The 249,652-nt window shown below is 31.5% G+C and overlaps 5 protein-coding genes and 1 pseudogene across 5 annotated transcripts; 1 reads left to right on the top strand and 5 right to left on the bottom strand.

Moving 5' to 3' along the window:
• Positions 1 to 48,954: 48,954 nt before the first annotated feature.
• Positions 48,955 to 68,149, bottom strand: LOC139523748 (bactericidal permeability-increasing protein-like). Its single transcript, XM_071318002.1, has 15 exons — positions 67,957 to 68,149; positions 67,301 to 67,400; positions 66,311 to 66,442; positions 62,328 to 62,401; positions 59,924 to 60,078; positions 59,052 to 59,115; positions 58,253 to 58,344; positions 57,406 to 57,582; positions 56,449 to 56,517; positions 55,699 to 55,863; positions 54,561 to 54,628; positions 54,189 to 54,231; positions 53,554 to 53,617; positions 52,035 to 52,111; positions 48,955 to 49,644 (listed from the first exon to the last, which is right to left on the bottom strand). The coding sequence occupies exons 1-15, from the start codon at positions 68,057 to 68,059 to the stop codon at positions 49,555 to 49,557; spliced, it is 1,473 nt and encodes a 490-aa protein (XP_071174103.1). The 5' UTR covers positions 68,060 to 68,149; the 3' UTR covers positions 48,955 to 49,554.
• A 5,957-nt stretch (positions 68,150 to 74,106) lies between these two features.
• Positions 74,107 to 138,810, top strand: LOC139523746 (leucine-rich repeat-containing protein 15-like). Its single transcript, XM_071318000.1, has 22 exons — positions 74,107 to 74,202; positions 85,183 to 85,365; positions 85,643 to 85,714; positions 86,545 to 86,616; positions 89,240 to 89,311; positions 96,116 to 96,187; positions 97,268 to 97,339; positions 99,569 to 99,640; positions 101,499 to 101,570; positions 102,020 to 102,091; positions 103,070 to 103,141; positions 103,893 to 103,964; positions 125,504 to 125,575; positions 126,303 to 126,374; positions 129,264 to 129,335; positions 130,431 to 130,502; positions 131,838 to 131,909; positions 133,692 to 133,763; positions 134,926 to 135,077; positions 137,821 to 137,922; positions 138,546 to 138,704; positions 138,758 to 138,810. Exons 1-21 carry the CDS (start codon positions 74,162 to 74,164, stop codon positions 138,689 to 138,691), a joined length of 1,776 nt encoding a protein of 591 aa, XP_071174101.1. The 5' UTR covers positions 74,107 to 74,161; the 3' UTR covers positions 138,692 to 138,704; positions 138,758 to 138,810.
• A 4,018-nt stretch (positions 138,811 to 142,828) lies between these two features.
• On the bottom strand, positions 142,829 to 154,796 carry LOC139523747 (bactericidal permeability-increasing protein-like). The gene is made up of 15 exons (XM_071318001.1): positions 154,586 to 154,796; positions 153,320 to 153,419; positions 152,622 to 152,753; positions 151,890 to 151,963; positions 150,561 to 150,715; positions 149,906 to 149,969; positions 149,444 to 149,535; positions 148,838 to 149,014; positions 148,132 to 148,200; positions 147,303 to 147,470; positions 146,402 to 146,469; positions 145,019 to 145,061; positions 144,633 to 144,696; positions 143,734 to 143,810; positions 142,829 to 143,228 (listed from the first exon to the last, which is right to left on the bottom strand). The coding sequence occupies exons 1-15, from the start codon at positions 154,686 to 154,688 to the stop codon at positions 143,130 to 143,132; spliced, it is 1,485 nt and encodes a 494-aa protein (XP_071174102.1). The 5' UTR covers positions 154,689 to 154,796; the 3' UTR covers positions 142,829 to 143,129.
• Positions 154,797 to 157,819: 3,023 nt separating this feature from the next.
• On the bottom strand, positions 157,820 to 180,818 carry LOC139523745 (bactericidal permeability-increasing protein-like). The gene is made up of 15 exons (XM_071317999.1): positions 180,461 to 180,818; positions 171,667 to 171,766; positions 170,079 to 170,210; positions 168,279 to 168,352; positions 167,646 to 167,800; positions 166,975 to 167,038; positions 166,014 to 166,105; positions 165,327 to 165,503; positions 164,276 to 164,344; positions 163,323 to 163,490; positions 162,600 to 162,667; positions 161,166 to 161,208; positions 159,706 to 159,769; positions 159,092 to 159,168; positions 157,820 to 158,119 (listed from the first exon to the last, which is right to left on the bottom strand). The coding sequence occupies exons 1-15, from the start codon at positions 180,564 to 180,566 to the stop codon at positions 158,006 to 158,008; spliced, it is 1,503 nt and encodes a 500-aa protein (XP_071174100.1). The 5' UTR covers positions 180,567 to 180,818; the 3' UTR covers positions 157,820 to 158,005.
• Positions 180,819 to 183,045: 2,227 nt separating this feature from the next.
• On the bottom strand, positions 183,046 to 198,702 carry LOC139523744 (bactericidal permeability-increasing protein-like). The gene is made up of 15 exons (XM_071317997.1): positions 198,416 to 198,702; positions 195,888 to 195,987; positions 194,846 to 194,965; positions 193,606 to 193,679; positions 193,087 to 193,241; positions 192,425 to 192,488; positions 191,041 to 191,132; positions 190,003 to 190,179; positions 189,170 to 189,238; positions 188,220 to 188,387; positions 187,579 to 187,646; positions 187,025 to 187,067; positions 186,609 to 186,672; positions 185,689 to 185,768; positions 183,046 to 183,253 (listed from the first exon to the last, which is right to left on the bottom strand). Exons 1-15 carry the CDS (start codon positions 198,516 to 198,518, stop codon positions 183,149 to 183,151), a joined length of 1,482 nt encoding a protein of 493 aa, XP_071174098.1. The 5' UTR covers positions 198,519 to 198,702; the 3' UTR covers positions 183,046 to 183,148.
• A 1,976-nt stretch (positions 198,703 to 200,678) lies between these two features.
• On the bottom strand, positions 200,679 to 214,936 carry LOC139523743 (selenoprotein N-like; annotated as a pseudogene).
• Between the last annotated feature and the right edge of the window lie 34,716 nt (positions 214,937 to 249,652).

Genomic DNA, 249,652 nt, shown 5'->3' with positions numbered 1-249,652 from the left:
AATTGGACTGGTAGTAACATATGGGTTATTCAAAGAAAACTGCATATGGATATTACCATTGGCCAATATACCTTTTTTATTCTCAATATTATTGTTTTATTTATTAATTTCTATTAGGAAAGCTATGTGCTTACTAATAGTCATATTTTTATCAGAGGTTCTTCATTAAATAAAAATATATCAGTTTAAACTTAAGACATAAATGAGAAATTATCCCCCCTTTTTTCTTGAAACTGGAAAAGGGCTTTTTTTTTGTATATACATGTACCATAATTCTGTGGTAAAACATAGATTAATAAGAGCAATTTATATATCCCTCAGCTAGATAACTTGCTATACTGGTTCACAATTGCATGTACAGTGAGATTTTAGAATTCTTATATGAGTATGTACCATTTGCCTTGATTGTAAAAGGCTACCATAAGAAAAACAAAAAAACTTGAAAAATCATAAGATTATTTTGACCAAGAGCTATTTTGTTCCATATACAAGTTATAAAATACTTGTTTTATTGATTTCAATCAGAAAAAATGCAAAAATAAGAACTTGGAGTCAAGTCTTAACTGCATGCATGCTGTATGACCATAAAAGGCTAACATACTTGAGTATGCCAATTTAAGAGCTTAAATTTCCCATAAGCAGGACGGTTGACCAAAAAAAGATGATTAAACATGATTACTAACATCAAATTGGACTTATTTTCATTGGAATAGGTACAACTTCTAAAAATTGGATTTCTGGTGATTCTCTGTAATAGGAAGTACACCACTAATTAATGGCTCCATTGCTTTCTATGTTAAATTCCTCAATTTCGAGTGGTCACAGCTCTTTTATCTTAAGTTCAAATCAAGTGACAATCATTGCATGTCAAAGCAACACCTTCTGGTGTCCTGTACTGAAAAAATCAACATACCTTACATTACATATAAGAAAGAACTGGTTCCCGGAACTTCGGATGTACCAAAACAGGTACTTCCGATCTGACAAAAAGGCAAAATGTACTCTTCTTTTTAAATTTCATGCCATTTTTTTATTATTCAAATTTATCAGTCAAAAATTGTTCTGCAATGATCACCAGTCATGCAGCTTTTATTTGATACCAAAATTAATAAAATATTCTAAATATATTGAAAGTTATGTCCATGCGTAGGAACTATTTTGTGTTAAATATGTACTACTTTCTGGTATGTGCTTTCTGGCCTGGCCTGAATTAGTGGTGTTACACCTATAACAGAACCAAACTTGCTATATTGACTTGAGCATTACTTTATTTCATTCTATGATCTATTTCAAGCAATAAAAAACATATAAAGCTTTAGTCCAAATACTATTTTATTAATTTTAAGCTCAAATTGGACTGGTAGTAACATATGGGTTATTCAAAGAAAACTGCATATGGATATTACCATTGGCCAATATACCTTTTTTATTCTCAATATTATTGTTTTATTTATTAATTTCTATTAGGAAAGCTATGTGCTTACTAATAGTCATATTTTTATCAGAGGTTCTTCATTAAATAAAAATATATCAGTTTAAACTTAAGACATAAATGAGAAATTATCCCCCCTTTTTTCTTGAAACTGGAAAAGGGCTTTTTTTTGTATATACATGTACCATAATTCTGTGGTAAAACATAGATTAATAAGAGCAATTTATATATCCCTCAGCTAGATAACTTGCTATACTGGTTCACAATTGCATGTACAGTGAGATTTTAGAATTCTTATATGAGTATGTACCATTTGCCTTGATTGTAAAAGGCTACCATAAGAAAAACAAAAAAACTTGAAAAATCATAAGATTATTTTGACCAAGAGCTATTTTGTTCCATATACAAGTTATAAAATACTTGTTTTATTGATTTCAATCAGAAAAAATGCAAAAATAAGAACTTGGAGTCAAGTCTTAACTGCATGCATGCTGTATGACCATAAAAGGCTAACATACTTGAGTATGCCAATTTAAGAGCTTAAATTTCCCATAAGCAGGACGGTTGACCAAAAAAAGATGATTAAACATGATTACTAACATCAAATTGGACTTATTTTCATTGGAATAGGTACAACTTCTAAAAATTGGATTTCTGGTGATTCTCTGTAATAGGAAGTACACCACTAATTAATGGCTCCATTGCTTTCTATGTTAAATTCCTCAATTTCGAGTGGTCACAGCTCTTTTATCTTAAGTTCAAATCAAGTGACAATCATTGCATGTCAAAGCAACACCTTCTGGTGTCCTGTACTGAAAAAATCAACATACCTTACATTACATATAAGAAAGAACTGGTTCCCGGAACTTCGGATGTACCAAAACAGGTACTTCCGATCTGACAAAAAGGCAAAATGTACTCTTCTTTTTAAATTTCATGCCATTTTTTTATTATTCAAATTTATCAGTCAAAAATTGTTCTGCAATGATCACCAGTCATGCAGCTTTTATTTGATACCAAAATTAATAAAATATTCTAAATATATTGAAAGTTATGTCCATGCGTAGGAACTATTTTGTGTTAAATATGTACTACTTTCTGGTATGTGCTTTCTGGCCTGGCCTGAATTAGTGGTGTTACACCTATAACAGAACCAAACTTGCTATATTGACTTGAGCATTACTTTATTTCATTCTATGATCTATTTCAAGCAATAAAAAACATATAAAGCTTTAGTCCAAATACTATTTTATTAATTTTAAGCTCAAATTGGACTGGTAGTAACATATGGGTTATTCAAAGAAAACTGCATATGGATATTACCATTGGCCAATATACCTTTTTTATTCTCAATATTATTGTTTTATTTATTAATTTCTATTAGGAAAGCTATGTGCTTACTAATAGTCATATTTTTATCAGAGGTTCTTCATTAAATAAAAATATATCAGTTTAAACTTAAGACATAAATGAGAAATTATCCCCCCTTTTTTCTTGAAACTGGAAAAGGGCTTTTTTTTTGTATATACATGTACCATAATTCTGTGGTAAAACATAGATTAATAAGAGCAATTTATATATCCCTCAGCTAGATAACTTGCTATACTGGTTCACAATTGCATGTACAGTGAGATTTTAGAATTCTTATATGAGTATGTACCATTTGCCTTGATTGTAAAAGGCTACCATAAGAAAAACAAAAAAACTTGAAAAATCATAAGATTATTTTGACCAAGAGCTATTTTGTTCCATATACAAGTTATAAAATACTTGTTTTATTGATTTCAATCAGAAAAAATGCAAAAATAAGAACTTGGAGTCAAGTCTTAACTGCATGCATGCTGTATGACCATAAAAGGCTAACATACTTGAGTATGCCAATTTAAGAGCTTAAATTTCCCATAAGCAGGACGGTTGACCAAAAAAAGATGATTAAACATGATTACTAACATCAAATTGGACTTATTTTCATTGGAATAGGTACAACTTCTAAAAATTGGATTTCTGGTGATTCTCTGTAATAGGAAGTACACCACTAATTAATGGCTCCATTGCTTTCTATGTTAAATTCCTCAATTTCGAGTGGTCACAGCTCTTTTATCTTAAGTTCAAATCAAGTGACAATCATTGCATGTCAAAGCAACACCTTCTGGTGTCCTGTACTGAAAAAATCAACATACCTTACATTACATATAAGAAAGAACTGGTTCCCGGAACTTCGGATGTACCAAAACAGGTACTTCCGATCTGACAAAAAGGCAAAATGTACTCTTCTTTTTAAATTTCATGCCATTTTTTTATTATTCAAATTTATCAGTCAAAAATTGTTCTGCAATGATCACCAGTCATGCAGCTTTTATTTGATACCAAAATTAATAAAATATTCTAAATATATTGAAAGTTATGTCCATGCGTAGGAACTATTTTGTGTTAAATATGTACTACTTTCTGGTATGTGCTTTCTGGCCTGGCCTGAATTTGTGGTGTTACACCTATAACAGAACCAAACTTGCTATATTGACTTGAGCATTACTTTATTTCATTCTATGATCTATTTCAAGCAATAAAAAACATATAAAGCTTTAGTCCAAATACTATTTTATTAATTTTAAGCTCAAATTGGACTGGTAGTAACATATGGGTTATTCAAAGAAAACTGCATATGGATATTACCATTGGCCAATATACCTTTTTTATTCTCAATATTATTGTTTTATTTATTAATTTCTATTAGGAAAGCTATGTGCTTACTAATAGTCATATTTTTATCAGAGGTTCTTCATTAAATAAAAATATATCAGTTTAAACTTAAGACATAAATGAGAAATTATCCCCCCTTTTTTCTTGAAACTGGAAAAGGGCTTTTTTTTTGTATATACATGTACCATAATTCTGTGGTAAAACATAGATTAATAAGAGCAATTTATATATCCCTCAGCTAGATAACTTGCTATACTGGTTCACAATTGCATGTACAGTGAGATTTTAGAATTCTTATATGAGTATGTACCATTTGCCTTGATTGTAAAAGGCTACCATAAGAAAAACAAAAAAACTTGAAAAATCATAAGATTATTTTGACCAAGAGCTATTTTGTTCCATATACAAGTTATAAAATACTTGTTTTATTGATTTCAATCAGAAAAAATGCAAAAATAAGAACTTGGAGTCAAGTCTTAACTGCATGCATGCTGTATGACCATAAAAGGCTAACATACTTGAGTATGCCAATTTAAGAGCTTAAATTTCCCATAAGCAGGACGGTTGACCAAAAAAAGATGATTAAACATGATTACTAACATCAAATTGGACTTATTTTCATTGGAATAGGTACAACTTCTAAAAATTGGATTTCTGGTGATTCTCTGTAATAGGAAGTACACCACTAATTAATGGCTCCATTGCTTTCTATGTTAAATTCCTCAATTTCGAGTGGTCACAGCTCTTTTATCTTAAGTTCAAATCAAGTGACAATCATTGCATGTCAAAGCAACACCTTCTGGTGTCCTGTACTGAAAAAATCAACATACCTTACATTACATATAAGAAAGAACTGGTTCCCGGAACTTCGGATGTACCAAAACAGGTACTTCCGATCTGACAAAAAGGCAAAATGTACTCTTCTTTTTAAATTTCATGCCATTTTTTTATTATTCAAATTTATCAGTCAAAAATTGTTCTGCAATGATCACCAGTCATGCAGCTTTTATTTGATACCAAAATTAATAAAATATTCTAAATATATTGAAAGTTATGTCCATGCGTAGGAACTATTTTGTGTTAAATATGTACTACTTTCTGGTATGTGCTTTCTGGCCTGGCCTGAATTAGTGGTGTTACACCTATAACAGAACCAAACTTGCTATATTGACTTGAGCATTACTTTATTTCATTCTATGATCTATTTCAAGCAATAAAAAACATATAAAGCTTTAGTCCAAATACTATTTTATTAATTTTAAGCTCAAATTGGACTGGTAGTAACATATGGGTTATTCAAAGAAAACTGCATATGGATATTACCATTGGCCAATATACCTTTTTTATTCTCAATATTATTGTTTTATTTATTAATTTCTATTAGGAAAGCTATGTGCTTACTAATAGTCATATTTTTATCAGAGGTTCTTCATTAAATAAAAATATATCAGTTTAAACTTAAGACATAAATGAGAAATTATCCCCCCTTTTTTCTTGAAACTGGAAAAGGGCTTTTTTTTGTATATACATGTACCATAATTCTGTGGTAAAACATAGATTAATAAGAGCAATTTATATATCCCTCAGCTAGATAACTTGCTATACTGGTTCACAATTGCATGTACAGTGAGATTTTAGAATTCTTATATGAGTATGTACCATTTGCCTTGATTGTAAAAGGCTACCATAAGAAAAACAAAAAAACTTGAAAAATCATAAGATTATTTTGACCAAGAGCTATTTTGTTCCATATACAAGTTATAAAATACTTGTTTTATTGATTTCAATCAGAAAAAATGCAAAAATAAGAACTTGGAGTCAAGTCTTAACTGCATGCATGCTGTATGACCATAAAAGGCTAACATACTTGAGTATGCCAATTTAAGAGCTTAAATTTCCCATAAGCAGGACGGTTGACCAAAAAAAGATGATTAAACATGATTACTAACATCAAATTGGACTTATTTTCATTGGAATAGGTACAACTTCTAAAAATTGGATTTCTGGTGATTCTCTGTAATAGGAAGTACACCACTAATTAATGGCTCCATTGCTTTCTATGTTAAATTCCTCAATTTCGAGTGGTCACAGCTCTTTTATCTTAAGTTCAAATCAAGTGACAATCATTGCATGTCAAAGCAACACCTTCTGGTGTCCTGTACTGAAAAAATCAACATACCTTACATTACATATAAGAAAGAACTGGTTCCCGGAACTTCGGATGTACCAAAACAGGTACTTCCGATCTGACAAAAAGGCAAAATGTACTCTTCTTTTTAAATTTCATGCCATTTTTTTATTATTCAAATTTATCAGTCAAAAATTGTTCTGCAATGATCACCAGTCATGCAGCTTTTATTTGATACCAAAATTAATAAAATATTCTAAATATATTGAAAGTTATGTCCATGCGTAGGAACTATTTTGTGTTAAATATGTACTACTTTCTGGTATGTGCTTTCTGGCCTGGCCTGAATTAGTGGTGTTACACCTATAACAGAACCAAACTTGCTATATTGACTTGAGCATTACTTTATTTCATTCTATGATCTATTTCAAGCAATAAAAAACATATAAAGCTTTAGTCCAAATACTATTTTATTAATTTTAAGCTCAAATTGGACTGGTAGTAACATATGGGTTATTCAAAGAAAACTGCATATGGATATTACCATTGGCCAATATACCTTTTTTATTCTCAATATTATTGTTTTATTTATTAATTTCTATTAGGAAAGCTATGTGCTTACTAATAGTCATATTTTTATCAGAGGTTCTTCATTAAATAAAAATATATCAGTTTAAACTTAAGACATAAATGAGAAATTATCCCCCCTTTTTTCTTGAAACTGGAAAAGGGCTTTTTTTTTGTATATACATGTACCATAATTCTGTGGTAAAACATAGATTAATAAGAGCAATTTATATATCCCTCAGCTAGATAACTTGCTATACTGGTTCACAATTGCATGTACAGTGAGATTTTAGAATTCTTATATGAGTATGTACCATTTGCCTTGATTGTAAAAGGCTACCATAAGAAAAACAAAAAAACTTGAAAAATCATAAGATTATTTTGACCAAGAGCTATTTTGTTCCATATACAAGTTATAAAATACTTGTTTTATTGATTTCAATCAGAAAAAATGCAAAAATAAGAACTTGGAGTCAAGTCTTAACTGCATGCATGCTGTATGACCATAAAAGGCTAACATACTTGAGTATGCCAATTTAAGAGCTTAAATTTCCCATAAGCAGGACGGTTGACCAAAAAAAGATGATTAAACATGATTACTAACATCAAATTGGACTTATTTTCATTGGAATAGGTACAACTTCTAAAAATTGGATTTCTGGTGATTCTCTGTAATAGGAAGTACACCACTAATTAATGGCTCCATTGCTTTCTATGTTAAATTCCTCAATTTCGAGTGGTCACAGCTCTTTTATCTTAAGTTCAAATCAAGTGACAATCATTGCATGTCAAAGCAACACCTTCTGGTGTCCTGTACTGAAAAAATCAACATACCTTACATTACATATAAGAAAGAACTGGTTCCCGGAACTTCGGATGTACCAAAACAGGTACTTCCGATCTGACAAAAAGGCAAAATGTACTCTTCTTTTTAAATTTCATGCCATTTTTTTATTATTCAAATTTATCAGTCAAAAATTGTTCTGCAATGATCACCAGTCATGCAGCTTTTATTTGATACCAAAATTAATAAAATATTCTAAATATATTGAAAGTTATGTCCATGCGTAGGAACTATTTTGTGTTAAATATGTACTACTTTCTGGTATGTGCTTTCTGGCCTGGCCTGAATTAGTGGTGTTACACCTATAACAGAACCAAACTTGCTATATTGACTTGAGCATTACTTTATTTCATTCTATGATCTATTTCAAGCAATAAAAAACATATAAAGCTTTAGTCCAAATACTATTTTATTAATTTTAAGCTCAAATTGGACTGGTAGTAACATATGGGTTATTCAAAGAAAACTGCATATGGATATTACCATTGGCCAATATACCTTTTTTATTCTCAATATTATTGTTTTATTTATTAATTTCTATTAGGAAAGCTATGTGCTTACTAATAGTCATATTTTTATCAGAGGTTCTTCATTAAATAAAAATATATCAGTTTAAACTTAAGACATAAATGAGAAATTATCCCCCCTTTTTTCTTGAAACTGGAAAAGGGCTTTTTTTTTGTATATACATGTACCATAATTCTGTGGTAAAACATAGATTAATAAGAGCAATTTATATATCCCTCAGCTCGATAACTTGCTATACTGGTTCACAATTGCATGTACAGTGAGATTTTAGAATTCTTATATGAGTATGTACCATTTGCCTTGATTGTAAAAGGCTACCATAAGAAAAACAAAAAAACTTGAAAAATCATAAGATTATTTTGACCAAGAGCTATTTTGTTCCATATACAAGTTATAAAATACTTGTTTTATTGATTTCAATCAGAAAAAATGCAAAAATAAGAACTTGGAGTCAAGTCTTAACTGCATGCATGCTGTATGACCATAAAAGGCTAACATACTTGAGTATGCCAATTTAAGAGCTTAAATTTCCCATAAGCAGGACGGTTGACCAAAAAAAGATGATTAAACATGATTACTAACATCAAATTGGACTTATTTTCATTGGAATAGGTACAACTTCTAAAAATTGGATTTCTGGTGATTCTCTGTAATAGGAAGTACACCACTAATTAATGGCTCCATTGCTTTCTATGTTAAATTCCTCAATTTCGAGTGGTCACAGCTCTTTTATCTTAAGTTCAAATCAAGTGACAATCATTGCATGTCAAAGCAACACCTTCTGGTGTCCTGTACTGAAAAAATCAACATACCTTACATTACATATAAGAAAGAACTGGTTCCCGGAACTTCGGATGTACCAAAACAGGTACTTCCGATCTGACAAAAAGGCAAAATGTACTCTTCTTTTTAAATTTCATGCCATTTTTTTATTATTCAAATTTATCAGTCAAAAATTGTTCTGCAATGATCACCAGTCATGCAGCTTTTATTTGATACCAAAATTAATAAAATATTCTAAATATATTGAAAGTTATGTCCATGCGTAGGAACTATTTTGTGTTAAATATGTACTACTTTCTGGTATGTGCTTTCTGGCCTGGCCTGAATTAGTGGTGTTACACCTATAACAGAACCAAACTTGCTATATTGACTTGAGCATTACTTTATTTCATTCTATGATCTATTTCAAGCAATAAAAAACATATAAAGCTTTAGTCCAAATACTATTTTATTAATTTTAAGCTCAAATTGGACTGGTAGTAACATATGGGTTATTCAAAGAAAACTGCATATGGATATTACCATTGGCCAATATACCTTTTTTATTCTCAATATTATTGTTTTATTTATTAATTTCTATTAGGAAAGCTATGTGCTTACTAATAGTCATATTTTTATCAGAGGTTCTTCATTAAATAAAAATATATCAGTTTAAACTTAAGACATAAATGAGAAATTATCCCCCCTTTTTTCTTGAAACTGGAAAAGGGCTTTTTTTTTGTATATACATGTACCATAATTCTGTGGTAAAACATAGATTAATAAGAGCAATTTATATATCCCTCAGCTAGATAACTTGCTATACTGGTTCACAATTGCATGTACAGTGAGATTTTAGAATTCTTATATGAGTATGTACCATTTGCCTTGATTGTAAAAGGCTACCATAAGAAAAACAAAAAAACTTGAAAAATCATAAGATTATTTTGACCAAGAGCTATTTTGTTCCATATACAAGTTATAAAATACTTGTTTTATTGATTTCAATCAGAAAAAATGCAAAAATAAGAACTTGGAGTCAAGTCTTAACTGCATGCATGCTGTATGACCATAAAAGGCTAACATACTTGAGTATGCCAATTTAAGAGCTTAAATTTCCCATAAGCAGGACGGTTGACCAAAAAAAGATGATTAAACATGATTACTAACATCAAATTGGACTTATTTTCATTGGAATAGGTACAACTTCTAAAAATTGGATTTCTGGTGATTCTCTGTAATAGGAAGTACACCACTAATTAATGGCTCCATTGCTTTCTATGTTAAATTCCTCAATTTCGAGTGGTCACAGCTCTTTTATCTTAAGTTCAAATCAAGTGACAATCATTGCATGTCAAAGCAACACCTTCTGGTGTCCTGTACTGAAAAAATCAACATACCTTACATTACATATAAGAAAGAACTGGTTCCCGGAACTTCGGATGTACCAAAACAGGTACTTCCGATCTGACAAAAAGGCAAAATGTACTCTTCTTTTTAAATTTCATGCCATTTTTTTATTATTCAAATTTATCAGTCAAAAATTGTTCTGCAATGATCACCAGTCATGCAGCTTTTATTTGATACCAAAATTAATAAAATATTCTAAATATATTGAAAGTTATGTCCATGCGTAGGAACTATTTTGTGTTAAATATGTACTACTTTCTGGTATGTGCTTTCTGGCCTGGCCTGAATTAGTGGTGTTACACCTATAACAGAACCAAACTTGCTATATTGACTTGAGCATTACTTTATTTCATTCTATGATCTATTTCAAGCAATAAAAAACATATAAAGCTTTAGTCCAAATACTATTTTATTAATTTTAAGCTCAAATTGGACTGGTAGTAACATATGGGTTATTCAAAGAAAACTGCATATGGATATTACCATTGGCCAATATACCTTTTTTATTCTCAATATTATTGTTTTATTTATTAATTTCTATTAGGAAAGCTATGTGCTTACTAATAGTCATATTTTTATCAGAGGTTCTTCATTAAATAAAAATATATCAGTTTAAACTTAAGACATAAATGAGAAATTATCCCCCCTTTTTTCTTGAAACTGGAAAAGGGCTTTTTTTTTGTATATACATGTACCATAATTCTGTGGTAAAACATAGATTAATAAGAGCAATTTATATATCCCTCAGCTAGATAACTTGCTATACTGGTTCACAATTGCATGTACAGTGAGATTTTAGAATTCTTATATGAGTATGTACCATTTGCCTTGATTGTAAAAGGCTACCATAAGAAAAACAAAAAAACTTGAAAAATCATAAGATTATTTTGACCAAGAGCTATTTTGTTCCATATACAAGTTATAAAATACTTGTTTTATTGATTTCAATCAGAAAAAATGCAAAAATAAGAACTTGGAGTCAAGTCTTAACTGCATGCATGCTGTATGACCATAAAAGGCTAACATACTTGAGTATGCCAATTTAAGAGCTTAAATTTCCCATAAGCAGGACGGTTGACCAAAAAAAGATGATTAAACATGATTACTAACATCAAATTGGACTTATTTTCATTGGAATAGGTACAACTTCTAAAAATTGGATTTCTGGTGATTCTCTGTAATAGGAAGTACACCACTAATTAATGGCTCCATTGCTTTCTATGTTAAATTCCTCAATTTCGAGTGGTCACAGCTCTTTTATCTTAAGTTCAAATCAAGTGACAATCATTGCATGTCAAAGCAACACCTTCTGGTGTCCTGTACTGAAAAAATCAACATACCTTACATTACATATAAGAAAGAACTGGTTCCCGGAACTTCGGATGTACCAAAACAGGTACTTCCGATCTGACAAAAAGGCAAAATGTACTCTTCTTTTTAAATTTCATGCCATTTTTTTATTATTCAAATTTATCAGTCAAAAATTGTTCTGCAATGATCACCAGTCATGCAGCTTTTATTTGATACCAAAATTAATAAAATATTCTAAATATATTGAAAGTTATGTCCATGCGTAGGAACTATTTTGTGTTAAATATGTACTACTTTCTGGTATGTGCTTTCTGGCCTGGCCTGAATTAGTGGTGTTACACCTATAACAGAACCAAACTTGCTATATTGACTTGAGCATTACTTTATTTCATTCTATGATCTATTTCAAGCAATAAAAAACATATAAAGCTTTAGTCCAAATACTATTTTATTAATTTTAAGCTCAAATTGGACTGGTAGTAACATATGGGTTATTCAAAGAAAACTGCATATGGATATTACCATTGGCCAATATACCTTTTTTATTCTCAATATTATTGTTTTATTTATTAATTTCTATTAGGAAAGCTATGTGCTTACTAATAGTCATATTTTTATCAGAGGTTCTTCATTAAATAAAAATATATCAGTTTAAACTTAAGACATAAATGAGAAATTATCCCCCCTTTTTTCTTGAAACTGGAAAAGGGCTTTTTTTTTGTATATACATGTACCATAATTCTGTGGTAAAACATAGATTAATAAGAGCAATTTATATATCCCTCAGCTAGATAACTTGCTATACTGGTTCACAATTGCATGTACAGTGAGATTTTAGAATTCTTATATGAGTATGTACCATTTGCCTTGATTGTAAAAGGCTACCATAAGAAAAACAAAAAAACTTGAAAAATCATAAGATTATTTTGACCAAGAGCTATTTTGTTCCATATACAAGTTATAAAATACTTGTTTTATTGATTTCAATCAGAAAAAATGCAAAAATAAGAACTTGGAGTCAAGTCTTAACTGCATGCATGCTGTATGACCATAAAAGGCTAACATACTTGAGTATGCCAATTTAAGAGCTTAAATTTCCCATAAGCAGGACGGTTGACCAAAAAAAGATGATTAAACATGATTACTAACATCAAATTGGACTTATTTTCATTGGAATAGGTACAACTTCTAAAAATTGGATTTCTGGTGATTCTCTGTAATAGGAAGTACACCACTAATTAATGGCTCCATTGCTTTCTATGTTAAATTCCTCAATTTCGAGTGGTCACAGCTCTTTTATCTTAAGTTCAAATCAAGTGACAATCATTGCATGTCAAAGCAACACCTTCTGGTGTCCTGTACTGAAAAAATCAACATACCTTACATTACATATAAGAAAGAACTGGTTCCCGGAACTTCGGATGTACCAAAACAGGTACTTCCGATCTGACAAAAAGGCAAAATGTACTCTTCTTTTTAAATTTCATGCCATTTTTTTATTATTCAAATTTATCAGTCAAAAATTGTTCTGCAATGATCACCAGTCATGCAGCTTTTATTTGATACCAAAATTAATAAAATATTCTAAATATATTGAAAGTTATGTCCATGCGTAGGAACTATTTTGTGTTAAATATGTACTACTTTCTGGTATGTGCTTTCTGGCCTGGCCTGAATTAGTGGTGTTACACCTATAACAGAACCAAACTTGCTATATTGACTTGAGCATTACTTTATTTCATTCTATGATCTATTTCAAGCAATAAAAAACATATAAAGCTTTAGTCCAAATACTATTTTATTAATTTTAAGCTCAAATTGGACTGGTAGTAACATATGGGTTATTCAAAGAAAACTGCATATGGATATTACCATTGGCCAATATACCTTTTTTATTCTCAATATTATTGTTTTATTTATTAATTTCTATTAGGAAAGCTATGTGCTTACTAATAGTCATATTTTTATCAGAGGTTCTTCATTAAATAAAAATATATCAGTTTAAACTTAAGACATAAATGAGAAATTATCCCCCCTTTTTTCTTGAAACTGGAAAAGGGCTTTTTTTTTGTATATACATGTACCATAATTCTGTGGTAAAACATAGATTAATAAGAGCAATTTATATATCCCTCAGCTAGATAACTTGCTATACTGGTTCACAATTGCATGTACAGTGAGATTTTAGAATTCTTATATGAGTATGTACCATTTGCCTTGATTGTAAAAGGCTACCATAAGAAAAACAAAAAAACTTGAAAAATCATAAGATTATTTTGACCAAGAGCTATTTTGTTCCATATACAAGTTATAAAATACTTGTTTTATTGATTTCAATCAGAAAAAATGCAAAAATAAGAACTTGGAGTCAAGTCTTAACTGCATGCATGCTGTATGACCATAAAAGGCTAACATACTTGAGTATGCCAATTTAAGAGCTTAAATTTCCCATAAGCAGGACGGTTGACCAAAAAAAGATGATTAAACATGATTACTAACATCAAATTGGACTTATTTTCATTGGAATAGGTACAACTTCTAAAAATTGGATTTCTGGTGATTCTCTGTAATAGGAAGTACACCACTAATTAATGGCTCCATTGCTTTCTATGTTAAATTCCTCAATTTCGAGTGGTCACAGCTCTTTTATCTTAAGTTCAAATCAAGTGACAATCATTGCATGTCAAAGCAACACCTTCTGGTGTCCTGTACTGAAAAAATCAACATACCTTACATTACATATAAGAAAGAACTGGTTCCCGGAACTTCGGATGTACCAAAACAGGTACTTCCGATCTGACAAAAAGGCAAAATGTACTCTTCTTTTTAAATTTCATGCCATTTTTTTATTATTCAAATTTATCAGTCAAAAATTGTTCTGCAATGATCACCAGTCATGCAGCTTTTATTTGATACCAAAATTAATAAAATATTCTAAATATATTGAAAGTTATGTCCATGCGTAGGAACTATTTTGTGTTAAATATGTACTACTTTCTGGTATGTGCTTTCTGGCCTGGCCTGAATTAGTGGTGTTACACCTATAACAGAACCAAACTTGCTATATTGACTTGAGCATTACTTTATTTCATTCTATGATCTATTTCAAGCAATAAAAAACATATAAAGCTTTAGTCCAAATACTATTTTATTAATTTTAAGCTCAAATTGGACTGGTAGTAACATATGGGTTATTCAAAGAAAACTGCATATGGATATTACCATTGGCCAATATACCTTTTTTATTCTCAATATTATTGTTTTATTTATTAATTTCTATTAGGAAAGCTATGTGCTTACTAATAGTCATATTTTTATCAGAGGTTCTTCATTAAATAAAAATATATCAGTTTAAACTTAAGACATAAATGAGAAATTATCCCCCCTTTTTTCTTGAAACTGGAAAAGGGCTTTTTTTTTGTATATACATGTACCATAATTCTGTGGTAAAACATAGATTAATAAGAGCAATTTATATATCCCTCAGCTAGATAACTTGCTATACTGGTTCACAATTGCATGTACAGTGAGATTTTAGAATTCTTATATGAGTATGTACCATTTGCCTTGATTGTAAAAGGCTACCATAAGAAAAACAAAAAAACTTGAAAAATCATAAGATTATTTTGACCAAGAGCTATTTTGTTCCATATACAAGTTATAAAATACTTGTTTTATTGATTTCAATCAGAAAAAATGCAAAAATAAGAACTTGGAGTCAAGTCTTAACTGCATGCATGCTGTATGACCATAAAAGGCTAACATACTTGAGTATGCCAATTTAAGAGCTTAAATTTCCCATAAGCAGGACGGTTGACCAAAAAAAGATGATTAAACATGATTACTAACATCAAATTGGACTTATTTTCATTGGAATAGGTACAACTTCTAAAAATTGGATTTCTGGTGATTCTCTGTAATAGGAAGTACACCACTAATTAATGGCTCCATTGCTTTCTATGTTAAATTCCTCAATTTCGAGTGGTCACAGCTCTTTTATCTTAAGTTCAAATCAAGTGACAATCATTGCATGTCAAAGCAACACCTTCTGGTGTCCTGTACTGAAAAAATCAACATACCTTACATTACATATAAGAAAGAACTGGTTCCCGGAACTTCGGATGTACCAAAACAGGTACTTCCGATCTGACAAAAAGGCAAAATGTACTCTTCTTTTTAAATTTCATGCCATTTTTTTATTATTCAAATTTATCAGTCAAAAATTGTTCTGCAATGATCACCAGTCATGCAGCTTTTATTTGATACCAAAATTAATAAAATATTCTAAATATATTGAAAGTTATGTCCATGCGTAGGAACTATTTTGTGTTAAATATGTACTACTTTCTGGTATGTGCTTTCTGGCCTGGCCTGAATTAGTGGTGTTACACCTATAACAGAACCAAACTTGCTATATTGACTTGAGCATTACTTTATTTCATTCTATGATCTATTTCAAGCAATAAAAAACATATAAAGCTTTAGTCCAAATACTATTTTATTAATTTTAAGCTCAAATTGGACTGGTAGTAACATATGGGTTATTCAAAGAAAACTGCATATGGATATTACCATTGGCCAATATACCTTTTTTATTCTCAATATTATTGTTTTATTTATTAATTTCTATTAGGAAAGCTATGTGCTTACTAATAGTCATATTTTTATCAGAGGTTCTTCATTAAATAAAAATATATCAGTTTAAACTTAAGACATAAATGAGAAATTATCCCCCCTTTTTTCTTGAAACTGGAAAAGGGCTTTTTTTTTGTATATACATGTACCATAATTCTGTGGTAAAACATAGATTAATAAGAGCAATTTATATATCCCTCAGCTAGATAACTTGCTATACTGGTTCACAATTGCATGTACAGTGAGATTTTAGAATTCTTATATGAGTATGTACCATTTGCCTTGATTGTAAAAGGCTACCATAAGAAAAACAAAAAAACTTGAAAAATCATAAGATTATTTTGACCAAGAGCTATTTTGTTCCATATACAAGTTATAAAATACTTGTTTTATTGATTTCAATCAGAAAAAATGCAAAAATAAGAACTTGGAGTCAAGTCTTAACTGCATGCATGCTGTATGACCATAAAAGGCTAACATACTTGAGTATGCCAATTTAAGAGCTTAAATTTCCCATAAGCAGGACGGTTGACCAAAAAAAGATGATTAAACATGATTACTAACATCAAATTGGACTTATTTTCATTGGAATAGGTACAACTTCTAAAAATTGGATTTCTGGTGATTCTCTGTAATAGGAAGTACACCACTAATTAATGGCTCCATTGCTTTCTATGTTAAATTCCTCAATTTCGAGTGGTCACAGCTCTTTTATCTTAAGTTCAAATCAAGTGACAATCATTGCATGTCAAAGCAACACCTTCTGGTGTCCTGTACTGAAAAAATCAACATACCTTACATTACATATAAGAAAGAACTGGTTCCCGGAACTTCGGATGTACCAAAACAGGTACTTCCGATCTGACAAAAAGGCAAAATGTACTCTTCTTTTTAAATTTCATGCCATTTTTTTATTATTCAAATTTATCAGTCAAAAATTGTTCTGCAATGATCACCAGTCATGCAGCTTTTATTTGATACCAAAATTAATAAAATATTCTAAATATATTGAAAGTTATGTCCATGCGTAGGAACTATTTTGTGTTAAATATGTACTACTTTCTGGTATGTGCTTTCTGGCCTGGCCTGAATTAGTGGTGTTACACCTATAACAGAACCAAACTTGCTATATTGACTTGAGCATTACTTTATTTCATTCTATGATCTATTTCAAGCAATAAAAAACATATAAAGCTTTAGTCCAAATACTATTTTATTAATTTTAAGCTCAAATTGGACTGGTAGTAACATATGGGTTATTCAAAGAAAACTGCATATGGATATTACCATTGGCCAATATACCTTTTTTATTCTCAATATTATTGTTTTATTTATTAATTTCTATTAGGAAAGCTATGTGCTTACTAATAGTCATATTTTTATCAGAGGTTCTTCATTAAATAAAAATATATCAGTTTAAACTTAAGACATAAATGAGAAATTATCCCCCCTTTTTTCTTGAAACTGGAAAAGGGCTTTTTTTTGTATATACATGTACCATAATTCTGTGGTAAAACATAGATTAATAAGAGCAATTTATATATCCCTCAGCTAGATAACTTGCTATACTGGTTCACAATTGCATGTACAGTGAGATTTTAGAATTCTTATATGAGTATGTACCATTTGCCTTGATTGTAAAAGGCTACCATAAGAAAAACAAAAAAACTTGAAAAATCATAAGATTATTTTGACCAAGAGCTATTTTGTTCCATATACAAGTTATAAAATACTTGTTTTATTGATTTCAATCAGAAAAAATGCAAAAATAAGAACTTGGAGTCAAGTCTTAACTGCATGCATGCTGTATGACCATAAAAGGCTAACATACTTGAGTATGCCAATTTAAGAGCTTAAATTTCCCATAAGCAGGACGGTTGACCAAAAAAAGATGATTAAACATGATTACTAACATCAAATTGGACTTATTTTCATTGGAATAGGTACAACTTCTAAAAATTGGATTTCTGGTGATTCTCTGTAATAGGAAGTACACCACTAATTAATGGCTCCATTGCTTTCTATGTTAAATTCCTCAATTTCGAGTGGTCACAGCTCTTTTATCTTAAGTTCAAATCAAGTGACAATCATTGCATGTCAAAGCAACACCTTCTGGTGTCCTGTACTGAAAAAATCAACATACCTTACATTACATATAAGAAAGAACTGGTTCCCGGAACTTCGGATGTACCAAAACAGGTACTTCCGATCTGACAAAAAGGCAAAATGTACTCTTCTTTTTAAATTTCATGCCATTTTTTTATTATTCAAATTTATCAGTCAAAAATTGTTCTGCAATGATCACCAGTCATGCAGCTTTTATTTGATACCAAAATTAATAAAATATTCTAAATATATTGAAAGTTATGTCCATGCGTAGGAACTATTTTGTGTTAAATATGTACTACTTTCTGGTATGTGCTTTCTGGCCTGGCCTGAATTAGTGGTGTTACACCTATAACAGAACCAAACTTGCTATATTGACTTGAGCATTACTTTATTTCATTCTATGATCTATTTCAAGCAATAAAAAACATATAAAGCTTTAGTCCAAATACTATTTTATTAATTTTAAGCTCAAATTGGACTGGTAGTAACATATGGGTTATTCAAAGAAAACTGCATATGGATATTACCATTGGCCAATATACCTTTTTTATTCTCAATATTATTGTTTTATTTATTAATTTCTATTAGGAAAGCTATGTGCTTACTAATAGTCATATTTTTATCAGAGGTTCTTCATTAAATAAAAATATATCAGTTTAAACTTAAGACATAAATGAGAAATTATCCCCCCTTTTTTCTTGAAACTGGAAAAGGGCTTTTTTTTTGTATATACATGTACCATAATTCTGTGGTAAAACATAGATTAATAAGAGCAATTTATATATCCCTCAGCTAGATAACTTGCTATACTGGTTCACAATTGCATGTACAGTGAGATTTTAGAATTCTTATATGAGTATGTACCATTTGCCTTGATTGTAAAAGGCTACCATAAGAAAAACAAAAAAACTTGAAAAATCATAAGATTATTTTGACCAAGAGCTATTTTGTTCCATATACAAGTTATAAAATACTTGTTTTATTGATTTCAATCAGAAAAAATGCAAAAATAAGAACTTGGAGTCAAGTCTTAACTGCATGCATGCTGTATGACCATAAAAGGCTAACATACTTGAGTATGCCAATTTAAGAGCTTAAATTTCCCATAAGCAGGACGGTTGACCAAAAAAAGATGATTAAACATGATTACTAACATCAAATTGGACTTATTTTCATTGGAATAGGTACAACTTCTAAAAATTGGATTTCTGGTGATTCTCTGTAATAGGAAGTACACCACTAATTAATGGCTCCATTGCTTTCTATGTTAAATTCCTCAATTTCGAGTGGTCACAGCTCTTTTATCTTAAGTTCAAATCAAGTGACAATCATTGCATGTCAAAGCAACACCTTCTGGTGTCCTGTACTGAAAAAATCAACATACCTTACATTACATATAAGAAAGAACTGGTTCCCGGAACTTCGGATGTACCAAAACAGGTACTTCCGATCTGACAAAAAGGCAAAATGTACTCTTCTTTTTAAATTTCATGCCATTTTTTTATTATTCAAATTTATCAGTCAAAAATTGTTCTGCAATGATCACCAGTCATGCAGCTTTTATTTGATACCAAAATTAATAAAATATTCTAAATATATTGAAAGTTATGTCCATGCGTAGGAACTATTTTGTGTTAAATATGTACTACTTTCTGGTATGTGCTTTCTGGCCTGGCCTGAATTAGTGGTGTTACACCTTAGACCATTATATTAATAACACACATGTGTATATATATTCAAGAATAAGATTTAGTTATTTGGGTTCTGTTTTAAATAATAGCATTATTTATTTTCTTATTCCAATCAAAAATTAAATTATTGTGATATATAATTGTATATTTTTTAAGCATTAATAATTTTAATACCTTTTACAACCATAGATTATAGTTTGGTTATATATGAGTTTATATTCAAAATTAAAGCATTATCATTTTCTTATTGCAATAAATAAAATTTATTTTAGTGATATTTAATTGTATTTTTTAGATTAAAACATTATTCATTTATTTTTTTAGCAAACAAACACTTACTAGGTATATATGTGCAAGCTAGTGTTGTAATTACATTAATTCCCCTTGACAATAGCTAGAAAATATTTTGTAACTTTAAGAAAGTATTTATGAAATTTACAAGAGAGAGTTAATAGAGTTATTTTTATATACATGTAGGATTTTATAAGAATAATTTATGTGTATTATTTAGAGTGATAATTAATTACTGTAAATTCAGAATATTCTGTACATTTAATCACTATTGTTGATCAATTGACAGAAATTGCTGTTCAATTATAACAATTTCAGGCCATGCTGCATATAAATAATCCTTTAAAAATTTCAAAGGTTAAAGTTATTATTTTTTATAACATTACTCTTTTGCATTATTCTAAGTAATAAAAACATTGCAAAAGTTTCAAAATTTACAGTATCCTTTACTGTATATTAAATTTGAAATTGTTTTTTTGTAGCAGTGTAAGCTTTAGTCTTCAGCAAAAAAAATAATGTTCTTTGGGCACAAAGGAATTTCATTGAATAAAATTGAGAATGGAAATGGGGAATGTGTCAAAGAGACAACAACCCGACCAAATAAAAAACAACAGCAGAGGGTCAACAACAGGTCTTCAATGTAGCGAGAAATTCCCGCACCCGGAGGCGTCCTTCAGCTGGCCCCTAAACAAATATATACTAGTCCAGTAATAATGAACGCCATACTAATTTCCAAATTGTACACAAGAAACTAAAATTAAAATAATACAAGACTAACAAAGGCCAGAGGCTCCTGACTTGGGACAGGCGCACAAATGCGGCGGGGTTAAACATGTTTGTGAGATCTCAACCCTCCCCCTTTACCTCTAACCAATGTAGAAAAGTAAACGCATAACAATACGAACTTGTTCCTAAACAAAAACACAAACTACAGGACTGAGGTATTATATTAGATTATCTCCCCTGGATTTTTGTTGTATTCATCTTTTTTTCTCTGTCTCAGTATTTAAAATTAGTTGATATTTGTTAAACTGTTCAATTTATCAATTAATTGTATATTGCATTTTTATTGTAACATTTTTGTAAATGTATAGGAAACTTGTCTGAAATTATTTTTTTTTAAAAGAAACTTAAAAAACATGTGCAGCAATGGAAATGTGGTAAAATATAATTGTGATATTTGTTAATTTTGATATGTATGAAAAAGATCAAATGAAAGATTTATATTTTTTTACTTTTATAATTATGTTTGTTAATTCTTAGGTTGAGATGTGATTAATTGTTATCTAACCTTAAAATTGCAAATAAAACATATAATAAAAAATCATTCAGTTCTTTTGCTTAAATGCTCATTTGATTTTCCCATGTGTTTAACAAATATATATATATATATAATAAAATACAGAATGGAAATGTGGAATATATTAAAGAGACAACAACCTGACCAAAGAGTAAACAGACAGCCGAAGGACACCATTGGGTTAAAACACAGCGAGAAAATCATGCATCATGAGGCAGATTTCAGCTGGCTACTAAACAAAAATGTGTACTAGTTTAGTGAAAATGGACTTCATACTAAACTCCTAAATTTATAAATGAACTAAATTTAAAAAAATCATAAAAGACTTATAAAGGCCAGAGGCTCCTGACTTAGAACAGCTGCAAAAATGTGACAGGGTTAAACATGTTAAGGGAGATATATATATATATATATATATATATATATATATATATCAAGGCCAAATGATGGCCCAAATCCAAAATATTAGGTGTGTAGAACAGTTTTCTGCTGCTATTTCTTTGACTTCACAGCTTAGTTTAGGGGCCTCCTTGGCTGAATGGTCTAATTTTGTTATCTTTAGTAACTGTATCACTTGCTTGTCAATACCAAGGCTATGAATGTGGAACCCCTGCAAGTGACAGGTGCAAAGGCGTCCATTTTTTTTCTTCACAGGCACGTCAGCTTTCTCCACCAACAAAAACTGACATCAATGATATAGTCATTAGAGCTGAAATTGGCATTAAGCACTAACAATCAATCAATCAGATTTATTGGATCCATTTGGCCATGCAATATAAATGGCATACACAGTGTTGTTCTTGATTGTGTCATTAATGAAAGTTCCATTCAAGTTACAATGACTACAGAACATGCATGTGCTTGTAACATGTTTAAAATATACATGTTTAATTACCTTTACATGGATAATATAATAATACAAAACAACTCTTTTCAATATGATAATATAATAATGATTTAAAGGAAGTATAGGGCATCTGCCTTTAATAACTTTCAAATAAAGAGAATAACTGGATAAATCAAAGAAGGTCTTAAAAAAATAGATACTAGTAATTGTCCGAACTGTTTAGAGTTGCCAATAATTGTTACATCCACTTAATTTTATTTTTGTTGGATAGTTAATGTAAGTTATGTTGTGATTTTTAAAAAATCAGCCACTGCCACAATGAAAGGATGCGGTCAACTCCCAATCCATTACTGGACTAACAATACTAATACATGTAAGAAAAATAGGATGACAAGAATCTGTAACAACATTTGATTGTACAACAACCACAAGCACCAGACTCCTAGGAAGAAAATATGCACTCAAACCAAGAAAGAGTCAAACATTATGAACAGTACCTTGCACCAAAATCTCCATGTTAAAAGATGGCCCAGAATTTGGGAAGCAGGGTCAATTTGTGCTCACTATTACAGAAAGCTAAGGCCAAGTTAATCTTAGCTGTGGGTTGAATAGTGCCAATATATTTTTTAAAGTTTTAATGTAGTTATATATACAACTACATATAGGGTTTAATATCTTATTACATGTTCATTAGTACGATAAGGCTTAGGTTAAAACAAGTATACAGATTTCCCAATCCTATACTTTTTTTAAAATCTTAACCATTTTTATTACAAATGTCACTTTGAAAACAAAGCAATAAGCTCAGAAAGAGCAGTTGTCTATTAAACAAATATACGGTGGTTTAAAAAAATGTTGGTTGACTTATGTCCAGTAGCAAGGTTGGTTTGAAGATGTTTCTTTATGTCCAGTGGCAAGTAGCTCATTGCATTTTTATGACGATCAATACTATCATTTTACAATGAAATGATATAAAAAAAAAAACTCGACTATGATTTAAAAGAATCGAAAGAATTCCGCAATACCCAGTGTCTCGCCTTCTTTTGCTATTAGTTTCACAGGTTCAACAACAATGGAACAATTAATAAAAGTATTCCTCTAGATACAATCTTTTGATTGTAAGAAGCTTCTGTCCTAATTTGGTAATAATCCAGGATGGTTTATGAAACTTAAAAACGTTTTAAAAACTTTTACTTGCAGACTGAATGTAATGTGTTAACTATACGAAAAACTAAGTCTATTTATAAGTAAAATATGGATAAACAGGATTTTTCTTTTATTTACTTATGGATACTATCTGTTTAAGCTTGTTCTGTCCCACAGGCACTTGTTTCTGTCAATGTGGGGTTTACTATCCACACCCGTACGAAAAATGTCTGTGTTCTGTCCAAGTTTAATTTGGTAGAAATCCAGGATATTGTAAAAAAAAGTCATTAAATTTTAAAAACTTTAACCACAGAGTGAATTTAATGATAACTGGCAGGAAAAAAGTTTTCTTCACGCATCGATGTCAATATAATGGAATTTGATGCGACTGTCATACAAGTGTGAGGTTTAGCTAGGTATAAAACCAGGTTTAATCCACACTATTTTACACAAGGACATGCCTGTACCATGTCAGCAATATGACAGTTGTTTTCCGTTCGTTTGATGTCTTTTATCTTTTGATTTTGCCGTTTTGATTAGTGACTGCCCGTTTTGAATTTTCCTCGGAGTTCAGTATATTTTTGTGATTTTAAGTAAAATACGGATAGACAGGATTTTTTTGTACAACATTTACTTGTGGGTACTATCTTATGATCTTAAAAAAGCTTCTGTCCAAGTTTGGTAAAAATCCATGGCAGTTTAATAAAGTTCTTAAAAGATTAAAAAAAACTTTAACCACACAGTGAATATTTGGTCTTTGAAGACGCCACTGACAACGACGTTATGTATAGGATCGCTATGTCTCGCATTTGCGACAAAAGTGGCTGACTCGACATAAAAAGGAAATGTTCAAAGACAACGATTGTCAAACATTATAATAATGACTTGCGAATACAGTACTTTATCTGCAATCTCATATGAAAACCAAGTTATGCTTTTTTTTGTAACCTTTATTAGAGGCCGGTTACAATGGGGGACTTTCGTTTCTGCATTCTTCAACTTTTCGTACCATTTGTCTCTATAGGATTTATACTTTTTGTCCATTATTCTCTATTCTTTATAGATTTGCGCATTATTATTATTCTCTATTCTTTATTTTCGGGTCCATTTTTCTCTCAGGGTTTATAGTTTGTGCCCTTCATTCTTTATTCTGTAAACAGTTAACTCCCACCCCCACACCCTTATTATATAAGCTGCCTTTATGCGTTTACCTCAGTTTTAGTTTGATACCCCGATTTTGTTTTTTGTCCATGGATTTATGAGTTTGAACAGCGGTACACTACTGTTGCCTTTATTTATGTATTACAATAGACATGATTGATTTATTTTGGGAGGTTATATAAAAAAAACACCTTTTAACCTATCAATATGCGTTCATTCTCAAAATGTCTTTAGATAATTAGTGTTGCTGTCTCAACTGACGTATACGTAATATATACTTTTATCAGAGACATATATATATATACACTACTATGCATGGATCTGCTTTTATTTCTAACGCTTACATCAGTAAAGAGAGTCCTTGCTTACATACATGCGCATATACATGTAAGTAGTTAAATAAATATGAATATTTGTTTTATTAGAACAAAATTAAACAATTAATCAAAAGTATACAAATTTAAACAATTAATCAAAAGTATACAAATTTAAACAATATATTAACAAGCCGGAGATAAATATCATTTAACCGGGAATGAGCTTAAAACTTGCAAGAAAATGGTACTTTGACGTCTTTTTCCATATGGGTCAATTTGCACTTTTAGCTTTATCTCCATGGTAACAGCAGCAATCTAAAAAATATTTCATTAGCTAGATATAGGAAGATGTGGTATGAGTGCCAATGTGACAACTCTCCATCCAAATAACAATTCATAAAAGTAAACCATCATAGGTCAATGTACGGCCTTCAACACGGAGCCTTGGCTCACACCGAACAACAAGCTATAAAGGCCCCAAAATTACTAGTGTAACACCATTCAAACGGGAAAACCAACGGTCTAGTCTATATAAAAAAACGAGAAACGAGAAACACATATAAATTACATAAACAATTAAACGACAACTACTGTACATCAGATTCCTGTGTGTGTGTTTGTTTCCTCCCTGTTTGTTGCCTCGCTTAGTATATAAAAAGTATTTATCAATGAAGAAATATAAAAATGAAGTTAAAATTTTACATAAAATTCAAATATGAGATTCGGAAACGACTTTGGAAAAACTTTTATCAAGTCGTCTACCGTAGTTTGCTACTTTTCATAACGTAACAGAAAACATTTAAGAAAGTAAAAGAGAAAGAAAAAGAGAGAACGAAGAAAGAGAAGAAAATGATAGTCTACTTGCTTTTGTAATAACTTCTATGAATTATAATAGATAAATAAGCTAAATTAAAAGTTAAAGTTTAATATTAACATGATTAATTTGCTTATGAATTATTTCTTGAGTAACATCAAAATAAATAAAAGATCCCCCTTTTACAGACAAAGAAGAAAAAAAAAGACAACATCAAATAACTTGTCTGTGTGTGCGAAATATATTCACAACAGATGTTGCATGCCTGTACACAGAACACGTGCATAATGGTTCAACTGAAGGTCAAAATACTTAACACGATATACCATTAACCAATCAAATCAAAAAGTTTTGGTTCTTGCGCGTGCCTTTATAGTTGACCGTACATTTGATTTTGTGGCAAAAGTTTTTATATATTTTGAAAATTGCAAACATTTGCCATTTATCATTTCCTCGACTCTGAGTTACACGACAAAGGTAAGAAACTCTTTATATATTTTGAAGATTTTGAAAACATTGCGCAAATAGTTTACTATTTCTTGTTTTGTGGATGACTATACTCATCATTAAACTAGCTAAAGTGTGAATAAATAAATGTCAAGCTGATCTGGATATGAATATATATCATGTGTATATGTGAAATAGTAATTTGGACGTCAATATTTTTGTGTCAAATTGTACTATCTTGTTAAGCTCATAATGTTTTTATGATTATGACCGATGTGTATTAGATTTCTTGATAAGATTCACAGAATGAATTCACGTGTAAAGGAATGAAATGGGGTCATGTGTGTTGTTTTAATTAGTTACCATGTAGTAGATTAAGAAATATGAGATCTGCAGACGATAATGCTAGAATCCAAACGGAAGCACATTTGAGAAATAAAATAAATTTTATTTTTTTGCATTTGTATATTTAAAGAAAGTTTTTAATGAAAACGTATATATTTGTAATTGGTTATATTCAAAAATCAATTTTTATATTAATTTTTATTAATCTTATTTATTATTTTCCCGGGTTTTAATCACGCGGGTTAAGTGAAATTTTAGAGATTTTTGGGACTTGCGGCATACGCACGCTGACTGTTCAGATATCAAGAGGTATATTTTGTCAGTAGGAAAGAGTCTCATGTAAAGGTCAGCTGATAATTTTATTATATGTTACGTAGTTACTTTATTGTATAGATGTTGTTTTATGTTATATTATTCTTGAAACTACCTTTTTTAGAATTGATATGTTTTTTATGAAATGCATAAGAATTGCTGAGTAGAAAAGCCTTGAAATTAAGTTTCATTATTTTCTAGAATTTGTTCGTATGTTTTGTAAATCTATTATTTATTTATTTTTATCTTTCCCGAATTTGTTAAATATTATCTTCGTACTTTTCGTAAGCAGAAAATTGAGTAGTTAGATTTGTTAATTAATTAACTCTTTAACTTGTAATCAATTTTATTGTCCATTTAAAATTTAACGGTAAAGATTATTTTCTTATCTTAATGTAAATTAAATAATGATCGGTGGTATTCCCTATTGTTAAATGATTATCTCAGGTCATTATTGTTTCTCACATACGTGTTGATAGTGATTAATGTAAACCGATTTTTCATGCGCTCAGCATGGGATATTGCTGAAACCTTCTCTTATCTTTGGTATGTTAGGAATGCAATACGTCACGATGGTAATGACGTGCAATAGATGCCGGCGCATCCTACTGATTGTAAACATCCGGTAAATTGTAAACAAACGCACGTGCATTTGTTGATAACAGTAGTTGTGAAAGTTTAAGTATTACAGTTGTATTGTATTTTAATTATAATTCTGTATATCTTTTGTAATCAGTTAGGTTTAGTTATTATATTAGTTGTTATTTGTTTAAACAGGTATAGAAAAATATTATTACGTATAAACAGAGGAAGTTCTCATTTTTGAACCTGAATTGTACCATACGCTGTCGGTATGTTTTTGGTTGAAATATATCTTATATGAATAATGATTTGTCTTTTCACTTTATTTCTTTAATGATATTATTTATTTAAAATAACTGAATGATGGATAATTATGTCATTTAAAATTAAAACAAACTCTTTGTTTCTTTTGTTTGTTTATATATTTTGTGTACTTCTATTATAGTAAAGTGATAGAATGCATTACACACTTTGTACTTTTAAATATTTTATTTCATAGTTTGTTACTTATTTAGTCTAATAAAATTGTAGTTAAAAATAATTCAAATTATTTTTTATGTTGACTAGGAAACATATTTACTGTTAATTAAATCGATGATAATTTCACGCTAATTGATAGTTGCTAAGAAGATGCATACGTTATGTTTATAATAATTGCTACATGTATTTTGATATTTTCATTTCATGTCAAATTATTTATGTATTCACTATTGTGTCTTTGTAGGACTTTACTTGTTATTACGATTAAAACCATGTCAACGTAAATAGTTTGTTTTTCTGCCATGAAAGATCTCACTTTCACATATATATTATTAAATAAAGGGTGACGAAAAACGGCAAATCTTTAAATCAAATCAGTGAAAAAAACACTTTAAAATAATAACATGAATAACACTTTAAGAAAACGCGTTTAACAGTTTGACATATATAGTTATCTGTTTGCAGTGTTCCCAGCAGTGTCTTAATGATTTAATCGTAAATCAGATAGAGATGCTCTCTTTGACTTTGTTTACCAAAGAATTCCAAATTTTTCTATACTTGATAATCAGCATAAACTTATTTATTTATTAAACTGTGAAGACAATCAGGTCCTTAATGCTGTTGGTAAATTTATTAAAGTGAATATGAGTTAGTAATTGTATTGTAACTGTATGTAAAAAAATGTTTGTATCTATGTATCTATGCAAATCAATATTCTTTTGCCTTATTCATGTATACTCTGTATGCCCCTTGTGGGCCCTTAATTGGAAATAAAATATGTTCTGTTCCGTATTCTTTTAAAATGGACCAAGTGAGCGTTTCTCATCATCTGGTGTCCGTTGTCCGTTAACTATTACAAAAATCTTTCCTCTGAAGCAACTGAAACCAAATTTATCTAACATTAGCCACAATCATCATTGGGGTATATTATAGTTTTAAAAAATTGTCAGACGACCTCTAAAATGGCCGGCAAGGCTAATAATAGAACATAAAGGGGGGAGGGTTTGGCTTATATCTCTGACACTGAAGCATTAAGAGTAACCTGAAATGGAGTTTTTATGTTCGACAGGTTTAGATCTATATATCCTGAAGTTTTCAGACGCCAAAAAAAAATTGTTAATTTTTGTAATCCTTTTATCATTTTCAAAATCTTCTTCTCAGAAACTACTGAGACGACCCTGGTCACAAGTATCATAAGGTATCTTGTTTAAAAATTGTGTCCGATAACCATGCCTGCCAACCAACATGGCCAACATGGCTAAAAATATAATAAAACGCAGTGTTTGCCTATATCTCTGAAGCTAAAGCAAAAGTATAATTTTGCATTATTTCATGCATCAGTTGTAATAAAAAATATCCGGTGAGCGACACCGGATCCTTGGAGCCTCATGATGATAGTTTATGTACACAACCAACAACACTTTCGTCCATGACCTATGATCAAACTCATAAAAGTCCTGTGAAATTCTCATTTTTATAGAAATGTGTGTTATCATTTATTTAGAATTGTGTTCTATAGCAAAAAGCATAATTATACATTATGTTTATCATTTTCCACATCTTTGAAAAATATTTTTGATTGGCACATTTTGTAAATATAACTGTCTTTAAATGATACACATAGTTTGATAATGGTGAATGATAACATTCTGATGCCAATACTGATAATGACTTTATTATTTGTTATTTTATTTAAATTCCAGATTGCACAAGTGGTAGCAATAATCAACCTCGAGAAAAAGCAACCGGATGTTTCTGGGAGATTTAGTTACGAGGTATATGTTATGAAAGGATTTAGGACACTTTTAGAAATAATTAGAAATTGAAATAAAATAGAGCTTATTAAAATAAAAATTATATATTTCTAATTTATTAAGTCAGTTAAAAGTAAAAGAGAATATAAATATCAAATAATTTATTGGCATAAGCAAATATAACAAGAAGAAAATACAAAGAAAAGAGTTCATCAGTCATAAGAGTAACATACATTATGTAAGATGCAAGATAAGCAAAAATAGTACAAGTCAAGAATCTTAATTAATAGGTTAGGTAGCACGTTTCAGAAGGTTGTTAGGTCGACGGACAGATGCGGAACGAATTGCTACTACGTCATAGGTTATAACCATATTCACAGAATTTGTAGATAAGTGCAGCATCATGAATATTCAGCAATACATTACGGCACACAAGAATGTTATTAATAACCAATCAAAAAGCTGGATAACGATGATGACATACTCAAAATAAAATTGAGAATTTAATAAAATCTTAAATTATCTTTTAATATAAGGATCAGAATTTGGAATTCAAACGAAATATTATTTTATTAAATTAAAGAAATAATAATCAAAATGCTTTTCAAAAATAAATAAGTGCATTTTGCATATTATGAAATAACAAGTATTTTTGGCACCAAATTACGTTATTTGCAGAAAGGCTCAGTTTTAAACGGGAGAAAAATGATGTCATGCAGGTATTCATCGGGACCTATAAAAGAAAAATATTTAGGTTCGCGCTAACGGTTCATTCATCCTATGCCAACATTTTGAAATTTAGGTATAAAATTGTGTGAAATTTTTTTGGCATAGGTTGAATAATTTGTTACAGATTTTAACGTGTTGTAAAAACATAAATTAATTAGGGGCTAATCAATTTACAACCAGTTTAAACGTAGCGTTAAGGTATACTCATAGTACTGGTGAAAATGTAGGTAATTGTGTGGGCTTTTTCTCGTTTTGCCTTAGCTGTCAAAATAATTATATAAAATTAATCCCAGTTTGCATTAGTACAAATTTTCAGGTACACAAGAATCAACTAAGGCGAAATGGGAGCTTATGTAAACAACGTAAAAATTTAATATAATGCGCCCACGTGACCAGGAGAAAATTACGTCTATTTAGACAGCAAAAACAGTGCTAATGAAATTGGAATAAAAATAATCCTGGGTCACTTTGGCGCACCCAGTTGCTTAAATTAGTGGTTTTGAAGTTCATCCAAATAAACTTCAAGTATCAGGGAATTTTTTAACGCAATAATAAGTTTTCGGGCCTTATCGTACCTTGTCCTTTCACTTATATGATTATCCCAAACGTCACACTATTATCAGATATGATGCTGCATCTGCACAATCAACAGGTGTTATTTTGTTTTCTTGAGTCACTGGGGCCAGTTTCACAAAACTATCTCAGTAAGACATGTCTTAGGATGGTTTTACGGCATATTTTAGTCCTTAGTGGATCTACAAAATGGTCCTAAATTTGACAATTTTTTAAAGTTGGTCACAAAGTAAGGACTACACGAGAGGTTTCTTATGATGTTCTTAGGATAGTCACACGTGTGTCTATATAAATTATACTCATTTTTATATTGATTTTGCAAACTACCTTATTATTATCCTATTATTCATTCGGATGATGGAGTTCCAAATTAGAGACACAAAATTTAACCATAAATTTCACAGCTCAATATAATGAATAAAAATAAACACGGAGGACTTTAATTTTAACTAAAACAAAGTCAATAAATTGAGCACTGCCCCACTGGAAAGTTGCTGCCTAATAAATGAACCAAAAAATCATTTTTTAGCTCACCTGGCCCGAAGGGCCAAGTGAGCTTTTCTCATCACTTGGCGTCCGGCGTCCGTCGTCGTCGTCCGTCGTCCGTCGTCGTCGTCCGTCGTCCGTCGTCGTCGTCCGTCGTCCGTCGTCGTCGTCCGTCGTCCGTCGTCGTCCGTCGTCCGTCGTCGTCCGTCGTCCGTCGTCGTCCGTCGTCCGTCGTCCGTCGTCGTTAACTTTTACAAAAATCTTCTCCTCTGAAACTACTGGGCCAAATCAAACCAAACTTGGCCACAATCATCATTGGGGTATCTAGTTTAAAAAATGTGTGGCGTGACCTGGTCAACCAACCAAGATGGCCGCCACCGCTAAAAATAGAACATAGGGGTAAAATGCAGTTTTTGGCTTATAACTCAAAAACCAAAGCATTTAGAGCAAATCTGACGAGATAAAAATGTTTATCAGGTCAAGATCTATCTGCCCTGAAATTTTCAGATGAATCGGTCAATCGGTTGTTGGGTTGCTGCCCCTGAATTGGTAATTTTGAGGAAATTTTGCTGTTTTTGGTTATTATCTTGAATATTATTATAGATAGAGATAAATTGTAAACAGCAATAATGTTCAGCAAAGTAAGATCTACAAATAAGTCAACATGATCAAAATGGTCAGTTGACCCGTTTAGGAGTTATTGCCCTTTATAGTCAATTTTTAACCATTTTTCGTAAATTAAAGTAATCCTTTACAAAAATCTTCTTCTCTGCAACTACTGGGCCAAATTAATCCAAACTTGGCCACAATCATCTTTGGGGTATCTAGTTTAAAAAATGTGTGGCGTGACCTGGTCAACCAACCAAGATGGCCGCCACCGCTAAAAATAGAACATAGGGGTAAAATGCAGTTTTTGGCTTATAACTCAAAAACCAAAGCATTTTGAGGAAATCTGACATGGGATAAAAATGTTTATCAGGTCAAGATCTATCTGCCCTGAAATTTTCAGATGAATCGGTCAATCGGTTGTTGGGTTGCTGCCCCTGAATTGGTAATTTTGAGGAAATTTTGCTGTTTTTGGTTATTATCTTGAATATTATTATAGATAGAGATAAATTGTAAACAGCAATAATGTTCAGCAAAGTAAGATCTACAAATAAGTCAACATGACCAAAATGGTCAGTTGACCCCTTTAGGAGTTATTGCCCTTTATAGTCAATCTTTAACCATTTTTCATAAATCTAAGTAATCTTTTACAAAATCTCCACTGAAACTACTAGGCACAATCATCTTTGGGGTATCTAGTTTGAAAAATGTGTCCGATGACCTGGCCATTCAACCAAGATGGCTGCCACGGCTAAAAATAGAACATAGGGGTAAAATGCAGTTTTTGGCTTATAACTATGAAACCAAAGCATCTAGAGCAAATCTGACAAGAAGTTAAATTGTTAATCAAGTCAATATCTATCTGCCCTGAATTTTTCAGATGAATTGGACATCTGGTTGTTGGGTTGCTGCCCTCCAATTGGTAATTTTTAAAGAAATTTTGCCGTTTTTGGTTATCTTGAATACTATTATAGATAGCGATAAACTGTAAAGAGCAATAATGTTCAGCAAAGTAAGATCTACAAATAAGTCAACATGACCTAAATGGTCAATTGACCCCTTAAGGAGTTATTGCCCTTTATAGTCAATTTTTAACAATTTTCATTAATTTGGTAAATTTATGTAAATTTTTACCAAATATAGTTCTCTGTTACTAATGGGCAAAGTTCATTATAGATATAATTGTAAGAAGCAAAATCGTTCAGTAAAGTAAGAACTTCAAACACATCACCATCACCAAAATACAATTTTGTCATGAATCCATTTGTGTCCTTTGTTTAATATGCACATAGACCAAGGTGAGCGACACAGGCTCTTTAGAGCCTCTAGTTTTAATATTTATTTTATATTTTATATTGAAAAAATTATTGATTAAAAACAAAAGTTTCTGTTGAAGTATGGTATATTTGTATATTTTGTTGCTTGTTAAAGTATACTTCATATTAAATACAACAAAATAATGAACAAAATTATCATAAAAATTTGCATAAGTGAAATAGCTTTTTATCTCTTTTTTCTCAAGTATTTTTATATTTAAGTGTTTAATTTTAGAAATTAAGTCAATTGTTTTTATAATCATTTTTTTTTCAACACAATTCTGCTAGTATCAAGGTTTCGAATTCTATTTTACAAATTTTGTCTTTTATAATTTTTTTAAATAATTCCATTTTCACTACAACACAATTTTGCAAAGACCTTATTTTTGTTTCCGAATTTTTAAAGAGTAATATTTTTAATGCTCAAATATACTGACTGTATATTACCTTTTATTAATTAAAAATTGTTATAACAACACCTATTGTATTTTGTTTGTAGGCATAGGTTGAATATATATTTATCAAATGTTGGCATACGGTTGAAGACACCGCGCTAACATCATTTTCCTCCCAGCAAAACTGAGTCCTCGTTGTTTATTCTTTTACAAAGGTAAGCTAGATTTATGTATTTGAAATTTAGGTATACGCATTTAAGATTAAAATGAAATAGGAAATAATATATAAGTAGTAATAAAAGAAAATATTTATTTATATAATTCAAGAAATATAATATATCAATTTGATTCTTTATTTAATTATTAAATAAATTAAATATTAACACTTTATTGTATTCGGATAAATCATTATAATAAATAATATCATGAGATTATTCACCCACAACAATAAATAGGATGATCATAAATAAGTTAAAAAGCAGATGTTTCATACGTACTGCATAAATGCATATAAATGGCATAGTTAATTGACATGGAATTCACGAGTTAATTGCAGCAATTTACGAAACAGGAATACTTGTAGTCAAGAGATCATGTTATTTGTTGTTATTGTGTATAATTAATGTATTGTAAATTATTTTGATCAAAAAGAAAGAAAAGAAAGAATAATTAAAAACATCATTTTCCTCCCAGCAAAACTGAGTTCTCGTTGTTTATTCTTTTACAAAGGTCGTTAGGCAGATTCCAACCTAGCACTACCGAGCTTTTCCCCAGAACAACAAAAGGCATGCTGCAGCAGTAGTGGTATTTGTCAATGACAGTCTGAGGGGTTATTTGGTCGAAGGGCATTACGTTCCTTCGTTTATTGGTATTGGTCTAATGGATAGGTCAGAGAGTCGTTGGGACGAGGGACACTAAGTTCCGTCACAACATATATCTTATTATGGTAATTGTTATAAAAGAAAAAAGAAATTATTGAAATTTATTTAATAAACCGGATTTTTTTTACATTTACATTCAAATGATCATAATGTATTTTAAAAGATAAATGAATACCAAATAATAAGTAAATTGACATTGATTAATTGTTATTCTGTGTTTTCATGAAATTTCAAACATATGTACAAAAAGATATAATAATGTAGAATTTGTATAACTTTTGTGTCTATTTATTTTTGTTTAATAGTGTTTGTTTTCTTTTCGAAATTGGACGAAAAACGGTCTTATTCAATTTACACGGATACAAAGAATTGCTATGTTTCCGTTTTTGAATTTGGACCGTTTTGAAGACATTACATGCACATACATGTACGTGCAATTCTTCACCTTAGAGACTGAAATACTGGTGACTGTTCTTCAAGTTTTCCTTGTTATAGCGGTGTGTTTTCCTCCCATAGGCTGCACATTAAATTATACTTTTGTTTTATAAATGACTACATACCTACGGCTGATGAGCTTAAATTATAGCTCCCTTTATAAAAACGGTGAAATGAAAACAACCTAATTTAAGAAGCTAAGGTTTATTTAAATGATGTTTCATATCTTGACTTTTTACATCTGGAAATGGAAAATGAGGATCGATTGAAAACAAAACTTTACGACAAGAAAAGATGATTTCAGCTTCACAATTGTGAATTTTCCGTTAATATGCAGCAACATTCCAGCATCGCCTGCATAAGGAGTTCATATCTCCCAGTCGATGCGACATTACAGTGCTTATATTTTCTATCAATATTTATTTTATAGAGTGTTGCTGCTCAAAATTAATTATTTTAAAGATTTTATACCAAAAGTCATCCCTTCATAAGTTTTACTAACGCCATTATGAGTTGGTTGACCGTTATTGAATAGCTGTTTTACGGATATTATTCAATAATCGTAACTGCAATCCCCGTCCCATTCACCAAGATGTTATCTACCTCATTATACTTATATCAAGGATATGTTTCAATTAGCGTAACTGCAATCCCCGTCCCTTTCACCAAGATGTGATCTACCTCATTATACTTATATCAAGGATATGTTTCAATTAGCGTAACTGCAATCCCCTTCCCATTCACCAAGATGTTATCTACCGCATTATACTTATATCAAGGATATGTTTCAATTAGCGTAACTGCAATCCCCTTCCCATTCACCAAGATGTTATCTACCTCATTATACTTATATCAAGGATATGTTTCAATTAGCGTAACTGCAATCCCCTTCCCTTTCACCAAGATGTTATCTACCGCATTATACTTATATCAAGGATATGTTTCAATTAGCGTAACTGCAATCCCCTTCCCTTTCACCAAGATGTTATCTACCTCATTATACTTATATCAAGGATATGTTTCAATTAGCGTAACTGCAATCCCCGTCCCATTCACCAAGATGTTATCTACCTCATTATACTTATATCAAGGATATGTTTCAATTAGCGTAACTGCAATCCCCTTCCCTTTCACCAAGATGTTATCTACCGCATTATACTTATATCAAGGATATGTTTCAATTAGCGTAACTGCAATCCCCTTCCCTTTCACCAAGATGTGATCTACCTCATTATACTTATATCAAGGATATGTTTCAATTAGCGTAACTGCAATCCCATTCCCATTCACCAAGATGTTATCTACCGCATTATACTTATATCAAGGATATGTTTCAATTAGCGTAACTGCAATTCCCTTCCCTTTCACCAAGATGTTATCTACCTCATTATACTTATATCAAGGATATGTTTCAATTAGCGTAACTGCAATCCCCTTCCCTTTCACCAAGATGTTATCTACCGCATTATACTTATATCAAGGATATGTTTCAATTAGCGTAACTGCAATCCCCTTCCCTTTCGCCAAGATGTTATCTACCGCATTATACTTATATCAAGGATATGTTTCAATTAGCGTAACTGCAATCCCCTTCCCTTTCACCAAGATGTTATCTACCGCATTATATTTATATCAAGGATATGTTTCAATTAGCGTAACTGCAATCCCCTTCCCATTCACCAAGATGTTATCTACCGCATTATACTTATATCAAGGATATGTTTCAATTAGCGTAACTGCAATCCCCGTCCCATTCACCAAGATGTTATCTACCGCATTATACTTATATCAAGGATATGTTTCAATTAGCGTAACTGCAATCCCCTTCCCTTTCACCAAGATGTTATCTACCGCATTATACTTATATCAAGGATATGTTGCAATTAGCGTAACTGCAATCCCCTTCCCTTTCACCAAGATGTTATCTACCGCATTATACTTATATCAAGGATATGTTTCAATTAGCGTAACTGCAATCCCCTTCCTTTTCACCAAAATGTTATCTACCGCATTATATTTATATCAAGGATATGTTTCAATTAGCGTAACTGCAATCCCCTTCCCATTCACCAAGATGTTATCTACCGCATTATACTTATATTAAGGATATGTTTCAATTAGCGTAACTGCAATCCCCTTCCCTTTCACCAAGATGTTATCTACCGCATTATACTTATATCAAGGATATGTTTCAATTAGCGTAACTGCAATCCCCTTCCTTTTCACCAAGATGTTATCTACCGCATTATACTTATATCAAGGATATGTTTCAATTAGCGTAACTGCAATCCCCGTCCCATTCACCAAGATGTTATCTACCTCATTATACTTATATCAAGGATATGTTTCAATTAGCGTAACTGCAATCCCCTTCCCTTTCACCAAGATGTTATCTACCGCATTATACTTATATCAAGGATATGTTTCAATTAGCGTAACTGCAATCCCCTTCCCTTTCACCAAGATGTTATCTACCGCATTATACTTATATCAAGGATATGTTTCAATTAGCGTAACTGCAATCCCCTTCCCTTTCACCAAGATGTTATCTACCGCATTATACTTATATCAAGGATATGTTTCAATTAGCGTAACTGCAATCCCCTTCCCTTTCACCAAGATGTTATCTACCGCATTATACTTATATCAAGGATATGTTTCAATTAGCGTAACTGCAATCCTCGTCCCATTCACCAAGATGTTATCTACCTCATTATACTTATATCAAGGATATGTTTCAATTAGCGTAACTGCAATCCCCGTCCCTTTCACCAAGATGTTATCTACCGCATTATACTTATATCAAGGATATGTTTCAATTAGCGTAACTGCAATCCCCTTCCCTTTCACCAAGATGTTATCTACCGCATTATACTTATATCAAGGATATGTTTCAATTAGCGTAACTGCAATCCCCGTCCCATTCACCAAGATGTGATCTACCTCATTATACTTATATCAAGGATATGTTTCAATTAGCGTAACTGCAATCCCCGTCCCTTTCACCAAGATGTTATCTACCGCATTATACTTATATCATGGATATGTTTCAATTAGCGTAACTGCAATCCCGTCCCTATCATCAGGATGATCTCGGGTGCTCCGGAAGAGTATACAGATCTACCGCATTATACTTATATTCATGGTAGTACTTACATGAGTCACACGATCTTCATACTCTTCCGGGGCACTTGAGATCATTCACAGTTTCATGTGTTGTTCGTGTAGCTGGTCTCAAGTTTCTATGTTGTGTTTTGTTTACTGTTTTTATTTTTTTTATCTATGGTGTTTTCAGTTTATTATAAGTTTGAATGTCCTTTTGGTGTCTTTCACCTCTCTTTCATAACTATTGAGATAGCTGGGTCATCATCAGTCTCTACAATGTAGGATTCCTACATATTAAGATACCAACTACATCATAGTTTTTGGAAAGATTAGAACTTGTTCTAAATCTTAACTTAGGCACTGGCCTCCCTTACAACACGACAGGTTAGCTACTGTTACTAAATGTATTCACACTGAAATATAGTTCCCTATGGTTCTCATTTATGTGCACAATATACAGACATAAACTGAAAAAAATGGGTATATTTTTTTAGCAGTTCATTTAAGAATAATTGTATGTCATTAATTAAGGTGTGTTGATGTGCAGGTTTTTTTACAACATTTTGATTAGGTAATTGGGTATTGATATCATACTAGTATGATTGACAACTGTCATTATCACCAAACACTCAGAGACAAGGTAGACCTTTAATTACAATACCCCACCTTCTAAATTGTCAATCAAATTGACCACATTACTTATCAACCTCAGTCTCACATAATTATACAGATCCTCCAATACACATCTGAATATACAAATATTTGACCTCATAATTGATTACACAAATGTGTATATTAGATGTTTGATATATATATAAGGATGATAGATTTATTTATTGCCTATTACTTTTGATCTACATTACATAAAGTGATTCTGTAAATGATGTCTGAAAGATGAATAATTAATGGATTAACAAAATCTTTAAAAAAAAAAATGAAATATGAATATAAATAAGAATATATAAAAGGTATTCAAGTAAGGCCTATAATGTACTTGATTAATTTACAATAATCTGACATCTGTAATTAATCAACAATTTAGATTAGTTTACTTATATTTTGTTTTATCAGGAATTGGCTTGAAACAGTTTTAAAATTTTAAAACTTTTAATTATAACAAACCATTGTTTATTAGTTTATTCCCTATCAATCATTGTGTCTATTTTCTTCTTATGGTATCCAGTTATCCATCAGATTTTTGATGATTACTAACTGCTGCGCATGCGTAGGATGATAATAAATAAATATTTACAAAATAAGAGTGCCAAAAAATAAACAAAAACTAACATGACACGTGGTGATTTGTATTTTTATTAGAAGTGAATATATATTTTTGCAATCAAGAAAGAATCCACATTTCAATAAAATAAGTTTTTCAATTTGTTTACGTTGAAAAAGTACATTTTCAATGCCTGTGTTGAAAAATACTTTAAAAATTGATCAAAAAGCACTCTACAACTTTTTATCTTCAAATGTCACATAACCTATGTTTCAGCTTACAAAATGCTCCAAACCAACATTTTTAGATTATTTTTGTTGACACTTTAAAGTTCTTAGCTGTTGGTCTAGATTTTATGTTTTCAAGGATAGTTGGTAACATTTACTAGAAGAATTTTTGATTTGCATTTTTTTGTTTTTTTGAAACATGTTCAGAACAGACAACAATATTTGGATAAGATATAAACTGCAGTTTAAATAAAATTTTGCGAATTAAGACTGGAGACCAATATTATTTAATTTGAGCTCATTTTATCCTCATACTGGAAAAACACTTTTCCTTCTAAAGACCTGCAATTTTCAGCAATAGTGCTTTATTAATGTTCTTTTTTTCTTCTCTTGAACTTATTCAAACTACTCTTCTAATCTTTCCATGAGTGATATCCATCACTTTGATTTATTCACAGAAACGAGATATAACGCGCCCCTTTTTCAATTTTGTTCTGTATTCAGCGACAACCCGGTGAAACATTCTACATTTTTACTATTTTTTTGTTACACAGTTTAAAGTGTCGTAAATGGATTAAACTCATGCCCTCTACTAGCTGCGGAACCGTAGCTCTTATGTCCGTAGCTAGCCCTCTACGACCCCAACTATATGCAAGCACCGATAAATACAGCTTTCTGACAATATCTAAATGTACATTTTCAGCATGCAGTTACATAACTTGAAAACCCGAACAGAGGAAGGGAGGAACAAGAAAAGGAATATAATACAAAGAAAAACATTTATCAAGATTCGCACAGTCATGTTGACAGTTAACGGAGTAAAAGGTACTACATATGTATAAATGTTAAAGTAAATTCTATCAAAACAACTAAAGTGCACCCTGTACATGACTACATGTGTAGTACAGCTTGTACAACTTTTCCTTGCTCCAAGATTTGTTCAACTCATTAAATTAGTCGATATTTTACATGTTCTAGAAAACACTACATTTAGTTACCAAGCCTAAAGAACATACATTTCAAGAGGTAAAATAGACGAAATATGTTTTTAAATCGAGGTAAAACTAAGAAGTAAAATTAACACAAAGGAGAAGTGTCATTGGATACATTTAACTTGTGTTTAATAAACTTTTTATTACTGAAATCCAGAAATTCTCACGTTTTCTTGATTTTTTTACTTTTTTGCCCAAAAATGGTGAAAAAATGCCAAAAGTGTTAGAAAATAACATTTTATGGCAAAGTTATGTTAGTTTCACCAGGAAATCCTTCACAGTACTAGTTTTGAGATTGGGCCAAAAATGGCCCTTAATGACCCTTCTCCTTTAGCTTGCTTTACCATATAAAAAAGAAGATGTGGTATGATTGCCAATGAGACAACTATCCACAAAAGACCAAAATGACACAGACATAAACAGCTATAGGTCATCATACGACCTTCAACAATTAGCAAAGCCCATACCGCATAGTCAGCTATAAAAGGCCCCGATAAGACAATGTTTACAATTTATTGAAGATGAGAAACTAGATTTCCCGGAATATGCCGATAGCTCACAACCATCTTGGATTCAGCAGGGATTTTAAAACATCACATCGTCATTATGAAATCATTACCCTTACAACTCATTTTTCTGCACATTTATACAATTGTGAAGAAATTCTACCAAGACAACTTGAAATGCTTTCAATTTACTATTAAAAATAAGTATACCAACCAGTTTCTTCAAGTTCAATCGTACATTCGAGTTTCACCATTGAGAGCTTACATACAACATCGCCTAATAAAGACACCTTTTTGCGCGTATGTCATAGTAGTACATCACAACATTAAATATCCGGTGGGCAAAAATGGGAAAAAAACCAAATAATCCTAAGCCTATCGCTGAAGGTTCAGGCTACAGAGAACGAAATAAAGTAAAAATGAAACCACCAAATTATTCAATTTACCCAAATACCTCTTAAATATTATAAAAAAATAAGGAATGCTACTGCCAGGACACTAGTCTCAATTTATTTTTCTCTTCACAATTTTTTTTTTGCTCTATTTTTTTAAAGATATACCAAAATTTTATGAAAATCATTTATTTTCAGAAATGAAGATCACATGTAAAGTCGACAATAGGACAGTGTGTGCAACGGCAGCTTGCACACAGATTTCTCCCACATTTCAAGGATTAATTCGTTTTAGGTGCACAAATTGTGATTTTATGAGTATTTATGAAATAATTGACGTAATAAAATTGGCTGCCTTTCTTAAAATAGATTCTTTTAATTTAATGTATATTTTTCAAAAATTTAAGATTGATTATGAAAAGGCTTTTTATTATATATGTTCAATTGTACAATTAAAATTAGGTGGATATTTAGACATAAGTAATTTTATTTTATACGATATAACTAATGCAAGAATGAGAGTGTTAAACTTTTGTTCTATGATTCTTAAATTATTTTTACAATTAGTAGGAAGTTTTCTACTTTATACACTTATAAATTTGATCACCGAACGAAAAAACTAATGTGTAGATGCATTGTATGCAAATAAAATTGAGAATGGAAATGGGGAATGTGTCAAAGAGACAACAACCCGACCAAATAAAAAACAACAGCAGAGGGTCACCAACAGGTCTTCAATGTAGCGAGAAATTCCCGCACCCGGAGGCGTCCCTCAGCTGGCCCCCAAACAAATATACACCAGTCCAGCGAAAATGAACGCCATACTAATTTCCAAATTGTACACAAGAAACTAAAATTAAAATAATACAAGACTAACAAAGGCCAGAGGCTCCTGACTTGGGACAGGCGCAAAAATGCGGCGGGGTTAAACATGTTTGTGAGATCTCAACCCTCCCCCTATACCTCTAACCAATGTAGTAAAGTAAACGCATAACAATACGCACATTAAAATTCAGTTCAAGAGAAATCCGAGTCTGATGTCAGAAGATGTAACCAAAGAAAATAAACAAAATGACAATAATACATAAATAACAACAGACTACTAGCAGTTAACTGACATGCCAGCTCCAGACTTCAATTAAACTGACTGAAAGATTATGATTTCATCATATGCACATCAGGCACAATCCTTCCCGTTAGGGGTTTAGTATCATACTATAGCCGGGTGAAATGTCGTTCCGGCTAAATGTGAATCATGAAGGAAGAATTCGCTCCTTAAACTTTTATTTCAGCAGTCCGGCAAGACCGAACAACAAACTCCAAACTAAATGTCATGTAACATACAAACAATATCAATATATATATAAGCACAAGCAATTAAAGGATTAAGAAGATTAACAGATGACAAATTAGAAATAACAATAGATTAAAAGAGTAATTAGTGTCCGACACGTATTTGTGAATTATAGTCTAAACTGTCACAGAGAATTAAATAATGAAATAAATAGAGTAAATGCATTTAAGACCTTTGTCCAAGATTATGACACATCATCCGTGTAAAACACTTATGCCTGAATTTACGACAAAGTCTAGAATAATAAAATCAATGCAAAACCTAAATATACATTAAAACAATTGAAATACTATTTATATAAAATGTTGTTTAAAAACTATTTTCATTGCACAGTTCCAAATTGTCCGGTCATATATTCCCGCGGTCCCTGAAGACACGACCCGGGTCTTAATATTATATTCATCTGAAATTGTTTCGAAAGTTTCTTCTGTGATTGTGACGTCCTCGGTATCGATAGTTTTGATTTGAAGGATTATCTTCTCTTGCATTTTTTCGAAAATTGTCCAGTTCATCTTCTAGTGTTGTGATTCGATTCCACATACGTTCTTTGTCGCGCTGTAATTGGTATTGCTGGTCGATTGCTTCACATCTTTGATCGTAAATCCGAAGATTAGCTTCTTTAAGATCAGTAATGCTTTCCCGTAATTTTTCCATTTCTGTTTTATCATCTGCACCTTGTTTTTGAAGTTTTTCTAGATTGCGAACGACACTGTCATGCTTTTGATTTATATCTTTAAACTTCTTCTCATGATGCACACTTTTGATTTTAAATCTTACTCTCTCTGAATTCACTCGGTCGTGCCTGAGTCTAACGTTATCTATAAATTCCCTATCATAATTTAAGTTTGGAAAGAAGTCCATCAGTTCTATTGTATTCAGTTCCGCACATGGAAACATTGACATTGCTTTCTGTTCTTTGAATTTCTTCATCCTTTCTGCGTCCCGACGTAACTTGGATTTAGATTTAACTTTTACAACTTTCACGTCCGGTTGTTTATGAAAGTTGCACATTCTGGCGTAATGTCCAAAACTTCTGCACTTATAGCAAAATGACGTTTTTGCTATACATTGTCTAAAATGAAATTTATTGTTTACAGTCTTTCCACAAAACTTACATAGGCAGTTGTCCATATGTTGAAAGTTTCTTGTCTGACAGGTAGTTCCATGATCAGGCATCTGGTATCTCCAGTCTCGGCCAAAATTTCTGTTTCTCTTCGTATCCATTTTTATGTTTGCTGGGGGTCAGCTTCACAGGTAGAACAAGGTATCCGAAAGATCCGTTGCCCGGGTCCTAACACCAGATATAGCCGGGTGAAATGGCGTTCCGGCTAAATGAGAATCAAGAAGGAAGATTTCGCTCCTTAAACTTTTATTTCAGCAGTCCGGCAAGACCGAACAACAAACTCCAAACTAAATGTCACGTAACATACAAACAATATCAATATATATAAGCACAAGCAATTAAAGGATTAAGAAGATTAACAGATGACAAATTAGAAATAACAATAGATTAAAAGAGTAATTAGTGTCCGACACGTATTTGTGAATTATAGTCTAAACTGTCACAGAGAATTAAATAATGAAATAAATAGAGTAAATGCATTTAAGACCTTTGTCCAAGATTATGACACATCATCCGTGTAAAACACTTATGCCTGAATTTACGACAAAGTCTAGAATAATAAAATCAATGCAAAACCTAAATATACATTAAAACAATTGAAATACTATTTATATAAAATGTTGTTTAAAAACTATTTTCATTGCACAGTTCCAAATTGTCCGGTCATAATACCATCATAACATATATGAGAAGAACATAACCTGTGTCATGCCAACAACTGTTTTTAGAATAAATGTGTTTAGTTCCGATGCAAAGACCTTATCAGTGACTCAATATTAACGCCAAAATATGCAATCTTTAATGACTTGACAACAGTATCGTAATTATATCCCTTCTTAATAAGTCTATTCAAAGGTTTTGTAAGTTTCTGAGGTGAATACTGACACCTTTGTGCTTTATAAAGAATATTACCATAAAAAATTGGATGTGAAATACCTGAACGTATTAGAAGTCTGCATGTTGAGCTATATTTACGAATGATGTCTTTATACCGATGATAAAATTTAGTAAATGTTTTGACTAGTTTGTGATATCGAAAACCCTGGTGTAATAATTTTTCAGTAATACATAAATTTCTCTCGTTAAAATCGAAAACATTGTTACATACACGAGCGAATCGTACAAGTTGAGATAAATAAACACCGTAAGATGGTGACAAGGGAACGTCACCATCTAAAAACGGATAATTAACGATAGGAAATGAAAAATCATCCCTTTTATCATAAATTTTAGTATTCAGCTTTCCATTAGTGATATAGATATCAAGATCGAGAAAAGGGCAGTGGTCATTGTTAGTATTAGCTTTGTTTAAAGTAAGTTCAACAGGATAAATTTCATTAATATACATACTGAAGTCGTCATTATTGAGAGCCAAAATATCATCCAAATATCTAAAAGTATTATTAAATTTGTTTATCAGATGTTGTTTCGATGGATCTTTGCTTATTTTTGTCATAAATTGTAACTCATAACAATACAAAAACAGGTCCGCAATAAGTGGTGCTCAGTAAGTCCCCATTGGAATTCCGATAATCTGACGATATACGGAATCTCCAAAGCGAACAAAAATGTTATCTAGTAAAAATTCAAGGGCATATATAGTATCAAAGCATGTCCAATTAACATAGTTTTTTTGTTAATTGCTACTAAAAAATGACCTAAAAGAGTTTGAACATATATATTCACATTCTGATTTTTTGAATGCCCATTTAATTAGGTGTGTCAAATGTCTTAGACAAGTCCTTTTAAATTATTTAAATCAAATATCAAATTAAATTCTTTAATAATTAAAATGTATATTCCTTTTATTTCTTTGTTTGAGGTGATGCGGTGTTCATCATTTCCACACAATAAATTAATAATGTATCATCTACTTTCAGAAATGGAAACAACTTGCTTATTTAAAAATTCACACGAAAAAGCAACACCATCACTCATTATGATAGCGCCGATTTTCCAATGACTATTGAAGTTTCGGGAAAACGAAATTGATTTATCTGAATTTTGTAAAAACAAATTTCATATCATGCTTTTATATATACCAATAAAAGATTCAGTTTAAATCAAACTAAAATACTTACCATAAAAGAGATCAATGATATCATTCATTACCTTCATTTTTAAATTTTGATGCAAAGATTTGATGTGGATAATATACACATTTCATATAAGTTATGAAAACACAAGTAATAATATAAATACTATTGAACAAAATTAATTTAAATCCAGAGGATACCCGGAACCAGCTGGGAATATAAAATATGAAATTATTTAAAGTGGAGTATTGAAGCATATTTTTTTTTATTTCAAGATTGTAAAATATTATTTTCAATGAACAAAAATGTATAGATATAATAGAGAGAGAGAGGGCTCGCGTGTTAGAGTACATTCAGAGACAGATCTCCAATAATTCGCAGGTGGACTTCAGTTCCACAGAAGAGGATCGGAACCGATTGATTGTTAAATTTATTATTATTGTGGATGCTTGCATATTTTGTGTAGTATATATGTATTTATGTTTCATTTAAGCATATTAAAGTATAAAATCATAACTACAAATTCTGACAAATAAGATAGCAAAAAAAAAAACCAAAGTATTCTTCAAAATTATTCAAAGTACAAAATTTAGAACGGAAACATAAAAAAGAAGATGTGGTATGATTGCCAATGAGACAACTATCCACAAAAGACCAAAATGACACAGACATTAACAACTATAGGTCACCGTACGGCCTTCAACAATGAGCAAAGCCCATACCGCATAGTCAGCTATAATAGGCCCCGATAAGACAATGTAAAACAATTCAAACGAGAAAACTAACGGCCTTATTTATGTTAAACAATGAACGAAAAACAAATATGAAAAAATATGGAAAGTCCATTATAAAATGGAAAAATCAAAGCTCAAACACATCGAACGATGTCATTGAAACTCATACCACATCTTCCTATTTTGTTATTAATCACTATCAAACAAACAAATATGTCTACAAAGAATAAAAATTTGCATATATACAAGAATCAAACAAATTAACAAAGCACAATATCACAACTGCAGGATGTACAAAATCCAAACCACGCCAAAAGGATTTTTACAATCAATACAGTTTTGGTATCTTTCGATGAACCTTTTGTATTTAGAAAAAAGGACGAAACGTGTTTCGCCTAACCCTGGTACTTACTGCTCAGACACTGATGACGTTTTATACAGTCCGAGTATCAACAGAAAGCTTTTGAATACCGAATGAGTTTTTAAAAGTATATCCAATATGCGGTTGACGTAGACATATTGATGTAAAGGTAGGGGAATTTTCATAAATTCAAAATTCAAAGATTCGGTTAATGAGATGACCGCTAATGTCAAGTTTGGGGTATACGTATAAAGATGAGGTGTAGGAAGCATGTCAATTGTTTCTATAATTTCTAGTTTTAAAGGATATATAAATGGAACCCAATCAAAACATTTCTATTGTTAATGGAAAAAGCATCATCAATATATCTGAATGTTAATAAAACCATTAATTCAAATTGTTCAGAAGCAATCAGGATTTGGATAGCTGTGTTGGAAAAGGCTGTCACAGGCGATCACTTATTTATTCAACTTGTTGTCATCATAAATCTTATCTCCCTGTGACATCATTTAATGTAACCTATAACAGTATTTGTTACTGGCAAGGATCATCACTACCGATGTCACTTGCTTAGCTTTTGAGTTGTTTCTCTGGTTTTGGTGGAATCGTTTTATTGCTGTGAAGTCTTTTATTGACTGCTGTTTGACTTTTTGTCGTGAATGCGTGCCTTTCTACTTTATAGAATAGGACATGACAGTGGTGACACGGACTCTATTGAAACACTAGTTCTCAAATGCTAAAACTTAAATTACATCTTCAAACATTTTACGGATTAGATTGTACGTTGGTTAACTATTATGGACTATATGTGTCATATATAACCACGGCGACGTGTTTCTATAGTCAAAATCACATCTGTTTTGACATCGACGACAAAAAGTAATTATCAACTTTAAATTGACCATGAATTCATCACGAGTGGAGTAAGTAAAGCATAATCTGCCTTCCTTTCGTGAGCATATGATATCACATAGCCTTTGTTGTTGTCCCTGCGGATAACATGGATAAGTCTTTATATCATGAACATGTAAGTAGTGTTTAGTGAACTTGTTGTTGTTTGTTGTTTGATATTGACACTGGTGTGTAAGTTTGTCTTTGACATCTGAATTTTCTATCTCTGCTTGGTATCTTCTGCTTGTCCGTTACAGAAAGTTGCAAACGAATATTTACATTTTCTTACCAAACATAACAAAGGTTGTTGTTATGATGCTTCTACCACTTTTCAATCCCAAATGAAATCAAAGGAGATGAAACCAAGAATGTTTTCCCAGTTCACTAATGCCCCACTCATAGAGAACATGTGTACTAAGTTTCAAGTTGATTGGACTTCATCTTCATCAAAAATTACCTTGACCAAAAACTTTAATCTGATGCGGTACTAACGGACGGACGGACGCACATGCCAAAACAAATAATACCCCTCTACTCTCGTATATCATAAAAATAACACGAGGTAAATTCAAAACAATTTTGAAGTCAAATTAGGACAAACTTATACCATGGAAGGCATGTGTAGTACATTTTGGATCATATATAAATTTTAAATTCAAATTCATTTCAAAATGTTAGAATTGGTCATTGTATCTTTATTTATAAGTGTGTCTTTTTCAAATATAAGTTTAGATATATATTGATCATAATTATGTATACAAATATTTGAAAATATTTTTTATTTGTAATTGAATATAAATAAATGAAGCTAATAAATGTACAAGATTAAAAAGCATGAAAAGAGCTGTATAAAAAAAAATAAAGTACGAGACATCTCTTCACTAGCATGACTAGAGACCAACATGAAGCATATGTAGACTATATGTCACTGACGATATTCAACAGAGAGCATAACTTTAAACTCATGAGTTGTAAAAGGCTAAAAAATAACAAATATTTCACAATTCAAACGAGAAAGTGACTTCTTGATTAATGTACAAAGCAATAAACGAAAATAAAATATGACATACAATAACAAACAAAACCAATTAAAATACATGCACCGTAAATGGGAGATGCACTTACATAATGTGTCGTGATTAAACACGACTGTTGGACAATACCTATTCCTATCTTGGGACAGTTGTGTTAGAGTACAGACAAATAAGTCCAGAAAGTACTATCAAACATCTTTACATGTTTTCTTTTTTCGCTTCTGATTCCTGAATACATTGTTTCGGTTAAATCTCTTCCTTTGGCAAAAATCTTAGGACAGTTGATTTTCCACTCCTAGGAATGTACTTCAGATTTGTCTCAATAAGGATTGCGTTCTGAAAATAAGAATTGTTTTGCACGTTATACAACTAATCTACATTTTAATCATAAACATATTTAGTTTTATATTCATATAATTCTTCAAATATCCAAATTAAGAAAAGTAACATAAACAATTTTACTGATTGTGTCCTACTTCCGTTTTCCGATTTCTAGCTATATATTAGTGCTTTCCAATTTAAAATCATTAACATATAATTACATTAGATGTATGTTTCATTATAATACTTTATTCTGATTGGCTAACTGCACAGCACGTGTTATTCCGTAAGCAATTGCATTGCTCAATAAAACTTTTCATTCATGATAACACGTGGTCCCACAATAAAGTGCACAGGTGAATTAAATAAAACAAAATAAAATAAAATTCGTGTTTTCATGATCATTGCTAAAAAAATGTAATTATAAGTATTGAATGCTTCTTTTTGTAACTTCATAGGGTTGTAAAAACATTGACCATGTGCACATTTGTTAGTATGAAGCGCTTCCGCTCTTCATACAAAATGTACTTCGGTAAACGCTTTTACACCCCAATGAAGTAACAACAAGAAGCATTCAATTCTTAAATAAAATGCGTGACTAGCCTTCGTTGAAGCAATGTAAAAAGTCACAAAAATACTGATCTCCGAGGAAATTTCAAAACGGAGTGTCCCTATTCAAATGTCAAAATCAAATGATAAAACACATGAAACGAACGAGAAACAACTGTCATATACCCGATTTGGTACAGACATTTTCAAATATAGAAAATGGTGGATTGAACCTAGTTTTATGGCGCTGAACCTGTCACTCGTATGACAATCGCATCAAAGTTCATATATTTACAACTGGACATCACTAGATAATAACAATAACGTGACATTCATTTTCTTTTGAATTTACGAAATAAAAGTAAATATTGGATATGTGGCAATGAAATATCAACATAACTAGGAAAGATTGAAATACAATTTAGATCCGGCATATAGTATTTATTGATAGACAGGTGTTTTAACAAAATAATTAGTAAAAAATAATAGTGAATAAAACAGAAACAAAGATCTGCCATCACAACCATAGTCTCCATAATAACAAAATACATTAAAAGAGCATTTACTGTCAAGTCCGTTCACCGGTTCGACCCAAGTCGTCCTATGTTTGATTAATGAATTGATAAAACGTTTTAATAAAAACCAACTAGAATAAACAATTCAAGACTTATGGAGTCAGACTTGATAATATGTATCTACATTCCGTTTGTATTTTCGTCTAGACTCAATCTAATCAATCAACAAAGTGTGATTTGTACTTATAATATTCTATAAACAGAGATATAGATAAAGATAGATAACGAACACGTGCGATTTGGTTTTTCTAGGTCTGTCTGTTTTCAAAACACAGATAACTCTGAACTCTAACATAAAGGTATAATAGGTTATTTGTGTCCTCCATAAATTTTGGAGACAACACCCATCATAAATTCCAGTAGAAAAATTGTGTACGCCGACCGCATTTCTTCAACAAAAGACTCATCGGCGACGCCGAAAAAAAACAAGTTTAAAGTACGAAGTTGAACATCATTGAAGATCAAAAAGTATAAAAGGTAAATTTTGATCATTTCGATTAATATAAATATGTGTTTTTATTTATTTTTGTTCATTCGAATACATGCATTGAAGACTTTTTTTTTTTGCTCTTTAATATTTTATATTAAAAGTTTATATTTGCATTCAGCTATCAAAATTACATACAGATAAGACCAATCGTTGTATCATCATTATCTGTTATGTTTAACAATATATGTAGTAGACGTATCAAGTTCTTTTCAAATCAGGAAACACACTTTTTTTTTTAGGTTTTAATGCATATGATTGAAACTAGCACCACATTGTGTCTATCGGATTTGAAATATTATAATTACAGCGTTCTTTTTTTTGAAAATGAATAATATTTCCCGTTAGAGTAATGCAGTGATGTGCACTAAGTTTATATCACATGGTTGTTTCATGAGAAAAAAAAACACGCACTAATTAAACTTCCTAATATACTTGACCTACGTCGCATGTCTAATGATCTGTTAATTGTATTTTATTATGATTCAACTGAGTTCGTTTAATTATGGACTTATTGTTAGGTAATGTCAAAAAATATTTCCGTATTGAGAGCATTTACATTATACTTTTCCATCGACATCTTTTTATCTTTAATAATTTTACAATATAACTTGTTTATGGAATGTAGGCGGTTTCACAATTTTTCTCCGCTTTCGACTTTTTCTCTCTCTCAAATAAATGAGTTTTCAATAAAATGGGTATGCAGTTTATCAAATCGATAACTTTATTTCAAATTTTACAAAGTTTAACTTCCTCAATTTAATATGTAAACGAAAAAATCCGATTAGTTTTACCTTCTTTAGTTTCAGTTCAGGTTGTACGAATTGAAAGTTGTCCATTATTGGTAGTGGAAATCCTCTTTTACATAGACCTAAAACAGACAAGTATATGAACGTGTGTTTATCAACACGATACATGTCTCGAGTGTAATAAGAACTGAGTATCATACATGTATCTATCCTTCTTTGGGTTGGTGTTTCTTAATCATTCGATGTGTGTGCAAAAGCGTGTCTTTTCTCTACTCCCTATTTTGATACGGTGTTGCTATTGTTTTGGACAAATGGATTTTGACCCCGATCCCCTCATCCCTTTTGCACATTTTTTAATTTTTTTTTATATTTTTTTGATCCTCTTCTAACAAAGATGACAACACTTTTGATATTATTTTAGGATTTTAAAATCATGAAGCTCTTAAACATTCATAGTGTGGCTCTCCAAATGTGAGGTTTCAAGCAGGTATGATGAAAGTTGTTCGTCAAACACATATATGTATGGTGATTATACTTATTTCACGTTTTACATAATAATTCATATAAAGATATGGTTGCGCTTGATCGTCTAAATATTCAACTTAACCGTAGTTACCACTTGTATCATTGCAGTCAAGTATGCCTAACTTTGTCAAAATGTGTGTATTCTATCAAACTAGATTAAAACCATCTTTTTCCTCGTCAGGAATATAACTTCTGTTCTATTTTCTCTATCTGTTGGTTAATAATGTTTGAGTTTGTAAGTTTTTATGCACTTTCTCAATTTAAAAAAAAAATAAACTAAATTAGTACTTTTTTCTGCCATTAGATGTTATCAGATATAAAATCTTCAACATATTAAAATGTATTCAAACACTGGTTTGCAACATTTTTTCTAAACGCATGACTACTATAATGTTCACTTCAATCAAAACGTATGATCGCCTAACACTTGTCATCAAGCATAGTTAATTTTTAGAAGAATGGTAAACACAGATAACTGTTCTGACTTGTATTAAGACGATAAATACATCTTTCTTATATTTTTAGTATAGTCGGAATTTCAGGGAATTTCAGTTGATATTTCATGTAATTGTAAATTCCTTTCAACTAACCTGTTATATGCTTTGACACATAACAAGCATTGCAACACCATACTAAAGACTGAAACCAATTTATAAAAATCTTTCATGTCATATTTTATATATGCTACCTTCAGGTATATTATCAATATATCATGTATATTGTAGGTCAAGAAACCTAACTTGTCATAACGACTGACCATGAATATCCGAGGTTTTCATCAATTTGCTTAGGTACTGTTATGATTTAAGATACACATTCTTATTTTAATTTCCTGCCTCTGGTTCTATTTTCAGGTAAGGTTGACATTGGATCAGTTTGGTTATTCTGTTATTACCTTTTGTTAATTATGGTTGCAGCGATCCAACTAAATACCTTAAACATTGAAGGGACTATTATATAAACAGACGTATCGTCTGCAACCGTTTATAAAATTAAAATTGAGACTGGAAATGTTAGAATTAAATATATGCACACTTACCAGATACCATTGGTGTTAAATATGGCGTCAGAATGTCATCTTCCAGAAACTTTAATGCCTTTTCCTGTTAAAAGATGATATGTTATGATATATCTATATCTATCGATATCAATGACATTTATGGGATGGAGTATGTTATCGAAATCAAACAAAAATTCAATATCAAACAAAAAACTTGATTAACGTGTGAATTTTTTTTCTTCACAGTGAAAGCCTCATTTTTGTAAAAGCCTCTCGAAATTTTGAGTCTTGATGATTTCCACATTGTACTTGTTTTGGCCTTTTCAATTTGTTTCTTTTGAGCGTCACCGATGAATCAGTTGAAGACAACATGCGCGTCTGGCGTCCAACATTTTTATCATGGTATTCATGATGAGTTTTTAAATTCTTAATTTTTCTTCTCTAATACACCAATAACTTCATCGAACATAATAAACATGATTAAACAAAGAGTGTATGTAAGATGAAAGGCAGGTAGAATCATAATTATCATGTTTTCTAATGAAAAATGTTCCTTTATTTCATAAATTGTTTTGAAAGTTTAATTGCTTCTAATTTAAATAATTTTAAAAACATATGTACATTCTGTTAATATATATACGTATGCGTGTGTAGTGTAAAATATCTGAACTTACATCAATCGCACCTACTACAGAGTCTGTGACGTTTATCTGAATTCTAAAAATAAATTAACATAATTTTATTTGGGTATTATTGTGTTTGAATCATCAAGAGCATAAATTATACTTGTGATGTTTGTTTGAATTTCAAATTTAATAATTTTGTTTGTGTTTTTTTTTTAAATCAAAGAACATATTTCTGATAATTTACTCTTGATGACAAGCGAATTTCTATGCTTCTGTTTGTCAAGTTAAAAGATGAAGATTCCAAAACACGAATTCTGGCTAAAGATCATGCTTTAAACGTGATATAAGTTAAGATATAAGCACTTTGAGAGTTAAAACTCTGAACAGAGAAATAAAAGATTCGTCATTTCATGTACTTACTCGCTCCTTGCTAATTGACCATAAAGAATCCCGTTATTTAGTCTTGGAATTACTTTTGATCCTCCAACCTATCGTAAATGTTTTTAAAAAAATTAGTAAAACAGTAATTATAAATTATAATAAAAAAACATGTTCAGGCACTAGAATTGTCTGGTTGCAATATATAATGTTTTCTTATTTGATGGGTATTTTAAAACAACACGCGTTTTAGTTGTATTTGACATGCACAAGTTAGTGCCTAGGTTGATAAATTCAGACTTTACTAAGAAGCGTAATTTATAAATAAATCAGTCAAAGTTAACCTAAGTTGGATTAAGTTATTCTTTTTACGTCCTTTTGATTATATACATGTGTCTTCTTGAGTATTATAGTAATGTTCTATTCTAAGCTATAATTTTTGTTGAATTCCTGATGAAGGCAAATCAGGAAAAACGTATCGACATATTCGGTTCATAAAGTGTTATTTATATCTAATGGTAGCATCCATGTCAATGTTTGTAGAAATGACAATACCTCGATTTGTCAAACGAGTAAAAAAAAAAGCCTGTTTCCAGCAGAGATAGATTTATAGAGAAATTGAAGAAAATTGGCCCCCTGCTTTGACAATGCTGCTGCAGTATAGTCCTGTATTAATTTTTTTCTTATGCATTTCATTTTCTTATATCAAAGTTAATAAGGGGTTTAGTAGTTGTGTGGTCTGGGGATGAATGACAATTTTTATGTGTGAGAAAGTGATGAAAAGTAGTGAAGGTCTTCACGAGAATAAAACTGGGTAAATGTTTAGATGCGGGAGAGTCGAGAATAGTTAACGAGAATGAGTGGATGTATCTTTATATAAATGTAAATTAATTCAAGTGTATATTTTTGAACCTGTTGATAATAAATTTGTATATATCTGAACACAGTCTTAAAAGCCAGTGCCTTAGAACAGCTCCCGCCTCCGTGACATTATGTAGAAAAGGGATTTTTTATCTTACTTCTATCTCAGTATATTAACCATAAAATTTCTTACACATTGTGAATTTTCAATGGTTTGAACAAATAAACACAGAATTATGAATACTTCCAGAGCTTTTTTGTATAAGTTTAAAAACTAACATAAAATGTTAAAAAACTAAATATTATATATAGTACTAACCGCTGAAACTCTAAACAGATAATGAAGACTGTTGTCCATTTCTCTGACATACACACTAATATTCCCTTCTGCTGTAACACTAACAATACTACCAATGTTAGTTATTGGTTGTTTGGTACTCTTTATATGCAGCTCTACTGAACAATTCGGGAAGGACTTCGAAATCTATGCAAAATATATGAAAACGTTTAGCTTTCTTTTTTTCAATAGGCATTGCAGAACTATGCAAGTTAAAAAGAATAATCATGATAAAAAAGAAAACATGTGATTATTTATTTCAATGCAAAATAAAGTATTTTTGCATCGTACATGCCAGTAGTTTTGTTAACATTTCACAATTCAAAATGTTGTATTTATGGATTTGCCAGTACTGCATCAACAGACAATTATGGCTATCATAAAATGCCAATGTATGTGATGATTTAAAAAAAAAATGTTCATGTTTTATAGATATAATGGTTTTCTATACTGATTTTAAATTAAAAGGCATTTATTTATTATTGTATTTGATAGATATAAAATGGCTGCAAGAGTCTGTTTTAGTTTAAGAATATTTCAATTGCCTTAGTGCGAAATCGAAGTGTACATGTATGTTGTCAAAACAGTTACACATTATACACGGTATTTGATGTTGGAAACAAGGGTTTATTTTATGCATGAAAATATGCTGCAACTTCGGTTTGTTTTAACTGTGGGTAATATATAAAAGTAAACAAGAATGAATAAATTGTTATTATGAAAATACTTTACCTGTGGAATTAGTTTTCCAATGCAATTATCTGAGCAGGTGGTGTTCAGCATACTCTTTCTATATCCAATCTTCAAATCAGTCAATGAAATTATTAGGTGTTATTGTTAAAATGCATTTTAATTAAAAATATAAATCACACAATTACTTACTAATATGTAGTATTTCTATTAGTAATCTATATATTTCTGAATCATACCTTCATCAATATGAAGTCAATTAAAAAGTTAACCTAAAAAAAAGTAACGAATCACAACATGAAGCACATGTCAAGTTTTGAGTTTGCATCGAGTAAAGAATATAATAAATGGGATATTTACGATGTACCTAATTTGTATTTCACTGGCACCAAATGATATATTGTTAACGTGATAATTCACAATGTTTTAATTCTCAGAAATCAGTGTAACTCTGACAGGACAAAATATTCTGACTCCGTGTCTTACATAGAAATGCAACCTTCCAAGCGGAGAAGGAGCTCATTTCAAAGTCTTTAACGACCTCCAACCCTCAAACTGATCATGTAACCATGATAGGCCATAAGGTCTGATTGTTTAACGCAAAGCGTAACGGGTGGGTATCTGCACGCATGGAAGAACGAGAAATAAATTTTTTATTTCACGATGAACAAACAATTAAAAATTTCTATCACGTTGTTCTTTTTACCGATTTCCTGAAACACGGTGCATAACGAACTTTTTTTCACGGCTGCACGGGAAATAAAAATGGAAAAACACGTTGCACGAAAATAACACTTTACCACCTTCTTCAACTAGTACGGGATCATTTGGAAAGCAACATTTGATAATATACCATAAAATAATTTGCCATAGAATAAAATATAATATAAGATCAATGTTCATGACTTTCGTAACAGTACTTAAAGCTCTCAAAGATATTTATAAGTCGTTAAAAAAAACAATTGGTATTGTATCATGCTTAATGATGAATACACTTACGTTTGTTGAGGTTATATTCATCCCAATCATGTTGTGTCTATACGCTTGGTAAAGCATAGTATTGAAAACATAATCAGATACTGCTACATAGGCCATTTTTGTAGTATAGTAATTGTATGGAAAAGAAGGCGCTGAATATGGTGCTTCAGATTGACTATTACGCCATAGTACCGATCCCTGTACAAAGAATATAAATTTAAAAGTTTATTTATTACAGTTGATACAAAATATTTATATAAAACCATGCATAACGTTATTCAAATGGGGTTGAAAGAATAGTGAATTTATCAAACCATTCTAAGTTTGTATACATATTATGCAAATTATGCTTCCAATTGTTGAAGAACATGTATCAACTATTCCATTTAAACAATACGTTCTACAAGCAATGTTCACCCAATGATTCCCCAAACAGTGCACATAGCAAATGCATGGCCAATGGCTGCTTTAGGAAACTAATACAATAAAAAAATATTTGGTGTAAATTGCATTATATAATGTCAGTTCTGACAAAGTTTAAAAAAAATCCCATAATATGTAAAGAGAAGTTGCCTAAACAAAACAGGAATCTTGTGATCATGCATATGTGAAAACCATATTCAATAGTTCCGCTAAGGTAATCTACTCCTGGGGTCAAGAAAATCCTTAGTTTTTCGAAAAATTCAAAGTTTTGTAAATAGTTATCAAAGGTACCAGGCTTATAATTTGATACGCCAGACGCGCGTTTCATTTACATAAGATATATTACGATAATATAATTCCAGTTCATATTAATCTATTTCAAACTAAAACATTGTTTAAAATGTTAATGTTATATATGGATGCATATCTAATCAAAACTGTATACCTTGAAGTATACTTCCAAATAGTTCGTTGATACACTTGGACTGGATATAAGCCTATAGTCAACAATCATCGAATTTCCTACTGGAATCTGAACTATATAATAAATCTAAAGATCACTTTTTTAAATGCATTGTAGTATAAAATTGGCATAATAAAACATAATAATTCAAGTGTCATATGTTTTGCCCTGAGTGTTTACCGGTGAAAAATAGACAAATTTCTCGAAAATATAAATAATTATTTCTACCAGGCAAAACTTGTCTCGTGATCACTGACCCGTGGCTTTGTATTTATCATTTGGCACCATGTCTTGGCCATATTCGTTAGGTATATAAAAAAAACCTATGGCTTACATTAGATAAAAACAGTGTGATACCGTTGTAGTTCAAATGTAGTCTTAATGTTTACTGCATAGGTTATTACTAAGTTGCATTTCTTTTTAATTTTATATTTATTTGATCATCAACCGGTTTAATTTCAGCAATACTGGTTAATATAATGATTAACAACGCCCATCTTGTGTACCAAATAATACGGCTGGAGATATCGTCTTTTTTCTAGTGGAAAAAATAGAAAAATAAAAATTTGATAAACGTCTGCTTTTGTGGGCTTAAAAAAGACTATCAAAACTACATAAAAAAAATTGTTACGATACATTCAATACAGTTCTCTATAATTCTATAAATATGTAGATTTATATACAATCAAATATGTTGTGAAATTTTGTTAATCGCAGTTACATATGCATGTTCTCCAGACGTTTCAGTTTTTTCCTTGAAAGTTAAAATCGAAAACAATACCTTTTACATTTGAAATAATGCTCTGTGCATTCTTCTCGACAAGAACTTTGAATATTCCACAGAACTACAAAGTAAACTAATCATTATAAGCTTTCTTTTACTGGAAGATGTATTTGTACATTCTGCATAGCGATGATGGATTATATTACAAAAAATGATTTTGTAAAGACCAATTGATAGTTTAAATTCTTTCAAAAATTGGAAGGACAACTTTACGAGCTGGTTGCCCGTTATGGAATTTCTTTTACAAAAATGAAGACAAATACGTTCCAATTGTCGGGACCACAATCACATCTTCTTTTCCACGAATATGATGTACTGAATTAGTTTTATCAGCGGGTTTGTACTTTTTTAAGAAACATGACGGGTGCCACATATGGAGAAGAATCTTCTTACCTATTTGGAACATCTACGATCCGGTTTTTAATTGGGTTTGTGTTGCTCAGTCTCTTTTTTTTTGTTATGTTCATAAGGTTTTGTTATCAGTTAGTTTTTTTTTGTTCTTTTGTTTTTGGCATGGTGTTTTCGATTTATTTTCGACTTGTTACTCTGAATATCCCTTTTGTATCTTTCGCTTCTCTTTGTCTACCAGTATTGTGCCATAAGAAAAGGAGTATATATATAGGTATTTTTAACTCAAAAGTAAGGGAAAATAGTATTTGTCTTTTCACAAAAGACAAAAAAGGCGTGTTATTCTGATTTCTTAAACTCAATGCTGTGAGAATTTGTATTTTAGTATAAAACAGACCAGACACATAATGTTTTCTATATCAACTTATTTATGCATATATTTAATACACTTAAGCAGCCATTTATAAAGACATGATTTAACAATACAATAACCCCATATAAATACTTCTTACATAGCTTACATTTTTCTGTATTTGAAGGTGAATAGCCTGAATTGCATTTTCTGCGAATAATTTGATTATCCAGTCTTTTCCACCATGGAATACATACTTTATTGGACCACTTGAAGGAAAACATTGAGAAGCTCTTACAGTTGGCTTTCCTTTACTGTCAGTCCCTTCAATATGTGTCAAATTAAACAAAGAAGAGTTAATTGATGAATAAGAAAAATAACTAGTACATCGTAATAAACAAAACCACTGCAAATAGGAAGGTGTAGAGATTACAATAACAATATTAAAGATTTTGCAGTTACATTAAACCCTTTGATCTGTCTATGTTTTACTCTAACATTCAACACGACTACGAAGTCACACTGAACAGAGTTTTCTTTCTAAAATCTAGTTGAAACTACGTTATAAATTTCATATTTTAGGCCATGAGATTCTCCCTATGTAGTGTAATACCATCCTGATTCCTGCAACTACACCGAAGACGATGTCATCAAAATGCTGAATTTTTTAATCGACAGCATATTTGTTGAATTTGGTGAACTGATATTTTAAGGACAGTCCGTATTCTACATTCTAATTTGTACTTATTGTGCGCCACTATTGGCCGACTTTTTGTACTCATTTGCAACAGAATTGAAACAAAACCTTTCGAAAAAAGAAGAAAAAGCAACTTGCCTAGTTTTAAAAATTCTTTTTCAGGTAAGTTAATTTTTGTGTCATTTGGTCTCTTGTGGAGATTTGCAATCATACCACATCTTCTTTTTTGTTTATATATATGATGTTCTATCACTCAATGACATCTAACATTTCCATGTGACATTAAGATTAATGATAATATTGAACGTATACGATATGTCAAAACAAAGTTAATCTTTTAGTAAATGTTGACACAGATGGACGACCTCAAAGTAAAACCTATGTAGCTATCGTCATAAAGATTCCAAATTTAAAAAGCGTAGATTTGGCTTACTAGGTTTATATATGTTTAGTTGAAAATTGTTTAAACGTTAACCAAGCGCGAATTAAATAGTGTTAGCTAGCCCCAGTTTGTGATTAATGTAAGATAACTCCAGTTAATTTCCCTTATATTATATTATAATCGGTAGATAATATAATTCGATTTTCATAAAATGTCCTTTTTTAAAAAATACAAATGTTTTATATAGGTTTCAATCATAATTCCTCACTAAAGCATTTGACATCAGTTTGAAGTTTCTGAAATAAGGTGGTGTTCATGATGTTCTATGTTATTTTTTTGTACTTATGCGTCTCTTGTCTGTGATTGTGTTGGGAAGGAAGCTTCACTAAAACTATGTTGTAATCATATACATCAAATCAAAACAATAAAAGTATTTACAAGTACCATGATCAATGCTGTTGAAGGTTACATGATTGGACAACAAATTAAAACAGTGTATTCTAAAACATGTGTCATTCGCCTAAATGATTTACCTCAAAAGAAAAGTAGTCAGATTACTATATATATCATGTTTTGTCATAAAACTACTTTAAAAGATAACAGTTCAGGATGGTTCTTAGGCATTCATGGGCAGATGATCTCTCTTTACTCTTACAAACTAAGTTACATAACGCGACAAGAGGACCATTTTAACATTTTTAACGACATTGGCTATCCATGAGGTTCTTGCACCGTCGGTCATGGCTTGTGTCTTTTCAACATGTTCAATCATTCAAATATTTTTATTTTTATCTGCTGGTAAAATAATTTGGTATGTAATAAAAAAAAATGACAGTCATTTACGTCAACGTAATAACACGGATTGGTTGCTTTTGATATTGTCTCGCTCTAAAAAGAAAAATAATGAAAATACCGAATTCTGATGAAAATTCAAAATGCGAAGTCCATAATCAAGTCAAACACATCACACGAATGGATAACAACTGTCATATTCCTGACTTGGTACATACATATTCTTATGTAACAAATGGTGGATTAAACTTGAGTTTACATCTAGCCAAACCTGTCAGTTGTATTACAGATTCAGTTGAACCTGCTCACATTGTACACATTACTTACAAGTATATCCAACATGTACATGCAAATGTGCTAGAGATATAATGGTACTCTTATCAATTTAGCCTATACAAATATATTTAAGCTTACAAAAATATACGTAGCTTTCAGTTCGCATACCGATTTTTTTTCTTCTTCAAAAACTCCGGTTAGTACCTTGGACGATTAACTTTAAAACGGATTAAATCTTATTTCTAGACATTTTGCATATTTTTGTTTTCATTAAGATTGGATGTATATAGATTTTGAAAAAGGTACATATTTCCTTTCTTCCCTTTTTAGGTTCTGTTATTGATATTTATGTCACTTATTTCAATTGGCTATATCTATGTCATATTCAAAACCAACACTTACATTTTGTAAATATAAATTCCATACCTAATTGTATTATAATTTTGAATGACATTGTTGAAAAATTCACCGTGAAGCTTCCTTTGTCTGAATACTTTTCGCTGAAACAAACATACATTTTTATTGATAATTATATATTTTTTTAAATGAAAACGGTTTATTTTTTTATATTTCCTTTGAGTTTTTATATCTTTTTTTTTTTACACACACACATACATATATTTATCCTACAATAGGGTATCCTATTATACAGAATACAGGCCTACAGGTTGCATTTCTGTAAATATTGACAATGCAATTTCCCATAGGAACTCCTTTTACAGCTAAAACTGTACCACTTTTACTATGAAGTTTTGAAAAAAATCTTATCCTAGAATTGAAAGTTCATATGCACCACAATTTTTTTCAAAGGTCAAAATATAGGGCTGTGCGGCATATTTTCAACGTTTATATGCATTGAACTTCTCAGAGTTTAAACTTACACTAATTTTTTTAACTACCCCTACCTCGAATGAAAGGTTACCACAGATTTCAATGTAAACAATATGCACGTGTTTATTTACTGGTAACATTCCCAAGTTCTGTCTCTGCGATATGGAACACAGAGAGCATAACTGGGAACCAGTATGTAAACAAAATGAATTTTCTATGAATATTCAATTACTCCCCAAAAGAGGCGTGTTTTGAGAAACAGCTGTATTTACAAAGTGCAACCTACAGATATTGTTATGCTGTGTCTGTTTACTTTGCAGATATCGCTTTAAAGCTCCGCCCGTTGCCGGACTACGTTTGTGTATTGCTGTTGATGAATGTTTAATGAACCTTCGTGACCTCAGGATGTGTATTGCAGTCGCATTCCAATGACATATTGTTTGACCTTATGTGAATTAAGGATTACCGTTATACGTTCTGTTTGTATTTAAACATTTCTTAAAAGCATTAACATTAAACAATTTTTTTATTATTACATTCAAACATGAACAATCATCGACTTAAAAACTTGAAATTGTATGTGTATCAAAATCAAACATGTTAAATTTAGCATGCATGTTATGTCAAGTTCAGTTAAACATTTTGAAGGGTAGGACAACTCGTACACTTCTGTTTCAAATTGGACAATGTTTTGTTATTTGTTTTTACTGTTGAAGTTAGTTGTTATGTTAAAATAGATCATTATTCACCTTGAGCGATGTATTATTGTTGACCATTCGAGATTCTTTTTTGCAAACCCGTCTGCAGCTGAATGTGTGATTTTAATATTACTACGCGTGTCTCAAGGGATTTGTAATGGAAAATAAATGCAAAAAACTTAAGTTTGGTGTCTTTCAAAGCACAAACAATATACAAAATCAATTGCAGGATACAGACATTAACTGTTTAGTGTCTTTATATATCAGCTGTATTTGTACTAGGCTCGAAACAGGAGTAATAGCTCGCTAAAGCTCGCATTACACCCGTAACTGATATTTAAAGACACTTAACATGCTAAATAAAGGTAACAGTAGTATATCGCTGTTCGAAATTCATAAATCAATTGAGAAAAAAAAAACAAATCCGGGTTACAAACTAAAACTGAGGGAAACGCATCAAATATGAGAAGAGAACTACAACACAACAGAATCACAACTTTAAAATGTAGCACACACAGAAACGAACTATACAATAACAATGTCAATTTTCCTGACTTGGTACAGGACATTTTAAGAAAAAAATGGTGGGTTGAATCTGGTTTTGTGGCATGCCAAACCCCTCGCTTTTATGGTAATGTTAAATATAACATTAAAATAACAACATTACATGCCAGGACTACAATACAAATAAATGGGAGAACATATAGGACAGATAAACACATGAATAATAGCTAACGGAAGGTACCAGATTTAAAACTTAATACGCCAGACGTGCGTTTCGTCCACAAAAGACTGACGATGAAAAAAGTTGGAACAAATACAAAGTTGAAGAGCACAGACGGCCAAAAGGCCCAAAACGTTGCGACCAATACGACTAGAATTTTCTGCCTAAGTTAAGAACATCCTATTTATTTAGAATAATTCATACTTTTGCAAACAGTAAATGTTATAAAATGACTATATAATAGATCTAGCTATGCATGATAAAACTGAAGTGGTGACTAACTACAGAATTAAAACGAATGCATTACATAAAACAACTTAAACTAAACATTTATTGTCTATATATATTGTCAACCCGATTCTATAACAGAACCTTCACGAATAACTGTAATATTTTTTTCTGTCTATGACGAAATAACATAAAAAAAATGTGGTGCAAACTGCATAACCCGTGTAGCTTGTTATTATAAAGTGTGCACCACATTTTTCATGTTTTATGTTGAATAGACAGAAAACATATGACAGTAATTACAAAATGTAGGTCTTTCCACTTTTCGTCATGCTTTTTTGTCCTTCAACATATCGAATGGATTTTTGGACAATGATGTTGTACAGTAATGGGGGTTTCAAAACTCACGCTGTGTGACCGAACACTTAATTGCAAAGGAGTTATCTTCCCACGTCCCCCTTTTCTTGTTATCGGTATATATCTTAAACCGTAAAAGATTTTAACTAACTGTTTTCACCAAAGTGTTCGTCTACTCTTAAGCAATGATTTTTTAAATTTTGACTGGAGTGGCTGGAAGACATCTTATGGGAGTTATTTCCCCTTGAAAATGCAAGATAGGCGATATGTTTGATCAATTCATGCGTTATAAGTCGTAGAGGTCTACAGTCTTTTGATATGAAGTCCTTGGTCATTTGAAGGAAATTGAAGTCAAGGTCAAAGGTCAAGGTCATGTTTTAAATTTTGAATTTTGCTTGTTATCGTTATTCAAAAGAAACTGGTATATGATGTGTTTGCGAAATAACGGTTTACAATCAGGTGCAACTGCAACCTATTTAAGTCGAAGAGTTTTGGTTAACCCTTATAGGAGCTTTCTCCCATTATGTCTTTGAATTCACTATTTCTCCACAACCATACAAGTGATTGACATGGGGTCTGTTGATTTGAAATCACTGACCAATAACCTCTTTCTGGTTCATTATTAAACAATTAAGTCTACTGCATAAACCTATTAATCTTATTTTTTTTCATATCAGTTTGATTTAACACATTACATCAACACGGAGTGACATTTTCTAACATCGTTTTTTATTATCGAGCTGGAAAGACTTCAATTGTTTTCTGAAGAATTGGTTTTTAATTTCTTATAGTTTTATTCTAAATTCCATTTTAAATCGGCGTAAATCATGAAAAAAGCGTTGATGACCTTACACTCACATGACAAAATTCTGTCTATGAGATGACAAACAAAACACAGTAAGCCAATCAGAAGACACGGTAAAATTAAATTATTCGTATATAACCATATTGAACATATCAAAATTTCTGGTTATACCTTTTTATAGACTTATATAGCTATATAATTATATACATTATGTACACAGCCATGTATCACCATCATTGATGGCGATCCGATGGATACATCTGTTGTAGGGTTGTCACTGACTCAGACGTACTTATGAATATAATTATATATATATATATACATAAACCTGGTCAATTGAATATCTAAGGAATGACTGTAATATTTTTTCTGTCTATGAAGAAATAACATAAAAAAAATTGGTGCACACTGAATAACGCGTGTAGTGGGTTATTTACAGTGTGCACCACATTTTTTATGTTCTTTCGAATAGACTGAAAAAATATTACAGTCATGTCTTATAATTTAATTCTAAATTCCATTTTAAACCGTAGAAAACAATGAAAAAACGTTGATGACGTCAAGGTCACATGACTAAATTATGTCTATGGGCTCATAACAAAATAACGTCAGCCAATCAGAAGACGCGTTACATCCAAAATTAAATTATCTATAAATAACGAAAGAAAATAAATTTTGCTTTATAACGTTTGCTTAAACAAAAGCAAATTGTTTGCTTTTTATTACCACTTCCTATAAAGGAAAACTGTGAAGAAGAAAATCTTACAAAAATCTGCTATATTTATATTGAAATAGCCCGTCAATATCCAAATTAATCCCCTCTGCAGTCCATCTGAGGCTATTTCCTGAATATCGTGAAATACTAGTTTTTCCAAGTTGAAACCTTCCTATTTTAATACTGAAAGAAATGAAATTTGAACGTATATTAGAAGTATTAAACTTAACAAGTATTAAGTGGACATATATGATATTTATGGGGTGCAAAACACTCATAACGAGGAATTTTTGAAAAGGCAAGTTTTTTGTTTGACTCCAAGAAGACAGTTGATACTTTTCAAGATTATAGTTGATAAATCCATGATTCAAGTTAAACAGTTCAAAATTAAACTTTGTGACACAGAACAGATTATGAGATAGAAAAAAATCTGTAAGTTTTTCAAGTGATATTTAATAATTTCTTTTATCACATATTTGTTATGAATTTCTGAGGTTTTGCATATGCAACAACCTCAAAATTGCTCGGGGCAAAACCGAGTATATTGATATTGTGCCCTCCAAATTACGTTAAGTCATTGCGTCCTTAATGACAATGGTGAACAATGACAGTGCACAATTCTCGCGTTGTTTATTGCCATATTCCTCGCGTTTGTGTATTGCCATATTCTAAAATAAGTGGAAATGTGACAATATCTTTCTATAGAGTAAATCATAAAAACTAAATTTAAAATGTGATAAAGATATACCTGCTTTGTTTGAACTTTTTTCCATCTTTCCTGCAAAACTTAAATATGTGATAAATAGATTATAACATGTCTTTTCTCCATATTGGCCCTGGTATCATCCCTCGACCCATAGCGACCCTCGACTAAAGCCTCGAGGTCGATATGGGAGTCTCAGGATAATACCAGGGCCAATATGGAAAAGGGAATGTTATAATCTATACTTACTATTCATTGCGGAGTTTTTCATAATTTATAATATGAGAGAAAACGACAGACTAAAAAGCCAAACATTTATATGCTGTTGTATAACTTACTTGTTCAGTTCATAGTTTACGTTGATGCCACTTCCAGTTTGCGTTGTAATCTTCATTGTTTTTACATTCTTGGAAACTAAATCAGCCGCCACATTATTGACTTGAAGAACACAAATAATAAATTAAACTATTGTTGTGATATAATACAAAACATAAAATAAAAATAAAAATGCCAAAATTATTTAAAAAGACTTATAGGAAAAAAGCTAGCAGCAGAAACCCATGACATAAGTTGAAAACATTTTATTTATCGTTTTCTGTTTCGCATTTGAAAATGTTCTTTCAGCTCAAACACAATCTGAATTATATTAAAACACATTGATCAAATAAAAATAAAATAAAACACATTGATTTTTTTTTTCGATCAAAGGTCTTTTGAACAATAAAGGCGGAAATCTAGGGATAATGACACACACACTATACACTATAAGACATGCACAAAATCGCCGATTCCTACAATAAATCTAAAAGATATTTGTGAACCATAAGTTTGTAGAAATTAAAAAAAATAATTACGGGGAATATATCAAAAGTCATAAAAAACGAGACATAGTCCCAGATAGACATGTTGTCTCATTGTCAATCAAACCATATCTTCGTTTATACTTGAACTGACAAACACTAAAAAGGAAAAGATGAGTTTAATTTGTACATACCAATATTTATCCATTTTTGTGTTATCTGAAGTCTGATTCCTGGATTTCGTGCCGAGAGGCCTTTCGAAAAGATGAACAAACTGAATATAACTAAAAGCCTCATATTACTTTAGGAACGTTTTTGGTGAAATAAGATAAAAGTTTGAATTAAGGACTTTTTATACATGAAAATACTTCCTTCTTCCACGTTAATAGTTTCCTGTCGTCTACAATTATAAATAGATATTTGGGTTTTGAAAAATGAAATTAAAAAAAAAATGCTTTGACATGGTTACCCCGCCACATTCTGTATTAATGCACCTATCCCAAAACGGGGGCATTTGATTCAGTGGTAATCGTTTATTGTTTTGTCACATATTTGTTTTTTGTCTATATTTTGTACTTTAATTAAGTCGTTAGTTTTCTAGTTTGAATTTTTTTACATGTTTGTCATTTTGGTGACTTTAATAGCTGATTAAGCGGTATGGAATTTGCTCATGTTTGAAGTACGTTGACTTTGAATTGGTAATTTCTGTGTCATTTGGTATCTTGCGAAGAGTAGTCTCATTGGCAATCATACCATATCTTCTGTATCATATTTGAAAGAATCCATGTTCTTTGATTTCTTGTTTTACTGAGCCCTACAAATGTCAATGTAGATGTGTATTATATAATTTGCCTATACATTTTTGTATATTTATCAAAGTATATATTTATAAAAGCTTTGAGTGTATCACAAAAGTGATTGTAAAGGATCCGAGGGTCAGTTCGCTGCCTTTGTTCAAATTTATTAATTTTACTCACTATAATAATAATTTACTCTTGAAATGAATACCCGGCCACGTCCACTTGTATTTGTAGTATTGGTATTTTTATCCATCTGATGAGTTAAGCCTTTTTCAACTGATTTTTATAGTTCGTTCAAGATTATGTTGTATTGTTACACCACTGCCCCAGGTTAGGCGGAGGATTGGGATCCCGCTAACATGTTTAACCCCGCCACATTCTGCATGTATATGCCTGTCCAAAGTCAGTAGCATGTAATTCAGTGATTGTCGTTTGTTGATGTGTTAAATATTTGTTTTTGGTTCATTCTTTGACCTTTAGTTTTCGCGTTTGTATTATTTTACATTGTCATTTCGGTGCCTTCTATAGCTGAGTTATGCGGTATGGGCTTTGCTCATTGTTGAATGCCGTACGGTGAGCTATAGTTGTTAATGTCTGTGTCAATTGGTCTCTTGTGGAGAGTTGTCTCATTGGCAATCACACAACATCTTATTTCATATTAAACCATACTTCAAAAACATAAATAAAAAAGAAACAAACAGAATGACAAAAAATAAAAATACAATGTGTTGACCAGAACTCTTCGTTTATTCTGCAAATAAGTTGAATTAAAAGATAAATCTCTAGTATAATTCTTTCAATGCAACACTTTTACTACAATATATGATGAATTTTATAATTGCTTTATACGTAATTCGTATGCTCTTACCAGCAGTCATCACTAATTCATTAATAAGATTACGTTTTTAGCTCACCTGGCCCGAAGGCTCGTCCGCCGTCGTCTGTTAACTTTTACAAAAATCTTCTCCTCTGAAATTACCCAGTCTAATTAAATTAAACTTGTCCACAATCATTATTGGGGTATTCAGTTTAAAAAATGTGTCCGGTGACCCGGCAAACCTACCAAGATGGTCGCAATGGCTAAAAATAGAACATAGGGGTAAAATGCAGTTTTTGGCTTATAACTCAAAAACCAAAGCATTTATAGCAAATCTGACATTATATATTATTCACTCGCATGCGAATAGTTGTACCTCTTTGCATCCGTATTCACGAGACCTTCTATTCAACCCCTAAGCAAGAGATGGATTATACAAATAATATTCGTTTTCAGTTATTAAAGGGAAAAGATTGGCAACAGTGACATTGAAACAAAGGTAAGACATTTGATTGAATGATTAAATCTATAAAACACATATTCTTATAGATGTGAAAACCGATGGTTAAAAAATATTTTTTACCTATAATATGAAATTAAACTGATCTTGTAAATCTGAAATTGCACGAGTTCTGTTTATATCTATAGGTATATTTATATCGTTAAGATGACAGTCGGCAATCAACTCAATAGATATTTAAACGGCGTATAGACTAGAGCACACACGAACAAATGATACATTTTTCTCGAGCCCATGCCTTGCTTATTTTTTTTTAGTTCTTAAATAATTTAGAATAAATTTGTGCATGTTATAAATAACATATGAGAAATTGAGTTCAATCGGGAAACATAAAAATTACAGCCATTTCTCCTTCAAACATCTTCAGTAGACATTTTGCTACCTGTTTTAAGATTTCGGACTGTACCTATTTATCATGTTGATCAATTGAAACACATGAGTAATCAGGCTTGACTAGAACAACAATCAAACAAAACCGTATATTTATCTTCCTTTCAAAATAACTTACAAAGAACTGTAAAGATGGAAATCAATAGCTTATTTTTTTAAAACTAAGTAAATGCCGAATACGACACACATTGTTTAAATAGAAAATGTGAATTTAGGTGTGTGCTATTTGATATTATCCTTCATAGATAATGGTAGTGTGCAAACATCACTTAGCATATATTTCAATGTGAAAAATGGTTAGAAATTACAACAATTTTAATATATATTTACAAAACTTTTAATTTGAAATACAACTGATTTTCTACCTCAGGAATGGATAAGCTTAGCTGTATTTGGCAAACATTTGGAATTGTTTGGTCCTCGATGCTCTTCGACATTGAACTTGTTTAGCCTATCTTAATTTTTTTTATTCGAGCATCACTGATAAGTTTTTTGTAGACAAAACGCGTGTCTTGCGCAAAAACAAATTGAAATCCTTTTATCTATGACGAGTTTATATAGACCAAAAGCTTAATACTTTGTCAAAATGGCCGGTATTCACGCACAAATTACACAGAAATTTAGACACTGACGGGAAGTTTAAAACATGACTTATAGTTTGTTGGAAAAGTCCAACCAACACTTAACCGTAGTCATGTCAGATATTTACCAGAAGTAACTTGCATTTTATTTCCGTTTTTAATTTCGTGTTTTTATTAAGTTTTCTAACAATAACATATTTAGATTTTGGTAAAGCAAGCAGTTGTGGCTAAATAGTTAGCGACTCTTTTCACAAAAAATCTTACGGTTAAAATTGATAGTCAGTTATACTGAAATGTGTATGACTTACCTTAGCCGTATTTGGCACAACTTTTTGGAATTTTGGATACTCAATGCTCTTCAACTTTGTATTTATTTGGCTTTTTAACTATTTTGATCTGAGCGTCACTGATGAGTCTTATGTAGACGAAACGCGCGTCTGGCGTATAAAATTATAATCCTGGTACTTTTGATAACTATTTACACCACTGGGTCGATGCCACTGCTGGTGGACGTTTCGTCCCCGAGGGTATCACCAGCCCAGTAGTCAGCACTTCGGTGTTGACATGAATATCAATTATATGGTCATTTTTATAAATTTTCTGTTTACAAAACTGAATTTTTCGAAAAACTAAGGATTTTCTTACCCCAGGAGTAGATTACCTTAGCCGTATTTGGCACAACTTTTTGGAATTTTGGATACTCAATGCTCTTCAACTTTGTATTTATTTGGCTTTTTAACTATTTTGATCTGAGCGTCACTGATGAGTCTTATGTAGACGAAACGCGCGTCTGGCGTATAAAATTATAATCCTGGTACTTTTGATAACTAATTACGAGTATAATTACTCCTAAGAATTTTTGTGAAACGGACCAAGGATGGTCAGCCTAATTTCCATATCAGTTTCTTTTTCATTTCCAAGTAAGTGTCAATGATTACATGTCTGTGTTGTTTTATTCTAAATGTATGGTGAACATACCCAATGATAATGAAAAAAATGTTCCAGGTATTTTAAAACATGATTAAGGTTGTAGTTTAAGTTTGTCTTTTGTTTAAAATATATTCGTATGAAAAAAAAAAATGGCCGCACGACATAATGTGCAATTTGCGTAGCACATATAATGAAGAACACTGTTTACTAACCGATCAATTCAAAAATTGTTTTGCAAATAAAAGGTATCATGTGGTTACGTTTTAAATAAATCTAGGTTATGAATTGTTTATAATACTATCCTTAAGCATCGATGATAAACAAATCAACAATTGGAAGTAAGTATGTAAAAGGTTAAAGATTTTTCATATGAGTCATGTTGACCTAGTTTTTGTTATATTGCTTTCAGTGTTGTATAAAAGTATGACATGCAATCAAATAATTCTTAATACACCGACTCTTGATTTAAAAAAATGTAAAGACAGACAGACCAAAAGTTGTTTGTTTAGAACTAAGTAAATATCATATATCAAATGTTAAAACGATTTCAAACTAGTAAATCATGCAATTAAATTTTCTGTTATTGAATATAATCGATCAGATTTAAAACGTTATAAGGAAATTCGAGCAAGGACATTCACGTCACTTGAGGTAATTATAAACTTGTGTATTTAAACATAAATACAGAAATTAAATAACCACTACAAATATATATTTGTGTTTAGATGTCAGTACTTACAATGCACTGAAAAAAAGTGTAGTAATGGTAGTAAACAAATATAACTTTATATTTATATCAATGTGTAAACAGGCAAGAGCTTACAACTATTTTGAAATCAACCGTGGCTGGAATCATGATTAATAAAAACACAATTAAATCAATGCAAGATAACAGTAAAGATCATATTATTAGGCATTAGCATTTTAAGGTAGATTTATGGTATACCGCCATCTTGAATTGTACTATCGCAGTACACAATCAGTCTAGTGATGTGCAATTTGATTGGTTAGACTGTTTATTTAAACTTGCTGATTTATTGCATTGTTCAAAATATTTGAATAAATACCAAACATTTGTGTTTTAGAATCATCTTTTTCAACTAAGTTTCTTAAGGGTAAGTAACTCTTTAAGTATAAACATCATTCTCGACTGATAGGATAAGAGCATGATTGAATCCTCAGTTTGGCAAATTATAAGAAAATTCTATCCCAGAAAACCTATACCGATGATCTATTTTAAACAAATGATATCTAGAAAGCAAATATTCCAAAAGGTGCAGTGTAGACTTCGTTCAAATGGCATGTATCAGTTTTTGAAATTTTCAGAGAATTCCGGTACAGGAAACCTTACAAAGTTACTCCCATATATAATCACATTTTAAAAATAATAATAGATTTCACAATCCTTGCTATATTTTATATCTTGATCTAGTTAGTCTTTTCACAAAAACAGTCTTTTTGTAACGGAGACCATTGTTTTATTACCAAGTTCATTTCAACATGAATGCATATCTGCTGTGTCGAAACACTTACTATAACGGTATTAGTTTCATTATATTTTCATTATATATACAATACAGAGATGGAGTATTTCTCTAAATAATACACATTTCCCCTCCAAATAACTTTAATATGAATACTAATAACTAGAGGACTACTTAAACACTTATACACTAATAAGATAAAGTGTCTATGAACTATGAAAATTTTTTTTTCTTCTTTTCCAAAGTTATGTACTTTTTCTCTAAAAAAACACATATTTCACCCCAAAATAATCTTTTCCTCAAATTGTATTAATGCAGATTTTTAATTTGTTGTTAGTACAAGTTTATATTCTAATTTGCACTAAATAAAAAACTTAATTAGTTGCAGGTTGAGTGATTTTAGAGCTAAATTGACTAGGCTATAAATTTAGAGTTTAAAAAGGCTTATCCTTTTACGTATGAATCATGATTCTCAGGGTTTAATATAATGATTCAGGATAGTATAAAAAGTAATACTGTACCAATCAAATAATACAATATATACACACCACTCACAAAAATGTGCAAAGAAATTTAATAGTTTAGATAGCAAGACAACAAACTTTTTACGAACAAAGTAAATGTCAAATATTGTACACATTATCTCAACAGAAAATTTGATGAACGATTTCAAAACAGAATATTATTCATTTAAGATTCGTGCTATTTAATGTTATTGATCAAAGATTTAATGTTATAAATTATTTCATGCAAGAACATTTATATGTCAGCTGACACCTGGTAATTTTAAATTCATATATTTATCGTCGCATTTAAATTTAACGACTAAAAGGTATGTGTTTTATCTCAATAGTTACAAGGCGCTGAAAGTATATTAATGTTGGTTAACAAACATCACTTATTTCAATGTGAAAACAGGTAAGAACTTACAAGTTTTTTTAAAATCAACTATTCATATTTCGATACCATGTATGGTTATTCTTTATATACTGCAACTCCTATAAACGTCCCACATGAAATATTTAGGGTAAACACCATCATTTTTTTTTAATTTGGAGCGGACGACGAAAATGTCCGAGAGCCTGTTTGTTTTATTGACGTCATAAATGAAACTCTTAGGAAACGCATTGCCAACGTCATAAACAAGGCGATATACATTAAGTGACCATTTTTTATATGAATATACGACCTATGCAATTTGACTGCGCAAATACCATAGCTGCATTATATATGTAACTAATGGCAACATAAGTTAATCAAAATTATTAATTTTAAGTAGATGGCATATAAAAAAATTTGAAGTCTCTGAAGCAGTTATCGCGAAAACTCGCAAAAAATGTACTTATGACTTGAGAAGTTGTCAAACGGTCGGTATTAATTACGCCCCCTCCCCCTCCCCCCTAAAAAAAACCAAACAAACATGAGAAATTTAAATATTGACGTAGAAATTCGTTACATGAAACTTAAGCAAATAAGTCAAATATAAATTATATATAGGATTGTAAAATTAATTCTGTATTCCTTGCTGTAGTTTATAAGTTTAACGTGATTTTTATTATTTCATTCTCAAATATTAATCTTTTTATGAACGAGGACATCGTATTTTTGACGTAGTTTATATCAACTGTTGTAAACGATACACCATTCATAAGTTCCTCTCGATCCTCGATATCACTTTTATTTAATTTTCAGCAAACTAAGGTGTCACCTAACACTACAGTGAGATAACTCCGTAAAATCAGCTAAACGTTTTAATAACGTTGGGTTGTTAAGGAAAAATTAAGCTTCTCAATGATCAAAATTAGTGTTTGTCAAAACTATATAACCAGTGTATTTTTTCTGATAAATTGGTTGGTTCAAATTTGAAATTTTTATATTTTTGTCAAAGGGTCAAAGTAAATACTTTGTCAAAATTTTATGAAAATCAAACGCGCCAAATTAACTTTAGTGAAGGTGTTGGGTACCACCTTAAAACATGATTGGGTGTTGGTTGGATAAGTTCAGCAATTTACCGTAGTAGCAAGTGTCCAGAATACGTAAATTAAAAATGAAAAAAAATTACATTTTATTAATTTTTATCTATCGAGAATGACCAAGTACACAAGTGTAACGTCACAAAGTCTTTACATTACAATATCTAAAATAATTTACGTTACTGCATTGTGTTCGCGCCATAATAACAACATTCTAGGGGCCGCAAAATAAAAATTTCTATGCACAATACATTCTCAAATTTGAATAAGAAATTTCAAATTCAAAATATCTGGATTGTTGAAAATTAAAGTCTCTTATGTATAGAAAATAACTTATGTCGCTGTATAGTGGTAATACAGTTTGACATTTTACCACTTAATAGACATTTACTGTTAATAAAAATGGCGGTGATTAACGATTCACATCTATCTTTTATAATCTCGATTTGATGGCAAACACATTACGGATTTTGCACCAGCCTTTATATTTGCTTTACGTCTTGAATGAATGTCTTGTATGGTACTGTGTTTACATCTTCATTTTTTGTGTGGTATGTATTTTTGTTTTTGCGTTACATTCCTTGTTGTCAATTCATTCAACGAATCCTCTGTGCACTTTGTTCTTTATAGTATTGTCATAAGCTTTTAAGATAACTCAGTTATTGTCTAATCTTCTTATTGCAGATTCAGTTCATCGTTGAGCAACACACAAAGTTGATCGTGTTCTCATTTTCATGATTATAAGCCTGTTTAGCACTGATAATGAGTGTGTAGTCGACTCCTTTAACAATCCGGACAGAAGGTAGTCTAGCTTTGATTAAACTGCGGGGGATCCATGTCCGCAGATGAGTTTGTCTTCCACAAACTGCCAATGGAAATCTGCTTCTTTTAAAACTGAAATTTCAATCATATTCCAGTCGTTGATTGGATGCGCAAGTTTCAAGCTTTGTTGATACATGTACTCGTTTTCAAGTATAAATTTCAGAACGGCTATTTTCGGTACTTAACATACCCTTACCTTAATGTCGTATGTTATTACACGACGGGTGTCACACGTGGAGCAGGATCTGCTAACCCTTCCGGAGCACCTGAGATCACCCCTAGTTTTTGGTTGGGTTCGTGTTGCCTATTCTTTAGTTTTCTATGTTGTGTCATGTGTACTATTGTTTGTCTGTTTGTCTTTTTCATTTTTAGCCATGGCGTTGTTAGTTTATTTTCGATTTATGAGTTTAACTGTCCCTCTGGTATCTTTCGTCCCTTTTTATTACCGGTGTCGCCGACACATTATTTTACAATGTTTACATTTACGGATTGGAATGATTTGGTAGAATATGATGCGTTTTTATGTTCTCTGTTTTCGTGTACTTCTTTGACTGATCAACCCTTTGTCATGTGTATATAAAAAAGAAGATTTGGCATGATCGCCAATGACATAGAAATTAACAACTATAGGTCACCGTAGGGACTTCAACAATGCGCAAAGCCTTTACAGCATTAATTTATAAATTATTTCAATTCATCAATGTTCTGCATACATATTTGTTAAAACATCGCAAAAGTCGTCGTTGCACTCAAATAATCATATGTGTGATATACATTTTATCAAGCTTTCAACAATAACAAACAACCACATTGTATCGTAAGGTATGTTAAGTTTCAGAGACTTTTAAATGTCTTTCATTTTTATTATAAAAACCTTTCAAAATCGGTTTATTTTATGAGTTTCTATTTATTAACGTGATTACATCCAAATACACGTTAAACATGATAACATCTTTTTAGTTTTAATTACGTTTGTAGTCATACAAATAATACTAGAAAGTGGTCTATTAAGCAGTGTGAAATGGAAAAAAATGTTTAGGGTAAATGATAGATTTTTTCTCAATTAACCGACGTTATGTGAAATATAATGCAGTTGCGTCATTTTCACGGATATTTTCATTTAATGAGTCTATGTTTACATGATGAACTAACTTTAATTTGAGAGTATCAGCTAGAGGTACTTCTAGCAGCAACAGCCACTATGGTAATCCGTTCACTACTAAACCTATATATACAAATCATATCATTCAAAGTTGTAACGTTTGACATAATGTATCAACATTTAGTTTTTGCCAAAAAAAAACCACAAGAAAAATAAAAACATGTCCCATTTGAACAAAGATATTTTTATGAAATCCTGTTTCAACGGCAGAAAATATTCTTCTAAACCGGCTTTGGTAATGAGAATGAAATGAAAACCGGGGGTGTATTCAGAAACAAAAGCATAGTCATTAATATAGTTTTCCTATTTCCGATCTAATGCTATATCAACACATGTATACTGATGACCACCACTTTTAATTAAACATATTTAAATACAATCTTAACAAATGACTAAATATTGAAAAATCTAACTATAAAAATATACATTAAAATGAATTTAATCACTGAAAATTGCTTATTTTGTTGTCTATTTACAATAGTGATATGGATGAGTCAATAGTTTATGATGGGCATCTGTGAATAACGCCAATATCATAAGCATCTAGATGCTTCAATTAATCTTACGGCAAAAATCACACAAAGGTGGTCAAGACCAACAAGAAGTTAGCTTTTATTATAGTCATGCAAACGATGTTTCTCTCATTACTCTGTTTCCTACGCAGTACCAAGTGATTTAAATCTATATTGAATGTAACATTGTTTTTATATATTTGAACTGCCATGACATTTCCAGGCTAATGGTGGTATAATGTTATTGTGAGAAAAACTATATAAAACATTATGTATATCTTATTATCGGACATATACTCGTTTATTTCTATACTGAATCTATTTATTTTTATCTTTTTACATTGCATATGAAAGTTATATTTTCTAAAGCCGTAAATTAATGTCAAAGCGAAGATGGGACATTCTGTTTATGTTACCATTTAAAATATCTGTTTTCGAAACACGAATTGTTTTAAAAAGAACTCTTTTCTTCCGTTTGCTTTGGTGCATTGTAAATCATATTTTCTAATGAATATTGTGTATACGCATACATTCTTATAATTAATCAACCTCACTGTGTATTCAATATAACATGTATGTGTAATTAACTTAGTAACAGCCAATGACACTGTTAAAGCTATACACATTTCATTCAGTTTAACGGTTTTAAGGGTTGTCAGTAATGTTTGCTCCTGTCCTAAGTCAGGAATCTGATGTACAGTAGTTGTCGTTTGTTTATGTAATTTATACGTGTTTCTCGTTTCTCGTTTTTTTTTATATAGATTAGACTGTTGGTTTTCCAGTTTGAATGGTTTTACACTAGTAATTTTGGGGCCCTTTATAGCTTGTTGTTCGGTGTGAGCCAGACTCCGTGTTGAAGGCCGTACATTAACCTATAATGGTTTACTTTTTTAAAATTGTTATTTGGATGGAGGGTTGTCTCATTGGCACTCACACCACATCTTCCTATATCTATGAATTTAATATAAGATTAACTCTTTTTTGAGTAGTTTATTTTATGATAATTATTTTTGGCAATCTTTTTACGATATAATTGTTATTTGTTTTAATATTTGTCTTTGTAATCTGAAGAGTTACGCCCTTTTTAACTGATTTTAAAAGTTTGTTCTTATGTTGTATTGTCACATGTTAGGGGAGGGTTTGGCACATGCAATCATGTTTAGCCTTGGTGCTGTTTTCTGTTGTTTGGTCGGGTTTTTGTGTCTTTTACACGTATTCCATTTGCATTCTCTATTCTATGTTTAACCCCGCAACATTATGTATGTACCTGACCAAGGTAAGGAGCCTGTGATTCAGTGGTTATCATTTGTTACTGTATATCATATTTGTTTTTCTCTTATTGTTTTGTATATGAATCAGGCTTTTAGTTTTCTCGTTTGAAATTAAAAAAAATTGTCATTTTGGGGCCTTTTCCAGCTGATTAAGTGGTATGGATTTCGATCATTGTTGAAGGCCTCTACGTCATTTGATCACTGGTGGAGAGTTGTTTAATTGGCAATCATACGACATCTTTCAAGTTTTATGAAATCATAGTCACTTAATACCGCATCCCATCACATGCATCAGTTAATATTGTCAACGCTTTTGTCTATATAAATGTGTCACGAACTGTAAAATATTGAAAGTTCCATAAATTTTAAAGAGAAAGAAGATGCGTTTATCTATACGCTGGACAGTCGATTGGTATAAAACTATTTACGTGAGTTTATGCGATTTACAATACTTCATTAATAAGTAAACATTAAAGAAGGTATGTTTACATGGTTGATTTAAGATATATAAGTAATTTATTTTCTGTTTGGGATCAAGGATTTTGAATAGGGTGGGGTACCATGGCAACTTTAGGAATTATATTTGAAAAAAAATAATTAATTTGCTGCCGGCCCTGTCTCCTCACCCCTCCCCCCCGCCAAACAAAAACTAATCTGCCTCCAACTTTATAATTTGAAGCTATGTAAAAATAATCTAAAAATCATTAGTAAACCAATTATTTACAAGTTTACACGTGTTTGCAGATGATACCTTCAGTTTCCAAAATTTTTGTATTTTATTGGAGCTAAGTAATCTCCAACAGAGTATTTGAATACAAATTTCATATAAATTGTATAATACTAATATATAAACAGTTCTCTGGTCTCTTTCAATAATTTAAACTTGTAATGAAGTAAGTATTAAATTTGTGAAAGAAATCTTTGATTTTTTAAAATTGAATTTATCTTTTAACTTAGATTAATAATGCATGTCTCAAAACCTCATATCAAACGAAACGTAGCAGTTTATAAGCAGTAGTTTACGATATAAATTATCATTTAAGCATTTATACATTTATTATGATATATTTTAGATTCTTTTTAGGAAAATCTATAGAGCAGAGATTTCTTATTTTTTAGCTCACCTGGCCCTTAAGTGAGCTTTTCTCATCACTTTGCATCCGGCGTCCGTCGTCGTCCGTCGTCGTTAACTTTTACAAAAATCTTCTCCTCTGAAACTGCTGGGCCAACTTAAACCAAACTTGACCAAAATCATCATTAGGGTATCTAGTTTAAAAATTGTGTCCGGTGACCCAATCAACCAACCAGGATAGCCGCCTTGGCTAAAAATCGAACATAGGGGTAAAATGCAGTTTTTGGCTAATAACTCAAAAACCAAAGCATTTAGAGCAAATCTGACAGGGGTTAAATTGTTCATCAGGTCAAGATCTATCTGCCCTGAAAATTTTAGATGAATCGTACAACCAGTTGTTGGGTTGCTGCCCCTGAATTGGTAATTTTAAGGAAATTTTGCTGTTTTTGGTTATTATCTTGAATAATGTTATAGATAGAGATAAACTGTAAACAGCAATAATGTTCAGCAAAATAAGATTTACAAATAAGTGAACACGACCGAAATGGTCAGTTGACCCCTTTAGGAGTTATTGCCCTTTATAGTCAATTTTTTACCATTTTTCGTAAATCTTAGTAATCTTTTACAAAAATCTTCTCCTCTGAAACTACTGGGCCAAATTAAACCAAACTTGGCCATAATCATCATTAGGGCTACTAGTTTAAAAATTGTGTCCGGTGACCCGGTCAACCAACCAAGATGGCCGCCATGGTTAAAAATAGAACATAGGGGTAAAATGCAGTTTTTGTCTTATAAATCAAAAACCAAAGCATTTAGAGCAAATCTGACAGGGGGTTAAATTGACCATAAGGTCATGATCTATCTGCCCTGTAAATTTCAGATGAATCAAACAACCCGTTGTTGGGTTGCTGCCCCTGAATTGGTAATTTTAAGGAAATTTTGCTGTTTTTGGTTATTATCTTGAATAATATTATAGATAGAGAAAAACAGTGAACAGCAATAATGTTCAGCAAAGTAAGACTTACAAATAAGTCAGCACGACCAATATGGTCAGTTGACCCGTTTAGGAGTTATTGCCCTTTATAGTCAATTTTTTACATTTTTCATAATTTTTTGTAGATTTTTAGAAAATATTTTCCACTGTAATTACCGGGCAAAGTTCATTATAGATAGAGATAAGTGTAGCAACAAGAATGTTCAGTAAAGTAAGATCTACAAACACATCACCATCATCAAAACACAATTTTGTTATGAATTTATCTGTGTCCATTGTTTAATATGCACATAGACCAAGGTGAGCGACACAGGCTCTTGAGAGCCTCTAGTTTTAAATCCATTTAATATGTAAATTCATATATTGTCAATATACTGCTGAAATTTACCCAAAGGAGCTTACTTTAAATTAATCAAATTTAAACGGCAATAACTGTCCTTTCCTAGATTTAGACATTGCGGTTTTAAACAATAAACTTCACACTAAAATTTATGACGAAAGGGACGATTTTTCGGTCCTTTTTCTTAATTTTTCATTTTTAGATGGTGATGTTCCTCTGGCACCATCTTACGGTGTTTAGATTTTGCAGTTCGTTCGCTATAAGCTATGCCCGTGTCTGTTGTGATTTTAACGAACTTAATCTGTGTATTATATGTTAATGATTAAACCAGGGATATCGTTACCATAAATTACTTAAAACCTTTACTCAATTTTTCAGAGATATAAAGATTTGGTTTTGAAGTCTGGTTGTATCTGTAGAAAACTTATTTCAAACGGGATAGCACATCCTCATGTTTACCGCAATGTTGTTCATGTTGTTAACCGTGACCAGAAATTATCCTTGAAAAATTATCGCATCTTTAAATAAACTTATTCTGAAAGGTTACCAATTCAACACTGTAATAAGAGCATTGAATATTGTTTTTATTGGTATAGATATTGATTTTTTTATCAGTAAATTTAAAGCAAACTAAATATAACTAGTATGTTATAAACATATACACATTCATGGATCTACAATATGTCGATACCTGTCTCTTGGCATTGCACAAGGTCATGTTTTTCTCTGACTGTTTATGATGTCTTTACACTAAATCCATTCGATGTGTACCGATTGATGATTAAGTCTTAGACGCGTGATTTTTTTATATTAGTTGTTGGGATGTACAAGTACCAAGCCACGTTCACTTGTAAAAAGTAAAATCACAAAAATACTGAATTCAAAGGAAAATTCAAAAAGGAAAGTCCCCAATCAAATGGCAAAATCAAAAGTTCAAACACATCAAACGAATGGATAACAACTGTCATATTCCTGACTTGGTACAGGCATTTTCTAATGTAGAAAATGGTTGATTGAACCTGGTTTTATAGTTAGCTAAACCTTTCACTTGTATGACAGTCGCAACAAATTCCACTATATTGTAACCGATGCGTGAACAAAACAGACACAATAGGTATTCATGTCAAAAATACGGGTACAGCAGTCAACATTGTGTAATCATCTTAATCACTATAAAATTAACAAATGTAACGAAGAAGCACAAAAAGGCATACATAAAATTTAACATCCTCATTTTGCTTATATTATACGATTTTATTTATCTAAATGTAATTTTGTCCATTTGATGAGTTAAGACTTTTTCAACTAATTTTTATAATTCGTTCTTATGTTGCACCGTTATACCACTGTCCAAGGCTAAGGGAGGGTTGAGATCTTACTAACATGCTTAAACTCGCCGCATTATGTATGTATGTGCCTGTCCCAAGTCATGAGCCTGTTATTCGGTGATTGTCGTTTGTTTATGTGTTACATATTTATTTTTCGCTCATTTTTATATAAATAAGGTTGTTAGTTTTCTCGTTTGAATTGTTTTGCCTTGTTATTTCGGGGCCTTTTATAGCAGACTAATTGTTTAAGGCCGAACAGTAACCTATAGTTAATTTCTGTGTCATTTAGGTCTCTTGTGAACAGTTGACTCATTTGCAATCATACCACATTTACATCATTGTTGATCGCACGTTACACCATCACACTATTCCTTCTTGACCATACACCATAGCACTATACACCTTCTACCATTGCACCATATGCCCATACACCATTACACCATACACGTTTTTTTTTCTCATTTTACCCCAACCAAGGGCTTTAGCTGTTCATCTAAGTTTGAATACAGTAAATGAACTTAATTATAGGTAACCGAACGGCCTTCAACGATGAGAAAAACTCTTACCGTAAATAATGCTATTTCAAAGTACATTTGTATTGCTTGATGACGAATGCAACAGCAAAACAAAGTAAATTATTGGCAAATAAGGAGTTTACCACCCATAATATCAAATGTGTTTATATTAGTTTAACATCTCTAATTAATATTGATAAAAGAGGAGCGTCAGACACCAATTAGACATTCAAAATCACAAGTCGGAAAAACAAACTGACAATGCCATTGCAAAACAAGAATAATTAAAAAAAAAAAAAAATCAACACAACACAAAATACATCATAGAAAACCAAAAACTTTACAATACGAACCATCAACCAAAACTGAGGGTACTCAGGAAGGGTAAGCATTTTTTGCTCCACATGTGGCACCCGTCATGTTACTTCATTTAAACACAATTTAGTTGATAAATCTTATTCGGTACATGACATTAGAGAAAAGGGTAAGTGACTGTGGTAACGACAATTGGAACATAACCGTTGTCATCTGTGAAACGGACATTTCATAACGTTTGACATGTTTAACCAGCTATTGCGTCCGTAAAAGTTACTTAGTGACGATTTCAACTTTCTAACAGGGAAATCTCTGTTTAATAGCTTCCTTGTGATTGTCATTCCTTTATCAAGGAAAAATAAGATAGGAATTACAAGCCTTAGATTATCGTATCAACTATGAGATATATACTCCGTCGGCAGGTGTCGCTGGAATGCTGCTACATAAAAATATACAATTGGAAAGCTGAAATCATCAGTCTTGATAACAGGCAGACTTTACCTAATCTGTTAGATCATTTATCTCAAGTTCGATAGGATAGATGTTTCCATCAAATGTTGAGCTTTTTAGAAGAGCAGATAATCTGTATAGCGGAGAGTCAAAATAATAAACACTGCTGAATTGGGTTGTTTTCTTCCTAAGAATTATATGTATAAATTCATTCTCATATGAATAAAGCAACCAGTCAGCAAAAAGAGGGCACACTTTGTTCAACATGGGAATGCCGATTGCTTGTAGAAAAACACACGTTAACGTTACAACTATGTTGTCAATCAAGAAATCAACCATCTTTAAAATGTCAGTTTCAGAGACGTTTTTGTTTAAATCAAAATAATATCTCAGAAATTACGATTTATCCCAAAGTATGACCTTTAAGTTTATCTTTTAGTTCAAATGGTGAATATTTGACGTTTAAAGAGTATATAATTCAAATTATACTATTACAGTATGAAAGAGTTTTAGATTGTACTTACTCTACAAGATATTTGGAATTTTTTTAGTAACTACATCTGAATCACGCCACATGTATTATAGTTTGGTTCGCAAGCCCGGCTTTGAATGTTGATTAAATACATATTGATAATTTAGAAAGGGGTTTTGTGGAAATTGGAAGACCCAGCAATATACCGTTGTTACCAAGGACACTAAATGTATAGTTAAGGTATCCAATACAGTATGACAGAAGATCCAGTTCTTCATCGTTGGCTTAAATTCCAAAGGAACACAGAGCAGACTCTATATTTTTTCCCTTCTAAATGTTGTTGGGATATATGTTGAATTTATAATTATAATTAAGAAACAATACTATTAAATAAAATATATAATGTATCTCGATATACTTAAGTATACTGCTGACTTTGTTAATAAAGAAACATTTGTCAAAGAGGTACAACTATATCCAGTCCAGAAAGATGTTCAATTCATATACTAGAGAAAGCAACACTTGACTTTTGTCAGGTATGTCACAATATTTAAAGCAAATTTTAGTTATTTGTTTAAGTATGTGTGTTAATATTTTTCTATAACAGTTGATTTATCAATACAAAATTTGATGTAATGTTTTCTTTACTTCATTGTTTTGTTTGCTTTTCAGTTATTCAATCAAAATGAAGAATAGAAGTTTGTTCTTTATTGTACTTGTTGTTTGTGCTAGACTAGTGAATACATCATGTCCGTCGACTTGTAGTTGTAGTAACTCAACATATGGGTTTGAGGTATACTGTTATTCCAAATCCTTTGAACGTATTCCAGACTTACCAAATGATACGTACAGCCTGTAAGTATATAGAGTTGATTGTGTTAGATTTTTTTACTTCAAATTTCATATTTATAATAATAAGTAAGCAATATACAATATTGCAAAAAAAAAAAACCAAAGAAATAAAACGTCATTTTTTAAAAATCCATTTATTAACATTAATATCAGAAGAACGAATATTGGAAATAAAAAAATAAATTTGACATTGTTAGTTAAACACAAAATCTGCAATTCTTTTCAATAGTTATATATTTGATATAAAACAAAAATGTTTTCAATCAATTTTCTTTTAAAGGAATTTTGGGCAAAACAGAATACGTGACATTGATGTTAAATTTTGTGAAAAGATGCCACTTTTACAAACCATGTAAGTAAATAATTAAAATTTGCACTAAATCAGTATAGAATGATTGTTCCAATAATATTATGCACTTTATCGTGTAAAACATAAATAAGTTGACAAATTGTTCTGCACGTATATTAATTTTAAGAACAAAAACAAGAAGACTAAAATGACAAAAATTTAACATAAAAATCCTTGCAAATCTTAGATAGGAACAGATATTATGAAAAATGAGGTTCAATAAATAAATTCAAATCGATTAAACCATCTCTACAGATTTTGAAAGTTAGTTCAGATATGTCAATGCATATAATTATAAAATAAAAGAAACGGGTTATCCGCATAAGGAACACATGTGTGACATGATGGTCACCAACATCGTGAAGCTTCAACAAATGACCAAATTTTCCTGTTTTTTTCACCAAGATAAAACCGTTCTACACGTCATTTAGAGTTCACCATGTGAGAGGATTAGCGCTATAAAACCAGGTTTAATCCACCATTTTCTACATTTGAAAATGCCTGTTCCAAGTCAGGAATATGACAGTTCTTGTTCATTCGTTTTTGATGTGTTTTGTTATTTGATTTTGCCATGTGATTAAGAACTTTCCGATTAGATTTTCTTCTAGGTTCAGTATTTTTGTGATTTCACTTTTTACATAATAACATTCAATGTAGTGACTGATAAATCAACGTAAGCATTGTTGTAAAAGAAAGACAGAAACATCAAAATATATAATATTGATAGACATAGGTATATTTGCTAAAGACATTTAGCAAAGATTGACTTGAAGGTACCATATCGTTTTTTGTTGTTGTTGAAATATCTTCTTTCTTTTGAACATTATTACCAGCTACATCTACAACAATTTGATAGAAAAAATCCCGAATGAAACCTTTTCAGACTGTCACCAGTTAATCAGACTGTAAGTATAATACATAAAAAACGATACAAAATAATATGTATATTTTCAGATGTTATTTTCATTTTTCTTCTGTTTACTTTATTCTTTTGTTAAAAGAGAGTGTAGAGAATACTATTAAAAAACTAAAATTATCGATTTTCAAGAAAAATTCAAAACAAGTTCCCTTAAAATATTTAAAGACCTCAAACATCAATGTAAAACCTCTATCGTATATATATGGTACATACATTTCCTCAAGTGGAATTGAAAATGTTAGTTTATTCAAATTGTGTAGCTAGCTTAACCTCTCACTATATTTAAATAATTGGCATGACGACAATGGAACAAATAGAGTAGCAAACATTAATGATAAGAATTATAAGACATAAGACCATAAATACCGAGGCACGTCGGAACGATGTTACAAACAAGGACAAAACGTTAACGGTGTTAAGCTTATACCGACAAATAGAAGAACACTATTATATGTTTAACCGCAATAAAGAGGATACGTCACAAGCTAGAATTCATTATTCAGATGCACCGTATATAAAATTAAGAATGTATAATTGGGAATATTTCAAAGAGTCAACAACCCGACCAGAGAGCAGAAAAGAGCCGAAGACCACCAATGGGTCTTCATCACAGCAAATTTAACGAGTTCTTTGCTGTCACTTTAAGATATATTGGCGGTAGGAGGTCACCCAATAAACGACACTTTGATAAAGTAACTCATAACTTTTATTTATTACGAATTTACTAAACTTCACAATGGTCTGTTTCTTAACTCAATAGAAACATATTTTCGTGGTTCTAGATCGTTTGATACATGTAAAGTTGTCTGATTTGTAACTTTTCCAATTGTGACTTATTTTCCGATTTAAATAGTTTATCATATCATGTATCATGCTTTCAATAACAGTCACTGCGGGAACTATTAATTCGTACTTTCGTTTTAATGTGACCTGTTCATACACTTTGTAATACCTATTTTGTTATTCAATGGTAACGTATTTAGTGTGATATTTCTTCTAGCTATTTGTAAAAGAGGGACGAACGATACAGAGGGCAGCTTAACTCATAAATCGAAAAAAAGCTGACAACGACCTGGCTAAAAAAGAAAAAGACAAACAGACAAACAATAGTACACATGCCACAGCACAAAAAAACTAAAGAATAAGCAACACGAACCCCACCAAAAACTGTAATATATACCAGCTTTGATAAGTGTTTGATATGACTATTAATTTTCACATCTCTTCCAGAACCATAAACAACAAAATTATTTATTTGGTAAAAACAATAATTCCGTTTTCAATTATTGTTAACCTTACAGCACAATATTTGCATACCTATGTGCGTTATTCAATTTGGCAGCACTGTTTGCAATGTTGTGGCTTGTCTTTCTGAAACTGTTTGGCATCTCAGCCATTAATTTATTTATTTTGTATTTACACTGTTTCATCATGTTCATACATCAAATTTATTCGTTTAGTGTATGCTCACTTGTCCTAAGTCATTAACCTGATGTTCAGCAATTGCCGTGTGATGATGCGGTACATCGTGTTTCGTTTTTTACATCGATTAAACTGTTGGGTTTCCCGTTTGAATAGTTGTACAATAGTTATTTCTAGGGCCCTTTTTAGCTTGCTGTTCGATGTGAACCAAGACTCCTTGTTCACGTTGTTAAGGACCTTAATTTGACCTATAATGCATGGTTAACAAATTGTGACTTATATCTAATTGCAGAAAATCACATATTAGTTTTATACTCATACATGTTTATATATATATATATATATATTTTTTTTTTTAAATAAACATATTGAGACAAATTTGCCAAAAAATGTGTTGTTTTGTTTTCATTTCTTGTGGAATATCTTATAGAAAATGAGTTAAAACGTATCAGTCTTGTCAGACTAAGCTAAAGATTTTATTAAAAAACATTTCAGGATTTTTTTAGCTGCAGTGCTTAATCTTAGAGAATAAAATGTCTATTCATCAAAAATAATTAGCAGCAGAATCATACATTGTTCAAATACACACCGTAGAACATTTAATATTGACGCTTTAATCCCAATCAAAATCTCGATAGGGAGGGGAACATTAACCAATTAAATATTTATATTACGAAGCATCGAAAAATTTAACAGCATGCTTGTAGTCAACGTTAACGTTCGATTCTCAGATACTATTGTGAATTCGAACATGATCCTAAGCTTTAGGAATAGTTCTTTCGTCTTAATTCAGTTCCTTATTACCCAAATGTTATACAACATATAGGTACATGTATAATTGATATATACTAAATATAGATTACAAAAAAATGCGATCATGACAAATTAAAGCAGACAGAAGAAGCAAATACACATAAAAGAAAATACATATAGATAATTCCAAATAGAAAAATTATGTAACAAATCAATTTCAAATCTACTATTGAAAACAGTCGTTTTTGAGCCTCTGCATATATATTTTTTTAAAGTTGCACAAGTCATTTACATTAGTAGTGCTACAATTTGTAAAAGTTAATAAACAGGTGGCTTGCGCCAATAATATGATTTTATCAAACAATCACACACATTTGAATATAAAGGACATGGTAAAATAAAATGCATTTCATCCTCCATTATTTTTTTTACAGAGATCTCAGCGGTAATGCAATTGAATATATGCATCCCGAAGCTTTTTGTAACTTGACATCCCTGGAAATACTGTAAGATTACATTCGTTTAATACGCAATTTAACATTTAAAAGATTAGAAAAACTTCATTAATTTTCATAAATTTTAAAATGATTATTTATAGAAAAGTGTTATTCACAGTGTCAAATATGTGTTATACTATCTTTCATATGTATTGTATTCATTTTGTATCTTATCAGCCAGGAAAAAAATTACAGGTTGACCTTAAATTTAATACTCTTGATATTAAATTTAGAGATCAGGCACAAAAACCACTATAAACATGAAATTTGTACAAAAGATACATGTCCTTTATAAAAATCCTCATTTTGAAAAAAGAGAAGTGCAATTATATTATGTAAACATATTTAGTTAACGTGACCCTTAATTTGTAAAATTTCATGATATTTATCATTTATGGAATTTAACGAGGTATATTTGGTTCTGTTCCGATTGTTTTGCCTAAGGACGAAGCCTGAGGATTAGTATAATTAAACAGATCAATGTATAACGTTATTATCAAGTTTAAGTCCTGAATTAATATATTGAACTAATATATAAATAAAATGCTGTATGACTGCCAATGAAACAATACTTCCCACTAGACCAAATGCCACAGAAATAAACAACTATAGGTATCCTAACGGCAAAGCCCATACCACCTAGTCAGCTTTAAAAGTCCCTGAAGAGACATATGTGAAACAATCCAACGTGAAAACTAACGGCCTTATTTATGTACAAAAAATGACAGAAAAATAAAGAAGTTACATATCAACAAACGACAATTACCGAATAAGTCTGAATTTGATATTGACCGGACTGTTTTTATTAACCTGCAGTCATTATCATTTTTATAAATAGAAATGCCCAGTCAATAAGTTTAAATAGTAGTAAAATATATATTCTAATTTCGAGACAGCGAAATGAATACTATCATGATTTGAATCAACGTACATTTTTCAGATATTTTTTCAAAAGCATTGGATTAATGCATTCCCCTATGCGCAAATTATTTATCTCTCATCTCAAAATATGCATCGAGATTTATTTTTATTCAGAGACCTAAGCAATAATGCCTTTGAATATATACATTCCGAATCTTTTTATTAATTTGACCTCACTGGAAAATCTGTAGGACTGTATTAGTTTCATTCACATATATATTTTTTTACAAAAATAAAACATCTTGAGACAAATACTTTATCAAATAAATGTATTGTGTTGTGTTCATTTCTTGTGGCATATCTTATAGAAAATAATTTAAAACGTTTCAATCTTGTCAGACTTAGCTAGAGACTTTATCATTGAAAATGTACACGAATTTTTAGCTGCATTGCTAAATTTTAGAATAAAAATGTTTTTTTTTTTTTTATCAAAACAATAAATAGGGAGCAATTGATAATAAAAACACACCGCCAAACATTTGAAATTGACGCTCTTAACCCAATCAAACTCTCGAAGAGATTCGAAATATTAACCAATGAAATATTCATACTACGAGGCAACGAAATAAATAACAGCATGTTGTAAATCAATTATCAACGTTCAATTATCAGACAACGTAATATATAACATAGAATTTAAGCATGATCCTATTCAGTTCGAATAGTATTTCGTCTTAATAATTTATGGAGTATCAATTCTTTTTCAGAGACCTAAGAAGTAATTCGATTGAATTTATACATCCCGAAGCTTTTCATAACTTGACATCCCTGGAAAAACTGTAAGATTACATTTGTGTGAAACGCTTATACATACTTTTTAAAGATAAAAAAATCTTCATAAAAATCAAAATCTAAATAAATAAAGGCAACAGTAGTATACCGCTGTTCAAAACTCATAAATCCATGGACAAAAAACAAAATCAGGGTAACAAACTAAAACCGAGGGAAACGCATTAAATATAAAAGAAGAACAACGACACAACACTAAAATGTAACACACACAGAAACGGAACAAGCATCAGACAAAATCCCACGAGAATAACAATTATAACATCAAAACCAAATACATGAATGTGGGATAGACAAGTACCATGACACGTCTTATCGCAATGTGAAATTATCATCTTAACAACGTGTTTTATAGTTCCTTCATTTGTCTTTGTCCTATTATTAATATTACTTTTACTGTTCAATGGTTTAATGTGATATCCGTTTCACGTGGCTCGGTACGTATACATCTCGTCAATGTGTTTGTATTGGTCTTCATTTTTTGGTGGTTTGTTTTGTATATGCGACTTTTTGTATTTCTTTTGTTCTTATAACGTGACTCTGTACTTTAAAAGATCCCATCAGTATGATATTGTTCTATTATATGTCATTATGATATATTTCTATTATGAATTACAATATACGTTGAACCACAAACGTCAAAATCATTCAATCGCGTAGTGGAATTAACTATTTTTGGATTCTCATAAATTCTATATATAACTTTTGGACTAGTTTAAATCTCGGTCTATTTCTGAAATTTATTCTTACATACTTTTGATTTTTTAACCCTGTATGCTATCATTTCTATGTAAATCTTAAAATTGTTTGTATGCACATTGAACGGCAGATGTATGTGACGTATAAAATTTTCTGACGTCAGACACTCAAATCAATGAATGTGTTCGTAGATAGTAGATGTTTTTGTGTTCTGTTAAATTGTTCCTTTTAAAATTGTTATACGATGATGACTTATATACCCATATTTTGACTATTTTATTTATTGTGTCTGTTTATTTAACGCATCAATGTAAATATATCGGAAATTGATGAGACTGTCATTAAAGTGAGAGGGTTAGCGCTATAGAATCCACCATTTTCGACATTAAAAAATGCCTGTACTAAGTCAGGAATATGACAGTCCTTGTCCATTCGTTTTTGATGCGTTTTGTTATTTGATTTTGCCATGTGATTATGGACTTTCCGAATTGATTTTCTTCTAAGTTCAGTATTTTTGTGATTTTACTTTGTACACTCAAAAATAAGAGAAAACTAGCGACGCAACGTTAAAATGTAACACACACAGAAACGAACAATAATATAACAATGGTCATATCCCTGACTTGGTACAGGACATTTTTAAAGATAAAAATGGTGGGTTTAACCTGGTTTTGTGGCATGCCAAACCTCGCACTTTAATGGCAATGTTAAATATAACATTGAAATGACAACATAATATTACAGGACTACAAGACAAATAAATAGGAGAACGTATTAGACAAAGAAACACATGATTAATGGATAACAAAAAGCATCAGGTTTAAAATTCAATACGCCAAAAACGCGCCTCGTCCACACAAGACTCACCAGTGACGCCCAGATATAAAAGTGTAATTCGAAATGTCAAATGTGTTATATTACCTTTTACATGTATTGTGTTCATTTTGTGGCATATCTTTTAGGAAAAAGTTACATGTTACCATTTTCAACATTAAATTACACAGAAAAGATAAATCTAATTTGTAAAAATTATCATTAAAAAATAAAAATGATTTTTTACTGCAATTACATAATGTAATCCATTTTTAGTTAACGTGACCCTTAATATGTCAAGTGTCGTCGTATTTATCATTTATAGAATTTTACGAGGTCAATACGTTATATTCGGGCCTCCTCAGATTATATTGCCTGTCGAAGTCAAAGATTCAGTGTAATATAACAGATCCATCTATTACGTAATGAGCAAGCGTTTTTCCTCAATTTATATATTACTTAAAAAAAAATATGCAAATAATACAAATAAAAAAAAAATGGATTATAAATGCTCATGAGATAACTCTTCACAAGAAAACATATAACAGAAAATTAAAAGCTATTGGTCGCCAAAGGTCCTTAACATGTTAAACGATGAGCAAGGAAAATACAACATAGACTATTGTAAAAAGCCCTGAACTGACAAATGTAAAACAATTCAAACGTGAAAACTAACGGCCTTATTTAGGAACAAAAAATGACAGAAAAAATTATGATACACAGCAACAGACAACCACAACCAAATTTGATAAATTTGATGAATTTAATAATTTTTATAAACATGGAGTCATTATCAAAATTATAAACAGTAATGCCTAATTAAAATATTTAAACAGTAATGAAATACAAAACATATATTTTTATGATGAGATAACAGAATAAATACTAGCAAGATTTGAAACAACGTACATTTCTCAGATGCCTTTATCAAAGCATCGGATTAATGTATTATCCTATACTTTGAATATTTCTCTTTCATCTTAATAATGCATCGAGTTTCATTTTTTAAGAGACCTCAGCAATAATGCCATTGCATATCTTCATCCAGAAGCTTTTCGTTACTTGACCTTACTGGAAAATTTGTAAGTCTGTATTAGTTTCATACACAACAATAAATCATCTTGAGACAATTTGTATGCAAAAAAAATGTTTTATATTGTGTTCATTTCTTGTGGCATATCTTATAGAAAATGAGCTAAGACTTATCAGTCTTGTTAGATTAAGCTAGAGATTTTTCAACATTTTTCAAGATTTATTTAGCTGCTATGCTTAATTTTAGAAAAAAATGTCGTTTCATGAAAAAAATCAATAGGAAGCAAAATCATGTATTGATCAAAACCACATTGCAGTACATAAAATATTGACACGTTAAACCTGACCAGAATCGTTAAAAGATGTGGAATATGAACCAATGAAATATTTATTAACCAAGACAATGAAATGAAAACCAACATGCCTGAATCAACGTTCAATTTTAAGATAACTGTATCGATTGAATTTAAGCATGATCCTGTGCTTTCAAAATAGTTCCTTCGTCTCAAGTATACACTCAGAGAGTATCATTTTTTTCAGAGACCTTGGCAGTAATGAAATTGAATCTATTCATCCAGAAGCTTTTCGTAACTTGACATTCCTGGAAAGACTGTAAGATTGTACTTGTTTATACGCATATAGATATTTTTTTAAAAACTTCATACATTTTTCATACAAAAATTGCAATTTGCATTTGTCAAATGTGTTATACTACCTTTCACATGAATTGTGTTCATTTTGTGGCTTATGATAAAGGAAAATATACAAGTTTTCCTCAAATTAAAGCACTCAATATTGAATTAAAAGATCAAGGAGACCATTATAAAAATTGAATTACACTAATCAGATATATATCCTTTTAACAAAATATAAGTGCATTTTTACTGCAATTAAATAATGTGAACTTTTTAGTATCCCTGACCCTTGTTTTGTTTAGTTTCGTAATATTTATCATGTACGAACTTTTGTACTTATGGAGTTCAAAACGTCATATCAGGGCCTGTTAGGATAATATTCACTGAGGACGAAGTAAGAGGTTCAGTGTAATATAACATATTCAGCTATAAAAGACCCTGCAGTGACAAATGTTAAGCAACTCAAACGAAAAACGAATGGCCTAATGTACAAAAATATCAAATATCCAAATAAACCATTGATAAACATGAAGCACGAAAGAAAATGTACTTGATTATATTTTTGGAATATACTTGTGCTTAAATCATAATAAAAAAATATTAAATTGCAATTTTTAAGTTATTACAACATATTTTGAAAATTCTCCACTTTCTTTTATTTTAGTTATCTATTTAACAATCTTCCTTTTACATATAGAGTCTGTTTATCAATTTAGTCTTACGATTAGGACGTGTCTTAAGACCAACGTAGGACATATCTTAGTTCAAAGTGGGTTAGTCAAACAGGTCTTCGGTTACTTCTAAGAAATGTCCTAACTTAAGGATGCCATTTTAGGTTTCTTAAGATGATCTTAGTATGAGTCTAACTTTATGATATATTCAGAAAGGTTATCATATAAACAGATATGGCGTGCGTTAGAAGTGTTAGTTGCATTAACCTGAATGCATATTGAGTGCCCAAGCCCTCTTGTAAGCACCATTGCAACATTAACAAATGTATAAAAAAATCACAACAAGCAAAGTTTAATCGTTTCCACTTCGTTCTGGTAAGTCTGTAGACTGAGACTGTTATCAAAGTGAGAGGGTTAGCGTTATAAAACCATGTTTAATCCACCATTTTCTACATTTGAAAATGCCTGTACCAAGTCAGGCATATAACAGTTCTTGTCCTTTCGTTCCTGATGTGTTTTGTTATTTGATTTTGCGAAGTGATTATGGACTTTTTATTTTCCTCTGAGTTCAGTAGTTTTGTGATTATACTGTTTACATGTAGCATTGGTAAACTGAATTTTCGTCTCTTGCTCATTTTCACACGGTTTTTTTTTCAGTGATAAAAATGTTGAAGTACTCTGTATTTTTGTTAAGGATGCATTTGATTTGCATTTGAACGTTTACGTCCGATACCGTGAAACTTTTTACTCAACTCGTTCAAAACATCATTTGGATTTTACCGATTATATATTTAACTATTACTACAAAATGTATAATAAGTTGTTCCAAATGTAGTTATAATTTTTGTCTTAATCTTTGTTTCACAGAGTTTGAATGTACAATGACAGTATAAAAACATAATTTAAAAAAACCTTTTAACCTAAAACTGATATCATGTTCTAATTAATCATTATAAAATTATAACTACATGCCTTGGTTACATTTGATACAATAATTTCATGATACTATTTTTGTTCATTTTAATTTGCTTATATCTTTAAGTCAATTTTACGCCAATACTTTGGACAAAGGTAAACAAATCCTAGCAAAGATAGTCAGTCCTTTGATAGCTATGATGTGAATGCTAATATATGTCGTAAGTCGTTCCCAACTTTTTATTGTTTTTTAATTTTTATTTTATTATTAAGATATTCTTAAGACAGTTTCTTTAAATAGCCTTTTGTTTGACAAACGAATACATTTTTTTTCAAAGTGATCTTGGTTCCAACAAAATTCATACTATCGATGAAAACACTTTTAGACATCTTCCAAACCTTCGATATTTGTGAGTACTGTTTTTGTTTTTATTTTCTTTAAAAGCATTTTGTATATTCGCATGCCAGGTTAGACTCAAAACACAAACGAGATTATTGGGAAAATGGTGCATTAACAAACAATAAAAAAAAATCTTCGATTAGAAAGAATAGCGAAAATTCAAATAAAGCAGAAACATACAAATATATATACATATAATACTAATGGAATTTTCTTGTATCAATGTGATTGGATGACAGTAACTATCTGTCTCCTTGTTTGTAACTAAGGAAACCGATATTTCGATTTGTGGAATGTATTGACGTATATTTTCTACAATGATAGGAAAAAACTCATATGTTGCATCTAAATAGATGTATCTTGTTTTTTCTTATGTTGTTACATTCTGAAGCAGCAAAACATAAACACAGAAAACGCCCGGCGTTTACGTCCGACGCTGGGAGCAAACATATGACGTCACCTTGTTTAAGGGCAAAAGAAGATAACATCTTTGAGCACAATTTTCTCATATAAAAATTTTACACTGATTTAATGATCGAAATTGAATTATAAACTTGTTTTACATTATAATAGAGATAACTGTATATCATTTAAAGCTTTGCGGATATCAAACGGAAGTTTTTACTGTCGCAAATACCCGTTAAACTGTCTCCGCTACGCGTCTCCATGTAGACTAAATGTGCATCAGTAAAACTATCGATAGACGTCCGCATTGCTTAAAATACAATACAGTTATCTCTTAAATGTTTAAACATCTGTACCGTATAAAAGGGTTCAAATCCAAATATAAATATTTGCAGTTGGACTTAAATAATATTGACTAGATATTTTTAATGTCAACGAATAATGTAAGGAATGTTATTAAATAATGTCAGTATTGGAACTATTAAAACAATAATACAGAGATCTTGGTAATACCAAACAGAAACATTATGGTCGAATGAAATATTCCGCTTTGATAATAGTTATCTATTGGGCCATTCTTCTTCGCGATCTAAAGACATCCTTTGTGAATTAATACCCTCTGTAGTAATTAAATGTATCAATTTGTTTAACACCTAGACGTTTATCAAATATTTTTCTTTTTCAGACTTATGGAAAACAATAATATATCTAGCATCAACTCAATTTCATTTCAAGAAATGCCAAATTTATATTACCTGTAAGTACAAAACAGATATATGGAGCATTTGAAATACATGTGTGTAACTGATACAACACTTCCCTTTACTTTTGCAATGCTAAGATACTGATGAGAGCATGAACAGTATGCACATATCAATAAAAGTAGAATAGAAATAAGTCATAATCGTATACATCTGTTCATGATTAAATTGATGGTTGATTTAATCTAGTTGTAAAACAGGGTGATATATTATTCTCCCTCTTATTACAAAAATGTAGCTCGTAATAAAAACACAGTAGATATTAGTATGAGAAAATACAGATGGCTATTTATGTGCATGAAACAAATTCAGCGAAAACAGCTTTACGGAGAAAGAAAAAAAAAGATTTACCCATTGAAACATTAATTTGCATCTTTGATCCCGTGAAGAAATCCAAAACATTAGCATAATATCATCAAAAATCAGGTGCAATGTTATTTGAGTTGACTGTTCTGATTAATAAAAACATATAAAGTAAACATAATAATTTATACATTTTGTCGCTTATGTTTTTTTTACATTTACTTTATATGTTTAGTATGAAAATTTCATGTTGTCCTTACATGTACATAGAATATTTGATAAGATTGTTTTGATAAAAAAAACGTTGTTCTTAGAAAATTTTGACCTATCAGCCTATCAGACAATAGTTTAGAAATGACAACGGCACACATATATATATTACACTTATATATCTACGAAAGCTAGTTAATATATTTGACCTTTAATGTAAAACGTGTAATAATGCTATGAGGACTTATTAAGCGGTTTTAAGAGCTAGTTGACCCTACAATGGTTTCCATTTTCGTGATTGAAAAATAAGGGTGCACAATTATTTGGCAAATAAAATTGAGAATGGAAATGAGGAATGTGTCAAAGAGGCAACAACCCGACCATAAAAAAACAACAGCAGAAGGTCATCAATAGCCGATGTAGAAAAGTAAAATCTGACTTCAAAATTCACCTCTGTATGTCAACTGTATAAAGTTCCGTAATAAAACATTTAAAAACAAGAGACAAAAATGCAGAAATGTAACCGATAACTTATTGATATCAATATCAATCTCTAGAAAGAAAAGCAAACATGGTGTGCGCGAACCTAACTTAATTTACAATACCTGTATCATATTTATTTTGATCTTTTACTCTGTTAATATGTATGTTGCGATTTCTTTCAATTATGTCTGTAATTTCTTTTAGATAAAGCCTTGAATGATAGATGTGACATTTTGAAATTTTTACTTTTGTTTTAATCAAGTTGTTTAAAAGTATATATATATGCCTATTAACTGTTGGAGTTAGTTATTTGTTCATCAAATAACAAATAATCATACATCAATTATATATGTTCTACAGTACCATGAGTACTATACTGAGCCAAAAAAGTTTAGCAACACTTTTTTTATAATTTTTTTTCTTTTGTTGTTTTTTGAAAAAAATATTTAAACATCATTGATATAATCCTTAGTTTTACCTGTAATATAAAACAGTCGTACTTTTTTCCTGTTGATTGATTTCGCGCCATTTCAGCTTTGCACGTGTAAATGATGTTTTACCTTCTGTATCTGTACTTTTAAACGATATTAAAAATTTCTTGTTCACTAACGTTCAGAAACACACCATTGGTAAGAAAAACACAAACACCTTTGAAAAAATTGCATGGGGCGTCAACCAGGCCTCCCCGAAAATGACAGTCAGAAAGGTCTTGAAATGGTTGATGCCAGAATGAGGGTTACAGACATCATTGCTCGATTTAATGTGCAAAATGCAACAGTTTAGAGACTAACAAACAGATATCGACAAATTACAACTGCACAGGATAGGTCGATATATCGTAGACAAAAAAAAACTATCGTCAAGGGAGGAGCGCTTCCTTCGCTTTAAATCAAAACGTGACAAGTTTTTTCTGGGTAAAAAGGTAGTGCATTGACTAAGGAAAGCTGCTGATGTGCCTGCCAATCCTTCATTGGTGCACTTAGGACATGGCTGAGAAATTGATTTTGAAAACGCTATACTCATTTACGCATTTTGACCCTCCCGCGCTCCATACAAAGTAGAAAATCCTAATGATGTGAGTGATAAACATTCATGTTGCTTCTGACATATCATAATTCCATTTTTTTTTATTATCAAAATTATATGTTGTTATGATTTTGTAATAAAATAAAATTTCACATTTTTGTTGCTAAACTTTTTTTGGCTCAGTATTTATCGTAATATTACAGTTATCTACAAAATAACAGAATCACAGATATACCACGAGATACTTTCTATAACTTATCACAGTTATATAGACTGTATGTATTTACTTATAAGATTCTTGGCAATGCCTTTTCAATGTCGTTACTGATCAGTTGATGTGTCTTTTTTCAAATATAAAATGCAAGTTACAGTAACAAAATATATGAAGTTTGCACGGCATCAGGCTATTATTAGTAATTGCTATCGCAATTTATCAAAAACTTCGATGTAAGCCATGAGTTTATTTGAAATGACCTTTATTGGTCATAATGTTTTCTCATAAGCATCGTTTTCATATAAGTAATTTAAATGCTTTAATGTTTTATTTCTTAAAATTCAATCTAAAGATATCTATTAACCTCTCTTGTTGGGTTTAATAAGTTCATACACATAAATTTCTTACTACTCTAAAAATTTGCACCTTCTATTCAAGATCTAGACCTTTTTGTTTTGGTATTCCAAAATCCAAGATGGAGAAGGACATCCCATCTGCCTTAAACTTTAGAAACCTTAACCATGTAGATTAAACTTTATCAAAGAAAATAATTCACAAGATAGAAATTATCTGAATCCGTGTGTATAGAAATGACTGATTCAAATTGACAACACATATCTTTGAAAGCTTCCTATTTTAAACTTATTTGAACAGAATGATCATATATGCTTTTATCTTTAATAAACGTACTTATAATTATTTCATTTGGTCATTATGTACTGTTTTAAATTATATTAACATACGAAACAAGAACTATCTTTAAAAAAAATATCCGACGTATTCAAATTTGAGTATATGTTTAAAACTATCATTTCGACAACCTTCAGAAGCACACTGACTTAATAATGCAGGACCTCTTTCTTAATGTACAAAATGTAACTACAAGAAATTCTTAACTAAATCTGGTTATATCAAGGCAATAATATATATATAGGAATATCGTGATGACACCTAAAAATTGTATTTGTCAAAAAATCCAATGCAAATAACAAGAAACAAATGTACATTTACTACTGTTTACATTAAACTAAATTCATGGTTAACAAAGCTAGAAACTATTGGTAGTATAATTAGTATCCGTTTCTGTTTACATTCACCAAAACCCCGCGGAAATCTCACATGCATAGGTGCGTTTTAAAAGTCATGTACGTTCGTACAACACAGTTTACTTTAAATTATATAATTGGCTCGAATAAACAGCTGTCATGGATGCAAAGAGCTATAGGAGAAACAATTATTTTAATAAAAAAAAATCTTTGTAAAATCTAGTTCAAATATTTATAGTTTTTCCATTGCTTTTCATCACAATATAATTTTAGAGACGTTTTTTCAAACACAACCAAAACACCCACCATGACAGCATTTTTTCCAATCACCGAAAGGATTTTCGAGCATGCGTAGTCTGTTGCCATAGTCAAGCGTCCTTAAGTTCAAAGGGCACAAACGAAACTATACAAACTACATCGACAAAAAGGTGAACCACACAAGACGTTATGTTATGTTGAGGTGTTTAATGTATTAAGTCGAAGAGTAACACTCCTGGTTGTTATGTAGACTATCCTTGCGACAGAGTGAAAATTGTAACAACATGTGAAGAGGACTGTTCACACGTCCTTAAACAGTAAAGCGATCGCTACTTTGTGGTCATAACCCCCAAATCGACCGATTCGAAATTGGTTTCACAGTCTAAGGTCTGATGCAGAAGAGTCATCAATTCGGTAAATCTACCTACTGTTGCATATTCGAGTATATAAAACGTAACTTAATTATCTGTTGGTTTTTAAAGCGAAGAGTTGGGGTATTGCAGAAGAAACTTACTCTGTTGATGCACCAGATGTTTCCCTGTTAGATTTCCTCTTGGTCAAATTTATTAGATTGAAATATTAATAACTGCTATTGTATATATTTATATATTCCAGACATCTTTATAACAACAAGATACAGTCTATAGAGAGTAATACGTTTATCAATTTGACAAGTTTGTATTATCTGTAAGTAACGACGTCATTTCAATTTAAAAAAAATGCATTCTGTGAAACCAAGTTCGGCGTTCAATTAACGTTTACTAAGTGTAGAATTTTTTTAATTGTTTTAGAATTTAGAAAAAAATAGTTTTTCCTTATGATATTTATAGAACTCTCATATTGATTCAAGGCAACAAATCAGCGCTTTTGCGAATTTAACATTCTAAATTGATTTTCTCTATTTTTTTAGTTCTATAAACTGAGTCTTTATGAGTTTGACTGTCCCTTTGGTATCTTTCGTCCCTCTTTCTTTAACCTGTTTCTTTTCACAAATCGTTAGACTAGTTTTTTTTTCATTTGAAAATTGATTAGTCTAATATATTGCATTAATGTCTGTATAATTGACAGATGTTAAATATATTTATTTCAGATTACTTGTCTGACAGGCACTTTTTAAAAATAATTTATCTTTCAAGGTATCTCTACCATAATGAAATATCTACAATAAGACAACCAGCCTTTACAAATCTACCAAACCTTCAATATCTGTACGTATATATTTTTGAAACTGAATGAATTTGTAGCTTCTTGCAAAAAAATGACATTTAGCAACTGTATTTTGCAAGCAATAATTTCATAGTAAAAACAACACTTGGAATCCGCGCGTATAGAAATGCTTGTTTAAACATTGTTTACTTACATGTAACTGATCTGTATAAATTTCACACATTCAATTAATTGTAAATCACTCCTTTTCTGTCCTTTTTTAAAATACTATTTTCGAACATACATAAAAGCATTGATAACAATCAATAGTAGTTCCTTTTTATGAACTGTTTTAACATTATATTTACATTTGAAAAAATTTAAGAAAGGAGCATTCAGGTCCGAAAAATTATGTATTAAGATTTTTTATCCATAAAGTCGACGAGTTACACTTTTACAAGCTATGTAGAATATCCTCGATCGAAATACATATGTTCAATCACGCATAATACGTTTGTTCGCATAACACAATAACATAATATTGGAAACGTTATTGGTCGACTGATTTTAAATTCGCAATTGTTCACGTCATATATTATTATTAGATTCATCAGAATCTGTTTGGTCTTAGCGATATCATCATATAGTAAAGACATATAAGAAATGGGGAAACGAAAAAAACTTTCAGAGTCAGTAACAAGGTAACACTTACACATGTTTTCAGAAGTGACAGAAATTCTTATTAACGCGATAAAACTTGATACGTTTCATCCATTTGCACTTAATAACTTGAGTGTATCGAATATGGTAACAATCAGTCATCGGACCAACACAACATTATTATCAGTTTTATGTATTTGTTCGAAGGGTCTTCATACCTGTAATTTTAGCGATCTGTAGTCATATAGCAGAAAACAAAAGACGATTGCTATTGTCGATTTACAATAATTTGCTCCTTTTATATTTCTTCTTGATAATGTGTGCCGATTTATAAGAGATAAACATTGATAACTGCTATTGCATATATTTGTATATTCCAGACAACTTTCTAACAACAAGATACAGTCTATAGAGAGTAATACATTCGTCAACTTGACAAGTTTGTTTGAATTGTAAGTAACAAAGTCATGTTGATTTCTTCGGGTTTGAACGCATTCGATGAAACCAAGTTTGGCGTCAATTACTAATAATAATGCATTATGATTCCTGCAATTTAATGTGTTTAAAATAATTTATGAGGCATCGCTCTTTCAATATAATATTGATTAACTTTTTTAAATAAACTCAATTATATCCGGATTGAAATTTGATATTTGCATCAAACGCGCGTTTCGCTTACAAAAGACTCATCAATGACACTCAAAACACAAAAATATTAAAGGCCAAATAAAGTACGAAATTAAAGAGCATTCAGGACCAAACATTCCCTTTTTTGCAAAATCTCATATATTGACTAACGTCTTAAAATTGACAATAAGTGTCAGTTGAACACAAATCTTTACGATGAAAGTGACTAATTTAGCTTCCCAATTGTGATCTTAACATATCTATGTAAGAATATTTCCGTAGCGCCTGTATACAAAGTACAGTAAACCAACTAATTTTTGCCTCTCTATCGAGGAGAAAATCTTTCCGAATGTAATTCTTAGGTCTTTCCTTATACATTGTATAACGTGAATTAGAAAATCGCATTAAAAATCTCTTCTCTGTTTGTGTTATCCTTTTTAGCCATGGCGCTGCCAGTTTATTTTAGACTTGTGAGTTTGAATGTCCCTCTGGTATCTCACCCCTCGTTGAAAGTTGTTATATACTAACTTTAACGTGCATCACCTTTAAAGCATAATTGATTCTATATTTTTCAAGGAGTCTCTACAGCAATGAAATATCTACAATACAACAATCAGCTTTTATGAATCTACCAAGGCTATATTACCTGTAAGTATATCTTAAATCGTGCTATAAAAGCTGATAATTATTGCAATGATAGATAAAAAAGGACGAAAACCTTTAAATTCGAATAGCGCTATACAAAAACGTATACATATATGTTGTTTTCTTTATTACCCACTCCAGAACCTTTACAGAATAGTTTTTCCTACTGTGCATTTTACAATAACCGATTTTGTGACACTACATTTCAAACAATTATCCATAGATAAAAAATGATAAATATCCTTGCGTATAATAGTGTATGGACCTGTTCAAGGTTCATCTGTTCTAGTAATTAAAGTTCACTCATAATCTTGACCGTACGGTGATTTACAGTTGTTAATTTTAGTGTCACTCTGTCTCTTGTGGAGACTGCAGGGTTTGTTACACGTGCTTTGCGTTTTTTTAATGTTGTATTTCTTTAATTGTATTATTTTCCTACTCTATAGGTTGACAAAGAGTTCTTATATTGTTTGTTGTTTTCTGTCATAGATAAATCTACTACAATATAACTGTTTTTTTTTCTTGGACCAATGTTTGTTATTTCCGTTTCGAACAGAAAATAGAATTTTATTTATGGCCAACAAAAGTCATAAATCAATAACAATATTTAACAAAATTTATCATACACAAGTTTACAAGTTTACAAGTTAAACAAATAGTAATGTCAACTTAACTGTCAAGAAATGAGTTCAATCTTTCATAATTTCTTTTTCCGGAAATCCTCTCGGAATCAACAGATAACATTACGTCCAATAGGTCACAATCTAGTATGATGTAGTTTGTAATTAAAAATTCGTCAATCCAACTGCTGAGAATGTTTATGTATATCCATGTCCAAGTGTATGTCTATGTCTGCATGTATATACTTGAAACGGAAAATTCTAGATAACTGTCGATATACTGTACATATCTATGTAGCAATATTTCCGTAGCTCCTGTATACAAAGTATATAAAAAAAAACGCAGGTTGATATCCACAAATATTCCCGTACAATGCAAGAAAAGGACAAATCTCATATTGATTATATTCTGATAATACTGTAAGGTCAACTTTCTTTTTCCTCTGACATTACATGAAAAACTCAAAGCCTCATTTATCTGGTTAAATGAACAAAGTGTGGTATACAATATGTAGGACAAACAGGACTAGCGTTCTTTTAAATCTCAAAATGACAAAAGTCAATAGAATTTACCAACATTTAGGTAAACACATTTAGGTAAACACATCCACAATATTAATGGAGTAGATCAAGTAAGACCCCTTTTGGCCCCAAAACATAGCAGTTTTACACAATTGTTGAAATATAATCTTTAAGCTTTTTATTGGAAAGTAGAATACTTCTGTAACATAAATATGGGCTGTTAATGACAATATAATGCACATGTGTCGAGTATTAGCATCATTAAGTTATGCTTTATAACTTAAATGTTCATAATTTTATCATTTGAGTTAAATTTTAGACGATTTTCGTCTTAAATGGCGTTGGTCGCATTCATGTTCATTCTCAATATTTACATGTAAGATGAATTTGATGATACCACATAATATATATACAGATTGAAGACGAACACGGATGCGGCCACTGTCATTTTGGACAAAAACATGTGAAAAGTTACCTATTATAGCATATTTGGAAGATTTTTTTTTATTTAAGCTTAAGTTTTAGCGTCTTTTATCACTAGATTAGTCCAAATCTTTCACATAAACTAATTGAATCGACTTAAGTAAACACATAGGTGTAACACAAATTGTCAAAAATCTTTCATCAATTAAATATCAAATTCGAGGCAATCACAAAAACAATTTTGTAAAAAGTGGTGTAAAAAAAGTTATTAACAAAACGTCATTTACAGTCAACTATGACATGCAGTGATTAACAAAACGTCACTGTCAACATTACCATGCAGGGATTAACAAAACGTCATTCAAAGTCAACATTGACATTCAGTGATTAACAAAACGTCATTCACAGTCAACATTGACATTCAGTGATTAACAAAACGTCATAACAGTCAACATTGACATTCAGAGATTATCAAAACGTCGTTCAAAGTCAATATTGACATTCAGTGATTAACAAAACATCATTTACAGTCAACATTGACATTCAGTGCTTAAAAAACATTATTCACAGTCAACATTGACATGCAGTGATTAACAAAACTTCATTTACAGTAAACATTGACATTTAGTGATTAACAAAACGTCATTCACAGTCATCATTGACAATCAGTGATTTACAAAACGTCATTCACAGTCAACATTGACATTCAGTGATTAACAAAACATTATTGCAGTCAACATTGACATCAATGATTAACAAAAAAATATTCACAGTCAACATTGACATGCAATGATTAACAAAACGTCATTCACAGTCATCATTGACTTTCAGTGATTAACAAAAAATTATTCACAGGCTACACTGACATTCAATGATTAACAAAACATTATTCACAGTCAACATTGACATGCAGTTATTAATAAAACGTCATTCACAGTCGACATTGCCATTCAGTGATTCACAAAACGTCATTCACAGTCAATATTGACAATCAGTGATAAACAAAACGTCATTCACAGACAACATTGACATGCAGTGATTAACAAAAAATTATTCACAGGCTACACTGACATTCAATGATTAACAAAACATTATTCACAGTCAACATTGACATGCAGTTATTAATAAAACGTCATTCACAGTCGACATTGACATTCAGTGATTAACAAAACGTCATTCACAGTCATCATTGACATTCAGGGATTAACATAACGTCATTCACAGTCATCATTGACATTCAGTGATTAACAAAACATCATTCACAGTCACCATTGACATTCAGTGATTAACAAACCGTCATTCACAGTCACCATTGCCATTCAGTGATTAATTAAACGTCATTTACAGTCAACATTGACATTCAGTGATTAACAAAACGTCTTTCACAGTCATCATTGACATTCAGTGATTAACAAACCGTCATTCACAGTCACCATTGCCATTCAGTGATTAATTAAACGTCATTCACAGTCAACATTGACATTCAGTGATTAATTAAACGTCATTCACAGTCAACATTGACATTCAGTGATTAACAAAACGTCTTTCACAGTCATCATTGACATTCAGTGATTAACAAACCGTCATTCACAGTCACCATTGCCATTCAGTGATTAATTAAACGTCATTCACAGTCAACATTGACATTCAGTGATTAATTAAACGTCATTCACAGTCAACATTGACATTCAGTGATTAACAAAACGTCATTCACAGTCAACATTGGCATAGAGTGATTAACAAAACTTCATTCACAGTCAATATTGACATGCAGTGATTAACATAACGTCATTCACAGTCAACATTGACATTCAGTGATTAACAAAACGTCATTCACAGTCAATATTGACAATCAGTGATAAACAAAACGTCATTCACAGACAACATTGACATTCAGTGATTAACAAAACTTCATTCACAGTCAATATTGACAATCAGTGATAAACAAAACGTCATTCACAGACAACATTGACATTCAGTGATTAACAAAACGTCATTCACAGTCAACATTGCCATTCAGTGAATAACAAAATGTCATTCACAGTCAATATTGACAATCAGTGATAAACAAAACGTCCTTCACAGACAACATTGATAGCAGTGAATAACAAAACGTCATTCACAGTCACCATTGACATTCAGTGAATAACAAAACGTCATTTACAGTCAACATTGACATGCAGTGATTTACAAAACGTCATTCACAGTCAACATTGACATTCAGTGATTAACAAAACGTCATTCACAGTAAACATTGACATTCACTGAATAACAAAACCTCATTCATATTCACCATTGCCATTCAATGAATAACAAAACGTCATTCACAGTGACCATTGACATTCAGTGAATAACAAAACGTCATTCACAGTCAACATTGACATGCAGTGATTTACAAAACGTCATTCACAGTCAACATTGACATTCAGTGAACAACAAAACGTCATTCACAGTCACCATTGACATTCAGTGAATAGCAAAATGTCATTCACAGTCATTATTGAAATTCAGTGATTAATAAAACGTCATTCACAGTCGACATTGACATTCAGTGAATAACAAAACGTCATTCACAGTCACCATTGCCATTCAGTGAATAACAAAATGTCATTCACAGTCACCATGGACATTCAGTTTATAACAAAATGTCATTCACAGTCATTATTGACATTCAGTGATTAATAAAACGTCATTCACAGTCAACATTGACATTCAGTGAATAACAAAACGTCATTCACAGTCACCATTGCCATTCGGTGAATAACAAAACGTCATTCACAGTCACCATTGACATTTAGTGAATAACACAACGTCATTCACAGTCAACATTAACATACAGTGATTAACCAGACGTCATTCACAGTCACCATTGACAAACAGTGAGTAACAAAACGTCATTCACAGTCACCATTGACATTCATTGAATAACAAAACGTCGTTCACAGTCAACATTGACATTCAGTGATTAACAAAACGTCATTCACAGTAAACATTGACATTCAATGAATAACAAAACCTCATTCATAGTCACCATTGCCATTCAGTGAATAACAAAACGTCATTCACAGTCACCATTGGCATTCAGTGAATAACAAAACGTCATTCACAGTCAACATTGACATGCAGTGATTTACAAAACGTCATTCACAGTCAACATTGACATTCAGTGAACAACAAAACGTCATTCACAGTCACCATTGACATTCAGTGAATAGCAAAATGTCATTCACAGTCATTATTGACATTCAGGCATTAATAAAACGTCATTCACAGTCAACATTGACATTCAGTGAACAACAAAACGTCATTCACAGTCACCATTGCCATTCGGTGAATAACAAAACGTCATTCACAGTCACCATTGACATTCAGTGAATAACAAAACGTCATTCACAGTCACCATTGACATTTAATGAACAAGGAAACGTCATTCACAGTCAACATTGACATTCAGTGAATAACAAAACGTCATTCACAGTCACCATTGACATTCAGTGAATAACAAAACGTCATTCACATTCTCTATTGACAATCATCTACAACTTCAAAAAACACATAAAACCATTTGGCGACAGTATCTTTTGGACAAAAAACTTAAAACGATAACGTAACGATATGAATTTATGCGTATAGTAATTTTTGGATCGAAAACTTTAAATCAATTATGTTTCTATTGATAAAGTCATTTAAGAAAATTAAATGTCGTCACTGTGTCCAGTTTCACAATTTATTTACATCTAAACAAAGAATAAAAAATGCATAATTAAGACATTATGTTGTATTAAGGTGTTTCATCAAGCATGCGTAGAGTAAAACGTAAAATCACAAAAATACTGAACCCCGGAAAAATTCAGTCGTAAAGTCCATAATCACATGGCAAAATCAAATGAAAAAAACCCACATCCAACCAATGGATAACAACTGTCATATTCTTGACTTGGTACAGACATTTTTAAATGTAGAAAATGCTAGATTGGACGTGGTTTTATAGCGCTAAACCTCTCACTTGTACGACAATCTCATCAAATTCCGTTATATTTACAACGACGTGAACAAAACAGACATAAAGAATAAAATAGTCAAAATATAGGTACATCAGCTGTGTTACAATTTAAAAAGAACCAATTTTACAAAAAAGCACGAAATGCATCTATCATGTCTATCAAATAAAAAACAGTCATTGATTCGTGTGTGTGACTTCAGAAAATTTTAGCGTCACATAGGAAGAAATTTTGTCGTTCAGTCTTTATTCAAAATAATTTTACAATTAAAACAGGGTTAATTAATAAAGTGTATTTTAGAATAAATTTCAGAAATAGACCGATATTTGACATTGTCCAGAAGTTCTTTAGAATTTTTGGGATTCCACCAATGGTTAATACCACTACTCGATTAAAATAATTGTGTCGTTTGTCGTTTAAAGTATTTTCTAATTTTGTAATAGAACAACAACATAATGACATATAATAGAGCTATAACATAATGACGGGGTCTTTCAATGTACAGCGGCACGTTATAAGAACCAAAGAAACACAAAAAAGTCGCATGTACAAAACACAACAGCTAAAATGAAAGATAATACAAACATTAAAGAGATTTATAAGTATCGAGCCATGTCAAATGAATATCACAGGAAACGAACCAAGCAGTAAAAATATTGTTAATAATTGACAAAGACAAATGAAAGAACAATTTAACAGGTTGTTAAGATGATAAACAACGTAAGTACGCAGAATCCATACATTCAGCAGTCGGGGCACTTAGCGAACTCCATAATATTATGGAATTCCGTAATTTTTGTGGAAAATTAAAGTTGTCTCCCTTTGACTAACAGGCTAAATTTAAGATGGGAGATAACTATATTTTGAAAGTGATTCTCTAAAAAAAAACAAGGGAGACAAATGAAATCTATTTATTGTTTTCTTAACTACAATGGAAAAAAATATATAATAACATGAAGGGATGTTACCTCGGTGAAGAGTACTCGCTCGGTAAAACATTTACAAAATGGAAACACAAAATTATATCCATTTTATGTATTGTGGGTCTTTCATTGTTTTATATATGATCATATATATGTAAACTGTATATCTATAATACTAAAATTACGAGGTCCAATTTGTCAGCCGTCATCGGGTAAAAACGACAAATCAAAGAATTCAACTCTATATATAACTAATATAGGACAATGGTGTAGATTAAAAATTACACCACTCCCGACCCTTTTGTTTTCCACATAATTAATATTGCCAATAATTAACAAGTTCCGGGTCTAATCCGATACCGATACCAATAGTATATTCACCTGTTAGCTATTACCTTATCTGTACGTTCCGCATTTGACAGGCGCACCACCAAACGGTGTATTTAGGATTTTGCTATATACACGGGTCATAATCAAAGGGCTGACACTACTAAATTTAATCATTGTCAAATTGTTCCCTATTGTAGCTTTATTCAGCAATCAGCAAGACTTTCTAAGATAACTAATATAGGACAATGCTGTTGATTAAATAATACCCCATTCCTGGATAGCCTGTACCTTTTGTTTTCCAAATAATTAATATTTCCAATAATTGATAAGTTTCAGGTCGACGGGTTCAAACAGAAAGATTTGAAAGCAGAGAAAACTGTGTATCTTATAATCGACATGACTTTATCAGATGACAATACCAATTACTAAAATAAGGCTTAGGCATAGTTATATACTTTAATTCAGTCACGGACCCGCGATATCACGGGTGTGTACTTGTTATGTATAATGTTTTAAGCCATTGGCTCATACTGAGGGCTCATATGGGCGTAAAGTGCTTTTCAATAAAGAATTTAAGGACTTATAAACGTAAAACCCTCAACATTATAACAATGGACTAGATAATATGAATTATATACCATATAAATCATAATTAAAAGCTTATTTAATACATGACATACATGTTCTTATTTTATTATGTAAACTGACGATTATCTAATCCAGTAATAAAGTGATATCTATAGAAAAATTATTACTCAAACAACAGTATTAAGGGACCGTAAAAAACACATTTTTAAAATAATCAACAAAGGGGTGATGTTTGAACTAACTGATGATCACTGATGACTGTAATAATTTTCTTGACAACTGTGCCTGGGATGAGGCTAATTCTCAACTTTTTTTGTAACTAACAGTCCTGCTGATGAAAATATATGCTCTGACGGTATAAATGGAGAGGGAATGACTTAGATTAGCTTAAAGTGTAAGATTTTGAAAACTGATCTTGTTCATGGCATACCTCTGTTTGGGAGAATTTTAAATGAGAGCTAAGCGGAAATATTCGATTCGTATTTTAATTATCGAAAAATATTAGATAGTCTAATTGCAGGACATAAATACAACTATTGACAAATTGTTGATGCAATCACATTGACGTATGCGTATCTGTTTCCATATGTGTGCTATAAATACATTATAATCTGCAGAGATATATAAACTGTGTAATTATAAATCGTCTAAGCTACAAAATATTGTGTTTTATCAATGAAGTGAAATACGATACTAATACATCTGTGTACTGTAAGCTACAGTAACAAGGTATTTGATTTTTAATGGCTCAAGTGCATCAGGAAACCTCATTATAACTAATGATAGTTCAACGATTAGACATTTCTCTTAAGCTAGAGGTCACATTGGTACGCTGATCCCTCAAATTGCACTTGCCACTTTAATATATAATATTTTGTGATAAAAGTTTAGAGATTTATAATCGCCAACTTTGAAAACAGACAACGCATCATAATACACAAGCGTAGATATTAGTTATAAATTATTATTTTTGTTTTAACTTTAATTGTTAATATGCTTCTGAAGGAAAACAAACTAATCGACGACACAAAATAAAATAAAACTAAATTAATCATTTGAAAAAGTCTATATAATAGAAAAACACTCGCAACAAATTTATGAGTTTGTTTGAATGTTAAATTCGTTTGATTTTTTTTTTCGTATGTTCTAACTTTCACGGACTTCAACGTGAAAGGTTGCTGGAATTTAAATTAAATTTATAATCAATGCTAAAAGCTTGTGAAATACTAGAACTCTTTTCTTCTCGCGTTTGTTTGAATTATATGACTAATGTTATGGCATATTCAACTAAACTGGGAAGCAGCGCTGTATTTTGTTTACGTGCTAATGTACATGTAGATTTAAATAGTCAACAAAACTTAATATGACTCCGCGAGCACCACAGTCTTTCCTCTGACATATAATACAGGGGCGGATCTAGCCATATTAAAAGCTTTAAGGGGGGTCCCAACTCAGGACAAAAAGGGGGGGGGTCCAACTATATGTTCCCATTCAAATGCATTGATCGGCCAAAAAGAGGAGGGTTCAAACACTCGGACCCCCTCCCCCTGGATCCGCTAATGTAATAGTTATTATTAATTGCCTCGAAAAATATCACTCATACGAAAGATGTCTATGCCAGCACGAAACTGACGGGTCGGTTTGAACATGACATGACACATTTAATTATATTGCAATACATGTATTGTAATCTTTCTTTTAACATAAGCAGTATTGTTCATATGTTCAATTAATTTATTAAACTTTTCTAGGAGTTTTTGCTTAATTTCATTCTAATAATACGGTAGAGAATTAATATTTCATGCAGGAAAAAAATGAGTAACAAGTCGACCTTCAATATTATTGCATTCATCACACAAAAGAACTACAAACAAGCTGTCCCAAGTCAGGATCATGTAATTCAGTGGTTGTCGTTTGTTGATGTATTACATATTTGTTTTTCGTTCATTTTTGTACGTAATTTAGGTTTGCATTGTTTTATATTTGTCATTTCGGAACCTATTATAGCTGACTATGTGGTATGGGTTTTGCTCATTGTTGAAGACCGTACGGTGACCTATAATTGTTAGTTTCTATGTCATTTGGTCTCTTGTGGAGAGTTGTCTCATTGGCAATCATACAACATATTTTTTATAAGATAAAGTTTAGTTCATGATTTCTGAAATCTTTCAACATCAAGAATCACTTACACAGTGAAAATTGTTTTTCTTGAACTTGAGGTGAGTGATATTTTCCCCATATCGAAGTCCTAACTAATATTTCATGTCGAGTTTTTAGCATTGCATACTGAAAGAGGAAAAAAGGAATATTGCAGCTAGACAAAGTCTTTCAATTTTATTTATTCATTCATTGTCTGCACTGTAATGAAAGATTCGAATTACCTCTATTTTCACTACTGTTCCGGAATATTGTGCGAGTTAAAACAACACAAAAAAAACGCCAGTTTAATAATAACAGGAGGCTCAAAATAGCCTGTGTTGCTCATCTTGGTCTATATCATATTAGACAAAGACACACTTCAACATTGTAGACGAGAAAAGTATTATTAAATGACAAAAACAGATATGTTTTTTTTTTTATCTTATATTGACGGTCATTAAAGTCTGTTCAGTTTCTCTCATTTATATCTTATTTAGGACTAAATGCTTAAGTTTCAGAGATATAAATCAAACACTGCATCCCCGCTTATTTACTATTTAGCCATTCTGCCATCTTGGTTGATGTTTGGTCAATGGATACATTTTTTTGAACTAGATACCCTAGGGATTGTTTATGCAAAGTTTGTTTTAATTTGGACAAGTAGTTTCAGAGGAGAATTTTTTGGCAAAGGATTACCGAAATGTAAGACAAATTGTGGGAAATTAACTGTAAAAGGCAATAACTACTTTGTGTAGACCTTGTTTTGCTGAAAAAGTTTGCTGTCATCAGTTTTTCTTCATGCATGGTAATATTCAGGATGATAGCCAAAAACTGCAAAATTTTCTTTCAACTATCAGTTCAAGGGGAAACAACACAACAACGGGTTGTCCACTGCATTGGCAGATAACTTTTGACTGAACGAACATAAGATTTGCTATAAATGCTTTAGTTTCAGAGATATATACGTTAAAAACTGCATTTTACCCCGATGTTCTGTTTTTAGCGATGACTGCCATCTCGGTGCACAAGCGTGGTCATATGCATCGGAATCAGGGGCGGATGCAGGAATTTTCGAAAGGGGGGTGCTAACCCAGGGCACCAGGGCAAAGGGGGGGGTGCAAAACATATGTCCCGATACAAATGCATTGATCGGCAAAAATAAAGGGGGGGTGCGCACCCCCGGAACCCCCCCCCCCCTGGATCCGCCACTGGGAATGAAATTTTATCTACATACCCTAATAATGATTTAGGCCGAAATTGGTTTTATTTGGCCCAGTAGATTCAGAGTGGAATATCTTTGTAAAAGCTATCAGACGACAACGACGGACGAAGGACGACAATTGATGAGAAAAGTTTAATAAATAATCGCACTTTGTCACTTTTGGCCTGGTTAGCTTAAAAGGAGATATTGGCAATTTGTAAATTTTATATACACAGTTATACATATTTTCTTGGAATGAAAAAAAACAAACTAATCATAATGCATCTCGTTTGAATTGTTTTATCATTTGTAATTTCGGGGCCTTTCATATAGCAGACTATGCTGCACGAATTTTACTCATAGTTGAAAGTCGTATCATGACCTTTATAGATATAAGGAGATAACATATGATTGCCAATGAGACAACTCTCCATTAAAGTCATAATTTTTAAAGATAAACCATTGAAGGTCAAAGTACAGTCTTATATGTACCATTTACTAGTTTTCTGGATCTTGAGTTGATTAAGAGAGCATGAAACTAAAAAGACTCAATGTGTCAGTGGCAACTCAGGTGCGGATCCAGAGGGGGGAGGGGGTCCGGGGGTTTGTTGGACGAACAATGCATTTGAATGGGGACATGTAATTGGACCCCCCCCCCTTTTTGTCCTGGGTTAGGACCCCCTCCCCCTTTTTTAAAATGGCTGGATCCGCCCCTGCAACTATTTGATACCCTTTGATAATTTGATTCACTTCATGTCAAACCACCTTTTAAAAAGTCACACTTACAATTTTGTAAATATACACGTGGCTTAAGCATAGTTTCATCAAATTTATACCGTTGGTTTTCCCGTTTGAATGGTTTTACACTAGTAATTTTGGAGCCCTTTATAGCTTGTTGATCGGTGTGAGCCAAGGCTCCGTGTTGAAGGCCGTACATTGACCTATAATGGTTTACTTTTTTTTTAAATTGTTATTTGGATGGAGAGTTGTCTCATTGGCACTGCACACCACATCTTCCTATATCTAAGAGCTGGTCTTGAGAGACTTCCCCTGGAACTACATATTAAATTTCAATCTATATTGTATGGTATACGTTTATATTCTCATGCCATTTATCCTCTTGTAAAGGAATCATTTTTTTTGTCTCAAAGCTTAGACTCTGTGCGAATTTATTCTTCAGTTGGTTCTCATTTGTAAAACATGTATCAGAAGAAACTGGTATGGATTTAGACACTTTCAAGAAATATTCCTCTCATAAGATAAATAAAACTATTAGAGAACAAATAAAATTAAAATTGAAGGATTTTTATGAAAAGAGAGTAAATGATAAGATATGAAGGATAACAGCAAACTCACTATTTATAATCTTGTAAGACTAAATAATACAAATGAAAAATATTTAACTTACTCAAAATTTTAATTTAGAAAACTAATAACAAAACTAGAATAAGAGATCATAATTTATTAATAGAAAAAGGAAGATATCTTAGAAATGTAGAATGCCAATATATATAGAAGAAAGATTAACTGCAACCAATTTGAAGATGAAATTCATTTCTTTTCTATTTTGTAATAGTAACAGTAATAATAGAAAAGTGTCTTTTTATTTAAAACCCAATCCAATATCACACATTCAGGTAAATATAACAGGTGTTTTCGTCTTTCCTGTTATTTTTAGATTTCGGAGATAAAGCCACTGGCTAAAATCAAAACAGCTATAAGTTAAGCTTTACGATGTTTTATATTATATAACTTCCTCAATACTGCAAAAGAATTACAATGAAAGTTCAATGGTAATGTTCCAAAAAGACAGAATAGATAGTTATTTCAGTAAATGGTCAATACTAAATATACAATGTATACATGTATCAATGTTAATGCACGGCATCTCTTCAGCTTGCCCGCTGTTATTTTATGAACAAGTCACACTAGACCACGATCGCACCACGCTCAGCACGATCTAAAAAGTATTCAGATCGTGTTGAGGTCGCGGTATGGGCGGCATGAAAATGTAAATTTTGGATGAGTTCACGATGCTACTACGACCTTATTACTTTTCTACAACGATTCCGCCAAGAGTATACCCCGTTTTCACCACGCTTGTTCTGCGACCTCACTACGATAATCACGATCTTGCTACGCTCATCACGTTCTTACTACGATTATATCACACTTTATCCGATTAAAAAACGATCTTAGCACGTTTCTTCTGCGATTAAAGAACGATTTTATCACGATCATTCTACGATCTTACCATGTTCATATGGCGATTTTACTACGCTCTCGGTAATATAATAACGTCAATATCATGTTGTCGGAGTCAATATAAATACTGTTCCATTCCTCCTTATTTTCATTTATACGTAAAATTCTCGATAACAACACAGACAGGCCACCAAAATCTACAATATTTTGTATTTGTGCATGATATGGATAGAGGTAGAGTCAGTGGGGCCTCTGATACGAATCCTGATCCAGATGAGATGTCGGATTAACCTATCACAACGTATATTGCTGATCTATCAAGATCAAATGAAGATATTTTATTGAACAATTAATAGTGGGATGATACAAATGTGTCAAGCATGGCTGAGCTGTTGGAGACTAGCGACATTAGGTCCAAATTATATACAGACGAATAAAACCTGGAGAGCTTTTACATGCTTTATTTGACAATGAGAATGAGCTCGAGCATGGCTATAAGTAAAAATGGTCGTAATATGAACGTAGTAAGGTCGTAAGACGTGCGTGATTAGGACGGCATGAGCGTGCTAGAATCGTTCTATGATCTTTAAAGCGGGGTTTACACAGGGCGATTATTGCTCCCATTTGAGATCAGACTGCGTTTAGACTCGAAAAGTTAAAAAGTCGGATTACTATCCTCAATGATATGGAATGTCCTGTTATTGCCTGAACGCTGTAGTATACGTTCGTAACACTCGGACTCCTACGGATCGGAGAGTTTGGACAAGCACCCCGACAGTAAGGTGCGTCCCTTAACATTCGGGAAGTCTCAATCAATTTTGTCTAGTCGAATTACAATCGTTATTATGTCGTGACAAATTCTCTAGTATCGCGATGATCAAAATCGTAACATTGATCTGTGACTAAGAATTTCATTATCCCAGGAATTGATCACCTTAGCCGTATTTGGCACAACTTTTTGGAATTGTTGGTCCTCAATGCTCTTCTTCTTTGTACTTGTTTGGCTTAATAACTATCTTATGTAGACGAAACGCGCGTCTGCCTTAAAAAACTATAATCCTTGTGTCTTTGATAACTATTTTCTGGACAGTGTCATGTGGAACGGGCATGATCTAGAAAGATTTACCATTGCTGTTTTTTTGCCGATTGAGTCCAGATTGCATCCCGAATGCGAACAGTCCAAGATACGAATGAGTCCAGCATGCCGTCTTATGACGGCAATTGATATATGAGGTTTGAAAATTTTCAAAACTTTGTACTACAATGACGCACTGGGTCAGTTTATTAAGCGTGCTAGTTCACAAGGCAAATATAGAAAAAAGAAGAAATGGTATGATTGCCAATGCATCAACTCTTCACAAACGACCAAAAATGGCACAGAAATTAATAACTATAGGTCAACATACCGCAAAGTCAGCTATAAAAGACCCCAAAATGATAATATAAAACAATTTAAACGAGAAAAATAACGTCCTAATTTATGTACCAAAAAATGAACGAAAAACAAATATGTAACAGAAACAAACGACAGCCACTGAATTACAGGCTCCAGATTTGGGAGAGACACATACATACTGGATGTGGCGGGGTCAAACATGTTTGCGTGATCGCAACCCACTCCCTTACATGAAACAGTGGTGTAATAGTACAACATAAGAACGATCTATAAAAATCAGTTGAAAGTCTTAACTCGACAGATGATTAAAGATACAAATACTACATGAAATTACACGTGGACGTGTCCGGGTACTTGTACATCCCAAACAAAACCAAATAGACACTAAGTACAAATATGAGAGTACTCACAGTAAGCCTAATAAACTCATCGTAGATACAAGGATTTAAATTTTGTATTTGAGCCAGACGCGCGTTTCGTCTACAAAAGGCTCATCAGTGACGATCGAATAAAGTTCGAAATTGCAGAGTTTCTACTCGAATACATTATTCTGACTCCTGGCAGACAAGATTTTCTTTTACACCTGTCAAGCAGCAAATACTGATTTTAAATTTATATGTTTGATCAGGCACAAGTCTTAATCCACGATCTTTTTCCCCCAAAAAAATCTATAACTTTCAGAATAAATCATGGTAGAGCTAAACAATTAATTTTTTGTGAGAGATGCATTCATCTGTTTACTTTTCTGTTGTTTGTTTTGTAGGTGTTTTGTTACTCAGTATTTAATGTTGTTTTGTGTACTCTTTGTCTTTTTGTAGTTTTGCAACATTTCAGTACTAGGGTTTATTTCCGTTGGGCAGTCTCTTTGTGGGTGTGTTACATGCGATACGTTTTTCGTGGAGTTTTGCAACATTCAGACATTTGAATGTGTCCCTGTCGAGCTGACACAATCACAATAGCCGCCTTTCGAACGTGTCTTAAAATATTCTTGTGTTACCTATTCTAAGATCGGTTCCGGACTTCTTTTTACTTTGCATATTGCTGTGTGTTTGTTGATTCCACATAGGATAGATGTATACATGGGGGGGGGGGGTAAGATTTCACTAAACAAGTTATATATAAATTGAGGTCTAGCAGGACGGCAACAGTGCAGGCGATTGGGTGTCCCGGCGAGGGAAGAACAAAAAATTTGCGAAAGCAAGTTTACAGATCTAACATTGTTGGGTTGATGTTAAGACGAGTTTTATATATATAATTATATATATTTATACGAGTCTAAATTGAAAACTACGTTCAAACCTATGATTGCGTTGGATAAAAACCGCAATTATTATACTCGTGCATGTAAACCAAATTTCGTTGTAGAAGGGTCTAAAAACAGCACAAACAACATTTTCCAAAAGACCAAAATAGTGAAAAAGTATATTTAAACAAAACGCATTTGACTAACAGGTCGAACAACTGATATTCTTTAACCCTGCTGACTGCCATTATATATATACATGCCGCATTTGTGCGGCTATTCTAAGTCGGGATTCTCTGGCCTATGTTAGTTTAGTATGGGTTTTTTTTACTACTTATTTTGGTTCCTTTATATGTTTCGGAGATATTTTTTTTTTATTAAATTTCATATTTGCTGAACTTGGATACAAACATACTGTTTAGATGCAAGCAAAACCTCACTTGTGGGATTTCCTCACTGTGTCGAACAATTGGTGGCCCTGTGCTGTTTTCTGCTCTTTGGACGGGTTACTGTCTCTTTGACACATTCCCAATTTTCATTCCCAATTTTAAGTTCTAAAGTTTCCAATGAGAATAATGTCATGCTTTATACTATTCTAATATTGATAGACATTATATTTGTCAATATCTAAATGGTCAGAGTCAGAATTATTTCACAACAATTAAAATTGTGATGTTTAAACTCCATACAGTTGCATAAAGGACCTACATGTTGTACTTATGATTTATCTGTTCTTGTCTTGAACATGTTCGAAATATTTGTGACTGGACGTAAAGACAATAACAATCAATTACAGCGAATCAGTTAAAAGTAATATGTAGTAATATAATAATGTTTTAGAAAAAAAAATGTATAAAGCTAGTTCTTTATACAGCCTCACCCTACACCTGGCTACACTAGTATTATAATACTAAATTTATAACGTCCAACACATGCATTTCTTCTTTATATAGCGGATAATTATTTCGACAGGAAATCTCAATTGTTGACAGTTTAGTTGGAGCGTTTGTCTGAGATTTATTATCGGAACTCCCAGCCTGTTAATTTAATTAGCAACAAGCATAACTTTAACATTCCTATCTTGTTTGATAATCACATTTGATTGTTTCAACAACGCGCCTTTTTCTATCTGCGGTAAATATTGGTGAACTTTGATATATATTTCCAAGGTTGTATAAAATATGTTGTTTTAAAATGCTACACAATAAATTTGCAATGAAACCTAACATAACGTATACTTGAGAGGCGGATCCAGCCATTTAAAAAAAGGGGGGTCCAACATATGTCCCAATTCAAATGCAATAATAGTTAAGAAAAAAAAGGGGGGTTCAGCCCCTAGAACCTCACCCACCTCCACTCCGGAATCCCCAAACTGTAGTAAAATTTTAATTTACAAATCTACAAAAGTTACTTGCATGAAAATTGTTTTCCATTTTGTTTATAAAACATGAGGAAGTCATAAAATTGAGAAAGGAAAGGGGAATTTGTCAAAGAGACAACTACCCGACCATAGAAAAGACAACAGCAGAAGGTCACCAACATGTCTTCAACGTAGCGAGAAATTCCCGCACCTGGTCCTGGTCCTGGTCCCTATTAAATAAATATATACTAGTTCAGTGATAATGAACACCATACTAAACTCCAAATTGTACACAAGAAACTAAAATTAAAAATAATACAAGACTAACAAAGGCCAGAGGCAGCTGACTTGGGACAGGCGCAAAAATGTGGCGGGGGTAAACATGTTTATGTTTATAACATACATGTATGTACATGTTTATATAAAATCTGCTATTTTCGGTCGTTAAATTATTTATAAAAAATACGTTTGGCGTTACAGAAAAGAGGGATGATTCCTACTTTCAATTTTCTTAACCCCTATACGAAAATCCGTCAAATCATTTTCACCAGAATATCACATCTTTTACCTCTTCTCTTCATCCAGTTCCTAATCCCTTGACCCCAACTGCCCGCCCGCTAACCCCCGCTTCCCTTCCCATGTTCCTTTATCTCTGTCCGTCTCTCAGGAAATAACGGGTTATGTGGGATCGCTTCATTTTTAAGTGATACATGTATGTGTTTACCATAAATATGTGTCTTTTAAAAGGTGTGTGGGTTCCCTAGATAATTATTTACCAAACTCTAACTTGTACAATGTAAATGTGTTCTTAGTGTAATATTTGAATTTTCTATGTTCCCCTAACAGAACACTTCAATGGTGAAAATTGGCATATTTCACTTGAAGACCATTTAATATAAAATCCTCAAAGAAACATTGTATTCAATGTTAAGTTGATGTGTTTTCCTATATGCAAATTTATATATGTTCCTCCCAATATTGTTTCGCTAAACAATAATTTTATTAGGTGTTCCACATGGAATATTTCACTAAATGATGTATTTGTAATTCTTGTTTGATATTTTTTATTCATCTTGTTTTTGGTAATCAGTTTTTCTATTTATATAGTATACATATATATAGGAAGATGTGGCATGTGCTAGTGCCAATGAGACAACTCTCTATCCAAGTATCAATTTATAAAAGTAAACCATTATAGGTCAAGGTACGACCTTCAACACGGAGCCTTAGCTAACACCGGAAAACAAGCTATAAAGTGTCTTAAAAATTACTAGTGTTAAACCATATACAAACAGGAACGGTCTTGTTTTATCGATGTTTCTGTACATTTTAAAATATGAGCGTACCTACGACCCACAATAATATTCAAACAGGTCATTCTTTGGACAAAAATCTTTCAAAATTCCAAATATCTTCGTGGGTCGTAGGTACGCTCATAGTTAAAAAGTTAAAAAATGTACGAAAAATCTGGGCAGTTTCGATGGCCCATCGTAATATTTAAATGATATGCGGACCGGATATGATTTCCGGTACTACACTGAACTGAGGCAGACGGATTCAACTGGTCTAAACTTAAATTGGAGAAAAACAGCTTCCTTACGACAAATCACTATAATACCATATCAACCCGGCTTTTTACTAGTCTTAAATGTTGACCAGGATTCAAGTCTTGCTAGTTCACAAAGTGTCAGTCTGTTGTCTGCTCTCTGGCTGGAGTGTTTTCTCTTTTACATATATTCCCTATTTCTATCTCAATTTTATGTAATTAGACATGACGTCCTACTCGGACATATTATTGTGAATCCGGAGCAATAAGTCATTACTCTCAATAAAAAAATACTACTTAATTCGGAAATTAAGGAATACAGGTGTTATAGTTTTAGAATATTAGCCGAGATAATAGAACAATTTTTAAACCTTTATACAACATTTCTCGTAGCTTTTATATTATATTTTATTGTTTGAATCAACTGATTTACCATTCAATGAATTGCGATTAACACGTAGTGATTGATATTTGTTTGGAGTGTTCAAATCTCTATTTTATAAATATTTAATATATTTATTTATATTATTCTATATTATGTTTTGACTAACAAACTTCGTGTTTTGACTAGTATGATGTGCAAAGAAGTCAACGAATAAATTTGGATAAATAGAAACAGAATTTTTTTTTTCGATTTTAATATTATATATTAACAAACAAAATTAAAAGTCTATTATAAATGTCGTCATGCATAAGTCTTCATCCACATTTCATACAGTACTTATATGTTTATTTCCAAAAGATTATTTTGACAGGTTGCACTCCCATTAGTATGTTGTGATATAATTTCAACTAGGCATTAATATTATGAGTTCATTCTGCAATGTGTATAAATTTTCATATCAAACGTAAATTATGTCATCTGTTTCTTACCAATTAATCATACTGCTGAACTAAATAATATTGTATTACATGACCTTGCTTCGCTTTGAAATAGTTTAATATTTACAATTTATTTCTTCTGCTGTTTTTATACTTGTATATAAATTAATTTTGTGGTTCTCAAGAACCAATATGTTATCTTAATTTTTTAAGAATTTTTTTCTGCAGATATATAGAAGTCAAATGGACAATAACTGAATTTTGATATGCAACGTGTTATGTAGGAAAATAACAATCATACATGTCATAGTGCTGTTTTAAATACTCAGGTGTATCTATCATCAAATATTGACCGACGTCGAAATAAATATGTATTGGTAATACATCAAAATGAATATCTATTTTCTACCTGCCTATGTTTATAGATTATGATTTTTTTTTAAATTCTGTCTTGATGTCTCGATTTTTATTCTAAGATGTAATTTTTATTCACATGTAAGACAACACAAGAGACTTTTCTTTTACAGACACAATTTTAATTTTAAAGGGTTTGAAAAGAAACATTTCAAATTTGATGGTGACAGAAAAAATACGTTGTATGCATGTGTATTCGAATTAATGTACCCACCTTACCCAATATACACAAATACACATAAGCAAAATTAAAACGGTCTGCAACATAAACTGAATTTGAAACAATAACAATTGCATGTAATGAGTTTTTGTGGATCTGACCATTAATTAAATTTCGTCAAATCAAGACATATAAACACGTGAAAGTAATGTGTTTCTATACCTATTGTGTACATAGTCATTTATAATTTATAAAGACGTCTGAAGGATGTGTACTATTTTTTTGTAACATTTCCCCTTGATAAAACTAATGTATTGAAAACGAGGTCAACTGACACACTTATTTTCCACATTTATTTTCTAAAACACGATTTATTCATTGTTTAAGGAACGATAATACATTTAAGAAAAATATGGCTTATAAGACGACACGATTTGTCTCCCTTGTACAAAATACTGTCCTAGATAAAAGACATTGAAGACGAAAGCATTTTAAATATGACGCGAGAAAGGCGACGATTGTCGGATGAATATAATCAATAGATGATCATAAAAATAGCATTTTAAGATTAATAAATTACGGAACTTGTTAGCAGTACCCAAAACATTGTTTTTCGGACACATCAAATTTAATTTTTTCATGCATAATTATGAAATTCAATAATATTCAAAATTATGGATACGCATAATATAACTGGAAATATCATTTAATCTCATAATATTATGGATTTTCATAAAGCAGTCAAATTTAGCCAATTCCATAATATTATGGAGTTCGCTAAGTGCCCCGACTGTTCAGACCATCGTGTATTATTTGTGAAGTTGATGCGAAATATTTTTCAATGAGGTCCGACGGATTTAATAAAAAAAGAAAAAGGACGAGACGTTCATTTGACAAAACCCTGGTTCATCAACTTTCTGCTCAGACACTGCTGTGTGTAATGTACAGTAAAATGTCTTCGACCACCGTTCATAATTATGTTCTAAAACTCATTGGTAATATTGTATTTGTTTTCATAGTACAAAAACTAGACACAATATTTGAAACTTTATCCGTCATCTTGATTCATATTTACAATTTAACGTGCCAATCCTTTGTTACGTTTTACCACTTATCACTAAACAAAACCTGTGTATTGGATTTTATTGCAGATACTATAATATGACTGTTAAATATTTTCAAATTAGAATAATCTGAAATTGCCACGACATAAATAAACTTATCATTGATACTAGGACTAAACTTTTACACTTCTTTAGACGCGCGTTTCGTCTACAAAAAACTTATCAGTGATCCTCGAATAAAAAATGATTAAAAGGCCAAATTAAGTACGAAGTTGAAGAGCATAAGAAAGCGTTCACACTTGGAGGTCATTACCAAAGACTAGACCAATACGATTTGTGTTTCACAGTTAACTCTCCTTAGATAGAAGAAAAGTCGTCATTTCTGCAATTTTACCGATGGTGTCGTATACAACATGTACAAGAATGTAACATTTCGACTATGATTGGTAAAGTGGGTGCTGCGGTTTTGCAAGACATGCTAGCTGTTTCGATGCATCATATATTTCTTTAGTTTTTATTTCTACATGTTCGATTTTATGAAAGTTGAAATCTATTATTACTATCGAATATTTTTTCATATTCCAGATATCTTTATAACAACAAGATACAATCTATAGAGAGTAATACGTTCGTCAATATGACAAATTTGTATTATCTGTAAGTAAATTTAATATTTCTATTTTTTATTGGAATAAAATGCTAGTTAAGCGTCCAATTAAAAGAGACTTTAAGGATGGATCTTGAAATAAATTAAAATGTTCAAGTTTTTCAACATTACATTATACATGTTATATTAAATGAAAAAAGATTTATGATACATATTATCATGCAATATTGATTGAACACTTATATTAAATTGAGGAGCCACGGTGGCCGAGTGGTCTAATCTTAATTGACTAGGATTGTCAGTTTTCCTATCAAAAGAAGGTGGTTTTCTCCAGTCTCTCCGGCTTCTTCCGCCAATAAAGAATTGCCGCCACGGAATATCCTAAATTCAGTGCTAACAAGTGGCGTTAAAACACTCAGACATATGATTTACAGAAATAAAATATATTTTATTAGAAGCCACACATAGGCGCCTAGTTTACTGGTGATAAAGTGTGAACAGTTTCATAGTTTAAGGACACAAAAATCACACAAAAACGTACTTCCTCAAATTGTTTTACATTTTGGGATTTTATATTCTTCATGTCTGTTCTCTATTGTATTGTCCTGTAAACAGGTCATCTCAGCGTTGTACTCTACAAAAACCTGGCAGAATAGTATCGTTTCAATGACAAGTTATGAGGCTTATATTTTATATATAAACTTGATGACTTTTAAAAATGTACTTACTTTAATTCATTGTCAGAAAGTCGCCTTTTAAGAATAATTTATCTTTAAGGCATCTCTACAGCAATGAAATATCTGCAATAAAACAGTCAGCATTTATGAATCTACCAAACCTCCGTTACCTGTAAGTATATTTTATATGTTGCTATATAATCAAAGCCAATCTTTCTAGCAGTGGTATATAAAACTCAATACATTCTTTAAAGGTCTGTAATGTGGTACCCAACACTTTCACTAAAACTAATTTGGCTCGTTAAATTTTCATAAATTTTGACAAAGTATTTACTTTGACCAATTGACAAAAATATAAAAATTTCAAAAAATTTGAACTTACAATTTTATTACAAAAACTACAAGGTTATATAGCAGTTTGACAAACAATAATGTTGATCATTGAGAAGGTTAATGTTCCCTTAACACACCGTAATTAAAACGTTTAGCTGATTTTACAGAGTTATCTCCCTGTAGTTTAAGTTACCACCTTAACGTAATTTAATGATGTTATATGATGTTATATGCTCTATCATTTCGAAAAATATGTTATTGGTGAGGTTCTTGTTGCTTATTCTATAGTTTTTCATTTAGTATTTTGTGGAGTAGATTGTATTTTTATCGTTTTCTTTATGTTTTTCCGCAGCAATGTTAGTTCCTAGTTTAAATTTTAAGCATTACTCAATATCATTGGAACACTTTTATGACATGTAGGACTCGGAACCGCGCTGGTACTCTGAACCGCGTTGGTCTACGCTGAAGTGCGATGGTGACATTGTGTCGTTAACTCTTGATATCTACGCTGAAGTGAGATGATGGCTACGCTGAAGTGAGATGATGGCTACGCTGAAGTGCGATGAACAACCTAAGACTTTGAGTAAAAGTAAAATGTTTATCATCGGCTAACACCACTAAGATTTGACAAAAGTAGCTACAATCTTATTTGGAAGATGTTTTAACTTCCGTTTAGATCAAACCAAAGACTTTAATTTTTGTTTTAATCTAATTTTCCAAGTCTCCAATTCTCCTTTTAGCACACAAGAGTATTGAACAAGGTGTTTAATGAAAAAATAAAACAACACGATGCAGCGTGTATGTCTTTACATTAGTACTAAGCAGTGTCAATCTCATTTACTTAAATATTTTGATGCAACTTAGTTCTTCATCAATTTATATATATCTGATGTCGGAACAGTACCCACGAAGTAAAATACCGAGAAGTAAAATCTATGTTTGACTAATAGCGAGGCTTGTTAATTATCTCACAATATATTTTAAAAAAAAACCGATGAGGATGATATATTGGGAAGTACACTTACTGTTAAGTCGGGTTTATTTCTGTCTGACATTTGTAGACAATCAACACTGAAACCATAAAAACAAAAGACTAGAGCGACGGTGTTCTTTGAAAACAAAAAAACAAAATATCTTTGGAATAAAACAACATTATATGATCTTTACATAGCAAAAAAAATTATACATTACTAATAAAAAGCATGTTTTGTGTATAAAATTGCCAACATAAAATCATGTGACGCTTACGAATTAAGATAAATATTTAGGTTAGTATACTGTATTTATCGTACAAAAAATTATGGCATAATTCAGAAAACTGGTTAGCCCATTAGGTGACCAAATTAATCTTGCAGTTGATTTCCTGCCTAACATTTTTTTAAAACATATTTTTGTAACCTCAACATTTAATGCTTAAAACTATTCAGGACTTGAATACGGTTCATTTCTTTCATTTTTCCTTTGCTAGAATGCAACTTTCATCTATAAAACCCTATCTCCTGCCTTCGAATCCAACGTCATACACAAAACTATCGCACTTCAGTGCAAGGGCCATCGCACTTCAGCGTTACTTTCGCACTTCAGTGTCCCCGTCGCACCTCCGAGTCCTACATATATACAATATATGTTTGCTACACTAACGACAGGGTTTCAAAAGTTTTTAAAAGTCATGAGATATCAGAACAGTCGCCAGATTTGTATTCTACACAGCGGATTCACATAACAGGCGTATTGTGTGAGATACTTACTCTGATGATGCACCAGAACTGTATTGTTTTGGATTGCTTCTTCTTCGATTAATGAGATATGAACTCAAATGAATGTTATTGCATACATTTATTTATTTCAGTAATATTCATAACAACACGATAAGACTATAGAGAGTAAGACTGTCGTCAACATGACAGATGTATATCGTATATACGTACGAAGTTATTTCGATATCTATGTAACTTTGTAACATAAAATGCATTACGTGAAAACCAGTTTACCGTCCAATAAACGCAGACTAAGAAGATGAATCTTAAAAAATAAGTCCACTTATCAAAGTTAGGAAACAAGTTCATGAGGTATCGCCATTTTCATATAATATTGATAAAACCTTCGTATTGATTCAAACCACCACATGCCTTTGCGATTTAGGCTTTGCTCACTTTTGAAGGCTGTACGGTAACTAATAATCCATTTCTGTGTCATGATGATCTCTTGTGTAGAGTTGTCTCATTGGCAATCATAATATATCTCCTTATTTATTCATGGTCGTCTTTTAAATGAGTACACAGCAATTGAAATGTTAAGGTATAAATCAGGAAACAGCCTGTTTCATCAATATTTTTGATATTTTGGGAATTCAACAATCTTCTTGCATTTCCATCTACTTAATCTTTTTTATTATTTATGTGACCAGGTTGTAGATGTCTTAAAGTTTGTTTCATTTTTGGTTTTATTCCATATTTGGTCGTTTTGATAAAACGGTTATTTTTTTTTTATAGTTATCAAGATTATACTACAATGTTGACTTCTGTATACCTATTATGTCTGTATGTATTTCTAACAAATTGTTATCAATATAATGAAATTCTATGCGACTATTATACAAGTGAAAGGTGTAGCTAGCTATATAACCAGATTTAGTCCATCGATTTTTACATAGATATATCGATGCGCCAGATGTTTCTCCTTTGAAATTTCTTCTTTGTCTACTATTGCAAATATTTGTATATTCCAGTCATCTTCATAACAACAAGATACAGGCTATAGAGAGTAATACGTTCGTCAATATGACACATTTGTATCAACTGTAAGTATCGAAGCAATGTCGATTCCTTTGAATATCAAATGCATAAGATAACATCCAGTTTTATGTCCATTGACGTAGACTAAATATATTACGAATCTCTGAAATAAGTCAGCTTGTTCAAATTGTTACACACTGAATTTACACAAAAAAAAAGATCATAAGGCATCACCATTTTCAAATAATATGGATAAGGCTCTAACATTTATTAGAAGCAAAACAATGACGTCTAGTTTTTCAACTATAAAGTGAAGATCAATATGAATAAAAGTTCAATCATGATTGATTGATTGATTTTTAATATTTCAACACCACTTTGAAGACCTTTTTTTGGGTTGAATAAGTCATAGAGCCCGGAAAAAGCCACCAACCTTCGAAAGGAAAACTGTCAATTCTACACTGTTACGTTTGCATAGATACTATTTCTGAACTAAAAATATGTAGTACTGGAAATTTACTTTTGATTTTTAGTACTATGTTTTTACTTTAAAGTTATTGTAACATTTAGGTTCCTGTATTTCACAGTACTTAATTTGTAACTCAAATTTTGGTACAGAAATAATACCAACAGGGATTACAATATGCAATATCTAAAAACTTTAAGAGCTTTGAAATAGGCATTTTTAAAAATGCTAAAAATTTAACGGTGTAAGAAAAAAAATGTAGTACTTGAATTTCAGATACAAATCAAGTTCTGTAAAATACAGGTACCTGTTATTTCAAAGTAGCTTATTAATACTGAATATTATAAGAAGATTTCAAGTACTACAAGTGTTTGATACAGAAATAGTACCATACAAAAGTAGTTATGTAGTCAATAATTGGAGTGTAGCGACTATAAGGGTTTTAACTCACAACCAGTGTTGACTGATTAGTTATAGCAATTGAAGAACTACTTATATAGCCTGTCCACCGAGGCTCTCTATTAAATCAGGGAAACGCTTCATTCATAACAATTTATGACATTGTTATCACCCCCTTAAAAAAGAGAAAAGTTTGCCATAGTGCATCAGTGTCAGTATATTTGTCAGCTATTGCACATGCTTACTAAATTTTATCTGAGTGACACATGCGTTTCAAGAAAATTTTATTTTTAAGGTATCTCTACTCCAATGACATATCTACAATAAAACCGTTCGCTTTTGTTAATCTACCAAGCCTTCAATACCTGTAAGTATATTAAAAATTTTGCTACTTTATATAAACTGAAGCTAATATTAATGTTAAATGAAAAACAAGAGAAATTCTTACAACTCGAAGAATGCTAAACTTAAAAGGTTTTCAATGTATTGTAATATGATTATCTGCTCACCCTTTAGGAAAATATAGTTTGATGATGTTTTTGTTGCTAAGTCTGTAGTTTTTCAGTTATTGTTTTCTTGTCTTTTTGTTTTTTAATCGTTTTTTAAGGTTTTGTCACGGCCATCTTCGTTTCTCTTTTGAATTTCAAGTTTCGCCTCGATAATACTCGACTTGTTTTATGACATATAGGTTCTTGATTTAATTATATGTGTGTTGGTTCCTACATGGCTGAGGTCCTCTTATTGCAGTTTCCTGACAAAATGGCGTTTGTTTTGTAAAATTGATTACTATAACCTAACGGATTCGTGGTTCGTGTATATATCTACTGTCAGTTGTATATGAACGTAATTATAACCTAGTTGTTTAACTTGTATTTCCTTCTCAAAATAGTGTTCGTCTCTCAAACCACTTCATTAAATCTTTGAAAAAAGGTGTTAAGAATCTGGTATGGATAACACTCAATTGAATGGTTCACACATGAACAACAAGGATATATTTGATGTTTGTCTCTATGAATTAATCAAGGTTGTTCGCTGATTTAAACGCACATTACCTACGATTAAAACAAATTGATTCTACTTTGTATATACTTTTTTTATATGTTTACACCATTCTGTTATTAACATTCGGCCTAGTTTCTGTTTGTCATCAAGATCCCAAAAAACGTCGCTTATGTTTTATTTGCTTATCAGATAATAGTTAAACCTCACTCGGATCGTTTTCAAATAAATTGAAAATCGCACATCAGTAATGAAAATAAGCTCACCATAGATACCAGGACTAAATTTAGTATATACGCCAGACGCGCGTTTCGTCTACAAAAGACTCATCAGTGACGCTCGAATCCAAAAAAGTTAAAAATGCCAAATAAAGTACGAAGTTGAAGAGCATTGGGAACCAAAATTCCTAAAACGACTATATACTACTGTTATGTAGAGGGAAGGCACAGCGAAATCGTCAACACATTAGGTGCTGACATGTAAAAGAATACTGAAATACAGACGTTTAAGTGGAATTGTCCTCCGACGTCACTATGCCTATATCTGTGCGTTGAATTTTGTATGTAGCTGTATACCTCAGTGTTTCGTTTGAAGGATTGTCTGTTAAAACCTATCAATATTCAACTCAAATCTATATGCTAACTGTTTAGTAACAATCCTGACACATTTCAATTAACACAATATTTTGTTGTTTGTTTACTAGGTACCTATACAACAATAACCTAACATCAATCGTAGAGAACACATTTGTTAATCTTTCATCACTTTATTATCTGTAAGTTATTTGTATTCACTATAATTTACGTAACAGATGCCCAAATTTTAAACAAAGGCAAATAAATTATCGAAACTTGTCAAGAACAGCAGCAGTTTTTAAATGTTTAAATCTTGTAAATAGATTGGAATGAAACACATCAAGATAAAAAAAATCCACAAAAAATCGGATGAACTTAATTGGAGAAACCGGGAGCCTTGGCAGGGAATTGCACAGCGCATGCGAGTTTATAATCTGTCAAAAAGTCAGAGTCGTGAATTTAACACATTATACATTGTTAAAAATAATATGAAAAAAAGATATTTTTCATTCCAAATTTACAAGAATTTTATGGTAATTTTGGCAAAGATACAATATGTGTAGTGTAAACATGGACCCGCATTACATATTACTATGGATTTAACTATTTTCGTGTGCGTCAATTTTTGTAATTTGAGGGAAAACTCCAATTTCCTGGTATTCAACATGATGAATTTAAACACAGATGTAAAGTTTTAATCAAAGTTTAAATGGAATAGTCTACGTATAAAGATACAAATAGTTTGTCTTAGAAAAAGATAAAATGAAATTCTCTGTAATTGACGTCATTCAGCTGTTTTCGTTTTTTTTGTAAGCTCACTGAATGACCACTAGAGCTTTACCTATCACTAAGCGTTCGTCACCAGTCGTCTTGCATCGCAGTCGTGTTTTTTTTTTTTTTTTTCTTCTCTGAAACCTAGGAGGCACACTGAATCAAACTTTTTTTTATCAGTTTGTATCTTTTTTACAATTTGTGGAGGATGATTGTGTCTACCTACCAGGAATGCCGACATTAATAAAATAAAACATAAGGGTAAAATTCAAGTTTACCTATCATTTTGAAACTCCTGGAGCCACACTGATAAGAATGATGAACTATTGTCCATGTTAGTTAAAACTGTCAGTCAACTTCTTTTAGAGTTGTTGCCCTTAAATAACGATTTTGTCCCTATTATCTTAAAAAGTATATATATAGTATATAGACGAAACTTTAAATAGCAAACATGATCAGCTAAACTAAATAAACGAATAATTCGTCAAGACCAAAACTGTCAGACGGCTGCCTATTCAAGTTATTGCCCCTAGGTGACAATGTTAACCACATTTTTGCGTTTTTGTCTAATATCTTGAACTGTTATGAATGAAACTTTAAATAAATAATCGGCATGGCAACATTACAAATAAATCTAGGACTTATTGTTTCGTATCTTTAATGATATTGATGCTGTTATCTCAAAGACTATAAAACGATAAGCAGGATAAGATCTACAAATATGTCAAGATGACTGAAACTGTAAGTTAAATCTAGTCAATGCTAAAAGTGTTCACATTTACATCTCCAATGAAAAATACAAATGAGTTTCTCATACATTACACAAGAAAGCTTGTACTATCCTTTAACTACATGTTCATCTATTCAGCTAAGGATGGCTCACTTAAAAATTCATAGTTAAGTGAATGTTCTGGACGTATCTTTGCAATATTTAAAATGAATAATACCCATCATAAAATAGAATTTGTCTCATACTAAGACACACATCTACAGCAACATGAGTAATGCTTATGCTGTCCAATCGTTCAGTTTCCTTTTCAATCATTCACGTGATAACACATGTCAATCGACCGGCTTGTCCTTTCACCCAAGACGTTATGTCATTTTTATCAAATATAACCTCCAACATTTTTCTTCTACTGTTGAAAACTGTCTTTGATAGTCCCAATATTATAAATATGTTTAACAAACTCTATAAACATATTTTCCAGACATTTAAGTGGAAACAACATTAGTCTAATCGAGGAAAATGCTCTAGGAAACTTATCTCAGCTATCAACGTTGTAAGTTTGTTAAAACAAAAGATTCAAAATCACACACACAAACACTAACACTTAATGATACTATGTTGCTTAGACAAATTTTCAGCTGGTGCAAATGAGAAGAATTTTTCAAAATAATGAGGCAATTATTCGTTCGCGTGATAACAAAAGATTTTAGGACTTTTATAAAATAATGATGTGAATTTCAAAAGTAACAGGTCATCGTACGGCGTTCAACAATATGCACAGACTGTACCATACCGTAAAGTAAGCTATAAGATGTCTAAATTACAAAAAAAGTCTAAACAATTAAACCATAACAAACATCTTTGTAAACAATGTTCGTGCATAATTAGTTATGCAAACGTATCGCTCCTTTAAAATGCAGTATTCTTGATTACAGCACAAATATTTCGAGAAGTCATAAAATAGATAAAAAAGTAAATCACAAAAATACTGAACTCCGTTATAAATTTAAAACGGAAAGTCCCTAATCAAATGGAAAAAATCAAACTATAAAACATATCAAACGAATTGACAACAACTGTCATATTCCTGACTTGGTACAGACATTCTCAAATGTAAAAAATGGTGGATTGAACTTGGTTTTATAGCGCCAAACCTCCCACTTGTATTACAGACGCATCAAATTCGATTATAGTGACAAAGCTGCGTGACCAAAATGTGACGAACAGGGAAACAACAACAAAACGAACTCCACCAAAAACCTGGGTTGATTTTAGGTGCTCCGGGATGGTAAGCATATCCCGCTCCACATGTGGTAACCGTCATATATTGCTCATGTTAGTACTAAGCCGGTAAATAGCCTAATTCGGTAGGTCACATTCGTGAAAAAGGAACGGGAATCCCGGATTGTAGTTACGACATAAGGTACATATCCAATATCATCTGTACAATCGGAAATTGCAGCATTTCTAGGTTATTGTTTACAATGAGATTCACATAGCGTAATATTATCGTTTTTCTAGTTTCCTTGGGTTTAAGACATCTATCCAATCGAGTTTTATTTCTTTACTTATTCAAATCTGGAAATAAATTAATAATTAATGTAAAAAAAAAACACACCAAAATACGTACCAACTTATTCATTGTGGTTTTTTTTGTCTGCCACTATTACCCCTGAACTTTAACATGATTCAATTATTAATATTTATGATTGCAGGAACCTTGCTTCAAATCCAATTAACTGTGATTGCAGTGTAATTCCATTCTGGTCTTGGATAATTGAAAGAGCATTTCTTGGAACAAGTGCTAAATGTAGCGACGGAAAATTTGTTTTATCTGTGAGATCCGCTGAGCTGGACAAATGTAATCGTAAGTTATATAAACAAATAGCACTTAGGATGAGTGATTATATAAGGAAACACATAAACTATGTAATTACTTTTAAATAAGAAATTTGTGTTCGTTAAAAAATGTGTCTACTCTATCAAGATAATAATATCTTTTAAAAGAAAACATAATTGAAAGGTTCATTAGTCTTGACACCATTAACACACATGAACAATCAAAGATAACAAAAATATATGTTAAAAGACCCTCAAAAATAACTCTAGCGACAATGAAAATAGTGGAATTGATAATTTTTTTGAGTGTCAAAAATTTGTTGGAAGAACTTAATAAATAGTTTTGATTTACCTATATACCACTTCACCTCATAATATTGTTAACAAAAAATTCACACACCTATTCAAATGGGCATTTAAAAAGTCAGAATGCAAATAAGTATGTTCAAAATCTTTAAGGTCATTTTTTTGTAACAACAAACAAAAGAATTTTGTCAATTGAACCTGCTTTGATACTATAACTACACTGGAATTTTTACTAGATAAAATTTGTGTTCGCAGTTGAGACTCCGTATATCGTCAAGTTATTGGAATTCCAATGGAGACTTACTGTGCACCAATGATTGCTGACCTATTTCGATATTGTTATCGGTTACAGTTTATGACTAAAATCAGCAAAGACCCTCGAAACAACATCTGATACAAACATTTAATAACACTTTTAGATATTTGGATGATATATTGACGCTCAATAAGGACATCTATATTATAACGGGAAACTTGTTACAAAAGTTATGATAAATGAGATGAGTTTTAATTTCCTATTGGTAATTATCCATTTTTACTGTGTGTATTACTGTGTTTTTTTCTTCATTGATTAATGGTATAGCGGAGGGTTGAAATATCACTACACATGTTTAACATTGCTTCATGAATGCGCCTGTCTCAAGTCATGAGCCTCTGGTTTTGTCCGTATATTTTGTTAAAGGGCCAGCTGAGGCCTGGGATTTTGGCGCTTGTTGAAGAACTATTGTTGGCTTTCGACTGTTTTCTGCTCTTTGGTCGGGGGGTTGTTACAGGAACGGCGTAATGTTTTGAAAAAGTACTAACCACACTTAATACTATCAGATAATTCTGAAACGTGATGAGAGCAACCATGGTTGATAAACCTGCGCATGTATCTATTAGAACGCTCTTTTTGTACACTGTGATAACTGCCCTACATATACATTACGATAAAATGAATAATGAAAAATTATATAAAAAAAACTTAACATAACACAAATAAAAACTGCTGAGTAGATTCCTCATTTAGTACAAACAAATGTGTACCTTTCGGGGTTTTTATTTTTGTCTGCCTTCCCAAACTATGGAAACATATATCATTAGCAATGAAAACATAACATTAAGAATATTTTGTGGTACATATTTCACAATTCAAATAATATCAATTACCTGCTGATCAGTGTTCACATCATTTTGACTCAAAACGATTGATGGCGCTACATTTCTAAGTACTATTTCATACAGAAGCATCTTTAAAATATAAAAATATATGATCATTTGCAATGCCCATAGTAAATATATATTCAAAATTCGATGAAGGAATTTTTTTTAAGGTAAAGGTCATTTTGGTTTTTTTTTTAACTATAAACTGTTTCCCAGCATATTGGTCGAACAGTTTATATCATATACATTCCGTCATAGCATTTTTTATCATCTCATAAAATTGAGAATGGAAATGGGGAATGTGCCAAAGAGACAACAACTCGACCAGATAAAAAACAATAGCAGAAGGTCACCAACAGGTCTTCAATGTAGTGAGAAATTCCCGCACCCGGAGGCGTCCTTCAGCTGGCCCCTAAACAAATATATACTAGTTCAGTGATAATGAACGCCATACTAATTTCCAAATTGTACACAAGAAACTGAAATTGAAATAATACAAGACTAACAAAGGCCAGAGGCTCCTGACTTGGGACAGGCGCAAAAATGCGGCGGGGTTAAACATGTTTGTGAGATCTCAACCCTCCCCCTATACCGCTAGCCAATGTAGAAAAGTAAACGCATAACAATATGCACATTAAAATTCAGTTCAAGAGATGTCCGAGTCTGATGTCAGAAGATTTAACCAAAGAAAATAAACAAAATGACAATAATACATAAATAACAACAGACTACTAGCAGTTAACTGACATGCCAGCTCCAGACTTCAATTAAACTGACTGAAAGATTATGATTTCATCATATGAACATCAGACACAATCCTTCCCGTTAGGGGTTTAGTATCATACCATCATAACATATATGAGAAGAACATAACATCATGTCTACTTTTTATTTATAAATAAGAGCCATAATACTCATGAATACTGGAGCTAACATGGTTAAATCAGCAGGAAACAATAATCTGGCAAATATCAGTATTTTCTTTTATTTTTTGGAATTTTGTTTAACATATTTGCATTAAGGAGGCTTCAACGTTCATGATTTTGCTTCAACGTTTATGATTCTATAGTGCAACTGACATAATGTCATAATTAGTCTTTGCCATGCTGTTTTTTTTTTATATATGTGCCAAGGTTTTACCCATCGATTAAATTATCGACCCACTAGACATATTATTCTAAGATGTAACAATTTTCAAAGACTCCAGGCGTATCAACTTGCAAGCTTTTCTCACAATATTTAACATATTTATCAATTTTATAATATTAAAAGCAATTTTCATCATAATTTATTTTGATAATGTTGATATAATTCTATTTTAGCTGATAATTGCCAATGTTTTAATGGTGGAAAATGTATAACGAGTAATGATGGAAAAGTTGTTTGTGACTGTATTGGACAATGGACTGGCGAATTATGTTTAGGTGAACACACTTGTTTTTATATTCATAAAGAGCTACTTTGAAATTATCAATATTTTGATTACAAAATTCCGGATCACGTTGATTAAGAATAATGTTTTGAACTATAGTTAGCAATTAGTAATTTTCTATAATTATTGATAATGATTACAGCAATACACTAAACACTTATAAAAAATAACTTTTTTTTAATGGCAGTTAAAATGGAACAACAAAATATTATTTTAGAAAATTATTATCGTATCAACCATGTATTTTTGTATTGGGAATTCATAAAGTCAAGTTATCATTATAGACTCTATTGGTTAATCATATTTCACTCTGGTTTTCATCAAATATTCTTGCATAACTAGTTTTATGAATACACCAGTTGGAAAAAAACAGATTTTGTCATCTCCATCCTACGTTTCATATGTTGAAATATCAATTTGAAATCTGATAACATAACATACAATTAGTGCATCTGGAATTACCGTAGCACGGTTGTCAATTGCTATCATTTAACTTCATGCGGATCATACCTTTGATTTCATACATTTCCCATCGAGTAAAGTAGTAAATCTGATCGGCACTAGACAATATTTCCAAATTTCTATATTTTTGAATACATGTATATACACCAACAGAAAGTCAGTGTATGACATACGACTGTGGATTGGGAAACTGCTTTGTAGAACCAATGAATGGAACAGCTCAGTGTGTTTGTGACAACAATCAACAAACCTATTGTCCTCGTAAGCTATTTAATTTAGGTGACAAAGTGATCAAATAATTATGAAATGAAATTAGTTATCAAAGGTACCAGGATTATAATTTAGTACGCCAGACGCGCGTGAAAGCCTTTATAACAATCGTTACATTTATTGATAAAAGACGCAAACCTTTAGATATGAATAAGTTTAACTTAATGAGCGATTTTGCATAGTTCTGATTTATGCAGAACGTTCAACTGAAAATTAAAATAAATGACGGCATATGTGAAAAAGAGTACCAATAGTTCCAAGTGATATTAACATGTAAATGTTTTATTATAATATACAGATCTCACTCTAATTATAGTTTTAATATTGTCTCATTTAAGAATAAATAAATAATATACATGTCATATGTACAAGATAGTATGGTGTTATGCTGAATATTTATTTGAAACAATGTATGTGCTTAAATTAATAATTCACATAATCCTAAATATTTTATGATACAATATATAACACACTATTCTTATTTACTGGACACCTACTAACCCTTAACATTCGTTTGCTGTTTCATCATCAAATTACATGTTTGTAGGAATTTTCTGTTTTTCCTCTTTTCGTTATTGTACAATTGTTAGAAAATAAGTCAAAATATAATATAATACAATTTTTAAAAGGTGCAATTATTGTGTACGAATCATTTACTTTTTATGAAAAAAAAAATATGAAATATTCGAGGCAGGTATGAGTAAATATCTGTTTTTCCGATGATTTATTTTTGTTTGAAATTTATGTTATTTGATTTCATTGTTACCTTCATGATATAAGACAGATTGTTTTGATTGAATTATTATCAGTGCTGTAAATAATTAAACACTTAAACTGTTAGTCAAAGAAAATATTTTCAAAACATACTCGTGTTTTTAATTTTTCTAAATTTTGTTTATGATTTTACAAAATACATTTTCCGTCAATGAAAAACATTTACAGGTTTTCGACACATTCGTATTGTAACTGTATACCATGTTTCATTTATTGAATTAATTCACAATTCAGATTAATTTTGTTTCTGGATAATCAATGTTTTACTTAAAACATATAATGACGAATTTTCTTACTTAATCTGATTTTTTCATTCTCTTTTCAATCACGTATCTACGATTTTGAGAAAAATGGTCCAGAATTGATTTGTTCAGCTGAAGATAAAAACATGAAAAACGATGATTGGAAAAGTAATTAAAAGGTAATGATTTCAAAAATAAATAATTATGGTTCGGATTTTATTTGGTTATTGCTTGCTATCTTCAAATATGGTTGTCTGTTAATAACTTTCCATTAATTTTTTATGCAAGTTATATAGAATAAATAGGTATTCGTATAACCCATTACGAGGATACAGTTGTGGTACCTGTCAAATACTTGCCCACTATTGGCCATTTTGTCAGCATATTCCGCGTACGCGTCTTGAACATGTTCCCTTATAAAATCTAGAGTGTTTATACACAATACAAACACCCTTACAACGCATCCACCAACCAATTTTAAAAAATAAATTTAGAAAAAATCTACCCTTATAGATAAAAACAAAAGAAAGAAGACTCTTCTTTTAACTTGGTTCTTTTGTGCACTACAACATCGTATGCATGTATTAGCTATATACTAGTATATAGGCTATTCATTCTGGAATTCAGCAGGTATGTTTCATGCCAAATTTGTGTATTAAATAAATTCAACTGAAGTATATCACTGTAAAAGATTTATCAAATTGAAAACAAATCATAAATGTAGAAGGCAAATAGTTATCAAAGGTACCAGGATTATAATTTAGTACGCCAGACGCGCGTTTCGTCTACATAAGACTCATCAGTGACGCTCATATCAAAATATTCATAAAGCCAAACAAGTACAAAGTTGAAGAGCATTGAGGATCCAAAATTCCAAAAAGTTGTGCCAAATACGGCTAAGGTAATCTATGCCTGGGATAAAAAAAATCCTTAGTTTTTCGATAATTCAAAGTTTTGTAACAGGAAATTTATTAAAATGACTACATTATTGATATTCATGTCAACACCGAAGTGTTGACTACTGGGCTGGTGATACCCTCGGGGACGAGACGTCCACCAGCAGTGGCATCGACCCAGTGGTGTAAATAATTATCAAAGGTACCAGGATTATAATTTAGTACGCCAGACGCGCGTTTCGTCTACATAAGACTCATCAGTGACGCTCATATCAAAATATTCATAAAGCCAAACAAGTACAAAGTTGAAGAGCATTGAGGATCCAAAATTCCAAAAAGTTGTGCCAAATACGGCTAAGGTAATCTATGCCTGGGACAACAGAACAACGGAAACACTGAACAGTAACAAAAAACAAACGCCAACATAAATATAGTTTACCTGAAAACGTACTGTTTCATAACAACTCCCATATTTATGTCTTTCTACGGAACATTTTAAAAATACAAATTAAGGTGGTTGAACCTGGCTAGACAAATATTCGGCGTATATGGCAATGTTAAAATTACCTTTGAAATGACAATATACGTGACGAGAACACGGTACAAATAAACACAAGAACACCCAGGACACAACTTTAATGCCTCGGATATGTTGTTACTTCACCAATTCTGTCCAGATCAACAAGAACATACCAGAAAATCATACATATTAAGAAAGAAAAAATATTTCCTACGCATAGGCAAAACTGTAAACAAATGAAAACACATTTCAGTAATATTTGTATGAAATAAAATCTGAGTTATTTGTTACCATTGTAAAAACTCTGTGATTAATAGATTTTCAAAAATATTTAAAAAAAAATCATGAAGTTTTTAAATGAGGCTGTATTTTGTAGGTTTTGTTTGTCTTTCAGATCTGAAGAACCTGTTCTATTTCTTCGAATGTTCCCGGAATTAGTAAGCTTTTATAAGGAATTAAACATCTATTGCTTTTATTGCATTTCTACAGTACAATAACACGCGTTGTATAACTAGCAAACCACGCTTCAAAGATATTACAAAAACAGCAAAAGTTGATAATTTACAAAGGCAAATCAAAAAACACTATAACACGTAATAAAGCTGATAAACAACGTCAGTTCCTAGAATCTATACTTCACTGTCATAATATACTTTAAAATAAATTTAGTAAGGATTTTATTAACTGAAAATAAACTTTTGAACGAAAGCTTGCCTTATTAAAGAAAGCGTCAATGTATTTATATGCAGAACATTAATATTGTTTTTATTTTTTAGATTTCAACTTATGTAGAAGCAACAGCAAGCAGAATCGCCTCCATCGAAACTGAATTATATCATGCCGTTGTTCATAGTTCAAGCAAACTGTTGGTACAATTCAACAGATATCGGCGCAGAAAAATGTCATGTTATTCCTCATTCATTTGAACAGTATTGTGTGACATTGATAAGGATGCACGTCTTACATTTACAAATTCACCACATACACAATGATTTATGAAAATCATTCATATATTTACTGCTGTAGGTTTTCTTGTGTATTTGTCAAAGTTCTCCACGAGCAGCCAAATTAAAAAAAATATGCTCCTTCAACCTGGTATGCTTTTATATTATTGTCTATTATTGCTATATGATTTATTATCTTACATAAAGTTTAAGTATATCAATATTTATTTTTGTTTTTGTTACCAATCATTTCTTAAAATTTTATTATCTCAACGTTTTATTACATAATAGGGGTTACGGTTGTATTCTATATTTTTTTAAGTTCTTAACATTTTATGTTGCAATTGTAGACATTTGACAGAAAAAATGGCATTATTAGGATTTAACTATATTTACAATCTAGCAGTACACTTACTGTCCAATTTGAAATGCTGCACAGTATTATTTTTAAGGTGTAGCACCACTAATTCGGGCCCGGCCAGAAACCACATACCAGAAAGTAGTACATATTTAACACAAAAAAGTTCCTACGTATGAGTGTGACTTTCAAAATATGTAGGATACTTAGGTATGTTCGGCATCAAATGAAAGCTGAAGGACTGGTGATCATTATAGAACACTTTTGGACTTTTAAATATTAAAAAATCTGCACTAAACTTTAAAAAGAGGGTAAATTGTGTCTGTTTGTCAGATCTGAAGTACCTGTGTTGGTACCTCCGAAGTTCCGGGAACCAGTTCTTTCTTATATGCCATTAAAGGTATGTTGATTTTTTTAGTACAAGACACCATAAAGTGTTGCCTTGACATGCAATGATTGCCACTTTATTTGAACTTAAAATGAAAGAGGTGTTCCTGTTTGAAATGGAGGAATTTAACATAGAAAGCAATGGGACCATGAATTAGTGGTGTACCTCCTTAAGCATGATATAAAACAAACTGGTTAATAAAATGCATTTTCAGACATTGTGGATATTATTGGTATTGTAGAGTAGACTAAACCATTTCCTGTATTTTATGGGACAAACAAATTAAAATGTCATTCGACACGTCCAATGTGTATTTCACATCCACACACACCATAATTTCATTGATCAAATTTCAATCGCCAGGTATCGTTCATTCATAGGCACAAACTTCAGCACAGTTGATTTAGGAGCATACTTCAAATTCGTTTCAATCAGGATCGTGTTCTGAAAATAAAAAAAGAGGAACGAAACCTACATAGTGCCTGGTATTATATGATTGGAGCTGCTATAGTAATGTTTCACTGATCAGTCTGGAAAACCCTACACACAGATATCATTTTTCTTCTTTGTAATTGTTACATTAGTTTTGTTTTTTAAACTATTTTGAAAACAATTTGTAACTAAGGAAAAATCATAACATTTAATTTCGTTTTTTTTTATTTTTACATAAAACAAATAATTTTCAAAGATATGTACAGAACGCTATTAATCGCGACACTATTTGAACTTGTGGATACAGTTACATGGTCAAAAACTGAACCTGAAATCAACGTGTGATGTAAATATTGGTTATGGCGTTGATTGTCGTTTTTATGTGAAACAGTATACACTTATTTAAATATGTCGACACATTATGGAAATCATCTTCGAATACATTGAACAAAACCAACACATATACAAGTTATCTAAAAGAATACAGTGAAATACAGTGAAGGCATGTTATACTCACCGACAATAGTTTGATACTAGACTGTTGGAATTGTAAATCATTTGTCGATGGCATAGGAAATCCTTTGGTTCCGAGACCTATAATACCAGATATGAGTCAATTTTGAATTCACGAAGCGTTACAAATATATATTATATCTGTTATCATGGATGTATATGATTAATATTTTCTATAATAGCTCGTTTGATATTTAGATTTGAGCAGATGGTTTACTTTACGGAAGGTTATTTTCAAAAACCCTAATTAGAATTTTACAGCTCTACTGGTATTTGTTTAGTTTCTCTCCAGTAAAATAGTAAACTTTATCGCTTAGATAAGTAATAAAATAACGAGAAAAAAATGAGACTGTTAAGCATCAGCTATGCCAGCCAGCACAGTCGTCATAATTATTTTATGGACGTGAAATATTATCTAAAACGGTCATTCTCGGCAATAGAGGTTTTATAACCTTCGATTTAGATGGGTCTTTATAGACATGTACAGATTTGGCTTTTTTCAATTCTTCTAGCAATAATGTTCTGCTACTTTCTTTATTGAAATTACGAAATTTTTAACGAAAGCCTTAGTTGACTCTTGTGAACACGAAAAAACGCGTCCGGCGTGTCAAATTATAAAAGAAGTATATTCGTTGAGATTTTATAAATGTTTGATCAACACGGCTTTTGCGCCGAGTAAAACGAGAACTGTCAACCCTTTCACATAGCATGGCTTCAGCCCTAAGTTTTAAATAGGTTTGTGTAGCAAGACTTCTTAAATACGTATGCACTATTTGCAACTATAAATCAAATTCATTCAATAAATGCTAACTTGCTTCTGCGCATTATGAATCAGTTCCGTCTACCACACAAATTATTTTTTCGCAATATGAGTTCTCAAAAGATGATTTGAAATATACATACCGTTGATCATTGGTTCTATGGTGGTTATGATGGCACTGTCCACAAGAAATTGTAATGCTCTATCCTATGAACAAAAGATAAATATTGAATACCGATATCTCTATTGTAACAGGAAATACATGTATAAAATGATAAGAGTAGATATGGTTTTTATGTTCGTCATAATTGTGCGATGTTATTATTGCATTTTGTAACAACACTAAATAATTGTATGCAATATTTAAACTGCGGCTCATACAAACTATTATCGATAAACTAGCTGTCAACAAAATAAATACTTAATTTAGAATAAGAAATCCATTTTTCTATTTTAATATTAGAATGCATTAAAGAAACTTATCAAAAAATCTTTGTTTCCGTTTTTCTTAAAAACACTAGATACTTACATTTATAGTACCAATGGCAGAGTTTGTAACTTTTGTTTGAATTCTGAAAATGATAATATGTTTATTTTGATTGTAACTTATAAATATCACAATTATTTTTCCTGTTTCCGTTCGGCAAACAAGCTACAGGATCAATGGAAGCAGAAATCACTATTGCAAAATATATCAACGGAAAAAATATCAATACGAAAACCAATTTCACAGAAAACTATTACATGGACAATTAAAATGTAGTGCAGTACTAAATCCCCGTATGGTGAAATTTATATGATCTGGTAGTTTACGGAGAACATACTCTATAGACAATTGGTACTGTATAAAAGTAGTAAATAAAAAATTACCGAATTAATGTTATCCATGCAGGGCTCGATGTACAAGAACGTACTTTGACGGAGAGTTGTCTCATTGGCACTCATACAACATCTTTTGATATCTACGACTTTACAACTCTCGAGAAAAACAATGTGTTGCAGAAACGACCATTTAAAAGATGTTTTTCTCGCTTTTTGTTGGTTTCTTGTGTCAATTAATATTAGCGTTAAAACACATTGATTAAATCGAATTAAATTTCACCGACATTATATTGGCCCGTAGGTATCCTGTTGCAAGGTAAAATTGCGGTCCCTATCCAATATACCCTCATTTTCCAGTGGCAGTCAAAATTTCCCCGACCATCATACCTCTATTATGACAAGACCTACATATTGTATTTATTGTGAACTTATTCTTGTCCTGAATATGCATGAAATATTTGACACTGAACGTTAAGCAATCAACAATCAATCAATCAATCCACGTTATATCCGTATCCAATTTCATTTTGTAACAAGAATAAGAACCTCTCACCTTGGAACAATATGTACACGCCTGAATTGTCTATGTTTTAGAAAAAGGGAAAAAGATGTTTCATATTATGCGATATCAAATCGAAATTCGTTGATACATTAATTACTGAAGAGAAAGAAATAAAGGCAACAGTAGTATACCGCTGTTCGAAATTCATCAATCGATTGAGAGAAAAAAGCAAATCCGGGGTACAATTTAAAACTAAGGGAAACACATCAAATATTAGAGGAGAACAACGACACAACGGAAACACAACACTAAAATGTAACACACACATAAGCAAACTATAGTATAAAAAAAAAGATTGTTCTTATATCTTGTGTTTCACTGATTACAGCTGATTACAAAAAAAAATCATGTCGAACCACATGACGTTACGTACATACTGATATCGGTAAATTAAAGATTACAATGAAATATGTATTCATATATTTAAATTACACAAATTGAGTTCGGAAATAATATTAGTATTCAATGACCTGGAAGACTGAGCATATTCTGCTAAACCTGCTTTACAGTAATGCTCAGAATACTTACTTCGTATCGTAGAGTTTTCCATGTATCATCTCATTTGCCATTGAAAGATTCACTTTTATTGATGCTTTCTGATAACAAGAATGTGTAATGTTGAATAAATCAGTACAGACCACATACACTATACAATTTCACGTTAGGCTTTTCATCTTCAGAACAAATATTTTGATACATGTATATGTAGCAATCCTAGAATTGTTCATCTCGCTTATATTTGACGTCAAGAATGTTTATAAATTGTAGTGTCGTAAATCATATAATTTCTATAATCTAACTAAAATTTATTATTACAGGCGACGTTGAACACAAAGATAGTATTATTTATTATGCAATATTCGACTTTTCTCGTATGACTGAAAAAAGTAAAATTACAAAAATACTGAACTCAGAGGAAAATCAAATCGGAAAGTCCCTAATCACATGGCAAAATCAAATGACAAAACGAATTGATTGAGAAACTTTGTTTTCATGGGCCATTTAGACCCTTTTTCGAGAATTATACATAACCCACGTTACCTCTTAGTTATTTAAATGTGCCAACGTTACTCGATATAACAACTATCCCCCAATAGATAAACATGAATTATAAGCACCAGCACTCCAAAAGTTTGATGGTTAACTATTGTCTGATTGGCACAACAATCAGAAGTACTGAACATTTCATATGCATAGTTATATGTAGATATCCCCAAAATATGTTGAATGAACCATGATACATATTTGTCAAATATATCATCAGACATACTGAGTTTTGTTGACGAAATGCACTTATGACATACACAATTATAAGCCTAATATCTTTAATAAACATTTTTTAAAAGGAAAACTATTAATAATGCAAAATTATACAGTTCAATATAATTGTTCTTTTTAAAATCTAGTGTAATAAAATAAAAATACTCACAGCATATATTGTAAACAAATAATGTAGACTTTTGTCTGATTTCCTAGCAAACAAGGTGATGTTCCCTTCCGCTCTCACACCAAGGGATCCGACTGTTATATTTGTCACTGGTGGTTTAGTACTAAGCATGTGTAGTTCTACTGTACTATTTGGAAAAGCTTTTCCGATCTTCACGTAATAAAAGATATTATACTAAAAAATTGTATTTTTCGGCAAAATTTTATTGCAAATAAATTGAATCTATAACATAACTATAGCATGGCTATATATATATTGTTAATCATCATCAAGATAAAACTTCATGACGAACTTGTATATAAATTGTAAATACACTGGTAGTGTTAAGACCAAAATTATTTTGAAAATGGGTGCATCATCAACTAAAAATTTTAATTTTCGTTTTGACTTAGCCTGCTTCAATTATCCACAGTAATGGTTCAACTTTAAACGACGCGTATCAAGCGACTGACTGGAAACAATATTATAATATTCCTTGTCCGATCAAACCTTTGTATATTCTTAACATACTCGTGATACTGTTACTCTGACTATATATTGTATCCTGGTATCAATCTTATAACAATGCTTGGTCAAAAATCGTATAGAAATTTAATAGCAACCCACTTAAAAGTTTGTTCCACATGTCTATAATTGCTCTAATAATAACTGAAAAATTGCATTTAAATAAATATTGTGTTTCTTAAGTATTTGTTAATCAAATTAAATATTATGCATTCGGTACAATACAATTACAAAGATATATAAATTAAATTTTGAAATACGCTTTCAGTTTCATTTTTCTATCTCCAACATTTGTTCTTTAATTTACCTGTGTAATAAATTTCCCAATACACAGACCGGAACAGGTTGTGTTCAATATATCTTTCTTGTCTTTGATCTTGGAATGTATAAAGAGAAAACAAGATTGTTATTTTTATCAAAACCATTAAATTATAAAAACGAAAATGAGATGTAAGCAAACATTAAAAGTACACTGTTTTGAAAACATTATAAACGTTTGTATGCGTTTTAGTATGTAAGTTGAAATAAATCATGTTGTGTAAGCTTTGATTCGTTTGTAATTTACAGAATTTAAAAAACAAATATCTTTTGAATAAATATAGAGAATCCTGGTCATTTTGTGAATTTCAATTTTTCTGTAAAAAAGTTGATTAAGGTGGTAAGTTTGTGGTAGTCTATATAAGTCTGTTTCAATTTAAGTTTCGAAACCGATGTATACAAATGCTTGTTTATAGGTATTGAAGACTACACATTGACTGCTATTATATTTTCTCAAATTAAAAACTGCTAGCCAAAATAGAATTTGATCCAACAATAAACGTTTTCTTTTCATATTGCATGTCAAATTATTTTTCGATATGTGTACACGTTTAATTGTTGGCTAGTTAACAAATATTTTTAGTTATTTTTGAGGAATTAGCATTGAAGTTTCATCTTGTGTCAGTGTTATGTGAAAATAACTGCTCTTTGTTTCTCCTTGAAGACAAACCAGTTTGTAAGAAACATATATTTACATTTTTTGAAGTCAAGTTGAACACAAGCATGCTATGTTTATGCGCTTGATAAAACATAGTGTTGAATACATAATCTGACAATGTGATGTACACCATTTTCTTGCTGTCTGTGATTGGTGCCATAGATTGAGGTGCAAATGGTGCTTCAGTTTTATCACTGGTCCAGAGTATTTCTCCCTGTATGATTAAACATAATACAATTTTCATTAAAAAAAAATAACACAGTGTAATTTCTTAGACCAGTTATCACATAAGATTTTTTGAGTTTGTTTAACAAACTAGAAACGCCAAACGCAAAATGCAACGACAGTTAGTTTTACACTGAAGCTAGACAGGGAATTGCAAGTATAACGACCGTAGCCTATTCAAAATGTTGAAACATCAAAAGTATTCAGAAGACGTCATTTTGGAGCTACTGTCGATTTTTCTTCTTCTGTTTTTTTTTTTTTGTTTTTTTATTAAAGCATCGAAGTTAAATGCTGTTTAAGAAATACAACCGTGATCCCCATATTTAAGAAGTTATAATATTTTCAAAACTCTAAGGGAATTTTAACTCTTGAAGGTTTGCTTTCCTACAACAACAAAAGATAACATTGAAAATTATACCTTAAGACTCGCTTCCATATACTGCGGAGTTGCCTTTGGAGCTGACATGAGTCTGTAGTCAAGTGTCAGAACTTTTCCTAGTTTTACCTGAACTATATATACAATTTAAAGTAGAAAATATGTTGACAACAATTTAACATTAGCTCTTTGTCTCATCCAATGATCATCCACAAAATAAAACAGTATCCGAAATATGTTGAATGAAGAGAAATATGGGGAATAGAGACTTCATCCAACGACACAGATAATATATAACCAATAGACAATTAAAAGAAAACATGAATTCTTCTATAATAAAGAGGTGGAATTATAAAATATCAAACTGATTTCGGATATATTAAGTATCTACAAATCATAGCATAATGATTAAAATTTGACTGACTTATGATTATTCCAGTGTTTATGAGTTCCAAATCACATATGAAAAACTTACGAAATAATGCTGGATAGAAAAATTGTTACCTTTCATATTCGAAAGACTCTTCTGTGCATTGTTATCAATGAGATTTTGAACTATCCCACACATCTGTAACGAAATTCCAGTTTATTGCCGCATTTAGTATTTTTTAAAGAACTGAGTAAAACGATAAAAAAAATCAAAACGCTGCTTACTTTTTCTTTTGCAATATTGAACTGGAATATAATTATGATGCCTAGATTCTTTAATTTTTAATTAGTTTCAATAAAGTAAGAAATCACAGGGCTCTAATTATCATCATCGTTATACAAATGTTACAATTTAAACCAACTTTGCGGCTACTTTATTTCGTGTTTAACACGTTCTTGTTTCCTTCGCGGCTATTTAATTTCGCGATTTACTTATTTGTGTGATGTAGTTCCATAAGGAAAGATCTAAGTTTTACATATTCGCGACGATTCATATTCGTGTATTTTTTCCGCTAGTTAAAGTCGTGATAATAAATCGCTCGTGAAAATAGGTTTGTTTAAAGTATTCTAAAACTGTCAAATCTTAGTTAATATTAATCATGCCAAAGAGCAATCGATGTGGTGTAAAATAATATACAATAATACGAATAAATAGATGAAAAGAAAAAGTGCATTTTTCAGCAATCCAAATGTTAATAATTGTATAAAAAAGAATGCGCTTTATGTTTACCTTTTTCTGGAACTGATTACTAATAGCCTTAGAAACTTTTCCTGCAAACGTATTGTAGATCCAAGCTCTTCCTCCATGGAATTTGAACTTAACATGACCACTGTTACATGCGCATTGTGCAGATTTAATTGTTGGTCTCCCATTGCCATCAACACCTACAGCAGTACGTTTAGTAATTAACGGTTTCTGGTGTGAAGTTATAACGAGAATGTATATTGATAGATATATTGATGGATTTGTTATAAACGAGATCAAATACACATATCACATGCATACCAAGATATTATTTAAGGAATGACTGTAATATTTTTTCTGTCTATGAAGAACTAACATAAAAATTTGGTGCACACGCGTAGTGGGTTATTTAACAGTGTGAACCACATTTTTTATGTTATTTCTTCTAATGCCGATTGTTTTGACGGAGAAGCTGTACATGCCAATGTTCAAGGCTGGTTTGACACCGCTTGCGATTTGAATCACAGCAACCTAGCTATGATAACACCAAGGAGGTTGGATATGCATAACAAGATATTATATAGTGATGCGATACAAATATGATTTCTGCTTGGTACTTCATTCTAGACACATTTGCATGATCATTCTTTGCTCCCTACACATAAATGCCGAGTGTTTTACGGAGAAGGTGTACATGCCAATGTTCAAGGCTAATTTGACACCGCTTGCGATTTGAATCACAGCAACCTAGCTATGATAAAACCAAGGAGGTTGGATATGCATACCAAGATATTATATAGTGATGCGATACAAATATGATTTCTGCTTGGTACTTCATTCTAGACACATTTGCATGATCATTCTTTGCTCCCTACTCATAAATGCCGAGTGTTTTACGGAGAAGCTGTATATGCTAATGTTCAAGGCTGGTTTGACACGGCTAGCGATTTGAATCACAGCAACCTAGCTATGATAACCCCAAGGAGGTTGGATATGTACTGATAATATATCAGATATGACAATTGTGTTGCTATTGTTGTTAGTTTGATATTTTACTCCTTGTAATACGTTCCCTCTATTTTTTTATGTGTAGTCTTTTTAATATATCGTATACGTCCATCCGGTATTAGAATTGTGTACACCAGACGTGCGTTTCGTCTTTAAAAGACACGTCAGTGACGCTCGAATCAGGTAAAAAGACCGAACAAAGTACGAGGTTAAAACATAGCGTTGAATGAACGTTACCACGAATATCTGTTTTATTCCTTATACATGTTATATACAATCCTATTAACATGTGTTTGTATGTTCTATTGAGATGTCTATGTACGATTGCAATCTAAACCAGTTATTGTATATCTGAAAATTGCTTACCCGTATTTATTCCAACGCTGAATGACATCCCTGAAAACTGAACCGTAAATCTTCCATGGTCAGATATCTTGATACTGCGAAGACAACACAATTGTTAAAAAAATTTAAAAAAATGGTTCATTAACAAGAACTTCAGTACGTTTCTGTAACTAACCAGGTTAAATGAATTAAAAGCTTGACAATTTCTTCCGTCAATTTTGTTATATTTACTTTTTGGCTAGCAAAAATTTGAAATCATAAACCGCCTGGCGTTTTTGAAAGAAGGAAAAACACTTAACACTTCTATTTTTGTCATTTTTGCCTTTTATGTTTGTTTGTTCTGTTCACACATCGTTGTCAATATAAAACATGTAAAATATTTGATACGACTGTCACACAAGTGAGAGGTTTCTCTTGCTAAAACAGGTTTAGTTTACCAAGTCGAATATGACGGTTGATTTGTTTGTGCCTTTTATTTTGCCCTTTGATTAGGGACTTTCCTTTTTGAATTTTCCTCAAATTTTTTGCCATTTTTGTGATTCTACTTTTTAACTACTGGAATATTTTTTTTAAATATAAACGGACGTTATAGGTGTGTGGAGTTTCAATCTTTCAGATAAAGCATATATATTGGCCACAAAAGATCGATAATTCTTTCTACATCATTGGTTACCCAACGAACTCATAATTTTATGTAATAGTGATCGTTTAAATAAATTTTATAGTTTCAAAACCGATTTATTAACAACTTACAAATGCCATCTGTATTTATAGTGAAAATTCCCATCAATTTCCAATACGATGTTTGCTGTAATCCATTTGAGGTCACTTCCAGACGACAGCTTTATACTGCTTGTTCCTAGCTGGAAGTTTTTAATTACCAGACTAAATGAAAGAAATAGTCATAATCAGTAAATATATAACACACATTTATGCCTACAAGGTAAAAGGATAACAGTACAAAGAAATTAAAAACTATTAGCTAAAGATAATTACACTACATCGTGATCAAAAAGAAAAAAGTGCAAACACAATACACAAAAAAGTAAATAAAACTTCTTGGCTGTTAACTTGCATTGGTTGCAACGGAGGGTTAAGTAGTTCTTTTAGAACTAGTGACATTCGCCGCGATACCCGATGTGTCACTCTAAATTGTCCATATGCTGACGCTCAGAAGACTTACTGTTAATATCTGTTAAGTCAGTGAATTGGACTACAAAACGTTAATAAAACTGACAAAATTACTTATGCGTGAGTTATCTCTGCAAGTATACGTAATATCGACAATTTCAAAAGCTTTCTTGTATACATATGTTAAAATTATAGTTGATATCTCTCAAACGCATCTGCGACTACGACGTCATTCGTTTTATTTAACGTATATAATCATATTCTCCCAACACACTAGACAATATATGGACCTAAATAAAACCCTGAATAAGCATACATACCCATATATGTTATATTCTACATGATGTCCTGATCCACTTTGATCTGGTATTTTAGCACTTCGTACTGTCTTGGAAATTAGATCCACTGCTACGGTATTAGCTTTAATTTAATAACATACAATCAAAATTAACTTAATGCATGAACAAATGATTATATTACGATATATAGGCAAATGAACAATATCATACAGCAGTGAGAAAATTCGATCGAACATGTTCAACTTCAAGATACGAATACCAAAACTTAAATACACAGTATATAAATATATATCGATTCTACCACTGTACCAAGTGTGATACGATATTGAGCCGCTTGAGACAGTTAGATTCAAATTTTGAACCGGAGGCTTGCCGAGCTTTTTAAATATTTGAAATTTAACTGTCGAGAATGAATACATATCGTATTGTACGAGATTTGGTTGTAGAATTTTTTTCTCTTATGATTTTGGACGATTTAGAGAAACTCCTAATCCTTCTTTTTGAATAGTCTTGTGACGTCATCAGGCATTGTCATCTTATTTCATGACGTCACAATAGGAATTTCCGAGGAAAGAAAGAAAATTCGATGTCAAAATCGAATTTTTATCAGTGGCAAACTGAGATTAAAGGAATCCCACATTGCTTAAATAAAAATAATCAACAGGTTAGGAAAAGTATAAATCGAGTAAGAGTTAGAGAAATCGTGTCAGGGAATCATAACAATGTAGATGCTTAAAGAAAACCCAGAGTGTTCATTCACTACAATACTAGTAGATACCACTACTGTCTAATTATTTATATATAAATCCTCAGGTCACATTATTCTACCCTCTGCTTCACATCTTAGGAAAACATGCACTTGGGGCAAATTAACACGATTTGTTGCTTTTGTTTAATGTTCTGTTTGGTAATATAACTTGTATTGTGTCAACTAGTTTTGATTTTTTCTATTTAAGGCTAAGTTTGTAATGACATTAAATGCACTACATTCACGTTCTGCAGGAACCTTCTATGTCTATGAACATAAACCCAAGTAGTTTTCTATTTTAATCATGTTATAAACTTGAATTAGGAATTTCTCTCTTCCTTCAAAATCAATTCTACCTTAAGTCTAACATATATTTTGAACTACAATATACAGAATTTATTGTAAACTAAATTGTAAGCCAAGACATTCAGCATATGTTTCGAGAATCAAAATCCATTTGCAATTTTCATAAATCTATAGAACCGATTTAATAAAACAGATTTGAATTCAAACCTCATTACTTGTTAAAACATACGTACCATAATTTATTCCATTCTGTGTTATATGAAGTCTCAAACCTGGATTGGTTGAATAAATGCAAGTTGCAAACAATATGCAGGTCAAAATTATTGCCTGCAACATTCTGCTTAGATTTACCCGTTGAAAGTATAATGAAAGTTTTTATACAACCTACTTTTAATCACGAGACAAATATTGACAAACTTCCGGAATATACGATGAATCAAGTACTTCCTGAACTTGACAATTATTAAGTGATGTCGATATATTGTTGCAAATTTAAGTTAAACGTGCGTTCTGAAAGTGTTATATTAAATTTAAAAGCACACTCAACTTTAAACAATACCTTTTATAATTGATACATGTATCTAAACTCTTTAGCATAAGGATGCTTGTTTTAACATAAGGAAATGTATGTACCAAGTGAGGAATATAACAGGTTTTTTATCCATTTGTTTGAGCTTTCGATTTTGCAATTAAGTAAGAAATGTTCCGTTTTAAATTTGCGTACGAGTTTGATATTTATGTTAAATTTCTTTCTCTTGTAATGATTTGTTGTTACATACAACAAATATATTTCCCTACAAAGCACAAGAGTCATACGATGAGTTGCACATATGCAAATGTCGCCTTGGGCATTAACTGCAGGACTAAATAATTTTAACTTTTTTCATAAATAGATATAGGAAGAACTAAGTTTTCTGCGGGTAAATGATATTTTCTGCATACATAAACATTTTTTTGTGTGTAGAAATTCGAATAAATGCTTAAGTTAGTCTTTCAAACCAACAAAGGACGTGTCCGTTTGAAATGTTGTTGTTCTCATAAAAAGATATAGGAAGATGTGGTATGAGTGCCGATGAGACAACTCTACATCTAACTAACAATTTATAAAAGTAAATCATTATACTCACATATATTATGATTATGGCATGTCTTTGTTATGTTAACTATTCGTGCTAGTTTTATTAGATATCCATAACACAACTAAGTTTTCTGAGGGTTAATGATATTTTCTGCATACATAAACATTTTTTTTGTGTAGAAATTCGAATAAATGCTTAAGTTAGTCTTTCAAACCAACAAAGGACGTGTCCGTTTGAAATGTTGTTGTTCGTTAAGAATGTATCCATAATTTAAGTGTAAAAAAACCTAGTGGTTGTATGCTAAATCAATTATTGTGTTCAAATTTAAAAATCTTTTAACTCATTAATCAAAGTAACGAAGTAGAATATAGGAATAAAAAACGTGACAGGTTGAATAAGAACTTTTGAAATATCAATTACTTTACATTCATGAATTCACAATTGTACATAACAGAAACGGTAAGTGTACACAATGTACATATGCACACGTTTGGCTAAATCAAACTCATTTTATTTAACTTGAACTATGTTAACTTTTAAACAATGACTTTCTAATTCGGATTTTTCTTTCTTGTACGCGACTCACTTTCTTTTAGTGGTGAATATACATGACACATTTATTACATAACTGCAGACGGTTAAGTGAGAAAGAAGAAACGATCGTTTGTATTGATGCAAAAAAGAAAGGAGATAATTCTTTTCACATTAATTAGTTTCACATTGTTTCAAATCACGTGACATATCATTTAGCAGTCGTGTTTAATAATGCCAAGTTACATTTACCAAATTCAACATGTTCAAGGGGTGTTTAACTAAATAAACTAAATCATTTGTGAAAGACGGACATACGGTCGAGCAGTCAGATTATTGTGAGTCTTCCTTCGGTAAGTGTACATGGCCCTAAATATATATTTTTTACATATTTAATTTGTAAGAGAGAAATAATGAGAACATTCAAGTACTCCACTTCATTTACTTTGTAGGTGTGATTGATTAGACAAACTTTGTGATACATTATTAAGTTGGTACTTACAATTGCTTTATATTTGTGGGACGGTTTTTCTGGCATAGCAAAAATAAAAAGTATTGAACGTTTGACAAGTAAACAAGTAGGTAAATAACATGCTGGGGGAGGTTTCATCCCCGGTGGTATCGTTATCCCCAGCCATGAACTTTTCATGTCTATGATGACATGCAATATAATTTATATGGTCATATTCGTATATATTAACTGTTCACAAAACTTTGAATTGCTCGAAATACTAAGATTTTTGACTGAGGAATACATCACCTGAGATGTATTTGGCAAACCTTTCAGAGTTTTTAGTCTTCATTGCACGCTATTTTTGGCATTTAATCTGTTTTTAATCGAGCGTCAACGATAAAAGAGAGACAAAAGATACCAAAAAGACATTCAAAATTATGTCGAAAATATACTGACAACGCAATGGCAAAAAATGAGAAAGATCAAATGAAAAACTACAGTACACAAAACACAACATAGGAACTTAAGACTGTTCAACACGAACACAACCCAAAACTTTAGTGATAAGTCTTTTGTATAAGAAAAGCGTGTCAGGCGTACAAAATATAAGCATGGTATCGTTGACGATTTATGTTTTCTGAATTTACCTTTAACAGGTGCGCCCAAAATGTTTTGAGAAAAGAACGTATAAATACTTGGGAAAATGTGTCCAAACGTCCTAGGGAGGTAAAAGGAATTTAGCATGATGAACATAAGACGTGCTTAAGGGAGTAAGAGCCAGTTTTCTTGATAATTTCAGAATTTACAATTGCAAATGTAATGAAAAATTATATAAATCATGTCTCAACCCAAATCACTGACTACCGATCTGGTGATATCATCCCTGATAAGCAGTCCACCATCAGCAGGATCGACCCATTGCCAGTACATTATAATTACGGTTTACAAAGTTAGTGCTTCTGAAGTGTTCCTCTGAGTATATTTCATCACGAACTTTCAAATTATCGATCTAATCGTGTCATTGTAATAGTATACGATTATGAGATAAAGAATTGATTTTTTTCTGCTACATATAAATTTATGTTAAATCAACGGAAAAAAATGTATTCTGCTACTTCATCCAACATGTCACCATTAGGTGTATCAGAAGTAACACGTTAGAAACAAGCTAAGTAATCAATCATCAAAAGATCCACTACTGTTGACCTGGTTCTATGTAAATAAACGTGTTAAGCTCATGACAGTAGTTTCTAAATCGTTCATGCACAAGTCCGTAATCTAAATACGTGAATTTTTTTTAGAATTCGACTTTCAATTATGCCGAAAAAACTTAAAGATGTTGTAACATAATTGCATTTTGAAATCAATGTATGGCTTATCTTGTGACAAAAAGAAAAAGATTGTTCATTATAAAAGATTCTTTAATTCTATGATAGCATTTATAAGTTACCATATTCAGTAAGATTGTAAAGAATACAATGTGGCATGCATTTTGCTTCCAAAAATTTGACAATAAAACATGATTTGTATAAAATGTGGGCTATATCAACACAAGCAACATATTATTCATCAAATGACATAAACATAATTTAAACATTGTTTATTGACTTGAATTGAGCTATCGGGATAAATTTCAAAACAGTCGATTTGATTTTTGTAGGTTCAGGTATGTACTTCAGATTGGTTTCAATCAGCATTGTATTCTAAAAAATAAAACAAATTCTTTAGAGTATCATTAATATATTAGTGAAACCTATGAAAATCAGGAATGAACTTTGATCTTTCACAACGGTTTTGATTCGAGCACTATTGATAAAACACGCGTTGTCTGACCAAACTATAAGCATGGTAATTGAATCTTTTTACTGCAAATATGAACTGTATTGTGTGATTCATCCACCAATCTATTTAAGGAATGACTGTAATTTTTTTTCTGTCTATGAAGAAATAACATAAAAAAAATTGATGTACACTGAATAACGCGCGTAGCGGGTTATTTAACAATGTGCACCACATTTTTTATGTTATTTTGAATAGACAGAAAAAATATTACAGTCATTTCTTATAATTTAATTCTAAATTCCATTTTAAACTGTAGAAAACCATGAAAAAACGTTGATGACGTCACTGTCACATGACTAAATTATGTCTATGGGCTCATAACAAAATAACGTCAGCCAATCAGAAGACGTGTGACATCCAAAATTAAATTATAATGCTTTGTTAATTAATTAATAATATGTGAACGTATAACAAAACGAAAGATGAAATTTAGTTTATGTTACGTTTAGTATTTTTGCTACCAATTACACTTCAGATTTGTAATTGTCTTCTTTTTTTTAACTCGCGTATTGAAGACCCGTTGAAGAGAGTGTTTACTGTTTAGTATATGGAACAAGAGGTATATTCAATATCTTAGAGAAACCATAGCACCTAAATACTAATTGCTCAATGTTTTAAAATTTGTTTATCTACTTGATCATGTGCTATCTCGTACATTTGTGAATTTGAATTCAATTGTGGAAATGTCTTCTGGGAATGGCAATACGGAGAGATGTTTTTTTATTAGGAATTTTTAAAAAAGATCTTCATCTATATACTGATGGCCAAGTCGTGTACGTTTGAATTTTATATCTTATCCTGAGTGACGGAAGCTAATAAACTTAATTGTTTACCTGTAAAAGTTTAAAATCAAACTGGTTTAATTTTAAATTATCTGTCGACGGCATTGGGAAGCCTTTGGTCCCAAGATCTGAAGAAAATTAATAGTTAATCTATCTACTGCAAATAAGACTTAATATTAAACATAAAACAACATGAATTTATTAGATAGTAACCCTTCAACCCATGTATTACTCAGTTAACATATATATTATTAAATTCAACAATGATGACGTTTTGACAGTAAAATACATCTACACGTTCGAGTAAAAACAAAAAAAACATAGACATCTCTTTGATTTGGAAAACAATTATATACTTAGAATTGTCGTTGTAAATGTTTTGTAACAGATGATTCAATACAAGTTTTTATTATTCATGAAAAACAGTCGGAACATTTCTTCTTTTGCAAATATACACCTATCTAGAAGTCCGTTTAATTTATAAAAAAAAAAGATATATATCTTTTTTTTTTGTTTTGTTTATGTGTTTGATTTTGCCTTATGTTTTAAGATTTTTAAAAAATTATGGAAAGTTGAGGTGTGGTACTTGGAATTACTATATTTACTTATATTATAAGTTGTTTTATAATAATATTTCTGATGAAATATCAATATCTTCTACTCACCATTTAACATGGGTGTTATTGTTATTTTGATAGCACTGTCTACTAGGAACTGTAAAGCTTTTTCCTGTAACAAATGATAAGTCTTGATACAAATTGTTTTGAATAAAACTCATATTAACAACATTCATGACCGTTTAAGTGTGTTTCAGAAAAGGAAGAAACATACGTCAAGTAAAACAACTGCCAACATAATGGAATTTTAAGCGACTGTCGTGCAAGTGAAAAGTTTAGTTATCTATTTGACCAGGTTCGATCCATCTTTTTCTACATCAGAATAGTTCCTGTATCAAATCAGGAGTATGGCAGTTGTTATCCATTCGTTTGGTTAGTTTAAGCTTTTGATTTTGTCATTTGATTACGGACTTTTCGTTTTTAATTTTACTTGTAGTTCGGTATTTTTGGTTTTTTCTTTTATTATATGATAAAATCCCCTTTTTAATTTTAATCCTTAGGGAAAGAAATAAAAGAAATATTGATTTTCAACAGAATAATCAGATGCAATTAAGATAAAACGGGGTTCAAGAAAATGCATTGTAACTCATTGATCCAGTTTGTTTTTATGGTCAGTTGCGCTGTTGGCGTTCTTAATTCCATCAATACTTTTCCAGCAGGTCATATGAGATATGTATGATCACACAGGGTCAAAGGGTGTGTTACTGGTGAGAAATGGAAAGTTGACAACGCAAGCTACGAATGCGTATTCCTTCTTTAAAAATAAAACAGTTGGTGTGAATTTGACATTTGATTTTGATTTTGACAATATTTGTCCCTTTTTTAATTACCATAGAGTTCGGTATTTATATTATTTTTGTTCTTGAACGGATGCCGTACATTTGTAGTAACAAAACAGTTTTTTATATCATTAACATCATCCTTCAATGAAGCATGGGATGGATTTCGCCAATTCTTAGCCGATTTATCCCTTTTATACGTTTGTATTTATATCGTAAAACACTCATTAGAGAAACAGATAAAACCAGCGAATCTTGTTAAACAAGAACGTGTCCCCAATACACGGATGCCCCACTCGCACTATCATTTTCTATGTTCAGTGGACCGTAAAATTGGGGTTAAAACTCTAATTTGAAATTAAAATTAGAAAGCTCATACAATAAGGAAGATGTGTACTAAGTTTCAAGTTGATTGGACTTCAACTTCATCAAAAACTACCTTGACCAAACACTTTGACCTGAAGCGGAACGAACAAACGAACAAACGAACGAACAGACGGACGAACGGACCCACAGACCAGAAAACATAGGTGGGGCATAAAGAAAATGGTCCTTGCTTTAAGAATTTAATATGTCAAGTTGCTAAACATTGTTTCACACTCCGTGCAAAATCTATATGAATTTTACATGCACCCAGCTTTCAAAATCTCTCTTGTGTAGATATGCAGAGTAACAATCTGTTTAATAATAAATCCATGTAACAAATAAATCTGACGGTATAATACTTACATTTACAGGTCCAATAGAAGACTTTGAAACATTTAACTTTATTCTGTAACACAACGAAAAGATATAAAATAAATAAAAATAACTATCAGGTTTAAATCTTTACACCCATGTACAGAATTTTAAGATGCACCAAATGTTTTTATAAAGCTATCAAAGGAGAATTTTCAATCACTCTTTCATGTTATCATTTTATATGAGTATTTATATTTTTTGTTTAAGTTATAAATACTATGAAAACAACACGAAATTCAATTTAACAGAAGCCTTCCATATTTGCTTTTTTGGATGAGAAAATGATTAATATAGGATATATACTAATTGACGTGTAACAAATTGCTGTAATGCTTCGTTTTTGGTATTTTAGCAGAATCTACTAATACTTCTAGGTAATCTAAAATCGCCACAGTTTTTTTACCTTACCATATTGATGAAATGGAATTTATTTTTCAGATATTTATTTAATCAAGTAACCAGCCCTAAAGATTTATTGGATATAGAAATGCGGTCATCCCTTTGACTATTCTTATCAGTATCAGGCAAGACATGGGCTTTGAGTAAAGAAGGCAATCATGCAAGTTTCGCTGACCGACCAGAAAGTAGAAGTTAAATCCTATGCCACTGTACATGTAGGCAACGTTGAAAGCTATCCGCATGTAAAACAAGCATTGCACTATCGTTAATTTGTTTTCTCTCACTCGATTTATGACTTTTGAACACCGGTAGGCGGTATACTAATGTTTTGCCTTTATTGCATAAATTTTGAATACGTAGATGGTATAATGCTAAACGAATATTACTAGCTAAAATCTAAAAATGTATTTATGGATAACTTATTCATTATCTGAATATATATGAAATATTTGGAAATGGGCGTTAAGCAGCAAACAATTGATTAGTCAATGATAAAGACATTTTGCATTTAATTTCCGATTTTATGCAAATGAGAAAACATAATTTTCTCATTGTAAACGTTCTATGTATGTGACTATACCATTCAGTACCTGCATAACACTGTAGTTTATATGGTCTAATTCATACGGTATTAGAAAATGACACAGACATTAACAACTATAGGTCACCGTACGGTTCAACAATGAGCAAACCCATACCGCATAGTCAGCTATAAAAGGCCCCCATAAGACATGTTATTGGCAATTTTTAATGTTGAATTAGTATTACCTCTTCCTTTATCTTATGACAATGCAATACGGTTGGTTGCTCTTCTTAACGCCCAAATCCTAATTTATTTGATGATAATAGTATGTCTGTAACGTGACACAAAACTGAAGCGTGACATGATAATGACTACGATATATTATTGTGTTCTCATTGTGTAAACAACAATGCCACAACAACCCAACAACAAACAACAAAACAGAGATTAATGTAATTTGTAGAATAAAGTTATACCATATTTAATAAGCTACTACATACTTCATATCCTCCACAGATCCATGAATGACTGTTTCATTTATCGTTAGTTTTACAGCTATCGACCCAGTCTGAATAACAACAAGATTATAAATAATTATCATAATAATATATAGAAAAAACAATCGTCAATGAATTCTATAGCATATGCTGTGAACCTTGTCCATTAAAATCACACAATGAGCAAAAAAAATAGCACACTTGCAAATGTCGGTGTTGATATGAATATCAATTGTAGGGTCATATTTATAAATTCCCTTTTTACAAAACTTTGACTTTTTCGAAAAACTCAAGATTTTCTTACCCCAGACCTTAGCAGTTTTTGGTACATTATTTTGGAATTGTGGGTCCTCAATGCTCTCAAACTTTGTACTTTTTTGGCTTTATAACTATTATCATCTGATCGTCACTGATGAGTCTTATGTATAATAAACGGGAGTCTGACGTATCAAATTATAATCCTGGTACCTTATAACTATTTTTATAAAAGTGCAAACGTATCAAATCAATGTATACGAGAGGAAACAATTATAAGGGTTAACAGTCATCACAGTGGTATAGATATTTAATATGTACAGTTGTTAATAATTCGATTAGAAAATGTGATATTTAAATAATCTTAAGAATAGTACTGAATTTAACAAGCAAGGTCGTAACATCAAATATGAATAAGATAGTTTAGATTATTTTAGAATTGTAAAATGTATATATATATATTATATGTACCCCGGCAATTTGGAATAAATGATGCAGAGTTTTATCTGGTTTTCTAGCATACAGATCGATGTCTCCTTGTGCTGCAACCCCTAAATTACCATCAGTTATACTGGTTACCGGTGGTTTTGAACTTTTCATGTGTAGCTCTACCTTACTGTTAGGAAATGATTTCCCGATCTGCAGTGAACAAGCATGCGACACATTTTACAATTAACAAAAGGAAATTCATAAAACAAACGACAACCGTCCATTATATTTTTTTAGGTCTAACTTGAAAAAATACAATTATGTTTTGGATTTCAGAAAAAGAAGATATTGTAATATTTACAAAATGAATTATGTCGACAGAGCATTTTATTTATCGCAATTTTAGCAATTCCTCTTTTAAAATTTATGAGCTTGCAACACTGCTGACGTGTTACTGCAATCGTTCTATCAAATGACTTTACAATATTGTATTTGATATTTGTTCATTGAATAAAGCAGATATATATTATTTAGCGAAATAACTTCAATTAACTTGTCAACAACTGATTATTTTGGAAGAACCTGAATTTCGACTGTTGCTCGCGATAGTTAAGTCGATGAGGTATGAAGGGTTTTTGCTTCATTTGATTTTAAATTATCCTTATAAATTGTTGTTCCTAGAGAATGAAGCAAACGGCATAATTTCTCAATATAGAAGAAAAAATTGAAAACAAACAAGTACTTGGAATTTATCATATTGTTATTACATTTTTCCTACAGCTGAACCTTCTTTCCTTCTTTAAAAGTTTATGTGAATAGTCCAGAGAACTCTTTTTTCCCGCCAAAATAAAAACATTTTTCATAGTGTGAAGTTAAATTATTTATTTTGCTAATGACACTGTTACGGAATAGTCACATTACATTTTACATGGTACATTTTTTATGAAAAAATTATTGTCTGAAGAAATGTTAAATTATATTGTTTTGTAGCTTACCTGTGGAATAAGTTTACCAATACAAATGTCCGTACAGGTTGTGTTTAGTGCGTCATCCTTAGATTTAATCTGAAAGGAGAATTTTCAATGACAAAATTGTGATTCGTATACTGTTAAAATTATTAGTTTTTGACTTAATTAAATTCAAAATCAAACTTCTTTTAATTTTTTACTTTGTAGACGTATCATTACTAGATGGAATGGATTTGCAGATACTCTTCCGAACATGAACACAACTACATTTGTTCTGGACAATTGAGGAACTCTATCTTTTAATTGTAATTGTCACGAAATAACATTTTATTTAAGACGCTCGAATAGATGGGATCAGTTGAACAGACAAAAAGGAAAACAAAGACAAAATAAAGGAATTGCTTTCAAATTGCCTTTTCATCTGTGTGCACTGAATAATAAGCTTCAAGCACGAAAACATTTGAAACAAAAATTGCAAACATATTGCACAAATATTACCACCCGCACAGAAATGTCAGTCATAACAATGGGTATAAAATAACATGCAAATAGTTTTTTTTACATATTCTAAAGATTTTTTTCTATATCAATGCACTGTTAAGTGTAGTCAAATTCAAAGAGTTGAGAATACAGAGACAACAAAGATATTAAATTTCAAGTTATAATAATAGAAGATCCCTACACTTTAATTCAATTCAAAAATTTATTGTCATAATAACTCTTAACAATAAGATTGTGACAATTTATATGAATGCAAACATAATCAAAATACATTTCACAAACAAAACCATACAATAAAAAAATAGATTTTTTTCTATATCAATGCACTGCTAAGTGTAGGCAAATTCAAAGAGTTGAAAATACAGAGACAACAAAGATATTAAATTTCAAGTTATAATAATAGAAGATCCCTACACTTCAATTCAATTCAAAAATTTATTGTCATAATAACTCTTAACAATAAGATTGTGACAATTTATATGAATGCAAACATAATCAAAATACATTTCACAAACAAAACCATACAATAAAATAAACAAACTGTCAGTTTAATATCAAAAACAGTCTCAATACGTACGTTTTGTGAAGTCAGGTTAAACACCAGCATATTGTGTTTGTGTGCCTGGTAAAACATGGTATTGAAGATATATTCTGATAGTGTGATATAAACCATCTTCTTGTTGTCTGTAATAGTTGCCATGGCAGGCGGTGCAAATGGTGCTTCAGACTTATCACTTTTCCAAAATATTTCTCCCTAGAATATATAGATATATTTAGGAATTATAAAATTATAAAATTTCATAATCAGATCAGCCCTTATATAGACAACATATAAAAAGTGCTGTCTAGTGTCAGTTTCCTACCAGTCAACTTTAGTTCTTTGCATGCCTTCGCAAATTAAAAAAATGCACAGTTCGTCATGCGTTAAAAAGAATAATACGCAAACATTATCTCTTCTCAAAATGAGGTGATACTGCATCTATCGTGGTCTTTGTTTTGTATTTTAGTATTTAACTAATAAAGCTCTTGGGTTTTTAGGGGGCCTGCTGCGTGCTGCTTAAAATACTATTTTTATTATTTTGTATACTTATGTTTGTGTTCTTCTTTAAGTAATGATGTTCAATGTTTTATTTTACTGTCTTGTTCTTTTTATATGCCTATCGTGTCTCTTTTGTGTATATAAAAAAATAATAGTTCCTTACTGCACATAGTATTCCATTTCTTTTTAATTGGTTTTGAAAACATTAATTATTGTAAAATTTACTTTCAAATCAGCTTCGATATATTCAGAAGTAACAGTTGGCGCTGCAAGAAGTCTATAGTCCAAAGTAAGGAATTCTCCAAGCTGTACCTCCACTGTAAATAAAAAGACAATGTGAAATATATGTTAAAACAAGCCTGAGAAGCACACTCAGAAAAACTCTTATGAACTCCAACACCATTAGGATTGATGGGGGTATAGAAATATGTGTACGATCCCTTGACTTTTCAAGCAGCTTTTACTATGACATGCCTAAGAGGAATGGTTGTCAGCGATGTATAAATATGCAGTCACATGCAACTTGTTTAAATAAGAAAGTTAAATATAATGAGTCTTGTATTGAACGATTCGTAAATGACACTTCTTTAAGACCTATAGGTGGTATGTCACAAGGTACAATTATATCCCTATCCAGCATTAACTCGCTTTCCAATTGATGTCGAAAATCTTGCTCCTTATCCTTGTTAGGCTCAAACGGGTTGTCGATAGGGTAAGGATCTCGTGCTTTTAGTCGTTATTTGATTTCATTTATATCCAATGGCAAGTTTCGAAAACATTAGCAATGTGACGATAGCATGATATTTTTCAAGACTGGAATATTGACCATAAAAATATAAAATCGTTGTATATGATTATAGATCGTAATTTTGAGTAGTCATGATAAAGATTTGGCACAAACATTTTAAAAAGTTAAATGCTCTTGGTCGTCGCTATTATGTTGGTTATCATTTTTTTATTTGAGTGCAACTGAATTTGTAATGTGGACATTTTTTTAGATAAGCCTGCACGGTCGTTTTAGTATTGGGTTGCTGTTTCGTTGACACAAGGATCTTACTATACAAATCCTTGGTTTACATATATCCCATGATAACATCTCTTTTTTTACGATATTAACTGCCTGTCGTTGTGGATAGTACCACTAGATATTGACATTGAATCAATATCTGCATAAAAACCATGTTACCTTTTATAGTCGATAGACTTTCTTGTGCATTCTTGTCGATGAGATCTTGTATTATACCACACATCTACAAATAGTGTTACATGTAGCAGTTAATGTTTATAATACAAATATTTCTTAAACGGTACAATTTTTATATAGCTAGCCTCATTGTGACAGAGAAGAATACACGAACAACACAATAATCCACGTCAAACGTACTAAGAAGTTACATGCGTAACGCAATAAAAGTTGTCTCTCTTCTTCATACGACCCTTTTGATCATAACAAAATCTAAAATAATTGAATATTAAAAAACACAAAATTATCATTATGATTAAAACATATTTTCTAAGCAGTATAACATGTTTAATTGTAGTAAATTGAATTGAAATACAAATAACTCGTAAATGATGTTCTTGGAATGTGTTCAGATATTTACATGCAAGTTTGTTATTCAGGAAGTGTTGCATGTTCACAAGTGTTATGATATTTCAGTATTAACACACAGTACTGAATATTGTGAACAAGCAATGTCTGTCATGGGTCACTCAAGTTTTTCAGGTCAGTTCACTGAAGTGGTTATGCCTTTAATCTTTTGATCTAACTTTTAGATCTATTTGAAGTAAATGATTAAGGTAATTCCTTGCGATATATAAGGAAAATATATGTGTAGATTGCAGTATTGTACTTACTTTACTCTGAAACTGACTAGCAATAATTTTTCCGACCTTTCCAGAGAACAAATTGTATATCCAAGCCAAACCACCTCTAAACTTTACTTTGACTGGACCACTATCGCAAGAACATTTGCCAGCTTTTATTGTTGGCTTTCCGCTACCATCAACGCCTAATATACAACATAAGAATCAATATTTGAGTCATATAACGGTTGCATGTGAGAATTGAGATTTTTCTTTCATCACATGCTTGACACGCTACCTTATACAATGTGAAATATATAAACGTATGCACAGTTACATATTTTTAATTAAAAAAAACATGTCTATAAAGAAAGGGATTAAACGATACTGCTTAATATGTTAAACGAAAGTTTAATATCAATACACTCATGACCCCTTTCCAATTTATCATATCCCAAAATTCTTGTTTATCACGTATATGTTTTATACATCCTACACATACTAAGATGAGCAATGTGGGAGCATTATTGGTTAGTTTTTCCATTGACAATCATACCACATCTCCACATTTTTATATGAAAATTCATTTGTGTAAACACAAATATCAATACAAGTAGGGAGATGTTAAATAACATAAATAGGTTAATGAGACAGCTTCGAAACAATGTTACATGAAATTCTTACCTAAATTGACTCCAACACTGAATGAGATATCAGAAAACTTAACGTTGACACTTCCACCACCAGACAACCTAATGCTATGATATATAAAGAAAAAAACAACAAGCATATTAGTCACTCACAAGTGCATGTGCCGATTCATACATATCACAGTCAATAGCTCGGTGTTTCTAAGAGGAAAGTTTGAAGAGGTTTCGCATCAAAATAATAGTTAAACAAGCAAAATTAATATACAATGAAAAGTATTTCAGGTGGTCTTCTCTTACCTTCTTTTTAATGTGCATCTGTACATTTATCTGATAAAAGTTATTGTCATGAATACAAGATATATGTTTTTATTATGTGTTTTGTACTTTGTATCGATCTGATGAGTTATTTTTTTCAGTCGATGTTTATAGTTTGTTTTATGTTCTACTGTTACACCTAGGTTAGGGAAGGTTTAGCCTAGCCGTATTTGGCACAACCTTTTTCAAGTTTTGATCCTCAGAGCTGTACAACTTTGTACCCCCTTTTTTGACTTTCGAACTTTTATATCTGGGCGTCACTGGTAAGTTTTGTTTGGACGAGGCACGTTTTTGACGTAATGAATTTTTAAACCTGATGCCTTTTGTTATCTATTATTCATGTGTTTCTTTGTCTAATACTTTCTTCTATTTATTTGTATTGTAGTCCTGTATTACTATGTTGTCATTTTAATGTTATATTTAACAATGCCATCAAAGTGAGAGGTTAATTGGCATGCCACAAAACCAGGTTCAACCCACCATTTTTTCTTTAAAAATGTCCTGTACCAAGTCAGGAAAATGGCCATTGTTATATCATAGTTCGTTTCTGTGTGTGTAACATTTTTACGTTGTGTTTCCGGTGTGTCGTTTGTTTTCTCCTATTTTTTAGTGTGAATTCACATTACTATAAGTAATAGTGTCACGGTACCTTTCTACCCCAAATTCATGTTTTTGGTTTTGATGTTATATTGGTTATTCTCATCGGATTTTGTATAATGCTTAGTCACGGTACTTTTATATCCCAAATTCATGTTTTTGGTTTTGATGTTATATTGGTTATTCTCGTCGGATTTTGTATAATGCTTAGTCCGTTGCTGTGTGGGTTACATTTTAATGTTGTGTCGTTGTTCTCTTCTAATATTTAATGCGTTTCCCTCAGTTTTAGTTTGTTACCCCGATTTTGTTTTTTGTCCATAGATTTATGAGTTTAGAACAGCGGTATACTACTGTTGCCTTTATTTAGCATTTTCAAACATGCTTATAAACCAAACCACATTCTAGTAGGCCTGTCCCAAGTTGGTAGCCCAAGTTTATTTGTTGTGATTTAATTTGGTTCAGGTCTGTTACATTTGTTTTGTAAATTATTTTGTTATAAATTTTGGCTACTACTAGTATTATTTTTTCTCAATTTTGAATTCATGTTTGGACCTTTTATTGCCGACTATACGTATGGGTTTTTGACATGGTTGAAAGCTGTACGACTGCCTTTTGTTGCTTAAATCCACTTCATTTAAACTTTGGTGGATTGTTGTCTGGTTAACAATCATACCAGATCTTCTTACTTTTATAAGGGAGCAATGTTTCTTTGTGAAGTAAGCATATACATGTCATACTGTTATAATCTAGCAAATGAGTAAAAAAGCTGATATTTGGTGGTACAAAAATGTATTCTCCTTGGAATTTGCGCCATGATTTAGAGTACACTTGTAAAGTATCCGTCAAATATTTTCCTTGAAGTAGGCTAAACATTTTGAGCAAAATCTACGGTACCAATTATATTAGAAGATAAATTTCTTACATTCCTTTTTTGTATTTGTAGTGAAAATTTCCATCAATTTCCAGTGCTAAATTTGTTGCTTTCCACTGTAAGTCGCTCTCTGAGGCCAATGTTATGCTGCTTCTAGGTGGTTGAAAATTACGTATATCCAAGCTGTTAAAAAAACTCGATTATAAGCTCTTATTTGATAATTGTGAAAAACAAGAATATTAGAAATAGAAAAAAACAGATGCTCCGCAGGGCGCAGCTTTATACGACCGCAGAGGTTGAACCCTGAACGGTTGGAGCAAGTATGGACACAACATTCAAGCTGGATTCAGCTCTAAATTTGGATTGTGATTAAATAATTGACACAGCATAGGTTTCTGACACAGAATGAATGTGGTCTAATGAACTTAAAATACTTTTTTTCCTTTCAGCAATTCACTATGCTGTTGAATATTAATCCTCTCAAAAAAATGTTTGAAGAAATTTTCTTTTTATTTATGAAATCTGAAATGAGAAAAATTTAACCCCCCCTTTTTTTTCACATCCCCCTTTCCCTTTTTCCAAAACTGATCTCAATTCAAATTTCTAATGGAGTTTGCAACAATAACTACTCATTTAAATACATCATAAAATATTAAAATGTAACAAAAAGTGCTTGTTATCACTGAATGGTAAAGATTGTTTTAATTTATCAGTTGGTAGTAAAAGTGAATATACATTGTATATTGTATAAAACAATGATTTAAGTTGATTCAACTACTATTCTGGACAAAGAAAGATAACTCCAATCAATTGAAAATTTCTTGCTATTGCGCAATATTGTGCAATTAGATATTTCTTGCTATTGTGCAATACTGTGCAATTGAAAATATTTGCTATTGCACAATACTGTGCAATTGAAGATTTCTTGCTATTGCGCAAAACTGTGTAATTGAAAATTTCTTGCTATTGCACAATACTTAATATAATAATTTTGGATCCTGATTTGAACCAACTTGAAAACTGGGCCCATAATCAAAAATCTAAGTACATGTTTAGATTCGGCATACGACGACGCAGACGACGACGACGACGCAGACGACGACTCCAACGTGATAGCAATATACGACGAAAAATTAAAAATTTTGCGGTCGTATAAAAGACAAATCTAGAGCACAACAGAAGATAATCAAATTATAAGTGTTTGTATACTTAGTCATTAAACCAGTTATTTGTAAATATTCAGCCTTATAATACGTTTAATGCATACAAATCTGTTAACTTTAGTTGCTTTTTCTCGTAAATTAAAGTTCGTTTGTTTTCTTTGTATATAAAACAAATTCCATATCTCGTAGCGGACAAGAACTTGGTGCTTATCAATTTTGAATTATCTTTTATATTGCATTGATTTATATCACACATCTTGATGAATGTATGTTTAAAATTTTGTAGGAAGTTTATATGATTATCTGTGAGGGCAACAATAACTTTAATAACCTACCATCTAATCTTAGGACACTTGATAATAAGTCCATTGTTAAGGATATATTTAAAAAAAATTAAATATACTTTTTTGCGTGTCACTTATCATGTTTGACACTTTTAAGTACTAGTAATTCTTCTAAATATATCTATGACTCACTTGGTAAGAGAATATTTAACATTTTTTCCATCCCCATTTTGATCCGGTAATTTAGTCGTCTTTACTTTCTTTGTAACTAAATCTACTGCTACTTGATTGGCTAAAACATGTAAAATAATCAATTGAATTCAACCAACTTATCTACTTATTGTTGGTCTGTGTTCATTCGTGTAATATCAGATACGAATATTTTATCCGTTGATACAACTGTTTTTGGAATATCTGGATGTTAGTGTCGAAGTCCTGTTGGTCTCATACAGATAAAGAGTTATTGTGTTTGAAGGCAAGCGCTGGAGATATAATGTCTATGATATATATATCTTTTGACATCAGACTCGGACTTCTCTTGAACTGAATTTTAATGTGCGTATTGTTATTCTTTTACTTTTCTACATTGGCTAGAGGTATAGGGGGAGGGTTGAAATCTCATAAACATGTTTAACCCCGCCGCAATTTTGCGCCTGTCCCAAGTCAGGAGCCTCTGGCCTTTGTTAGTCTTGTATGATTTTAAATTTTAGTTTCTTGTGTATAATTCGGAGTTTAGTATGACGTCCATTATCACTGTACTATTATGCATATTTTAGGGGCCAGCTGAAGGACACCTACGGGTGCGGGAATTCTCGCTACATTGAAGACCCATTGGTTGCCTTCGGCTGTTGTTTGCTCTATGGTCGGGTGGTTGTCGCTTTGACATATTCACCATTTCCTTTCTCAATTTTATATGAAAACTACGTTCAAACCTATGATTGCGTTGGATAAAAACCGCAATTTTTTTACGTGTGCATGTAAAACAAATTTCGTTGTAGAAGGGTCTAAATACAGCACAAACAACATTTTCCAAAAGACCAAAAAAGTGAGAAAAAAAAAGTATATTTAAACAAAGCGCATTTGACTAACAGGTCGAACAACTGATGTTCTTAAACCCTGCTGACTGCCATTGGTGATTGCCAAAAAAAATTGATCACGAGATGTAACAAAATGGATCTTAATATAAATTTAATACTAAACAGAAAACGATAAACTTGTGACCAAGATGTTATGCCACAAACACAAGGTGTCAATATTTTTTTTGTACACCAGATCTAGATCTAGATCGAAACGGTATTTGGAAGGCCATATAATTTACCCTCAATTTCAGATAGACTCTTGAATTTAAGCGTCAATATAGGATAAACGGATCATATAAGCCGGAGGGAAAATAGGATACAAGCCCAAACGAAAACATATAAACGAGTCTAAATTGAAAACTACGTTCAAACCTATGATTGCGTTGGATAAAAACCGCAATTTTTATACGTGTGCATGTAAAACAAATTTCGTTGTAGAAGGGTCTAAATACAGCACAAACAACATTTTCCAAAAGACCAAAAAAGTGAAAAAAAAAGTATATTTAAACAAAGCGCATTTGACTAACAGGTCGAACAACTGATGTTCTTAAACCCTGCTGACTGCCATTGGTGATTGCCAAAAAAAATTGATCACGAGATGTAACAAAATGGATCTTAATATAAATTTAATACTAAACAGAACACGATAAACTTGTGACCAAGATGTTATGCCACAAACACAAGGTGTCAATATTTTTTTTGTACACCAGATCTAGATCTAGATCGAAACGGTATTTGGAAGGCCATATAATTTACCCTCAATTTCAGATAGACTCTTGAATTTAAGCGTCAATATAGGATAAACGGATCATATAAGCCGGAGGGAAAATAGGATACAAGCCCAAACGAAAAAATATAAACGAGTCTAAATTGAAAACTACGTTCAAACCTATGATTGCGTTGGATAAAAACCGCAATTTTTATACGTGTGCATGTAAAACAAATTTCGTTGTAGAAGGATCTAAATACAGCACAAACAACATTTTCCAAAAGACCAAAAAAGTGAAAAAGTATATTTAAACAAAACGCATTTGACTAACAGGTCGAACAACTGATGTTCTTTAACCCTGCTGACTGCCATTGGCGATTTCCAAACAAAATTGATCACAAGATGTAACAAAATGGATCTTAATATAAATTTTATACTACACAGAAAACAAGTAACTTGTTGCCACGATGTTATGCCACAAACATAAGGTGTCAATATTTTTTTTGTACACCAGATCCGGATTTCGACAATCAATGTCTCTTCAGTGATGTTAGGGATCGAAACGGTATTTGGAAGGCCATATAAAAAGTACCCTCATTTTTAGAAAAAGTACCCTCATTTTTAGATAGACTCTTGAATTTTAAGAGTCAATATAGGATGAACGGATCATATAAACCGGAGGGGAAATATGATACAAGCCCAAAACGAAAAAATATAAACGAGTCTAAATTGAAAACTACGTTCAAACCTATGATTGCGTTGGATAAATCGCAATTTTTATACGTGTGCATGTAAAACAAATTTCGTTGTAGAAGGGTCTAAATACAGCACAAACAACATTTTCCAAAAGACCAAAAAAGTGAAAAAAAGTATATTTAAACAAAGCGCATTTGACTAACAGGTCGAACAACTGATGTTCTTAAACCCTGCTGACTGCCATTGGTGATTGCCAAAAGAAAATTGATCACGGGATGTAACAAAATGGATCTTAATATAAATTTAATACTAAACAGAAAACGATAAACTTGTGACCAAGATGTCATGCCACAAACACAAGGTGTCAATATTTTTTTTGTACACCAGATCTAGATCTAGATCGAAACGGTATTTGGAAGGCCATATAATTTACCCTCAATTTCAGATAGACTCTTGAATTTAAGCGTCAATGTAGGATAAACGGATCATATAAGCCGGAGGGAAAATAGGATACAAGCCCAAACGAAAAAATATTATGTTCTAATTCGTAACCTCAACCGAACATAAAACATTTATCTATTAAATACAAAACTCTCATATGGGAGTAGCCACTTGCAAAAGTCAAGTGCATTTTTATTCATGTAATAAGAACACGCAATTCATTTTATATCAATGAAAATAATGAAAATTGTCTGTCTCTAACTAGCACTGCAACATCAATATTTGCGACTCTTCTTGGACTATCAACCTGTAAATAAATAATTTTCATAATTATTTATTTGGAAAAAAGCATCTAGAGCACTTGACTGCAATGACTCGAATGACTTTAACTACTATCAAACCACCCGTGCATGAAATTCTTCCCGCATATATATCAAACCAATAGACCTTTCTATAAATAGCATAAACAAATGTTCCTTACCAAACAAAACAAACTAGCATCGATATATGTACAACTTTGATAAATATAATTATGTTCTAATTCGTAACCTCAACCGAACATAAAACATTTATCTATTAAATACAAAACTCTCATATGGGAGTAGCCACTTGCAAAAGTCAAGTGAATTTTCGAAAAAACAAAGATCGGGCAAATGTAATAGTATGATCAGTTTATTATAATTAAATACCTAAATTCTGAGATACAGATAATTGAGTAATAATATTTTCCCTCACATATCCATCTTTAGCAGATTCGAATAAATCTTTCTGTCATGTTTACACCAACTATGCACCAAGCTTTGAAACCATAATTATAAAATAATTCAACCTATATCCAAAATAAACTAGCTTAGTACTATAGTGGAAAGTGTAAATCTTATGAAGTTATGGCATATTATAGACATTCGACATGTAGCATTCAGATACATTATATTGACCTTGAACAAGCAGTGTCATGTAGCCCAGTGGTATTAATTCAGCGTACATGTTATTTTTCTTTCCAAGCGGTATTTTTATTTTTGTATTCTAATCAATCAACATACCTTAATCAATGAACATACCTTCAATGATATTCTAGCTAAGTGTTAATCTGTATTGTTATTCTAGCCAAGCGGCAACCTGTATTGTTATTTAGCCAAGCGGCAATGTGTTTAGTTGTTATAGCCAAGTGGCAATTTGTATATTGTTATTCTAGCTATGCGGCGTATCTTAATAATTAATCTAGCCAAGCGGCAATATGTATTATCATTTAAGCCAAGCGGCAATCTATATAGTTATTATAGCCAAGCGGCATATCTTAAGCGTTATCCTAACAAAGCGGCAATCTATATTGTTATTTAAGCCAAGCGGCAATCTATATAGTTATCATAACCAAACGGCAATCTGTATTGTTATTCTAGCCATGCGACATATCGTAAGCATTACTCTAGTCAAGCAACAATCTGTATTGTTATTCTAACCATGCTGCATATCTTAAGCTTAACTCTGGCCAAGTGGCAATCTGTATTGTTATTTAAGCCAAGCGGCAATTTTTAATGTTATTCTAGCCATGTGGCATATCTTAAAAGACGTTACTCTAGCCAAACGGCAATCTGTATTTTATTCTAGCCATGCGGCATATCTTAGTGTTACCCTAGCCAAGCGGCAATCTATATTGTCATTTTAGCCAAGCGACAATCTATATAGTTATTATAGCCAAGCGACGATATGTATTGTTATTCTAGCCAAGCTGCAATCTGTATTGTTATTCTAGCCAAGCGGCAATCTGTTTTGTTATACTAGCCAAGCGGCAATCTGTGCTGTTATTCTAGCCAAGCGGCAATCTGTATTGATATTCTAGACAAGCGGCTTTCTGTATTGTTATTCTAGCCAAACGGCAATCTGTATTGTTATTCTAGCCAAGCGGCAATCTATATTGTTATTTCAGCCAAGCGGCAACCTGTAAATATTTTCATTCTAGCCAAGCGGCCACCTGTAAATATTGTCATTCTAGCCAAGCGGCCACCTGTAAATATTGTCATTCTAGCCAAGCGGCAACCTGTAAATATTTCCATTCTAGCCAAGCGGCAATCTGTAATATTGTTCTAGCCAAGCGGCTATATATCTGTAATGTTATTTTGACCAAGCGACAATCTATATTGTTATTTTAGCCAAGCGGCCAACCGTAAATATTGTCATTCCAGCCAAGCGGAATGTTTATATTGTTATTCTAGCCAAGCGGCATATCTATAATGTTATACTAGACAATAATGTTGAGTAGAAAATACATAAACCATAACAAACTACACAAATCTAAGAAGATTTATCACTATTCAAAACCAATCAATTATATCAATATTAGATCACAATGGGTACACCAATTACAGTGCTTTCAAATCATTTGAACCAGACAGTGATTTATTTTAAGAACCATGAATAAAAATGTCGTTAGTATCATTGAATTCAAGCATCAATGTCACACAATGTTGGCATAACAAATTATTCTAATATAACAAGGCCGAAAATGGCGAATATAATGTTTAATAACTATACATACTAAATGTATAGGGGGAACAACCAAGTGTTGTCATCCTTTCAGTTAAAGCAAAACGCAATCACACCTGATGAACCTGGTGTATAACATCTAGAATAAAATAATTCAATTTTCTTGTCATCACTGTCAGAAAATCTATCAACTGAATGAGGTCCATACATATAATCTATAAATTCAAAAAGAAAACTAAACACTGACGCCCCAATCGTCAAAATCAAAAACCTTGCTTATAGCATCTGCTTTATCATTTTTATCTCTTGGTATCCATTCAATATCTAAATTAATAGAATTCTTTACTCAACTAGATAATACTGACATCACCAACTATGTAGTTGCGTTTTTACCACTACCTGACTCCACTTTACCCACACAATTCTGACTGTCCGTAAACCACTTCAAGACATTCCCGCATGGATAACCGACCTTGAATAGTATCTATACATAATTCTATAGCCTTCTTTTCTCTCCATATCAAACTTAATCCTGTCCCTCAACCAGTCCACATTTTATATAAAAAAAAAAAAAAAAAATCTGATTCTCTAATAGGCATAAATAAGCTCCGTAAGCAAAACTGCTAGCATCCGAATACACAATTATAATTGGAACCTTATACTAGAAAAATTATCTCCCCTTGACCACTGACCCTTTCCTCATGCATTTGAACTATTATTTTATATTTCTTTAATCACTCTGTAATGTTTATGTGATGACGTTATTAATGTTATGCTCTTATTGGGCCCTTTAGTTTTAAAATAAAATATTGTATTGTATACTCTGAAAAACATTTCGAATTTAAAGCAACATTTTATGTTTCCAAAACTGTAACTCACATATGACCTCTTGTACCCTCAGTCAAGATAAAGTATAGTCCCATGAAACACGTGACTCAATCAATCTATATACAAATTTCTGGTTATCAATCTGGTTACATTACCTATGACAGGCGACATAGAAATTACTCAGGCGATGACCCCGGTTAAAAGCATGCACTAATAAAAGGGAAAGCTTATATCGAAATTGTTAACGGATTTATAACATGAGGTCTGTTTTTAACTTCTTCAATACAATCATTAACCAAAAGATCGTCAATAGCTCGTGATACAATAATGATTTTTTTTTTTTTTTTTTTTTTTTTGCATTATCAATAGCAGATTTATTGTTTTTACTAAAAGGAATAGCATATCCATTTAAAATAATGTCTAACACATATGAATTTGCTTCTATCATTTTCAATAATCGAGATATTTTTCCCGTCTACCTTTAACAGATTGTAGTACACTAAATGATTGCTCATATTCATACGAATCCAGTTGTAAAGTATTTAACTGCTCTTTTAAATGACGTTTATCACTGACAACAAAATCAAAAATAATACTTATCATTTATATCTTCGTCCGCAACTTGTTGGGTTGTTAAACTTTGAACAGTTTCGTCTCCAGTGACCCATCGTCTGGCAACCAAAGCATATTTCTGTGGATTCAGGTCCAGTGTTGTTTTTCTAGTAGACAAACTACGATCAGTAACAATAGTAACAGTTGCATTGGTATTCTCTACGGGTATTAGGAATAGTCTCTTCATTTTCAGTATTTCCCATACTAAGTTGAATGCATCAAATTGTAAGAATTCGAAAAAAGCATCTAGAGCACTTGACTGCAATGACTCGAATGACTTTAACTACTATCAAACCACCCGTGCATGAAATTCTTCCCGCATATATATCAAATCAAACAGACCTTTCTATAAATAGCATAAACAAATGTTCCTTACCAAACAAAACAAACTAGCATCGATATATGTACAACTTTGATAAATATAATAAACGAGTCTAAATTGAAAACTACGTTCAAACCTATGATTGCGTTGGATAAAAACCGCAATTTTTATACATGTGCATGTAAAACAAATTTCGTTGTAGAAGGATCTAAATACAGCACAAACAACATTTTCCAAAAGACCAAAAAAGTGAAAAAGTATATTTAAACAAAACGCATTTGACTAACAGGTCGAACAACTGATGTTCTTTAACCCTGCTGACTGCCATTGGCGATTTCCAAACAAAATTGATCACAAGATGTAACAAAATGGATCTTAATATAAATTTTATACTACACAGAAAACAAGTAACTTGTTGCCACGATGTTATGCCACAAACATAAGGTGTCAATATTTTTTTTGTACACCAGATCCGGATTTCGACAATCAATGTCTCTTCAGTGATGTTAGGGATCAAAACGGTATTTGGAAGGCCATATAAAAAGTACCCTCATTTTTAGAAAAAGTACCCTCATTTTTAGATAGACTCTTGAATTTTAAGAGTCAATATAGGATGAACGGATCATATAAACCGGAGGGGAAATATGATTCAAGCCCAAAACGAAAAAATATAAACGAGTCTAAATTGAAAACTACGTTCAAACCTATGATTGCGTTGGATAAATCGCAATTTTTATACGTGTGCATGTAAAACAAATTTCGTTGTAGAAGGGTCTAAATACAGCACAAACAACATTTTCCAAAAGACCAAAAAAGTGAAAAAGAATATTTCAACAAAATATATATATACATTGTATCACAAAACCTATAACGCATACATATTTTACCATTCTAATATCATACTCGGATTTCTTTTAAACTAAGTTTTACCGTGCGTAGTATTGCTGTGTGTTAATTTATGCCACATTGGTTAGAAATATAAAGGAAACACTTTTGATCTGACCTAACATGATTTACTCCGGTGCTATTTTGCCCCTGTCCCAAAAGAGGGACGACAGATACCAGAGGGACAGTCAAACTCATAAATCGAAAAATAAACTGACAACGTCAAGGCTAAAAATGAAAAGGACAAACAGACAAACAATAGTACACATGACACAACATAGAAAACTAAAGAATAAACAACACGAACCCCACCAAAAACTAGAGGTGATCTCAGGTGCTCCGGAAGGGTAAGCAGATCCTGCTCCACATGTGGCACCCGTCGTGTTGTTTATGAGATAACAAATCCGGTAAATAGTCTAATTCGGTAGGTTTCAGGAACCTCGAGCCTTTGTGAGTCTTGTGATTTTAATTTTTAAGTTTGGTTAATTCATTTGTTTCGGAGTTTAGTGGGGTGTTCATTTCGCTGAAATAGTATACTAGTACATTATTATTAGGACACGCTGAAGCTTATACAAACTCAACAGTTTTAATTTTCAGTTGTTTTTGGTATTGAAAGTTAATACAAATACGACTGTTCAATTTCGTTTTTTTGGGGTATTTAAAGCAATATTGTTGTTAGAAATTGACCAAAATTATCAATATTACATCAATAACTGATTTTATAAGAAGTAGGAATATTCAAGTCATCAAAAGTGATCACTCAACTGTTTCAGATTATTAATTTCCGCTTCTGTTTTATTTTGTGACATACAGATGTATGACACCTTCTTTTTCAGCATACATTATAGATAATGTAAGATAGCATTTAATTACAGTTAAACTATTGCTTATTGTTTACATACTAGTACATATACAAATAATAAAACATACCATAGTTAAGCCCATCTTCTGTTATTCGTAATCTGAATCCAGGATTTGTGGCCAGAATGGTGGAAAATAAAGCACACAATACATGTACAGAGACGAAAAGCAACATTTTTATCCCACCTTTTCCACTTCACTATTTGAGAGGAATTTAATGATTATAAGTATAGTGTATAACTAGTACTTCCTTGTGAAAAACTTCCGCGTTTAAAGTTAGTAAATTTTAAAAGATTTAAAGGTTTATTTGGATTACACCTGAGACTTAGAACTATCTATTATGAATACATGTAATACTATATAATTTAAATATTCAGTAAAATAGTTATTAACTTCCTGGATTGTGTACCGATGACTAAATCTATTTATATTGTGACAGCTGTTTTATTTGCCTCATCTGTCCTTAAGACCAAGTACATTTGTACATGTCAGCTTTTCTCATCAATTGGCGCTCATCATTTGGCGTGCCTCGTTCGTCGCTGTCCGTAAACTTTGATAAAAATTCTTCTCAAAAACTATCAGGTCCTCACGAGATCAGGTCAAATTCAATATAACTTTACCGTTATCAGCAGTGGGGTATCTACTTTCCAAAGACTGTTAGATGACCCCGCCGGCCAACAAACAAGGCCGGCGACATGTCCAAAATTAAAACAAAATTGTCAAATGTAAGTTGTGTCTATTATATTGAAAACCACTATGATTTAGTCTTAGATGCAAGATTTTTTTTTATTATTTGTCAGTGACTTTCAACAAGCTGTCAGTAACTGCGAGTATACTCATATCTGTATCTTTTTGATGTTGGGATATACAAGTACCCGGCTACGTCCACTCTTTTTGTTGATGTATTTCTATTTGTATCCATCTGATGAGTTAAGCCCTTTTCAACTGATTTTTATAGCTTGCTCTTATGTTGTACCATTGTCCTAGGTTATGGGAGGGTTTTCATTTTCAAACATGTTTTGACCCAGCCAACATTCTGTTTGTGCTTGCCCAAAGTCAGGAGCCCGTAGTTCAGTGGTTGTCGTTTGCTGTTGTTTTTCTTATTTGTTTTTGTTCCTTGTTCTGTGCATAAATCAGGTCGTTAGTTTTCTCGTTGTTGTTTTTTTGCGGTTGGTCATACAATGATTCAAATTTGTTAGCTTCCAGTGGCGGATCCAGAGGATAGGGGGGAGTTCCGGAGGTTGGAACACCCCCTTTTTTTGGCCGATCAATGCATTTGAATGGGAGCATATAGTTGGAACCCCCCCCCCCCTTTTACTCTGTGTTTGGGACCCCCCCCTTTTTTAAATGGCTGGATCCGCCACTGGCTTCTACATCATTTGGTCTCTTGTGTGGAATTGTCATATGGGCAACAATACACCATCTTCTTAGTTTTTATATAAACACACCTAAGCTTTTGTAATGCATATCTGATGAGTCAAGTCTTTTCCAACTGATTTGTTAATTTTATGCTTTTATATCGTGTTGTTACACCACTGTACCAGGTTAGGGAGAGGGATGCACGCTCAAACATAATATTATATTACATGTAAATAGATATAGGAAGATGTTGTGTGAGTGCCAATAAGACAACTATCCATCCAAATAACAATTTTAAAAAAGTAAACCATTATAGGTCAATGTACGGCCTTCAACACGGAGCCTTGGCTCACACCGAACAACAAGCTATAAAGGGCCCCAAAATTACTAGTGTAAAACCATTCCAACGGGAAAACCAACGGTCTAATCTATATAAAATAAAAAACCGAGAAACGAGAAACACGTATAAGTTACATAAACAAATGAGAACTACTGTACATCAGATTCCTAACTTAGGACAGGTGCAAACATTTGCAGCAGGATTAAACCATGTATTTGATGTCTGTCCCAAGCCAGGAGCCTGCAGTTTACTACTTGTAGTCGATTGCTTTCTCGGAATTTTTTTGCTTTTATTGTTGAATTATAAGCCAGACAGTTGGTTTTGTTGCACATTTTGATGTCTCTGTGCCTCTACTAGCTTACTATATATATATAGTTTAGGTTTTGCTCTTAATGAAGAATAAAACTGTCTTTTACTGTTTTTTTGTGTTTTTTTTCAAAAATTAATTCATTTGTCTAACACTGTAACAATCACCTTATTACTACAGCTTTCATCAACAAATTACCTGGTCCGGGAACAAAGTTATCGTTCCTTGATTTCCGTTGCTAGTGTGCACAGTGTGTTACTTGCTAAAAAAAATTAATACCCTTTCCATATTTTGAGTTTGGGCTGATGAAATTTTCTATAATTTTTATATAATTATTCCAACAGTTCTACATCACACTATAAAAATGATATTGAGAAAGCGAAGGTGCATGGGATAATTTATATTTCCATTTATAGTCAAATACAAATGCACTACGAAATAATTGTGGCACCTTGATATTTTTTAATATCCCGAAGAGTAGATTTACTTTATAATTGTTAGTTATTTTCTTAGTTTATGCATATATTTTAATGTAAATCACCCAAGTTGGTAGTTACGTAGTTTTTTGTTCTGAATTTGACCTTTACTTTTTCATCCTTATACAGCTATGAATCTGGTTTAAGGCAGAGTAAACAAAAATACGAATTCATATTATCAAAAGTGTATTTGAAACATTTTAAAACAAAAACGTGTTTTTTTTATGATTTTAGGACATGTGATATAAAAACATATATCACAGACAGAACCTGTCTTATATATCTTGTCTTCCAACCATGGGTTTGTACTTAAGCACTGTCGATTTCTTCTTTTTGATGTTCGGAGTTATCTTTACATTAGTTTCAACTAGGATTGTGTTCTGAAATATACAAAAATACAATTATAATTACAACATTTAGATGTGTATTACATTAAACCATAGTATTTCAAAAGATAAAAAAAAATATTGATTGTACTCCTACTCGCATTATTCAGCACCCTCTAGCAGCCTATAGCCAATCGAGATCAATGGTGCTATCGGAATTAGTCGGGAGATCGGCGGAATATTCGATTACGAATGACATTATTCGGATTAATTATACTCTCACTCTCATTCTCTTTCACAATAAGAGTTTATAAATGTCAGTTACTGTTTCTGTTAATTAATATTTAAATATATAAATTGTACAAATACTGATTTTCTGCCTCTAAGCATATCTGTTAATTTTTTTTTTGTAAGGCTGGGGTCACACATTCACAATTTTTACTGCTGTCCTTGACAGGACCATTCCCGATTAAAATTTGTCAAAAGTCTGATCAAGATCCTGTAAATCGTAGATGGAAATTTAGACTTTAATCAAAATTTGTAAAAAAATGTTTTTTAATCATGACAACAATCAGATATTGTTCAGGAAGTGTCGATATTCAACCGTTTCCATGCGAAATTGTCCTGATAATCCCGTTCTCAGTCCGATTCTAATCCAAATTTGTATCTTTCGCATAGTAAATTCGACCGAGTCTGTCATGACTGCGTCCCGATTCTACCGAATGTAATCTGACACAGTTGAGACAGCAACCAGACAGTGAATCGACGCTGACGGAAGTTATCCGTTAGAAAACTGTCGTCATATTCGGGATAATCAGGTACTGACTGTCGGAACGTAATCCTAGTATCACGGTCCGCTCTATCGCATTGCAAAAACGGCTTCGTCCGGTCTCAGTCGTATTGCTTTCTGTAATTGTCGGGAGTCTGACGTGCGTATCATTGACGAATTTCGTATTAATAACGGGACTGTTCCGGAACGGTTTCGGCAAAGACGGTTCGCAATCGACAAGATCTGGATGCAATCGGCAAAAATAACAGCAATGAAAAATTTCTCCAGATCATTCCCGATCCGCAGGACACCGTCCAGAAAACACAGAACATTGTTAGGATTTTGATCCGATACAGCAGAATATGTCACGACATAGTCAAGGTTGTAATCCGACTAGACAAAATCGGTTGAGTTTCCCGAATGTTACGGGACGCAAATAACTGTCGGGTGCTTCGTTGAACCACCAGGACCGTTCCCGACCCGTAGGAATCTGCAACAAACTTAAACCACTGCGTTCAAACAATAATAGGACATTCCAGATAATTGAGGATAGTAATCCGACATTTTCACTTTTTGTGTCTGATCTCAAACGGGAGCAATAATCGGCAATGTGTGAACGTCGGATTAAAAGTTTATTAAATAAACTATAAAGGGAGCATTTACACTTCACACTTTTACATTGCTTTAAGGTGGTACGTAACACTACAGGGAAATAACTCTGTAAAATCACCTCAGCGTTTTAATGACTTTGTGTTTTTAAAGGAATATTAAGCTTCTCAATGATCAAAATTAGTGTTTATCAAACTGCTATATAACCAGTGTAATTTTTCTGATAAAATGCTTGGTTCAAATTTTTTGAAATTTTTATATTTTTGCCAAAGAGTCAAAGTAAATACTTTGTAAAAATTTTATGAAAATTAAACGAGCCATATTAATTTTAGTGAAAGTGTTGGGTACCAGCTTAACAGAAATGCCTGAATATATCCATCCTTAACAAACAGTACATTAAGCGTTTGCTACATATAGGTAAGAGGGCTTTGAGCGTTCCTGATGAAGGTAAATTCATAAAGCGCTTCGGACGCATGAAATTATTAAACGTGTTGTTTTCAATTTTTCACATCACTGGGTCGATACCTCTATCTGCTGGCGGACTATCAGCTATCAGTCCCCGAAGGTATCATCAGCTCAGTAGTCAGTACTTCGGTACTGGCATGATTTAACAAACCTTTTAAAAATTGTCCGTTTATACATGTAAATTTCGAAATTACTAAGAAACTAAGGTTTCAACTTCCTCAGGCAAAGTTGACTTTAGATGAGTTTGGTTATATTAGTTTTCTTTCTTACATATAGCTCTTCAACGGTTTCGGTATTTATAAATGATCGTCTTCGGATTTCAAATGTTTGGCTTTGAGAGTTCCAGATGAAGTTAAATCCAGAAAAGCGCCTCGGACGCATGCAATTATTTAACGTGTTGTTTTCTATTTTTTTAAAGACAATATAGTTTCGCCTTCAAAATGGTCTATGCTACGTCACTGACTAATGTTCTAGAAAAAATAATTCTTTGGTAAGACTATATATAATCTGCCAAACGGTCTTATTGGTCACCCCTTGTATGTGTCAATCTGCTGAGCTTTTGATAATTAATACTCTCAACATGTGTTTTTGTTGTATTTTTTTCGAGTGTTCATGTCGTTGACATGCCGGTAAAGCTTATACTTACCGTAAGAAGTTCAATCTTTGCATCTGTGAACTGTAAATTATCTGTAGATGGCAACTTGATTCCTACATCTTTCAGATAATCTGTTGAAAACAAAACACGTATTAATAGCACACAATCATATACAGTATACATGTATTGCGAATTAAATATTATTTTGGTCACTGACTTTTCTTTTCGGAACATTTTACTTAATATCTGTAGTTTGTTCTAGTATCAAAGACAATATGATTTAAATACAGACACTGTTTGAGACAATCATGTGATATGAGACCGAAGGTCAAAGGACAATTTTGAGCGTCACTGATGAGTCTTATGTAGACGAAACGCGCGTCTGGCGTATAAAATTATAATCCTGGTACTTTTGATAACTATTGAAAGATGTGAACAATCACAGATACAGTATATTCTAGATTTCTTCTTTTCGCTTGCTAAGATCATTTTAACTATTATTCCTATGATCAGAACATCAATTTACAAGTTAACCAGTGTGGCATTAAATGCATTGATGCATGCATTGAAGTGATCAATCAGTTTGTTTCACGGTCTTTTTTCACTTCCGGATCACATTTCTTGAGATCACCTCGGTAGTGTTCGTTTTGCCGCCAGTCTATGGTCTTCAATGCCGGTTGTGTTTTGTGTATTGTTGTGTGTATGTTTTCTTATATGGCGTTGTCAATTTATTTTCGACTCATGAGTTTCAGTATCCTTCATCTCTCATTCAGAGATTTAGCTTCATTTGCTTCACTGTGCTTTAGAAACCGCCATGTTGTCCCGTGGGTCTCGAAATAAAAGTAAAACAGCAAGAATAAAAAAATCCAATAACTATTATCAAATAGCATTTTCTATATAGATGAATGAAAATTAAAAAAAAAATCAAGTCACTTAATTAATTGAATTAGATAGTAAGTCATAAATCATACCGTTTATCATTGGCTTAATTACTTTCTTTACAGCATCATCAACTAGAAGCTGGAAGGTTGCCTCCTAAAAATCAGACATAGTTATAAGTATAAGTATATATCAGAATGTCATGTCAATTTATGGAAAGACTCTCATACTTCAAAATATGAACTCGATTTTCATGTTATAATATTATACATTATAAAGGTTTAAGAATTTGCCCAATCTCTTCTAATGTAAACCCCTCTCCTATGTGATCAATTACCAAGTAACGTTTAGTTCTATTTTTATAGACTTTTACAGCAGCAAACATACATCAATTTCAAATTTACAATATATTACATAAACTTTGTGAATATTTCATTGTGGTTTTGATAATCGTTTGAGCTAATTTTATTATTTGTTTTACAACTTAAAACATAATTCAGTTACTCACATCAATATTTCCTATTAACGAGTTTGTCACATTTGTCTCGACTCTGAAAATATGAAAAGAACCATTCGTTAAGCAATCATGTATTGTACACACCATGCAATTCTGATAGCTAGATGTTGACGATAATGATGTGGTGAAATTGACTGATACCGTAGTATGAAACAATATATTTTAGTTTAAGAAGTGTACCCGGTAACCGAGTTCCTCCACTCTAAGGAGTTTATAATTATATAGATCAGAGTATCCAAACTCCTTTGATTCTCTATAGGTCGAACATCTAAGAGTGAAAATGAAAAAATAAACAGTATATAATATAATAAAGATATTGGAGACGACAAAAACAATGTTAAATATAAACTCTTTTAAAAAATGGTTGCTGTTTCCGAATCATCTTCCTTTGTTGTAGTACTCACTATACTTATTCATGTTACAGTTTTCTTGCAGTTTTCGATTGGGAAACAGTTGTTACGATGTTATCAAAACTTAACTATTTCTATCAGCACTGATATGTGTCCACACTTGTATAAATAAAATAATTATAAAGTCGTTCTTACTTCATGTAGTCGATTGTTCCAGATAAAGCATCGCCGTTCAATTTAATTTTCACTGAAGCCATCGTTACCTGTTGAAAAAGGTTAAGATTATATAATGATAAACGTAAAAAAAGCATGCCGACACCTTCCAAAATTGGGATCAGTTTTCTCTAATTCAGATCTATGGAAATTTATCCCTTTCCGAACCCATTTTATAAAAAAAAATTAATCAACGTGTGGTTGCCGGTGATCTCAAAATTCATTTTGGATGATTTTAAGGGTCATAATCTTTTTAGCTAACTGGAAATGTGAAAGGCACTCGAAGGGGATTTTTGTTTAACAAAAAAAAAATTTTAAATTATTTTTTAATCATTAGAGAAACAGATTCTTACATAGTTATTCATGGATTATCGGATTTATCCAACTTCGATAGTTAAATTATAAATTTCAAAGGAGTATGAAGCAGTGTACTAATAACTACTAAGTAGTTTGCAACGAGCTACGTATCAATTTGCGAAGAACTGAACACGTTTTTTTTTTTATCTTAGTACCCTCACTGCTCATATAAGTGTCAGTTGTTTACACTGTGCAATAAATGTGCAATCTATTCACTTTCAAAATCAACAAGCATTATACGTTTATTTCAATAAAATTATATGTACCGCATGAATTCGAAACATAAAGTGAAGGGTGTTGTCAGGTTTTCTTGCAGAAAATGTAACATTGCTTTTACTCAGAATCTGTACAGCTTTCTCGGTAATGAAGACTCGAGGCCAGTCTGTGCTCTGTAGGTGTATTTCTACTTGACTGTTCGGGTATAACTGTCCTATCTAAAATTATCATTTATTCGTGTCATTATACATTTGTAAGACTCAATATTATATCATGTTATTACAAATAAAAAAAGTAACAAAGAAACAAAACTTGCTGCTTTCTTTCATAAATAAGAAATATTTTTGATGGGTTTTTTTGAAGGAAAAATTACAATTATTGTGATTTTCTGAGATGTTCAGTCGTACAATAACTCAGCTTTCTAACTAAATAAATGCAAACATAATACTTTTGGAATTTATAGTTCGTCATTTAGATATAAGGTAAACTTCATAGATTTAATATGTGAAAAGATTGTCGGAGTAAAATTTTGTACTTATCTTTAAAAAAAAATAAGGAGCGGTATATTATTATTGGCAATAAATGTGAAATACTATTCACTAAAGAAAAATCACGTTTATGTAAGCAACTATCGGTCATCGCACTACCTTCAACAATATGAATATGCAAAACAGAATAGCCTATTACAAGCTATATAGACCCCAGCATGACAAAATGTATAATGTAAAACTGAAAATCCAAACCGCATGATGTATGCTCAAACAACAAACAAAACACAATATATGACAAACAGCAACCGACGATAACCAGACTGACTGAGTTTTAGAACCATATGACTGCGGACAGCCACACTCAGTACAATGTATGTGGTAGAGATAAACATGTGTGTGAACGGAAAACCCTGTGCTAAACTAGGAAAATGATGTCATAGCAAAACAAAAGAGCAAACTATAAAAATCTGTTAGAAAGGGAGTTGTTTTTTCCTGAAAAAAATATTTACCTGTGGAATAAGTTTGCCGATACAGGTATCTTTACATGTGGTGTTGAGTAAATCGTCATCCCCTCTCATCTAAATAAGACGTGTGAAGATATTGAATAATTGTAATTTAAAAAAAAAAAAGACAAATGCTGATCCGTCTTTAAACTCTTTGTGATACATACATAAGCTTTTTCTGTATGCTGAAGTGTGGTTTAAAAAAAAGTGAATGAACTACTTGAAAATGTTTAAGAAAAACTTTTTGCTTGTAATTGTAAAATCTCTTTTTTTCCATCAAAATTTCAAGCATATATTAATATATGTACAAAATGTATATTGCCCTGTTTTTTTTCCTCTAATGTCTCATTTATCATTCTTTATTGAAAATTCATGATTCATTACATGGTATTTTGAATTTCAGCATGTAATTAGTTTAAACATATTTATTTATAGGGGATTGGGAAACAAGTTATTGAAACTTATATTAATCCCTCGCCACTTTGATGGTGCGAGTGCTGCCTTTTCGCGGCAATAGCCTGCTCCGTTTAAAAATCTACAAGGGTTTCTTTTACGTGCAAGAGATATTGCTCTTTTTTTAACACGGGGTTAACCATTTGTCGTTCCCCATTCCGACGGACTATCATCGTTTCCTCGAGACCATACTCGCAAATGGTGTCAAGGGATAGCCGAAAATTCAGTACCGAAAATTTTCATCCCACAACGGGGATCAAACCAGGAACCTTAGTGTTAGTAGTCCGATGCCCTTTTTTTTATCTTTATTATAACCACTACACCACGGTTCAGCATGTAATGTCTTAATCAGTTTCTTCAACATGGTGAACGTATTGTTTACATACTTTTTGAGACGTTAGATTGTACATCAACAGCCCGTGTGCATGTGCTTGGTACCCCATAGAGTTGAAAATATAATCGGACACTGTAAGGTAAACCATCTTCTTGTTGTCCGTGATGGTAGCCATTGGAGACGGGGCGAATGGTGCTTCTGTCCGGTTCATTGTCCAGAATACCTCTCCCTATAAAAAGGTAGTCCAAGTCATTGTTAACAAATATCACAAGTTAACACATTATGAAAAAGTCAACACACGTCATCCAATCGTTATTCAAAAGTCAGTTTACATTAGTTTGATTTATATTGACTATAACACGAGTGCATGTTTCTTTCAAACATATATCTTGTATACTAGTATATGACATATTTTTACATTTTCAGTATGTTATTCAAGAATGAAATGTTTAATATCGTCGAAAACTTAAATATTGCATTACATTTTTAGTAAATATAAGCTAGTATTTTCTCGTTTGATATTGTATTTAATTATCAATCTTCTGGTATTAGGATGAAGTATAAGTTATAGTTGATTTTCAATTCAGTGCATTATTTTGACATTTTAACTATTTTTATTCGAGTCTTTTGTTGACGAAACGCGCGTTTGTCGTACTGGTATAGTAGATGATTTTTTTTAAACATGTAGTTTTTACTTTCACAATTACCTTCTTTTTATCAAACGATGTTATGCATCGTTCACACGTACATTTAATTCGAATTGAATTCGAATCGAATGCGAATCGAATTCGCTAATCGCGTTCACACACTTTTCTGTTTTAATTCGAATTGATTCGATTTGGCTAATTCGAATTAACTAATTCGCATTATAATTTACGTTTTTGTTAATACGAATTGAAAGTTAACGTCGTCAGGACAGTAAAGCGAATTTGACGCGCATTGCAATTCGAATTAGAATTGACAATAGGACGTAACACGTTTTGAATGCGAATTAAAGTAATTCGAATTAGTTAATGCGAATCGAATTCGAATTACGTGTGAATTCATTATTAATTTCAATTTTATAGAGCTGTAAATTTTATATACTTACTTTGAAATCTCCTTCGATGTATTCAGATGTTATATGAGGAGCAGACAGTAGTCTGTAATCAAGAGTCAAATGTTCTCCCAACTGTACCTCCGCTGTAGAAGTATAATGGTTACAAACAGTATAAAAATATCGTTGAAAATTAATTATCGGATTAAGAATAAAGAAAGGATATACTGAAATATAAATTCGTGACATAAAACCAAGTTGAAACGGGAAAAAAATTGCAGGTTATGTCAATTTATAAACTTTTAAGATAACATTCAATATAAATATGATTTAAGTGCTTCCTAAATTTAAGAAGTTCCTTCGATTCCGCATGTGACATCTGCGTTCGACTAATATCTAAATTGACTAAGGTTGTGGGTTTTCTTGTCGAGGTTCATTGGTTCTCTCCAGACACTGTGGCATTATCTAGCATCAAGAACTGTTCATCACAATAAAGCCCGTTGTGCTTAAAGTGCTTTTCATTAAACGTCATCGATCAATCGATATGCATTTTATCAACTCTTGGTCAGTATGTTTAAATGTATTCGATTTAGTGGATTATTGTGTCATGTTCTGGAATCTTAATCAGATTTCAATGTAATACTTTCAATAGTGTTTTAAGCAACAATTCATTCTGCTTAAAGGTTTTCTTCTTTCGGATAAGAGCTTTATGAAAAGAACAACTTCTGAGACCATCAAAATAAAACCTTATGGGGAAAAACAAAAAAATCAAGAATTCAAAAAAAGAGTGACCGAACAACACGTACATTAATTCACAAATGCTACCACTAAATCTTTTTTATAAAAAAAAACAGTGCATGTCTCATAACAATATACACATGAATCATATACATTAAAATTGACAATTGAAATGGGAAATGTGTCAAAGAGACAACAACCCGACCACAGAAAAAACACAACAGCAGAAGGTCACCAATAGGTCTTCAATGTAGCGAGAAATTCCCGCACCCGGAGGCGTCCTTCAGCTGGCCCCTAAACAAATATATACTAGTTCAGTGATAATGAACGCCATACTAATTTCCAAATTGTACACAAGAAACTAAAATTAAAATAATACAAGACTAACAAAGGCCAGAGGCTCCTGACTTGGGACAGGCGCAACAATGCGGCGAGGTATTCTTTTATACAGTATATATATATTTATAGATTAGACCGTTGGTTTTCCCGTTTGAATGGTTTTACAATAGTAATTTTGGGGCCCTTTATAGCTTGTTGTTCAGTGTGAGCCAATGTTCTGTGTTGAAGGCCGTATCTTGACCTATAATGGTTTTCTTTTATAAATTGTTATTTGGATTGAGAGTTGTCTCATTGGCACTCATACCACATCTTCCTATATTTATCAGTACTTACGGAATAGTCAGAGACAAATGAAATTTACCTTGAAAAGAACACAGTTCCTCTTCTGCCTTCTTGTCTAGAACGTCTTTTACTTTTTCGCACACCTAAATTCAATGACATGTTATTTTTAAGAATTATAATGGCAGTTATGGTGTGGTATATATGTCTTTGATCTTCCCATTTACATTTAAGAACTAGATTTAGATTTCTTTTTGGAGTAATTAAGGCGAAAGCAGTTTCCAAAGTAAAACTCGTATAATAACGATCTTGACTATCCATTATATATGGTCTCAAACAGAATTGTTACTTTAATACGTGATTTAATATTAGCTAGGGTTCTTATAAAGAGTAAAAAGCACAAATGTCCTTTTTTTAAAAGCGGAAATGTCCTATGATTTGAAGCGCAAGTGTCCAAACAATAAAGCGCAAATGTCCTATGAAAAAGCTCTTGAACGTCCCGTGCCGCTGATAAATACATTGGTATGTAGCTCAATATGAGGATTGTAGTACCCCTTGTAGCAAAAGTTTCAAAGTTAGATCTTTATTTTTTTGTCAGAATTAGTCATGATTCAATAAAATTATACCAGATTTTGATTTAAACAGTCATTTCTGTTTTAGAACTGAAACTTTTAAAGTAAACCAATCAAGGGGTAAACAAGTCAAAGAGATAGATTACAGAATAAATTTCGTCTTCTTACTAACTTTTTTCTGTAACATTGTCGCAATAGCGTTGGAAGCTAATGAGGTCAATATGTTGTAAATCCATGCTCTTTTGCCACGGAATTTAATTTGTAGTGGACCAATTTTACAGTCACATGACGTTGTTTTAATAGTTGGCTTTCCATTGGTATCCACCCCTGAAAAAATAAATATTTTACATGTTTAAATTCTGTATGTGAATGTTCCCAGTGAGAATCCTGTAATTCAGTGGTTGTTGTTTGTTGTTGTTTGTTGTTGTTTGTTGTTGTTTTCAAAGTTGTTTTTCGTTTATTCTTTTGTACATGAATCAGGCCGACAGGTTTATTGATTCAATTGTTTTACATTTGTCATGACGACAGGAGCATTTTATGATAGATGACTATGCGATGTGGGTTAATCAATATAGGATTTAGAATGCCAACACTATACGAAAAAGCAAGATAGCATATGGGAAAATAAAGACTTTTTAGAAGAAAGTTGTGAACATGACATTTTAACCTAACATACATCAAATTACATTACCGATTTGAATTCCAACAGCAAATGATAGATCTGACGCTTTGACTGTAAAATCGCCGCCTCCTTTAATAAAAAGGCTAAAAATAGATTAAAAAAAAATAGAACAAAATAAAATAAGATACACATTCATATAAGGAAAATGGTTTTATATTTTAAATCAGGTCGTTATACGTTTTTAGTTATCAATTTAAATCTTTTAGATTTGTCATCTTGGTGCTTTGAATCGATTATACATTATGAGTTTTTCTTATTATTGAAGGCCCTACTTTTGTCTATTGAATTGAATTTATCCACTTCATTTTAACCAGCATGGATAATTGTCTCATGGTCAATCATACCACATCTCCTTATTTTAATATTAGTTATTTCAATGTACAAAATTCGCAGTATTCAGAAGTCATAAAAGTGACATACCGTCGATTGACCATTAGACCAATATAACATTTAACACATTTTGGCAATGAAATTAAAATAATTATTAATTGTCTGGAATGAAAAGATTTATGATTTATTCTGCACATTGATACTGTTCAGCAAGGCTTGAAGCAAACGCAATAAATGATTCAAAAGACTTAACAGTGTGTCTATAGCAACTGATAGTTTACAATAAACTATACTTAGAAAATGTATACGATTCAAGATTTTTTTACTTCAACTTAAACGTATATGTGTTTTTAACAAACGCCCCATAATTAACAGTCCCAGACACGGCGAAAGTACGTATTATCGTCCCAGATACGACCGGGACACGTCTCAAATACATTCATGGGACGTCGATTTCCTTCGTCTAGACAAACGCCAGACATACGCCAACATACGTTACTTGAACGCATGATAAACCCTTAATATATGTACGCTTCTCGTACGCACAATACACGCGTAAAGCTCGTTGTGCACACGATATAGATAAGATTGACGAGTTGAATGCGTCCAAAATTACTGACAAATTGTCTGCGTACATGATTTTTAACCACGCCCGGCGTACGTCGGAGTTATACGCTGATGTGTGATGCCGTTATTAGTTGTTGCACTATTGATAAATTATCTTCTTTAAGCTATATATATGTTTAGTATTGTTTGTTTTACAGATAAAATCAAATTCCGGTTTTAGGCTAAGATGTTGCAACGGTTAGAATTGTCAAAAATAAGTGATTTAAGCAACAATTTATCTATGTGGTGTGGTTTTTGTGTTGAAAACATAAGCCATTAGACATTTTTTTATAAACATTAACTTAAAACTTACAATATATATTTGAATGTTCCATCAATTTCTAATCCAAGTTTTGTGGCTCTCCATTCTACATCACTACCTGACGCTAATGTTATTGCGCTTTTTGGTGCTTTTAAGTCATTTACTATCAAACTGACAAAAAATGAAAGAGTTTTATATGCAATATTAATACTTGAATAGATATAAAAAGATGTAGTATGAGTGCCAATGAGACAACTCTCCATCCAAGTTACAATTTGTAAAAGTAAATCATTATAGGTCAAAGTACGGTCTTCAACACGGAGCCTTGAGCAAGCTTTACAGGGCCCCAAAAAATACTAGTGTAAAACCACTCAAACGGGAAAATCAACGGTCTAATCTATATATGAAACAAAATCGAGAAACAAGAAACACCTAGTATGAACCACATCAACATATGCCAATCACTGCATGTACATCGGATTCCTGTATACATTATTAAAACTTTTGCACTCCTACACCTAAAAAGCAATTAATGAACCAAGGTACTGGACATTTTTTAAGGTTCTCACATGTACGTACATTGTACATGTATATTTGTACCTTTTGAAATGCAATCTACTGATGCGATACGGAATTGGTGGGATTGAGTGGCCGAATTTTACACAAGAATCCCGCATTCTGTTTATGTGTCTTTCCCTATAGCAAGGAACCTCGTTACTTGTCTTTGGTCTTTGGTTGTCACAGTGTCTTAAAAAAATCTGATAAAAATGTTTTAATGTTGTTCTTCGATAAACCATTTTGTACATGCATTCACAATTTTCTCTGCACATTGAAATGTCTAGCTGTTTTTGTAAGTTGGTATTAATGTATGACAACAGAATGTATATTTAGTTTCAGTTGGGTTTTGAATTATATAGGCAAGTATATATCTTTAAAAAAAGTATTATTAATATCTGATTTCAAAAAGTAAAAAAAGGAGTCGGGACAATTATATTCGGAAAAAAGCAGTAATAAGTCTGAACTTCTCTAGATGTTTATATCTTTCTATACAGTTAACTTTTTAACAGACTTTATTATTATAGAGTTGACATACTTGGTAAGACTGTATTGGACGCCTTTAACATTTCCAGTGATGTCTTCTAACCTTGTGCGCTTTATGTCTTTCGCAAAAGTTTCTACAGCCACCTTATTCGCTGAAAACAATATAATTGGTCATTATAATTACTTTACTATCATTTTTACCATCATGGCTATCTGAATTAGGTTTTTGATAAGTTTGATAGGCAAGGGGAATGCATGTATTTGTCTGCAGGAGTTTTCCACATTTTTTCAAACAAATAACTTTACTTTTTTCCAACAAATAACTGAATATGCCTCTTATCACTTGCATAAGAAATAGGACTTAAACTTATTGTATTTTCTGAATATCTATATGACTTTGTTTTGTAACCGATGGAGGTTAGCTGACATTGAAATTTGGAAGCTCTTATGTTTGACAACAACACTTAAGTACAATATATAAAGGCAAATAAATATCAAATTGATTGTTTGGCGTATGCGAATCAATAAAAAAAACCCCAAGTATGTGGCGTATGCGAATCAATAAAAAAAACAAGTTTGTGGCGTATGCGAATCAATTAAAAAAACCAAGTGTGTGGCGTGTGCGAATCAATAAAAAAAACAAGTGTGCCGTATGCGAATCAATAAAAAAATACCAATTGTGTGGCGTATGCAAATCAATACAAAATATTGTTTGGTATATATATATACATGGGTATGAATAGAAAACATAGGCATATGCGAATCATTATTAATGGATAGTGTTTGGCTTATACAATTCAATTTGAAAAAAAAAGATTAGTCTGCGAATGCTTATCAATGAAAAAGGAATGCGAATCAACAAAAAAAGGTGTTTGGTGTATGTATAAGAATTGAAAATGGTTGTTAAGCATATATATTTGCGAACCAATTGAACAGTTTTACCGTTTCGTTAATTAAATAAACAACAGTAAATGATCAATATTATCCGCTCGCTATTCTGTCCATTGTTTTTATAATATATTCTCGTTATTTTTTTTTACTTTCCTGTTTTGGTGTAAACTAGACCTTTACATCTTACTTAAACACTTTCGGTTGAATGTTTCCTTTTTTTCGTGTTTCACTTTCCGTTTTTTGTTACTTTTGTCCAGAGACTTATAATACAATTGTATTGTTATGTCTCTTGTCTAACTTGATTACTTTTGAAAATGATTTTTTTTAGCTTTTTTTTCTATTGTAATTTCCTTGAAGTTTCTATTTTCATTTAGCATCCAAATATTTTAACATTTTTTTTTTCATTTGGAAACATCCATATATGCAAATCCATTTATAATATAAATATTTCCGCTATCAATGAGATATGTTGTTAAAAGTCAAGGTCATCGGAGAATCAAATTTCCTTCCCTCGATCTATTGTTTTGAAATTATTCGTATCAAACTTCATTTATTTTTAGTTGATTTACAATTTCATTTCCTCTGTGAAATCTATATAGTTTGTTTTAGATAAATTGACTTCGCGAAAAATGAAAACGGGTCGGTTATCTCACGGTGACCATATTTGGACCGAAGAGTAACAAACATATAAGTTGCCCTTAACATCTGATTGAATTCAGTTAAATAAAATTGGTGATCTTTTCTCCGATCTCAGTAAGGTATTAAAAGATACATACAATATTAGGTCAATGTCAGAAAAATTTCAACTTTTTTGTATGAGGCTGAGAAACTGGGAAAGGGCGAGGTTCTACCGAGCCCTTCCCCAGTTTTGCGCCGAGTACTGAAAAGTTGATATTTTTTTGACATCGACCTAATATTGTTTTTATACTGCAACTTAAATAAATAAATTGATAGCTATTTAAATTGTAACACAAATTTCAAATTTATTTTCATCCCTTAATGAACCCCTGACTGTGGAAAAAGTGTTCCATGAGGAAATTGACATTGCACAGAATATAGCTGTGTTACTATATCTAGGAAATAAACACAACTAGTTGCAGTATAAAAGTTTGTAATAGTTGAATAGTTATTAATGATAGAACTTATTCAATAATGTTAAACTTTTAAACTATATAAAAAAAAGGCATCAAAAGGCTTCAAGGCTTGGGCCAGTTTTTATTGGTAGAGTAGGAATTAGCATGCGCACTTTCATAAGTAACATCATTTAGCTATTCAGAATTAATTTATTCTATTGTGCTCCGAAAGTTTGATCTTGTCTTTTAAAACAAATGTGTTGAGCGACTGATAAATCCACGAATAATTAATAAGCTGTAATAATCTGTGCACATACAGCAACATAATCAAAGGCATTTTTCTTCTGTGCTATTTATCTGCAGAGCTAATGATTTCTAATTTCTAATTTGAAATCATTACCTTTTTAAAGAATGGAATGTCCTTAAAATTAAGATAGAAAGAACAAAATCAGGCTTTTTCATTTCAAAGACCGAACTATTTCGAGAAAAAAACAAGATACAGGAAATGCCGAAAGATTTTTTCCGTTGTCGGTCAATTTGAAAGACACTTGTGCAAAAAAATATACTGATTAAACTAAATTATACTAACTGTCTCAATTAATTTTAATGCACTTACCGTAGTGTAAGCCATCTTGAGTTATCCTTAATCTGAGACCAGGATTTACAGTTTGTGTTGAAGCCAATATAATCAGATTAACAAATACACATAAGAACTCCATCACTCAATTTGAAATGGAAATGACCATGTGAAACAAATGTATAGGCACATGATAGATTTTATAGTATTCACCGACATGCGACTTTCATACAGACCAATTACTTCCTTGGGAAAATGTCCTTATATTGTTTATATTATATCGACATTATTTAAAATTAAACATGTATAATGGTTAACATCTTAAACATGTTAAAAGACAGACAGGTTCAGGATATAAGTACAATTAGTATATCACGAATGATTTCTGTTTTCATAGTGATCGGTAAACTATTGTGTAAAAAGAAATTCTATCCTCCAAGTTGACTTTAAACGTATGTATTTTAAACATGTGTACAAATGCTGTCAATATTTATTTTCATTATGAATACAAAAGGTATGTGGGGTATATGTTCATAAGAAAAAACAAGTCATTCAAAATATTTGACAAACATATTTAGAGGTCATGTGTTATCATGTATCATCAAACTGTTCTGGTTTTAGCATTTAAACCAGGGAAAAAGGGATAAGATAGAATAGCGATAAATGTTGCCATACAAGGCATCAAGTAATTTGATGTCGATAACTTGAAGTAGAAGCAATACAGATGTCTTCCAAATCATCTCATGAAAGTGTAAATGCTCCTTCAAAACAGATTGTTCTTTTAGGAATAAAATAAAAGAATTATTTATTACTTTTGTGTAAAAAAAAAACCGAATGCCAAGGTAAATATATAAAAAAGTCCATCAAAATTGACAAAATCATATGTTATCAACCAATACAACGAATGAAAAACATCTGCCTGGCTTGGTACAGACATTCCCCGAAGAAAATGGTGGGTTAACCCTGGTTCTATAGCTAGCGTAATCTTCCACTTGTATGACATGTACACTTGTTTTATTGTTCCGTTTAATTAGACAAAGTCTTCTCATGTCTTCGTGGCAAGTTGTGCCTCTCAGGTATCAGAATATCAAACCCAACACGAATAATTGCCTGAAATTCATTTCCATATCGCATGCTATAAATCTTTCAAAGATAAACATGATGACATTCTGTTGATGGATATGCACAAGTGACAAAGGTTGACATTGGTACTTAAGTAAGTTTACGGGTCCGATCCCTTACAAGTTCAAACCGACCGGTATGCTTTTTAGCAATGCAGACAGTATTTATAAGTTAGTGGCTAAAAGTCAGAATATTTTTTTTTAGATTTGATGACGTCATATCTATCAGAAATAGAATGTATGTCAATTATACAGCATGTCTGTGAAGTAAATTGTACACATCTTTTCTGCAAGCAAAATCATGTCTGTCAAGTACAGCATATGTCTGAAAATATGTCCGTCAAGTACAAATCTTGTCTGTCAAGTACATAACATTGCTGACAAGTTTTTTCTATTTCAGAAAATTCTTGTAATACTTTCCACTGGACAGTAATTGATTCAAATCTGATCTAACATCGTTGATGACACGCAGTCATTATTTGATCAACAACTAATAAGTTTTTATTATTGTCATTGGATAGAAGTCATATCTATTATTCATATTAAGCAGCAATACATAAAACAGATGATGCATAATGACTGCTGCATGGGCATATGACCAATGAGGTCTTGTTTTTGTGAATATGTCTTTTTTGATCGAGTTCATTCATTTCAGTTGATATTTTAAAGTGTGTCTTTCTATGTGTTTTTCTACTGTTTCAGATTATGTTGAAGGTTGGCTCCTGTTAAAATTGATAAATCCACTGCATTTAATTTGCTTGCAACCTGTCCTGAGTCATGAGCCTGTCGTTCAGTGGTTGCCGTTTATTAATGTGGTTTATAAGTATTTCTCGTTCCTAGTTTTCTATATAGATTCGATTGGTGGTTTTCCTGTTTGAATTGTTTTACACTAGTCATTTGAGAACCCTGTATGGCTTGTTGTTCGATGTGAGCTAATACTCTGTGTTGAAAGCTGTACTTGGACCTATAATTGTTTACATCTTACACATTGTGACTTGGATTGAGAGTTGTCTCATTGGCACCCATACCACATCTAGATCTTGCATACATGTTTTTTTTATTATTTTTTTTTTTTTAAATATATTGTTTTGTTGACATGTACCCAACATTTCACTTAATTCATTAGCACATGTCAATTATTTTGCATATATACTGTATATCAAATAAAGCGAAACAGAATCTTAAAAATGCACTGTTTATTAAACTACTGTTACAGAAATTCATCAACAAATTTAGTTAAATGTAAAAATACACACATCACATCAAGTCCCATTTGGTAGTGACCTACTTTGACATGCGACCTTCATTACATATGTAATATTTATACACAAAACTACACATGAAGGCGAATCAACTGAAAATAATAATTAAAACAACATAAATAAAATGTTAGTACAAAAACAAAAAGCAGATACAAATTGATTTGATGATATGTATAAAATTGAGTAAATTTGATTGACAATGAATGATTGTGAAGTATTTTGAGCAATAATGACAGTATTATTTTTTTTAGATTTATTGCAAATTTTTAAAATTTTACTTAGCTTAAGTCTCAAAATAGAAATTTACTTGAGTACAAAACCAAATCAATTTTTTAGGCTGATACAAGTAATATTAATCCAGTTCTTTCAAAATTGATCAGAAAATGTTTCTTTAAAAAAAAAGACAAAATTTAATAATTTTTTTTATACTTTAGATTACTTTTATTGCACTAATAAGAAGAAACCTTCCCAATAGTTCTTAAGGCACACAAACATTTGGAGTAATACTAATACACCTTATTTGTATTTATTCCAATCCAAAAAAGTTCTGAAATTAAACAACTTTTTCACAATGCAGTTGTAGCTATCTGGGGTCCCGTTTAAACAATATATTGTGCATAGAAATTTTTATAGAGACAATGTTTAAACCATTATAAACACTTCACACAAAGAATTTTACTGATATTAATTTGTGTCTTAAAAAAATTAATCATTTGTTCCAAAAATCTCCAAATGTCTCTTTCTGAATATTTTCCTCCTTCAGCTCATTTCTGATGACCTTCGTTTTTAAGACACTTGTGCCAAATAGGAAGTTGTCAAGGTATCCATTTATTTTCCAGACTGGATAAACAGCGACAAGGAGTATAAAAATATTATGCATCCAAAGGCTAGCAGTAATTACCATAATATTTGACAAACCACATTAACCCCCAACACACTTTCAAACACCTAAAAACTAAAATAAACTAATGTAAAAACAAAGGTTTAAAACTACACACATATACACACTCTTTCTAATACAAAAACATCAAACACATTTCCATAACAAAATCATAATACATCAAGAAAATTCTCCTATACCTTAAAGGTATAAATGACATAATATATAATAATATAATGTTAGAATGTATAAAAAATAAATGATTTTGAATAGTCGACTCAAAAATAGAATCATTAACATTTATAAATAGTCGATAAAATATTTACATCTCTAACAATTAAATATCACAAATGGTTCAAATAGGATTTCAAGATCAGAAACCTGTATGCATAATCTTTCATCACCTTTTTATTACACAATTATCATAAACATGATAAAAATTTAGAATTCATATGAAAATGGGGAGGATTTTTGATATTTATCGATGAAAAATGATATATATATATACAATGTATAATGCTGGTTTTTTTTTTAATTCATTCAGTATAGAACCAAATTAAAAAGTAAAAGCTAAAATTAATCAATTGACATTTTTTTTTTAACTATTCAAAGAGATTCGTTATTGACCCATGTTAGTGAACTTTTAACTGTCCATCAACCAATACATACATGTATATAAGCAATAACAAATCTGTCTTCTTATAATAAATTATTTATTTGCCACACCAACAAAAAATTAAACCATATTAATCTAAAGTCTGTTACTCTTTCTTTACTCTTGACCATTTTCTGAATTTCCTGAACAATAACTCAAAATTTTGTTCAAGTATTTGGCAACATAAAAAGAGGAATAATTTGATTATTTTCTATTTACAGTGATGATAAATTCTGTCTCCGTTAAATATTTTTAAATATATCATAACATTGGAGCTATCTGCAGTATATATTACACTTAGAAAATGGAGAAGTTATCCAGATAACTGATAATTAATCATTCTTTAACTCAACACGAATTCTGACTAAAATCCTGATAATTGCATGGAATGTATGGTTATTGCAATGTTTTTCAGCACATGATTATCACAGCATATCTCTAAGACTTGTCATGGTTACAAATAATTCTGAGCTCTTCTCACACCCTCTTTTAAAAATTGTAAATATTTCTCTTCATTTGTATGTTCCCTGAAAAGATACAAGAAAAGTATATAAAAATATCTTGGATTCATTCTTATTTGTTTGTACATGTACTAAAATTTGTGGATTTTAGTGGGTAAACATGATCCACAATTATATAGGCCCTCTATATGCCCTTCCTTCATCAGGATACACCACTAAGTTTTCATATATACCGGTAGTGCCATTCTGTCTATCTATCTTTAAACTTCATTGTATAAAATATTTCACAATTTCTTATCTTGCAAAACCTCTGTGTATAAAAATTCAGAAACTAATGTCTTATTTAAAGCTCTCTATAAAAATTAACAAACTAACATCTTGCTTAAGCCTCAATCTGGTTAGAATCGAGCTGTATAAAACATTACGCTAACTATTATCAATTGTGTTATTTTATATAGGACATTTCTATCAGATTAAAACCTTCTTAAACCTTTTCAAGATCAGAGATATAAAAAATATTTTCTATAAGAATTTTTACTTTTACTGTCAACTTACGGTGGGATTTCTTCTCTTTTTTCCATTCTCTTTTCACGGAACAGTTCTGGACGCTGTGTTGTTACTTTCCTTGTAGGTATCAACCCTTCATCTCCGGAACTGTCAACCAATAATAAACAATGGATTATTCTTTCTCCTTTTATTTTAGTGACAGCAATTGTATAGTACAATATGTATGAACTCTTTGTGCTTTTATTAAGAAAACAAAACACTAACTATCCAAACAATTAAAAAACATGCCCAAGTTTTCTTTATCAAAATAAATACATGAAATTATCAATTAAAACTTTTTTTCTCTCTCCAAAACTAAGAGAATGTGATTTAAATTGTGTCATATGAAGTTAATTATCCTAAGCTCTTTCTCATCAAAATTGGAAAAATATAAAATAAAGTAAGGACTTCAGAAGTCCACAAAGAACTAACATATCTGCTCAATCGCAAGTCTTTTAGTCACTGGTAGATAGTTATCCCATTGACATTCATACCACATCTCATTATTCATTGTTATTCTTACACACTTGCTAAAATCTAATGACCATTTATACTTGTTAAAATATAAATTTCCTACCTATCATCCCATGCTCATTTGAATGGATTAACTTACATTAAAATACCTCTGCACAACATATTTTTTTAATTATATTTGCAAACAAAATTTAAGTCTAAATTGTTATCATACTTACAAAAGCTGCCAAAAAGAGTCCATCATTGATACACTATATTCTCCCTCTGGTGAGTGCATGAAATCATTAGCATTGACCCTGTGTACAATTGTACCATTTTTTAGAGCCAGATACATCATTACAGGGAATTTATAATTCTGTAAGAAATGACTGGCTGTTTTACTGTACACTGGCTGATGAGGATCTTTCTCAAGTTCCTGTCAATCATAAATATTATTATATATATCTTTATAAAACGTCTGAAAAGAAGTCAACAAATTTCCATACGAGGGCGCTGGATTGTTACGAGTAACGATACATGTACACAATAAATAAATTATACATACTAATTATGTTTTATATCACGAGTAAAGATACATGTACACAATAAATAAATTATACATACTAATCATTTCTTCTAATTATGTTTTATATCATAAATAATATTTCTTATTATATTATTGAACCAACGGTGCTGCAATATAATACCCAATTTGTATGGAAGTAAAAGTGATGTTGCATCTTATAATTTCATCTTCTGATAAGAATGGATATCTTCTTAATCATCTCATACCTAGAGCATTTATTTAAATACATTATTTTAATATAAATATGGAAATTTCTTCTAAAAGTAAAGTTAACATGAATCCTGAGTACATTGTACCACAATTTCTAAATCTAAATAGGACAGCTACATGTGTATTATAAATGTGATGTACTGATGTCCATTATAACATTTTATAAATCTTTCCTGTAGAGTTGAAGTTTTTTTGTCCTAACCAATATCAACTTGCATCTTTCTTTCCATGAAATATAATAATTTAAGACTTATGTTTTCCTTACATCTTTTTCCATGCTACTTACATCTCATTTACACCATTAAGTTAGTGTTTGTGAACATTGCAGGATTAATAAGATAAAGATGCATATTTTAAATTGGAGTTATCTTTCTTTGTTTATAATTATCAAACACATTTTCTAACCTGCAAATCAGCAACAAGTGCCCAGTTACTGATATAGCTCTCTTTGAGGAGAGCTACAACGGGCGGACTCTCTAGGGAAGTATCCCTGAGTGTCCGCCCAGAACCTCAGCAACTCTGATCATCTAGTGCACCCCAAAGTAATATGGAGTGCACTAGTTTGTCTTCCTTTTGTGCTCTTTCAAAGGAGTTAGTGAAGTTGAAGTATGGCACCTAAAAGCATAGAAAAATAAAATTAGGATATAGAGCTAATCATATCATAAAATTTTAGCTGTTGATAATTGTTGACATTTTTGAACCAATCAGTATTTTCTTTTAAGGATAATCTTTTTCCATCAAATTTTCTGATAAAAAGTATCAACATGAATGATCAATATCTTTATAATCATGTTAATTGTAAAATAAATGATTTTTTTATTATAAAAAAGAACCAGTGGCACCTTAATGACAGTAAACACAAGTAAAAATTAATATGCCACCATCAAATTACCAATTGATTCCAATTTCTAAATGACATGGTCCAATGGAAATCAAGAACCTCAGATTGAAAAAGTTTGTGTTAAGAGTTTTTTTTACAGATTATCCTAAATGGTATTACAATTACGCAAGTTAAGCACAAACTTTCACAATTTGCTGATGACAAATCAGTTCAATGGTATAGTAAGACTAAAAGATTCAAAGAGCAATGAACAGAAAAAAATATATTGATCACTGTACATCTGTTTCAATTAAAAACATGGGCATAGTAAAAAAATTGTATATACCTCTTTAAATGGATACATTTTTATCTCAATTTTTCTTTTAACATCAAATTCAGGTATTTCGTTTGTCCATTTAATTGCCTTGAGTGTCTTGTCCAAATCTGTTGTCGTGCTAACCATATTCATCTCCATTTGTGGTAAGAATCCAATGTCTACCTGCATAGCAGCTGCTGTTTCTATATCATTTATCCATTCCATGTCTGAAATATTTAAAAAACAAAAATTTGCTTCAGCAAATTTAACATTGTTGTGCTGATATTTAGAGTAGTTAATAACCTGTTTTATGTATAATATATTATATATTTAAGTAATCATAATTTGACAAACAAAAATATAAGTTTGTGAATGGTGAAAAATAGTATAATAATTAGATATTTTTGTACATAGTACATTGTAGTATATATACCAGTAGTCAAATTACTTCAAAAATAAATAAAAATAATCTTGATTGACTGTTGTGGAAGCCCGTCATACTAAATATATGTTCATAATTTATGTTTTTACAACTCCAGCCTACAATTTTAAACTACAAACATGATGCATTCACTTTGTAATATCATGTTGATGTTAAAATTGGGAAATTGCTAGTTAAAAGTTTTCTTTTGAAAAATTTGGTAAACATTATTGTAAAATTGCCATCTGTCATTTAAATTTGGTCTCTTGTGAAGAGTTGTTGCATTGGTAATTATAGAACTTTTTTATATGGAAAGCACATGCAGTCATCGGTGTTATGTTCTATTATTAAAGAAATGAATAATAACTACAAAACACCCATGTGATAGCTCTCTACCAATTAAAATGATTGAATTCTTAATATGAATTATTATTGAATAGTCAATGTACAGGTAATATATCATAGTTGATGCAGTTGTTTAAGTCCTCATTTCTAATATAAATGTGGTTTCCTAGGAGCTTGCCATTAGTATCTAAGTACTCACCCACATTCAGTTTTTTATCTGTAGGGACATACATATGGAAGTATATAATTTTCCTGTAATCCCTTGAGATGATGAGGTTCCCTGTAAACTGTGCTGGTGTAAACCACATAGGATTGTTTGGTGGTTCACTTAATTGGAACTCAGCATGTAATCTAATGCAGAAAAAAATAAATACATTTTACAGTTAACACATTAACACTTTCACTACTGATTTTATTTTTTCCGCGGGTTTCTGTGGCCGAGGCAAATTTGCACGCTCAGATTCCCCAGCCTGAATTAATTTCGTGACCGGCGCTTCAAGAAAAGTTGCAAATTGAAAAACGTGCTGCAACTCGAGAACGCAGTCTCAGATCGCCTAAACAACTGATACAGAAGTTCAAAAGGTTGCTCTGTAAAAGATTTTCCTAGTGAATTAAAATTAAAACAAAAAAAAAATGTCTTTACAATGCTTGAAAGATCGATTTTTGTTACCTTTTTAGCTCAATGTTGGCAAAATGTCGACATTCGGATGGACTTTTTTACGTTAAAAATGTGTTTAAACGGATATAATTCAGCAAATCATTATAACCGAGTCTTCTTATTTATCTTATCACTCGTTTTTTGTCATTTAAACATCGTTTATAGCAAAACCGAAGCTTTTTATCTCTCCTAAATTAACCGTTTGACTTTTCGTTTCCGACCGCCATTTGTATAGATGAAAAGACAACTCTGTCAATCGACGAACGACTACTTGTTTTCAAAGTGATAGATCATGATACGATCATATACTCATATACGGATACCACGGATACGTTGTTGATATTGTAAACACTGGTATTAAAGAGTGTTATTAAACAAACAAGATATGTTTGTTGTTTCATTTTCCCTGGTAAACATAACAATACTTTATAAAAAAAAAAAAAAAAAAAAAATTGCTAAAAAAAATTATTTTTGGTTCAATCAGACATATACGTCTCTGGTTCAATTAGTCCATGCTGCCTATTTTAGAAGAATAAAAAAGCAGAATATAGTTGGTCATGATTATCTTTTATAAGTAGATAAAACAAAATGGATTAATTATTTACCAGGGTCAACCATTATATTTATATATACAAGTATTTTTGTAGTTGGTCTTTTTTTCAAAGGTTTGGTGTTTTTTCAACTTCCTCTATTACCATGATTACCAATATGCAACAGCTTTGTTCTAGATTTTCTGATTATGTAATTTGAAAAAATTTTAATCACTGAGTATATAAAATATATTAAATTACTATTTCAATTATGATAGATACTTTATATAGTTATCATATATATACATGTACATTGTCATGTGAAGAATAATCACTTACACAACGAATTTCTACTCTCATTACATATGTACACATATCTGTCATATGTTTCATCCTTTCTTGATAATTCAGTGCAGTTTCATTTTTCCCATATCAAGTCACAAAACTAGATTTTGATAAAAAATTAAGCAATATTTTCCCATTTATATAATCAGTATTACAATTAACTCAGAGAATTTGATAACTAAATTATGAACTTTCAACAATAAAATTTTAACAAACAATAAGAACAAATTAAATACAGCAAACTTGACTTCTCTCTTTATTGTTCCAGTTTGAAGGCATGTGTGTGAACTTATGTCTAGTAATGGCCTTACCCTGCTTACCCCAGCACAAAATATCTATTTATCAATCCTTTTTACCAGCAAACAAGAAAACTGAAGAAATTTTAGGTTGGATGAATGGTAAATAACATGTAGGCATTACAAATTTAACTATCCCAAGTAAAATGAAATATACTTTTTTGAGCCATTGCAAGGTTTTTTGATAATATCAATAATACTAGATGTATTGGTCAGCCACCCCTGTTTGAAGGGTAGTCAAAGGGGTAGTTTAACCTCTTATCTTGCTAAATGGTCAACATTTATTACACATTTAGGGGTCATCCATAATTGTCAACCATTTTCCAAAGTGTACAAATCGTACACTTTTTCAGACCCCCCACCCTCCCTCAGAAAGTGTACATCAACCATTTTCAGATTTCAAGACAAGAATCAATAATTCTTAATAAAAAGAAGATCCTGTCTATTAAAGTTTAGTTTAATATAGAAATTTGCATTGAAAAGAAACTGAAACATATCTGACTGTTTTATTTCATTTGATGAAAAAAAAAGCGTACTGTAAAAATGTTGATTTTTGAACCCCCTCCCCCCAAGTGTACGTTTTGTACACTTTGGAAAATGGTTGATAATTATGGATGACCCCTTAACTTGACCAATATATATATTATATTAACAAGATTGAGACATTTGTTTTGTTCTTCAGAGTTTCAACTAATGAAACAACAGGTTTAATATGATTACAGAAAGGATCAACATTTTGTTCACGTAATCAAGTTTCATTTACTATGATGGTCAGAGAAATGAAGGTACCATAAAATATGGGTATACCTGTCCCTAATCATTGTACAAGAAAATATTGAGGTGACCATTATTGGATCTGTTAACCGATACAACTTAGTAAATGGTATGCAAGACCAAGAAATGCTTTCATTTCTGATTTGTAGCTCCAAGGCATTTTGTTGTCAATTGGCCTTTGCAGTGAATATGAAATTAGGGAGATGAGGTATGATTGCCAATAAGACCACTATCCACCAAAGTTCAAATACAGTGGATGTAAGCAATTATAGGCAACCATATGGCCTTCATCAATGAGAAAATCCCATAATGTAAAGTCAGCTATAAAAGGCCCACCAGACATGAGAAATATTAAACAATTCGACTGGGAAAATTAACTGCCTATATATATAGCTACATGTACTTGATTACAAAACAATTAATCTAAAATGAAAATGACAGACATGAACCAACAACAACCAGTGAACTACATGCTCCTGACTTGGGACAGGCACATAATGAGTGTGGCAGGGTTAAACGTGTTTGTGAGCGCTCAACCTTTCCCCCTTATCTGGGATAGTGACATAACAGCACCTTTAAAAATCAGTGGAAAGCTTAAAGTTATCAGTTTTGTTGATTTAGAATGCATTCAAGAAAAGGATTGTCCATATAAAGTTGCCCTAAATCTGACACCTCCTTTTCAGTACCCATGACATGACTTAGCCCAGTATTCCCACAAGGGGCAAATATATGTGTAGACTTTTTCAACACTACTAATCTCATTGTTTGTGCCACTAATCACCACCATCTCCTCACCAATTAATATTAACCTCCTGCTCCCCTTTGGCTTCCTCATTATTTGACTCATTATAGCCCTCACTGTCATCTTTCCCCTGCCCATTCTGACCAATTCTTAACCTTTCCTCATTAAGTAAGTAAGACCTTTTTTTCACTGAACCTGCAAATTCTACATCAGTTTCGTCTGACGACATTTTCACACTGAAATACTAGCAGACGAAGTTGCACTTCCTAAACTGCTTTCAATTTCGTGCATTGTTCTCCCGTACATTCACAGCCCTATCCGCTTATTTCACCCGATACTCAATCAAAGTGTATGTGTCACCCGAGTACCAGCTTTTCAAAGCCATATCTCTGTTCCCTCGAAATCGAGAATTGTTTTTGTAGCAAAGCCATGAACGCGAAAAAAAACTTACTGGTCTAGTTCCGATTTGTGGGGGGAATAAAAAGATCGCTATCATATTTATTTAAGATATATTGAACCATTTATTTTTATTATATAGTTAAAACTACCTAAGAACAATAAAGGGCTTCGTCAAAACACAGAAAACAGCTGTACTTCCACTCCTCGTTATCTAGAGGAGCCATTTTGAAACCCCATATGACCTCAAAACGTGCTTCCGGTTCTAATTTTAGAAAATAAAATTTTCCGATTTGATTTATTTACCTTTCACGATGTTTTTAATGTTGTTGAAGAACTAAAATAATATCCTCAGATATCGTAGATTTTAATTGAAACATTGATTTCAACTGTTAAGAACGGCATATAGCGTAAAATTGCGGCTTTTATTGGGAAAATATTTATGTATCCTGAAAGATACACTCGCCCTGCGCATCGTGTATCCTCAAGGATACATCCGCCCTGCGTATTTGAGGATACACTCGCCGCGAAAGGGTTAATACTGTAGTTCAGTCAATCATCTCACAAAAGTTCTTATGAGAAAATTCTAGTCATGAATATTTCAGTATTACACAATTTACTTTAAATTTATGTCATAAGATTTATAGTGGGTGAAAAACTCAAATTGAATGAACAAAATATTTTACTTTTCTCCAAAGAGATCTTATTTACATACATACATTTTTTTGTCATGCAATTATCTTAGAAAAAAAGGCATGTATGTAATCAAAATTTCTATTGTCTGTATGAAATGTATACCACATCTTCTTTTTTTTTTTTTTATGTAAACTAATAGCACTTTTTTGTCACCACAAGGAAACATCTTTCATCTTCATGTAGGAACTCTTTCATAACATAAGTTATGCTGCTGATATATATATATATATACATGATATATAATCATAATGTCTGCAATCTTACATATTTATAGCTACTAAGCTTTAGTCTAAAACACCAAAAACAAAAGTTCTCTGTTTTTAATTACTTTCATGAGAGAAGAAAATGACATGAAACATATGTTTTCAATCGTATTGATCTATAAATTACTACATGGATTGTGACAACTTTACAAAGCTTTTAGTTTTCACATAAAAAAAGGACTTTTTTTTATATATCTTTAATATCTACAAACTGAAATCCACTTGTTTAAATCACTTTTGTTTTTTAGCTTTTCTCATTGAAAAACATACCTGAAACTTATATCCAGATATTCCTTGTTGTATGCTCGTACACTTGCCACGCCCCCTTGTGGTGGAAATCTTGACCTTAGAAATGGACGAGGATGGAACATGGACAGAAGTTGGTGTATCACAACTAATTCATCCTCGACTCTAGGTGGTAGCCACTTATTACTAGACCTATGACTTGGAATGTCTGGCAGGCTGGTACTATTTATGTTCCAAATTTGGTAAACTTTTCCTGGTTCCTCAATAAAGGAGTTATTTGGAGGTAAAAATCCTTTAAACTGTGTCACTCCAAAGTCTTTCGTCTCTTTATTGGGGGTTTTCCATTCCTGAAGGCCTTTTAATGAATCGATCTGTTCTGACTGAAATATTATACAAACAATGCAAAAACAGGAAATTCATGTCAGAGGTTAATAAAAATATTTCTAATATTTTAAGACCTGTCCTAAGTCAGGAACCTGTAATTCAGTGGTTGTCATTTGTTTATGTGTTACATATTTGTTTTTTGTTCATTTTTTGTACATAAATACATTGTAAGGCCGTTAGTTTTCTTGTTTGAATTGTTTTACATTGTCATTTCGAGGCCTTTTATAGCTGACTATGTGGTATGGGCTTTGCTCATTGTTGAAGGCCGTATGGTGACCTGTAGTTGTTAATTTCTGTGTCATTTTGATCTCTTGTGGATAGATGACTCATTGGCAATCATACCACATCTTCTTTTTTTATATAATTCTAGTTCAAAGAGCCACTAACACAAAAGTAGATGTACATGTACAGCAAACGTTCAAAGACAAATAACAAAATAATTTGTTGTTCAAATAGCCTAACTTGGTACATTTTTCATGCTCAAAACAAATGGGGTTTATTTTAACCCTTTTAAATATATATAGGATTCATACTGATACCCTGTTAGTCTGATAAAGTATATAATGTACATGTACACTTGGTCATTTGGTAGAAATATATATATTCAAAATATTCATACTTTCTTAAATAAGTTCTGAATGTTCTTTGATAATTAAAATTCATTATAGTGACATAAATGACAAACATTTGTAGAATTTTAGAATTGAAATAATTTATTATGGAAAGAGTCTTTTTCACAAGAGTCAAAACAGAGTGGTTACGGGTTCATAATTATTAGACTAGTAATTTTTGTTCACCAAAATGACTGATGGACTGAGTGCAACTATTAAACCAATTGCTTTGTAGTGTTGTTAAGAAAAAATTATGTAAATTTGTACATGTATAATGCCTTTCACAAACTTAAAAAAAAAATTCTTCTGTTTCATGCTACAATTTACCATATATATATATACATGATAGAGCGGGTTATTTCGTGAAATTTTACACCCACGAAAATAACCTGCTATACGGTATTGTTTAAATATTGAAATTATGAATAGCATAACTAGTTTATGACTATATTCTTATACTGACAATAGTCTGATTTGAATAATTTAATTATGAATACAATGTAGCATAACCATGATAACTAGTTTATGACTATATTCTTATACTGATTTGAATAATTTAATATATAAACATGTTGACATGCAGTCAGTAGACTCAGTACTACATGTACATGTATATTTAATATAGCAGTATTAGTGATATATTATACAATGTATTTATCATAGACATATAATATGCAATTTACATGTAGTGTGGACATGGTAGATATAGCTGACTATGCAGTATGGGCTCTGATCATTGTTGAAGGCTGAACAGTAAACCATATTTGTTAATTTCTGTGTCATTTGGCCTATCATTGTCTATTGTGAAGAGTTGTCTCAATCGAAAAATCATGCCACATCTTCTTTTTTTATATAATAAATGCATGAAATGATAGCCAATTCTTGGTTGAAAACAGGAAATTGAAAAGCATGAAATATATCAGAAAATCTCTGATTTAGTTCTAGTACATTAGTATAAAATAACATACTGGATCACTAAGATTGGTATTCATGGTTTCAAGCAGTAGTGGTTGGAAGTAGGCCTGCATTGTTATGGTCTGCTCATCTTTACCTACAGTATAATCTGCCTTGTACTGAAGATCAGTTGTTACCTACAAAATAAATTATAATAAAATTGTAGTAAAGTCTTAACCATGTTAACATTAAATCATTAAATACAAATGTAGGTAAAACTTTAATTCTAGTGTGTCAATCTTGTTTCCTTAGCTTATTGGTAAAAAATCTAGTAATGCATCAAATTTGAAATAGAGTTTAACCTCCTTGCTGCCGGAGGGACACATACATTGTATAAGACCATGGTTAAATTCATGCAAGTTTCTCATCAATGCTGTATCTCTTTCAATTAAAAGGCTGAAGATTAATCAGTGTTGTTTTTCTCCAATGGGTCCCAAATGTAACGGTCATTATGTTTTGACGTAATATTATATAATATGCCAAACAACGAAATCATTCGATATATGACGTCTTTGTTTGGCATATTACGTCACAGATGCTGATCTGTAGTATTTTCCAGTTTATATGAAATACAACCTTGAGAAAAGGTAGGCAGCAAGAGGGTTAATGAAGTTGTTTATTGTCCATGTATAAATGTTGTTTACACGTCATGCATTATAAAAAAATTGCATACCCCTTCTATCATGTCTATCTAAATGGAAAGTAGAGTTCACATTTAAAACAATGATATTAGGCTATCAACGATTGTATACATGTATTTGACTTGTAGTAAAGTCCCTATATAGTTAAATATAATGTTGGCAGTGAGTCTAATCGTGTGTACTTCGCATGTCTTGTGTGACATCTGTTTCTATAAAAAGCGCTAATAAAATGTTTTTCTAATCTTAGCTTTTTCCTTATTTTTTTTGGTAATTGTGCATATTTCATATTAAATAACATACATTTATACCACTTGCTATGAGAGTATGATATAGAGTTTCATATTCATCAAGAGACAGCTTCAGATCACCATCACGGTCATATTTCTTGAAAAACTCCCATCCTTCATCGCCTACAGCTGAAAATGTCATGTTCGGTAGCATTTGACCTGGTAAGAAGTACGTTTTGTAAATTTTGTCTCCGACAAACCCACCAAGGGCTACAAATAGGATGCCAATGACAGCTGTTCCAATGTAAACAACCCATTTTGGAATAGCAAATATAATTCTGTTTGGAGGAACAACAAGGACTTCCTGGTAATAGGGTTGTGGCGGCCATTGTTGTTGATGGGTTTGTTGTTCGATCGGCTCGGATGTAGCTGGTGGACTTTCTGTTGTTTGATCAACTACTTCCTGATTAGTTCCATTTCTTTCCTCCGTGTCGAGCTGACTTTGACCATCATTGTTGGTTTCTGTTTTACTCTGACTTCTTGTCTTTCGCCTCCTCACTTCGTTTTCTCCTGTACCGCCTGTGTCCGGCGGAAAAGGCATTTCGAAATGAAAGCAACTGCGTCAGGTCACGTAGACCCTCGTTGTTGAACTTAGATACGCCAAAATCCGGATGTATCGAATTTCGCAATTTTACTTCCGTTTACTAACACTTAAAATATGTCTGTCAGGTTCGTGAACGCCTCACAAAAAACGAAAAAGTAGTAAAATCGATGCAACATTGTTTTACATTTTATCTTTAACTCTTATCAAATACTTTTACAGCGAACTTAAGTTAATAGCTTTCAAGCTTTCAAACACAATTACCAACAAACTAATTGAAATGTAAAGGTAAAAAAAAAAACATCTTAGTCAAAATTGCATTATGGGACTGCAGAAATGTAATCAGATCATGAATTTATAAGTATATAATACAAATGATCATATGTTAAAGTATGGAGGTATTCAGTTTTGAGTGAACTGATTTATGATGAAGGATATTGCACAAGTTGATTTCATCGAGACTGCTGTTTGCATAGGAAAGTCTTATAAACTTAAGGATCTTTTCTTCGATTAATCTTACCAGGTTATAAAAGTTTGTGACTGTCAATACCAAAGTTGATAGCGGTTTAAATAGGGTTTTGTAACAGTGGTTTCTCAGCATAAGTTGAAGAATGCAGTTTTGGAATGGTTAGTAAATAAAGCTTCGTGCGATTATCATTATGTTATAGCCGAAGGTTTCTGTCTGTTTACAGGGACATCATGGAGTGGAATTGATAAGGGGATTTATAATGACGATGAACATGATTGCAACATATTTGTACGTTGAGGAGCAAGTTGAAAATTAATGTTCATCTCATTCACCAAGTTATAAGAAGGACTAGATATAATACCTTTACCATCAATTTTGTCATTAAAACCATATGCTGTTGCAGTTCTTAACTATTTAATCCAGTAGTCTTTTTGTTTTCTCTATGGATATAGCACGGTTGCAGGATGAGGATTGTTAGTCATGTGGTATATATGTTCGATGATGCGTATTCGCATATAGAAAGGATTGAATGATCAGACAGTTAAAAACATCCTAGTAGACGATGTCATTAGCGTGTTTTGTTCATGTCTGATCTATGTCCGTACATTCACTTATCAAGCCTCCCTTTCATTTAACTGAAATATAACAATCCGCAAAGTTAAACAATTAGTTATATTGTAAAAGAGCGGCAAAAGATTACAAATAGACATTCAAACTCATAAGTCAAAGATAAACTGACAATGTTATGGCAAAAAAAGACAAAAGGAAAAACAATAGTCTACAAAACACAACATAGAAAACTAAATACCGAGCAACAGGAACCCCACCAATAACCGGGGGTGATCTCCGGTGCTCCATGGAAGGATAAGCAGAACTTTCTCCACATCAGACACCCTTCGTGTTGCTCATGTATGTATAAACCTTGTAATTGTAAATGTGCTCAATTTTCATGATATATAAGCACGACTTTCTGTCTCGTTTACGCTCTGTACTTGGTAGTGTTATATACTATTAAGACGTTATTTACCCTCGTCCTAAATTTGTATGGCATATTTTCCTCTGATCATTCAGCAAATGATCCCCAATCATCTCAGTTGGCCTATATTAAAAGTCACCCTAACGTGTGTGGAGAAGTATATTAGAATTAAGTTACTACCGCTACGGTCGTGTCAACGATATAAAACATTTTTTGGTACTAATTTGGTCCTTTTGAGGAACTACGGACACAGTAGTATTAATATATGGTGAAAAGGGTCATAGTCTTGACAAAACAAAAATTAAACATAATACTCTCATACTTGTGAAGTTTTTACCTATTTATTTAAAAGTTTGCAAAACGGACTTCAATTATTTGAGGATAATGATGAATGGCTCTACAACAATTAAAATGCATGTTCAGATTTCAGGTTGAGAAAGTGTTAAAAATTCTATATGAATATGATCAACCATGTGTTGAACTAGTTCAAAATGATAAGCATGACTTTTATTTCACTATTTGGAAGATAGAAGACCACAGGAAGACAAATCATCCTAACCGTACACATTATAATGACCCCGAGTCGACCATTTTGATAATGGATTTTTCCGATTTGAATTTTCTTTGGAGTTCGATATTTTTGTTATTTTACTTTGTACTCCCTACTAACGCATAACAGAGAAGCAGCAACAAAGTCTTTGGTTTGACCCGACCGTGGTTCTAATCACCACCTCCCACTCTCGAGGTTGACACATTACTATGAGACCAGCAAGGCGGCTTAAGTTTGGAAAGAAATTTTGTCTATTAATGATAGCTTTTAAAATGATTTTTTTTCTTCACATGAATGTATACAATTTCATCTCATAAAATCTAGGTAGACACTTTATAACTAAGGAAACATGTAAATGTTTATCGATTTGATTATACATTACGAGCATATCAACAGATCCGATTCTATAGTTAAATCTAAAGTATTGTTTTATTAATTTCAAATGATTAATTTTCCGAAAACACATTAATGGCTATTTCTGAGTTATCAAAAATTCATGGAAACTCTGTTGTCGCTGAATTGTTTCCTAATCATTAATCGCCTCATATACATTTAACCGGTATTTAAACCAAAAGAGAATATAGTATTGAAATTGCATTAAAAACTGCCAAACACCTCAACATCAATTGTCAGTACATGCAGGATTGTTAAAATAGATATCATCACACGTTACATGTAACGCAATTCGAAACTTTAAAACACTTGTTAAGTGATTCATTCTAACATGTAGATTGATTTACGTGCATTTGGTAACTGGTGAGATAATATTATTTCATTCCTCCGAATCACTAACTTGAAAATGGATGGTGTATTCCTAATGCAGTTTTTAATGCTGATCATTGTTGAAACGTTTGGAAGTTTGTCTAACGGACACGATGTGAATTCGACCTATATCGATGACATCTATACAGGGTTTTGTAAAACCACCAAATGTTACAATAATAAATACGGAAATTCCTCGGGTCGTGATTTTCAACACAACAATAGTACCGGATGCGATTGTTTGTGTGATATCTCTTGTTTTATATCTGGGATGTGTTGTCCGAAAATATTTTTCGATTATACAACATGCACAGAAACAAACATCCTTCATTCAAATCTTCAACAAAAACATACCAAACCAGTGTTGATGATAGATAAATGTCCAAATACATCAGATTACACACTAAGAAAAGAGTGTGAAATTTCCAGTGATTTAGAAACACAACTTCAAAACACACCCGTCACATCGATAAACAGTGGACATACATTTAGAAATATCTACTGCCTAAATTGTTTCAACATTTACAATGTCAGTTTGGATAGAGTCCGAACTTGGACTCTAAAAATCGAATGTAAAGACCAAGTGAACTTTAACTTTTTGCCATCCTATTTAGCTGTAATTAAACATGCAAAGACGAAAAACTGTGACATATTTTTCCAATCAAGTTCCTCTATTACAAAACCTTGTCAAATTAATCTTGAAAAAACGAATGACATTATAAGTACATGTAATGTGTCTGGAACATGGACAACATACGACCGCAACATTGAATTAGCTTGTCAGATATACGACAATAGTTTCTACTCGTTCAAAAATGTGTTCTGCTTGAAATGTAACCCTCTTCCAGAAAATGTTATTTTCCATAGAAAAGTACAAGAAAACTGTAATGATAGCTGTAACAGGACAGATATTTTGAATACAAGTTGTACGGACAAAGGAATGTTGAACATATACGATCTAGACGTAGAAAATAACTGTAAAAATATAATGCGTACAGAATGCAATCTACCAATAATTAAATATTTCTGTCGGCTATATACTAGTATCAACAAGCACGAAAGTAACAATAAAATCTTATTAAATGATGTGTCTTTTCGAGCAGTATTCGATATATCAAAGTACGCAAATAATTTTGATCAGATACCTACGACTCACAAGTGTAATGAAACACAAGTTTTAGATTCAAAAAGGTAATGCTTTGATTCCTACATGTAAAAAAAATGATCAAAAGATATATAACTTATAAGCTAGAAAATAATTTATCAAACGATAATATCAGATTATTCATGGCATTTTTCATATCGCATGTATTATCAGCCCTAGGTTCAATATCAGCCCAAGAGCCACATGGCTCGAGGGCTGATATTGACCGAGGGCTGATAATACATGCGATAAGAAAAATGACATGTTATGATCTTTTTATCATATGCTTCAACAGTAGAGAAAAATAACAGATTCATATATTGATCCTTTTACGTGGTTCCCGAAAAGAAGTTGAAAGAGTAAAAAGTTCACGGACGTCGGACCCAAAATTTGATACATTCAATATGAAATCTTTCTATCATATATGCCTCAACAGAGAAAAAAAAAACACATTTTAATATGGACGAATCGACAAAAAAATAATTCAACAATATACATAATGAACATTGTTTGGAAAAGTCAACTTTTTTAAAGTAACTTTCTAAATTATGTTTCAGAAATACTTAAAAAAAGCATTTATTTAATATTTTTTTTTAATTTTTTTTTAATTTAATTTAAATATTTTACACAATATACTTTCCAGTATTCAAATAATTGTTTTGTACACTACTTTGTAATGTTTTTCACTGAAAACGTAGCATTGAGGTGTATTTTCCGGAATTTGCCGAGTATCACCGGAATGCCATGTGATAACGTTACGGAAAGACATGTGATAACAATCGAACCATGTGATAAACTTTTTATATCAGCCCGCTAAGCACCAATTCGAAAAATATGGAAAATACTTTAATTTAATGCTATTATCATGATTATCATACGGTTAAAATCATATGTTATTTAGTCTAAGTATATAACATGTATGATAAATCAACATATATTATAGTATCCGTGAACAGAAAGTGCATTGATATGATTTAAAGATATATATCAGATATTTCCTATTGTAGGCTTTGCCAAATGTAACATATTTATCTATTAATAGAATGATATATAGCTTATTAGTTACCAAATCATTTATCTAATAATACATCAATTTGTATGATATTATTCAGAAAAAGAGATTGCATTGATGCAAGGGGAAAAAAAGCCATAAGTGTGTTCTTCTTAATCGCCTTATTATTATTTTATCAGTTAATACACATTATGATCAATGCACATATTTCATATATTTCCTAATACACCTTTGTTAAATTTAACATATTTGTCTTTCTATAGAATGATTGTCGTGGTATCATGTGCTATCCAGGAAGAATTCTTATGAAGACTGGATGTGTGCCTATATTCAAGATTACACGTGACCTTGCTTATATTTTATCTCTTGGAATGACAACAGAGTTAGTACATGATATAGATAAACCACTTTCATTTTTAAAGTCAGTCAGAAGATCATTTACAATATATTTGAAAAGCATATTAAATATACAAAAAGTAACAGTTACGTCGTCAGTTTTTCTGGCGAATTCAATATGTGCAGAAAACATCACTTGGCAAAATGGTACAACATTAAACATTAGTTTGTATAGAAAATTCGTCATCAGAGAATATGTAGAAAGATCTAATTTGGAGGAAAAACTAATTTCCCTACAAAACGGTTATTTTGTGGTTAGATATGGTCGTAAACAATACAACTTCAAACTCTTTAAGAATGTTGAAGCTTTAACAGCTGAGAGTCATATTTCAACACTTAGATATTTACAACGATGCTTTCTCAAGAGAATCACGCAAACTAAAGATTCATACGTTTATTCCCATGTCAACAAACTTTTATTATGTAAACAAATAGAATTTGACACAACCGAATTTAACATACGATTCTCCAACTTAATTGTACTTTCAACAAAGATCGAACTGGATTATGATGAGTATGCCATAATGTCTTCAGGCAAAGCTAGGATATGTCTGGAAACCTTCAGAAAAATGTTGGCCGAAGACAAACATGAAGGAATAAATGTATGGGGAATTATTGAGGTGACATGTGCTTGCACATCTCTAGTATGTTTAGTAGTCACATTTATTACGTACTGTGTTTTCCCTACTTTAAGGACTTTACCTGGTAAAATCAATATGTGCTTAGTCTTTGCAATGTTTCATGGTCATGCTTTGTTCTATTTCATTTTGTATGTATCAAGACCACAAGTAACGTGTTTGATTATTGGAACGTTATTACACTACTTTTGGTTGGTTATCTTTGGTTGCTTGAATGTTTGCTCGTTTCACATGTACCAAGCTTTCACAAGCAAAACAGTAGTATTTTTTTCAGAGGTCAAACGATTATGTATGTACATTGCATATTCTTATGGGGTACCAGCTATTATCGTGTCATCAAACGTTTTATTCACATATATATATTCAGATAAACAAACCTTCGGATATGTTGGTGACATGTGCTTCTTGAACCATCAACTGTCATTCGTATTTTCCTTCATTGTTCCTATCACTCTTATTTGTTGTACAAACGTGTTTTTCTTTACAACAACAGTTATGCAAATCGTTAAGAGACCAAAACTAGAGAATGAAGGACAAATTAAATTAAACCGAATACATACAGCTATTTATCTGAAATTGTTTTCTGTGACAGGTATTTCTTGGATATTGCAGATCATTGATACATTCCTTCCAATGTCTGTGTTCTCAAGAATTGTTTCAGTACTGAATGATTTGCAAGGTATATTTATCTTTTGGTCCTTTATTTGTAACAAACGTATTTTTAATCTATATTTGAAAAGCTGTAGATCAAATCTAAATAAAACTGTCAAGGAAATAGCGGAACTGGAAACAAATAGCATTGAATTAACAACATCAAAACAAGAAGAGTAACATAGCCTGCTGATATTCATATTTAAGTAATATCATGGTACATTACTTGATGCATTTACCACATGAGACTTAACAACGAATTTGTATTCACACTGAACAACGTGACGGCTGCTCCTAATGGAGTAGATGGTCAAGTCAGGAATATGACAGTTGTTTTTCGTTTGATGTGTTTGAATTTTTTATTTTGCCATTTGATAAGGGACTTTCCGCTTTGAATTTTCCTTGAAGTTCGATGTTTTTTTTATTTTACTTCTTACACTTCTAGAGCACCTGACATCACCTCAAGTTTTAGCGAGGTTCATATTTCCCAGTGTTTAGTTTTCTATGTAGTGTTTTATAAAGTTCATATTTCCCAGTGTTTAGTTTTCTATGTAGTGTTTTATAAAATTCATATTTCCCAGTGTTTAGTTTTCTATGTAGTGTTTTATAAAGTTCATATTTCCCAGTGTTTAGTTTTCTATGTAGTGTTTTATAAAGTTCATATTTCCCAGTGTTTAGTTTTCTATGTAGTGTTTTATAAAGTTCATATTTCCCAGTGTTTAGTTTTCTATGTAGTGTTTTATAAACTTGTTTGTCTGATCGTGGTCTTTAATTTATTTTCATGGCGTTGTCAGTTTTTCTTTATAGTGTGTTTGCTGCTATATGCTTCTCTTTTAATACATTATAATATATAACCCCCCCCCCCCATTGGCCTCGATAGTTGAGTATTGCTCAGTTGGTAAAGCTGTAGCTTGTTTTGATAAGAGAAGAAAATAAACCGTCGTGTATTACAATTGTTTTTTGCAAACAATCAAAAAAGAGAATTACATAAAATAATTGATTTATTATCACAAAGCTGAATGAATGAATACTTTATTCTCTTAAAACAATTGTTACAGAGAACATATACATATTAACAATATACAAACTTATATAGCATGTGTGAATTACATATACATATATAAAGTGATACTAAGAAGTTCTAACCTGGAGGAACGACCTTCTCTTGGACGTTCTTAATAAATTTACATAGTTTTTCTAATACAATTACATTGTTGGAAGCAAATAGCTGTTCAAACTTATAAATGTTAACATTTTCGTGACAAAAAGGGGGAAGCAGATTTATTCTTTCATTGATAAAGTAGCTACATGTCATTATATAGTGGTATTCATCGATACATACTTTATTACTGAGTCAGTAGTCCAAATGATCAGTAATTAAATTTTAAGTCCATATAAATTATCTCCTCTTGCAAAATTGCAAAAATCTTTTTGGTTTTAGAAAATGAAGTCATATTTAGCAACTGGAAGATGGCATACTGTCTGCAACATTTTCAAACGGCTGATAGGAAATGAATGTCATTACTTATATGTCTGTTCAAGTACAGTATTAGCACCCTCAGAGCAAAATACATGTCTGAATACTATTGTATGTAGGAAAAAATACGGAGTTCAAGCTCAAAGGTTTTCGTGTACTTTACTAGCATTGAATAACGTTTCTTACTTTCAAAAAATATAATAAGCAATTTGTAAATTAAAATTTAAAATGTATAATATTACAGCCAAGTGTGTCTAAATATATATATGTTGTGTGTCTTTTATTTATTGATAATTGTCGGGTGATTTGTATATTTTTGTGGTTATTGTTTGTGCGTAATTCAACACTGTTTGTTTGTTATTGTAATGTGTATATTATTGTCTGCCTTTTCTAACACTGTTAACTGTCAAATAAACTCACCATAGATACCAAGATTGAAATTGTGTACGCCAGACTATAAAATACTCATCAATGACTCTCGAACCAAAACAGTTGAAAAGGCCAAATAAAGTACGAAGTTGAAGAGCATTGAGTACCAAAAATTCCTAAAAGTTTTGCCAAATACAGCTAAATTAGTGTATTCTTGGGGTAGAAAATACTTAGTATTTCGGAAAATTCATAGTTTTGTAAACAGTTAAATTTGATGAATTGGTAACCTTTAGAATAAGTTTATTTAGAAAATCGATTAGTTTACCTGGATCGTCTAAGAGTGAAATACAATTGAGAAATTGAGTTTTGTTTTGCTTTTATCTGTTAAATTGTTTGTCTTGAAACTGTTCTTTTTTCTGTATTTTAAAACCAAATTATAAAGAAAGACGCTAAACGGGATTGATAGTTTACTATAGGTGCTTCGAAGAAAGTTGAAATATGAAAAAAATAGAAGTTTAGCCCCGTCAGAAGTTCAATTGCCTGTTTCAAAGCAGGAACTACTTCAACATGTTCAGAGATTGTGTTACCTTAAATCTTAATGTCTTTTTTGTCATTAATAGAATTCAGTCTCTGTTTTATTCATCTCCGACATTCCATTGGCAAAATTGATTAGTATGGCCATTCTGTTTATGTCAACTTTGGTTATTTAGTTCCTGGCGTTTTTAAGTATGTATATATACATCAATGAGTTTTTATTTTTTGGGTTTTATCGGTCCTGATGAAGGTATAGCAAGAAGCAAGCTATGAATACAGCAACATCATCAATTGTTTTTTTCTTCACTTCTTGCGATTTAGAGCTTGATATATTGTATACCATTCCTGTTTTACGTTCGCCTATGTTCTTTCAATTTCTTTACAATTGTATCTGACTCTTTTATATCGCGAATGGGACAGAAATAATTTAATTTTCACCTTTTTTATAAAAAGTGTATAATTCTCGGCATGTTTGCCCAATGTCGTTGGTATAAGTGTTCAGAATTGTTTTTTTTCATAATTTCATACGTTTTGTACAGTTAGGTAGCAATACACAGATAAGAGTTTGGTTTCGAATTTTAGCCCCTGTGAATTTTCTAAATATGAAAGTTATTGTGCAATAAAATGAATTTTTGGATAGCTGAAAAATAAAATAGCCTTCAAAGTGGGTTTATATGAACATCAAGATTATGTTTTGCATGTTTTATAGGACATTTTCTGTTTGACAGTCCGTATTTACAAATCCGTACCGCTCATAGGTCCAACAATTATTGAAGTATTTTCCAACAAAATTTGAACCTCGGACTTTCCGATTCTGTTTTACGGAAAAATGAAGTGAAATGTATATGATTTTTATTTGACCTATTATATATAGCAGCTAAAGATAGATTAATGACAATGGTTTCAGAAAAGGTATCACTTTAATGGATCATGTGGATTGAAATTCTACTTTGGAACAATTTTTGGGACTTTTGTGACATTTTAACCCTTCTTATTGCAATATTTTGTATCAAATAAATGTAGATTGTTGCCATGGTTACACCAAAAAGAGATCATATTTCACCGTTTTAACTACTGGAAATCAAATCTATGGAAGATGCTATTTCCAGACACATGCATATACATAACACAAACATCAAGCCTTATTTGTTAGAAGGCAAGGGAAAATGGGTGGTTAAAAATTATGAGTATCAATTTAAACATTTTTTCTAATTAACTGTGTATTGCTACCTTATGTATGATATATAGGTAAATGTGAACCATTTTCCTAAAAATTTCTTGCACTGATAATTCTTGTTATAGAAAGATAATGCAAAATTTCTGATTGAAAATGTCTTTGAGACTGGTTCGTGTTTTTAAACGTGTTTAGCGACTCATTTCATAAAACATCTTACGAAAAAAAAGAACTCGTTAGTCATGAACATTTCAGTATAACTTACAATCAACTTTTTATGTAAGATATTTTGTGAAAAGAGACCCTGTTGTTTTAAGGAAAACAATTGCTATTAAACAAAAGTTCTGTTTTTAGGCCTCGACTCAAATTTTGGAACTGGATGGATGATAATATTTTGTTGTAACTATTTTTAATGTTTTCACAAGAGAAATGTTAAGATTTATGTTTTTACCTTAAGTTTATTCTTTTAGTAAAGCACATTGGGATATATTTTCATGAATTACTTGTTGTCATTGCTGTTATCGCTCACAAATAGTGACGATAAACTGTTCCGGTTTGGTAAAATTTTCGAAATGAAGTTAATCTATCTGGTGTAACAGGATGACAAAACAGAAGGTTATTAAGTAGTGGTGATGTTGATGTTGTTTAAAGAAGGGAAGGTTAACATATAAGTTTTGCGTTGTTGAGAAAACTTTGCGGTTGCTACATATCGCTTGAAACCTTCCCCCTTTTCTTTTCCGATGGAACTTTTTTTCCTTAAAAGATTTTCCCTTTTCATCATTTCGATCATAACCGACAAACAGTTGACTATTTTTATCTTACAAAATTCTATTATTAATATCCTATGATCCTTCAGTAAAAAATTTTTCTAATTGAATACACATTTAGCTGAACCTACCTATTCATGCTATTGGATTTATATTTAATCAGTTATTTCTGCTTGTCATTATTTTGCATGACATATTTGCCTCTGAGCAGTATGCAAGCAACGATGGGCTTTATTAAAATTCACCAATTACGGATGTTTTTTTACACTAAATTTCTAACCGCTATATTCTCATCAAGCAGTTTCACTAACCATTTTTTTTATAATATGCCTTAAGTTTATAAAACCTGTTGGATAACATTTTTCTGTATAGAAGTTTACTCTTTAGCTAGCATAATATGGTAAAATAATGAAAACAACACGTTATCAATTTCATGCGTCCGAAGCGCTTTTATGGATTTACCTTCACCAGGAATGACCAAAGTCGAATATTTGAAAGCCATATATGTATAAGGACCGAAAACGTTGAAGAGCTATAAATCAAAAAGGTGTTATCATAGAAGTATCATAGCCAAATCTATCTAAGGCCAACTTTGCCTGAGGGTGTTGAAACCCTAGTTTCTGTATAATTTCAAAATTTATAAACGAGCGATTTTAGATATTTTGTTATAAATCATGTCAGTACCGAAGTACTGACTACTGAGCTGATGATACCCCCAGGGACTGATAGTCCATCACCAGAGGTATCGACTCAGTGCTGTAAAAAAATGAAAACAACACGTTATAAATTGCATGCGTCCGAAGCACTTTCCTGGATTTACATTCATCAAACGTAGGTAGCGACTCTCATCCGATTCAATAACAATAATAATAAACTTAAAAATTAAGACCTCTTCGGAGTTTTAAATTTCCTTGTACTCGTTTGTTTCGTCAACGACCCCAATGTCGTGGATTACCTCGGAAACGATAGTTTATGTGATGAAAAGGGTCACAACAGTAGTAAAAAAAAACCTTCACAAATCATACTCTGATCATGTAGGGGGATATTTGTTTTTGAGAATTTACTGCAGATTTCCAGTATTTGACATATAATCGAATCAATTCAAGATAGCCGTCAAAAACACACATTTCTCTTTGTGTGGTAACCGTATTCATACAATATCATCTCATAAAATCTGGGTAGGCATTTTAAAACTATGGTAACATGAACTTTTTATACAGATTTGGTTGAACATGACGAACAAATTAACAGATCGGAGGCCGTTATTTACTGCCTTCAGAAAACATTTACTAGGTTTATGTTTAGGTAATTAAAATTTCATGGAACACCGCTTTGTCGCTACATTTTTGTAAGTGGTTTTCTAAATAAATGATAAATGTATCTTATGGCTTCATATATGATTCATAAATGAAAACACTAGTATTTTAAACGCATGAAAAAGTCCAAACACCTCAATATCAATTGTTATTACCTGAACAAAACATTGTTGACATTATAAGTACTTGTAATGTGTCTTGGATATGGACAACATACGATAGCAACATTGAATTGATTTGTCAGATATACATCAATAGTTTCTACTCGTTCCAAATGTGTTCTGCTTTACATGTAATTCTCTTCATGAAAATGTAATTGTGCAAAGTAAAGTAAAAGAACACTGTAATGATAGCTGTAACAGGACAGATATTTTGAATACTACTTGTACCGACAAGGGAATGTTGAACATATACCATCTGGACGTAGAACACAACTATAAAAATATGATCCCGTCAGAATGGAATCTACCAATCATTAAATATTTCTGTCGGCTATATGATATTACGATATACATCGCCCCACACCAGTTTCCAGGGGGTTTGCTTTTTCAAACAGTATTCGATTGATCAAATGCTAAAATGATAAATAACAAATACTTATGACTAATAAGTGTCATGAAACACAAGTTTTAAACTCGAAAAAGGGAATGTTTTTCGTTCCTTTATGTAGAAAATGAACAAAAGATACATAGCTTATAAGCTAGCAAATAATTTATCAAATGACACATACAAATATATTAAATGATTCGTGAAAAGAACATATGATCCTCAAAGATAATTGAACTTTTAACAAAAATCGAACTGGATTGTGATGAGTATATATGCCATAACGTTTTCAGGAAAAGCTAGGATATGTCTGGAAATCAAAAAAAAAGTTTACCGATGACAAACCTGTAGGAAGAAATTCTTGGGAAATTATTGAGGTGACATGTGCTTTCACATCTCTAGCATGTTTAGTCCTCACATTTATAACGTACTGTGTTTTCCCTACTTTTACCTGGTAAAATAAATGTCTGCTTAGTCTTTGCAATGTTTCACGGGCATGCTTTGTTTTAGTTTATTCTGTATTGACCAAGTTCACAAGTAGCGTGTTTGATTATTGGCACGTTACTTTTGGTTGGTTATCTTTGGTTGCTTGAATGATTGCTCGTTTCACATGTACCTAGCTTTCACAAGCAAAATAGTAGTAGCTTTTTTCAGACGTCAAACGATTATGTATGTACTTAGCATATTCTTATTGGGTACCAGCGATTATCGTGTCATCAAATGTTTTATTCACATATATATATTTAGATGAAAAAAAACTTCGGATATGTCGGTGACATTTGCTTCTTGAATCATTAACTGTCATTGGGTTTTCATTCATTGTTCATGTGTTGTTCATATCACTCTTTGTTGTTGTACAAACGTGTTTTTCTTTACAACAACATCAGTTCAAATCGCTAAAAGACCAAAACTATAGAATGAAGGACAAATTAAATTAAACCAAATACATACACCTATGTATCTGAACTTGTTTTCTGTGACAGGTATTTCTTGGTTATTGCAGATCATTGATATATTCCTCCCAATGTCTACTTCTCAAGAAATTTCAATTTTGAATGATTTGCAAGGTATGTTTATCTTTATTCGTAACAAACGTGTTTGTAATTTATATTTGAAAAGCTGAAGATCAAGGCTGAATAAAACTGGCAAGGAGATAGGTGTCAAATCGGGACAAAAACAGAAAGTATTAAAATAATTAACCAATATCAACCCAGGATAAGACAACATAGCCTGCAATTATCCTTAGTGAAATATGTTCATTTTATATTACTTTATTGTATTAGAAAAGTTAATGGATGTGGCACTAGGATAAATGACATAAATTTTGAAATCACTGGTACGTTTGTATCAGCTTTAATCATAATTATATTATAACCTTCTCATGAACACAGATTATTCCAGTGACTTCTATTTCATATGAATGCTTGAAAAGCAATGGTGAAACAGCTTATCATAAACTGATTGATAATTAGAAGAGTTCACCGTCTGTTAAAACCAAGAGGAACATTTTATTGTTCCAGACAGTGGAAGTTATAGATAAAGCAGGATACTTCTATGTATTATTGCAAACACGCTGGTTGAAGTTGACGTTCTCATAGTGTGTTTGCTTCAATATGCTTTTCTTTTTCATGCATCTTAGTATATAACCTCCTCTCATTGGCGTTGATAAATGAGTATTGCGCAGCTGGTAAAGATGTAGCTTACTGTGCATAGAAAAGAGCATAAACCGCTGTAATGGTAATTAATCATTTTTTGGCAAATAATAAACAACAAACGAATTACAAAAAAGAGATAGATTTATTACCACAAAGGTCGATGTATACTTTATTTCTGGGTCGATACTCTAAAAGACCCATTTCATACAAATTGTTACCTCGTACAAATTGCAAATTCCTTTCGATTTTAAGAAAATGAAATCAACTATAGCAAACTGTTCCATAATTAGACTTGTCTGCAACACTTAAAAATAAGAGCTGATAGGAAATGAATGTCATTATTTATTTGTTTGTTCAAATGTAAACATCAGCAGCCTATTATACATTCGTAAATACTGTTTTATGTAGAAAACAACTCAAAGGTAAACTGAGTATTTTTCCAGCATTGAATATAACCTTTCTTCGTTCCTTAAATTATCATTAGCAATGTAATTTATATATCAGATAAATCATAAAAGTCATGTGTGTCTAAATATTGTTATGTCGTGTATTTATTAATGATTGTCGGGTCATTTGTACATTTTTGTGGTAATTGTTTGTATTTCTTTCTCATTCAACAATATTGTTTGTTTTTGTGATGTATGCCTTTTGTTACAATGTAATCGGCGTTTTGTATTTGCGCCGATCTGCAATTAATTGTTCCAATTCTTCTTTCATGTGCCCCGGTTGTGTACAAGGAAACTACAGGTAAGTGTTATTATACTGGTGCAAAAAAAAAAACAAACAGAAAACAATACGTAACGAATTCATGCTTCCGAAGCGCTTACCTGGTTTTACCTTCATCAGGAACGTTCAAAGCCGGACATTTGAAAGCCAAGGATGATAAAGAACCTACACAGTTGAAAAGCTGTATAACCAAAAAGGTAATTAAAAAAATAGCCAAATCCATCTAAGGTCAACTTTGCCCGAGGGAGTTGAAACATAAGTTGATAAAAATTTCGAAGTTCATCAACGGACAATTTTTAAATGGTTTGTTATAAATCATGTCAGTACCGAAATTCTGACTACTGAGCTGATAATACCATCGGGGTATAGCCCAACAGCAGAGAAATCGACCCAGTGCTGTAAAAAATGAAAACAAAACTAAGAGTGACATAAAATTGACAAATTGAAAAATGTTTTACTTATATCTGCTAATATATTTGTCTTCAACCTTAATTTCTTTCCTATATCTTTTTAACCAATATTATAAAGAAAGGAGCTAAACGAGATTGGTAGTTAGTGTAGTTGCTTGAGATATAAAAAAAATAGATCTACTCAAGAGGCTCTATTACCTTAAATCTGAACCTCTTGTTTCATTAAGGGATTTCAGTCTCTGTTTTTTTATTCACAATATTCCTCGGACAAAGTTGATAAGAGGTATGGCTTAGCTTTCCATGTCCACTTTGGTCATACAGTTGCGTCTTTGAGTATTTATACTAACTATTAAAAATTAACTATGGTTATAACATACTATTTTGCTGGCTTAGTAGATGGGATACATGCTTTTATATAGACAAAATAAACAACTGTCACAATTAAGTCAAATCTATAGCTATTTGATAAAATCTTTTTGTCTTTTATTACAAATCTTAATTCGCTCTTGATAAAATTCTGATATGAAGAAAGAGAGACAACTCTTATGCTCCTGCTTTTCAATGTACAACTTTAACATTATCAAATAAATAGTTATTTAGATACTTTAATCTTTATTTTCACATAATAGAACACATCTTATCTATTAAAACCATCTCAGAAGATTTAAGCCTCAGTACAATTCAAATTAATATGAATTTGAAATTAGTTAATATAATATTTTGCACGTAGACAACAGTGCATCATAAGCCTCTAAAGGCAGGTTGGTATAGATAAACATGTGTTTTGATTACATGCTTGAAATTGTAATATATTGTATTTCATGTAAAAATTGATAAACGGTTCATCAAATGATATGCATACTAACGTATTTATTTTATATCTTGCAACACTTATTTAAATCAAGTCAATTAGATCTGTTAGGTATCCGTTTAAACCTTTATAAGCAACACTATCAAATCGTATTCATCATCCAATTAAGTTTGCTGGTATTACAACTATGTGTGTCCATAACATTGTTCCCCATAGTGTCAATCTAATGTATTATTTATGATTAAAATATGAAAGCTATCTGAACTGTATAAAATAAAGAACGATATAAACGAGCCTTTTGAATTTAATATCCTAAACATTAGTATAGCTAAATCTTTCGTGTTCGTGAATTATGCAATGAAATATGTGGTGTCATAATTTATGAAATTAACTTTTTATCGGCCTGGTTTTCTTTTGCACAAAAAGGAAACGAGCACATTTAAAAGAGTTTGGAAAATTAAAATGTTCGGCCTTTGAAATCCATCCTTTCCATACAAAGAAATCGGGAAAGAATCAATAATTTTTATCAAACATGTCAAAGGTAAAAGACTTATAATTTGTTACGCGAGACGCGCGTTTCGTCTACATAAGACTCATCAGTGACACTCAGATAAAAAAAAAAGTTAGAAAGCTAAACAAGTATAAAGTTGAAGAGCATTGAGGACCCAAAATAAATGTTTTTTTCTCACATGACCTAATTCTTTTTGCCTTTTGGCTTTTTTTTAGAACGAGCTTTCTGTCACATAAAGGTTACAATAAACTATTGAAGCCTTTTCGTCAGAATTAGTTTATATGACGAAACATGATCGAAAATGTTTTTGTAGGTTTTTTGTTTTGTTTTGTAGTCGAAGTATTGTTATCTACTCACATTGATTCAAAATTTGAAAATGACAAAAAAAATAACAGTGCAGTTGTTCCCCTTCTATTCATTATCTTTCTATATTTTGCCATATTATCTATCTCGTTTTGTATCCTTGACCTGATTATTCGTCACGTAAGTGAAAAATAGAAGTTTGTTTTCTCTCTATAGTGATCATTACATCTACTTCAGAAATGTCACATCTACAAGGTATCTATTCAAAATTTTAAGTATACATGCATTCCGCGTATTTCGTTTTTGTCGAGTTTTGCGTCATTTATGTCGCGAAATCGAGACGTAGTGATCCTAAATTCCGTCGTCTGCGGTAGCAACATTTATGTTTGACTATATAAGAACATGTGAACTAAGGGATTAATGTTTAATAATTTTCATCCTGCATAATCTCGTGTTTATTTTATTATCTTAACCATTGTTAATTTGTTATTCCAGGGTTAGAGTATGTTATTGTAAGATGAATGAATGCGATGTACAATTGATGAATAAATAACCCTTGAACTCAGTTGACTTATTTTTAATTGCTGTGCCAGAAAATTAGAATTTTACAAAGTCACAGCTTTTACTGTGTCCGTCTTTATGGCATAGTACAACATATGGTAAACGCATCACTGAAAAATATTTGATTTATTCACATTTGATAAATGTAGTCAATCATATAATATGCAGGTTACCAACGTTATCTTAAAAACTCCGTCTTAAACGGAAATGTAAAGATAACACATTGGGCAGATATTTAATCATGGCGATTAGATAAAAAAATCATACAATAAAATCAATACAGGTTTTATCTAATCCTGCGTTAGAAAATTTATGAAATAAAAGCGTTAATAGTCACAATCTTCTTATACAGTCTTATTATTCTATATCTATATAGATGCAGTACCTTATTAAAACAAATACCGGACTGGCAAAAGTATACTTTGTAACACCAAAGGATGTTTGTCGATAGATTGAAGTTTATATTTTTCGTCAGAAACACTCAATTCCAAATCTACACATAGTTCGTCAATGTCAATTTTATTTTAAACAATAGAATCATCATACTAGAAAGTTGCATTAACGTGTACATATGTATACATTTGATATTTTGTAAAATGCAAATCGTCCACATCCATTGCTCGAGTCATATTTGAAACGAAATGCTGATTCAAAATTTGTGAACTGCAAAACTAGTGTGTACGAGTCGTTCCTTTACTATAGATGCATAAAGGTGCGAAGAAAAGTTTACCAATTCAACACTTTAATTATATCTTTTAATATTGTTTTTATTGGAATTAGTATTGATTGTGTTATGGAAAATGGTCATTGTTACATTATAGTTCGTTTTTGTGTGTGTTCTATTTTGGTGTTGTGTTTCTGTTGTGTCGTAGTTCTCTTATATTTAATACGTTTCCCTCAGTTTTAGTTTGTAACCCGGATTTCTTTTTTTCTCTATCGATTTATGAATTTCGAACAGCGGTATACTACTGTTGCCTTTAGTTATCAGTAGATTAAAAGCAAACTAAATATCAATTTCATATTCACATGCACATTTTTGGCTTTACAATATTTCGATAAATACTACTTTGTAAAAATCACTCTGATACAAACAAAAATGTCTCAGAAACTGTCTTTTTAATTTTTAGCCATGGCGTTGTCAGTTTATTTTAGATTTATGAGTTTTACTGTCCCTTTGGTATCTTTCGTCCTTCTTTTACACAAAAGGTTCGACACATTGTTCACATGGGTAACCAAAGGTGTTCTTGTAATTTGGTCCATCGAAATGAAAACCAAAGAAGTTTTTCTAACGGATTAATCTTATGAAAAAAAGATATTTGTACACATTAAACATTTTGTTGTTGAATTGGCTTTACAGGCTTTCTTTTAATAGTTGTAGGTAAAATCCAAAATTGAATGAATCCCGTTTGAAAGATAGGCAGAATTTTTCATTTGGTTGGCGAAAAATAAAACATCTGCTGATATGGCAGCAAAACTATTGGCAATAGGAAACGTTTCATCATGGCGCACCAGTTTTGATGAACAACCAGAGACGCCAGAAGAGTTAATCCAAATTTTTAAAGATGATAATCCAGATTTCAACCGAACTATTGAGGATGAGAAAAAAGAAGCGTTTCTCCAAACTCTACAAGATTCGGAAGCAGACTTCCTTCGAATGATAGAGGATGAAAAAAGAAATCGTTTAGTCGAAGAAATAACAATAGAAAGCATTCCATCAAAAATAAAGGAGGCTATCGAAAATATAGATATAGAATCATACATTATATTGGATGATGACAATGAACCACCTCTACCACCAAATGATGACAATGAACCACCTCTACAACCAAATGATGACAATGAACCACCTCTACCACCAAATGATGACAATGAACCACCTCTACCACCAAATGATGACAATGAACCACCTCTACCACCAAATGATGACAATGAACCACCTCTACCACCAAATGATGACAATGAACCACCTCTACCACCAAATGATGACTCCTTCAATTTAAATGATGTGGAGAATATCGATGAGAAACCACCCCAGGAAGAGTTGAGTCTTTCCTTCTGCACCTACTGCACAAAGTATGAACGAATCAAAACAGTCTGCGATATAAAACGAGGCGATTCTATCCGCTTTCAAAGGTTCAAAGGAATTTATTATCATCACGCTACTGTTAAATATGTTAAAAAAACAAACGACCCAACTTCTTGTGACCTTACACTTATACATTTACAAAAATTTGGAAAACGTGTATTTAAGACAAAAGTCATTGAAGACGAAAAAAACTACAATTTCAAAAAAACTGTTATAGAAAAGGTTATTTATCAGATTAATCCGTTTTCACCAGACGAAATAGTTCAAAGAGCAGAAAAATACATTACACAAAACCAAAATGAAAAGATATATAACGTTATTGGGAACAACTGCGAACATGTATCAAGCCTACTTACACAAGGGATATCAGTGAGTCATCAAGTCATTAGCAAATGGGGTCAAGCGAAATCGGGCATAATATGGTTATTCGACGTACTTTGTAAACTCGGTTCGACGATAATGCGATTTCCTGGCTTTGCAACTATTGGAAATTTGTATTCAGTGTTAAACACTGGAAAACAAATAAAAAAATTAAAGAATTATTTTGCACAAAAGATCGTTTGCTCTCCTTGTTTCCTTAGAGAATACAAAACACTCAAAATTGCGTTAACTACAAGTGTTATTGGTCTAGCACTCTCCGTAATAAGTCATCTCAACTGGGTTACTTTGTCATTAAGTATGATTGTTGGTATCGCTTTTCCTATGTGTGCGCCACTAGTTACAAAGTACGTTATGACACTTGTTCAGCCTGCATTTCTTATTCCAAAACATAAAATGAGTGAACAAAATATACCAAAAGCTGGAGATGTTGTAACATTTGATTATTGCTCTCTTCCACACGAATGCATTGTGACAGAGGTATGTGGTAATTCGACTGATGCCAAACTTGCCAAAGCTACTATTGTACATTTTCCATGGCCAGGACTTTTTGAAAGATATACTGTTGCAGAAGAAGACATTTATCTGAAGTTAACTGGAGATGTTTTCGTGGTAGATCACAGCAGCGAAGATAAGTATTGGCCGCCAGAAGTAGTATATCGAGCCAAAAAACAGGTGGGAGAGAAAAACCACAACAACTTAACATACAGGTCAAGTCATTTGGCCAGATATTGTAAGGTAAATGTCAATTTTATGAATCTATTGTCAAGATCACGAAAATATTTCAAATAGATATAGGAAGATGTGGTATGAGTGGCAATGAGACAAATCTCCATCCAAATAACAATCTATAAAAGTAAACCATTATAGGTCAAGGTACGGCCTCCAACATGGAGGGCTCACACCGAACAACAATCTATAAAGAGCCTAAAAAATTACTAGTGTAAAACCATACAAATTGGAAATAGGTAAAAGTGCAGTTGGTAGACATCAGATATTCCTCTTCCAGTCCGTCCAATAGCGAAACAGTCCGTTTACTAGATTTTTAAATGATCATCCGGTCACGTCAATAAATATTTCACCACACAACGCCATTCATGATAAATTTCATAACTCCAACATGAATTGCTTATCATATTGCCGGATGTAAAGACAGACAGATCCCAACCAAAGATGTTTTCAATAATCAGTAATTCCATACATTTTTTGTAAAAATCCTCTGTATTTTTCTTGTAAAGTTGACAGTGTATCTTCATAGTTGCAAAATCAGACTGCAATTAGCGAAAGAAAGGCATAATCAACAGGGACAAAACTGACCTCAGAACATACCAAACATAACTGGGTCAATATCCCCAAGGCGCCTCAAAGTGAAGAACACTAAGGTAGCGCGTTAACAAAATATCTCTGTGCACTTATATTGGACATGCTTTAATTTCTAACAATTGACTGAGCTTAAGTATTTGTGCTCTTTTGAAGAGTAGAGGACCACAGAATAAATTTGTAAAACAATAATGTTATTAAATATATGCACATCACAAAAGGATTTTCGGTGATTGTTTAATTACGTACAAATGAATCTAACTTCAAACCCCGAAAAAATAACCACATATTTGAAAATGTCTCAGCTATGAAATAACCCATTATACATATCCATTTACAATATGGATATAGGAATTGCGGAAAAGCTTTTATTATCACGAATTTCCGCTTATAATGTTCTTACTTTGATGTCGATAGATAAACCAAATTTGTAGATGTAAAACCTTCGTTTTACGTAGACGAAGCTTAAAAGACAAAACAAATATGTTTTACTTGTAATATAATTTTCTTGTAACACTTTTTATGGCTTATTTTCTTGAGTGCATGTTTTGATTTAGGAGATTAACTTTTATGTATATTAAAACAAAAATCAGAAGATTAAAACGTACGTTTAAGTTCAATAGATAGTCATACATCTGTTTTATCATATCGTAGACAGGAGAGAAGACATTAAAAGAACTGCCGAAAAAACCAGTAAAGTCAATTGAAGATGTTTCTCCAGGAGATGTTATTGAATTTAAATACTTTGGATTATCACATGAAGCTGTGGTAATCGATATTGGTTATGCTCAAAATGTTGAGATGAAAATTGTCCATTATAAGTATAATTGTGCCCTAAGAGGTCTACAAATTGTTGAAGAAAAAATTACATTCAGTTTTTCTAATGAGAATAATCTTATTCACGAGTATGTAAGCGCGGATACGTATGAAGCCGAGGAAGTTGTACGTAGAGCTAGGTCAAGGATCGGAGAAAAGAAGTTTAATGTCTTTAAGAATAGATCTAGTCATTTAGCAAAATGGTGTAAATTAAAGTGATTAGATAAGCGAAATTGTGCAAATTCAGCCACATTTGGAAGCAAAGACTATTTTTTAATACTATAATTTTAGCACATCACAAGCATTTGATTGAAAATGAAATAATTTTAAATTATACTCCACCTAAAAGATGAAAAATACGGCTACACTATACCAACAAACGTAATTCTTCGGAATATTTTATTTAGTATCAATATATTTTATTACCACATCACAAGCATTTGAAAGAAATGAATTTATATTGAATTATACTCCACCTTAAAGGTGAAAAGTGAGACTACACTATACCAGCAAACGTTCTTCTTCGGGAATATTTTATTTAGTATTCATATATATATATTTTATCATGTGATCATCTGTAAAGAATAAATAGTGGCACTTATTATTAGAGCATTTAAATGTGCAATATAATTTTTCCATTGCGTTATAAACTATAAGAATTAATTTCAACATTAATATTAAAGCTAATCATATTTAAGTCATATGTGTAATGATACAAAACAAGAGTCCAATCGAAGGAGTTAAATTTATAATAAACACTATTGGTTGTTTGTTACTTTTGAAAGAAATGAATTTATGTTGAATTATACTCCACCTTAAAGGTGAAAAGTGAGACTACACTATACCAGCAAACGTTCTTCTTCGGGAATATTTTATTTAGTATTCATATATATATATTTTATCATGTGATCATCTGTAAAGAATAAATAGTGGCACTTATTATTAGAGCATTTAAATGTGCAATATAATTTTTCCATTGCGTTATAAACTATAAGAATTAATTTCAACATTAATATTAAAGCTAATCATATTTAAGTCATATGTGTAATGATACAAAACAAGAGTCCAATCGAAGGAGTTAAATTTATAATAAACACTATTGGTTGTTTGTTACTTTTAAGGATTGATAAACGAGATAAATCTCTAATTTGTTTGTCATGTTGGATTAATGTGCATGTGCACTCAATATGTGAGCATGTTATTCATTGTAGAGGTTTATCTATAGTTATTTCAATTGTATGTTAAATATAATCAGTATAAAACATTGAACTTTACAGTTGCATTTGCAATTATTTCAGTTGCTCTGAGTATTTTCAATCCTGTGTTGAATACTGTGATAATAAATGAAAACAAATGAATATGAGAGAGACCATAAGGGATTTGTTTTTCACACAAACAGTTATTTGAATCAACTTATTCTCAAATGTTATAAATTGAATAATGTAATAAGATTTTGAAAATTTTCTTTTATATGCATCAACATTTATTTAATTTGTTAATAATCATAGTAATAAACTTATCGATCCTTAAAATCATTTAACTCAATAACACTGTGTATCGTCGCCACCGGAAATTGGGTACTAACGAAGCGGAGAGAAATAGAAAAAAAAGTAAACAAGTTAAGATTTCATTCAATTTAAAGCATTTCCACTCATTTGACGAGGGTGCCGCTTGAGAAATGATTTTCTGATATATAATTCTTTAAATTATTAGGCCGATAAGTACAAAGTTAATACAAGATTTTGTGTAATACTTGCCACTTAGTACCGGAAAATTTCGAGGTCTATCGTCCTCTGTCGCCCCATTCTCAAGATATTGAACTGATTTTCATTATTTTTCCAGACACGTTTTTAGATTATTATAGTGTGGCATCATATTTACTGAAATTTGTTGTCAAAAAGATGTATTTTAAAGAATATAGACCATAAAAAATAAAGTCTAGGGTACGGCACCTTGCTCGTGTTGACAAATTTACTGTATGGCAACTTGTTTTCAACTATATGGCAACTTGCTAATTTTAGAATAGTTATCTACCGTCCTTTTAAAGAAAATAAAGTTTTAAGTTCAAATATCAAAGGTGTTTTGTTGGGGTTTTTTTGGGGGGGGGGGGGGGGTACCTTTTTATGTTAAACTGTTTTTGTCCTTTTCAAGGTTTAAATTTGTTTAAAACTGTTATTTGACTGATAAATTTTAAAAACTGTTAACTGTTTTCGACCCACTGTCTGTAATCTGTTTTGTTAAAATTTGCAATGTTGTTAACTGTTTATTTGAAATTGAGATTCCTGTTACCTGTTACTTTATACTTAAAGTGTTCACTGTTTTTGACATTATTTTCTCTGTTAACTGATCTTAACAGTTATTTACAAGAATCACATTAAAATTTGCTGTCCATCTCTTTCTTTACGTTGCTTCCGCAAAGGAGTAACATAAACAGCATATATGTAGCTGTACATGTCTTTAAAAAATCTTTGAGTATAGTAAATCCTTGATAGAATTGAGAATGGAAATGAGGAAAATGTCAAAGAAACAGAAGGCCGACCAAATAGAAGAAACAACACAACGCAGCGAGAAAATTATGCACTAAGGTGGGGTGTCAATTCACAGATAGGAAAAAACTTAGAATTGACACTCATAATTTTTAAACACCCTCTTTCCCTTCCTTCCTAATAAATAAGGCTTAATATTTGAGTTATGCATGTGTATATTTATGGAAAGAGAATCGTCCATAGATTTGATTTCCAATAGTAATAATGGTGAAATATAATCTCTTTTTTTTTTGGACCATGGCAACAATCAGCATTTATTTGATACCAAATATTGCAAAATAGGGGGTTGAACATGTCACAAAGGTCTCAAAATTTGGTCCAAAGGAAAATTTCAATCAATAAGAGTGATACCTTTCCTGAAACCATAGACAAATATCTATCAAGAGGTAACAAAAATCATATGCATTTCTGCTGTTTTTCCATAAAATTGAATTGAAAAGATCGAGCCTCAAATCTTTGTTGAAAAAACAATACAAAATTTCTAAATCTATGGCGGTACGGATAGGAACGTATATGGACGGTCAAACTGAAAAATGGCTTATAAAACATGCTAAAAACAATCTAAATGTTTATATAAACCCACTAGGAAGGCTATTTATTATTCAACTATCTAAAAATCAATTCAATTGTACAAAAACTTTCATATTTAGAAAATTCACCATGGCTATAATGCGAAACTAAAATTGTAACTGTGTATTGGTATACCTGAAGATGTCTCCTACGTGAGCAATCATTTAACTACAAAAAGGGGGTGAAGTTCAATGTTTGTTTCTCGAAACATATAAATGAACCAAAATTTAAAAAATGAAATAAATACAAGACTGTATAGCAAAGTTAACGGACTCAAGTTGGGTCATGCAGGTGCAACAAATGCGGCAGTGTTAAACATGTTAAGGGATATCTCATGCTCCTCTTTATACGTCTAACCAATGTAGTTATTTCTGGCTTCTATTTGTAATGTATCCAAAACGTGAAAAGGAAAGGCCACTTCTTATCCAGCTAAAACCCTGGTCAGTCCTATGATGAAAATAATTCAGATGTATATGGAATGTTTGATAAGTTATATTGACCAAAAGTACCTAGACGGAATTTTCAAAAATAAAGTACTTTTTCAATTTTCAATGCGTAAAATAACTGAACAGAGTGGCCTGGTAGAGGCCGAACAATGAGGACTTGGTTTTCAAATTGATGTCAAATTTGCTAGTCTAAGACTTCAGAAATGTAAAGATGGACCAAGGCTTTTTTATTTATATCAGCTCAGAGTTCTTAATTGGGACTTGGAGATGAAAGAGTGCTTCAACTTGTGACACCTTACATGTTACTTTCTGATTTATACACTGGTTTTGATGATTTTAAAAAAATAATTAGTAAACCTTCGTAATTCCTTTTAATAAAATCATGTAAGCAAAGAGTCGTATGAATACCCTGAGATGTTACTATAATTTATAAGAGCCCCGCCATAAAAAAATAATGTTCGCGCTCTATAGTATTCACTCATTCTATCTGTTTGTTACACTTTCCTACGCCATGACGATAACCCAAGTTTGCTACGACTGATTGATATAAAACATTTACTCAACAATACACATAAACAGAAGAAGCCTCCCTTTTGCTGTTTGAAGCATTTTCGATTATTCATGACATAGTCCTTTTTCTTGGAGTCAATCACTCCGTCTGATTTTCCATCCGTTCAATTGTCTGTCCATGTGTCAATAAAAAAAAATATGGTACTTCCGTGTGTATTCTGAAAATAAGTCAACTTTATAAAAGATTCCTTATGGAGCTTGGCGTTTCTGCGACTTTGTACAGTGGTTTTCAAATTTTTGAATACATTGAAGATATGCACTTCCCCTTTTCACTGCTTTCGGGTTCGTTTGGAAAAAAGGGTAAATTAAAGTTGCTGTTAACTCTTATCAGCATTTAAAATTTGTTGTTAACTGTTTTTGTCAAAATCGAGGTGTTGTTAACATGTTAACGGACCGGACCCCCTACCCCCTTTTAATTATGCATTAGATAGAAATACCATTTGCTTGTCAGCATTTAAGATGTATACAAATTATATATTTTCAAAAAGAAACTGACAAGAAAATTAATTCGAAATGCAATTCACGATTTGTTTCTCCTTACTTTCGGTGAAAACAAAGTATTTTCTTAATTTTTCTTTTTACAAATGAATCATTTCAGAAATTAAACAATTTTATGCGTCTGTCCGAATTCTCGATCCTGTGATTGTCGTTGCTTCATCTCTATCTTATTTGCTGTTTTCATAAATTGTTTTGTTATGAGTTAGGCCGTTAGTTTTCTTGTTGAGTCCTTCCACATTTTTCGGTCGGTGCTTTTTATAGCCGACTATAAGGTACGAGTTTTCGTTGTTGAAGGACGTACGATAGCATATAATTGCTTACATACACTTTATTTGATCCTGATGGATAGTTATCTTATTTGCTATCATACCACATCTCCACTGTTTTTATCTAAAAACAGCTAGCACCAACAAAAGATGAATGGACGGTTTATTTTATTGAACTTACAAACTTTCACCTTAACAACAAATAAGACAACAGTCGTTAGTAGTATAACGATCTATGGATGTATCTAGGATAATATGGTTGAAAAAAAAACTTTTTGTACAAAATCGAAAAGCGGTACTCAAAGAGGCCTTCTGAACTGAATTAACGGCATATATTTAATAATATTTGATAAGTAAGACATTTTGTATATTTGTAAGCCTGTAAGGCTTTGATATCAACAAAATATCGTCACGTGATATTATCTAAACAGTGATTAATTTCCTCTTAAAATTATAATATATTGCAAGACGCCGTACAGACAAAAGTTGTTATTTTGCAATTCGCCGTACAACGTCCTGCAATTCGCCGTACAACAAACAAACAATGTTTTTGTCCATATTCTTTAAAAAACATGTTTTTGACAACAAATTTCAGTAAATATGATGCCACACTATAATAATCTAAGAACGTGTCTGGAAAAATAATGAAAAACAGTTAAATATCTTGAGAATGGGGCGACAGAGGACGATCGACCTCGAAATTTTCCGGTACTAAGTGGCAAGTTTTGGAGTATTACACAAAATCTTGTATTAATTTTGTACTTATCGGCCTAATAATTTAAAGAATTATATATTAGAAAATCATTTCTTAAGCGGCATCCTCATCAAATGAGTGGAAATGCTTTAAATTGAATGAATTCTTAACTTGTTTACTTTTTTTTCTATTTCTCTCCGCTTCGGTAGTACCCAATTTCCGGTGGCGATGATACACAGTGAATAATGTAATCAATTTGATAATGAAATAGAATCAAAAACCGTTTTCTTTATTTTTGCTATCGGTACAAACATCTATTTTGCTATAAAAAATTAAAGAGAAACTAACTTTGTTTTTCCATTCAATTATGAATGTACGCTCCTAAATTCTGTAGACTCTTACGTTTATCACAAACTGTTACGATGTCTTATCACTCAATCCATTTGACAGGTACCGATTATTCTTTTAGTCTGAAAAACATGATGTATTTATTACATGTTATTACATGTAGTTGCAATTTTATTTGTGTGATTGACTAGATTCCAATTACTGCCAGTTTTTCAGATCAGTACTTAAAATTGTGTATCTGGTCTTTTTGTGAATTGTCAGAATATTTGTGCTAACTTCGAGTTAATGAGTTCAGCCTTTTCAACTGATTTTGACGCTTTGTTCTTTTGTTTTGCTGTTTCGCCACTGTCCTAGATTCGGTAAAGAGTTGAAAGTACTGTATGTTAAATAAGGCCACATTCTGTATGTTCCTATCTCCTGGCAGTAGAATGTGATTCAGTTCTTGTCGTTGGTTACTGTCTGTCATATTTGATTTTCCTTATATGTGTCGTACAACAATCAGATACACTTTCCATTAATCAAATTGTGTATTACAAAAATTATATTGGCTTTTTGAAAATAATGTTGTACAAAATTAATAAATGTTTTTCGTTATTTCTGTTGTACAAGAACCAGGTTAAGTTTTTATTATTGGTGTTGTACAATAATGAGATATAATTTTCGTTTTGCGTGTTATGCAAACATCAGATTTAGTTTTTTTGTTATCTGCTATGTTTAATATTATTTGTGTTGTACGTAAATCAATTGTTGATTTTCTCGTTGGAATAGTATTTCTCTATTTCTAATCGGAGCCGGTTTTAACTTCCTTTACCAATGGGTTTTGTTCATAGTTGAAGGCCACAAGGTTAGCTATATTTTCAGAAATCTAAGGATCAATCGTCTCAAGTGGATAGTTGTCTATATGATAATCATTCTGTATCTTCTAATTTTAATAGTTACATGTTAATGCATATCCGTCGTCGATCAACAGATCCTTCTAAAAACTAAGATAAACATTTAAGTCAGAGCTCATACATTTTAAAGCATTACACTTATTATTGTGTTGCACAGTTTATGCAACGAATATCAGGTTAGGTCGCTATTCTTCGTATGAAATGTGTTCTGAATATTCACACTATTGAAATTACGCACGGATTATTGATAAATACTAGGTAAATATTAAAATTAGTTTATTCCTGCCACATTCTGTATGTGCTGTTCCATGTCAGAGGCTAGAAATTCAATGGTTGCCGTTTGTTGCTTCGAAACATATATTTGTTTTTCGTTCAATATTTTGTACATATATTAAGCTGTAAGCATTCTTGTTGGAATTGTTTTACATTTGTCATTTCGGGGCCTTTTATTGAAGACTATGCAATACGGGCTTTGTATATTGTTGAAAGCCGCACGGTGACATGTTGTTGTTATTTTCTCAGGCAGTTGTTATTCATACGTTTGGTGTGTTTGAACTTTTGATATTCGATTTGATTACGAACTTTCCTTTATGAATTTTCCTCGGAGCACGGTATTTTTGTCATTTTATTTTTGGTCTATTGTCAATCTGACTTAATCTTTTTATTTATATATGACTTTAACACAGGGTTATCCAGCACAATAATAAACGAGTGAGTCATGTCACGTAATTCATAATTTATCATTAAACAAAGAATAATAAAAGGAAAGCATTTCAACGTCCACAGTTCATGCAAATGTTTTATCTAGGTGAAATACTTCAAAGATAAAAATTGTGTGTTATCCAACTTTGCTTTTTACAGCGCAAATGACCTTACAACTTTTAAAGAGATTGTAATAACTGTAAAAATCGATGATCTATTTCATTCGTTTGACAACATCCTTATACAATAGTTATCAAAGGTACCAGGATTATGATTTAGTACGCCAGACGCTTTGTTTTCAATTACATTAAACATGTTAAAATGCTACTAGAAGTGTAGACGTAAGTGTGTTAAAAGTGCATTTTTTGATATACATTACATCCAAAGTGACATAATTTATGAAAAATATAGTTCATCTGCGATTACCATTTCATTCGTCCAAGACATTGTTGAAAAAACTCTTTGATATACATTTTAAGATATCGGACAAGAACTGTTCGCGTGAAAGTGTGATTACGACACCAGACGGACACATCGAAGCATAGAAGGGCATGCATCCTTTTAAAATATTTTTTCGAAAATCATTTCCTACAAGACATGTGTAAAATAAAGCTTTGTAGAGTGAGAACATTAACGAGATTTAAGGGATGAACAAAACAAATGAGATGATTGAAAATGATTCTCGAACTGCTAATAATAGTGGAAGGTCAGAGGAACGCTACTTGTATGTTGGCGGACGAGTAATAAAGAAATATTTAAAATACAAATTTAGATGCACATATGTTAAAGAAGCGTAATTACACAATATTTGTCGATTTTTTTTTATATCGACATAACAAAAATACTATTTAAAATGAAAAATAAGCAGCTCGATAAGTAATGGTTTGTTTTTTTTATAACATATTGAATATATACCCTTCTACATGTTCTACTAGCGTCACTATTTAAAGTCATATACTTGTTATTGAATTAAAAACAAAACAGCATATTTGCACATTCACATTGTATGTGTAATACCACCAAATGAAATCATGGTACGTTACATCCGGTTGTATACGAAAATTGGTCGAAAAAAATGTTCCCGTTGTAGGTAAATAATCCTACATTTTATTGCAGTAAAACATTTCTGTGTCATAAACATATGTCTTGGGTATTTTAAAGCACCATTAATTTTTTTATTTGGGGTTTATATAGAATATTTTGTAAACTTGAGGTTACATGGTTACTAAATCTTGTACACAGGTTAAATAAGGGGAGAAATTTGATTGGTTAAATTCCAGTGATGGTTATTTTCTTATATGCAATGAAATGTTATGTGAATTTTTTTCTATAGTACTGGACAGGATAAAACTTCACTCAGGCCAAGTATTTCTTTATTTGAAACAAAGATGAATTCTGCACAAATGTTTGAAAAGTGCAAATTTAACAAAGACTAATAGAGGAAAATCAATGGTGGTATTACACCTGTAATGACCTCGGTGGTATGCATATTGTTTAAGAAAACCAAGTTCTGTATCTGATGCTATTGTAAGAATTGTATTATTTCAATAAATTTATATATCATTCTTAAATATTCTTCTTGTATTATTGTTTAACAAAACAAGTTTCGAATCACACTATACCATTTGTATAAAATAAGAAGATTTGGTATGACTGCGAATGAATCAACTCTCAAAAAGAGACTAGATGACAGAATTGGACACTTTTAGGTCATCATACAACATTCAACAATGCACATAGTCATCTGAAGAGTGCCCAAAAATTACAAATGTAAAACAATTCAAACGAAAAAACTAAGATTTATGTACAAAATAATAAATGAAAAACAAAAATGTATAGCAACAAACGACAAGCACTAAATTAAAGGCTTCTGAATTGCGACAGGCACATACAGAATGTGGCGGGGTTAAACTAGTTTAAGAAGTCAAACCTCTCCTAAACTTGGACAGTGGTGCGACAGTGCAACATCAGAGCAAACTATAAACAATCAGTTCAAAAGGCGTATCTCATCGGTCCGATACAAAGAAGATATGCATCTAACAAAAACTCAGACATGGCAGCGTACTTATACATCCCTACAACAACACTAGTTACATATCCCATAATACTCGCATTAACTGACAACTAATACAATAACAACTATTACAACAATCATTCATCTAAGAATATTAACCATTCAGTATACTTTCGACACCCAACGGCTTTAGTGTAAAGACATCATGAACAGTCAGAGAAAAGCATGACCGTATGCAATGCCTAGACACTGGCATCAACAGATGTCTTGCCACCAATGTGCAGATGTTTAAAAAAACAGATATTTAGTTTGATTATAATTGACTGATAACATCCATTTGTCAATATCAATTCCATTAGGAATAATATTAAACGATCTGATTACAGTGTTTGATTGGTAACCTTTCATAATAAGTTTTTTCAAAGGATCGATAATTTTACCCTGATCGTATCTAAATTTGCAGCCCGGTAAACAACATTTCCGTACAAATAAGAATGTGCTATCACGTTGGAAATAAAAATTCAACCGGTACAACCAAACTTCCATACCAAATATTTAATATATGTATGGAAGAATTTGATAAAGGTTTTAAGTAATTTGTGATAACGAAGTTCTCGACTTAATTATTTACCAGTACTGCATAGAATACGTTCATTGGAATTCAAAACGACACAAAAAAAGTCATAGCGAACTAGTTATAGTTATACGACATATAAACATCATTAGAATCTGTGAAAGAAACTCTACAGTACAAAGGGGACAATTAACAATAGGGAAAGATGAAATCTAAAGTACGTATATTATAGTGTAGAGTTTCCCGTGTGAAGTGAACATATTTTTTTTTCTAGGACAGTTATTATCGTGTATATTATATTTTTTTTAAAGTAATTTCCTCTGGATAAATGTCGCCAGTATATCTAGATTTTGAATTGATTGATTTTCTATTTTTTAACGCCACTTTTAAGCACGGCTTTTGTGCTATTTCGTGGTGGACAGTTTTTATTGGTGGCGGAAGCCGGAGTGCCCGGAGAAAACCACCGACCTACAACAGGAAAACTGACAATCCTAGTCAATTAAGATTGGAGTGTGCATCCGCATGAGCGGTGTTCGAACTCACAACCTTAATGTTGACTTGCTAGTGATTAAAGTAGTAGTTACTTAGACCACTCGGCCACCAGTATATTTAGAAAACTATTGATTATTCAACGACAAATATCAACACAATAATGGTAAGTTTTGTTAAATTTATCAATTAAAGACAATTGAGACGGTCTTTACTGAATTTGGTCATTAACAGTCTGAGATTCATAACAGTACAAGACCAAGTCTGACAATTTGATTGCCGAAACGTTCATAAAAATCATCAAGAATTTTTGTTTACAGCTTTCAACTATCTCACCACTTCTCCAGTAAGTATGTCTAAGACCACTCGGCCACCGAGGCTCCCGGTATATTTAGAAAATTATTAATTATTTAACGAAAAATATCATCACGAATATGGTTTTGTTGAATTTATCAATTAAAGACAATTGAGACGGTCTTTACTGGATTTGTCATAAACTGAGATTCATAAAAGTGCAAGACCAAGTCTGATATTTAATAGGCGATATTAGTGCCCATAGGAACACCCTGTCGATAATTTGATGCCGAAACGTTCAGAAACATTATCAAGAAGAAATTTTACAGCTTTTAACTATCTCATCACGTCTCCAGTAAGTATGTCTAGCGTGTATACATTTCTCATCAGAGAAGAAGTTGCTCTCTTAAAAATAAGACTAATTAATATCACCTTTTAGACAAAACATTACTTTGAAGTTTGGTAAAGATTTATTCAGTTAATTTTATGCATACGAGTCCAGCTGTTTAACTTAATTGACTCCCCAATATTGTGATATTTTGTTCAATCGCTGGTTGACATCAATTCCACCCAATTTATTTTAATAGATTAAAAGAGACCGGGCCGATTTTGCCTGAAAAAGTTTTGCTCACGGTATTCAAGTCCAAAAGTCGTCAAATCCAACAAAAATTGATATAAAAAAAAATTATAGTGTACTTTACAATTTTCCATATTTCCATAATCATACATTGCTTTTCTGTGAAGCATTTAGGTGCAAAAAGGCACATTTTACAAATTTTGTTATTTGTTTAATAGAAGGAACTCGCTTTACAGATGGATTCGAAAACAATGTTTGTACATAGCTCTACTTCCAATATAATATCTTGGCCGTATAAAATGTATTTCTTAAAGTTGAGCACACACGTGTTTCTGTTTATGAAAACAAACACATGTGAGTGTGTGTCTTTATAGTGGTAATCTTTTGGTGTTTAAATTAGATAAACAGGTTTGTGTTTTAAATAATTATATGATATTTCGGATTAGTCAATATTTGTCGCACTGCGTAAATACATTGAGTATGATATTAGATATTTAAATAGCACGGGATTTTACAGGCGCGAATAGTTTTCTTGTTAATATAAGTTAATGAATATTAGCATTCGAATATCGTATACAGTGCAGTGCATTTAAATTAAGAGGAATGTCCGCCTCCCTAAATGAATGTTTTACGTATAAATAGATAGTTGGATATATATTGTTACGGGACGGGGGTGTCGCATAAGTAACAGTATTTACAAGAAAGTTAACAAACTGGTTACTATATTCTTGGTAAATTCTAATATATAGCTGTCAAATCTGGTGTCGAGTTACAAACTAAGTTATACTGGTAGCGTAGCAAACAAAACAGCTAAAGCACTGGTCTAAATATGGTAGATCAGAAACTCATTAATATTGACTTACTTATTACATGTACAACAGATAACGAGATTAATTAAGCTTCACAATTTATTACATACAAACAATCATTACTATTACAAGCATAAATAACATAAAAACCCATCAGAGCACTTAATTAAATATACAGAGAGACCCCC

Source organism: Mytilus edulis, chromosome 5 (genome assembly GCF_963676685.1).
Source record: "Mytilus edulis chromosome 5, xbMytEdul2.2, whole genome shotgun sequence".
In the NCBI taxonomy this organism is placed as follows: domain Eukaryota; kingdom Metazoa; phylum Mollusca; class Bivalvia; order Mytilida; family Mytilidae; genus Mytilus; species Mytilus edulis.
This window is presented reverse-complemented; position numbering and strand designations above follow the sequence as displayed.

Excerpts from the sequence above, each read along its gene's own strand:
- LOC139523745 (XM_071317999.1), bottom strand. The coding sequence starts at position 180,566 with ATGTTGCTTTTCGTCTCTGTACATGTATTGTGTGCTTTATTTTCCACC. Across the intron at positions 170,211-171,666 it reads GTTAAATATTCTCTTACCAA|CTTGGATATACGTAATTTTC; the intron begins GTGAGTCATAGA and ends TTTTTTTAACAG. Across the intron at positions 166,106-166,974 it reads AAGTCTATCGACTATAAAAG|TGGAGGTACAGCTTGGAGAA; the intron begins GTAACATGGTTT and ends TTTTATTTACAG.
- LOC139523744 (XM_071317997.1), bottom strand. The coding sequence starts at position 198,518 with ATGGAGTTCTTATGTGTATTTGTTAATCTGATTATATTGGCTTCAACA. Across the intron at positions 194,966-195,887 it reads GTCCAATACAGTCTTACCAA|TTTGATAGTAAATGACTTAA; the intron begins GTATGTCAACTC and ends ATTTTTTGTCAG. Across the intron at positions 193,680-194,845 it reads GGAACATTCAAATATATATT|CCTTTTTATTAAAGGAGGCG; the intron begins GTAAGTTTTAAG and ends ATCTATTTTTAG.
- LOC139523748 (XM_071318002.1), bottom strand. The coding sequence starts at position 68,059 with ATGAGGCTTTTAGTTATATTCAGTTTGTTCATCTTTTCGAAAGGCCTC. Across the intron at positions 58,345-59,051 it reads CATTATTTCAAATGTAAAAG|TTCAGATTCCAGTAGGAAAT; the intron begins GTATTGTTTTCG and ends TTTATTATATAG. Across the intron at positions 57,583-58,252 it reads ATTTGGAAGTATACTTCAAG|GGATCGGTACTATGGCGTAA; the intron begins GTATACAGTTTT and ends TTCTTTGTACAG.
- LOC139523747 (XM_071318001.1), bottom strand. The coding sequence starts at position 154,688 with ATGTTGCAGGCAATAATTTTGACCTGCATATTGTTTGCAACTTGCATT. Across the intron at positions 152,754-153,319 it reads GTAGAATATAACATATATGG|TCTGGTAATTAAAAACTTCC; the intron begins GTATGTATGCTT and ends TCTTTCATTTAG. Across the intron at positions 149,536-149,905 it reads GAGTCTTTCGAATATGAAAG|TTCAGGTAAAACTAGGAAAA; the intron begins GTAACAATTTTT and ends TTGTATATATAG.
- LOC139523746 (XM_071318000.1), top strand. The coding sequence starts at position 74,162 with ATGTTGGTTAACAAACATCACTTATTTCAATGTGAAAACAG. Across the intron at positions 85,366-85,642 it reads CCAAATGATACGTACAGCCT|GAATTTTGGGCAAAACAGAA; the intron begins GTAAGTATATAG and ends TTTCTTTTAAAG. Across the intron at positions 125,576-126,302 it reads ATGACAAATTTGTATTATCT|GCATCTCTACAGCAATGAAA; the intron begins GTAAGTAAATTT and ends TTTATCTTTAAG.